The sequence below is a fragment of the Artemia sp. Qi Xiang Cuo genome, chromosome 18, assembly GCF_049724085.1.
Source record: "Artemia sp. Qi Xiang Cuo chromosome 18, ASM4972408v1, whole genome shotgun sequence".
NCBI lineage: Eukaryota > Metazoa > Arthropoda > Branchiopoda > Anostraca > Artemiidae > Artemia > Artemia sp. Qi Xiang Cuo.
The window spans coordinates 4,360,840-4,649,197 of NC_142811.1; the positions used below are offsets into that span (position 1 = coordinate 4,360,840).

General features: G+C 35.8%; 4 protein-coding genes and 1 pseudogene across 6 annotated transcripts in view; 2 read left to right on the forward strand and 3 right to left on the reverse strand.

Moving 5' to 3' along the window:
• The first annotated feature begins 16,328 nt into the window (after nucleotides 1-16,328).
• On the forward strand, nucleotides 16,329-178,285 carry LOC148941137 (uncharacterized). Its single transcript, XM_089104015.1, has 14 exons — nucleotides 16,329-16,468; nucleotides 18,574-19,202; nucleotides 20,240-20,428; nucleotides 23,891-24,036; nucleotides 92,674-92,763; nucleotides 99,283-99,510; nucleotides 107,115-107,411; nucleotides 120,349-120,434; nucleotides 126,808-126,899; nucleotides 128,870-129,013; nucleotides 133,479-133,663; nucleotides 153,935-154,213; nucleotides 171,054-171,168; nucleotides 174,089-178,285. Exons 1-14 carry the CDS (start codon nucleotides 16,356-16,358, stop codon nucleotides 174,136-174,138), a joined length of 2,643 nt encoding a protein of 880 aa, XP_088960141.1. The 5' UTR covers nucleotides 16,329-16,355; the 3' UTR covers nucleotides 174,139-178,285.
• Nucleotides 99,921-105,857, reverse strand: LOC148941138 (uncharacterized; annotated as a pseudogene).
• On the reverse strand, nucleotides 139,690-140,841 carry LOC148941139 (uncharacterized). Its single transcript, XM_089104546.1, has one exon. The coding sequence runs from the start codon at nucleotides 140,839-140,841 to the stop codon at nucleotides 139,690-139,692; it is 1,152 nt and encodes a 383-aa protein (XP_088960672.1).
• Nucleotides 178,286-206,838: 28,553 nt separating the features above from the next.
• Nucleotides 206,839-249,052, reverse strand: LOC148941140 (uncharacterized). Its single transcript, XM_089104316.1, has 2 exons — nucleotides 249,011-249,052; nucleotides 206,839-208,885 (listed from the first exon to the last, which is right to left on the reverse strand). Exon 2 carries the CDS (start codon nucleotides 208,874-208,876, stop codon nucleotides 208,358-208,360), a length of 519 nt encoding a protein of 172 aa, XP_088960442.1. The 5' UTR covers nucleotides 208,877-208,885; nucleotides 249,011-249,052; the 3' UTR covers nucleotides 206,839-208,357.
• A 14,486-nt stretch (nucleotides 249,053-263,538) lies between these two features.
• jbug (filamin-type immunoglobulin domains fbug) overlaps nucleotides 263,539-288,358 on the forward strand; it is a 367,002-nt gene continuing 342,182 nt past the window's right edge. For 2 of the 3 annotated variants that reach the window (XM_089104337.1, XM_089104338.1), the window contains exons 1-2: nucleotides 263,539-263,667; nucleotides 272,265-272,385. In XM_089104337.1, coding sequence (XP_088960463.1) covers nucleotides 272,287-272,385 — 99 coding nt within the window. In that variant the 5' untranslated portion in view covers nucleotides 263,539-263,667; nucleotides 272,265-272,286. Of the gene's footprint in view, nucleotides 263,668-272,264; nucleotides 272,386-277,387; nucleotides 277,508-288,358 lie in introns of those variants that run through there. The other variant, XM_089104339.1, reaches the window with a different exon arrangement.

The following is a 288,358-nucleotide window of genomic DNA, read 5'->3' on the forward strand; positions in this document are numbered from 1 at the left end:
GCAGAGAAGACACAAAAACAGAGACGACACACCCACAGAGATGAAACACACATAGAGACGACACACTCACAGACACGAAACACAAACAGAGTCATAGTAAGAGAGATAACCAAAATGTTGGGTTGGTCTAGGTTCACTTCGCGGGGGGCCCCCCTCTAAGCGAACCCTATATCACCCCAACTTTTTGGATCTCTCTCTCACTATGACTCTGGGTGGGTGTCGTGTCTGTGCGTGTCTCGTCTCTATGTGTGTCTGTCGTCTCTGTTTGTGTGTGTGTCGTCTCTGTTTTTGTGTATTCTCTGTATGTTTGTCGTCTCTGTGCGTGTGTCGTCTCTGTGCGTGTGTTGTCTCTGTGTTTGTTGTCTTTGTGTGTGTGTGTGTGTCGTCTCTGTTTTTGTGTCTTCTCTGTATGTTTGTCGTCTCTATGTTTGTATCGCCTCTTTGTATGTGTTGTCTGTGTGTGTGTGTGTATCGTCTCTGTGCGTGTGTCGTCTCTATGTGTGTTTCGTCTCTTTATGTGTGTCATCTCTGTGTGTGTGATGTGTGTGTGTGTGTGTCGTCTCTGTGCGTGTGTCTTCTCTCTGTGTGTTGTCGTCTCTGTGTGTGTGTCGTCTCTGTGCGTGTTTCGTTGCTTTGTGTGTGTCATCTCTGTGTGTTTGTGTTGTCTCTGTGTTTGTGTCGTCTCTGTGCGTGTGTCTTCTCTCTGTGTGTTGTCGTCTCTGTGTGTGTGTGTCGTCTCTGTGCGTGTGTCGTCGCTATGTGTGTGTCGTCTGTGTGTGTGTATGTTTCTTCTCTGTTTTTGTTTTGCCTCTTTGCTTGTTGTCTTTTTGTTTCGATCGTCTCGCTACCCTTATAGTGTCTGCGTCTGTAGGATCTGTGTGTGTGTGTCTTTTCGGTGCGTGTGTTTTCTATCTTAACGTGTTTTATATGTGTTTTTATTCTTTGTGTGTGTGTGTCTTCTATGTTTTTGTGTCTTATCTGTACGTTTGTCGTCTCTATGTGTGTGTCGCCTCTGTGTTTGTGTAGTCTCTGTGTGTGTTTCTGTCTCTGTGTGTGTGTCGTCTCTATGTCTGTGTTGTCTCTATGTGTGTGTCGTCTCTGTGTGTGCGTGTCGTTTCTGTGTGTTTGTCCTCTCTGTGTTTGAGTCGTCTCTTTGTGTCTGTCGTCTCTGTTTGTTTCTCCTCTCTGTGTATGAGTCAGCTCTGTGTATGTGTGTGTCGTCTCTGTGCGTGTGTCGTCTCTTTGTGTGTTTCATATCTGTGTGTGTTTCGTCTCTTTGTGTGTGTTGTCTCTGTGTGTTTGTCATCTCTGTGTGTGTGTGTCGTCTCTCTATGTGTGTCGTCTCTGTGTGTGTGTCGTCTCGGTGCGTTTGTCGTCTCTATGTGTAAGTCGTCACTTTGAGTGTGTCGTCTCTGTGTGTGTGTTGTCTCTGTGTGTGTTTCGTCTCTGTGTGGGTGTCGTCTCTTTGTGTGTGTGTTGTCTCTATGCGTATGTCGTCTCTATGTGTGTTTCGTATCTGTGTGTGTACACGCTTCTGTCACCGCCCCATCTCCCCAAAAACACTTTTCAGCCATTTCTTGTTAAAAATTTACTTTCAGCTAATTACGTCGTGTTTTCGAAAAGCAATTCATGCCAGAGTACAGCATTATAACTAGTCTAAGACACTCGTTTTGTCATTGCCTCCTCTCCCAAAAAATACTATTCAGATCTTTCTTGTTAAAATTGGTATTTCAAGTCATTCATTTAGGTTTTTTACAAGCAATTCGTGCCATAGTGCAGAACTATCACTAGTCTAAGACATACACTTTGTCATCGCCCCGTCCCCCCAAAAAACAATTTCAGACATTTCTCGTTCAAAATTTTATTTCAAGTCATTCATTTGGGTTTTTCAAAAGGAATTCGTGCCACAGTACAGAACTATAACTACTCTAAGACACCTGGCTGTCCTCGCCCCATCTCCCCAAAAACACTTTTCAGACATTTCTTGTTAAAACTTTATTTTCAAGTCATTCATTTGGGTTTTTCACAAGCAATTCGTGCCACAATACTGAACTATAACTAGTCTAAGACACCCTTCTGTCATCACCCCAAATCCCCAAAAACACTTTTCAGACATTTCTTGTTAAAACTTTATTTTCAACTAATTCATCCGGGTTTTCGAAAGCAATTCATGACAGAGTACAGCACTATAACTAGTCTAACACATCCACTCTGTCATCGCCCCATCTCCCAAGAAATACTTTTCAGACATTTCTTGTTAAAAATTTTATTTCAAGTCATTCAATGTGGTTTTTCACAAGCAATTCGTACCACAGTACAGCACTATCACTAGTCTGAGACATCCAATCTGTCATCGCCCCATCCCCCCAAAAACAATTTTCAGACATTTCTCGTTAAAAATTTATTTCAAGTCATTCATTTGGGTTTTTCAAAAGGAATTCGTGCCAAGGTACAGCACTATAACTACTCCAAGACACGCTGCTGTCCTCGCCCCATCTCTCCAAAAACACTTTTCAGACATTACTTGTTAAAACTTTATTTTCTAGTCATTCATTTGGGTTTTTCACAAGCAATTCGTGCCACAGTACAGAACTATAACTACTCTAAGACACGCTTCTGTCACCGCCCCATCTCCCCAGAAACACTTTTCAGACATTTCTTGTCAAAACTTTATTTTCAAGTAATTCATACGGGTTTTCGTAAGCAATTCATGCCAGAGAACAGCATTATAACTAGTCTAAGACATCCACTCTGTCATCAAATATCACAAAAAGGTATTTTTCAAAAACTAAGAGGCAATTAATCTCTATCTCTCAATTGTCACCGCTGCCGTCCTAAGCTCCTACTGTAGCTAGCTTCGAATATTGAAATTTTTAAAAGTAAAATATCACAAAAAGGTATTTTTCAAAAACTAGGGGGGGGGCAATTAATCTCTATCTCTCAATTGTCACCGCTGCCGTCCTAAGCTCCTGCTGAAGATAGCTTCGAATACTGAACTTTTTAAAAGTAAAATATAATTAATCTCTATCTCTCAATTGTCACCGCTGCCGTCCTAAGCTCCTGCTGAAGATAGTTTCGAATATTGAACTTTTTAAAAGTAAAATATCCCAAAAAGGTATTTTTCAAAAACTAGGGGCAATTTATCTCTATCTCTCAATTGTCACCGCTGCCGTCCTAAGCTCCTACTGTAGTTAGCTTTGAATATTGAACTTTTTAAAAGTAAAATATCACAAAAAGGTATTTTTCAAAAACTAGGGGCAATTTATCTCTATCTCTCAATTGTCACAGCTGCCGTCCTAAGCTCCTGCTGAAGATAGCTTCGAATATTGAACTTTTTAAAAGTAAAATATCACAAAAAGGTATTTTTCAAAAACTAGGGGGCAATTAATCTCTATCTCTCAATTTTCACCGCTGCCGTCCTAAGCTCCTGCTGAAGCTAGCTTCAAATATTGAACTTTTTAAAAGTAAAATATCACAAAAAAAGTATTTTTCAAAAAATAGGGGGCAATTAATCTCTATCTCTCAATTGTCACCACTACTATCCTAAGCTCCTGCTGAAGCTAGCTTCGAATATTGAACTTTTTAAAAGTAAAATACCACAAAAAGGTGTTTTTTCAAAAACTAGGGTGCAATTAATCTCTATCTCTCAATTGTCACCGCTTTTGTCCTAAGCTCCTGCTGAAGATAGCTTCGAATATTGAACTTTGTATTTTTTTAAAGTATAAATGCCACAAAAAGGTATTGTTCAAAAATAGGGGGGAATTGCTCATTATCTCTCAATTGTCACCGCTCCTATCCTAAGCTTCTGCTGAAGCTAGGTCAACTCATAAGACAATTTTATCATCGTTAACCGTTTCCAAAGATTGATATTGTTCCAAATTTATAATAAATAAGGTATGAATTAACATGCTCTTCAGGGTTACCTTAACTGCTAATCACTTTAACCCTTTTTTTATTTTTTTTCTCCATCTTCAATTCGCAAATGTTATCTAGCTCTTTTTCCCTATTATTCAAATAAGATCGTTCGTATAGTCCATTTCGCGAATCCCTTACCCCTTTTTTGCAAATGTCAATCAAACAATTCTGATTGTAACATCCAATTCTTTTTAATAACAAACTACTCTCGAGTTAAGGCAATTAACCACGTGTAGAGGTCCCATAGAATAACATTGGAAGGCCATGTGAGAAGATACATGTGTATGGTTGTTATCAAGCCAGCTTTTAATATGCCCACGTGTAACTCAAATGTCACAGGCATGGGTTTTTCTTGGAGGGTTCATATCTATTACACTTTTGAGCTTCTTGTAGGCGTGAATGTATGGTTGAATGTATGGTTCATATTCCCTATTAGGTTGCCAGCTTTTAAAAAAAAAATGTCTACGTGTAACTGTAGTGTCTCAGGTGTAAGTTTCCATGTAAGTTTCGCACCTTTATATAACACACTACTGGAGTGTCCTCCTCAAAAACATACTTTCTATCTGGAAATCAACTACGCTGAGCAAAATGGCTATCTCAAAATTTTGATTGGATGTGTTTGGGGGAATAATAGGCGTGAGGGGGGGGGGCTAGGTTCCCTCCAATCACTTTTGACTATTAAAAAGGGCACTAGCCCTTTGAATTTACAATCGAATGAGCCTTTTTTGAAGTTTCTACGACAACACCTTCTATTAAAACCTTATATGCCCTCAGGGCATAACTTAAAACCCTTACCCTGAGGGTTGTGGGGGAGTGTTCTCCTCAAAAACATATTTTCTATTTTGAAATCAACTACGCTGAATAAAACGGCTACCTCAAATTTTGATTGGATGTGTTTGGGGTAATAATAAGGCGTGGGGGGGGTTTGTTGCCTTCCAATCACTTTCGACTATTAAAAATGACACTAGCCCTTTGAATGTCCAATGGAACGAGCCTGTTTTGAAGTTTCTACGACAACACCTTCTATAAAAACCTTGTATGTCCCCAGGGCATGACTTAAAACCCTTGCCCTGAGTGTTTTGGGGGATTGTCCTCATCAAAAATATATTTTCTATCTGGAAATCAACTACGCTGAACAAAATGGCTATCTCAAAATTTTGATTGGATGTGTTTGGGGGAATGATGGGGTGGACTAGTTGCCCTCCAATTACTTTCGACTATTAAAAGGGGTTCTAGAACTCTCGATTTCCAATCAAATAAGCCCCCATTTGAAGTTTCTACGACGACCCCTTCCATAAGAAGTATATCTGGGAAAACAAATAATAAATAATAAAACATTGGAGCCGTATGACCTTTACTATACGCAACGCTATAGCGTTGCCTCTGATATTTGAACTATTTTAAACAAAATTACTATTTCAAACTTTTTATCGGCTCTATGACCAGGAAAAAAACAGGGGAAAAACAGAAATGACACAAATACTAAAAAAAGAGCAGAAAAGTATTTTCAATATAATGCATTTCAACCTTTCAAAGACTCAACACACACACACAAAAAAAAAAAAAGAAGAAAAAAAAAAAATATTTAAAAAAGCCAAACAAAAAGCAATTTTAAGAGACCCCCCCCCCGCCCAAAAAAGAAGATGTAAGATCATCCAATAAATTAAAACAAATTCCAAATATATATTTGAAACCAAGCAACAAAAAATATTAGACAAACTCAATATTCCTCACAACAAACGTTCACAACACACCCAACATGACCTGAAAGTTTCAACTTAATGCCATTAGCTGTTCCTTAGTTACAGTGGATACGCCCTTTTGACATCTCAGATGCAAATAGTATCTTCGGATTTAGTTCAACACCCTCCTCAACATGATTAATACGTTTTTTTAATTTTTAGATTAATATGCAGCACGATCCCCCCCCCCACGCCCATCATTTCCTCAAACACATCCAATGAAAACTTTGAGATATCCATTTTGCTCAGCATAGTTGAAAGGTCCAGTATCTATGTATTGGGGATGTTTACCCCCCCCCAATACCCCTCAAAGCAGAGGGCTATAAGTTATACCACTTGCCCATTATTAACATGTGAAGGTTTTATAGAAGGGATGGTCTTATGAAATTCGGAGGGGGCTCATATACGACATTTTATGCGACATTCAAGTGCTAGTACCTTTTTTAGGAGTCAAAACGGATCAGAGTGCCACTAGCCCCTCCCCCCACATCCTCTTTTCGCCCAATACATCTAATAAAAAATTTAAGATAGTCATTTTGTTCAAAATAATCCAAAGATCATATAACAAGACCATCAGGGTTGACACAGCCCCCAAGAGTCTGGGGCAAGGATTGTGAGTTATACACCGAGGGCATGTAAGGTTTTTATGGAAGATGTGGTAGCATAGACGTGAGGCTTGCTTGACTGAAAACTGAAAGTTCTAGTTTTCTTTTAAGAGTCAGAAGTGATACGAAGACAACTATAAGAGCGCCACTCTAAGTGAACCTAGATCAACCCAACGTTTTGGATATCTCTCTCACTATGACTCTGTTTGTGTGTCGTGTCTGTGCGTGTCTCGTCTGTATGTGTGTGTCATCTCTGTGGGTGTGTCTTCTCTGTTTTTGTGTCTTCTCTGTTTGTTTTTCGTCTCTGTGTGTGTGTCGTCTCTTTGTGTGTTTCGTATATGTGTGTGTGTGTATCATCTCTTTGTGTGTGTTTTCTCTGTGTATTTGTTGTCTCTGTGTGTGTGTGTGCCGTCTCTCTGTATGTGTCTCGTCTCTGTGTGTTTGTCATCTCTCTGCGTGTGTAGTCTCTATGTGTAAGTCCTCACTTTTAGTTTTTCGTCTCTGTGTGTGTGTCGTCTGTGTGTGTGTGTGTCGTCTCTGTGTGGGTGTTGTCTCTGTGTGTGTTTGTGTGTTGTCTCTATGTGTGTTTCGTATCTGTGTGTGTGTGTCTCGTCTCTTTGTGTGTGTGTCGTCTCTCTGTGTGTTTATCATTTCTGTGTGTATGTGTCTCGTCTCTCTGGGTGTGTGTGTGTTGTCTCTGTGTGTGTGTATCGTCTCTGTGCGTGTGTCCTCTGTATGGGTGTTTCCTCTGTGTGTGTGTGTGTTTCATCTCTGTGTGTGTCTTCTCTCTGTGTGTGTGTGTCTCGTCTCTGTGTGTGTGTCGTCTCTGTGCGTGTGTCTTCGCTATGTGGGTGTGTCGTCTCTGTGTGTGTGTTTTGTCTCTGTGTGTGTGTGTCGTCTTTGTGCATGTGGGTGTTGTCTCTGTGTGTGTGTGTGTCGTATGTGTGTGTGATTTATTTCTGTGCGTTTGTCTTCGCTATTTGTACGTCTTCTCCTCTGTGCGTTTGTCGTTTCTTTGTGTGTTTAATATGTGTGTGTGTGTGTCATCTCTGTGTGTGTGTCGTCTCTGTGTGTGTGTCGTCTCAGTGCATGTGTCTTCTTTCTCTGTGTTGTTGTCTCTGTGTTTGTGTCGTCTCTGTGCGTGTGTCGTCACTATGTGTGTGTCGTCTTTGTGTGTGTGTTGTCTCTGTGCTTGTTGTCTTTGTGTGTGTGTGTCCTCTCTGTGCGTGTATCGTCTCTATGTGTGTTTCGTATCTGTGTGTGTGTGTGTCGTCTCTTTGTGTGTGTGTTGTCTCTATGTGTGTTTGTCGTTTCTATGTGTGTGTGTGTGTCTCGTCTCTCTCTGTGTGTGTCATCTGTGTGTGTGTTGTCTCTGTGTGCGTGTATCGTCTCTATGTGTGTTTCGTATCTGTGTGTCATCTCTTTGTGTGTGTGTCGTCTCTATGTGTGTTTGTCGTTTCTGTGTGTGTGTGTGTCCCACTCATTTTCTCTACTAATATCCTCTCAAATAAACTGTTCTCTCTGAATTCAATTCTATTACTAATATGAATTGTAATGAAAATCGGTCCTTTTATTTATAACCCATCACCAGTCGAGTTATCGTATATTGAGCAACCTTCGCTGTCTCTGATTGGCTCCTAAAAAATGTCTACATCAAACGGCACATTCATTGTGCAATTCATATCAATAACAAAAACCACTCACCTTGCCAGCTTTTTAAAATGTCCACTTGTAAGTGTAGTGTCTCAGGCGTGGGTTTTCTTGACCCAGTTCTTGTGTAATTCCATGTATTTTTTCATGTATTTTTGAAAGTACTAGATAGGTTGCCAGCTTTTAAAAAAAAATGTCTACGTGTAACTGTAGTGTCTCAGGTATAAGTTCCATGTAAGTTTCGCGGTGCCTATTGCCTTACTACTAATATATTTGTAACATGCCACTCTTTATCATGTCTACACTAACGTACAAACTAAGATACTAAGTGGAAAATGGATAATTACAAGTTGTTGAACTATAGATAATTACATTATAAACAATAATAATGAAATAAATTTGACAGAATATTTGCTTCAACAAATACGATACTGAATTTGTTGACAATAGTTCTATAGGGTAAGACAGCAAGGCATTTTGTAAGTAAAGTATATTTATCAGAACCCCTATAGCTAAATTAGTTCCGAGTTTTTACAGAACAGTTTTATATACGAGCCTAATATTCCCTTTTTGAGGCTTTAGACACCCTTCTTCAAAAGATCCACTGAGCTTACCGTAATAGTTGGCGCACAACTCAATGCTATACTGCATGGTAATATTATTACATAAACAGAATAGCTGTTCATTTTGTATTGACGGCTTCCACGTGCGACAAATGTGGCAGCACACGGCAATATGTCCTCGACGACTGAGAGGCTTTGCGAAGACTTTTTCGAAAATTCCCAAAAAATCTCACAATTTTTGCTTGAGAGTATTTTAATCCTACCCAGGTCAAATTTATGGTCTTTAGGTCTGTAAATCTTAAGGCATTACCCAATTTCACCAAGGCCCCTATCCCCTTGGTCCGTTTGTAACTGTAAGTTAAGCGTATAGCGTTCGATTTTTCGTTGTTAGGCTCCCCCCCACACTTACTTGAAAAATTGAGCAGCAACAGAGAAAGTAAGATAATTAAAAATAATTAAGAAAAGAGGGAAATTTGGAATATTCTGCCAATAGTAAAACAGGCAGAATATGTGGTATATAATGTCTTATAGTATTTATTCTTTTTTAATTTGTTTCGTTCTTTGGGGGGTTGAATTTCATTGCAGGATAAGATAAAGTTTAATATTGGGGTTGTGGGGATGATGTCAACCCCGAAGACAAACTTATTTTAATATTCCGAAGTTTTTGAACAAAACAGATATCTGAAAATTTGATTCGATAGCATAGGGGTTATCAAAGTGGCGGGTAGCAGAGTAGGAACCGAGAGTGAGGCTGATTGCCCTCTGGTAACTCCCTGACTTTAAAAAAGGACACAAGAGCCTTTAGTTTTCACTTGACTGATCCCTTCCCAAGTTTCTAAAATCGCCTTTTCTATTTAATGTGGTCGAGAAACAGTTTTTAGCACTTTTCTAACCCTTTTTGGGCCGTGTTTTGAGGGGGAGCAATATTTTTTAGGGGAAGTATTCCTTCTGAAATAGAGTTTCGTATAAGTTTCAGGTCAATCAGAAAAGTTCGATGCTTTTTTAGTCTCCTTTGTTGTAAAAGGAACCAGATCTTTAAATGCTTTTTGTGTATTAGTCCCCTCGGCCCAAGCACTTCCGGCTGTAAGCATCAAATTGATCTGGAAAGTCTGTGTTGCTTATTTATGGGCCCCTAAAGCCTCCTCCTTCCCACAGAAAATATTACTAAGCTTTTCGAACAAGAAAATAATCCCTGTAAGTTTCAAACCACTAGACTCCAAAGATGAAACAAACCCCATCCCAATTTTCCACTATAAAATATATCTGTAATTTTGCCAGTTCGTATAATGGCCCTTATCCCAGGGGCTCTGGGGGTTTTGTCATCCTTGGATGCAAATGTATTGGTATTTTCAACTATTCTGAACAAAATGGGTACCCCGAAATGTTGCCCCGATGCCCTAAGGAGTTACGAAAGGGTCAGATGTAAAAAAACGGTTCTACGACACAGACTGATTGCTCTCCAATCACTTTTGTCTTTTAAAAATGACACTAGAACCCCAATTTCCGATCGAACCAGCATCCTTCGAAGTTTCTATAAACACGAGGGGATTTGAGGAGGGAGCAGCTCATTCCTATACGGAATAAATTTCGCTCGCTTTAGGGTTTATTTGGTTTAATGTCCTCCTTTACTTTTGTAATAAAGGCATAGACGAGAAACATTTCCAGAAATCAAGAGGGATTAGAGTAGTATTGGGTCAATCTATTTGTCAGGGGCCATCCCTCCTTCTCCTAAAATTTTTATATCTCTCCTCCTTTCCTAGAACCCTTATTCAGGCTTGGTCTGAATGAACAGAGATGAGAGAACAATGCTCACCCCACTCCATACCGTTCCTATAATTATTTGAAGGCTCATGGAGATTTAAAAGAATTGGGTTTGGTAAAAGTACCTTTGGTTGCTCAAACTTAAATTTTGGAAGATTCTACCAAGGGGAGTTGTCGGGGCCATTTTTCTGGGGGAGGGGGTAAAAAGCTGAAGTCTGGTTTTTTTACTGAGCCAACGTAAGCGTTTCAATGGGACTCGTACCACCAAATCAGGGACTTACGCAGGGGGGGGCCTCCGGGCCCCCTTGAAATCTCACGATTTTTTTCATTTTCTTAACAGAATAATGGGTTTGAAGGATTTGGGGCCCCCCCCTGAAACAAATTCCTGCGTACGTGCCTGCACCAAATTTTGTGTCTTTTTTTATAATCCACAATGCTGTCTTGTAGCGCCTTTTCAAATTTGTCCTTCCGCCACCCAAAAGATTATCTGAGCACATGCCTGTCACTCAGTGGATTTGTCTATTTGAAAGTATAATAATTTCCTAATTGAACTGTTTGGATACAATCTAGGGCAGGAAGAACAGCAGGTTAAGCACTGGATTTCAGGTCATTATTAAAATAAAATTTGCGATAATGATATGTAGATTGAATATCGATTAATATCAACATTCAGATGGCTAGGTTAAATTTTTCAGTTGGTTAATGTCTATCGGACTATCAACATTTTAAAGAGCTTTAATTGCACATAGATTTGTGTTGTCTTTCAAAATAATTGATTTTTTTTTATAATTTAGTACTTTCGACAAGTTTCCAAGAGTTATTGTATGTAACAAACCTTATGGGATGGTATATGTTCTTGGGATAGAGGATCCTACTATAGATTTAGTTGGTCGAAAGTTTGTTTCCATCGTTCCGATTGTGGAAACAATTTTTTTTTTTTAGATGTATACAGGACCGTCGGGGAGGGTTGGGCAAGTTTCTGGCACCCGAGTTCAAAGGGACCCAGTTGAATTTTTATTAATGTAGAACTTTGTGTTGTTTGTTTGATTTTGCGTTTAATTTATAGTCAATTCCTTTTCTTGTTGAGCTTTGTGTATAACCCATGGCTATATGCAAACATTTGAGGGGGGGGGGGGGGTCTGGGAAGAATTTAATTAGAAACCAATTCATAGAATAGGCTATAATAAAAATAACTTCTGAGTGTGATGAAGTAAGAACTTTGTTATTATTATGTTTAATTCAAAAGAGGTAATAAAATAGAGTGGGTTAATTTGCGGTTAGGTCGTATCCAGGATTTTTTAAGTTTTTTTTTTTTATTTTTACTCTGGATACGGCCTTGATTAGTGGTATAGGACAGAAATCATGTGAGAAGAAAGAAATCTACCATTTGATTCTTCATTCAAAGTTCTTTCCAAATCTAATAATCACTACCTTGAAATTCCCCCCCCCCTATAATGGGGCTAGACATAACCCTAGGCCATGCACAACAAATTATTAATATTTGTTGTCAGATTAACTTTATTTTGAACTTTGAAGCAATTTTTGTTGAGAAGTAAGCGCAAAAAAATAATGAAAATTAACTAAATCAACAAAGTTTTACATATGACCTGGGATAGATATGCTCTTTTGCGGAGGGGGCTAGAGTACAATTAAAATGGTGGTAATACCTTATTATCTACCCCTAAATATTATCTTTCCAAGTATAATAGTAGCTTGTGTTGCAATTGCATCATAGCCCCTCCTCCACGCCTTAGTGGTTTGAAATAGACCTAGGTTAAATACAAGAGTTTGCTGATTTTGTTGTTTTGATTTCAAATTCGCATTAGGAACCAACTGTTGATGAGTTTAAAGTAGCCTGCAAATGGCAATATAAGCATAAATCAGCAAACTTTTTTAGGTACTTTTCGATTAGCTGGTACCCACGCGATATATTGTATGGTGAAGATGCTAAAGGAAACCAGTCAAACGGGTATCTGTCAGTAGAGAATTGGATCGAACACCTTGGTTTGTCATTGCGTTTACAATATTTAAACTATTGGTTTTTGGGGTTTAGGGAGAAATAGGGTACCTAGGTTAGGTTATGTATTTAATATATGCTTTGCTTTACCCCCACACCCCTAATGTGCAGATATATAGCCCAAATTTGTTTCTAAACTAATATATTTTTATTATTTTGTTTTATTTCATTAGCATTAACCAAACTTGACTTCTCGCGTGGATACCAGCTAATTGAAAAGTATCCTTTTTATATACTGTAGGCAAGGCCGTATCCGAGATTTCGTTCGGGAGGGGGGGTGTCAAAAATTTTTTATATATATTTCTGTTACGAGTGGGAAAAAATTTTGGGGGGGCTCAAAGCCAGTACCCCATACCCCTGGATGCGGTCTTGATTATTGGGCTATATCCAGTCTCATTAAGAGGAACTGAGGAAGTTCTTCATTAAGAGCCGTATCCGAGATTTCGTTCGGGAGGGGGGGGGTGTAAAAATTCCAAAAATTGTTTATATATATTTCTGTTACGAGTGGGAAATTTTTTTTTTTTTGGGGGGGGGGTCAAAGCCAGTACCCCATACACCTGGATGTGGTCTTGATTATTGGGCTATATCCAGTCTCATTAAGAGGAACTGAGGAACATTTTTGTCTTAGCAACTGTTATTTTTGGAAAGATAGTGAATCAAATGGTATTAATCGTTTGATATTGAAGCGCTTAGCTTCACCTTTCATCAAAACCATCAAATACTATAATAACTAGATTTAGGCTAATAACTCATAGCAAAACTAAGGCAAATTTTAGTTAAGTTTATATATATTCTAGGCTCAATAGTGCTTCTCAAATGTACAACGATAATGTGCAGGATAACTGAGCCAAAGGCCGTATCCAGTGGAGGGGTTAGTGGGTTCCTTTAATTTTTTACTCTTCTATCACTAATTTTTTTCCGAAACCTCTTTCTAGGGTATACCTTAGGCTCTGGATTCAATCCTAAAAGTTTTATTCTTCCAACTCAGCCAATTTAAATTGGTTGAACCAATTTAATTAAATTAATTCTTTGAACCAACCAATTTAAGAAAGCCTCTAATTTAGAATTTTGCTCAAAAATCTGCTAATTTTGTTGTTTCCTTTTAGAATTAGGTCCCTCCCCTGTATAAATGCCTATGTGCAGTCATGGATGACAACTTCTTGAAAATTGTATGTTGGGACAACAAAAAGGAGGAAGAAATTGGCTGAAACTGGCTAATATTCTCTATTATACAAAAACTGGCTAATATTCTGGCTAATTATAAAAAACTGGCTATACTAAAAACTGGCTATTATAAAAAAAAACTGGCTATTATAAAAAATAACTGGCTATTATAAAAAACTGGCTAATATTCTCTATTATACAAAAACTGGCTAATATTCTGGCTAATTATAAAAAACTGGCTATACTAAAAACTGGCAATTATAAAAAATAACTGGCTATTATCAAAAACTGGCTAATATTCTCTATTATAAAAAAACTGGCTAATATTCTGGCTAATTATAAAAAGCTGGCTATTATAAAAAATAACTGGCTATTATAAAAAACTGGCTAATATTCTCTATTATACAAAAACTGGCTAATATTCTGGCTAATTATAAAAAACTGGCTATACTAAAAACTGGCAATTATAAAAAATAACTGGCTATTATAAAAAACTGGCTAATATTCTCTATTATAAAAAAACTGGCTAATATTCTGGCTAATTATAAAAAACTGGCTATACTAAAAACTGGCTATTATAAAAAATAACTGGCTATTATCAAAAACTGGCTAATATTCTCTATTATACAAAAACTGGCTAATATTCTGGCTAATTATAAAAAACTGGCTATTATAAAAAACTGGCTAATATTCTCTATTATACAAAAACTGGCTAATATTCTGGCTAATTATAAAAAACTGGCTATACTAAAAACTGGCTATTATAAAAAATAACTGGCTATTATAAAAAACTGGCTAATATTCTCTATTATACAAAAACTGGCTAATATTCTGGCTAATTATAAAAAACTGGCTATTATAAAAAACTGGCTAATATTCTCTATTATACAAAAACTGGCTAATATTCTGGCTAATTATAAAAAACTGGCTATTATAAAAAACTGGCTAATATTCTCTATTATACAAAAACTGGCTAATATTCTGGCTAATTATAAAAAACTGGCTATACTAAAAACTGGCAATTATAAAAAATAACTGGCTATTATAAAAAACTGGCTAATATTCTCTATTATACAAGCTTGTCATAATAGTATTATCATATTTACGGGTGGAATGTTATTTTTGTTTTTTTAGACTAATTGCTGTAGCCACAACACCTGGCCAGGTTTATTTGTTTTGATCTTTTGCCAAACTAATAATTTATTATAATAAGACTTTTAAGCTCATTTTACTTTATATTTATGTATTTGAGCTTATTTTAAATTTATTTTTATTGTCAAATCTGATTGTTATTATATTCTATTGATTAATTTTATTTCACTTATTTTTAAAAATTATGGTCGTTTATTGTAGTAAAAGTTTTTTTTTTCCGTGACCCTTATCACAGACAAAGAGATTACAAACCTTGGGCAAACCCCCCGCCCCAAAGAGAAATAAACGCATGAACCCTGGGCTGTGTGCAGCTTTGCAGTTTTTAATAACATCAATATTTTTGCGATTTCCTATAATATCGTATGATTTGCCTTTTCTCTTAGTACCCTCCCCTTCATCTTCAGAAATAAATGCCTGAACGCTCGACTGTGTGCAGCTTTGAGATTGTGTGATAGCCTAAAATCTTTTATGATCACCTATAATATCATATGATTTGCTTTTTCATAAGCCCCCCCCCCCCAAGTCCCTGAAATGCATAATTTCTTCACTGTTTGGCTTTGAGATTGTGTGATAAATCAAAATGTCTATGATTTCCTGTAATATCATACAATTTGCCTTTTTTATTATCACCCTACCCCCTCAGAAATAAATGCCTGAGCCCTGTGATATGTGAAGCTTTGCGATTATGTGATGACATTTAAATTTTTATGATTTCCCATAATATCATGCAATTTGCCCTCTTTATTATCATCCTCCTCCGATGCCCCAAAAATAAATGCCTGAATCCCCGACTGTTTGAGCTTTGCGATAATGTAATAACATCAAATTTTTTTATGATTTCCTATAATATCATACAATTTCCCTTTTTTATTAGCTGCTCCACAAAATAGATTTATGTATATATAAATGTTTGAACCAAATCTGTTATGCATATTTTTAATAATTTCTTACTGTAAAATATAGATTTTTGTTTTAAAAAGGAAATTTTTGAGTAGATTTTTCGCAGATTGAATTCCTTGTGCAAACTAATTTTTCTCAATGTCAGTATTGAGACTTTAAGAGTACTACACAAAAAGAGCAGTTTAAATGATGGGAGGGAGGGGGGGTGTAAATGATGTTAAATCTGAGCCGAGCACATAATTTTTGGGGGCATTTTAAAAAGGACACAAATAAAACTTTTTAAAAATCATCTAGGTGACTCTAATGTTACTAATAATAAGAAAAATAGCATTATGCCTCTAGTTTAAAACATTGAATATTTTCTATACATTTCATTTATCAAGAAGAAACTATTCGAGCATGAATGGTTTTAGACGTGGTTTTGTCACATCCAACATTGCTATGCCACAATTTTTAAATTGCATCAGTGTTGGTTATGGTTACCCTCCCCATGCAACTAATCACAGGGCACTCGTAGGTGCCCCTCCACCACTAAGTTTTGACAATTTGGTGCTTCATTACTGAGAAGCATGTGCCTTTAAATGCAATGTACTATACCATTAAAATGGCATGTACAAGTTTATATAATTGAAAGCATTGGAGCAAGGAAACCCCCCTCCCAAGCAAGTTTTTTAGAACAAAGAAAAATATATGGGCGCAGAGTCTCATTGCAAACTGAGACAACATATTGCTGTCTATATATCAGTTCCATCTACATGTTTTCCTTTCTTCAATGCAAATGGAACTTATGTATAAGTCAATCATTTTTAGAATGAAATGGAAGAATTGCTTAATTAATGGGATTTAATTTCAGAGTCCTCAACAGTTGTTGTCAGGTGATGAAGAAATGAATTCACCAAGAGCTGTTTCACAATCATCTGAAAGGTCTGGTTCCAGGCAATCAGTTCGATCGGGTACAAAATCACCTGCACAAAGGAGCTCGTCACGGCACTCAGATAGGTAGACCTTCTGTTTCTTATGGTTAAAGCACCAAGGACATTAAGGACATTTTTTGCTCCCTCTTCTCTAAACTCTTTTCGTTGTTTAAAAACCATGAAGTTTTTATGGCAGTACTTTTTAACCATTTTGGAAATACTAAATACACTTTCAGCTGTCATTACTTAACAAATCTCCTCATAGATAAAAAACACTCAGTGTAACCCTATTCTAGTTGCCTTTCAAAAGGTCTCGTTAACCATAATGTACTTTTTGATAAAGTTTTGTATGAATTTCACATCAATCATATTCTTGTAAGAAGTATTGCTTCCATACTGTCAATATGTGTCAAATATCAAAACAGCTACTCTTACCTCACATTCGTTATTTTCTTGTAAGAAATGTTGCTTCTTTACTGTCAGTGTGTCTAATATAAAACATCTACCATTTTTTGTGGTTTTCTACGGAGACCTTTACTTGATCCTGAAGCACTCCTCATTATGGTTAATAGTATCAATATCAGGCTTACCTTACAAATGGATAAAGATTAATGATGCGTCTGTCCTGGAATTTCGCAAGAAAAATGTAGAAAGCAGGCCCGTATTAAGGATTTTTATTCTGGGAGGAGTATTTTTTTTGCGGAGGATGGGGTGTTCAAAAAATACTTATCAAAAATTTGTCTATATACATTTTTGTTACATTTTTACGGTTCGGACAAACACTTCTGGGGATTTAAACCCCCCAATAGAATATTAGAAGCTACAGTGATGACAGTGGTCAAATATGGCTCTGAAGCATGGGCTCTACGAAAAGCGGATGAAGATTTGCTAGATGTTTTCCAGAGAAAGATTTAAAGGAAATGGGAACTTTGTGGAAGGGTGTAAAAAGTGAGGCTTTCACAAGATCGGGATGGAGGAGAAGCGTGCGTAGCTGTGTTGGCCTCAGGCGGCTTGATGCTGCGATGAGTTGTTAGTAGTAACTGTCTGCTTTGTGCCTCATTTCAAATTTTTTAAAATTGTTTTAAAAAGGGTCATTTAAAAGGCTGAATTGTTCGAACAGGTTAGCAGGAATAAGTTATCCAAGGGACGTGGCATATAAAATTGAGACAAGGAGAAAAAAAAGGAATGGTAGGTCAGTTGGAGTCTTTGAATGAATTTTTGTTTTAATTTAAAACGACTAATCACAAGCTCTAATGACTGAATTTGTGTTTTTATCAATTAACACAATCAATAGATACATAAAATACTGTCAGATTGTACAGTATTTACTGTCAGTAAATGCTGTCAGACTGGGGGGGTCTCCCCCCTCCAACTGGCACAACTACTTTCTGTTAAATGGTTTACTGGGAGAAGAGCGGGATGTGCTCATGCGCCTCAGGTCCACTTCAGTTATTCAGTCAATCTGATTAAACTGAACTGTCTTAACTTGTTTAATAGGTCGGTTTAGCTTTTAATGCTAGGGGCTAAAGAATGATGATAATATTTTTTTGCCAAAAACGTAGTGCACATTTTTAACTTTGCGTTTCATGACTAATATTGAACATACTTAAGATTTCAAGCTCTGCAACGAAAGAACCTTTGTTTTACCTTTGAAAATTTGGTTTTTAAATAGAAGCAATATACTTTTGTGGCAGTTTTTGCAAATTATGTCTGACACCTAAGACTGCAAGGTTACAAGATTTCTCAATACTAGGGCTCTGCAGAAGGCCCTGAAGGGTGCATACGAAAAGATTAAAAGTTGTTTAAGATTAGTGCGCTAATTTCAATAAAAGAGATGGTTTTTGCTAAAAATTAACAATTTTTAAGGAGAGAAATACTGAGAGGGTTTGTTGCTTTACGTAGCTAGTGTAACAAAATGGAAGTCCAATTCCTTAAAATATTTCGTTGCTGGGTTGAAAGGAGAGCGTTTTTTTCAAAAGTACAGGAGTTAATAAGGAGAAAGTTGCCCTAAAAACTTATCAGTTTATACAACTATCTTGAACAAAGGCGAAACCACGGTCAAACAATAAAGTTTTGATTATAGGATTCAGCGTCTAGAATCATTTTCGGAGGGGCATGGAATAGCAATATAGAAAAATAAAACAAATGCTGTTATTTAAATCACAAATTAAAGTTAATTTGTTTTTCTAGAAGTGGCAGCAGGTCATCCCGGTCAAGTCGTTCAAGAAGTGGCCCCCAAAGATTAAAGTCTGGTAGTCGTTCACCTTCTCCTGCTGGAAATAGAAGTGCATCCCGTGGCTCTAGCCGTTCTGGATCACGATCTGGGTCAAGATCAGTATCCCCGCGAGGCTCTAGGAATGCCTCTCCTAGTTGCTCTGCAAAAAGTAAGAGTGGCTCCCCAGCAGATCGAAGTAGATCTAGAAGTCGAAGCGACTCTCCAAGAAGCAAAAGTGGGTCTCCTAGAAGCAACAGTGGCTCACCAGTGAATCGTGGCCGATCTAGAAGTCGAAATGGTTCGCCTAGAAGCAGAAGCGGGTCGCCAGTGAGTCGTAGCAAATCTAGAAGTCAAAGTGGTTCGCCTAGAAGCAGAAGCGGGTCACCAGTGGGTCGCAGCAAATCTAGAAGTCAAAGTGGCTCACCAAGAAGCAGAAGCGGGTCGCCAGTCAATCGCGGTAAATCTAGAAGTCGAAGTAGATCCCCAAGAGACAGAAGTGGCTGTCCCAAACAAAGACACAGAAGTGCTTCAGCCAGTTCTAGTCGATCACGTTCAAGATCAAGATCCCGATCTCGTTCACGCTCAAGGTCGCCTTCTCGTTCAGGTATCTATTATTTTGTTGATCTTTTATTCTTGGGTATGTCAGTTAGATTATTTTTTATTTGTTGTCTTTTGTTCTTTGATTTTTTTATTCTTGGCTTTATCTGTTAGGTTATTTTCCAAAATATTGTATTTAATACAGATTGAGTTAAAACTACAGTTAATAGGCTGTTTGCTATCTTGGGAAGCTGTTGAGTTAGATGAATGAATTTGTTTGGTAAGTTTGTCTTAGAGTCTGCTCCTCTTAGACTGTGTTCCTTGGAAAGGTGGTTTCCAGTTTTTTCCAAACTGGTCATACGGGGACGGAATGGAGCTGAAAGGTTAAAAACAGTTTTATTTATCTAGCACAATAAAAGTCGGTGCCCTGGAGGGGGGTATAGGGGTAGAAATGGGCATTTAAATGCACCTCAATGGGCCCTTATTTGGGCTGTAGATCCATTCCTGAAAGTTTCACTCACCAGGTTCAGCATCTTTCCAGGATGAAAAAAAGGCCACTTTTACCTCTTTTGTATATCAGGAGGCGGGTTTTCCATTTCCCCCCCCCCCCCCCCTCCTCTCTCGTATCCAAGTATCAGTATTTGTAGCATTAAGGTTTATGTATGTATGTTCGACCATTTCTTTAGCATACATATATGTAAAAATCCTACAAAAATTATGGTATGTTTACCTCTCCCCTGGGAAAAACTCCTGTTAGTGCCCGTGCATTTAGAGGTAGCTGGGTGCTCTAATCCCAGCACTCTGTTGCAATTTATGCCCTAAAATAAACCCTGTTTTTACTCTTTTTACTCTTTAGTACTCTTTTTATTTTTGATAAAAGAATTTCTTAAATATTTGCCCCTTTTCAATGCATATCTTATAATTATATGATTTTTATGCCTTTTTTGTTCTGAAATCCGTATGTATCAAAGTGGGAAGTACTTGAATGTAACGGTAGCCCTTCTCCCCGTTAATAAAAATCAAGTGTTGAGCCCAACAACCGTTGCAGTAGAAACCTGTTCGTGGTTGATTTTGGTTTTAAGGAACGGTTTTCTGTGATTCTAGGATCAGATGCATCAAGACGCAGTCGTAGTGGCTCAAGATCTAAAAGTTGGTCAAGAAGTCGATCCAGATCGCGTTCAGGTAGTCCGAATGGATCTGATGTTGGTGCGAAAAGAAGAACACTAAGCAGTGATTCAGAAGGGGGTCTCTCTGCTGGAGAGGGTCCTTCAAAGAGGAAGCAGAAGAAAAAAAGTAAGCAGAATTGACTACAGAACTGACTTTACTCTTGTTTTGCTATAAGATTGACACATTTTAATTAGGGTGACGTCATAGAGTATAAGAGGCTTATAAGTGGGGACTTGCGCCAGTGTCGAAAAGCTTAACACCATCTAGCGTTTGGCGATTATGTTCCTTGTTTAGCCTATTATAAACTGCTCTATTTTTGTCTTTTCAAGTACTTTAAAATGTTGGCCTACTAGCTAAGAGTCACCTAGCCTACTTAGCATGCCAAGATTTCTTCAAGCTAATCTAGGCCTAATTTTTGCAGACTGGATTTTGACTTGAATAATTCATGAAAAGAAAAATATACTAACTGTTTATCACCTACTGAGAAATTTCAGCTTTAATCCTTGAAAATTGCAGATTAATTAGTATCTATAACTTTCTGCTTTTATAGTGAATTTTTTTTTTCTTTTTATATTTAAAAACTTTTAAGGCCTACTTTTGTAAGTTTATCATAGTCTTTACGCTGATATATCAGACTGAATGATATATCAGACTGAACGATATATCAGACTGAATGCTTAATAGGTAAAATAAATCTTAATGAAGCGCAAGCCCGAATCCAGAGGGGGGGGGGGGGGGGTTTGGGGGTTTGACCCCCCCTGAAATTTTTGTCTGACTGGTAAAAACGTAACAAAAATGGACATAAACAAATTTTGTATGCGATATTTTTAGTTTTTTGTGTGTAAACCCCCCTCCCCCCCAAAAAAACAAAGAATTTTTTCTAGTAAAACCCCCTCCAAAAAAAAACCTGGGTATGGCCTTGATGAACCGCATGCTATATTGGGGACCTCCACTCCCTTCTCTTCAACAAGGAAAGATTTCTACTACTACTTCACGTTCACGAGAAAAAAACTGCAATTATGCCGGGGTTAGTTAATCGAGTGGAGCATAAAGTATGTAATAAGGGTTAGGGGTCTTCATAACTCATACCACATATGCTCCGATTGTTTAATACTATTTCCCTTGATTTGTTTAATTCACTAAAATTATCACGTTTGAAAAATTTTTGTCTCCAATTGCACAATTAGAAATACAATCTGGGTGGAAAGATACGTGCTTTGGTTTTATCAAAAAAAAAATTTTAATCTGGGTACTGAGAACAATATCTAGTTTGTGGTCTAAAAAAAATACACATGCTCTAATTTTTTTTTTCTATTGCATTTGGTTTGTTTCACCCAAGGTTTATATTCCCTGTGTAATTTTTTTTGTCTTATTTTTATGCTCTTCTTCCGGGGGTACCAATTAAGGGGGCGGGGGTCGCCTCCTAGACTTTGAAAAGTACCTTCTTATTTCTATTTCATAGCTATATTGTATTTTATCATGGCTAACTGGTCGTCCCCCTACAATCCTTGCCCCCTACATTTTTGTAACTCGGCACCACTGACTCCTTCAGTTTTAATATATCAACGAAAGGCGACAATTTTGCTATCACTTCATAGCTGTAATGATGTGCATAATTTCCTAGATGGAAAATTCGGTGGAAAAAAGGGAAATTTCAAGCAAATTTGGATCCTTCGCCAATAAAAACTTATGTAACTTCAAACAAATAAAAGTTCAAATAGGGATAAATCCTTTTCTTAGACAGTGAAAGACAGATACAAAAGTTGTGGATATTTCAACTACATACATCAGTGATCATGATCAGCAGATAAACAAAGTATTACAATTAAAACAAACTACATTTATACTGGATAAAATAATTACTTCCGGGTCACGGATAGTTTCTTGTTCATTGGCTGACAGGGTTTATTAACAGGGTTCATTCAAAGTCTTAAATATTGCCTAAATTTAAGTTGAATTTTTAATGAAGGTGGCACATTCTTCTTCTTCTTCCAATTGCAAACGAAATGTTGCTGAATTTACAGTTATAAATATATACACTTGCTTGGTCTACTACCTTATAATTTCGTAATTCTGATTCTCAAAATCCTCTAATTATTTTTATTTCTTTACTATTTCGTATTGTTCAGTTAACATTTCTCGCAAAACTAGAAAAATTTAGCGTCCGTACTAACTGTATAAAATTCAAAATGTTTAATTGACTTCTAATATATTGAGCATTTTTATATCATGGATGTATTAATAAACAAATTATTATGTGTATGTAAGTTAATTTATTTTACATATAAAAACGTTTAAAAGTTTGGTTTTGAAAGGACGAAAGGTTTGCTCCTAACCTTCCATTATAAACTTCAAAACCGCCAGAATTATCAAGGCTGCCACTGTGCATTCTGCTATTTCATGACTACCGCACTAACCACTCATCGCAGCACAATGTTTTCTGGTGTTATGACAGTAGTATCACCGTCGGTCCAGTTTCTAGACTAATTCAACTGTCGCTACTCTTAGAAGGAGAAAGGCTTACAAAAGGGAGTTATTGAGCCACAATCTCAAGAGTTGTCAGGCACGATTTTACCCACGCCTGTTATACATAGTAACGTTATACTGTTTGTTGGGTATTTGCTGCTACTAAGTATATCTGAAAAAAGTGGAAAAAGAAAAAGGAATAGTCTTTTGAAAAGTACGGTGCAACACCTGCACAAGTTTGGTACCTCTGAGTGCATCTGAAAGAATGTGAAAAAAGAAATAGAAATTATGAATGAAAGTTCAAATACGGATAAGTCCTTTTATTAGAGAGTGAAAACGGATGCAAAAAGCTCTGTATTCACATACAACAGTGACCGTCATCAGCAGATAAACTAATGTAATAAAATTAAAACAAACGGTATTTATACAGAACAAAATAATTATTTCTATTTTATAATAGTCTCCATTTCATTGGCTAGAACTGTCTAAGAGGATTCATTACCCAAAAATTGCAACAGACTTTGTTGAAAAGTTGGGCATATATCTCTAGTAAATGTATTCTTTTATCTATTAGTGCATACAAATTTAGCATCAACCTTTTGGGTTTTTGACTCCAATTATATCTAAAATGCTGTTCTCATTTTGTGATCTATTGTGCTCTTTTTGTTACTTCTTTTTGTGCTCTTTGTACAAAGTACGTTGCTCATTGTTTCTTTTTCTGTACTGTTATATGCAAATTTAGCATCAAGATTTTGGCACATTATATCCAGAATCATAGACTCAGGCTCGTGCAAAGGGAGAGGGGATGTGACAATTATCTGATTGAATTACAGAGTGAGTGTTGGGATTCAGGTGAGAAGGTGTGTTTCGCCATAGCAAAGGATTGGGGACTTCTTCCCCTTCATGTAGAAATCAACAATATAATAATACCAAGCATTTTTTTTTTCTATTTCTTAATCGAAACCAAAGAATTATGGTAATGTTTTTAGTTGTTTAATAATATTGTAATTGGAAGTGTTAACCTTAGTAAAAGAGCAAAGAAATTAAAAAAAAAGTCGGAAGTCAAAATTTGGAAGTATAAAACACAAAATCATTAAATTTTTTCTATATTTTCGTTTATAGGGAAGCGAGTACGACTAGATTCTGAAGACGAGAGATCGGGCTCAGAACTCGGATCCAATTCAGAAGACGAGATGAAAGACAAGAAACGCAAGGCTGTTAAAGAGGTGTTTGGGGGATCTGAATCAGAGGATACAGACCAAGGAAAAGTTAGTCATTTTTCAAAGACCCCCTTTTATTAGGCTACATTAATTTCATATAAGCCCTTCGGAAGCCAAACTGACCAAATCTACTTCTATTTTTTAGGTTTTAACGTTACATCATTTAATCAGCTAATCAGTTGATCGTTCACTTTTTAGCCTTAAACATGGAAATAAGCAATTAGAATTAATGCCGAAATTGAACAAAAAATGTATTAAGTCAAAGTCAAAAAGTTAAATGAAAGTGTTTTTTTTCTATTTTGTATATTTTAGATTTAAATCTAAATTAGATTAATTTTATATTTATATTTAAATAATTAATACAAGAAATATAACAAAATATAACAAAATATAAGAAAAATAAGAGTAGGCCCAGACACAATATATCAATAATCAATACTTAGTAGCACGAAAAGACTGGTTAAACTATGGCGAAAACACAAACACACCGAGTTCTGCTGGCGGAGGATTTCAAACCACGGATGGCTTTTAATAGTATTATTAAACTTAGATATCTGATTAAGGATGGCTGAAGTTGGATCTGTTATTTTATATTTCCTATTAAAAAAAGAAGTTCGAGACCAAAGTGGGAGACGAAGCAGAAATTTTGCTTAAATAAGACTTAACTTAACAAATGAATCTGCATTGTGAGCTTAATATACATATACTGAGATTTAGTAATCAAAATGTTCTTTATTATTTGATTTATTAAAGTTATAAAAGTAAAAACATTTATATTTTTTCAGTAAAGTGCAAATTATGTTCTGGCCTTGGGAAGGCATAGAGGTTTTGAGACCTACTCATGTTAATTTCCGCTCGTTTTGAGTTTGACTCGGTTATTTATTGTAATTTCTGTTCGTTTTGGGTTTCATTTATTTATCGATGCTGGTTTGTGGTAGTTTCACACCTGGTAGATTATTTGATTTTATTTTTGCTCATTTTTGGTTTAATGGAGTTCCTTACTTTTCTTTGAAAAACTTATTTGTGGAAAAGTTTTTTTTAATTAAGTAAAAAGTAAATTTATTTTCAGAAAGTAGATACGTTACTCTATTTTTTGGTATATTTACCAAATTTTTTTAAACACTGATCATCCCTCTTATCTAATATTAAAGTAAACTCTTCATGAAAACATTCCACCGGCTCCAATAGCCAAGGGTCCACTGCCGTTTTTGTGTCGTCGTCATCATTGTAACGGTCGCCACTGAAGTGACAACCGGTTAAAATGGAGACGAAACATGGGTTTAGTATAAGACACCCAAATTGGGGTAACAGAACATGGAATGGGAACACACACAATCCCCCGAAAATTTGAAAGTCGGACAAACCCTTTCCCAGCACAAAATCATGGTGTCAGTGTTTTGGAAAAGGCATGGGTTTTTTTTTGTCTACTTCATACAACAAGGAACCACTATCAATGCAGAGCGATACTGCTTAACCCTCAGAAAACTCCACAGAGTTATTAAAAGAAAAAAAAAGACTTGGTATGCCGACAAAGGGAATTGTTTTTCTTCATGACAATGCAATACCTCACAATGCTTGTTAGACCCGCAATTTGTTGGGGTTTTAACTGGGAAGTTATAGACCACCAACCATACAGTCCTGATCTTGTGCCCAGTGATTACCATCCGTTTCTACATCTCACGCACTACCTCGGTGGCAACCTTTACAATGATGATGACGAGGTAAAAACGGAAGTGAATTCTTGGCTATTGGAACAGGTGGCAATTTCTTACGCAGAGACTATTTAAAAAGTAGTTGAGATGTATGATTAGTTTCTGAACCAACTTGGCCACTATGTTATTAAATAGAGTAAAGTATGCTCTTTCTGAAAATAAATTTTCTTTTTTTTAGATAGTCTTTCGCTGTGTACTTATGTTCGAATGGACCTTACTTAAAACAACACCTCGTATAACTTTCAGGATTTCACCCCCCTCACAGCCCTCAGGGTAAGGGCCTTAAGTTGTGAAATTTGTCCATTGTTTACATATAATACATGCTATTGAGAAAGATAGGCATGTTTGAGATTTACTTTCCAAAAAGACTAATAGTATTCAGGTGAGGCTATCAAAGAATGCTGAGGGGACTGTTAAATTAAATAAAACACGTTATGTGCACATGGGTTGTGAGCATAATAATTTGGAACTTTCTAGATATGATCAGGAGACAACAATTACTACTACAACTACTACCACCACTAATACTTTTACTACTACTGCTAATACTACTACTGTTATTATTATTAAGACTAAAACTGCAGCTTCTTTAGCAAGTACTACCAAGGCTGAGGATATTAAAATGAAAATCCGAAAGTTCCCTCCCCACAGAAAATTTTCCCCGTGGACACTCACCCCCAGCAGAAACTCCCCCTCCCCCGAAAAATGTTTGTATCCTTTGTAATAAAAAATACTACACGCAAACAATGGGTAAACTTCATAGCTTACAGATCTTAACAAGGAGCTAAGGGGGTCATATTATCCCCAAAGGCATAGCTATTGAACCTTTGAACTATACTGAACAAAATAGCTATGTATTCACAAAATATATTTTCACTAGTATATAGCAATCAACAGATCCTGTAAATTTGAATTTTCACGCATGAAAAACACTGTCGGATTCATAGGAAATAGTTTCCGCTAATTTTTTTTCAGTTCCACAGTTTATCATTCTTTTATCATTGGCAACCCTGTTTTGTAGATGGATTCAAACTAAAAATACTTATAGCAGCTAAAGAAAACTCGTAGGAAACCTGCATTTTCAGGTATGAATCGACCTAAGATCGATCAAGAGGGCTAAATATGTTTTCATTTTGGTGTCCTTGGTACTTTAAGATTTTGATCTGACGACTTGCAGACAAAAAGAGGTATAGGAAGGGCTAGAAGCCCTCCAAGATTTTTGGCTGCTTAAAAGGCACTAAAGATTTTAATTTTCAGTTGAATGAGCTCTTTCTCAATATTCTAGTACCAGTGGTTCGAGACGACCATCCCTGTGAACAAAACAACAAAGAACAAGACAAATAAATATGCATCCGTGGTCTTTTTTCTTTTAAAAGAAAAAAAATCACATTTTGCAAATGGAAACTTGAAACTTCTACAGTAGGTTTCCCTGATACGCTGAACAGTAGGGTTCTCTGATACGCTGAACAGTAGGTTTTCTCTGATACGTTGAACAGTAGGGTTCTCTGATACGCTGAACAGTAGGTTTCACTGATACGTTGAACAGTAGGGTTCTCTGATACGCTGAACTTGAAGGTGTAATTTTCATCAAGATACTTTGACTTTTCGGCGTTTTTCCCCCCTTTTTTAGATAATTAGGCAATTTTTCTCAGGCGTGTGGCTTTTGATGGGTAACATTAAACTTAACGTATCTTACTAATGATATCCAAATTATGTTGTTTTTTTTAGTTTTGGTTAATATTAAGCCGAGTTGCTTCATATTTACGGATAACAACCTCTTTGATTCTGCAGATTAAGATAAACTACGAAGAGGTATCTCCCTAAGACATTAGCCCCATTTTTTAGCAAGTCAATGCGTTAAGATATTACATCTTTCGACTTAAATGAGTTTAAGGATAACCTGAGCTCTCTGATCCCCCTTCTTATATTTTTTTTTCACCAGATTATGTTCCAGTCAGTGGTCTAAGAACTTGAAGGAATTGTAACCAAAGTTCTTTCTTCCATGTCTTATTTGGGTAAAATTATTTGATTTTGGGCTAAGATCAGTGAGCTTTAAGATTTTGGTACTTTAATAAAGCAAACAACATTAATCTCAGCAGAAAGAAGTAAGATTTTAAATGTAAAGGGCCCGGCATTCATAGCCTTTTTGGGTACCGATTTCAGCAGCTCAGTGGGCAAACAATATCAGTACAAAAACAATACCATTGCGCAGATTCTCAAAACTCTTGGGTTTGCGCAACATCTTGGGCGATACGAGTCAACTGTAGGCTATCAATAGTTTCGTGATTTATCTCAACTAACTATTTATTTCTTTTTCTAGTATTATTAAGTTCTTTTATTATTAAAATTTTATATATTTTTTAATTGTATTTCATTAAAAAATTTTAATTAAATTTAAAATTATTTCATTATTAAATTATGAAGTTCTTTTATTATTAAATATTCAATTAATATTAATATTTAGTTCTTCAAAACTAAAAATCACGGGCGATACGAGTCAACTGTAGGCTATCAATAGTTGCATGATTTATCTCAACTAACTATTTATTTCTTTTTCTATTATTATTAAGTTCTTTTATTATTAAAATTTTATATATTTTTTTATTTTCATTAAAATTTTTTAATTAAATTTAAAATTATTTTATTATTAAATTAAGAAGTTCTTTTATTATTAAATATTCAATTATTATTATTATTTAGTTCTTTTTATTTACCAGCTGAAGAAAAGGAAACGACTGAGGATTTTTTTTATTGGATGATCACAATGAAATTTGGCGCCGTTTTGTAATTTGGCACCGAAAACTAGAAAATTTTTCATGTTCAAATCAGCACCGTTTTCATTGCCGATTGGCTTCAAAAAAAGCTACTTGTGTGCAGCCCTTAAGTTTTTAGTTCTTGGGGTCTTTAATTGCCTTAAAATGACTCATAGAACTGGTAGACAATTTCAATAACCCTTACTTTATGCCTATATACCTTAGTTCTGCCCTAAGATGGATGATAGAGTATATTCTGAAAATTTGATAGCAGCTTCACCTCTCACAAAGACTTTATATATAGTCTTCACTCTATTAGCCATGCTTTACTCTACAATAGCCGTGCTTTACTATAATAGGCTTTCCTCTAATTAGCTATGGCTCATTATAATCACTTCCAGCAATTTTGGTTTTCATCAAATTTTTGTTTATCCTTCAAAACATCCGCGGGAACCTAGGGTAAAGGATGTATATGCTATTTATAGACGTTATAGCAAATTTTTAGATGTTTATTTTTGAATTAAAATCAACCTGGTGGAAGTTCCAACTTGGTGGACAGATAGCACTTTGGTGAACAAAACAACGGGACAATTTTGGATGTCTGATTTTATTATTTTATGGTCCATGGTTTTAGAAGTTCTTGTACGATAGCGCGATCTAGGATTGCTTATTATGCCAAAAATTTGAAATTCCCTTTGATAGCTTAGGACCTGAATTCTTCAATTACTTTAAAGTAATTCACGGAGCACGTTTTGACCTCTTTGGAAGGTTTTGATCAGGTGACTTAACGTTTCAGGGGTGAGTGCAGAGCCTAAAATGTATCCTGGAAAGCACACCTACCCCTTGCCCCCCTCCCAGAGGCTGCTAACCTTTGATGGCCTTAGAAAAAATTGCTCATGCCATGGCATACTAATTAAGATGATTCCTGATAAACTCATGAATTACCTATTTTTTGGCTATTAATAATTTTAATAAGAGTAGACTATGCTAAATTTGTCCTTTTCTTGAATAATTTGCCATCTGAAAGATGTAGCCTACATAGGCCCACTAATTGATGCATCCTATAATTCTTTTTTTATTCCTTTGAATACGCTAATCATTGCCCTCAGAAATTCTATTCTAAATCAAAAAGTGGCAGGGGTAAATTTGATGGTGACATCATAATTTAGTTAGCCTAGGATGCAAAGGAATAAATGGTAAGATTCCAGTTCAGCTACTTTTTGCTATCTTGGAAAGGGGTTAGGTTAGGAAAATGAAACTTTCAGTAACAAATCCAGGGCTAAAAACATACTCTGGGAATGTATTGCCATGCTTCTAGGCTATCTGAACCCTTTTCTGATTTCTAAGTCTTAGGAATTTGCCTACTTGACAGGTCTAGGCTATAGGCTACCTATTGAAATTTTGATGAAACAACTTTTTACCTTAATTTTTATTGTAAAATTCTACTTTAGCTACTTTTGACTAGGCCTATCTTGGAAAGAGGTTGGGTTAGGAAAATAAAACTTCCATGGATGGGTCTACAGGGTAAAGTATGTCCTGGGAAGGTATTTTGAAGTACCTAACTTCCACTCATTCTCTTCCCGGGGGATTTAGGCCTTTTGTGAACTTTAAAATCCTGTGTGTTATAGAAATGAAACCTTACAGAAAAGATCTTCTGTTTAAATGAAGTAAAACAAAATTGTTTTCAGCTCTACGATTTTGCTAAATCCCAATTTATAAGTTTTTAAAAATATGCAAATACATTTCCTAGATTTTGAAAAAAACAACATTCATATTCAGCCAGAGAAAAAGAAACTGATAACTGAAAATTAGGGTAAATGTTGTTTTGTTAAAATTTCACAAATGTAGGCAAATTTCAGGACCAGTAGAGGCAGGTGCTTCAAAATACCTTCTTGGGACATACTTTAGCCTAACCCCTTTCCAAGATAGCTAAAGTAGAATTTTACCATTTTTAGTTATCACTTTCTTTTTCTTTGATTTTAGTTCTGAAATGCAATTCCTGTTATTTGAGTAAAATTTTAAGCCAGATCAATGTTGTTTTTTTTTGAAGTTTAGGAAATGTATATGCAGATCTATGAAACCTCATAAATTAGGACTGAGTAAAGTTGTGAAGGTGAAAATACTTTTCTTGACCTCATTTAATCAGAAGATTTTTTTTGTAAGGTTTCACTTTTATAACACAAAGATTTTCAAAGGTCATTGCCCTTTAGAGATAATAGTGGAGGTAGGTTCTTCAAAATATCTCCTCAGGACATACTTCTGTCTGTAGACCCATCCCAGAAAGTTTCATTTTCCTAACCTAACCCCTTTCCAAGATAGCAAAAAGTAGCTAAACCAGAATTTTACTGAATGAATTACCTGATGCTTTTATCCCTCTTTCATTATTAAATTATTGCTTCTATAGGAAATTACATTTGAAGCCCTTGATTTGGCCCCAAAAGGTAAAATAGTCAATAATAGCCTAACCAAAAGTTACACTTCTAAAGTTACTCTAAAACATGTTAAAATGTTATTTTAAAAATAAAGTTTGCACCCCTTCAAAATCATCAACGCAAAACTGATGTCATTTTGAAGGGTTTCTTGGTCTTTTTAAAGATTTCTGCAAATTTGTTTTCTTAGGCTAATAAAATTTAACTATTAAGACTAAGGAAAATAACAGTAAATGCTTAGAGAAGGACTTGTAGAGAAGAAACATGTTAAGAAAACTATTCATACTTCATAATATGTAGAATAATTATAGCTTACACATTTTGCACACATCCCTGCTGTACTTTACCTCCAACCTCCCTAATGTACAAATATATAGTCAATTGTATATTTTTCATCTATTCTCCCAGTGTATCTCTCTTGTTTCAATCCATATGCCTATAAATTGAATCAATTGTAATAAACCCAGAACTGGAAAAACAAGTGATAGGTGGAAGAATGCATTGGAAATATATAATTTGGGCTATATATTTACACAATAGAGGAGTAGGGGGTAAAGTATAGCAGGGCTGCATGCAAAATATTTTAGCTACAATTAGCAGTTTTAGCTACAGAAGCATGAATTGTTTACTTAACATGTTTCCTTCTCTATTGGTTTTTCTCTAGGCTTATACTGAAAATAATAATTACCATTCCTGAATCAGCTACAAATGGCAAATTTTTTTTTTGTTAGCCGTTTTTTTAAACACATTTTTAAATTTTTGATTGCTATGGGCTGTTTTGAGCCCCTTTAGTCCTTAAAGAGCTCAAAATGCAATTTCCCCCAGAAATAATTGTTGAATAATGAGAGAGTATAAAAAAGGGCATCAAGTGATCAAACAGAATTCCTTTCATCCTAGCTAACTAAATTATGTTACAGCTACAATTTTACTGTGATAATGTATTTCTTATTTAAATGCCTATTCTTTTTTTCACTAGAATTAAGATAAAACATACCATAATTCAAAATCAAGTGCTAAGTTTGTATTTCAGAGTCACCTGTTTCAAAGGTATTGGAATAATATGATCAATTCCAACAAACTTAACAATTTAGGTTATTCAACTTGTAATTTCCCTTTTTTATCTCATGGTTGGGTTTTTCAGCACAAGTAAGGCAAATCATGTTGTTTTGTTCTACAAAATTAATAAATGTGAATCAAATGACCCTTAGCTTTCTAGTAGCAAAACTTGACTAAACAAATTAAAAAAAAGAACATAATGAATAAAACTAGTTCAGGCTTTATACAAATATTTGCTTTCTAGTAACAAAATTTAATAAAACTAATTTGAAAAAAAGAACAGAATGAATAAAACTAGTTCAATACTCTTTCTAAATATAATTATCACAATAACAGCCCACCCCTTCCACCTAGTAAGTCCAAATATAGTTCTTGCCTATGTACAAATATTTTCTGATTTTGTGGTTTTGCATTAATATTTTTGTCTAGTAGAATAGTAGAATAAACAGAAGAAAGGTTCATTCAGGATTGTATCATTATTAGATTAATTCAGTCATTAATTTTTGGGGCTCATTCATTATTGCATTGTTTTTGGATTCATTCAAAAACATATACATCATACAATATTGTACATGCTGTCTGTTAGGACCTTTCTGATGCATAAGTAACCATAATAAATTTATCTTTTTATGATCTCATATCTTACTTGTTTATGTTGATGTCTATATAGGGTTATTGGCCCAAACCTCCATTTTCACTTCAAGTCTGCATCCTTAGTGACTCAGGCCACAACCCACACTTAAGGTAAACATAGCCTATATTTTAGGCTAACTGTTGGTACATAATTAATATTTGACAAGACTAGGCCAAATGTAAACATAGAGTAAAGGCAAGTGCTAACATTAGGCATAATGGAACATGTGGCACAGTCATTATATAATATCTCAATGCTTGGTTTGTAATGTTGAATAAATCCTGTTTGAAAAAAAATCAAAACAATAATCTTTTATATATAGTCTAGGGTAGTAGTTTGTAACCATTTTTAGTTCATAGAATCAATAATCTTTTTTACAATTGTGAAAAATCTGATGAAGGGCTTCAGTTAGGGTTTAAAATATTATTGATAAACACATATATATTGTTCACTTTGTAACCCAAGCTTTCAGTTGAAAAAATCTAATGAAACCAACAGTTTATCGTAAACTTGTTTAATCCACCCTAATTGGATCAAGACCTATAAGAAAAATTTATGAAGATCTGTATTCAACTGCTTACAGCTATTTGCATCACAAATCTCCAAATGTTAAACATAAACACACGTATTTTCAATTTAATACCAAATTGATAGCAATCAATAGTGTTTGAGTAACAGAAAATAAAACTTCATACAACAAACACAGGGTTACTACACCTGAAAGTGCAAATCCATTTCTTAAACTCTAGCTATTTCCTCTCATTTTCACATGGCAAACTGCAAGTACAAATTATCTCATTAGGAGACTAGTTTGTTAGCACAATGGGATGTAATGGATGTCAGAGCAAAGCAGAAATAATGCTCATAGATCATACACCAAGATTTCTTGGAAATAAACCAATGACAAAACTTTCATGATATCAGGTTCCAAATGTGAATATGAATTGTGTGGAGTTTTTCTAATTTCTAAACAAATACTGATGCATTTGCAAAGAGGAGTTTGTATTATAGTGTCTGTTTTTGTTTTTTGTGAGTGTGTCTCCTTTTGTTATGAAACAAGGGTATATTCAGGATGTTTGTTCAGGGTGGGGGGGGGGGCTGCAAAAAACTAAAGAAAACACATAAAATATTTCAAGGAGTTTTCAAACCTGGTAAGACCCCCCCCCCCTTGGATATGGACACCCATAAGGGGAGGGGGGCAGCCCTCATGGCCAAATGATGCCATTTTATATTTTTGAATTTTTGTTTTGAGATTTGTATTATACAGTATTGGAAGTGCCAATTAGACCTGGTAAGCCCCCCCCCCCTCCCCCTAAAATTCAGCTTATGGGCACCCATGCCCTTGGATATCTGGGCAAAATAGGGAGTGGAGATGGGATAAAGTTGTCATAGTAGCACCTATTATGTTTGGACATAGTGTTGAGTAGGAAATCAAATGGTGCTACTTGTTTCTTATTATAGTGTTTAGCTAGAAAAGGAATCTTTTACCAAGAAATCTAATTGGGATTGTGCAGCAATTCTCTTAAATATTTGTCTCTTTCAATGTTAATATGTCTCATTTGGTTGAATATCATTTACTCCAATTAACAGTTACCCTGCACAGAGTCAGTAAGCTTTTTTATATACCCCTGACTATATCCAGGCATAATGGGAAGGAGTGATGGAGTAAAGTTGTCATGCTAGTATCTATTATGTGTGGAAATAGTGTTGAATAAGGAATCAAATGGTGCTACTTGTTTGTTATTATAGTGTTTAGCCAGAAAAGGAATCTTTTACCAAGAAATTTAATTGGGATTTTGCAAAGATTCTCTTAAATATTTTGTCCCTTGCAATGTTATTGTGTCTTATTTGGTTGAATATTATTCACTCCAATTTGCAGTTTTCAAGCTGGAATTCTTATTAAATAAAAATGTTTATTTTTATTGATTATTATTTAAATAATTAAATAAATTTTTTATTAACAGTTTCTTTCTGCCATGAAACAATCTGAACTTTTATCCTCATGCATAAAAAGTACAAAAAATGGAAACACATTTCAGATTTTACTCCCCAATTAAAATTGATTAAAAGTTCAAAATTGATTAAGGCAGAGTATGGCTCAGAATATGGTCGGAATGTGATCAGCCCACAATTTGGTAGGCTATATTGTGTAATGTTAACAATTGCAATTATTGGGTGAACAAGAAACATTCAGATGTGGTACACTAAGGCTCAGATTTCTCTTGCAGTGAACATGATTGGCACAAGGTAATTATTGTTCTAAATTTGACAAAATTTTTAGTAATGTTTCATTTGCTTCAATATGAGTATGTGGGTTTCTCATGTAAACTCTATTTTTATGTGGCTGTATGGTTAAGCTGATAATTATTTTTAAAGATTATAAAATAAGATCAAAGATATTGTTTGTTAAATTGCACTTGCCATCAAGATAAAGTAAAAAAAAATTCCTTTTGACACCTTGCTGGTTGAGTGGCTTCACCAAATTTGGGAGGACCCCAATTCAGCTTCCATCTAATCTTTATCAACATCTGCCTTTAAGGAATTTGGGGTCTAATGATTTAATCATAATTTAGAGATGTGGCACTGGAAAAAACAGTATAGATTGCAAAACAGTTAGAGTGTGTTTTACTCTCTTCTGACACAAGGGAGATTCAGCTTTTGGGAGTGGTCTCTTGTGTTGCTTGCCAAAGAAGGAGTGAAGGTGAGATCTAAATAATTGGACTTGAGCAGTTTTCTAGTCAAAATCACAACACCCTTTTCCTCCTTTATGTGAGAGTTGGTAGCTGCAAGAATTTAAGGTGGTCTTCAAATGTTGTTGGTTCAACGTTGGGGATAGACTTATTATCCCTTCATTAAATATTCTTTAGAACTTTGATGTCAATGTTTATTTGGGTGAAGCAAGACTCGTGCCAAACTTTAAGTGGGAAAAAGATAAAAGCATTGTTTCCTCAGACAGCTTTCTTTTTACCAAAAAATGTTGATAAGCCCATGGGCCTGGCTACTATAGGGTCTTTCTCAGCACCAAGCTATATCTATTTCTGTTGATTATGTGTGCACAGTCATATTATTTTGAATCTAAGTCTTTTGATTTATATGGGATTAATAACAAAACACTTAAGTGTTGATTGTTGTTCCATTTACAGTTGTTTTGTCAAGTATCACTTTGTTTTTTGATAGTCTTGGATAGCTTTGTGGGTGCTATTTTGTGTTTTTAGATATATTTTTGTGGATTTTTTTACTTGTGTTTTTTGTCTGAAGTTTTAGCTATTTAATGGTATTGTATAGCCAAAAAAAAAGGTATTGTATAGTTTTGTATTTTATAGCCAAAATTTCAGTTCCTTTCATGTTTTTTTTTCTCGTTCTTTTTCCTTCTTATTTCTGCCTATCAGTATGTGTTTTTTTTTTGTTTTTTTTTTTTTTAGTCATAAAAGTAGTCACCCTCTTCAGTGAGTGCAAATATTTATGATGACCCTTTGAATGAATTTGAACAAAACCGGTTTATTCTTGGTAGCCAAGTTTGTGAGACACTTCCGGGCAGTGATGCCAAACGTGGTACAATTGTACCATTTTGGTACATTTCACTTCTACTCGTACAGTTTAGTACAATCCCATAAAATATGCTACATTTTACAAAATTATGGTACAATTCAGTATTTTTGTACCTATGTTTGTATTCTTTCATCTACAAATATTTTATTTCACCCTGTTCTGTTCAGCATAGTCAAGATAAGAGACAGACAAGCAGTCACCTATTTTCCTTTTTTTTTGTAAACAGACACTTCACTTCCGGCGTCCAAAGGTCGACAAAAACATCGTTCTGTGTATCAAGTCTTACTGATTGAAAATTAAAGACTAAAAATGAAGCTGTAATGACACTTTTATTCATGATGGTTTATATATATATATATATATATATATATATATATATATATATATATATATATATATATGTTATATACATATATATATATATATATATATATATATATATATATATATATATATATATATATATATATATATATATATATATATATATATATATATATATATATATATATATATATATATATATATATATATATATATATATATATATATATATATATATATATATATATATATATATATATATATATATATATATATATATTTAATATAAGCCTAAAATCGGGGCTATTGAGAAGAGAATGTGTTAAGAAACAGCTATCACTTCATAATATGCAAAAAAAATTGTAGTTACCAAACTTTGGAAGCAGTGAAAGTTAACTTTTTTCGGAATTCCATAAAATGTCTCTCGAGATCATCATAAAAGGGGAAAGAGGGATTTGTATGCAAACTATTAAATTGAAAATCAGGTCTCAGCAACTACTTTTGGGCAATATTCTGTAAGCATACAAGGTTAAAATATGATTTTAGCCCCTGATTTGCATGAAAATTGTCATTTGGGATCAATCTCAGGGAGATGCTATAAATGGTCGTAATGGCCGAAGAACAACGACTTTTCTTGGCCTGTAGTAAAATGTTTCTGCAGTAATACATGTTACTCCGAACAATTTCTTCAAGTACGGCCAAGAGTAATGTGCTGTATTAGAAGAGAAAGAAAAACAAAGGAATGGAGAAACAAAGTGAATGAAAATGTCTTATGCAAAATTTTCATAGATAGTACTTAACGTCACCAACGATCGTGTAACACGAGGAAAAAAATTTGGGATATGGTACAATTTTTCTGTCTTTGGTACATTTTTCATGCAATTTGTGGTACATTTTGTTTTGAGGTGTTGGTAACACTGCTTGCGGGGGATGATGAATGCATCGATAATTTTTCGTTGACTTGTCACCCAAGTAATTATGTGAATCCGAATAATCTTTGTAAGTATTCAAATCCTGCGAGTGCAGAAAGAGGGATCGTTTTCTGGAATTGTCAAGGTCTAAGAACGGCATATTCTTCTTTATGTGAGATTTTAAGTTCGCTAGATAAGAAACCGTGTATTGTAGGCCTTTGTGAGACATTTGTTTCTAGCAAGTCACTGCCATGGGATTTTTCTTTCCCAGGATATGTTTCCGAGCGAAGAGATCGGACAACCATGGAGCGGGGCGGTCTAGGCATTTTGATTAATGATGGTACCCAATATTGGGTTAGGGATGACCTTTCCCTGTGGCTTGAAGGTAGGATGGAAACACTTTTCAATGAAATAAAAATGAAGGGGAAAGGAACTTGATTTTGGGATTGATTTACAAAAATCTGTCATGTGATATTAGTTTTTTTCTTGAAGAATTTGAACTATTGTTAGATAAAATTAATAATGAAAATAAAAACAAATTTATGATGGGAGATTTTAATATAGATTTACTAAAAAGAGCAAATAGCTCAGATTTTGTTAATATGATGGTGTCACATGATAGTTTTCCTCTTGTGACTGTTCCAATTTGAATTTCGCATCTCTCGGCATCTTTAATTGATGATTTTTTCGTTAATTGTGGATTGCTTGAAAGATCCCAAGCAGATATGGTTATGTCCGACGGCTCGGATCACCTTCTTTTATTAAGTAAAATAAAGCTGAATCAGTCAAAGGAAAATAAACGAAATGAAAGGGCTTCGTTTTACCGTGAAATGAATAATAAAAACCTTAAGAGTTTTGCAAATATGATGGATGAAACAAATTTCTCGCGTGTAATAAAGGAAAAGTTTCCAAATACTGCATATGATCTATTCAGTGAGATAGTGACGAATGTAATGAATGAAACATGTCCCTTTTGAAGAATAAACCCTAATAGAAATTTTCCTAAGAAACCATGGATAACAAAAGCTATTCTAGTTTCAATAAAGCAGAAAAACAAATGTTATGTGAATTATTTAAAGGATCATTCAGATGATAATTTTATAAAATTCAAAAAATTTCGGAATGTTTTAAATTCAGTAAAACGGAATGCTCAGAAACTTTCTTTCCAAAATGAATTACATGAAAATTAAGGGGATATGAAATATACATGGAAAACAATAAATAAACTTTTGGGTAAATTTCATAGTAAGGAGGAGGTGAGAGCCAGGAGACGAAAGGGGGTCGTCTTACTGGTTCTCAACACATATCTGAATTTCTTTCTGCGTATTTTGCAAATAAAGGAAAAAGACTTTGCGATCAAGCGCGGGCTTAACTACGCAAATCTCCGAGTTTTGGATCTGTCTTTGAAAGACAGCCTGCAAGTGAGAATTCCTTTGAGTTTGCAAGATATTCGGAACGGGAAGTGGCACGATTCCTGGCTACGATGAAGTCAAGCTCTAGGAGGATGGATGATTTTTCGCTGAAACTTATAAAAGCCGCAAAAACGAGTGTCTTACCTGTCTTGACGGACCTCATCAACCTCTCTCTAGATCTTGGAGTCTTCCTGGAAGCATTAAAGATTGCAAGAGTGGCTCTTCTTCATAAAGGAGGGAAAAAAGATGACCCATCGAATCGAAGACCTATATCTATTGTCCCATTTTTTTTCTAAGTTATATGAGAGAGTGGTACATGCCCAGTTAAGTTATTATATTGAAAAGAATAAAATTCTAATGGAGACTCAATTTGGGTTCAGAAAATGACTATTTACGGATATAACAGTTCTGAAATTGGTTAATTGGATTAGTGAAGCATTTGAAGCTGGTCTCATACCCGCAGCTATGTTTTTAGATATGAAAAAAACCTTCGATACTGTGGACCAGTCAGAGCTTATTCAAGCTCTTGACTCGATTGGGGTGAAGGGTTCAAGCCTGGAGTGGTTTTCATCGTATCTACGCAATCGGTATTAGGTAGCTCAGAATGGATCTTTTTAATCTTCAAAAAAGAAAATGAGTACGGGGTCCCACAAGGGTAAATCCTGGGACCCCAACTTTTCATCATTTTCATTAACCAAGTGAAACATTACCTGTCAGAGACTGGTGTCATCCTGTTTGCAGATGACACTTTGCTCTTTCTGGCCGCGCCTTCACTTGATGTTTTGTATAATAAAATTCATAATGCAGTTTCTGAATTTCTAATTTTTTCTCAGCAAAATCTGTTAACCCTAAACTTTTCTAAAACTTTTTTCACGATATTTTCTAGACTTTCGTCTAGTGCTGGAAATGACCATATCACGGTTCAAGAAAATGTGATAAAGAGAGTAGCAACAACGAAGTATTTGGGATTTTAATTGATGAAAACCTGTCGTGGAAAAACCATTCATGTGTAATAGCTGAAAAATTAAGCAGAGGCCTTGCGGTGATGCGAAGAATTAAAAATCTAGTCCCAAAAAATATCCTAAAAATGATTTATTTTTCTATATTTTATCCATATATTAGCTACGGATGCTCTATATGGGCAAGTAATTTTGTAGCATGTTTCAAAAGAGTAATAAACTTCAGAATAGAGCTGTAAAATTATTATCTGAATTTGATGATTCTGACGAGGTTCCTGCTCATGAGCATTTTAAAAAGAATAATTTAATGGATATATCCCAAATTAGAGATTACCAAGTCGCAATTTTCTCATATAAATATTTGAATCAGCTGCTCACCCCTGCTTTTGAAAATCTTTTTACTTTTAATAGAGACCGTCATGATCATAATACAAGAAAAGCTGATAACTTAACTCGTGAGTTTAGGAGCACCACTCGGGCATCTTTTGTGATTCACCATTATGGTCCCCATGTTTGCAATATATTACCCGAACGTGTGAAAAATGCGCCTAGTCTTCCGGCTTTCGAGTCACGGGCAAAGAAGTTTTCTTTTATCTCGTGAGTGAATTTGATGTCAAGCCCACTCCAGGTTGTCATTCTATTTAAGGTATTTCCTCGTTTTTTTTTCTATCTACTTCTTCTCTTTTCCTCTTTCTCTCTTTTTTCGTTTATTCCTTCATCAGATGAGTTTCTTGTGTGTTGAGTAGCTCGGTATGAATGTTGTTTTAATTAGCTGAGAGTGATAACCTCGCTTGCCCTTTCAAGCTTATTGCCTTTCTTGGCAGGTGAAAGGCGAATAGTGTTTTTCTTTTTTAATAAATGTATATCTCATAAAAAAAAGTGGCTTGCTGCTCTGCTTTGTAATATGGGGTGCAGGGGTTGTTCCCAGCTGCTGCAAGGCTGGGCGACGGGCTATATACCCTTTCCTTTGAAAAGTGGGTTAGAAAACCTGACATCCTATGTGCTGTCAAGTGCTCTGAAGAATTTTTATCTTTTATTCTTAACCGCTTCTTGGGTACTTTTGTCAATCATATTCTTAAGCATGTTAAGGATCCATTTCCATATCATTCAATAATCAATTCTTAATTTGTTATATTATTGATAATTGATATATTATTGATAATAGAACAGTATGAAACATAAGGCTGAACTAGGCTTTAGAATAGGATTCTAAGAATTGACATTGGAAAAATATGTTTCAGTTTTTTAAGGATCCCAAGGCTTCTGGAAATTTTCATTTTGATGAGGTCAATATGATGCTTGAAGCAAAGAAGCTCATCAAGCAAGATGTCTGGGAATCTAATGCATAGATCCTTAGGTCTATTAAGGGAAACCCTCAATAGGGAACTCCATATATATATATATATATATATATATATATATATATATATATATATATATATATATATATATATATATATATATATATATATATATATATATATATATATATATATATATATATGTATATATATATATATATATATATATATATATATATATATATATATATATATATATATATATATATATATATATATATATATATATATATATATATATATATATATATAATCTCCTGATTGTCTCTCATCAGTTTTTATTGTCTCTTATTTTTACATATTTTGAATCACTTCCTCATATTTTCTTTTTCTGTCTCAATTCTCAATAATAACCAATTCCCAGAATAGGGCCTGAATATCTTTTGCTGCCTTTTTAAATTCTAATGCGAAGTTTGAGAAAAGACTGTTTGGACTTCCTGGGGGTTTTAGATAACAGAATACTTACAAGGTTCTTTCTTCTCTTTTAGTCTTAGCTTCAAGAAGAAGCACCTGTATTTATCCGCTTTGGATATGTCCAATGCTTCTGGATCAGTTGTTTATACTTCAGTTCTTAATTGTAGCACCTCAGTTTTTTGCTGTTGTGGCTCATAAAATGTTAATATAATAAAATAATAAAATAAAATAAAATTTTGACATAAATTGTGTCCAGTTGGGGACACTGATCCGTGTATCAGCGTTCTGTGGGAGTTTAACTATTGATTTAGAAACGCTTATTTGAAGTCTCACCTAGAGTTCTAAGTTTGGATTAAAATTTTCTCTGTTATTCTGATTTTTGGACAGGATTGTCATTAACGCCTTCTATAAAAACCTTATATGCCCCCAGGGTATAACTTAAAACCCTTGCCCTGAGGGTTGGTGGGAAGTTTTCTCCTCAAAAATAAGTTTTCATTCTGAATATTCACTAAGAAGAACAAAATGATTGTACAAAACGTTCTATTAGATGTATTTGGGGGAATAATGGGCGTAGGGGGGGGGGGCTTTTTGCCCTCCAATAACTGTCGAATAGTGAAACGTGCACTAGAACCCTTAATTTCCAATTGAATGAGAGCTTTTCGAAGTTTCTATGACAACCTCTTCAATACGAAGTGCCCTGTTCTAAAGGAAAAAATTGAAAAATAACACATTGTGCCAACATCGTTCTTACATGCCCCCAGGGCATAACTTAAAACCCTTGCCCTGTGGATTGTAGGGGAGTGTCCTCCTCTTTACTTAGTCCAGGTTTCTTGTCTCGTTCTCGAGTGTCCCCGTTCTTTACTTAGGCAGCGCGAACCTTATATGCCCCCAGGGCATAACTAACAACTCTTGCACTGAGGGCTCTGAGGGGGTTATCATCCTAAAAAACCTAATTTCCAGAACGTTCATTTACGTTGAACAAAATGGCTGTCTCAAAATTTTGATTGGATGTGTTTTGGAATATGGTAGGCGTGGGAGGGGCGTTAGTCACTATCCGATCACTCAACTAATAAAAAATACACTGGCCGTTTGAATTTCCAATTGAATGAGCTCTTTTGAACTTTCTACAACAGCGCTTTCAATAAAATCTTCATATGCCCCAGGGCATAACTCACAACCCTTGCACCGAGAGCTCTGGGGGGGGGGGGTTATCATCCTAAAGGACCTAATTTCCAGAACTTTCAACTACGTTGAACAAAATGGATATCTCGAAATTTTAATTCGATGTGTTTGGGAAAGTGGTGGGCATGAAAGGGGCGTTAGTCGCTATCCAATCACTCCCAACTATTAAAAAAGGCACTAGCCCTTTCAATTTCCAATTGAATGAGCCCCTTTGAAGTTTCTACGACAACGCTTTCAATAAAAACTTTATATGCCCCCCAGGGCATAACTTACGACCCTTGCCATGAGAGCTGTGGGGGTAGGGGTTGTCATCCTTAAATACCTAATTTCCAAATCTTTCAACTACGTTGAATAAAATGGATATCTAAAAATTTTGATTGGATGTGTTTGGGGAAAAGGTGGGCGTGAGAGGGGGGTTAGTCGTCCTCAAATCACTTTCGACTATTAAAATAGGCACTAGCCCTTTGAATTTCAAATTGAATGAGCCCTTTTTCAAGTTTTTACGACAAAGATTTCAATAAAAACCTTATATGCCCCAAGGACATAACTTATAATCCTTGCCCTGAGGGTTGTGGGGGAGTGTCCTCCTCAAAAATATGTTTTCTATCTGGAAATCAACTCCGCTGAACAAAATGGCTATCTCAAAATTTTTATTGGATGTGTTCGAGGGAATGATGGGTGTTGGGGGGGGGGGGGGGTAATTCCCCTCTTATCACTTTCGACCATTAAAAAGGGAACAAGTCCTTTGAATTTCCGATCAAATGAGCTTTTTTGAAGTTTCTACGACAACGCCTTCGTTAAAAACCTTATATGCCCCAGGGCATAACTTAAAACCCTTGCCCTAAGGGCTGTGGGGGAGTGTCCTCCTCGAAAACATATTTTCTATCTGGTAATCAACTACGCTGAACAAAATGGCTCTCTCAAAGTTTTGATCGGATGTTTTTGGGGAAGTGATGGGCGTGGGGGTGGGGGCTAGTTGCCCTCCAAACACTTATAACTATTAAAAAGGGCACTATCTCTTGAAATTTCCAATCAAATGAGCATTTCTTGAAGTTTCTACGACAACGTCTTCTATAAAAACCTTATATGCCCCCAGATCATAACTTAAAACCATCGCCCTGAGGGTTGTGGGGGAGTGTCCTCCTCAAAAATATATTTTCTAATTGGAAATCAAATATGCTTATAAAACGACAAGAATCAAACTTTTGATGGGATGTGTTTGGGGGAATAATGGGCGGGGGGGGGCATGTGGCCCTTCAATCACTTTCGATTATGGTAAAGAGTACTAGCCACTCCAATTTCCAATCGAATGAGCTTTTTTTGAAGTTTCTACGACAACTCCTTCGATACGAAGTTCCAGGGTATGGAGAAATAACAAAAAAAAAAAACACGTTGCCTATGATATTAATTTGAAAAACTGTTTCAAGATTCAAAAAAGATTCATTTAATAAAAATAGCTGTCGTAATTACGGCTGACACCGCAACTAAATTACGCTACCTTTTACAACAATATATATATATATATATATATATATATATATATATATATATATATATATATATATATATATATATATATATATATATATATATATATATATATATATATATATATATATATATATACATATATATATATATATATATATATATATATATATATATATATAACACTAGTAAAAAAAGGAACAAATGAATTGCTGAAACGATTTGTCCTGCAGCGTACTGGTTCTAGCTTATTCATGTGGCGTGTGTTTCTGTTGACTGTGGCGGCTGTGGGTGGTAGGGATTGGTGTTTAACACTCGAAAGAACGGAGTGCCCAAATTTGCACATCAGCTGATACCTTCGTTCATTAAGTGTTGGTATTTGTAGAGCTGCGGGTGCTGAATCATTAGTAACATATTTGATTCCTAGAATGATTCTCAAGGCTCGTTTTTGCACTGTCTCAAGTTCATCATTAAGGAGGTCGATGTTATGCACTTCAGGCCAAACTGAGTACGAGTATTCAAGCAGAGAGCGTACTTGACATGTGAAAGCGATCAGCAATTGCTTAATAGAAAACCCCAATTGATGCAGTGAGGTTAAGGGTCGCAGCGCGTAGTTGCCCTTTCTCACAAAATTTGTGACGTGTCGCCCAAACGAACAATCGTCACTGAATGTCTCACCAAGGACAACTGCAGTCGACGTGGTAGGGTACCAGGGGTCGGGGCAAGCAACATCTCTTTATAGAGGATTGAAGCGCATCACTTTTTAATTAACCTGGAGCCCGTTTTTACTGAACTGATCATTGAATTTATCTTTTAGGCCACTATCGAACTGAGGGATTACTTGAGATTTCTCAATGAGGTATTTCAGCAAGGCTGACAAATCGTCCACAAATTTGAATCTTTCGTCAGTGTTGTCAAACAAAATGTAGTTAATGACGGCCAATAATAAGAGAGCAAGTTTGGTGCCTTGAGGGGCGCCACATATGTTTCGTTTTTTTTTTGGTCTTAGACCAGGGCACTTCGTATCGAAGGAGTTGTCGTAGAAACTTCAAAACGGGCTCATTCGATTGGAAATTGGAGTGGCTAGTGCCCTTTTAATAGTTGAAAGGGATTGGAGGGTAACTAGCCTCCCCCCCGTCCTACGCCCATCATTCCCCCAAACACATCCAATTAAAATTTTGAGATAGCCATTTTGTTCAGCGTAGTTGATTTCCACATAGAAAATATGTTTTTGAGGAGGTCACTCCCCCACAACCCTCAAGGCTAGGGTTTGAAGTTATGCCCTGGAGGCATATAACACCGATGTCGGAACAATGTATTATTTATTGTTTTGTTCCTTTAGAGTAGGGCACTTCGTATCGAAGAAGTTGTCGTAGAAACTTCGAAAAGGGCTCATTCAACTGGAAATTGGAATGGCTTGTGCCCTTTTTAATAGTCGAAAGTGATTGGAAGGCAACTAACACCCCTTCCACCCCGCCATTTCCCAAAACACATGCAATAAAAATTTTGAAATAGTCATTTTGTTCAGCGCAGATGATTTCCAGATAGAAAATATGTTTTTGAGCAGGTTACTCCCCCAGAACTCTAAGGGCAAGGGTTTTAAGTTATACCCTGGGGGCATATAAGACCGATGTTGGCAAAATGTATTATTTTTTTTTTCTTTTAGACCAGGGCACTTCGTATCGAAGAAGTTGTCGTAGAAACTTCGAAAAGGGCTCATTCAATTGGAAATTGGAGTGGCTTGTACCCTTTTTAATAGTTGAAAGTGATTGGAAGGCAACTAACACCCCTTCCATGCCCACCATTTCCCCAAACACATCCAATTCAAATTATTAGATAGCAATTTTGTTCAGTGTACTTGATTTCCAGATAGAAATTATGATTTTGAGGAGGACACTCCCCCATAGCCCTCAGGGCAAGGGTTGTAAGTTATGCCCTGAAGGCATATAATGTTTTTTTAGGAAGCGCTCTCGTAGAAACTTCAAATAAGGATCGTTTGACTGAAAAACGAAGGGTCTAGTGCCCTTTTTAAAGGCCTAAAGTTATTATAGGGCAACTAATCTTCCTCTCACGCCCACCTTTTCCCCAAACACGTCCAATCAAAATTTTAAGATAGCCATTTTGTCCAACGTAGTTGTAAGCTCTGTAAATTAGGTCTTTCTGGATGACAACCCCCCACAGCCCTCAGGGCAAGGGTTGTAAGTTATACCCTGGGGGCATATAAGGTTTTTATAGAACGTGTTTTTGTAGAAACTTCAAAAATGGCTCTTTCCATTGGAATTTGGCATGACTAGTGCCTTTTTTATCAGTCGAAAATGATTGAAAGGCAACTAACATCTCTTCCATATCCATGATACTTTCACTCAAACCCTATACATATTTGGAAGTACTTTTTTTGGTTCGCGCAGTTTAAAGCTCATTGAGTTATACCTTTGCTTGGGACACTCCACCTACAGTCTTCAAGGCTAGGGTTATAAGTTATTCCCTGGGGGCATATAAGTTTTTATTGAAATCTTTGTCGTAGAAACTTGAAAAGGGGCTCAATCGATTGGAAATTCAAAGGGCTAGTGCCCCTTTTTAATAGTCTCAAAAGTGATTTGAAGGCAACTAACCCCCGTCTCACGCCCACCTTTTCCCCAAACACATCCAATCAAAATTTTTAGATATCCATTTTATTCAACGTAGTTGAAAGGTTTTTAAATTAGGTCTTTAAGAATGACAACCCCTCCACCCCCACAGCCCTCGGGACAAGGGCCGTAAGTTATGCCCTGGGGGCATATAAGGTCTTTATAGAAAGCGGTGTCGTAGAAACTTCGATAGGGGCTCATTCAATTGGAAATAGAAACGGCTAGTGCCCTTATTAATAGTCTAAAGTGATTGAAGGGCAACTAACCCCCCTCTCACCCCCACCATTTCCTCAAACACATCCTATCAAAATTTAGAGATATCCATTTTGTTCAACGTAGTCGAAAGTTCTGGAGATTAGGTCTTTTAGGATGATACCCCCATCAGAGCCCTCAGTGCAATGGTTGTAAGTTATGCCCTGGGGGCATATAAGGTTTATATAGAAAGTGGTTGTGGAAATTTTAAAAGGGCTCATTTGATTGGAAATTAAAAATGCCCCTTTTAATAGTCGAAAGTGAGTGGAGAGTAATTAACCCCCCTCTTACGCCCACCATTTCCCCAAACACATTCAATCAAAGTTTAGAGATAGCCATTTTGTTCAACGTAGTTAAAAGTTATGCCCTGGGGGCATATAAGGTTCTTATAGATAGACTGGTCGTAAAAACTTCAAAAGGGGCTCATTCAATTGGAAATTGAAAGGGCTAGAACCCTTTTTAATAGTTGAAAGTGATTGGAGGGTAACCAACCCCCCTCTCACGTCCACCATTCCCTGAAACACATCCAATCAAAATTTTCAGATAGCCATTTTGTTCAACGTTGTAGAAAGTTCTGGAAATTAGGTCTTAGAGGATGACAACCACCCTCACAGCCCTTAGGGTAACGGTTGTAATTTTTGTCCTGGGCGCATATAAGGTGCTTATAGAAAGTGTTGTCGTAGAAACTCAAAAAGGGCTCATTCAATTGGAAATTGAAAGGCCTAGTGCCCTTTTTAATAGCTGAAAGTGATTGGAAGGCTTGGCATTTTTATAGGAAAGATTGATGTGGGTATAATCAATTATTTTTGTTGTTGTTGTTGTTGTTTAGACCAGGGCACTTCGTATCGAAGGAGTTTTCGTAGGAACTTCGAAAAGGGCTCATTCGATTGAAAATAGAGAGGGCTGATGCCCTTTTTAATAGTCGAAAGTGATTGGAGGGAAACCAATCCCCCTACCACGCCCACCCTCCCATTTGCCTTTATGTTTAAAACTAAATGTTGCCATAAGATCAAATCAAAATGCACTGTGTTAATGCTAATTCCCAATAAGGCACCTCAGCATTATCCCAAGAACGACTGAGGGTAGGCTAATATGTTCAAACTTTCGGGGCTACTTCTGCTCTTAAAATTTAACCAAATCAAAATAGCCTAAGTGTATCCAAGCTATCAAAGAAAGTAAACAGATTTTTTTTGCGAATGGTATCAAGTTTTCCATTTCAGGTCAACTAGAGGAGGTATGAAACTAAATTAAACACTACTATTTGTGTCCAGATTTTCAAAAGGGTGCATGTTGTTAAAAATTGCTGAAAACTTTTCTCCAGCGTACAAATAGCAGGCCAAACTATAAATTCTTAAAGAAACGAAAAGATTTAAAGTACCATTTTCTTTTTCTGTGAAAACACTATGTCAATATAAAACGAACAGAAATTAATTAAAAAAAACTTTTTTCACAAAATAATTTTTTCAAAGAAAAGTAAAGAACTCCATTAAACAAAAAATAAACAAAAATAAAATCAAATAATCTACCAAGTGTGAAACTATCACAAATCAGCATCGATAAATAAATGAAACCCAAAACGAACAGAAATTACATAAATAACCGAGTCAAACTCAAAACGAGCAGAAATTAACATAAATTGGGATGTATGCCTTCCCAAGGCCAGAACTTAATTTTCACTTTACTGGAAAAAATATAAATGAATGTGCATTGTCAGTTTAATATACATATATTGATATTTAGTAATCAAAATGGTAATATCATTTGATTTATATAAGTTATAAAAGTTAAAACATTTATATTTTTTAAGTAAAGTGCTAATTATGTTCTGGCCTTGGGAAGGCGTAGGGGTTTTGATCCCAACTTATGTTAATTTCTGCTCGTTTTGAGTTTGACTTGGTTATTTATTTTAATTTCTATTCGTTTTGGGTTTCATTTATTTATCGATGCTGATTTGTGGTAGTTTTACGCTTGGTAGATTATTTGATTTTATTTTTGCTCATTTTTGGTTTAATGGAGTTGTTTTATTTTATTTGAAAAACTTATTTTGTGATAAAAGTTTTTTAATTAATTAAGTGGTAAAGTCGCACTAAATAGTTAGTCGTGCTTACTGCCTTTCAGGCACCCTTACTGGTAAGGGTCGAGGAAAGGGCTTATTTGCGACAAAAGTTCACGGTAAATAAATGACTCGGTCACTTTGGCTAGATTGGGGGTTATTGATATGGGCCGGAGCTCGTCACAAGTTTTGGGGTACATTGTTTTAGGAATAACACGGACGTAGGCTTTCTTCCAGGTCTGAGGGAACTTTTGCTCTCTGAAGCATTGGTTGATAGTAGACGTCACAGGTTTAGCTAGAAAAGGTGCATACTCAATGAGCAGCTTGACGGGCAGCTCACCTGGATATGAAGCACAGTACCTTTGTAGCTTTTCAAGCTCTTTGTAGACCGCGTGTTCCGGTATTTCTACGATTTGTTCGTCAGGAAAGCCAGACGAGAGGTTTTCAATGTCTTCGTCAGTGAATGAAGGGTAAGTCGAACAAATTTCAGCGAAAAAAAATTTACTTCAGTTGAGGACACTAGAGAACCATTGTCTTTCTGTATATTCAAGTCACTACAATAAAGTTTTCCAGACAGTCGTTTAACTTTGGAGTGCCACTTACGAGGGTTAGTAGTCAGCAGTGGAGTCACTTTATAGCGAACGTAAGCTTTCTGAGCGGCTCTGTTTACTTTCACAATGTGATTGTGCAACTTTTTTGCCGCTGTTACTTCAACGTTCAAGTCGAGTTGGCATCGGGTCATGATTAGCGCTTTGATTTCTTGGTTTACCCAAGGCTTATCACTGTCACTGACTGCGATAGTTTTTGACGGGAAGTGTTGGTGATATTTCTGCTGAAGAACAGAGTTCAGAGTCTCAGCTTTGAGGTTGGTGTCTGCTAATATGTAGTTCTTACTGAAGTCAAAGGTTCCAATCCAGCGTCTAAAGGAACAGATACTTTCTTTAGTCAAAGGCCTGGTCGTTTGTTTTGTTTTCTTCAATTTTGGGAAGTTGGCTTTGGACTCCCAGAAAATAACAAAGTGGTCTGAGTTCTGTAATGGGCCTAAAGAGCGCGGTGGTAGGTTTTGGTTGGATAGGTCCGTGAAAATTAGGTCGAGTACGCTCCCACTTTGGTGGGTCGGAACTGCCACTACTTGTTTCAGGTCTAGCATATTCGACATCCACTGCATATTTGTTTGATTAAAGTCTCCGGCAATAAGAAATGCGGGAGCTGCATGCTGTCGACGGATGTTGTCTATAAGTGTTTGTAGATATTGAACTAAATCTTTCCTGTTTGTTTTAATCTCGGGATAGTACACTACCACGATGATGAGGCACGAGAACTTTCTTGACAGGAATGGGGGTTTGTTTTCGGCCCAAATCACTTCGTAACAGGAGTCAGTAGGTTTGCTTAACAGTCTGCACGGAATGTCTTTTCGAAAATACAAACCGACACCTCCACCACGGCGCTCTAGACCGCGATCACGGCTTGCATTGAAAAAGCTCATATAGCCTTTAATACGACCTGTCTCATCAGTAACGTCCCAACATTCGGTCACTGCTGCTATGGGGCAGCAATTTTGTTTCACTAGGACCTCAAGCTCGTCCATTTTGTTGTTCAGTGACCGGGTGTTGCAGACGCCCGCAACGCCCGTTTGGCATTTTCACCTTCACTGAAAACCACTCTCGTTCAAGCATTTCTTCCTTAAGGTTTTGATAATTTTTCGTTTATGAAAGTAAGAAAGGTGAAAACAACTCAACCGTATTTCAACCGTAAAACAGGTTTTATTTCTGCTCGCCTTTGGTTTTAATGGGGTTCTTTGCCTTTCTTTGAAAAACTGTTTTTTTTTGTTTTTTTTGGAAAAGGCTTTTTATAAATTAATGTATGTCTTTTTAATTGACATAATTTGATTTTATTGGTTAATAACAGGTATATTTGTTAATTTTTTTTTCAGTTATTCTGCTTAACAATTAAGGTTTTGACTAGTTTAAGTTTTGGGGAGAATTGGAAAATTCAGTCAAAATTTTTGAATAACAATAATTTTGTGCAACGAATTTTAATAATAATTTATTAGAGAAAGTTCGGTGGATGGGGAAGGGGAATATTATTCAAATGGATTAAAAATTTCCATAATTTTTGACCTTGTAGAGGGCTCAAGCCATCCTGAATCCCCCTATACAACCTTGAATGTGAACAAATATTAGGCTAATCCAACGTTTTTGTTTTATAAAAAAGTTATTCTATTATTTTTTGTAGTAACTTCTTGTTTGTTAAGCTGTAAGTCATTCCTGAGACAGTGTAAATAATTTGGATCTGCCACGTCTGCATTTAAATAAACACACTTCGATGTCGTTTATTAAATAAGTAAATAAATGTCTTCTATTAAAAAGATTAATTGCAAGTTTTAATTTCTTAGACCTGACTGCCTGTCCGTTTTCAATTGAAACCAAAATATATTAAAAACAGGTCATTTTTTTAATAATTGAGTGAAAAAATACACAACTATTCAGACATTTATCATTATTCTTATATTAAATTTTTTTTTCACCGTCATATTAAAAAGTTCTACCTAATTTTGTTATATTTTAACTTCAGACTCCAAGACATTCTGGAAATATTGAATATATGGTATTTCAATGACCTGGCTCCACGGACGATCTTTTGATTTACCCCAAGCCGTTCCCAACTTTAGCAGACATGCTATTTGCATGACTTGGTAAACATAATGTTGTTGGATTTACCTATAATGCTCCCTCGGTAGTCAGAATTTCAAATCTGTTTAAACCCTTACCCTCCAATACTCTATAAGTTTCAAATATATTCCTTATGCCATTCTCAGGATTTTTCAAATGATGCCAAAAATATGTGCACATATTGTCTTTTGATTCACTTGGATATGTTTGCGGAGAAAACTCAATGGAAAGCCTGGAAATGTTGGCCGAGCGAAAGATCTGCCAGAGCTTGCTGGATATAGGCTACAACTAATCAGGAATAAAATATTTTGTCCCATCTCCCGGCCCTTGTCATCCCTTCTCTGCGCTAACAAAGTTTGTATTTTTTTTTTTGTATATTGAACAATCTCTGAAAGTTTAAGCTAATTAAACACACACGATAAAACTTTGGCTGTCTCAAAATTTTATTTAAATGTCTCAGAGGACTGCAAAGGGGGTAGATAGCAAAGTAGAGCATGGGAAGGGGCCTGATTGCCCTACAGTAATTTTCGAGCCAAAATGGAGTCATAACCTTCAATTACTTCTTTAGTGATTCATTTTTGTTTCAGAATGCTGTAGATATAGTATTTTGATAATCTTGATGTGCATAGTTTCTTTTGATTTATTGTTCCCCTTTTCTCTGAATCGAATTTCTATGTCATCTTGCAATCCACTCCTCAATATCCTCTGAAATTTTCAACTCAATATACTTACTTTTGACTGAGATAAGGCAGATAAACAATCTGGCAGCACACAGTATCTTTTAATTTATCTGGTTACTTCAATTTGTATAAATTATAAGTGTCACAATAGACTATTACTCAAAAGCTTTATTGCTGTCTGGATTAAAGAAGAAAATTATTTGGCTTATTCCTTCTGCCCCAGCACCAAATTTGAATTCTCCTTGTCCATTCCTCTCTTCCTTTGTCTGACATTGCCTGATACTTTTGATGCCATTTCCAAGATACTTCTGATATATTTTGATTCACTTCTTTAGCCAACTTTCTTTATATTCCCCTCTCGCCCCCCCCCCCTAAAGTCAAACTTTGAAGTCGAGTTTCCCCTCTTTGAATCAGATAGATGTTTATGGACTTGGAAACAACAGCCAACAAAACAGGGCTTCCCCAAAAGTTGTGTCTGGTGCCAATTCTCCTTAAAATCTTATCAGTGACCAATAACAAACTTGTCAGTTTGTTTATATACTAATTTTTATCAGTGATTAACTTTTACAACCAATCGGAATCACGCATCGTGATTCCGATTGGCTGAAAAAGATGATCACTGATAAGAATCGGTATATACCACTTCTCCTTAAAAACTTATCAGTTTGTTTATATACTGATTCTTCTCAGTGATTATCTTTTTCAACCAATCGGAATCACGATGTGTGATTCCGATTGGTCGAAAAAGTTAATCACTGATTAAAATTAGTATATAAACAAAATGACAAGTTTGTTACTGGTCATTGATAAGATATTAAGGAGAATTGGCACCAGACACAACTTTTGGGGAAGCCCTGTTTTGTTGGCTGTTGTTTCCAAGTCCATAAACATATATCTGATTCAAAGCACTGTTTGTACAAGACTAGTTTTTTTTTTGCTCAAACTTTGTTTATGTACTAATTCTTATCAGTGATTATCTTTTTCAACCAATCGGAATCACGATGCGTGATTCCGATTGAATGAATAAGTTAATCACTGAAAAGAATTAGTATATAAACAAACTGATATGTTTGTCACTTGTCTGATAGGTTTGTAAGGAAAAGTGGCACCTGACACAACTTTTGAGGAATCCCCAATTTGTTCGCTGTTGCTTCTAAATCTATATTAGATTCTAAATCTAATGCTCAAACTTTGTTTATATACTGATTCTTATTAATGATTATCTTTTGTAACCAATCGGAATCACAATATGTGATTCCGATTGATTGGAGAATTTAATCACTAACAGAAATCAGTATATAAAAAAACTGATAAGTTTGTTACTGGTCACTGATAAGTTTCTTAGGAGAAATAGTACCAGACACAACTTTTGGAGAATCTCTGTTCTGTTGGCTGTTGCTTCCAAATCCATAAACATCCAAGTGACTTCAAGCACTGTTTGTAAAAGACTAGTTTATTAAGTGCCCAAACTTTGTTTGTGTACTGATTACATAATTATTGCCCGTTCTGTTGGCTGTTGTTTCCAAATCTATAAACATATATGTGATTCCCAGCACTGTTTGTAAAAGACTAGTTTACTATGTGACCAAACTTTGTTTATCTACTGATTCTTATCAATGATCCAGTCCATAAACATCTTCCAAGTCCATAAACATCTTTTTGATTCAAAGCGCTGTTTGTAAAAGAGTAGTTTATTAAGTGGCCAAACTTTGTTTATGTACTGATTCTTATCGGTGATTATCTTTTTCACCAATCGGAATCACGATGCGTGATTCTGATTGATTGAAAAAGTTAATCACTGAAAAGAATTAGTATATAAACAAACTGATAAATTTGTTACTGGTCACTCATGAGTTTCTAATTAGAAGTGGCACCTGAAACAAATTTTGGGGAATCCCTGTTTTGTTGGCTGTTGTTTCTAAATCCATAAACTTTCATGTGATTTCAAGTACAGTACTGTTACTTAAAGACTAGATTATTAAGTGTCTAAACCCTGTTTATGTACTGATTCTTTTCAGCAATTATCTTTTTCAACTGGTTTCCGATTGGTTGAAAAAGTTTATCACTGATAAGAATCAGTAAATAGACAAACTGATAAATTTTTTACTAGTCACTGATAAGTTTTTAATGAGAAGTGGTACCAGACACAACTTTAGGGAATCCCCGTTCTGTTGGCTGTTGTTTCTAAATCTATAAACATACATGTGATTATCAGCACTGTTTGGATAAGACTAGTTTACCATGTGCCCAAACGTTGTTTATGTACTGATTCTTATCAATGATTATCTTTTCAACCAATCGGAATCACGATGCGGGATTCCGATTGGTTGGAAAAGTTAATCACAAACAAGAATCAGTATGTAAACAAACTTCGTTGGCTACTGGTCACTGGTAAGTTTTTAAAAAGAATTGGTACCAGAGACAACTTTTGGGGAATCCCCGTTTTGTTGCCATTTATTAATTTTTGTATGCCCCAACTTTATTAATTTTTTGATTCTTAGCAATTTTTTTATTCTTTCTACCAATCAGAATTACGATGCGTGATTCCGATTGGTTGAAAAAGTTAACCACTGATAAGAATCAGTGTATAAACAAACTGATAAGTTTGCTACTGGTCGCTGACAAGTTTTTGAGGAGAAGTGGTACCAAACACAACTTTTTGAGAATCCCTGTTTTGTTGTCTGTTGCCTCTAAATCCATAAACATTCATGTGATTTCAAGCATTGTTTGTAAAAGACTAGTTTATTTAGTACCCAAACTTTGCTTATGAACTGATTCTTGTCAGTGATTATTGTTTTCAACCAATATGAATCATGAATGATTCTGATTGGTTGAAAAATTTAATCACGGATAAGAATCAACATATAAACAAACTGATAAGTTGTTTCTGGTCACTAATAAGTTTTTAAGGAGAAGTGGTACCAGTCACAACTTTTGGGGAACCCTCGTTTTTCTTGGCTGTCGTTTCCAAATCCATAAACACCTATATGATTCAAAGCACTGTTTGTAAAAGACTAGTTTATTAAGTGCCCAAACTTTGTTTATGTACTGATTCTTATCAGTGATTATCTTTTTCAACCAATCGGAATCACGCGTGTGATTCCGATTGGTTGAAAAAGTTAATCACTCATAAGAATCATTATATAAACAAACTGACAAGTTTGTTACTGGTCGCTGGTAAGTTTTTAAGGAGAAGTGGTACCAGATACAACTTTTGGGGAATCCCCGTTTTGTTGGCTGTTGTATCCAAATTCATAAACATCTATGTGATTCAAAGTACCGTTTGTAAAAGACTAGTTTATAAAGTGCCCAAACTTTGTTTAAGATGAGATGAGATGACTTTTATTTTCAACTAATAATTACATCATACTTAACTGGCACTTACCACATTTTTTAAATAACATTATCAACAAACGTAGAAATGGTAAGAACGTATGACGTTTTATCAAGCCACTATTGTGGCTTGAGCAACATTACACGATCTTTAATTATAAACCAAACTCAGTCACTCTTACTACTCTTGTCTTTCCATTTAATACTATTTATCTCTCCCGAATAAAAAAAAAAAATAACAAACAACAATCAAAAATATTTAATTCCCACCCAACAAAAACTTTTTTAATCTCATTTTAAACTGAAACTGGTTTTCTGACTCTCTAATGCTCTCTGGGAAACCATTCTACAAATTAACTGCATAAATTCTAATTGCAAAACTAGATCGACTCGTACTCCTTACTTCTGAGACTAAACTTCCACGACCTCTAGTCCTATGATGATGATAATCAGAATTAAACTTAAAAAAATCTCTAAAATATTCTGGAGATAATCTATTAAGCACTTGGTAATTAAACACTCGCGCCTGATGGTCCCTGATCTGATGAACATTTAAAATTCTAAAACTGATAAAACATTCACGTGTGTGCTCATACTGAACAAACTCACCTAGTACTCGAAGCGCCTTATTTTGAAGAATCTGCAGTCTTTTAATATTTGAAGAAAAATTAGATGCATAAATACAGCAACCATAAATAATAAAAGGATGAAAAACAGTATGATATTACAGTATGATCATTTCTTAAAACAGTTAAAGGTAACACGTGTTTCAAACGCCGCATCACTCCAAGACCTCGTGCAAGTTTAGAAGAAATCATATTTATGTATTTCTTCCAACTAAAATTATTATCAACATAAAATCCTAAATATTTATTTCCAAAAACCTGTGAAACCGACAAATTTTCAAATATTATAGAAGCACCATTTACAATTTTTCCTACCCTACTAAAAATCATATAATTTGTCTTAGAAGTATTAACAGCAAGGTAACTCAAGGAGGTAAACACCAAAATGTTTTCCAGCGTTCGGTTTGCTTTATCCACTAGTTCTTCCAGTAACCGTGCAGAAATCGTCAAAGCAGTATCATCTGCAAAGGCTGTAACACTTGCTTCAGGCATGTAGAACCTCAGAGTATCGATGTATACGAGAAAGAGTAACGGACCCAGGACTGAACCCTGTGGAACTCCACATTTTACAGAATAGATTCCGCTAGCGATGTTACCTAGCCTTGATTTACTTGATCTTCCATGAGAACACAGTTTAAACAAATTGAGGCGAAGATCTTTTACCCCACGGTTGCACATAAGATGCATTAACAATTTGAAATCCACAGTGTTAAACAACATTTTAAAGTAAATAAGGACCGCTTAAAGAATAAAAACTGTTTCTCGAGCTCAAACGATTACATCCAGAATATGGTGAACGGCATGGATAGTAGAATCTTTACTGTAGAATCCGAATTGGCTGTCACACAATATTCTTAGTTTATCCAAATATTCCTGAAATCTCCTGTACATTATCTTTTTATAGATTTAAGAAAAAATAGGCAATAACGAAATCGGTCGCCAATTCGATAGTTCTTGTTTGTTGCCTTCTTTATACAATGGTATTACCTTCGCCGGTTTAAGACCACTAGGGAATTCACCGGTCTGGACTGATAGATTTATCAAATCAAGTATACAAGGTAATATATAAACTAGGATAGCATTTACAGCTCTAAGATTAAGTTCGTCTATTCTAGCCAAGTTGGTCATCAGTCTTTCACTGTCTTCTCGATCTCCATTACCGTGCACTTATGGAATGAAAAAATTCATCCTTTGACTCGATTATCAATAAAGGGCTTCTCCAGATGTCTTCTTGACTTTTTAGCTACTTCTTCCTTAATACTTGCGCCTATGTTCGTGAAGTATTTTCTGAATTCATCTGCCATTTCCTGTTTATCAGTGATTTCACTTCCATCCACCAACAGACTCTTTACTCCATCATTATCATTAGTTTTCCCTTTTAAAACCTCATTTATTAGTCGCCAGGTTTCTTTTGCATCACCACTTTTACCATCAAAAGCAGAAGCATAATATGCTTTTTTCTCACTGCGGCGCTTATGGTTAACTTTGTTTCTCAATCGCTTAAATTCTTCAAATAAACTCACATTTTCCGGGCTCTGTAAATGTTTTTCAAAAAGCTGGTTTCGCATTTCCATCATTTCAAGCAATTCTGTGGTCACCCATGGCTCATTTCTTGGCTCATTTTTCTTTTTCCTCATTTTCCTCAGAGGACAAGACGCCTCATATACCGGTAAGAGAATATTCATAAACCTGTCTAACGCTGTAGTTGCATTTTGCTCTTCGCTAACTTCATCCCATGCTATAGTACTAACTTGCTCTTTCAGCTTTCTCAAGTTATTATTTCTCATATCTCTGTAAACTCTTTTAATTAGGTTTTTAGCCGAAGTTTTAATACTATTTATCATAGAAACATTCGGGAGGTGGTCAGAAGCAGGTTGAAGGAGAACATCACAGAATGCTTGCCTCAATAGATTTGAAGAAACAAATATGTTATCAATTAATGTTTCCGACTGAATAGTGATACGGGAAGGAATCAGATTCACTGGGTACAAATCATGAGATGATGCAAGATTTAAAAATTCTAAATTATAATCACTTAAATTCAATAAATCGAAATTAAAATCGCCCAAAATCACACAATCTGATTGACCAGACTGGGCCCAACTTAAAAACAGATTAAAATTCTGAAAAAATTCCTCCAGATGAGTACCAGGGGTCTATTAACGAGACAAACAATTAGATTTTTACCATTATCTATTTCAATCTCAATAGAAAAAGTTTCTATCTTTCCTACATTCCATAAATAAAGGTCTTCCCTTTCCTTAAAATAGAATCCATCTCTCACCGAAAATGCAAGTCCCCCGGGCCCCATTGATGCTACGACTTTGAAATCAGTTTGTAACCTGGAAAAGAGTAGGAAGAGAGAAGACTATTCATACTCAAGAATGATTCACAAATTCCTAAAACATGAATCACACTATCAATATTACTTAAAAACTGAACAATTTCTTCAAAAGCCGACGTTATGTGGCAATTCCATTGAACAACACACAAACTATTCATCTCTTTTTTAATTGGACCAAACTCTTCAAAACGAACGTAGCGGCTAGGAGGGAGTGGCTTTGGGCATTCATCAACTGAGAGCGAATTTTTTTCAAGCAACTGTAACCGAGGTATTGGGAGTAGAAAAACCATAATAAGAAAGTAAAATAAAAGGCCACGATCTTGTTTTTTTTCATTAGGGATAAAACCCATACATAAACTGGAAAAAAGGAAATAGGAATAATTGAATAATAATAATAATAAGAATAAATAAACACATAGAAAGACTCAAAATTAAAATACAAAAAAAAACAAAAAAACAGGACACTCAATCACGATCGAATATGTCATTTAGAGACGAAAGTTGCATTCTCTGGACGGACATAGATCCGACCTTGGTTTGACCACACGAAATTATTGCCGTATTTTTCCCTTGCAGCATTCAACAATTCTCTTTTTTTCTTTGTTAGGTTCTCAGCCACAAAAATCTTCGTGTTCACCAGGTTTTTTTGCAAGCAAAAAATTTCACAGCTGTGTCGCCGTCTTTAAACTTCACTAAAACTGGAGCAATTTTATCAGAGCGGCTATCATCAGAGTTCAGCCGAAACCTATGCACAGATATAACTTCGCTATAAGCAAGACCTGAGAACGCCATCTTATTTTGTATAATATTCATTTTCGCATCTTTTACTTCAACACCGGGGGGGGTTGCTTGACACCATTGAACAGTAGTGTATCCAGTCTCAACTCTTGGGCAGCATCATCAAGCTTGGCTTCAACTCTAGCAACTCAATTTCCAAGTAATTCTAGTTGATTTTGACATATTTTCAGGTCTGTTTCAATCCTCTCAAATCTCGGAGTAAATTCCAATATTATCGCATCGTGAACTACGCCAATTATCTTTTCAATTTCAGCACCGAATGGTGTGGTCTAGGGGTGAATTTTAAGTGCTTCGTTAATTTTCTGCGCAATAGCCTGTTTCATATTTTCTTTTGTTACTGCTACATATTTAAGAGTTCGCTCAATAAGCCCCGAAGTATCTGAACTTGTAGCCGAATTTTTATAAACAAGCGGGCTGAGAGCGAGTTCCTCAAAAGCGCCTTTAACTCCCTTTCCAACTTTTTCATAGCTTCGGTTTTGTTTGATTCGAAATTTTTTTAATTTTGTTCCAAAACCATTTCAACTTCATGCGATCAGTAGCAAAACACTTGGTACTTAAATCGACCAGATTTATCTGCGACAGAACGGAGAATTCTGACTGGCCATAAAGGATATCTCGCAAAACTTGCCAGGGCAAGGTCATCATCCTGAGACAAGGGCATCACGGCTTCGAAGAAAGGGCAGGAAAAAGAAAAAGAAAAAAGACAGGAAATAGACTTATCTTATACGTGGGCAGGCCCACGGCTGCAGTGGCTATCAACTCTATGGAAAGCTGGCCCAGTGATCCATGGAGCCTGCTAAGCTTCACCACCGTTTTCTGACATCCCAGTTCACGAAAAGTAAATATCCAATCAGTAATTATCCAATCTCAAATTCACCAAAAGCTTCAAGAAAAATATCCACTTCTCGCCAAAAGTCTATCACCAACGAATTAATTGATAAACATAGGACAGGTTTATGTACTGATTCTTATCACTGATTATCTTTTTCAACCAATCGGAATCACGCATCGTGATTTCGATTGGTTGAAAAAGTTAATCACTGATAAGAATCAGTATATAAAAAAAACTGATAAGTTTGCCACTGGTCCCTGATAAGTTTCTAAGGAGAAGTGGTACCAGACAAAACTTTTGGGGAACCCCATTTTGTTGGCTGTTGTTTCCAAATCCATAAACATCTATATGATTCAAAGCACTGTTTGTAAAAGACTATTTATTAAGTGTCCAAAGTTTGTTTATGTACTAATTCTTATCAGTGATAATCTTTTTCAACCGATCGGAATCAAGCGTGTGATTCCGATTGGATGAAAAAGTTAATCACTGATAAGAATCTGTATATAAACAAACTGATAAGTTTTTAACTGGTCACTGATAAGTTTTTAAGGAGAAGTGGTACCAGAAACAACTTTTGGGGAATCCCCGTTTTGTTGGCTGTTGTATCCAAATCCATAAATATCTATGGGATGCAAAGCACTGTTTGTAAAAGACTAGTTTATTAAGTGCCCAAACTTTGTTTATGTACTGATTCTTATCAGTGATTATCTTTTTCAACCAATTGGAATCACGCATCGTGATTCCGATTGGTTGAAAAAGTTAATCACTGATAAGAATCTTTATATAAACAAACTGGTAAGTTTTTAACTGGTCACTGATAAGTTTTTAAGGAGAAGTGGTACCAGAAACAACTTTTGGGGAATCCCCGTTTTGTTGGCTGTTGTATCCAAATCCATAAATATCTATGGGATGCAAAGCACTGTTTGTAAAAGACTAGTTTATTAAGTGCCCAAACTTTGTTTATGTACTGATTCTTATCAGTGATTATCTTTTTCAACCAATTGGGATCACGCATCGTGATTCCGAATTGGTTGAAAAAGTTAATTACTTATAATCCATTCCATTTCTCAGAATCTATTTTCTCAAAGAATCAGTATAAATAGAAATTGATAAGTTTTTAAGGAGATATGATACTAGACATAACTTTTGAGGAATCCCCGTTTTGTTGGCTGTTGTATCCAAATCCATAAATATCTATGGGATGCAAAGCACTGTTTGTAAAAGACTAGTTTATTAAGTGCCCAAACTTTGTTTATGTACTGATTCTTATCAGTGATTATCTTTTTCAACCAATTGGGATCACGCATCGTGATTCCGAATTGGTTGAAAAAGTTAATCACTTATAATCCATTCCATTTCTCAGAATCCATTTTCTCAAAGAATCAGTATAAATAGAAATTGATAAGTTTTTAAGGAGATATGATACTAGACATAACTTTTGAGGAATCCCCGTTTTTTTGGCAGTTTTGTTTCAAAATCCATAAACAGGCATGTGATTCCAAGCATTGTTTGTAAAAGACTAGTTTATTAAGTGCCCAAACTTTGTTTATGTACTGATTCTTATCAGTGATTAACTTTTTCAACCAATCGGAATCACGCCTGGTGATTCCGATTGGTTGAAAAAGTTAATCACTGATAAGAATTTGTATATAAACAAACTGATAAGTTTTTAACTGGTCACTGATAAGTTTTTAAGGAGAAGTGGTACCAGAAACAACTTTTGGGGAATCCCCGTTTTGTTGGCTGTTGTATCCAAATCCATAAATATCTATGGGATGCAAAGCACTGTTTGTAAAAGACTAGTTTATTAAGTGCCCAAACTTTGTTTATGTACTGATTCTTATCAGTGATTATCTTTTTCAACCAATTGGAATCACGCATCGTGATTCCGATTGGTTGAAAAAGTTAATCACTGATAAGAATCTGTATATAAACAAACTGGTAAGTTTTTAACTGGTCACTGATAAGTTTTTAAGGAGAAGTGGTACCAGAAACAACTTTTGGGGAATCCCCGTTTTGTTGGCTGTTGTATACAAATCCATAAATATCTATGGGATGCAAAGCACTGTTTGTAAAAGACTAGTTTATTAAGTGCCCAAACTTTGTTTATGTACTGATTCTTATCAGTGATTATCTTTTTCAACCAATTGGGATCACGCATCGTGATTCCGAATTGGTTGAAAAAGTTAATCACTTATAATCCATTCCATTTCTCAGAATCCATTTTCTCAAAGAATCAGTATAAATAGAAATTGATAAGTTTTTAAGGAGATATGATACTAGACATAACTTTTGAGGAATCCCCGTTTTGTTGGCAGTTTTGTTTCAAAATCCATAAACAGGCATGTGATTCCAAGCATTGTTTGTAAAAGACTAGTTTATTAAGTGCCCAAACTTTGTTTATGTACTGATTCTTATCAGTGATTAACTTTTTTAACCAATCGGAATCACGCATGGTGATTCCGATTGGTTGAAAAAGTTAATCACTGATAAGAATCAGTACATAAACAAAGTTTTGACACTTAATAAACTAGTCTTTTACAAACAGTGCTTTGAATCAAACAGATGTTTATGAATTTGGATACAACATCCAATAAAACGGGGATTCCCCAAAAGTTGTATCTGGTACCACTTCTTGTTAAAAACTTATCAGTGACCAGTAACAAATTTGTCAGTTTGTTTATATACTGATTCTTATCAGTGATTAACTTTTTCAACTCATTGGAATCACATGCGTGATTCCGATTGGTTGAAAAAGACAAACTGACAAGTTTGTTACTGGTCACTGATAAGTTTTTAAGGAGAAGTGGTACCAGACACAACTTTTGGGGAGTCCCCGTTTTGTTGGCTGTTGTATCCAAATTCATCAACATCTATGTGATTCAAAGCACTGTTTGTAAAAGACTAGTTTATTAAGGTCTCAAACTTTGTTTATGTACTGGTTCTTATCAGTGATTATCTTTTTCAACTAATCGGAATCACGCATCGTGATTCCTATTGGTTGAAAGAGTTAATCACTGATAAGAATCACTACATAAACAAAGTTTGGGCACTTAATAAACTATTCTTTTGCAAACAGTGCTTTGAATCACATAGATGTTTATGAATTTGGATACAACAGCCAACAAAACGGGGATTCCCCAAAAGTTGTGTCTGGTACCACTTCTCCTTAAAAACTTATCAGTGACCAGTAACAAACTTGTCAGGTTGTATATATACTGATTCTTATCAGTGATTAACTTTTTCAACCAATCGGAATCACACGTGTGATTCCGATCGGTTGAAAAAGATAATCACTGATAAGAATCAGTACATAAAAAATGTTTGGGCACTTAATAAACTAGTCTTTTAGAAACAGTGCTTTGAATCACATAGATGTTTATGAATTTGGATACAACAGCCAACAAAACTGGGATTCCCCAAAAGTTGTGTCTGGTACCACTTCTCCTTAAAAACTTATTAGTGACCAGTAACAAACTTGTCAGTTTGTTTATATACTGATTCTTATCAGTGATTAACTTTTCAACAGATCGGAACCTCACGCGTGATTCCGATCGGTTGAAAAAGATAATCACTGATAAGAATCAGTACATAAAAAATGTTTGGGCACTTAATAAACTAGTCTTTTAGAAACAGTGCTTTGAATCACATAGATGTTTATGAATTTGGGTACAACAGCCAACAAAACTGGGATTCCCCAAAAGTTGTGTCTGGTACCACTTCTCCTTAAAAACTTATTAGTGACCAGTAACAAACTTGTCAGTTTGTTTATATACTGATTCTTATCAGTGATTAACTTTTTCAACAGATCGGAACCTCACGCGTGATTCCGATGGGTTGAAAAAGACAATCACTGATAAGAATCAGTACATAAAAAATGTTTGGGCACTTAATAAACTAGTCTTTTACAAACAGTGCTATGCGTGATTCCGAATAGTTGAAAAAGAAAATCACTGATAAGAATCGGTACATAAACAAAGTTTGGGCATTTAATAAGCACTGTTTGTCTTTTACAAACAGTGCTTTGAATCACATAGATGCTTATGAATTTGGATACAACAGCCAAAAAAACGGGGTTTACCCAAAAGTTGTGTCTGGTACACAACTAGATCAAGATCAACTAGATCTTGTAGAGTGAACTCTAAAAGGTTAGATTCTTGTTGTGTTTTTTTTTTCTTTTGTTTTTTGTTAGCACTGAGGACGACTTGGCGGAGGTCCTAGTCGAAATATTTGGTGGTTTTTTTTCTTCATATTTTACCACTGGCTGACAAAATCCTCGTTTTCTCACCCTTTTTTGGTTTTATTTATCGTTTATTATATCCTTTCCTCTCTTAGCTTCATACGTCATGTATAGCCAGTGTGGTCTTAGAAAGTGTTTAACAAAACGGGGATTCCCTAAAAGTTGTGTCTGGTACCACTTCTCCTTAAAAACCTATCAGTGACCAGTAACAAACTTGTCAGTTTGTTTTTCACCCAATCGGAATCACGCGTGTGATTTCGATTGGTTGAAAAAGTTAATCACTGATAAGAATCAGCATATAAACAAACTGACAAGTTTGTTACTGGTCACTGATAGGTTTTTAACGAGAAGTGGTACCAGACACAACTTTTGGGGAATCCCCGTTGTGTTGGCTGTTGTATCCAAATTCATAGACATCTATGTGATTCAAAGCACTGTTCGTGAAAGAATTGTTTATTAAGTGCCCAAACTTTGTTTATGTACTGATTCTTATCAGTGATTAAATTTTTCAACCAATCGGAATCACGCGTGTGATTCCGATTGGTTGAAAAAGTTAATCCCTGATAAGAATCAGTACATAAACAAAGTTTGGGCACTTTATAAACTAGTCTTTTACAAACAGTGCTTTGAATCAAACAGATGTTTATGAATTTGGATACAACATCCAACAAAACGGGGATTCCCCAAAAGTTGTATCTGGTACCACTTCTCCTTAAAAACTTATCAGTGACCAGTAACAAACTTGTCAAGTTGTTTATATACTGATTCTTATCATTGATTAACTTTTTCAACCCATAGGAATCAAACGCATGATTCCGATTGGTTGAAAAAGACAAACTGACAAGTTTGTTACTGGTCACTGATTAACTTTTTCAACCAATCGGAATCACGATGCGTGATTCCGATTAGCTGAAAAAGATAACCACTGATAAGAACCAGTACATAAACAAAGTTTGGGCACTTAATAAACTAGTCTTTTAGAAATAGTGCTTTGAATCACATAGATGTTTATGAATTTGGATACAACAGCCAACAAAACGGGGATTCCCCAAATGTTGTGTCTGGTACCACTTCTCATTAAAAACTTATCAGTGACCAGTAACAAACTTGTCAGTTTCTTTATGTACTGATTCTTATCAGTGATTAACTTTTTCAACCAATCGGAATCATACGCGTGATTCCGATTGGTTGAAAAAGATAATCACTGATAAGAATCAGTACATAAACAAAGTTTGGGCACTTAATAAACTAGTCTTTTAGAAACACTGCTTTGAATCACATAGATGTTTATGAATTTGGATACAACAGCCAACTAAACGGGTATTCCCCAAAAGTCATGTCATGTACCACTTCTCCTTAAAAACTTATCAGTGACCAGTAACAAATTTGTCAGTTAGTTTATATACTGATTCTTATCAGTGATAAAAAAAAATCTTATTAGTGAAGACAATCACTGATAAGAATTAGTTGATAAAAAACGTTTGGGCACTTAATAAACTAGTCTTTTAAAAACAGTGCTATGCGTGATTCCGAATAGTTGAAAAAGATAATCACTGATAAGAATCGGTACATAAACAAAGTTTGGGCATTTAATAAACTAGTCTTTTACAAACAGTGCTTTGAATCACATAGATGTTTATGAATTTGGATACAACAGCCAACAAAACGGGGATTACGGTACCCAAAAGTTGTGTCTGGTACACAACTAGATCAAGATCAACTAGATCTTGTAGAGTGAACTCTAAAAGATTAGATTCTTGTTGTTTTTTTTTCTTTTGTTTTTTTTTAGCACTGAGGATGACTTGGCGGAGGTCCTAGTCAAAATATTTGCCGGTTTTTTGTCTTCATAGTTTACCACTGGCTGACAAAATCCTCGTTTTCTCACCCTTTTTGGTTTTATTGATCTAATATTATTTCCTTTCCTCTCTTAGCTTCATACGTCATGTATAGCCAGTGTGGTCTTAGGAAGTATTTAACAAAACGGGGATTCCCCAAAAGTTGTGTCTGGTACCACTTCTCCTTAAAAACCTATCAGTGACCAGTAACAAACTTGTCAGTTTGTTTATCAGCCAATCGGCAAGTTTATATACTGATTCTTATCAGTGATTAACTTTTTCAACCACTCGGAATCACGATGCGTGATTCCGACTAGTTGAAAAAGATAATCACTGATAAGAATCAGTACATAATCAAAGTTTGGGCACTTAATAATCTAGTCTTTTACAAACAGTTCTTTGAATCACATAGTTGTTTATGAATTTGGATACAACAGCCAACAAACCGGGGATTCCCCAAAAGTTGTGTCTGGTAACCAATTCTCTTTAAAAACTTATCAGTGACCAGTAACAAACTTGTCAGTTTGTTTATATACTGATTCTTATCAGTGATTAACTTTTTCAACCAATTGGAATCACGCATCGCGATTCCGATTGGTCGAAAAAGATAATCACTGATAAGAATCAGTACATAAACAAAGTTTGGACACTTAATAAACTAGTCTTTTATAAACAGTGCTTTGAATCATATAGATGTTTATGGATTTGGAAACAACAGCCAACGAAATGGGGGTTCCCCAAAAGTTGTGTCTGGTACCACTTCTCCTTAAATACTTATCAGTGACCAGAAACAAACTTATCAGTTTGTTTATATGTAGATTCTTATCAGTGATTAACTTTTTCAACCAATCAAAATCATGCATCATGATTCAAATTGGTTGAAAAAAAAATAATTAAACAGTCTGTGGTAACAAACTGTAAGTAAGGAGCAACCCAGCTCAATAGTAACCTAAACTCTAAAAAGCGGAATTTTGATGCCAATAGATACATCAAAAGAATCAAATTTTAATACTGATTTCAAATATATAAGTTTTATGAAGTTTAGTCCAACCCATCAAAAGTTACGCGCCTGAGAAAATTTGCCCGATTTTCAAAAAAAAGGGGGAAACACCACCTAAAAGCTATAGAACCTTAATGAAAATCACACCATCAGATTCAGAGTATCAGAGAACCATTCTTTACAGGTTTCAAGCTCCTATCTGCAAAAATGTGGAATTTTGTATTTTTTCCAGAAGAAAGATCACGGATGCGTGTTTATTTGTATTTTTTTTTCCAGGGGTTATCGTTTCGACCCAGTGGTCCTAGAATATCGTGGGAGGGCCGAAAATATAATAAATATGTCTTAGGATGACTTAATCCTACAAAACCCCGGGGGGAGGGCTGAAAGTTATGAACTTTACCCAATGTTTACATATAGTATTGGTTATTGCTAAGTATACAGATGTTTTCAGTGGGATATTTTCTTGTAGTTGGGGGGGGGGTCGGGGCTATGTTGGAGGATCTTTTCATGGGGGAGGGACATTGCTAAGAAGGGGGCGCCGGATTCCCCAGCATGATTAAAAAAAAAACAATCAGAAATTAAATAAAAAAAACAAATTTTTCAACTGAAAGTAATGATCAATATCAAAAACTTAAAACGAAAAGAAATTATTACGTATATAATTGGGTTCGCCACCTAGTCAATACCTCGCTCTTTAAGCCAAAGATATTTTAGTACTTTCATAAGAGCTATTTATTCCAATTAACGACCTTTGTGATTAAGAGGTCATTTTTAAAGAATTAGAACAAAATTCGAACTTTAGCGTAAACAGCGAGGTATTGACTAGGGGGCGAACCCCCTAATATACGTATTAAAAATATATGAATATAAAAGTTTGTTAAGTAAGTTATTTCGTATGTTCCGTATATTTATTACTAATAAAAACATTCGTAAATAAAATTAAACAACTTCCGAGAAAGCCATTTAACCAAATAAAGTAAAATTAATATGCAATTTTTTTTTAATTATTCATGTACGGTGAGCCAAAATCAAAACCTACATTAATTCTAAAACGTTCAAAAATTAAATAAATAAAAAAGTTTTTTTTAACTGAAAGTAAGAAGCGACATTAAAACTTAAAACGATTAGAAATTATTTCGTATATGAAAAGGCTGTCCCCTCCTCAACGCCTCGCTCTTTACACTAAAGTTAGACTCTTTCTCAAACTCTATTTTTTAAACAATAAAAAACTTTAGCGTAAGGAGCTAGGCGTTGTGGAGGGAACAGCCCCTTTCATACACTTTAAGTTAAAAAAAACTTGTTTTTTTTATTTAATCACTGACAAGGATCAGTTCATAAGCAAAGTTTGGGAACTAAATAAACTAGTTTTTTACAAACACTGCTTGAAATCACATGGATGTTTATGGATTTAAAAGCAACAGCCAACGAAACAGGGATTTCCCAAAAGTTGTGTTTGGTACCACTTCTCCTTAAAAACTTATCAGGGACCAGTAACAAACTTATCAGTTTGTTTACATACTGAATCCGGTTAGTGATTAACATTCCAACCATGCGCGCCATGCATTAGCATGGCGCGCCATGCTAAGTTAACCTAACTTAACCTATTTTTTTGCTTGTCTCTCTAACTATACCTGTGTGTCTGATCGGGTGTGCTGCCATATATAACTAGAGGTTAAAAAAAACAACAGTCAACATAATGTACTAGTTAATAAAAAAATGTTTACTGTAGGCAGTCGAGTGCACAAGTTGGCTGCGCGTATCCTGGGCGTGGTAAGATGAGCGCATTTGGAGTGATTTTTTTTCGTATTATTCATTTTAAAATTACTCTCACACTGCTAATTACAAGAATAGATAATGACACATATTAGTTACATGCAGACTGCAAAAGCATAGAAAAAAAGAATACCTGAAAAAAAGAATTAATTGATCATGGAAGATTTTAGTTACATGCAACTTGCAAAAGAATAGATTCTGAAACATTTGAATAGTTTCTTGATTCTGTGAAATGTTATAAAATCATTTTGATGCTAAAAAAAAATACCTGTATTAATTGTTAATGTAAGATTTTAGTTATATGATAACTGCAACAGCATAAATTCTGAAACATTTGAATGGTTTCCTGATTCCGTGAAATGTTGTAAAATCCTTTTGATGCTAAAAATATCTGTATTAATTGATAATGGAAAATTTTAGTTACATGCAAAGTGCAAAAAAATAGATTCTGATACATTTGAATATTTTTTATTTATTTTGTGAAATGTTGGAAAAACTTTTTGATGCTAAAAGAAATACCTCTATTGATTGATAATGGAAGATTTTGGATTCACGCAAACTGCAAAAGCATAGATTCTTAATCATTTGAATAGTTTCTTGATTCTGTGAAATGTTGTAAAATCCTTTTGATGCTAAAGAAAATTTGTTTCAATTGATAATGGAAAATTTTAGTTACATGCAAAGTGCAAAAAAAATAGATTCTGAAACATTTGAATATTTTCTTGATTCTGTGAAATGTTGTAAAATCATTTTGATGCTAAAAAAAATACCTGTATTAATTGTTAATGTAAGATTTTAGTTATATGATAACTGCAAAAGCATAAATTCTGAAACATTTGAATGGTTTCCTGATTCCGTGAAATGTTGTAAAATCCTTTTGATGCTAAAAATATCTGTATTAATTGATAATGGAAAATTTTAGTTACATGCAAAGTGCAAAAAAATAGATTCTGATACATTTGAATATTTTCTTGATTTTGTGAAATGTTGGAAAAACATTTTGATGCTAAAAGAAATACCTTTATTAATCGATAATGGAGGATTTTAGTTTCATGCAAACTGCAAAAGCATAGATTCTGAAACATTTGAATAGTTTCTTGATTCTGTGAAATGTTGTAAAATCCTTTCGATGCTAAAAACTACCTGTATCAATTGATAGTTGAAGATTTTAGTTACATGTAAACTGCAAAACCATAGATTCTGAAAAATTTTATTTGTTTCTTGATTCTGTGAAATGTTGTAAAATCCTTTTGATGCTAATAATACCTTTATTAATTGATAAAGGAAGATTTTAGTTACATGCAAAGTGCAAAAGCATACATTCTGAAACATTCGAATAGTTTCTTGATTCTTTGAATTTTTGTAAAATCCTTTTGATGCTAAAAACACATGTAATAATTGATTATGGAAGATTTTAGTTACATGCAAACTACAAAAGAATAGGTCCTGAAACATTTGAATAGTTTCTTGATTCTTTCAAATGTTGTAAAATCCTTTTGACGCTAAAGAATATTTGTTTTAATTGATAATGGAAGATTTTAGTTACATGCACACTGCAAAAGCATAGATTCTGAAACATTTAAATAGCTTCTAGATTCTGTGAACCTGTATTAATCGGTAATGGAAGATTTTAGTTACATACAAACTGCACAAGCCAAATTCTGAAACATTTGAATAGTTTCTTGATTCTGTCAAATGTTGTAAAATCCTTTTGATGCTAAAAAAAATACCTGTATTAATTGATATCGGAAGATTTTAGTTACATACAAGGTGCAAAAGCATAGATTCTGAAATATTTGAATATTTTTTGATTTTGGGAAATATTGTAAAATCCATTTGATACTAAAAAGTACCTATATTAATTGATAATTGAAGATTCTAGTTACTTGCAAACTGTAAAAGCATAAATTCTGAAGTATTTGAATTTTGTCTTGATTTTGTGAAATGTTGTAAAATCCTTTTGATGCTAAAAAATACTCTTATTAATTGATAATTGCAGATTTTAGTTACATGCAGTCTGCAAAAGCATAGACTCTGAAACATTTGAATAGTTTCATGATTCTGTGAATTGTTGTAAAATCATTTTGATGCCAAAAAAAAGTTGAATAATTTCCAAATCCAAAAAAAATCCAAGTAAAAAAAAAGAAAAGTGCTACTACAAACATTATTTTTCTAATAATAAAAGTCACGACTAACATCTATCTTATTCTCATTATATATTTTTAATATATTAAATGTGACTTTTTTTTGTTTTAAGTATAATTCATGTCATTCTTAGACATATAAAAAAAAGTTGAAAAAATGTCTTTGTTAAAAAAAATATGCAAATTACTTATTTCCATCTTATTCCGAGAATCAATACATTTTTAAAAATAATAATAACAAAAATTTGAATAATTTTCCTGGTCCAAAAAATTCCAAGTCAGAAAAAAAGTGCTACTACAAACACTATTTTTCTTATAGTAAAAGTCACGACTAACATATCTCATTTTGTATTTTGAAAATATCAAATGGGAATTTGTTTGGTTTTAAGTATATCTCATGTCATTCTAAGACATGTAAAAAAAAGCTAAATCATTCTCATTTTGTATTTTGAAAATATCAAATGTGAATTTTTTGGTTTTAAGCATATTTCATGTTATTCTAAGACATGTAAAAAAAAGTTGAAAAAATTTCTTGGTTGAAAAAAAAATATAAAAAATAAAAGTTAAAAAAAGCAAAAAAAATTAAACTTGAAAAAAGTATAAAAATGGCAGGGGGAGGAGTGGCCAACAAGTGGGGGGGCGGGGGCCCCTTGGAGGTTGAAGTCCTTGTTAGCTAGGGTCGTTGGTGGCTGCGGTCCTTGATGGTTCAAATCCATAATCACCCTACTACTTGATTTCTAAGGATTTCTATGGATTGTTCTGTATTTCTATTTTGAAATTCTTTTCTCGACGCCTACAACTTTATTAGTTTCAACTTTTTAGCATACTCCATTGCTAAAGAATATTTCATATTGCCTACACTCCTCATTATTTACTTGTGTATTATAGCGACCACAGCCAAGAAGTAAAAGCTAGGTCAAGTCGCAATGTTCGGAATTTCTATATCAAAATTCTTTTGTTGGTGCTTACGACTTTATTAGTTTTAACTTTTTAGCATACTCTATTGCTAAAGAATATTTTATGTCGCCCATACTCCCCTATTGGTACTTGTCTATTATACAGACCACACCCGAGAAGTGAAAGCTATGTCAAGTCACAAGATTGCCTTGTCACCACTAACCGTTTTCACAGACTGATACACATGACGTTATTCTAATCATATTGTAACATTTATGTCACGTTGCGTAAGACTTACCAACCCCTCAGACTTACCTTAAGTGATAAGCAATTTTAACCCTTTTTACCACTTTCATCCAATCCAATTAAAAACATAAATATTATCATCCTCTGTTTCATCCTATTATTCAAATCATTAATTAATACCATTCAGACCAGAATTATGCAAATGAGATACCTTTTTGATACCCGTAATAATGTATGCGATACCGGACGAGATCTGAGATACGTTTAAGCTACAGGTTAATAACCTGTTTGACAACTATTGGCTCATAAACCTGTCTGGTTGACCCAGAAACCTGTCTATAACATACGGTGTTTGACAGACTTTTACCAAGGACATTAAATCTCTCTTAAAATATGTAGATGCTCCACTACTGACACAGAATTCGCACCGGGTTCTGAATAATGGATAATTCTTCTGGGCTTGGTCTGTTTTGGTGGGTGTTTTAGGGCTGAATAGCCTCTTCCTGGCTAAATTATCTACTAAGGGTTGTCTCCCCGTAGTAATATATCATTTGTAGACACGAATATATAATGAGTCGAAGGTAATACGCTTAAGATTGTCTGTGCAGTTAGACCCCGATGCCGCGCCGAAAAGGAGGCGAGGTCCCGCCGCGAAAAAAACGGGGGTGTGCCACCACGCTTCCATCCGTGCGCGGACACCGCCACGGCTTCTATCGGCGGCGGCGCCACTAATACGCCGCCTTTTTTTTGTTTTCTTGTGTCTATTTTTTGCTTATGGATATCGACCTCTGGGCTTCAACCGTCAGCCCGGCTAATCTGTCTCTTAAAGAAAAATACTGTCATCTTGGGCTCGCCATGTATATCGGTTCGTAGGAAGAAGTAGAAGAAATTTTTCTCTGAAACAAAAATTCTACCTTCCACTTTAAAACTCTCTTCATTTCCTTTCTGATTTTTCAGATGAAAAGAGGTAGGTAAAAGAGCATTAGGCAATTCAGGATGTTATTAAAGATAGTGCAATCGCGCTGCCTAAGTAAAGAACAATGTTGGCACAATGTATTTTTTTTTTTCATAACAGGGCAATTCGTATTGAGGAGTTGTCGCAGAAACTTCGAAAATGGTTCATTCGAATGGAAATTGGAATAGCTAGTGCCCTTTTTAATAGTCGAAAGTGATCGGAAGGCAGATAACACCCCTACTATGCCCACCATTTCCCCAAACACATCCAATAAAAATTTTAAGATAGCCATTTTGTTCAGAGTAATTGATTTACAGCGAGAAAATATGTTTTTGAGGAGGTTACTCCACCATAACCCTTAGGGCAGGGGTTTTATGTTATGACCTGGGGGTATATAAGAACGATGTTGGCATAATGTATTATTTATTATTACTTTCCTTTAGACCAGGGCACTTCGTATCGAAGAAGTTGTCGTAGAAACTTCGAAAAGGGCTCATTCAATTGGAAATTGGGGTGGCTTGTGTCCTTTTTAATAGTCGAAAGTGATTGGAAGGCAACTAACACCCCTTTCACGCCCACCACTTCCCTAAACACATCCAATCAAAATTTCGAGATAGCTATTTTGTTTAACGTAGTTGAATGTTCTGAAAATTGGGTCTTAGAGGATGACAACCACCATGACAGCCCTTAGGGTAAGGGTTGTAATTTATGCCTTGGGGGCATATAAGGTGTTTATAAAAAACATTGTTGTAGAAACTCAAAAAGGGCTCATTCGATTGGAAATCGAAAGGCATAGTGCCCTTTTTAATAATCGAAAGTTATCGGAAGGCTTGACATTTTCAAACAGTTTGTGGTACCGAACTGTAAGTAAGGAGCGACCCGGCTCAATGGTAACCAAAACTCTAAAAAACGGAATTTTGATACCAATAGATACATCAGAAGAATAAGATTTTAATTCTGATTTCAAATATGTAAGTTTCATCAAGTTTAATCCTACCCATCAAAAGTTAAGAGCCTGATAAAATTTGGCTGACTTTCGAAAAAAGGGGGAAAGACCCCCTAAAAGTTACAGAACCTTGATGAAAATCATAGCATCATATTCAGTGTATCAGAGAACCCTAATGTTGAGGTTTCGAGCTCTTATCTACTAAAATGTGGAATTTTCCATTTTTTGCCAGAAGAAAGATCACGGATGTGTGTTTATTTGTTATTTTTTTTGCCAGGGGTAATTGTATTGAGTCAGTGGTCCTAGAATATCGTAAGAGGGCTCACCCGAACGGAAATTAAAAGTTCTAGTGCTTTTTTTAAGTGACCAAACAAATTGAGGGCAATTAGGCCCCCTCCCACGCTCGTTTCTTCTCAAAGTTACCCAATCAAAATTTTGAGATAGCAATTTTGTTCAGCATGGTCGAAAATCGAATAAATATGTCTTTTAGGATGACTTAATCCCCCACAGTTCCCAGAGGAAGGGCTGCAAGTTATGAACTTTGCCCATTGCTTACATATTGTATTGGTTATTGGGAAGTATACAGACAATTACAGGAAGGATTTTTTTCTGGTGGGGGGGATGGAGGAGGGGGTTACTAGGATAATATTTCCGTGGAGGATGTTTCCTTGGGGGAAGGGACATTTATATGAAGGGGGCGCCGATTTCCCAGCATTATTTAAAAACGATCAGAAATTAATAAAAAAACATTTTTTTCAGCTGAAAGTAAGAAGCAACATTAGAACTTAAAACGAGCAGAAATCATTATGTATATGAGGGGGTTCTCCTTCAAGTCAATACCTCGCTCTTAACGCTACAGTTTTTTTAGTGCTTTCAAAAGAGCTATTTATTCTATTTAAACGGCCTTTGTGATTCAGGGGTTTGTGAATTAATTTTTTTTTTTTACTTTTAACGTAAAGAGCGTGGTATTGACTAAGAGGAGAACCCCCTCATATACGTAATAACATATACGTAATAAAAAAAAACAATAATAAAAAAACAAGCGATACGGCTCAATAGTAATCGGAACTTTTAAAAACGGAATTTTGATGTCAGTAGATGTATCAAAAGAATGGGTTTAAAATGATGATTCCAATTATATAAATTTTATTAAGTTTAGTATTACTCATCAAAGGCTACGAGCCTGAGAAAATATACCTGATTTTTTAAAGAGGGGGGAAACATCCCCTACACGTGAAAAAAATTGAATGAAAATCCCACTGTCAGATTCAGCGTATCAAAAAACCCTATTACATAGGTTTCAAGCTCATATCTGCAAAAATCTGCAACTTTGTATTTTTTGCCAGAAGAAAAATATTCGAATATAGAAGTTCGTTACGTAATTTAATTTGCAAATTACGTCAGAATCAAATTTAGAGACAGCCATTTAGCAAAAGAAAACTAAAATTTTTATGCAAATTTTGTTTACTTATTCAATGACGGTGAGCCAAAATCAAAGCTGCATTAACTAAAAAACGATCAGAAATTAAATTAAAAAAAACAAGTTTTTTAAGCTGAAAGTAAGGAGCGACATTAAAACTTAAAACGAACAGAAATTATTCCGTATATGAAAGGGGCTGTCCCGTCCTCAACGCCTCGCTCTTTACGCTAAAGTTTGACTCTGTCTCACAACTTTATTTTTTAAAACAATAAAAAACTTTAGCGTAAAGAGCGTTTTTGAAATCCAAAACGAACAGAAATTACAATAAATAACCGAGTCAAGCTCCAAACGAATATAAATTATCATAAGTTGGGCTCAAAACCCCTATGCCTTCCCAAGGCCAGAACATAATTTGCACTTTACTGAAAAAAATAAAAATGAATGTGCATTGTCAGTTTAATATACATATATTGATATTTAGTAATCAAAATATTGATTATACTTGATTTATTAAAGTTATAAAAGTAAAAACGTTTATATTTTTTCAGTAAAGTGCAAATTATGTTCTGGGATGGCATTGGGATTTCGAGACCAACTTATGTTAATTTCTGCTCGTTTTGAGTTTGACTCGGTTATTTATTGTCATTTCTGTTCGTTTTGGGTTTCATTTATTTATCGATGCTAATTTGTGGTAGTTTCCCGCTTTGTAGATTAATTGATTTTTAATAAAAAAAAATTATTATTAATAATAAAACTTCGAATTTTTATTAATAATAAAAATTCGGCGCGCCCGGCGGTGCGCCGCCGCCGATACTAAATCACACATTTGCCGCCGTCATGTCGGCGTGGCACGGCTTAGGGGACTATGTGCAGGATTTCGATTCTGGTTTATAGAAGAACATAAATAACTTTTACTTTTTGAACTTTTACTTTTACTTATAGAAGAGCATAAATAACTTTTTACAAAATAACTTTTTGTCCGCAAAAATTCAAACATTAACAACTTGTTAATTTTCAACGATAAACACAGGCTATCCCTTCTGCCAAATTTATCTGTTAAGCCGCGTTGGCGCGGCTTAGGGGGCTATGTGCAGGATTTCGATTCTGGTTTATAGAAGAGCATGGCCAAATGTGGAAAACCAGGTTGTAATCAAGATGGGCTCATGATTGCTGAAAACTTCCATTCCACTGGAGGTCCCAGAGACTTCTTGCTGTCCGGTTCTAAGCCGGATTAAGTGTTTCCTGTAAACTTGAGGAGATGTGTTGGTCCCCGTCTTGTACTAAAAGAATAGGAAAATTAGAACTTGGAATGTTACAAAGTAAAAAATAACAAACGTTATCGGCATTTTGACTGACGAATTCCGACGATTTGAATTGGACTGATTAGGAGTTTCAGAAACTCATATCCCAGGGGTAGGAAGCGCAAAATTAGGTAATATAGAATTTATTTACTCAGGCAGGAAGAATAGGGTGCATAGAGAGGGAGTAGGGCTCATGATGAATAAGGAAGCTGCTAAGTCTTGTTTAGGCTGGGGAGGTATTAATAATAGAATACTAATTGCTCATTTTATCACTAAAAAGTTTAGGGTATCAGTCATGGTTGTATATATGCCCCAGTAGAACCGACCGACAGAACTACTCCTTTTCAACGATAAACACAGGCTATCCCTTCTTAAGGTGCTTACTGCCACATTTTTAGGTTTCTTTTCTACTTAATTCTATTCCCTTCTTCTTAGGCTATCCCTTCAAACAAAGGCTACCCCTTCTTAAGCCGCTTGCTGCAAAATTTTAGGTTCCCTTCTTCTTAGGCTATCCCTTCAAACAAAGGCTACCCCTTCTTAAACTGCAAGCTGCCACATTGGTTCCCTTCTTCTTCATTCTATTCCCTTCTTCTTAGGCTACCCCTTGAAACAAAGGCCATCCCTTCTTAAGTAGCTTGCTGCCACATTAGTAGGTTCGCCATTTGCTGGTTTCTTACCTACGTTTTCACGTTATTTTCATTTATTATTTGATATCCAGTTATTTTAACCAAAAACGACCTAACTGCATATGACGGTCTTTTACATTAATTATCAAATTTCTGATGTGCTCCTGGATTTTTAAAGATTTAACGTGGTTGTGGCAATTTTTATGTTGGTAGAACCCATCAAAATTTAGAAAAACGCCTGCAACATAACTAAAGCTTTAAATTCTAATAGTACAAATATTTCCATTGATTCTGCTTTAAGCAGTCACATATATGATAACCCTAGTCATAAAATGCTTTTTGAAGAAACTTGCCTTATTAGCAATGATTTAGGCATAAAACAGGTTGTTCGTGAGTTAATTGAAATTAAAATCAAAATAAATAGTAATATGTCTTTGAATAGAGATTTAGGGGAATATTCGCTTAATGCCCTATACACAAATCTAATTAAAATGACTTAGCAAATTATATTAAAAAACCAGTAAATGACTCCATTCAACCTATTACGAATAGACCATCTGGGTTGGCTGCCAAGAAGGCGAGATTAGCTTTAAAAGCTTGTCTGTAAGTATTTTAATTCCATCTGAATGAATTGTTCTCTGTCCACTTCGTTTGGAGTACCAGTCCTGGTTGAACTTCCTTGAAGTAATGATATTAGGGCTGTTTTAAAACATTTTTTAAAAAAAACTTTTCAGTTTTAATGATTGAATTTTAATGTAAGTTTTTTTTTTATATTGTTTTTATTCTCTTCGTCTGTTTTGCTGAGGACGGCCCTTGGATATAGGGTCGAAATATTCATTTAAAGTTGCGTTCCACTGTCTTGTATAAAAATTTCCCTGTTGTTCTACTTATCTGTTCAGAAAAGTTCCTTCATGGAAAGATCCTCCAACAAAACCCCCGACCCCCCCCCCCCCACTACCAGAAAAAATCCCCCCTGAATATGTTTGTATACTTCCCAATAACCAATAGGCTACTATATGTTAACATTGGGTAAAGTTCATAACTTTCAGCCCTCCCCCCGGGGACTTCGGGGGATTAAGTCATCCTAAAAGACATAGTTATCATATTTCCGATCATGCTGAACAAAATGGATATCTCAAAATTTTGATCGGATGACTTTGAGAAAAAAATTAGCGTGGGAGGGGGCCCAGTTGCCCTCCATTTTTTTGGGTCACTTAAAAAAGGGCACTAGAACTTTTAATTTCCGTTCCAATGAGCCCTCCCACGATATTCTAGGACCATTGGGTCGATACGATCACCCCTGGAAAAAAAAAACAAATAAACACGCATCCGTGATCTTTCCTCTGGCAAAAAATGCAAAATTCCGCTGGTTTCTCACGTAGGTGAGAAACCAGCAAATGGCGAACCTACTAATGTGGCAGCAAGCTACTTAAGAAGGGATGGCCTTTGTTTCAAGGGGTAGCCTAAGAAGAAGGGAATAGAATGAAGAAGAAGGGAACCAATGTGGCAGCTTGCAGTTTAAGAAGGGTAGCCTTTGTTTGAAGGGATAGCCTAAGAAGAAGGGAATAGAATTAAGAAGAAGGGAACCTAAAATTTGGCAGCAATCAGTTTAAGAAGGGGTAGCCTTTGTTTGAAGGGATAGCCTAAGAAGAAGGGAATAGAATTAAGAAGAAAGGAACCTAAAAATGTGGCAGTAAGCACCTTAAGAAGGGATAGCCTGTGTTTATCGTTGAAAATTAACAAGTTGTTAATGTTTGAATTTTTGCGGACAAAAAGTTATTTCAAGGGTGATTATGTAGTTTTGCTTTTTTATTTTCTAGGTTGAACGTGGTAACGCTTACAAAAATGTGGTACTGCCTTAAAAACTTCGTAATTTTGAAATAACCAAAAGAAAAGTCGTAAAATATCATAGTTTTTGGGTATGAATGATCCTTAAATGAGTCCTTAAGCGAAATACCAAATATTCCAACGGTATTTCAAATTTTGTTTAACAATATCTCAAGAATAAGGGCTCATTTAGGTGTAATTACCCCACACGATAAAATAGCTTTCCCCAAATGCGCCGGACGCTGTGGTCCCAGCAAATCCCGGTCTTTTGGCTTGAGTTGAATCTTTTGCCACAAAGTTTTGACGTTTGAACGTAGCGTCTCCCAATCTTAACTGGCTTATCTGCGATAAGAGGGGATCATTCACCCCTACTCTATAAAAAGAAAATTGCGTGCTTTGTCTGATATATTCTGGTAATAGGATACGTGTGAAAGAAGTCCTCCAAACATTTTTAAAACTTTTTACAACAACCATAAATACTTACTTATCTCATCCCTAAAGGGATATTGCTTCACTCCCCCTGCACTCCCTCTGATGGATAAATATTTACTCCAATTTATGAATTGCCGTTATATTTTACAATAACACTGCTCTCTTCTTCACGGCTTGATCTGCTTTAGCCATTGCAAAATGTTAGCTTTTGCCGTTTTCTAACGTAAAATATAATGGCAGTATATAAAGTGGTTGCCAATTTATCTACCAGGAGGGGGGGGGGGTGAAAAGTAAAGTAACATACAAGCAGGAATGAGACAAGCAAGTATTTATTATTGTTTGAAAGCATTATAAAATTTTTTTTAGGGCTTTCTTCATATAGTTCCCTGACCTAAGGTGTTACCTATAACTCTCCAAATGAAAGTAGCTTAGTTGTATAATCCCCTCTTAATATCCACTCGGTAAACCTTCAAAAAGAGTTTCAAAATTCTGGCCTAAAACGTACTTTTGAGGATTTAGTCATCCCTCCTCTCCACCCACAGAAGGAATCATCGATTTCTTCTCTAGTAGTTGATGTACAACTAGACCTTGGGCTTGGGAATTCTATGGAATATGGAAGATCTGATTCCTAAAGTATATTCAGTGTCAGGACCTTATCCGGGAAGGGGATACTGCCACTCTTTCGAAATATTTTTGAAACTAATAAAATTGGTCTTCAAATGCAAGTAGATAAAAACCATTTTCTATAATAGACTAAAAAATATTTTTTTGACTCGTAAACTGCCAGAAATAAATATGAAAGTACGGATTCAATGTTCAGTTCAATTCAATTTCAGTTCAATTCATCTTATTTAACATCAAAATACATTTAACAAATATGCCAATACCCGCCCCAAGAAAGATACCAAAAAGCACTTGCGACTGGGCGGGTACATACACTAAAAAACAACACACACAAATTACATACAAACACTACAAAACAACAACAACAAAAAATCAATCAATCTCTCATCAATTCATTTAATAATAATAATAAAAATAAACAATAATAATAAAAAAAATAAAAAAAAAAAAAAAAAAAAAAAAAACTATGAACCTTGACCTAACAAATATTTTTTCAATTTATTTTTAAATAGCCCCAGGTGCTCAGCCGCCCGAATGCTCTCTGGAATAGAGTTCCACACATTAGGTCCTGAAAATCTAGTATGGAATCCGGCCCTGGTTTCACTTCTACTCGGAACAATGAAATCACTAGCATGACGAGTTTCATAATGGTGCAAAGACCTATTGTCATTTAAATAATCACGAAAAACCTCTGGACTAACATCATTCCAGCATTGATAAACAAAAATTTCTATTTGGTAGTCTCGTAGCTTTCCTACATTCAACACTTGCATCTTGTTGAAGCAAGCTGAAGAGTTACTTACACCTTCAACATACCCACAAATAAGACGCATCGCTCTATTTTGAAGAGTCTGAACACGTTTAAAATTCACATAAAAATGACTTGCCCATAACATACAGCCATACGAAGCATATGGGTGGATCAAAGCATGGTATAAAAGCAATAATGTTGTGGCAATGGCAAAAAATAGTACGAATCCACAAAGTAAGAAAACTTATGTACATTTTCTAAGGTTATGTCTGGGCGTATTATGGGGGTTGAGAAGCACAATTACAATGGTCGTGTCTAATACATTTGGAAAGAGCAATAAAAGAGGAATCAAGTGGTGCATTTATCCTTTTTTTCTATTTGATTTCTGTCGTATAACTAGAATTAGCCAGGGAATACCATAAACCCCAATATAAATACCCCAATACCCATAAACCCCAATATAGGTCAATCTTTTAAATGAACCTACCTGTAAAGACATAAATAACAACTCTTGACCGATTCAATCTTTTCAGTATATGATTTCTTCTGGAGGGGTTTCTTTTAAGGGGTTCAACCCCTCCTCCAAATGTTTGTCTGACTCTTAATAATGTATATAAAAAACTGTTGATGTGTGTTTTTTTTTAATACGCCCCCCCCCCCCGAAAAAAATCCTGGATATTTCATCTTCTGCTTACATGTGCTTAGGCTTGCTTACTCAGACACAAATAAAACACAAATGGCTAACCTAACGTGTAAGTCAGTATATCTGAAAAAAGCTGTGCTTTCATTTTGTGCCTCAACTAGTTTGTTGTGGCAAAATCTTTTTGCTACTTAAAAAGGGCAACAGAGCTGTTAATTTTTGTTTGAATGAGTCGTCTCTCTAAGACCATTAGTTATGTAGGATTCAAAAAAAAAAAAATACAAATGAAAGCGAACCCAATATAATTCTTCACGGTGAAAGGGAAAATTTCATATTTTTGTCAGTAGGGCTTTGAAATCTATGTAATATGATCCATGATATGCTAAAGTTGATATATGAAATTCTCGCTGTGTTTTTTTTTTGGTGGGGGGGGGTAAGGGTGTCCCTTATTGATAAACAAGACAAATGTTCTCAGACTCTTAACTTTTGGTGGGTGATCCTAAACTCAATGAATTTTATACACTTGGTCATCATAAAAACCCCATTTGTTGATGTAGGCTGTATATTGCAGTTAAAACTGTTATTTAACAGTTTTGTACCGCTTTAGGAACCTTCATTTCCGTCCCTTTTGAGAGTTTTGCCCCTATTAGTACTTCCCTACTTTCAGTTTGTGACCATGACTCTGTTGCCATGACCTAAAACTGAATCCAAAGAATAGTTTTATTAGATGACTTGCAAGGGAGAAATGTAACAGAGTGCCAGAGATGGGGCTGGAGTTAGGAGAGAGTTAGTATAGGGACCAAAAAGGACCAAATTAGTTGCTTTAAACTAGATCTTGGTTCAATCCCGCTATCTAGGGCTATAATGAAAGAAAGGGTTGAGATGGCTAGGGCACGTTCTGCGAATGAAGGATGATAGATTACTGAAGATTGTCCTTTTCGTCCAATCGCCTAGGACTAAATGGAAAGCAGGTCGTCCGCGGTTGGGGTGGGAGGATGTCATAAAGAAAGATTTAAGGGAGATGGGAACTTCCTGGTAGGGTGTAAAGAGGGAGGTTTCGAATAGACTGGGATGGAGGAGGAGCGTGCGTAACTGTGTTGGCCTCAGGCGGATTGGTGCTGCGATGACTTGTTAGTAATAGTAGTTATGGTAAATGAGAATCCATATGTGCGTTGGCCCTAGATGATTGGCCGACAAGGAGGATCTTTGGCAATCTGTCGTCCTTCACTGCAGAACGTGTCTTAGCCATCTCAACCTGCCTCAATTCCCTTGACGCTGTTGACAGTTTGTATTAGTAGCAATAGATATCAATGAGTCAGTTAAAAACTACAGAGTTCAGTTAATACATTGAAACCTTTGATTACTGATTATTGTATTTGAGCAGAAATCTGCCTTCTCTGTCATCGGTCTGCTGTGGGTCTATTAAGAAAAAAACATGTCGGTAAATACATTTCCGGAAAAGATGATGGCTGGAAAACTATTAAAGTTTTTAGTAATTAAAATTGGTAGTTATTGTGGGGCTCGCCCGTCCTCCCTTTTCTATTTGCCTTTCCCATGGCATTATCCGTCTATTATAGACAATAGCCTTTTACTACCGTACTTCTAATTATCAAGGTTACATCTAACCTTTTCAGAGCAGAGATGCTTATTAGAGATTACTTATTAGGTGGATTTGGAATCTTGTCTGAAAAGCGATAGTTCAATTCCTGGTGGTCCACCAGTTTGGGACCAGTCTGGTTTGGGACGAGGGTCAGTGGCGTGACTCTGCTCAGCGGTACCAGAGTCGACCCAGCTCTAAATGGGTACCTGGAGAAATTTGGGGAAGGTAAAAAGGAAGGGTTTGTGAAAGCAAAGGATGGTTGGCCCCCATCCCCCATTGCACTTCTCGGCTGAAGTCTCTTGAGACGGAGATCAGCACCGCCGGTTCGGACTTTAAGAAGTATAGTGCCGTATCATTTACCTTATTTATTAGCATTGAAATATGGCTAGAAATATGTTAGTCTATGCTGTTAAATAAACTGAAAATTGATTTATATAATATTTATTGGTAAAGACAAACACTAATATGCAGACGAAATTAGATAACCATCATCACGAGAACTATCCATAAACCAATTACGTTTAGTATCGACACCAGTACCAAATGTTTTATATCCTTCTTGCACTTCAATCCCTAAGGTATCGGAATTCAAAGTAAATATATTGTGCTGTACGAATTTGGATTTCCCATTTAAAACATCAATATAAGACTGTAAAGTCATGTCATTATTGGCAGGATCTGAAATACCTTTTGCCTTTTTGTATATCACTTTCCCATGTTCATCGCCAAGAATATATTGTTTTGGTGCTAGAGCATAACAGTGTTTAATCATGGAGCATGGAGCCTCATCTTTTAACTTACCAAGCTCTGTATCGCTTAAGCCCAACTCTGATGTGCTAAAATGTTTTGGCATAAGTAATATAAAGGAATCTGTGTCCATGTAAAGCAGTTCAATTTTTGGATCTAAGCTATACAGTCGATCCAAATGGCGATACATGACAACCTTGGAAATATCGAGTATTGCAGCTCCTAACCAAGGTTGTTTTGTTTCTGGAGGATCTAAACCAAATGATATTTGTAGATACTTTTCCTTAATTGTTCCATGAAAGACTTTTACTTCATCCAAGTAACCTTTCTTTAAATACCTAGAAAGATTTTGATTGAAACTTTCATGCTCAGTGTCAAAAATTGCTTTTGTAGTGTACTTAGCTGTATCCTCTAACTGCTTACCATAAAGCGAGTTGTTCATTAGTTTAAAATTGTCGGCAGATGGATCTTCTGAAGCTTTACGTTTCAATCGCTCACTGTGGTTGTGTAAAATATAATCACGATAGATAGGTTTACAGATGAATTCCTGTTTCCAAGTTATCTCAACTTCAGCACCGCATTCAACTATATAATCATACATGGGCTGCCACACTAGATAATCAGTTATTGGTTGCAAATGAGCCACCAATTTGGCAACTTTGGGATATTTCAAGTCACCGTTGAGATTTTCCCATCGTTTTTGCATTTCAGGTGATAAATCAAAGGCTCGTTTTTCACAAGTTGGTGGAAGAGCATCCAGTCTACGATTGCTTCTGAATGATTGTGGCCATGACACATTGATTTTGTAAAATGACTGCTTAGTGTATTCAGAATTTTTCAAATTGTCTACGTAATTTTGTAGCTCAAGTCGGTCTTTCGCTTCTGTTTTTTCTCTTTTAGATGTACCAGCTTCTAGCAATTGTTGTGTAAAATTTCTATATGTAACTTTTTGAATTTCTTCAAATTGATCAGATGGTATGACCGGAAAATCACCCAGCATTGCATACCCATACAAATTATTGACATCAAGATATTTAATTTCTTCTGACCCTTGACAAACAGTAAACTGTCTATTAACTTGTACAATCCCACCTCGAATACTATGCTGATATTTCCAATAATTTGATGATGTCATTTTTGTACCCCACTCACTTCTACCAATCCACAATTTATTTGTTAAAGATGGTGCAGTTGGGGATAACATCATATTCACCCCAAAATCTGTAATAAATTCATCGTATTGAGATACTGCACAAGCGATGGTTATGGCCACATCAGACATGCAATAATCCAGCTCAAAAGCGGAAACGCTTTGGTCGTACAATGATGATGGAACGCGTTCATCTTTTAATAAGAAATATTCATCAGTATTATTAAAATTCATGCTGAAACGCCATTTCATATCCCATTTTTCTTTTATTTTGGAGCCAAATATCTGGTCCGCTATTTCTTTTCTTTTACATACTTTGTATAAATCACTTAATGTAATACCAGTACACTGCATTGCAAGTAAGTCCTGAAACATCAATTGTCTAAACTTTAGAGTTGTAAACCTGTTCATTTTTCGAATACCTTTAACTTGATCAGCATTATATTTTTCTGAAGATAATAACTGTTGTAATATTAGCGAGTGATCGAATCGTATACCATTGAAAGTATATATATGCAAATGGGTGGGTCCACGCTTTGAAATATTGCAACTTTGATGAGCATAACCAATAATATTACCTGTTGCGTGGTCATGATGAATCACTATTTTTTGTTCGTTTTTGTCATTCATGGCAAATTCTTGTTCACAGAAATGGCATTTTGGTAGCAATTTTGCTACAATATCCTCCTGTCTTGTGAAATGTAAAATGTTTTTCTTCTTTCTATTGTACGCAAATTCCTTATTCATTTCACATAAAAAATCATGAACACTTTCACTGTTATTAATTAGAATGGATTTTTTCCAGATCACTTCTTTATCTACCATATCGTATATTACACCTGCAACTATAATTGGTTGTTGTATGGTTAAATTTTCAGCTTTCTTGATTTGAATTGTCTCAAAATCAATACCTCCAATAAACCTCGAATGCAAATCTTTAATGGAGCTCTTCAATGGTTTGACCGTTGACAGTTTAGGATCAACTATGTTTTCCTTCATGGTGCTGCAATTGAAACAAGTCAATTTTTTCGTATTTCTAGCAAGAGGTTCACCACAATCAGAACATGTCCGAATCCTACCACGAAACTTTTCATGGACAATCTTCAACTTTAATGGCTGAAAACATAATTCAATATGAAGCGGGTTCCCTTCTTTTATGACATAATTATATACAGTTCCATCCCTTGAAATGAACTTTTCCGTATTTTTTATCTTGTAGTCAGAGTCTAATGTGTGAACAATGTAATTCCCATTTTTTTTCATAAATTTATGAAAATCTTCTAGAGTGTAACCATCAACGATCCATTTCTTCATTACTTTCTTTGTAAAATGCACAGCTTTGTTTAAGGGATTCAAGCTCTTTATATGATCTTTGGTACAATTGTATATGTTTGAACAAGGTTTATGTTTGCAAAGTTGCTGATGCATATTTGTTACTGTCAATGCAAATGATGTGCATTGATTCTTCCAACTGCTGGGAACAGGTATACACCCAGGCATAGATTTACTTGTCCGCCGTGACATCAATGTATTTTGGTCTGCTATAACCACTTTCAGCTTAACAAGTCCAAGATATATGAAAGATGAAGATCCTGCAATTGCTGCAATGGAACATTCATCGCTAAAGATATACTTATTTAAAGCGTCATATATTGTAGTAGGGAGCTCCTCTCTGGTTCTGTTGTCCATGGTTTTGGTTATTCCATCTATAAGTATCCTAGTTGTTGACTGAATGTAATACTGTCTGTTGTTGCTGAAATTAGCCAGATTTGGATAATTTTCTTTAAATTCATCTAGCAGCTTCTTAATATCTCGGTGCTCCAATTCTTTGACATTGAATTCAATATTCAGAAATAAATTGTTTCCGAATCTATAGATATCCATATGGTTACAAACACTATTCTTAAAAACTAACTGAATAAGTCGAAAAATTTTGTTTGAATATTGATTCTTATCGCGAATATAATTTCATCCAATCAGGATCATGCTGTCATCTTTAACCAACTATTATTAAAGAAACTTATCGCTAATTATGGTTACTGATAACAGAAAAAAGTCACACGTAATAAAACATTGGGGGATTCCATGCTCTCATTCATGTAGTGTCGATCTGAAATCTAGTCTACTGGCCTGGCATACAACGTGATTTGTGATATTACCTGAAATTAATCAAAAAAACTTTTTGCACAAAATAAGTTTTTCAAAAAAAAGTCGAGAACTCCATTAAACAAAAAATGAACAAAAATAGAATCAAATAATCAACCAAGCATACAACTACCACAAATCAGTATCAATAAGTAAATGAAACCCAAAACAAACAGCAATTAAAATATTATTTGTACTTTACTGAAAAAAAATCAAACTAATTTACTGAAAAAAATTTGTATTTTCAGTTTTATATAAATATGCTAATATTTATGCCTTTAAATATTAATAAATGCTTTATTTCTTTAAGGTTTAAAAGAAAAAACATGTAAAAGAAATTTTCTTCATCAAAGTGCAAATTATATTCTGGTTTTTGAAAAGCATAGGGAATAGAACCCTACTCAGATTAATTTCTGCTCGTTTTGAGTTTGACATATTTTAATTTCTGTTTGTTTTGGGTTTTATTTATTAATTGATACTGATTGGGGGTTTTTTTATGCTTGATAGACTATATGATTCTATTTTTGTTCATTTTTGGTTGAATGGAGTTCTTTACTTTTTTTTTTGAAAACTTTTTTTGTGCAAAAAGTTTTTTGATTAATTTTTGTTCGTTTTATTAGTGATAATTGACATAGTTTTTTTCAGGGAGAAAGACTGAACCTCTTCTGAAGTTAAAAAACAATCCCTTCCATAAAAGATTGAAAGGACAATAGCCCTTTCAATTTCCAATCGAAAGAGCCCTTTTTGAAGTTTTTACGACAACACCTTCTACAAAAACCTTATATACCCCAGGGTATAACTTACAACCCTTTCCCTGAGGGATGTGGGGGGGGGGGATTGTCATCCTTAAAGATCTAATTTCCAAAACTTTCAATTACGTTGAACAAAATGGATATCTAATAATTTTGATTGGATGTGTTTGGGGAAAAGATGGGCGTGGTTGTCATCCTGAAAGACCTAATTTCCAGAAGTTTCAACTACGCTGGACAAGATGGCTGTCTCAATATTTTGATTGGGTGTTTTTGGTGAAAAGGACCGTGAGAGGGGGGATAGTTGCCCTCCAATCACTTTCGACTATTAAAAAGGGCACTAGCCCTTTGAATTCCCAATCGAATGAGCCCTTTTTGAAGTTTTTACGACAAAGCTGTCTATGAAAACCTTATAGGCCCCCATGACATAGCTTACAACCTTGCCCTGAGGGCTGGGGGGTAGGTTCCTCCACAAAAAAATAATTTCTATCTGGAAACCGACTACGCTGAACAAAATGGCTATCTTAAAATTTTAATTAGATGTGTTTGGGGAAATGGTTGGCGTGGAAGGGGTGTTAGTTGACTTCCAATCACTTTCGACTATTAAAAAAGGCACTAGCCATTCCAATTTCCAATCGACTGATCTTTTTTCGAAGTTTCTAAGACAACTCCTTCGATGCGAAGTGCCCTGGCCAAAACCACAAACAAAAATAGATTGTCTAAATAATACATTGTGCCAACATCGTTCTTTACTTAGGCAGTGCTATTGCGCTGCTTATGATACGATTCTAGTTATTGTGTCAAGCATCGAGAAAGCTAATTTTGGTAAAGCTCTTCAATATCTTAAAACACCCATGTACGTGTGAATTTGTGTATTCATTCAACTACACAAAGAAAATATGGTTATCACCGGGCCAGTACCTCCCTCCCTGAAATCCCAAGACTTTCTTGATAATTTCATATTGTTCCTCAAATGATTCATTTTTTTCAAATTTAACTCCATCCCTCCACCTGGAAGGATACATTATATAGAACTACTAGACAAAATGTAAGGCATACGTTATAGGATCAAGACAATTTCATTTGAAAAAAACATGTCCTTTTTATTTAATCGTGATATTATAGTCCAAACTGAAAACTTAGAATTCTCCATCCTACTCCACGTCCAACTAGGCTTATGACACATAATACCTCTTTTTGCTATTGAGGGCACAGGGATAATTGGAAATGGTCCTAAAGGATTACTTTCTTAAATATTCGTGGCCCTAAAAACATTAGCTCAGGGGTTAGTTCCTTTTTTTGGCTGCGGCTCAATATCAATGAAAATGTAAGTGATAAAGGCAAAGGGTCGCGCCTTTCCGCCACCCCGTTTACATCGGAGCGCCACGTCTGCCGCAGTTCCACTACGTAATGCACGTTCTCCGCAACGCTTGACACGATCTCTGCAAGCCTTGGAATAGTCTAATGACGTCTTCGGCCGTCTTGACGTCATTAAACGCCGGCTTTGATGGCTTTAATGACGTCTTCGGTCGTCTTCGATTATGCTTGGCAGGTGCCACCTGGTGCCCATGATTTATGAAAGTTGGCACCCCCTTGATTAAAGGGATATTTGTCTGTTATATGTTTCGTTTGAAAGAAAATCTTTTAGTGAATAATAAGCTCCACTAAATGTTTTAGTGAATATATTTTTTACTTTTAAACTTTAAATAGAAATTCAAAATTCTAATTGTTATAAAAACAAACTGAGGTGAATGAACTTTATTTATAATCTTTATTATTAATATTTCCTCTGATGTTTAACTAGTGATGTCAATCTAATCAAGGGCGGTTTAAAGTCAAGTCGTTTTAAAAGAAAATGCGAAACTCTGAATTTTTGTCTCTCAACCTGTTCCTCTTCTTACTTTAAAATACTTAAATTATTTATTTTTTTATCTAATTCCTGACAATTTTTTAACTAAGGCCGAGAAATCTCCCTTCCCCCTTCATGAAAAATCCCCCCATGAAAAATTTTCTCCATTGTAAATCTCCCTCCCTCGGGAAAATTACGCAGAGAATTCCATCCTTGCTGAACCCCCCCCCCCTTCCGGGAAAATTTTGTGCGAATAATTTCGCCTAAAACATTCTCCTTCCTTTCATATGAAAAAAAGACTGGATTTTTTTCATCTAATGTGCCGACCCATATTGGCAAGTGTTTATTCCTCTGAGGAGCCCTGATGTGATGGAGGAGCCCTAAATGATCTCCAGGGGCTACATTTAGGTCCTATGGATCATTGATCAGTCCCTGGAGTTGTGTTTTATTTGTGTGTTTATATTCAATAAAGTCAAAGATGTGAGTTGATCACTTGGGAAGACTTTATTAGATTTGAGGTGGTTTTGCTTGTAGTCTTACAACGACGTACATTTATTAATGATAACTTGGCACGAGTTTGGACTTTTCTATTTGGCTGATTGTTGCGTTATATTGTTTTGTCTTAGGTGATTGGATAGAGGGGTAAGGTCGAGACCTTTTTCAAGTGCTTGTTTTTCTCAATTGCTAAAGTAGGAAAACAGTTTTTTTTATAACCAAATAATTACCTTTAATGCATTATATGTAAACAGAGGTCAAATTTCATAGCTTACAGCCCTTTGCCCAGGGGCTCTGGGGGTCATGTCATCCTCAGAGTCATAGTTTTTGGACCTTTCAACTATGCTGAACAAAGTGGCTGTCAAAATTTTTAATGGCTGTCTTTGGGGATGTTGTGGAAATGTGGGAGGTAGGCTAGTTGCTCTCCAATCTTTTTGATCATTTAAAAGGGCACTAGAACTTTTAATTTCCATTTGAATGAACCCTCTGCCAATTTCCTAGGACAATTGTTTCGATACGATCATCTTTAGGAGGAACCCCAAATAAACATGCATTCGTTATCTTTATTTTGGCAAAAAAAATACAAAACCCCACATTTTTGCAGATAGTAGCTTGAGACTTCTACAGTTGGGTTCTCTCATATCGTAAATATGATGGTGCTAATTTCAGATTGTTTTACTTGTAGGGGGTGTTTCCCCTCTTTTTCTAAAATCCAGACATATTTTCTCAGGATTGTAGTTTTTGATGGATAATATTAACATGAAATTATATATTGGAATTAACATAAAATGCCAATTCTTATGATGTATCTATTTTTATATCATATTTCCATTTTAATAGTTTCGGCTACTTTTTGGTCAAGTCGCTCCTAAACAGTTCGTTACCACGAACTGCTAGAAACCCAACAACTGAAACGTTCATTTAACACATTATCAATGGCTATGGAGGGTCTTTATCCTGTTATTCTTTGTTCATATGTGACCAGGCTCATCAACGGCATACAGTATTATTTTGTTAAAATATTTGAGTTTCATTGCGAATCCCACAGATGTACAGCAGAAAAAAATAGAAGCTATTGGCCGAGTTTCTACGCCTTCGGGGACCACAGTATCCAGGGCGTTTCCAGTCCTTCGAGAACCGCTCAATATCCACGCTAAGTTTAAAAGTGTCGACAGAAACAACAGTAATTGTATCTTTAGAGATTTTGTTCCCATCATTGATAATTATTGAGGAAAAAATTAGAATGCAGACACTGGTTCAGGTAGGCTGCTTTACAAGTTTCAGCCAATGGCCTTTGGTTCTGAAACTCAGGATCAACAACAGTACACATTGCAGGGAGAGTCTTAAATTTAATCAGTTGATAGGTTAGGATGACATCATCTCTTCTTTTTCTGAAAATAATTGTTGAGATTTTCAGTTTAATGCGCGCTCTCATTCAATCGCCTGACATTCTGTTCATCAAGGGTTTTATATTAAGTCTATCTATATTAGAACACATCTATATGCTTGTGAAGAGGGGTAAATTCCCTCTAAAGAAAGTCCAAAAGATCTCCCTCCTGTTATTGAAAACAGTGGTCCAAAAATAGGAGTTTTCTCCTATTTAGCCTGCTCCCCTCCGAGTAGTCTGATACCCCTAAGCCTAGGACTCTCTGATTTAAAGATATTTTAACATTGGTTGTTGTGGAATATTGATTAAATTATTTTAATTCTAAGCAGAGGGGGCTTCTGCTTTGACCTTCTTAGAAAAAACATACAAAAGCAAAAAAAAAAAAAAAAAAAAAAAAAAAAAAAAAAATCTCGCTTGTTCCTTATAAGTGTTTTGAGTTTCCATGGGATTCAAGCTACTGAGGCTGAACCTGATTCTTAAATTATATATTTTATTTCTATTTTAGACTAAAGAGAGTATGTCAAGTGAGCCGGAATGTGTCTGTCTATCCTCATCAGACGAAGAAGTACCCACCAAGCAACCTAGATTATTTGATGTAAGAGTCTTGGAATTTTTTCTTACCATTCGGTTAAATATTTTATTTAGAATAACTTATGGTATGTGTAGGTGCTAGTTATTCCTGAATATTTTTTTATGAATATTTTAACCTTTTGTTAGAAAATTTTGATTTTAAGTAGAATGAAGGAAGTGAAGCTGTTTTCTCTAAACGCAAAAAAGGATAGTCTGTTGTCTGAAGGTATCGAATTGTAAATCTTGACCAATACTAGGCCTTTTTCCACATCTGAACACTTAGGGGGCCCAATTTAGTCCTATAATTTGATATAAATAAATCTATTCCTATTAAATTAAAAAATTAATAGTTTTTACTTAATAGACAAATTTGTTAAATTTGAAAACGAAATAAATAACAAACGTAAAGATAAATTTAAAATTTATTCCTGTTATATATTTCTCAAAATTTCTGTAATTTCTTCCTATAGTTCTTATAATTTATGTTCATTTAATTCTGTAACCATTTATTTTTGTCACGAATATAATTGGTGACTGAGTATCAAATATTAATAAAAAAGCACTTTTGCATAGAACAAACTCAACTACTTGGTAAGTTCAAAGCACAGTAGACAGAATATACCCAGTAAGCTTATCGCAGATCATTTCTGGTCTTCGTGAACAAAAAGCTCCTCCCACTTATTTCTGTTTCAATGCACTTTGCACTCCTTCCCACTTGTACTCCTTCCCACTTGTTTCAATGCACTTTGATGGAAACAGACGGAAACAGACTAACCTGCATTCCCGCTAATCTGACTTCGCCTATGTTTATATCTGCAAAAACGTTCTCCGGAGCACTCGCACCCCGGTCCGGGTTTTTATAATGGGTGAGATAGAGAATGATCATACTGCTAATTATATAAACTGTGGTTCAAAGTGGTTTAATTGGTGATTGAGTATCAAAAATTAATAAAAAAAAAGCACTTTTGCATAGAACAAACTCAGCTACTTGGTAAAATCCAAGTCTTTTATTTGGTGACTGAGTATCAAAATTAATAAAAAAAAAAGTACTTTTGTGTAGAATAAACTCAGCTACTTGGTAAATTTCAAGTCTTTTAGTTGGTGACTAAGTATCAAAAATTAATATAAAAAAAGCACTTGCCTAGAACAAATTCAGCTACTTGGTAAATTTCAAGTGTGACTGAGTATCCATAATTAATAAAAAAAAAGTACAAAACAAAAAAAGTACACCAAATTCAGCTACTTGGTAAATTTCAAGTCTTTTAATTGGTGACTGAGCATCAAAAACTAATAAAAAGTGACTTTTGCATAGAACAAACTCAGCTACTTGGTAAATTTCAAGTGTGACTGAGTATCAAAAATTAATAAAAAAAAGCACTTGCATGGAACAAATTCAACTACTTAGTAACTTCCAAGTCTTTTAATTGATGACTGAATATAAAAAATTAATAAAAAAGTACTTTTGCATAGAACAAATTCTGGTACTTGGTAAACTCCAAGTCTTTTAATTGGTGACTAAGTATCAAAAATTAATAAAAAGCACTCTTCGGTCAATCAATTTTATTCAATCAATAAACTCAACAAAATACACTTCAATATAAACTCCCCCTTAAGGCTCTATGGCCAGGAAAAAAACAGGGGAGAAGCAAAAATATTATTGTTCTATAAAATTGTATAGAACAAACTCAGCTATTTATTCTTGTCCAAGTGCAACTTAAAAATATATGAGGAAAGTACATTAGAAAATTCAAGAATTGGAGTTACCGGTCCTACACTGCACATTTTTGAGCTTTTGAACCGCCACCATGTCATTGAACCTATGGCCTTGTTCAATATCTATTCAGGCTTAGATGCCATTTGTGTCAAACTGTACTATTACTGTTAGAAACTGTAAACTGTGTTGTACTTCTGAAAATACGACAAAGTCACCCTTTTTTCTAGCAAAAATTCGTTAAAGGTGCGAGTTTTAAAACAAAATTAGCTTTGAAAATGTGATGAACAGAGGAATTCTCTGGGCAACGACTAAAAATTGACTGGGCAACGATAACCCCCGTGGCTTAAACTAAAAGTCTTTGAACATCGATTTACAGGTGATGGTGTAACTATGATTTGTCTGGTCGATTAAAGAAATAAGGGTTACCCCACCCCACCAGCTTTGAATGAATGAATGGTTTATATTGAAACGACTACTAACTAGCTCGAATGGTCGAATTTGTGTTCTCATCAATGAATATAAAGTTTAAAAATAATACGAACAATAGCTAAAAAACATGCTAGGATACTATACACTCTTTCAGTCTAATATTCAGGCGAAATGAATTTAACTACAAAATCTTATCGCCTGTAACGCTAAGGGAATTAAGAGGAAAAAAGAAGCATACAATAAAAATAAAGAGAGACAACATGTTATTTACCGCTACCTGCTTGTATTGAACTACTACTACTAACAACCCACTACAGCAGCAAACCCCCTGAGACCAACACAGCTGTGCACGCTCTTCCTCCATCTCTCTTTGTTTAAAGCCTCTCTCTTTACACCCTCCCTAGAAGTTTCAGCTTCACTTAGATCCTTCCTCACGAACTCTTCCAATCCTATGAGGGGACTTCCTGCTTTTCGTTGGCTCTAGATGGTTGGCTGAAAAGGATTATATTTGGAAATCTGTCATCCTTCATCCGCAGAACGTGTCCTATCCATCTCATCCTTTCTCTCATTAGACTTATCTTCCTATCCTTCTGTCACTCGAAGAATTAGATTATAAAAGATTTCCCATAGTTATTATTGGTATTGGAAATTTTGTGCATTATGATCAGGCAGTCACGTTGATATAAGTGTGGATGGGAATTTGAGGTATGTGGAATTACTAGAAAGCCCCAAATCAGAAATAGCCTTAAGTGCACATCTTCTGTACCATAGCCATTCCTTGTAAAATTTTGCTGGAAGAAGTAGTTGTTTAAAAAAGTAGACCGCCCTCCGTGTAAAATTTCCCCTGATAAATTCCCCCCTGAAACTTTCTTCTCTGAATCTTTTTTCTCCCGCAGAAAATCCCCCCAACCTTGAAAAAAATTCGGTATACTTTCCAATAACAAATAATGTCTGTGAGCAATGGATTAATTGCGTAACATACAACTCTTTCTCCGGGTACTATGGAGGGTCATGTCATCCCTAAAGGCATAGCTATTGGACATTTCAACTATACTAATCAAATGGCTGTTTTAAAATTTTGATCAGAGAGCGTGGGGAGGGGCTAGTCGCCCTCATCCTATTGGTCACTTAAAAAGGGCATTAGAACTTAGGACCATTGGTTCGGTACGATCACCCTTAGGAAGACCAAGAAAACAAATGTTAGTATTTGTGGTCTTTCTTTTGGTAGAAAATACAAAATTCTACATTTTTGTAGATTAGAGCTAGAAACCTCTACAGTAGGGTTCTCTAATAGGCTGAATTCCTTTTCTTAAAATTACTTTTTTACAGGCTACTTCCTGAGCAATGGGTAAATTGCGTAACTTACAACTCTTTCTCCGTGTACTTTGGAGAGTCATGTCATCCCTAAAGGTATAGCTATCGGACATTTCAACTATACTAATCAAATGGCTGTTTAAAAATCTTGATCAGAGAGCGTGGGGAGGGGCTAGTCGCCCTCATATCCTATTGGTCACTTAAAAAGGGCACTAGAACTTAGGACTATTGGTTCGGTACGAGCACCCTTAGGAAGCCCCCCCCCCCCAAAAAAAAATTGCATTTGTGGTCTTACTTTTGGTAGAAAATACAAAATTCAAACATTGAATATAGTTTGCATTTTTATTCGAGAGAATATTCCAGTTTCATTGTTTGCCGTTAATCGTTATTTTGTTGCTGTTCGAATCCCAGGGATTATCGTTTTCTCGTGCTATTTACAAACAAATTATCATACTATTGATTCGGATTTTGATTTAAATTTTGCATGTTTAGAATTATCGCCATTTGTGGCGAAAGTTCCATCAGATTTCCAGTGGCTTATTTGAGGGGATTTTAACTTCAACATTGCTATTTCTGATGTCCTCTCCTCCGCTCTGTTATCTTTGTTTTCGGTTTTTACTATAGTTTCAAAAGATGCGGATTTTACTTATGTCCATAATTCTGGTTCTTGCTCTAATCTAGACCATGTGCTGGTTTCAAATGCAGCGTTATTACCACAGCCTGTTGATGTTGGATTGGATATGCCTATTAGTGACCATTTTTACCTTTCTTTTTATTTAAATATTCAAATTCCATCTTTTAAAATTATCCATTGTTCTAGTCAAATTGTAAATAAAATGATCTGGGATCGGGAAAAAATGTGGAAATATCATGAAGAATTAGATGCTCTTTTAGCTAAAATAATTGTAAATTATTCTAAGGATGTTGATCAAATTGATATTGATCTATTTAATCTTTAAATTGTTCATAGTTTAAAAGTCGGGGCTAATAAAGCATTTAGGACTGATTCTTTCCGTCGTGGATCTCGTGTTTTAGGTTGGAATCTTAACCCGATTTTAAAGCAAAGCCGAAAGAATGCATCTCAAGCTTGTTACCTTTGGAATTGTGCGGGAAAACCGCGATCTGGACCATTTTATGATGGTATGAAATTAACTAAACGCGTTTTTCGGGCCAAGTTGCGTTTGCATAATGAAATTATAAAAGATGAAATTGGTTCAAGGATTACTAGTGATAGGAATGCGCTTTGGAGTTTGGTTAATTCTAGACTTCGTAATAATAATTGTTCACCAGATTCTAATAGTTCTCTGAAATTAGATGATTGGATAACTCATTATAATCAAGTTTTTCATCCGGTGATGCGGCAGTTGAATCACGGCTTGACTCTCTATTATCGGAAGAAATTACAAAGCCCCACCCAAATAGTAAAATATCTGTTTCTGTTGATGATGTAACGGTAGCAATTAAAGCTCTAAAAAGTGAGCATTCTTTTGATCATGATGGTATACATTCAAACCATATAAAATGGGCATCCCCCAAAGCAATCCTTCTCCTCGCTACTCTTTTTACTACTATTCTTTCTTCTGGAGTTCTTCCAACTAGCTTTTCTCGTGCTACCACTTCACCCCTTTCAAAAAAAGGAGGGAATACGAATCGATGTTCTGATTACAGGCCGATTACTGTTTCGTGCCAAGATTAGCAAAGTTTTTGAGTTAGTTTTATTAAAGTATTTGGAGTCTTGTAACCAAGGCCTGAATCAAATTGGGTTCCGCAAGGGTCTAAGCATGGATGTTGCTCATACCCTCCTTTCAAGAATAATATCCTTTTGTAAGCAATAGGATAGAGTTTATACACTTGCGTTAGATTTTGCGGCGGCGTATGATTCAATTATCCATTCTTGGGCTATGACTGTACTTCTGAAGAATAATATCCCACTACCAGTAGTTTTGATTTTAATAAAGTGGTATGGCTCCTCTCGTATTCGTATTAAGTGGAATAATCTGTTTAGTGATTATAATGTTAAGTTATGCAGGGGGCTGAGGTAATGAGGAATTATTTCTCCTTTGATTTTCAATATTACTGTTTTGGGACTATTTGATCATATTCGGTTAACTTTTATTTATGGTAAAGTTTATGTTCTGTTGTGGATTAATTGTTCAGATTTGCTCCTTTTGAGTCGATCGCTTCAGTCATTTCAACAAAATTTAGATTTTTTAGCAAAGGTTTTTAGTGAGCGTGGACTTCGTTTTTGCCCTGAAAAGTGTCAGTTTTTAATTCTTGGTCCTAAGGCTAATGATCTCGTTAATTCAGAAATTTCTGTTCGTATTTATGATAGTATTTTAAAACCTTTGGAATCTTTTTTATATCTTGGTGTGCCTTATGGACCAACTTTAGCTCTATGCCGCGCTTCTATTTCTAAAGCAGTTAAAAGTAGAATAGCGTCTAGTTTCGGGGCAGTAATTTGTCTTCGCGATCTTCTTTCTCGGAAATCACTGGCTCGGGTATATAATACAGTCGCTTTGCCACAAATTTTAGTTTTTTCAACGCATCTCCCCTTTTTTAGAATTAGTAATATTTCGCATGTAAAAAACACAATTTTTAATTTTGCTAAGTTACTTTGCCGCTTTTCTAAATCTGAATCAAATACTTTTTTAATGAATGCATATAAAATAAAAAACCCTGTTGATGTTTTGGAGAAAAAGCAAAAGAATTTTTTATCCAATTTAAATGTTTTTTCTCGTAATTTATATAGAGCTGCGCACGAAGCTTAATTTATTTTATTTGATTTAATTTTTGAATGAAGTGTTAATTTGTGAAGTGTTAATTTATTATCTATTGAATGAAGTGTTAATTTGTGTGGTAATTTTGATTGAAGGCCTTTGCATATTTCTTGTTATATAGTTTAAAATAATTTTATGGCCTGTTGATTAGCGGTTATTATTTTATTTATTTTATTTTACTCTTCGTATTCGGAGGAAATAAAAAGTTTGAATTGAATTGAATTGAATTTTTGTAGATAAGAGCTAGAAACCTCTACAGTAGGGTTTTCTGATATGCTGAATTCCTTTTCTTAAAATTACTTTTTTACAGGCTACTTCCGTTCAGTGGACTGGAAAATTACGGTCAGTTCAGAAAAAGTCCACACAGTCGTCTATAACCACATATCTGGGGAAAAATAACATTGAGTGCGATGTCTCTGTAGGGACTTCTAAAAGACGCCTTACTGTTAACAGAAAAAATACGGACACTGCCGTTTCTTCTTCTAGCTCTTCCAGCCGAGATGATAGCGATTCACCTTGTCAGTCTTCGATTTCGAAGGTTGGTGTGTGTTTTTTTTTTTTTTCTATGAAAAAAAATCGTTATTTACTAATGAAATAACGTTGTTATTTCACTAATGTCGTTAGCGACGAGCTAACAACTCGTTGTGACACTAAGGCTAACGTAACTGGAAACGATCCTATTGGGGCCGAGGTCTATTCGTTTACCCTTATCTATTCGGAGCTTCCCAATTTGATACCTTTTGAGAAATACCCCTTTTCTTCAGACCCGTTTCCTGCTTCATTCAAGACCATCCTTTTTTAATTTCAGCCTCAGCTTGATTAACAAAAGTGCAATTGTTGGAAGCCTGTCAATTGAGTAAAAAAATAACGCCGTCTAGGTTTTTTTTTTAAGACAAGACAAGAAAAGACAAGATCTTTAATTGACAAAAACATATGACAAATAAATTTCTAAACTGGTGAACGGAGAGCAGGGCTCGATGTGTCGGCCATAAACCATAAGAGAGAAGGATTTATTTGTAAAACACATAATAAACAAAAATCGCTGCTACCTCCTCTAAAAAGCAAACCTTGTCCAAGGAGGAGGTAGAGAAAACGAAATCCTTAAAAACAAAAAGAACACTTGGCCACCGACACCACTAATGCCATCACACTAAACAATATATTGCTTAATGTGATACATGACAAGTATATTGACAAGTATATATTGTTGAAATTGAGCCCTGGTTCGTTGTCCTAAATTATAGGACAGATACACGTTTCCTCATTTTTCATGTCATTATTGAATTCTAGAAACCCTAAGTGACGTACTGAGTGGTTTACCTTGTTATGTTCCATATATTTCAATATATATATATATATATATATATATATATATATATATATATATATATATATATATATATATATATATATATATATATATATATATATATATATATATATATATATATATATATATATATATATATATATATATATATATATATATATATATATATATAATATATATATATATATATATATATATATATATATATATATATATATATATATATATATATATATATATATATATATATATATATATATATATATATATATATATATATATATATATATATATATATATATATATATATATATATATATATATATAGACCCCGGCGCCCTGTCGGCGGATCGACCGAGCGCCGCTGATGAGAGGCCCGGTCAACTGCCGCCGATGAGAGGCCCGGTCGACCGCCGCTGAAGTGTCGCAACGCCGCAGGCGCGCCGCCGCTGGCCAAAGCGGCGGCGTTCGGTCGACTTTAAATTAATTTGAGGAATTCTTTATTGCGTCAACCGCAAAGTCGGAGCCTTTACTTCTCGTGTGGTTTAGTATTTCGATTTTCCTGATCAGAAATCAAGCAGGGCTTGTACTATCCCCGAATTTTCGGGTATTTCGCCGAAAATCTATGCGTCACCCCGAAAAAAAATTTGGTTCCCCGAAAATAACGCAATCACGGTGCCACCCTAGCGATTTATCACCAGTGACTCTCCCTGCCAAATATTACTTTGCATGCCATAATTCCTCACTACTCTCTTGTTCGTTAATTTTCTTCTCTTTTGTTACTTTGCATAAAAACCCTATTACATCCCTACATACCCTATTACAACCCTATTATCAGAAAACCCTATTACATAGGTTTCAAGCTCATATCTGCAAAAATCTGCAACTTTGTATTTTTTGCTAGAAGAAAAATATACGAATATAGAAGTTAGTTAATTTGTAAATTACGTCATAATCAAATTTAGAGACATTTATTTAGCAAAAGAAAAGTAAAATTTTTATGCAAATTTTGTTTACTTATTCAATGACGGTGAGCCAAAATAAAAACTCCGTTAACTAAAAAACGATCAGAAATTAAATAAAAAAAACAAGTTTTTTAAACTGAAAGTAAGGAGCGACATTAAAACTTAAAACGAACAGAAATAATTCCGTATATGAAAGTGGCTGTTCCCTCCTCAACGCTTCGCTCTTTACGCTAAAGTTTTTTATTGTTTTAAAAAATAAAGTTATGAGACAAAGTCAAACTTATACAAAGTCAAAGTCAAACTTATAAAGTCATACTTATTCCTTATACCTCTGTATAAAAAAAAAGAAAAAAAAAAAAAAAAAAAAAAAAATGAATAGAAAGAAATACCTCTAGGTATATAGAAATCAACACTAACCCTTGTATCATGAGAATGAACAGTAGACCTAATGCCCAATAAATTACTAAACAGCAAGGCTGAATATCCTGCTGCAGTCCAAAAATAAATCACAATACAAACAATCTACGAATGCCTGCAGCTGGCAAGATGTTATAAGTCGGGTGAATTTCCTGAACAGACCGATAAAAAGAAATACCTTCTAAGATCCTTACTGCATGGTTTGGTAGAACTTTTATTGTTTCAAGGATAGATGGAAAAGCAGAGAGCCGAATACTTGAACAATAAAGTATATACGGGTGTATAAGAGAAATATAAAAGATGACAGGGGAGAGATTTGCGAAATTAGGTATTCTTTTCAGTCAAATAATAAGAATAATCTATTTAAGTAGTGTAATTGGTAAAATTAGTGCAGTAATAAGTATCTGATCTCTGCTTCTGGCAGAAAAATGATTACAGAGCTTGAAAAAACGCCAAGTATCACCACACGCTAGATGGCGCCAGATTTTCTTCTGTCGATACTAGTGCCAGTTTCCACTTTTGTAAGCTACCAAGGCTTTTTGAGCCCATCTTTCTGCGGTAAACCTTGTCTGAACGTTCTTAAGCGTGTATCTTCTTATTAGCCTATGCCGAGTGAATAATATCTCCCTATAAACCTGGTCAATTCAATATAATTGAATTGACATTCAACTTGAACTTTGGCTTTATTGAATATAAACACACAAATAAAACACAACTTAATGGTAGTTACAAGTTTAACAAAATAATAAGTACCCCTCTTAAGTCAAACTCCTTCCCACCCCTTTCGAGAACATCCTGCTTCTCTTTCAGACCCGACCTGATTAACAAAAGCACAATTTTTGAAGTCTGTTAACCCTTAGTGGTAAACCTTGTATTAACTGTATTAACTGTTTATCAAAAACAAAGAGAGAGAAAAATCTCAAGATGAAGGAAACAAACGGACTACGGCCAGTAGAATGAAAAGGCGAAATAAAACGACGTGGATATTTCGCCTGAATAAAAAAAAAGCGTCTTAACGCTAAGAAACAAAGATAAAATAAAAAAAAAAAACCATTGCACCATTGAATTGAATATTTTTAGTTGATGTCACCGTTGAATTGAATAATAATAATGTGATTGAGCACCATTGAATTGAATAATTTTAGCTGATGTCACCGTTGAATTGAATAATAATAGTGTGATTCAGCACCATCAAATTGAATAATTTTAGTTGATGTCACCGTTGAATTGAATAATAATAATGTGATTGAGCACCATTGAATTGAAAATTGTAGTTGATGTCACCGTTGAATTGAATAATAATAATGTGATTGAGCACTGTTGAATTGAAAATTGTAGTTGATGTCACCGTTGAATTGAATAATAATAATGTGATTGAGCACCATTGAATTGAAAATTGCAGTTGATGTCACCGTTGAGTTGAATAATATAATGTGATTGAGCGCCATTGAATTGAATAATTTCAGTTGATGTCACCGTTGAATTGAATATTAATAATGTGATTGAGCACCATTGAATTGAATAATTTTAGTTGATGTCACCGTTGAATTGAATAATAATAATGTGATTGAGCACCATTGAATTGAATAATTTTAGTTGATGTCACCGTTGAATTGAATAATAATAACGTGATTGAGCACCATTGAATAATTATTAGCTTCTCTGGTGCTCAATCAAGCCATCTGGTGAAAAATTTCGCTAGATTTTAGGTATTTTATTGTTGTTTTAGTAATTGTCTTCAATAATCTTTTGATTTACGTGCTGATTTAGTGATTTTTTTCGGTTAGGCTATGTAAAAAGTCACTAGAAATATTAATAAATCACTAGGGATGACAACCCAGGCTGTATAAGCTTTCACACAACCAATTAAAACAAGCAGGTATCATTTTCACCCTTCTTGATACTTAATATAACTAATACAATACTAATACTAATTACTATAAACATTACTATAACTAATAACGCATAAATTTAAATTTATATCTGATTTTTAGGGAAAGATGAAGAAAAAAGGCTCCACTTTCAATCAGGCATTGTATATATTGTCTGTTTTAGTTTATTAATATAATATTTTCTTTTACATTAAATATTTATATCTTTTGTCACCCTTTTAGCCCCCTTATTGCAAGTTCAGCACAAATGTAGGAATATTAGGGGTCCTGCCCTATTTGAACGACATCACGGAAACAGTTAAATGTTGGTGTAAAAATGCGATTTTCAGAGTTCAGAAGCTCAGAGTATTTAACAATAAAAATCATAAAGAAATAACTACTTCAACACAATCTCCCCCATAAGGATCCATGGCCAGGAAAGAAAAAGGGAGGAAAAAAATACCAACACAAAAAAAATATAAACAAAATCAAAAAAATTCAGTCGCCTACCTTAATAATCCCCAAAATGACAAGCTAGGCAGGGGGTAGCGCATGATTTCACCAATTCAGATAAATTCACAACTCAATCTAGAGACATCAACTCCAAGGGAAACCGGAAAAAAAACTTAATTACTAGCTAGAAATTCTCTAACTAGTAAGCTCCCTGAGTCTGCAGACTCAGGGAGCGTGTTCCAAATCCTGTTGCAAGCTGTCAGAGGGTTGAAGTCAGTCCTGACTGAGGAAGTATGAAGAATCTGTAAATTGCTAGAAGTGCGGAGATGATAAGTCGATTGATCAGAAACAAAAGATATATTATTAGATAGAGCAGCAGGAAGATGGCCGTGCAATTGTCAAAAAATGAAAGAAGAGCAAGAAAAAAAATAGAGAGATTTCATCAAGCAAGGATTTAAGTGAAGATCGGTTAGTTTCCTTAATAAGAGTCCTTGCTTTATCATAAAGTTTTGAAAGTGGCTTCAGAGACGAGGAAAAAGTTGACATCCAAATAACAGAACAATATGAAACATAAGACTGAACTAGGCTGTAGAACAAGATTCTAAGAATCGACCCTGGAAATATGTGTTTGAGGTTCCTGAGGATTTCAAGACTCCTGGAGACTTTCATTTTAATCAGGTCAATATGATACTTGAAGGAAAGATTTTTGCCAAGCAAGATGCTTAGAAATCTAATGTAACGATTCTTAGTTCTACTTAGAGAACCTCTTGATACGTGTATTTCATTTAGGTCAGGGCAAGCCTTTGAGACTCTGGAGAAAATGAGAAAACATGACTTTCCGACATTTAAGGCAAGATAATTTACATGAAACCACTGGATAACTCTTTCAAAAAGGGCTTTCGTCTTTGAACGAAGATCAGACTCAGTTCTACCAGCTGTGCCAAAAGTACTGTCATCAGCATAAGCAATAGGTGCATCCGGTAGGGACGAACTCCTGTCACAATTAGTGACCAGCAAATGGTAGGTTTTAAATTTTGAACCGTATTAATAAGCTCATTGACGTAGATTAAGAAGAGTATCGGCCCAATGACAGATCCTTGTGGAACGCCGAACTCTATTCCAGAAGGATTAGAAAAGTGCGGATCAACCGAGATGACTTGACCAGATAAATATGATAGAAACCAAGCATAAGCATTCCTTCTCATACCAATATGGGACAGTTTCCAAAGAAGAATCTTCTGTGTTAATGAGTCGAGTGCTTTTCGTACATCGAGAAAAAGAGCAGCGGATATCAGACCAGAGTCACGAACTAAATGTAAATAATTCAAGAGAGTTGCACATGCATGCTCAGTTGAGTGCTTCGCCCTAAAACCAAACTGAAAATCATGAAAAAAATGTTTAGAATTAAGAAAATCAAGAAGTCGAGATAGCAAAGCTTTTTCAAAAATTTTACTAAACACTGATAAAAGAGATATGGGACAGTAATTTGCAGGATCATTCCTTGGTCCACCTTTAAAAAGAATAATAAAGTGAGCACAACTTAAAGCACTTGGGAAGACACCATTTTCAAAAGAAAGATTGATAAGTCTCGTGAGGGCAGAAACGATGACAGGAAGAATGAACTTGACGACCTTAGTACGAATACGGTCTGGGCCAGAAGATGAAGAATACCTCAAACCATTGACAATTCTGGCTATTTCAGCTTCAGAGGCAGGTTCCAATACCATTGATTTAGGACAAGGCAGTCCAAGGTAAGACCTAAAATCATTTAGAGAAGAAGGACTTACAGAAGTGGCTGTAGTTTTGCATCTTGACCTTTTAGTTCACCCTCTACATTTTCGAATTCCATCACAACACAGTCATTTTGCCTTCCATCACAAATTTTATTATAATATATTTCGAATAAATTATAATATATATTAAATTGTTATATATGTATAGCTAACCATAGCTTTTTTCACATTGTACAACTAATTTCCTAATGTAAAAGAGGAAATTGGAAAATGTATTGACACTATCGGTCCTTTACGAAGGAAGAATGTGTAATTTTTTATTTCCTCTTAAAGAAGGAAAAAAAGAAAAAAATCGGTAATTTTTCTGCCTAGCATTTAATATGAATCAATTAAGAATCCAAGACTCACTTCACAAACTATCAAAACGGGATGTCTTTCTCTGTTTTTTTTTTAGTACGAATCAGTTAAGAATCCATGACTCATTTCATAGCTATCAAACGGGAATGTCTTTCTCTAATAACTTGGAAACAACTGATTTGAGAACAAACAGCTTTGTTTTGAAAAATCACGAAATTTTAGTGATTTTATGGTTGATTTAGTGATTGTCTTCAATGATCTAGTAATTTATGTGCTGATTAATGATTTGTTCGTTTAGGCTATGTAAAAAATCACTAGAAATAGAGATAAATCACTAGAGGTGGCAACCATGGCTATATACGCTTCCACTTAACCATTTTAAACAAGCAGATATCATCTTTGCCGTTCTCGATACTTTATGTAACTAATACAATACTAATTACTATAAACATTACTATTACTAATAGCTTATTAGCTTATATTATTAATAGCTTATAGTTTATTATATGCAATATCTTCTTTTACATTATATATTTATTATCACCCTGTCAGCCGCCTTATTGCATGTTTAGTTCAAATTTACAAGTTTAGTACAAGGAAGATTAGGAGTCATATCCTCATCCCTATTTATTTGAAGGACATCACGGAAACAATAAATATTAGTGTAAAAATGCGCGATTTTAGTATAATATATTTCGATAAAATTATATATTCTGAATTGTTATATATGTATAGCTAATTATAGCTTTTTTCACATTGTACAACTAATTTATCAGTTTTTTTTTACTCTTTTTTACACAATAAAACTAGCCATTCAAAACTGATCAATAGAATGGTAGTTTTTATTATGTTCCTAGTATTTTATTATTTTTAGGATAAATTAGTTTTGATTTCTTTCTCTTCCTTTTTTATTCTCTTTATAACTTTCTTTGTTTTTCAGTCAGTCGCTCATCTAGCTAAGTTTTTCTAAAATTGTGTGCTTTTTATGATCTTAGATTAGAAGCGTTTTTTTTCAGTTTATATCTTCGTGTGAAGCATTCTTAACTCCTTCCACCGAAAAAATTCGTAAAAAATTGCACAAGTTATATGGATTAAGTCATAACGTAAAAGAGGAAATTGGAAAATTCATTGACAATGTCGGTCCTATACGAAGGGAGAATGTGTTTACGAAAATAAAGATGGTTCTTGACGAAGTTCGAAAATGTGAAGCGTCTGCAGAGAATGGAGAAGAAAATCCTAAAGAAGCTGAATTATTATCACCCCTTGATGAAGCCTTAGAAAGTAAACTTAAAAAAATGGATAAAGCAATAACGGTAAGTTATTATGACGTAAGCTGGTAAGTTATGATGGTAAGAAAGCACAATGACGGAAAGACAAGTTATTTTGACGAGATAATGGTAACCAAGGGATAGGTTTCAGAACTCAAGTATTATTCATGCTAATTAATTTTTTGTTATTATATTTTCCAAGATAATGAGTAATAAAATAAACTAAAATTTGCCCAAAGCCGTGCCATTAAAGCAGTTTTTCGGCTATCCCGTCTATATTCAACCCGTGATTTTTACTTAGATTTTGGTATAGCTCCACTGGATAAAATCCTAAAAAAAATTCAACTTATCGCTTGCTTACTCTGCTTTTCACAATAATCTTCCTGCTCAACTACTAACCTATTATAACCTCCTGAGACCTGACCATAGAAATACTTTCCTGATTATGTTCATTTCTTTGTAGTTGACTTAAAAAAAATCATTTTGACCATTGATCAACTAAAAAAAAAAGTTGACCCCCCCTCCTTCCATCTGGAGGATGTCCACAGGTGTGGACATTGGGTCTCTATCGAGCTAAGTGTATAGTAAAAATCTGTTTCGTCTATTAAAAAAGATATTTCAAAACGTTGAAAACAAAACATTACCCTTCATGAAATTTCTTGAAGCAGTTGTTGTCTTGTGTCAAGCAGAGAATGATTTTACACTGCGAGCACATCCATCTTGACCTTTTGCAGCATCCAGGCCTTCTGCATCGGGCTGCATTCGCCAAGTCACAAAATTCTGGTAGATGCAGTGCAGCTCTGGCATATGGTGGAGGGATTGGCCTCTTTTTCACACTCAAAACACGGTGTTGAGTTTCACCCAATGGCTCTTCGTTGCTATTTTCTTAACCCCGTGACTCCGAGCTTCCAGAATTGAGCAAAAACTCGGCCACGTTGAAACGAAAATCAATGAGCTGTTTGAGGTCACCAGAAACTTCTGGGCCATGGCCTTTCAGCTCATGAAATGCATTGGCTAGTGCAGCATCCACAAAATGATGAAACAGACGCACAGTCCATTTTTTAGTACGCGTCTCAAATCGGTAATAGCTGACCATGCGGTCCACAAGGTCGACCCCACCCATGTAGGTGTTGTAGTCGGAGACTACTTGTGGACATTTGACCTGCACGTAAGACCCATGGCGCTTGTCATACCGTTTGACCTCTGTCTCCTCTTCTATACCTTTGCAGTTTGAAGACAGGAGAACCACTTTGTTATCATACCACTGGGTCACGGCTACTTTTCTATCTGAGTGCACAGACATGACAGAGGTTCCTCTGCCCTTTCTTTTCATTTCTGTTTCGGTAAAAAGCGTTGGGCCGTTGGCACCCAAACGGTTCTTCATGATAGTTCCGGTAGCATTTATTTTTCTTTCAGCCAGCATGTCGAGGAGCTTAACAGACGAGAAGAATCGGTCAAAATAGAGGTATGTACCTTCTGGTAGGGTCTCAGACAAGCGCAGTACGATCCCAGCTGACAAGCCATGTGCTACCAGATGTTCTCCCAGGGTGGTGGCTCCCTGGTAGATTTGGAAGTCAAGTATCAGCCCTGAGGAGCTGGCAAGGACAAAATTCTTTAATCCAACTGGATTGGGCTTGTTAGGGACATATTGCTTGAGAGTCGACATACCCTGGAAGGGTATCATCTGTTCGTCAATTGAACAGTTCCTGTCACGTGGCAACTGGAGACAGATATTCCTGAAGTTGTCAAGGATCGGCTGCACCTTCCAAAACCTATTTTTGGGTTTTTTTTCGTCTGAGATTTCTGAATCAACAACGAACTTCAGGTTCGACCGGATTATGAATAATCTGTCTCGAGTCATCTTTTGCGATATGGCTTTTACCCTAAACTTCCCAGATCAGTACATGCGGATCCAAGGAAACTTGAGGGTCCCCATCATGCTGACAATGCCAGCAAACATTTTCAGCTCGTCAGGAGTTACATTCAAGCTTTTGTGTTGGATCAACTGATAGTTGTAGTTCATGGGAACATCTGTACGTTTAAAGAAGCTCTCCGGGTAATATTGCAAAAAGAATTGTTCTGTACTCCAGTCGTCGTGGTCCTGGAAATGAGCGAGGCTCACGTCCGGGCCACGATGATTATCGAACCACCGAGACTTCCTTCAGGACAAGGTTGCTGCTACTTTGTTAGCCTTCAAGCGGTTGGCACGGGTTGCTAAGGGTACGTCATCATCAGATTCTTCATTTTCAACATCTGGAAGAACAGCATAGCTGCTTGATGACGGAATGGCTGCAACAGCTGGTTCACCATCACAGTCTGAAGACGACAAGGAGTGGTTTTTATCCATTCCTCATCATCATCTAAATCAGAGAGGTCCAGGTCACTCTCATAGAGCATTCCAAGGGCGTCATCAAGGGAAACTAAAATAAAGGAACAGGTTCAGTAAGCTTGAAACTAATAGCTAGATAGATAGATAGATAGATAGAGATTGGCAAAAGAACTATCACAAACCTTAGTGGACCAAATTTGCATTTCCTAGTAAAAAAAAAAAATACAATAACAACACATAGTTACCACTGTAACGAAAACACGACAGGTAACAGTCAGAAAACACAAAATACAAAAGTCATAAATATAGGTCATAACTATAAAATATTTTTAAGGTCATAAAATAAAAAGATAAAAAGGGTAACAAATAAAATAACCAAATATTCAACAATGAAAAAATAATATATACATATATACATATGAAAAAAATATAAATAGTTTAATTTTTAGCAGACTTACGGGTTGTGATTTTGGTTGATTTTATTTGCAAAAAAGGGAATAAAATTTTTTTATAAAGTAAGGAAGAAAAGGGTATGGGAGACATAATGGGGGTGCGTGGGGAAACTGTAGAGGGGGGGTGATTTCTTAGGGGTGAGTGGTGGCTAGGTTGTTACCAATTTAATTAATCAAACAGTCATTGGCTTTTGCTATCCCTATTGAAACCAAGATTTGAACTACTAAAAATCAACCCTAGCTTTTTACTCGGTTGGAACCGCCTGTCCATAGACGTGGACATGGAGGTTTTCCAAGTTCAAACAGATGGCACTTATCAGACTACCTGCTTATAAAACTATCTAAGCACTTTCTAGAATCAAGAGAGTATACCTGATTTTTCTCAGAACTCGTTCTCACCACTTTCTTTTTTTTTTATTTTTTATTAACTTTTCTTTTTTTAATCTCCTTATTTTAGCCTTTTCTAGTTTGTAAAAACACCACTAAAAGTCGTAGAAACTTTCTGAAAAAAATCGTAGATGGCTTTCCAAGTCCAAAAAGCACGTTGAAATAACGAAATCTTTGCTAGATGGCGAGGCCTTTTAACAAAAAAATTTTTATGGGGGTGTCCACAGACGTGGACACCAGGTCCCAGGAGGATAATATTAATAATTCGGAAGCCCACTGTCTCCGTTCATCCAATAGAGCCTTTGTAATCCCTAAATGTGTTTCTAGTGCTGCCCAGCAATCTCCAATTTACAAATCTATTATGCAATGGAACAAAATACCCTCTAGTGTTGAGCTAGCCACAAGTTTCCGCACGCTGTACAATAATGTAACAAAACTTGACAATGATAATTTCTTAAACAACATTGGCCTGCCATAATATAAGAAAAGGAAACAATCAAAAAAGGTGTTTTAAGGCCAAAAGAGAATACTGAATAAACAAACAAAGCGAATATTTCAAGAGGACAACCGCCTCTCTTCTTCAGCGCGAAACGAAATAATGTAATCAAGAAAAGTGCCGAAGAAAAAAACAACGAAAAACAAACGTGGAAAGTCAATGTGAATAGAACAAAATTTAAAGAACAAAATTTAAAGAAAGAAAAACGAGCAAAAATGGGGTTTTTATAGGCCAAATTAAAATACTGAAAAAACAAAGCGAATATTTCGAGAGTACAAACGCCTCTCTTCTTCAGCGCGAAACGAAACGATGTATCCAAGGAAAGTGCCGAAGAGAAAAAAAAACAACAAAAAACAAACGCGGAAAGTCAATGTGAAAAGAACCCAAAAACCAAAGAAAAAACCAAAAACTTAAAAGATGAATAAAATTCAATAAAAGCCAAAAATTAAAAGAATTAAAACCAAATACCTAACAACCATAAAAGCGAGTCATTCGCCAATATCCGCGATTTGAACAAAATCAAAAAAAATATGAACTGCCATCGACGGATACTAGCGAACAACTGAGAAATAAAAGAGAAGAAAATAATTCATGCACTCAAAAACAAAACGAACCAGCAATTAAATAAGTTATAGAATTATGTTATCTAATTTCGGATTTTAATTATTGCATTTCTTGCAGACACCCTTTGAGACCAAAGGGGTTGTTCACGTGTTTGATTAGATGACTGGGAAAGTGGTTCAAGGTTTATTTTAGGGATTACTAAAGTATCGGCTTCTCTTTTGAGAAAACCGAAATATGACTCGTTTTTTCTTAAATCACCGGAATCTCTGTTTAAAGCTAGACCTAGATGTTGGTATTAAATACCAACATTTAGGAACTAATACCAATGTGGAACTCATGGCCGTATCCAGGGGGGGGGTTACCCGGTTTGAACCCCCCCCCCCCCGAAATTTTTTGACCGACTCTAAAATAAGTCGAAAATTATTAAAACCTATGTAAAAATCATTAAAATTAGTCGAAAACTTAGTAAAAAATTATTAACTCCCCCCCCCAAAAAAAAAGTAAAAAATTAGTAAAACCCCCCCTGAACAAAAATCCTGGATACGGCCCTGGTGGAACTAAATACCAATGTGGAACTAAATACCAATATTTAGGGCTTCGGTTTTCTCAAAAGAGAAGCCGATACTTTATTAATCCCTGAAATAAACCTTAAACCACTTTCCCAATCATATAATCAAAACAATATTTCATTTCGCGCTGAAGAAGAGAGGCGGTTGTCCTCTCGAAATATTCGCTTTGTTTGTTTATTCAGTATTCTCTTTTGGCCTTAAAACACCTTTTTTGATCGTTTCCTTTTCTTATAACTTAAAAATATAATTTAATCTTTCAACTCTTAACCAATTTGCTTTAATTACCCGTATTTTGTTCTTCTTTCTTTTTTTAAGTATCACTTTAAATTTTTATTTTCTTTTTGTCCTTAATAAGTTCTCTTTTAGGATATTTATTGTTATTGATGTTATGTTTTATATTCGAATGGACTGAATTATTATCATCGGTACATGAAGTCTTAGAAAGGAGATATAAAAAAATGGATACTATCATGACGGTAAATATTAACGCTTAAAACTTAATTAATATTAATATTAAACTGAATTTTAAAACTGAAATGACTTAACTAAAATTACTTGAAACTTAATTCTAAAACTGAAATGACACGTTATGTTGACGAAATAATAGTAATCAAGGGCTAGGTTCCAAAACTCAATTATTATTAATAACAGTTACTTGTTATTATTTTTGTTTGAAGTTAATGGATAACGAAAAACTGTGTACGATTTTTATCACTTGTAAGTGCAGAATGGGCTACAATGTTAGCCCCTTTCATGGTTCCAGCATCATCTATAACATAGTAAAGAATGAACTCTAGCCCATAGTAACCGAAAATTTAGAGACACATTTAAAAAGAAAAAAAAATTATCAAACGACGGAGAATCGCCATTTGAAGCTGATTCAGGAATGGTAACTCTTAATTTCGTTAGTCTTAATGGGAAAGAATTATTTCGAGAAATATTTATCGAAATTTCGAAAAATAGGCAGAAACCCCCCCCCCCCCCCGAAAATGGTGTCGGATCGAAATGAAAACTGCATCATTTGAATGGTGTATGGGGAGTGCACCATAGTCGAACACTCCATACAGGAGAATTGACAAACAAGAAAATCACTTTTTCCCAAGGCAATCAATGATACGTCTCCGTTTTTTTTTACCAGGGGTGCTTGATTCAAACCGTTTAGCACCAGATTTTAGCAAACCAGCTTTAGTAGTATCAGTGCTACTAAAGCTGAAATGTTATTTCTAAGGTTTTTGAAATTGGGGATGGGTCATAAAACCTCCAGCGGGTGGTTTTTGACCCTGTTGACTCCAATGATATGCTTTACATTTAGGTCGGGCACCATTTTTGTAGAGTGTCGAGCTCTTTTAAAATTGATATATTTTTTTCATAATGAACTTTAACTATTTAGATGAAAAGAAATAATAGTCAACATTCCTCAATCAACTTTAAAGGTTTTCTCACCAGATAGTTTTCTAAAAGACATTTTTAAACTTTCGGTTACTATGGGCCGTAGTTCGCACTTTTTTCTGAGTTGCAGCTATAGCTGCAACCATAATTATAAGCATTATAGGGCCAAATTTGTTGTTATTAGGCATTTTAGGTTGAAGGTGATGAAAAATAATTAATAATCATAATTGAGTTCTGGAACAAATCCAAGGAAAAAAAACGCTTCAAGTGCAGATTGTTTTAATTAAAAAATCACAGTTTTAGTACCCATATTAAAGAAAAATTTCTTCTTGTCGTTTTGTTCTGGGTTTTATTATTTTCCTCCAATATATCAGTGAATCAGGGGACAGGCTAGTTCACCCTCTACGTCATTTTGCCTCAAACATAACACCCTATTAACTCGGTAACGGCGTCGGTTACTTAGATTGTGTCATCAGTCTAAGGACACAGATAGTGCTGTCAGTCTGAAAGAACGAAGAGATAAACGTTTGTTCATGTGGGTACCCTGGATATTATGAAATGACATTATTCTTGGATTAAAAAAAAAGCAAAAAAACGAAAAAGCAAAAAAACTAAAAAACTAAAGTAGGGTTGTCAGAATTTTGTATATCAGAAGTTTTCTGTGTACCAAAGAAAAAAAATTTTTGGCTTTTTAGTTCATTTTGAAATAAAAACGCGTCTTTAAAGAATTTTTTTAATTTATGACTTACTCTCATTAAATCTTGCAATTAATTTTACTCTTCTTACTCTTCTTAATTTTACTTCTTCAATGATTTTTTCGCCTAGTCTATAACTATCCAAGGATCTTCCAGTGTCGGGTGCAACCTGGTAAAAAATTTTATTTGAGAGTTTTTATTGGGGCTAAAGGGGCTTTAGCTCCCCTCCCCCTATCAAGAACAAAATTACATTTTGTTTTCTCATTGCGGCACTGGTCTGTAATAGACCCTTGTAGTCAACCCCATCCAATAAGCAATGATTGAGATATTGATTCTCGCTTGTAATGATTCATGAAGAGACCACACTTTTCTCTTCTTACGACCAATACGTAGACCACAATTTTTCTCTTCTTACGACAGTTTTCTCCTCTTGGAATTCATGTTTTGGGTGATCATTCTTTGATTTAATGGATAATCAAAGGTTTCATATTTGAACCTTTGTTTAAGCAGACACTTTTGTAGTAGTGTTTAATTAACAAAGGTTTAATTAAAGGTTTAATTAACAAAGGATAATCAAAGGTTTAATATTGAACCTTTGTTTAAGCAGACACTTTTGTAGTAGTGTTTAATTAACAATTACCTGCTTATTAAAGATTTAAGTTACATTACATTTTATTTAATCATATGAAATAGTTTATAGAATAATTAGTTAAATCGAATAACTTAAATCAAACTAAAATTTAGAAAATAGTTGCCTGCTTATCTACTGATTGAAGGTAGTCAATCAGTCTACCAGTCTACTCTACGCTGTCATTCTAAAAAATAAAGTCATCAAGTTTACTGATAAACATCATGTTCATAGAATCCATATCTTAGCTGATTATGTGTAACTCGTTTAAGCTGGCTTTACCAAACTGGCTGAACCGGTTTGGAGAATTAACCGGTTTAGCTGGTTTGGAGAATTGGTTTGGATGTCAAAGGTGCACATGTCAGAGTCTCCCTGTGAATATAAAGCAAAATAATAGTAAGACGAGAAATAACCTGAGACTAAACATAAAATGAACATAACACAAGGGATAAAAAGAATAAAGTCTTTTTAAGAATTCTGGTTTTAGCTTATTCTTTAGTTTTTGTAAGATTTTTTAAAGCAATTTATAAATTATAAATATTAGAACAATATTCGCTTCATTAATTTTTACTGTACTTAGAATAAGAAATTTTAAGAACAGACTAACCAATGAACTAATTAAGTGAGCAAAATAAAATTTTCGAGGATTAAGCTTAAATTATTCCCATCTATAAGAAAAATGATAAGAGTGAGCGTGGTAATTATCGAGATATTATCCTGGTCTCTGTAAATAGCAAATTACTTAGCAATATAATACTTTTTAGACTGACAGATGCTGTTGGCAATTTTTAAGAGAAGAACAGTGCGTTTTTAAAAAAGGTTGAGGATGTGTCGACCAAATTTTCCCTCTTAGGTTAATAATTGAGAAGTGCCTGAGTTGTCAAACACCTTTGGTCCTCACTTTTATAGATTCTGAGTAAGCGTTTGATCCAGCCGTTAGAAGAGCTTTAGGGAAGGTCCTATTCTTGCATGGTATACCAGACAAATACATAAAGTTATACATTAGTGCTATGTATGAGAATAACATTGCTGCAGTTAAGGTAGGAAATAAGGTCAGTCGAGGTTTCTTATTGAATTTGAAGTTAAAAAGGGTTGCTTTCTATCCCCATTTGTATGGATTATTATGATAGACTTTGTCTTGAGGAACACGGCAAAGGCTATGGGAGAGCTTGGAGTCAATTGAGGAAGTAAAATTCTTTTAGACTAGGATTTGGCTGAGGATTTGAGCGTCCTTGTGGAAAATGTTAGCTAAATGAATGAATTTTCGGAGGTTTTGGAGTTCGGGGGGCAAGAATAAGTTTGAAAATTAATGTGAAGAAGACTAAGTCACTAAGGCTGGGAATAAGCGAAGGTGAAGAGGTGATGTTGGGCGACATGAATATCAATCACGTGAGCAGCTTTACTTACCTAGGCAGTATAATTAGTGAAGATTTTATAAGTAGAATAGCCAATGCCCAGTGTCTTTTTAACCCTGGAGTTGCAAAAATTTTGGAAGAATAAGAAGATAAGCCTGCGAACGAAGATCAGAATATTTGAAGCTACAATAATGACAGTGGTCAAGTATGGTTCTGGAACATGGGCGCTTCGAAAGACGGAGGAGGATTTTCTTATATTGTCTCCAGAGGAATTGTCAACAGACTCTTTTGGGCACACGTTCGACTGACCATATTTAAAACTGTAAGCTGTACAAAAATGGGATTCTATCCTGCTTTGTAGGGCTATATTCAGAGAATGGTTGAGATAGCTAAGATACGTTCTGCGGATGAAGGATGACAAAATGACGATTTCGCCCAACGTTGAATGAATTAACCTGAGCTAGTTTTAAGTGTTTTTATTAAATTTTTGGACGTTTTTAAAAAAGAGAATTCTCAAAAAATTGACTTCAAGCCTTCTGTGCTTGTGGTAGTAATTTTTTCAAAACAAATATCTTATCTTCTACTCCATAAGAGGGCAAACTGAGTCATCCAAATGTATTTGGGAGCGAATTTGTAAGGAAGCACTAGAAGATTTGAGAAACAACATCTTTAAGTGCGGAATATACGATGAAGAGTACTTGATAAGTATTGTTGTTGTTCATTGGAAATGAAAATTAATTTTTTTAAATGTAATAAAAAATAGGAAGTCCAGTGACGCAGGCTATTATTACCTTACCTTAGATCCGCCTATGCCTCCAGAGGCACCCAGGGCATCAAGAAGGAGCCGCCAATCTCCCCGCAGGTTTGCTGCTGCAAGTATGTCCTCCCACACCTCCCACAAATGCGTGCAGTTACGGAGATCTGTCTGGTACATTCAACGCAGGGTGTTTCTGGGTCTGCCACTGTGGCGTGAACCCAATGGCTGCCAATGGAGCGCTACATTTGGTAGTCGGAGATTATCCATACATAGTACGTGGCAACGTATCTCCATCGGTGGACTCTTATGATATATGTCACAAGAGGCTGGCCAGTCTTGTCGCGGATGGATTGGTTTGTTATTCTCTGCTGCCAACAGATGTTGAGAATTCTTCTAAGACATGTGTTTTCGATAGCAAGTATTCTTCTCTCTTGTTAATTGCTTAAGTGCCAGATTTCGACTGCATAAAGCAGCACTGGCATAACCTTGCTATTAAAGAGTCGTAGCTTTATCCGTATGGAGAAGCTTTAAGACCGCCAAAATTTCCGTAATCTATTGAAGGCCCCATTGGCTTGGCCGATTCTTCTGAGCACTTCTTTTGCGGTCGATCCGGTGCTTTCTATTATGCTTCCCAAGTATTTCAAATGGACGACTTGCTCTATGTGTTGGTCTCCGCAAATGATGCTCAGGGGTGGATCTGTGGCAGCCATGCATTTTGTTTTCTCATTATTTATTTACAGGCCGACCGAGCCACCTCTCTCCCTCACTATGTCAAGGAGTTCTTGGAGTCTTTTCTTGCATGATTCCAGGACGGCGATGTCGTCAGCGAAGTCTATATCACTCAGGCGTATTTCTAGATTCAGCTGAATTCTGTCTGTGCTTGTACTTCGCAGTATGTAATCAGTAACGATTACGAAAAGTAGCGGTGACAAGATGCCACCTTGCTAAACTCCTGACAGAATGCGGAAGAAACGAGTTCGGTCATCTGGTGTCTTTACACAGCATCTTCATAGAGTTATCTTCATAGAGCGCAGCGATTAGCGAAACTATCGTTTCAGGGATTCTGTAATGTATTAGAATCTTTCACAGATCTTGACAATCTATTGAGTGAAACGCCTTCTCAAAATCGTCGAATATCATATAGGTTCTGGAGTGCCGCTCTTTGCTTTCTTCCATTAGCAGCCGTAGAGTAAATATAAGGTCCACACATGAACGTTTCGGTCTGAATCCATGTTGTTTGTCGCGAAGGTGTCAGTTGAGCTGCGAGCTGATTCTTTGCAGTAAAATGTGCGTCAATTATTTGCTAGATATGGAAAGCATGCAGATTCCTCGCCAGTTCCCTGGGAGGGACGCGTCACCTTTCTTAAAGATCCTCACAAGGGTGCAGCGGTTCCAATCCGAAGGTATTTTGGCGGTCGTCCAGATTACTGCGAACAGCGCTGTCCAGAACTTGAGGCAGGTCACAACGGTCGCTTTGATCATTTCCACGGATATCCTGTCTTCGCCAGGTGACTTCTCGTTTCTGAGCTTCTTTGCTGCTGCTATAATTTCAGTGAATGATGGCGGATCCGTGCTGATATCTAGGGAAAACAGTGTTGTTGCTGGGATCTCTGGCGGATCGTCTGGTGGAGGTCTATTCAACAGCTTCTCGAAGTGGCTGGCCCAAACTTCGTTTACGTCAGACTGCTGTGTTGTTGGGATGACCGAGGGGTCTTTTACTGGTCCATGTTGAATAGAGCATTTCTTTCCAATAATATCATTAGTGATTTTATAGACGGCTCTTGAGTCACCTCTCTTCGCTGCCTCTTTTGCCTGCACTACTTTCCGCTCCAGCAGGTTTGTCTGGTCTTTTCTGGCACTCTTCTTTACCTCTTTATCCGCGGCTCTGTATTCATGGTTTCTGAGGATTTGTCGGTCGGGGGTTTGTCTTTGGATAAGGGATGATTTTACTCTTTTCCTTGTCTCTATGAGTTCTCATTTTTGGTCAGATAGCCACTGTTCTTTTGGGCACTTGCGGTACCCAATGGTGGCTTTCGCAGCATCGTGAAAGCACAAATTTATGCTGTCCCAGTATTGATTGCTATCAGCATAATCTAGTAAAGACAAGGCTTCAAATCTATTCCGCATCATTAGTTTAAAGGCTTGGTTGAATTCTCTCACCCTCAGTTCCTCCGAGTCAAAGACTGGGTTTAAGGGAGCCTTTTTTGCGTTTCTATTTCTTTTCAATTTGAGGTGGATTTTTGCTGCCATCAGATTATGATCTGAGCCAACGTCAGCTGTTCTATATCCCCTTATATCAAGTAGGCTTGATATTCACTTCCTGCTCCAAGACAATGGTAAATCTGATTTTGAGTGTGGCCATCGGGAGATATCCAAGAATATTTGTGTACATCCCGATGAGAAAATAGGATACCTCCGATTGCTAGGTCATTAAGGAGCGCGAAGTCGATAAGTAGTTTTCCGTTTTCGTTTCGCTGGCCGAGGCCATGCTCGGCGAGAACCTCTGGGGAAAATGATCGGTCTTTCCCTACTTTCGCGTTAAAATCTCCTAGAAAACATGCTATGTTCTGCCGTGGTATGTCGTTTGCAACGGAGTTGAGAGCTCTGTAAAATTCGTCTTTTGATTCGTTGATGGCTTCATTGGTGGGTGCGTAGCATACTTTTACTGACAGTTTCGCATGCCCGCTGATGAAGCGGGCTATCAGGATTATAGGTTTCACCGGTGTCCACTGTAGTAGAGCTTGGGAAGTCTGTTTTTTCATCATTAGGGCTACTCCGTATTCATGCTTTTGCTGCGATCCACTGTGTATAATGGTCACATCTCCATCTAGTTTATTTGATCCAGATCCTAGCCATCGAACTTCCGACAGAGCCAGAAGGTCCAGGTGGAAATCTTCCATTGCTCTCAGCACTTGTTCAGTCTTGGAGTCTTGAGACATTGTGTGGACATAAATCTTGTCCATGGGCATGCAGAGGTCGTCATCAAAAGGGGGTTCGAAAATCCGAGGCTCAAACTTGATGTTTCGGTTGCAGTTAGAATTTTCCCCGAGGGCAGGCCCTTGATGTCCCGGATGTGGGTCGCAAGCCCACAGCCCAACCCTCCCTCTTTATCCTGGCTTGGGACAGGCTGCATACGCAGGCGAGGTTTTTTTTAAAGTTTTTTTTTTTAATTCCTCCCTCCTATATCTTTCAAAATACTTTTGTGTGTGTTTTCGTTTAAAAATATCCTTCCTTTCAAAACTCATTTTAATCTTCACATATCATTTGACCCACACTTATCCATGGCTGTGCAGATTGGGCAAAAGTAAGCACCGTCTTGCCCTTACCTCCTTCTTAATATTTTATTTAATTTTTATTCCAGGGGATACATTCAAAAATAAAAGAACTTCGTGAGCGTGAAGTGGACTTGGATGACGAAGATAATTCAAGCTTTTTACTTGAAGAAAGGTATTTTTAAATTATTTTTTTGTGAGGAAGAGGTTTGAAAAACTCAGTGCCTGAGCCAGACTATAGTTTCACTTGTTGACCAAAACAGATTACGCACGACTACTGATTCACTAATTTGCACTAATTTGGTGAGTTAATCATTCACTAATTAATAATTAATAATTCACTAATTTGGTGAGTTGGGCCGTGTTCAACTTTCAGATGTAATCTCTAGGACTATTTTAGGCTTTTATTTATTTATTGGAATAAATGGAAGGTTAAAACGGCTTTTTGTTTTTTGTATGCTGATTATGACGAAATATATAAAAACTATTGTTGGTAAAAAACACTTCATGATAAATTAGCGTTGCCAAAGGCTTTCCGAACAAACTACTACTACTAACAACTCACCACAGCACCAAGCCGCCTGAGGCCAACACAGCTATGCATGCTCCTCCTCCATCCCAGGTAGTTCCCATTTCCCTTAAATTTTTCCATACGATATCCTCCCACCCCAACCGTAAACGACATGCTTTCCGGTTAGCCCTTGACGGTTGGTTGAAAAGGACAATGTTTGGCAATCTGACATCCTTTATCCACAAAATGTGCCTTAGCAATCTGAACCACTCTCTCAATATAGCCACAGAAAGCGGGATTGAGCCACACTTTTCGTACAGCCTAGTGTTTGAAATACGGTAAGTCAGTTGGGTACCCAAATCGTGTCATTTACTGTAAAACATCTAGCGAATCTTCCACTGTTTTTCGGAACTCCCAGACAATGCTCTTGCTATTTCAATCTTTTTTGTCTCGTCTCTAGTATGACGTTATATCAAGGAATGACACGGACCATTGGTAAATCTTTGCTTTGCTATAAGCAGACGTGATTAACCTGTGGCTATGATTCTGTTATATACCTTTCTGGTCTTAAACCCCCTTTTAAGAATGAATAGTTTTAAGAAAACCCAGTCATTTAATTTCAGATATTTATAGTTTTTACTTTATCGTCCCCCTCCCTTGCATAGTAACAGTAGAGCTTTTTTTCTTTTTTCAATTTGCCTACTCCAGAACGGTCATATATTTTTGTATAATATTGGTTGAAAATAAAATATTTTTATTACTATTATTGTAGTGTAACTCGGGAAGAAATTTAACAACACACTTAAACTATAAAACACCCAAGCCCAGAAAAGAACTGAAGAAAATGATTAAGTGTTAAGTGTTGTTTGATTTTAATATCACGAATCTACAATCTGATTTAATTAAACAAAGTCAGGATTTTACAACAGTTTTTTTTTATTCCGTTGTCTACGTAAAACCCTTGGCTACAGTAATTCAGAAGGCGATATGTTGAGGAGGCAATATATAGCTTTTTTTCTTTGTAACTTTGGTATACTATCAAACTCACCAAGTTATGTCTATTCGTACAACCCGTATACTCCTATCCTATTTAGCTTTCAAGCTATTTAGAAACACCGTTTTACAAAATATGCTGTGTCGTCTTTTCTTCCTCACAAAAATGGCTATTTTTTCCTAAATTATTTTTGCTGCGTTTTTGGATACTTCAAAAAGCCTTGCACAAAAGATCTGTAGGGGCAATAAAACAAATCGAAGTAGTTTTTCCTTTTTGCTTTCTTGTGAAATTACATACCTAATTTGGTTTACCACAGTAACCTTATGCATTGAATACCCTACTGAATTTGTCAAATAAATTTTTTAGCCCGCGATCCTGATTCGCATTGGACTTCATACTTCCTATCAGTGATGCTGATCTCCCTATCGAAAGTGCAATGGAGGGCTGGGGGCCATGTATCCTGTGCTTTCTTACACCCTTTGTGTTCACCTTCCCCAGAATTGTCCAGGTGGCTATTTAGAGCTGGGTCCACTCTGGCTGACCTTACAGAGTCATCCCACTGACCCCTGAAAATGAAAATGTAGAAAAATGAATATTTTGGGAGCATTGAAGGGCTATTTGGGAAGATGTGTCATGGGAAAGGATATCAAATAGGAGATCCAAATGTACCAGTACTATTTGAAGCTATGGGTTCTAATACTTGGGGTGTATCTCTGGATTCTGGCCTTTGGAACTGATTGTCATAGGTATACACGGGTTTAAGCTAAAAGAAGGGGATATCAGTGGATTTCGACTAGGAGTTCGAATTGGTGAAAAATACGTTTTTACCCTGAAGCTTTTTGAATTTTCCTAGAAAACAGCCCGCGGACTAATTTATGGACCCTCTCCCTCCCCTTTGTGGAGATTCGGTGGCAGTTGGGTCTAATATAAAGGGGTTAAGAGTCATTTCAACAGTCAAGTAAAGAGAGCCATTGATTTCTCGAATTTCTTTAGAAAAATTTAGGCCCCACCCTTGGGATCTTACTAGCAACTAATACAAGGATGTAAGTCTTATTCAATAGTCAAGCGAACAAAGTATGGAGCTATATTGGACGATCCAATATGGGATTGGAAATTGAATAAGCTAATGCACCCTTTCTGTAGAAGTTCGAATAAATAAGAATTCAGTTGGAATTTAGATCCAGTTGTAACAGATAAGCAGGAAAAATCTTTTGTGAATAGACTACTTAGCAATGCTCATGATTAAATCTGGTGGTTTAGCCGCTGGTAAAAAGGATCTCCCGTTCAAAGGCTGAGTCAAGAATTATGAAAAGCTTATAACAGTGGAAATTGGAGCTAATGTCGTAAAGAAAAATCCACGCTGTCTAATATTTGGGATTTTCTTCCCTTTTTTAGCCTAAATTAAACTGCTGCTTGTTTTTTTTTCTGGTACTTTGGAATATAGCATAGGTTAGCGTAATTACAGGAAAATTCTGTCACCAGCAGGCCTAATAGCTTAAAGTTATCTAGGCTGCTTGACCAATCATTATTTTCCCTGTCTATCTTAGGCCTGATGCGTGAAGACTTGATTTTCACTTGTGTTTTTTGAAAACAAAAGGAATGCTGATTAATTATCACCTACAGAATGGTACCATTTACCACTAACGGCTTTAATCCTATAAGACTGTAGATTAATTATGTCAATTATATAAATCGTTGGATTTTCTGCTTTTTTAATCTAATCACCTGGCGCTATAGTTGGTGGCACTGGTAGAATCTAATTCCTACGATTTAAAATAAATTGAATTTATACTAAAAAATTTTATACTATTAAATCGCCGAACATTTCAGCTCCTGCAAGGTTACCATACTCTTTGGCCTGGGCCATAACAAATTGAAAAATAAATCACTCTCTACTGCCTAAGCAAAGAACGATGTGGCCACAATGTGTTTTTTTTCTTCGACAGGCACTTCGTATCGAAGGAGTTTTCGTAGAAACTCCGAAAAGGACTCATTCGATTGGAAATTGGGGTGGCTAGTGCCCTTTTTAATATTCGAAAGTGATTGGAGGGCAACTATCACCCCCCCTCCCGCGCCCTTCATTCCCCCAAGCGCATCCAATCAAAATTTTGAGATAGCCATTTTGTTCAGCGTAGTTGCTTTCCAGATAGAAAATATATTTTTGAGGAGGATACTCCCCCACAACCCTCGGGGCAAGGGTTTTAAGTTATGCCCTGAGAGCATAAAGGAACAATGTTGGCACAATGTACCATACATTATTTTTTTACTTTAGAGCAGGGCACTTCACATGGAAGGGGTCGTCGTAGAGACTTCAAAAGGGGCTCATTCGATTGGAAATCGAGAGTTCTAGGGCCCTTTGTAATAGTCGAAAGTGATTGGAGGCCAACTAGACCCTCCCCCCCCCCACAACCCTCAGGGCAAGGGTTTTAAGTTATGCCCTGGGGGCATATAAGGCTTTTATAGAAGGCGTTGTCGTAGAAACTTCAAAACAAGATTTTATTTAACTGTAATATTATTTTCGTTTTCAATGCTGTAAGAACTGGAAAAGAAAATATTTGCTATATAATTCGTTTTCAGTGAAGCGCCAATGACCCAGTAAGTTTTTACAGTTAAGGAATGGGGCAGTATCCAAACTCTTGTTTGTAGTGAAACTATATTCGTCTTTAACAACTTTAGAAAGAGCCAATAAATTAAACTGAATATTTGATGTATAATAATATTAATTGCTGAAAGCTCATCAGTTCAAAATTTTGTTGTAATTTTAATGTTTATTATCAACATTAAGTACAAAATAAATATTTGTAATACATGTCGTTTTCAGTAAAGTGCCAGTGACACAGTAGGTTTTAGACTTTTACAGTGAGAGAAGGAGGCCATGCCCAAACTCTTGTTTGTAGTGATTTTTGTTCGTTTCAAGCTTGATTTGCATATTCAGTTTAAGTTTCACTCGTTTTAAGATTCATTTATTCATTTATATTATTACTTGTTGTATGTTTTCGCTATGATTGTTTATTTAATTTCTGTTCATTTTGGGTTTCATTTATTCTTTAATAGTAATTTCTGCTTGTTTTTAGATTGAAGTTTAAAAGGTATTTGTATCTTCTGGTATTAAGTCTAAATATCCCTCTGAATCTATTTGAAAAGCTTCATTTTTAGAAAGTTTTTTTAATAATCTTAAGTAACTTCAGATATTGGAATCTAGCAAAATAGAACAGTCGATTTATTAGAAATTTTACCTATGCCTTAGGTTAAAGCTAATAAAATCAAATGCACGTCAAGGAGCTTTTAATGCTATTACATTTGAAAAATTGATTGAATCCTTTCCTTTGCTATTAAAGCTGAAGCATGTGGATTTCATTTTGGTGAATCACGAATTTAATTTCATTTTCGCCTTTATCTCTAAGGTCAAAACTGGTTTTCGGCTGAATATGCAACATTTCTTTGTTTTTGTCATTATCAGAAGTATATGAGGTTTTAGCCTGTTTTTTTTATTAAAATAATAAAGTAAATTATAAATTTATATATATATATATATTTATATAACATGTATATATATATATATATATATATATATATATATATATATATATATATATATATATTATATATATATATATATATATATATATATATATATATATATATATATATATATATATATATATATATATATATATATATATATATATATATATATAATTTATTATAAAATATTAAAGGATTCAGTCTATATTGCCTTTAATTTCTATTCCGGTAACTCGCTAACGGCGAAGAAAAAAAGAAAAAGAAAAGAAGAAACAACAAAAAAGAGGATGCATCAGTGCATCCCATGCAAAAAAATGATTTCCTTCTTAGTCAAGGTGGGGATGGGGTTGTAAGTTTCCTGTATGGATTTTCCGGCAATGGCGATTCCAATTATATACTCTTCGGTTTGAACCGACATTTTTGGCGAGTTTCAAGTTATCTTTCAAAATTCCCGTAAATTTGTTTAAAAAAAAAAATTCTACTATTAAGACTTATTAAAATAATAGTTACCATCCCTGAATCAGCTACAAATAGCAATAAAAACGTGTAGGTTGTGTAGGTTTGGTTACTATGGGTCGTTTTTTTTCTATTATGTAAAAGGAAAAATGAAAAATACTACAACAAGAAATTATGGAAGGGGGGCCGCCCAGACCACATTATATTGAATACGTAATCTAAACTAACCTAACCAACATACCAACTAAATATTTAAATCAAAATGTAGCTACGATGTAGTTTCCCACCGAGCCGAAGCTAACATTGTATGGTATAAAGACCATGAAAACCGGTTATTGTCTCATGTTCGTGATACACGATCTTGGGTGTGGTGGCTATAATATAAAATTACCATAATCTTTAACAGGTAACTTCAGAACCTATAGTAAGTCACAGAGGATAGAAAACAGATACGGCGGTCCTCTTTCTCCATCCGTCCGTTCATAAGAGCTCCATCCGTTCTATCCGTCCGTTCTCTATCCGTTCATAAGAGCTCTTCAGCTCTTAACATTACTTATTCCAGGTAATTGGTTCGCAAAAGCGAATTTTTATTTTTATTTTTAGTATTTTTCTATTAGGCAGTTTTTTTCTAAACGAGTTATTTAACTTTTGGTTACTATGGGCCGTGGTTCGCTCTTAACTAGGTTGTAGCTATTACTACAACCATGATTTATATCATTCGTTTGTAGATATAGATAAAAAAAAAATTAATTTCTATTATATCCCTAAAATTTTTGAACAGCCCACCACAATCATCTATTATTTTTGTTTGATCAAGGATTACACTATTAAACCTTATTATTTTAAACAGCAGAAAAACAGAAAGACTACTTGCAAGAAGTATTGTGAAAAAATTTTTTCATTCTCTCTACTGGCTTAAGATTTCACACAGCAGAACCAATCAGGTAGAATTTAAATTTCCCCTCATTATACTGGCTTGAATTTCATAGGAATAAATCAGGTCATTTATATTTATTACTTTTATGTATTAATTTTTTTTTTCTCATGATCATTATGTTCAAGGTTGACTCAGAAATTACTCAAAATCCATGCCATGTACTGTAAGCTGCTAGGAGCACCAGCTAAATTCAAGGCTTCAAAAATTAGATTTGAAGGTGAGTAATACAGCCTTCTTTGATTATACATTCTTAGGATAAAGTATGAGAGAACGGCTTACCATAAAGGAAAAGAAGGCAGCGTATGAGTTAGGTTTCGTAGCAAAACTGTCCTTTCTTTGGCCCAATGTGTGCAGATATCGGGGTAAACATGTTGTATTTTGTAGGGGATTTCGAAGAAAGGGTTGAATTAAGCAGTGAGTTTATAGGTGAAAGTTTGTAATAAAATTGACTTTCGACGTAACACTTTAATTAGGTATTGTTTGATGAGATTTGATGTTTGATGATGAGATTATGTTTGATGAGATTTGATTGGATTTGATGAGAATAACGAGGAAGAAGAATTTTGGGGAAATAAGGCCCTCGTAAATAAGATTTGAAGGTTAATAATACAATTCTCTTTCATTATATATTTATTGGTTAAAATATGAGGGGGCGTGTTGTCACTTATTGAAGAAGGGAAGTATATGGATAAAGGAAATCTATTTCTTTGTTTTCACATCTTGTTTGGCATCCTAGTATTTCTAATGAATTGTCAGAGAGACTAGAGGCAGTCCAAGAAAAAGGTGCATAAGAATTATCTTCACTGAGGGTAAAGCCCTTTATAAATCCCTTCTTCAGAGAATCAATCTGGTCACCCTCAAGGAAAGGAGAATGAAAACTTCCTTGCGATTTGCCAACAGTACGCTCCATAGCCCCTGAACAAGTTCGCATTTCCCTAGTCAATTCTCCACCTTCCGACATCACCATCCTCGTTTTTTTTTTCAACAAAAAAAAACATCCTACCACTATCAAAATTGTCCACTGGAAGATATAGAAGAACTTTAAACCTGTGCGTAGTTGATATGTTAAATAAATGAATTTTCTTCCTTATTACTTCATCTCCCCCCTCATCTCCATTCTCATCTTACCTTCCGGTTGTTTAACATTTATTTCACAAATTTTGAGCTTTCTTTTAATTCTCTCTCTCTCTCTCTCTCTCTCTCTCTCTCTCTCTCTCTCTCTCTCTCTCTCTCTCTCTCTCTCTCTCTCTCTCTCTCTCTCTCTCTCTCTCTCTCTCTCTCTCTCTCTCTCTCTCTCTCTCTCTCTCTCTCTCTCTCTCTCTCTCTCTCTCTCTCTCTCTCTCTCTCTCTCTCTCTCTCTCTCTCTCTCTCTCTCTCTCTCTCTCTCTCTCTCTCTCTCTCTCTCTCTCTCTCTCTCTCTCTCTCTCTCTCTCTCTCTCTCTCTCTCTCTCTCTCTCTCTCTCTCTCTCTCTCTCTCTCTCTCTCTCTCTCTCTCTCTCTCTCTCTCTCTCTCTCTCTCTCTCTCTCTCTCTCTCTCTCTCTCTCTCTCTCTCTCTCTCTCTCTCTCTCTCTCTCTCTCTCTCTCTCTCTCTCTCTCTCTCTCTCTCTCTCTCTCTCTCTCTCTCTCTCTCTCTCTCTCTCTCTCTCTCTCTCTCTCTCTCTGTTTCTGCCTCCCAACCAAATTTGGTCCTTCCCGACCAAATTTGGGCTCCTTTAGGTTGTTTAACATTTATTTCACAAATTTTGAGCTTTCTTTTAATTCTCTCTCTCTCTCTCTCTCTCTCTCTCTGTCTCTCTCTCTCTCTCTCTCTCTCTCTCTCTCTCTCTCTCTCTCTCTCTCTCTCTCTCTCTCTCTCTCTCTCTCTCTCTCTCTCTCTCTCTCTCTCTCTCTCTCTCTCTCTCTCTCTCTCTCTCTCTCTCTCTCTCTCTCTCTCTCTGTCTCTCTCTCTCTCTCTCTCTCTCTCTCTCTCTCTCTCTCTCTCTCTCTCTCTCTCTCTCTCTCTCTCTCTCTCTCTCTCTCTCTCTCTCTCTCTCTCTCTCTCTCTCTCTCTCTCTGTCTCTCTCTCTCTCTCTCTCTCTGTTTCTGCCTCCCAACCAAATTTGGTCCTTCCCGACCAAATTTGGGCTCCTTTAGTTTCTCAGTTTCTTGTAGTCTTTGTTGTTCATGAATTTGTTTACTCTTTATAGGGTCCAAGTATCCAGCTTTAAATCAGACCATCCAAAAATTTTTAATCAAACAGAAAGAAGCTCCCGATTTCGCAGATATCTTGAAAATAGTCAAAAAGCAAAACAGCCAGCTGAAATTAAATGACAGTCTCCTGCAACAATTAGGTAAGAAAAGAGATACGTTTTATGCGGCCGTTTATTTATTTATTTATTTATTTATATATATAAATAAATGAACATCGAAAATGACACTGCGGAGTAGTGACAAATTGAAAATAACAAAATTAACACAACAATATCATAACCAACAGTTTAAAAGGCGTTAGGATTCGACTCAGTTCCTTTACTTGCACATTTTTTGGTTTTTAGAAATTACATTTTTTATAAAACAAATTACTTGTATCATAATATTGTAAGTATGTAATAAAATTATAGAAATCAGATTTTATTGAAAAACAAATTTTTATTATATAAACATATATGCTATGAAACTATATTATTATATATGAAACTATATTATATTATGCATGAAGTTAAAGATCACCATCTAGTAGTGTCTAGTGTTTATTTAAAGCTGAAATTTCGTAAGTGTAACAACCTCCTGGGAAGTTCTGATGCTAGTAGGCTCCAGTATGAGAATTTGAGAGAAACTTTTCAAGAAAAGTTGAATACTAAACTGAAGAGTTTAAAATGCGACAATGTAGAAGATGGATGGAACGATTTGCATTTGCTTCAGTAATAGCTAACAAAAGGATTATTTCGCAACTGAATAATTAAAGTAATTTACAGTTTTTTTATTTTTCCTCAGTTACTCTGGTGTCCTCACTGAAGTAACTCTATATTAGCATCTTTTCCCTACGTGGATTAGTTTGCGCCGATTGGACTTTTGTGTGTTGTTTTTTGTTTTTTTTGGTGGTGGTTTTATTGGTTTTTAGTTTTATCTTGTTTGTTTGTTTTTTGTGTTTTTCGTGCTGAAGACGCCTTGTTTGTATACAGGCGAAATATCCGCGTTGTTTTGTTTCTGTTGTTTTTCTTTTCTCTCCACTGGCCACAGTCTCGTTTGTTTGTTTTTTTTTTTTTAGATATTTTTATCTTTGTTGGTTTTTTGGCATGATAGTAAAATATTGTACTGGCATGTTAATACATTGAGAGTGAATAGTCAAATATGGACCTGTCCCAGTTAAAAATAGAAAAGGGGCCACGATTAGTGATAAGGAAGGAGGCAAAGAGAGATGGGCAGAACATTTTGGGAGTGTGCTAAACCGAGATAGAGTTGCAGGAAAATATATAGAGGAAAATGTAATAGTTTGTGATACCTTGGATGTGAAGAAAATTTTGTTTTGTGAGGAAGATTTAGTGACAGTACTAAAAGGGTTAAAAGATAATAAGGCCTCAGGTGCTGATAGTGCTGATATTGATGCTGATTTGTGGTAGTTCTATTTTTAGGACAAATTCTTAAAAAGTATCCTATTTCGTCTTCCAGAAGAATTTTTTCTACTTCAAATTGAGATATTGTGGTTGCAGCAATTTTTTTTCCACTTACAAAACATAATGTTTTATTGTAATAATTTGTGATTTTTTGTTCTACGGATAGAACTTGAACTAATTGAAATGACAATCGTCTCTGAAAATCCTGACCCATATGTAAATGTGTTTGAAAATGCATTGACGACAGGTGCTGTCATTCAACTCACTAATTTGAAACAAAAATGATATTTTTGTATTTATTACAGTAAAGTGTGCGTAATTAACGAAACGATTTATAGAACGAACATCATAGGTCAAATAGTTCTGAAAGTAAGCACTGCATCACTAGCTTATTTTTTCACTGAGACAAACATAATAAGACCGAGGTCCTATTCCATGCTGTGATATTCAGGAGTTCATCCAATTGGTGAAAACCACTTTTTGATCCTCATTCTATGCTGCTCTTTTCTTTTCTTTTTTATTTTTGTATTATTTAGTTTTTGTTTATTTATTATTATTGTAACGAGTTATAGTGTTTTGTGATTTCAATTTTTATGTTTAGCTTTTAATTTTCGTGGCTGCTTTGGCTTGGCTATTTATTTTAAGTTTTGTTCGTTTCACGTTTCATCTCCTCATTCATAGTAGTATATGGTACTTTCGTATATGGTGTATATGTAGTTTTGAAAGGTAAGAAAAGAGTAGGAAGAGTGATTGGGGTTTGTTTATGATGAAAGATTGTGTGAAACTGCTCAAACCACAATAGTGGCTTAATAAAACGTCATACGTTCTTACCATTTCTACGTTTGGTTGATAATGTTATTTAAAAAATGTGGTAAGTGCCAGTTAAGTATGATGTAATATTAGTTGAAAATAAAACCCATCTCATCTCATCTCATCTATGGTGTAGTTTGCCCTATAGTTTGCACCATATAGTAGTATATGGTGGCTTGATGTTATTGTCTAATGATTGCTTTAGGTACCCTTTTGATTGACGGTACTTTAAACAGTAAGCTGTGCGAAAAATGTGGATCTATTCCACTTTCTATGACTATAATGAGAGAAAGGTTGAAATGGCTAGGATACGTTTAGCGAATGAAGGATGATAGATTGCCAAGAACCGTCCTTTTCGGCTGCCATCTTTGGCGGCCAAAAAAAATATTATAAAAAAGATATTACCAAAAAATGTTCTCTTTCGTGTGTTTTTCCCCTCCCCCCCCCCCCAAGGTTGGACCTTCTTGTGCTTTTTTTTCAGAATTATGGCTGCAGATCAAAAACAATAAAAAGGTATCTTTTGCTTTAAATGTACGGATTTTGGCACGTTTATTAGGCACGCTTGTCCTAAACAAATATTCTTAGTAAAAAAATTTAACAATTGCAAGAAGCTAACAGCATGCCTTCTCAAAACCAGAACAGCTTTTGTGTTATGGAAGGGGTTTTGTAGCGAGTTGACCTGTTGGATTGAGAGCAGGTTTGGCTCTAACAACCATTCAAAAAAGTCAATTCTCACTAGAAACTGAAACTTCATTAATAGAAATTTGAATATGATATGTATATAAAAAGAATCTGTTTTCCATATTGATTCCTGATACATTAATAATAAATTTACTTGTTAAAAGTTTTTTCTTTAGAAAAGAAAAAAGAAAACGATGCAGTAGTTCTCATATACTAATTATCAAAAAGACGTATCTGCATTTAACAATGGTAAACGGAAGACGCTTCCAACTAGTTAGTCACCAGTTAGTCACTAATCCACGTGTCACTGACCGGGCATAGTTTTAATGCCCCTGTATTTTTAGCAGCTTGGGTAAAATCATATGCAAACCGATGTGTATGTATGCAAGTATTTCCCTTGTCGAAAATATTCCTATTAAATTTGTCTCAAATTTGCATGAGCAGTTCAAGCATTGTGACACCAGGAACACTGTTCATTGGAACACCGGGGCTGTTGTGCTATGATTTTCTGTGCTTTAGGCTACCTTATCTTGAATGTAGCTCTGTTTTTTACACGCGTGTTCTGCTATTTTAACGATGGAAATAGATTGCAACTTTGATGAAGACTGAGATGTGATTAAGTTCCCTGTGAAAGCGGGGAAAATGAAATAGGGAATTCAGAAGCTCCGTGAACCTAGTTTACGGATATCGTGTTCGGAAAAGAAGCTCCTTCTTCAAGTGGCTGGCGAGGTTTAGGGAGGGCATGACTCAACGAAGACATCTCTTAAAATGTGATTGCGAGAGACGAAACTTAGATTTACGAGTACAATCCTGAGAATATGATGAGCCACGGACGGTAAAATTAACGTCAGTAAAATGCCACGGACGGTAATGATGAGCCACGGACGGTAAAATGAGAATGGAAAATAACTGATGAGCCACGGAAGAAAAAGGCTAGGATTTTAAAATCAAGGCGATGCTGACGGTTTTTTTTTACTCAAGTAGAATTTTGCTCCAAAAATGGGGTCCCCAGGGCCAGACGGTCAATTCTGCAGACAGCCACGATTTGTGGTACGATCAGTCGTGTTTGCTTCACAATGACAATGCACCCTCCCATAAAGCCATTATCGTCAAGCAGTTTTAGCCGAAAAGGCCACAACGGTCCTTGACCCCTTTCCCTTCCTCTGATTACCGGAAGTGCCCCATGTGACTGTTTAAGCCCAAAAATCAAAGAAAAATTGAAGAAAACACAACATCAGATGATGTTTGAAGCCTGCGCTCGTATTACTTCCGATATCTTATGTTCCTTCTTTATTTGCCTTCACGTATCTGGAACCAAAAACCTATTCATCAGTATAGCGGATCTAATGTGACCAATAAGCTTGAGCTGCTTCACGTTAAGATGCTAAAGTCAGCCCCTGGCAAGCACGGGCAGCACCACGGGCTCATCCGTCTTTTCGTAAACTTGTAGACTTTTCGTATTTGTGTTGTTTATCTTTTTTCCTTTGTTTTTTTTTCTCTTGTGTTTATTTGCGGGTTAAAAATAAATAGTTATTGAAGATAAGTGTCAATAAGGCTGAACAGATGTCTGAAAGGTCCCTGCTGTGTTCGACTCCATCAAAGGCAGATTTGTAAACTGAGTTTCCGCTGCCGTTACAGTGGCTCATTCGGCCCCAGACACGGCGTAGCAGTTTAACTTTTCTTAATAATTAAAAAAAGGCCTGTTTTCTAGCCCAAGATTGTTTTAAAAAGTCTGTAGAGATAATGAAACTTGCCAGAGTTGGGCAGCATAGGGATTCATTACATGGCTATGTAGATGATACGCCCACAAGCATTCCGGATCAGCTAGCTAAAGATGAAGAGCTACAAAGAAAATTGCAAGAAAACAAGAAGCTCGGAGAAGCAAACTTAGAAAAGGTAACTCTTTTTCTAGCTGTTGTTTAATTTTGTTTTTATGTGTTCATAAAGCAAAATATTTTGGTAATAAAAAAGGTATTTTGGGTTTTAATACTAATTTTAACATCATCAAGTAGGAAAAATGTCTTTTTTTTTTTTTTTTTTTTTTGAATTGAACAAAATGACGAAATTGTTAAAAGTATTCATGTTTTTGATATTAATTTGCATGTTGTTAAGGCATTTTAGTATATTTTGACCATATTTTAGAACTTGGCCAAATTGGTTTCTTTAAAAATAAAAAATAATTCAATAGCCAGTGTATTATTGTCACTTGAGTTATTTTTTGTCGAAAATTGTAGATTAGATCTATAACTTGGATCAGATTTTTTTTTGAAGCAAAGGATCGGGAGGATTTCAGGCATCAGCTAGTGTTCCAGGTGAAGTCTGAAAATTAGTTATTTAATTTTGCCAGATAAGCGTTATATCTGTTTTGGGATAGTAGACTGTAAGATTTTGCTGTCTTATTTTTGTCTTCCAGAGGAAAGATGCGGCCTAAGTCCCGTTTATAATAATATTTATTTTATTTATAATATTTATTACATTTTTTTTTCTCAGAGTCACTCCATATGGACGGGGTGGTCGTATAAGCTTCGGAGGGGGCAGATTTGATTGAAAATTGAAAAAAGCTGTGCCCTTTTTAGGAGTCAAAAGTGATTGGAGGTCAACCAGCCCCCCCCCCTTATACCCCTTTCCCCAAATGTATCCGATCAAAAGTTTCAAATGTTTCGCAACTTAGTGTCTGGTTTGTTCTAAACTGCTGCATTTGCAACATCCGTGCTAAATTCACGTATTTAAATTAACAAAGCGCTTTCCCTAGAAATATGTTGCCTATTTATGTATCGCTTTGTTCTATAGCATCCACCACTCGCGTGGAAAATTTCACCCTATCCTCAAAAGCTCGTAAATCGCCAAACAAGAATTTCTTTCTGTAATTGAAACACTCAGTTTTCTGCGTCTATTCACCCGATTCCTTGGATAATAGATCCTTTACAGTATAAATATATATATGAACAGTAGCGAAAAGTCTTATACTCTCCATTAACAATTTTTTAGACATTATTCTATAGCTCTCTTCATGACTCCGCCTCTTTGCGCACGCTCAATGACAAATGTTTAGCGCATTATGACGAGAATGATCTGGTCGAATGCCAATTAACAACTGAACTGATACTATTGCTCTGGCGCACTGGAAACTTCCCATTCAGCGCGCTATAATGTGTGTCATTTTTGGAGAAACATGTCGCTACTGTTCGTATATGTATTTATACTGTGCTATAAATCCTCCTATCTATGACGTTTTTGGTGAATAAATTGTTCTAAAATGTTTTTCCTAAATTCTGGCTAGGCCCTCGATATTTTTAATTTATTAAGATATTCTTTTTTATGTTTCGTCTACCTTGTTACAGCGTAGTGTTTGGGGCCGAAGCTCCTAATCAAGGATGTCTCGGTGCTATCCGGGGTGTAGCAAGGAACCTCTTTTATTCGTCCTGTGGTGCTGCAGTGGGTTTGATCTCAGCTTGGTAATACGAGACCAAGAGTTTGAAACCGGATGTAATAAAACGCTGCAGGGCTGACGCAAGGACCTTAGTAGTCAAGAAGTGTCATTAATCCGATACGACATAATACAAATTCCGGGGGTATTTTCTCAATTTATGTAGGCTATTTTTATAGGGCCGCTCTCTAGGGCTATAATTAAAGAAAGGTTGAGATGGCTAGGGCACCTTGTGCGGATGAAGGATGACAGATTGCCGAAGAGTACTCTTTTCGGCTAATCGTCTAGGGCTAGAAGAAAATCAGGTCGTCCTTGTCTGGGGTTGGAGGACTTCGTAAAGAAGATGTAAAGGAAATGGGAACTTCGTGGGAGGGTGTAAAAAGGGAGGCTTTGAATAGATTGGGATGGAGGAGAATAGATTGGGATGGAGGAGGACCGTGCGTAGCTGTGTTGGCCTGAGGCGGCTTGGTGCTGCGATGAATTGTCAGTAGTAGTAGTAGTATTTTTAAAGGTTAAACTAGCCTTTATTTTCAGAAATTGGGTTCGAATTACCGCCATCAGTGTTAAGAGGTAAACGAGGGGGCGACAGTAACCGAGGCTTACACTCCACTCCCTATCTAAAACAAACTATACAGATTACTGCTTATGGGGTTATATCCTTATAACCTAAAGAAAACATCTCGGAGAGGAAGGAAATCTCTTGGTTGGAAGCTCCCTTTGACGCTTCTACTTAATCGCCACTTCAGGCGGCCACGCTTGGTACTAAGCTGGGCTGATGTACACCACAGATCTACTACTGAACGGATAACTTTTATCTATCCTTCAAAAACTGGCTAAGTCGTTGAGCCATATCCTGGATATCTTCCGTTGAGAGATGGCCTTAATACCAATACAGAAGGAGCGCTCTCCTTCAGCATAAATCGTATCAAAACCTGAAACCCAAGACAGAAAAAATATATAGACACAACAAGCTTTAAAAAAAATTCTGTGCTGTTCTCTAGGTATAAAAGTGAACTCACTTTACAAACTCACTTGAAAAAGAAAGGACACAAAAAAATGAAGTTGTAGTCTTGCGTTGGAATGTGGCAAGATTGGACATTCTGTCCAATCCGGGACCCGTCGCAACACGTGGTAAATAACGGCCTTCGCTAAATGAATTGGCAATTGCCAATTCACTAAAAAGATACGAAAAAAGGGTTTGGGGATGAGTCGTAATCTACTTGACTTTTACTTTTAGCTTTTTCTTTCGAAACGTAAAGATTATCGCGAAAAAAATGGAAAAAAAGAAATAAGCTTAGACGGACTGCTAAAGGACCAAATGACATAATTAGGGCCAAAGAGCCAACAATGAGTTTAGAGAGAAAATAATGAATTATGATAAAAGCGCATTTGTGCGACAGTTAGACCCAGAAGCCCAACGAGAGTATTTTTGGACGTTCCTGGGCCCTGAGATCTCCCTCTTCCCTCTGCGAATGTCCTTAATCTTTACCATATGTGAGGAAAGTTTAATTCAGCTAAATCTAAGCTTCTTCAAAACAAGACGACATTATTTTGACGACCGGCCTTGTGATGGAAGACTTAGAATAAAACCGTCATTGCGAAATTCCACCTCCCCACAAAAAGAGTCAACCCGCAAAGATTATTTACCGAATACAGTAAAAAATTGATATTAAGTTTCTTAAAACTGAACTTTCTGCAAAAATTATTTTGAATGCCATTTTAAACTGTAATTTTTGTTTTCTTTATTTTTTGTTGTTTTATAATTGAAGTTTGTGTACATTTGTTTTGGGGGAAGGGATGTTTTGAGTAGTATTTGATATATATATATATATATATATATATATATATATATATATATATATATATATATATATATATATATATACATATATATAATAGCGGTTATAAGCGGTATCTAAAATAAGAGAAAATGGTATAATCTTTGAGGGTCTGTAAAGGGCTTCAAATTGCAATTCCAATTAAGCGAATATTATGTTTGGAAAGAGCATAAAAAAAGGCATTGGGTGGTATGTTCACTTTATTTGTAGGTCAGTAATGTAAACTTCCCCAAATTTACCAAAAATAATACCCCCCCGAACAAAAATCGACTGTATCTTAAGGGGAACGGGGGGGGGGGGATTTGTAAATTCTTGTTTTCGTATTGTGTGGAGTTAGACAATTCTAAAAATAAGCTTTATGTCCAAGAAGTAACGATAAAAGGGATACAGTGAAGAATGTGTTTTATGGATTTTTTATCACTATGGATCTCAGGAATCTTCTATTTTTATCACCAAGTGATTGCTCAGTTCTCATATGTAAATATGCAGCTTAATAGAAGAATAGAACAGAATATAGAAGCCCATCTGGTACTCTTAGCAGAAATAACCTATGAGCTATTGGATCAAGCTCAAACTCCAGCAAATCGGAACTCCTCAAAATCCCTACCAAATTTAGTTAAATTCAAGAATCCTTTTGCTTACGAGCACTTGGTAAACAGATATATGCCACGTAGCCCGGCATGGCTACTTGGCAGACTTGTATGTGTTGATTTTCATTTTCGCTTGTCTTCTAACTGCAGACAATGTGAGCATCTTCTTGATGTCATGACGGCATCATAGGTTTGATAAAACCGTTCTGGGAAAAATATGAATGCTTCCTTAAAATTGCGAACTATTTAGATCGTTTTTGTGGCCAGAAATGTCAATATGCCAGTTTTTTTTCTTAAAACTCCCCTCGCCCAGTCCCTTAGCCAGTAGGGCACAGCTTCTGCACTCCATATTACGTTGGACAGAGTCGTCCACGTTGTCAGGCATGTCCGGACAGAAGCTTTAATCATTTATGCTCCTATACCATCTATTCTGGAAGCTCTTCCGTTTTTCAAGCGTTTTGCAGTAGTTTTTATCTCAAATGTCCTGGGAGGGTCAGTATTCATGTTTTGGTTCAAGAATGGGGTGTCAGGTTTTGTTCTCGGTCAACACTGCTTGGTCTGTTAAGTGTTTTTACAAAGTGGGAAACCCACCTATTGTCCACCTTTGCAGGATCTGATAATACATTGCCCTGCTCATCTTTGACCGGGGGCTGTAGATGACGTGGATCTCCTATGATTTCAGTTCTGATCCTGTGCAAGGTTCTAGTGTCCTTTTCTTGCTGCTTCCTCGGCTAAAATTGCTTTATTTTCAAGAAAGCGCCGCCTATCTTGTCTTAAACTTTTCTTCACATGTTTATCAATGTATATAGAGGTCTCCGTTTGTGATGAGGGCTTCAGGAATGGGGGCTGTTATCTGCAGACGTTTTGCTTTTTACGTTCATCAATCAGCTTCCATGTCTCGTTCGGGACCCAGTTTTTTTGGCTTGTGTTAAAATCCGAGATTTATTTTTGCGGCCTCTTGGTATGTCCCTTTCTTCTTCGGGAGACTGAGCCGTAGTGTCTTCGTTCTCGAGGGCTTGGAAACGGTTCTTTAGTGACAAACTGAACTCCCAGTGGATGGAGCTAATTTAGTTTTTCCACATTAAACGGTTTGGCAACTACCATCTCCGTTTGACTGCTCTTGACTGATCTGTATCTTGCCCACCATCAGAGTATGTTCAGAAACCCGTATCTGCTCCAGGTTGGGCTTGGACATCAAAAAGACTTGTGTTCCACCTCCTACGAAATAGGAAATGGTCTTTTTGTTTCCGAGTTCTTTTATCCGGGGAGATCCATGACTGTTTGTGGATGTCTTTGTACTGGGAACAGTTGTCCACCAACTACTAAAACGTGCAATAGTGCGTAATCAGCGAGCAGTGTACCATTCCCGTTTATCTGTTGTATCCGTCATGTCCCAAAACTTCAGGGCAATAGCTGGGCTCAGAGCCCAAGTTTACATCCATATCCCCTACGACACAAAGGGTATCATATGAAGGAATTTTCCTTGTCATTTCCTTGAGCTGCTCATAAAAACTTGTTACTTTCCTCTGCATCATCAGTAAGGGCGTAGCATACTATGAATAACACTTTCGTATTTGGTGTTCCAAATTCTGCCATTAACATACGTTTACTTATCGTTGTCCCTTTTCTTGTGTAATTGTCCTAGTGATTAGAAGTTTCAGGACATAGTATTAGTCCCATACCACTCTGTTGTCAATCACTGTCACCACCATAAATGAACACTTAATCGTCATCTAGCTGCTCTTGGCCCGAATAAAGCCATCGTGTTTCACTGAGGGCCAAGATGCCCAGTTTGTAATTTTTCATCTCCTTGAGAGTGTTCTCAGTCTCGTTGGTTCATAGTCCTCACATTCCAGAACCCAACCCGAGTCAATTGTTTGGCAATGAGAAATCGCGTCTAGGGGCGCGGACACGATCTTTGAAGTGAGGTTTATCCGAGGCTTTTGCCGATATTTCCATTGCAATTAAGTCCCCACCCCTCCTCCCCGCACGGTTTTACCCGTGCAAGTCCCAATGCCAGATTACAAGCCTGCCGCTCAACCTTTATATTTAGGGGCTTAGGATCCTCTATTGCTGCAAATGCAACCATAGGCAAAGGTGTTCAACAAGAGTAGAATTATGAGAAAAACTTCGCTGACACAAGTCGCACTTGTAAGGCTTTTCACCAGTGTGGGTTCTCCGATGCACGGCAAGAGCACTACTCTGTTTAAATCCTCGCTTACATACGTCACATATATATGGCCTTTCACCGGTGTGGGTTCTCATGTGTTCAACAAGAGTAGAATTATGAGAAAAACTTCGCTGACAGAAGTCGCACTTGTAGGGCTTTTCACCAGTGTGGGTTCTCTGATGCACGGCAAGAGCTCTATTCTGTTTAAATCCTCGCTTACATACGTCACATATATATGGCCTTTCAGCGGTGTGGGTTCTCATGTGTTCAACAAGAGTAGAATTATGAGAAAAACTTCGCTGACAGAAGTCGCACTTGTAGGGCTTTTCACCAGTGTGGGTTCTCTGATGCACGGCAAGAGCACTATTCTGTTTAAATCCTCGCTTACATACGTCACATATATATGGCCTTTCACCGGTGTGGGTTCTCAGGTGTTCAACAAGAGTACTCTTTAGACTGAAACCCCGCTTACATTTGTGACACTTGTAAGGCTTTTCCCTGGTGTGTATTTTCACATGTTGAGTAAGGTGATTATTTGTAGAAAAGCTCCTGTTGCATGTACAGCACTTGTATGGCTTTTCACCGGTGTGGGTTATCATGTGGATGCCAAGATTACTCTTCTGACTAAAACTACGATCGCATACATCACATTTGAATGGCTTTTCACCAGTGTGGATGGTCAGATTGTGTTTACTCAGATTACTATTTTTTGAAAATCTCTTCTCGCGCACATCGCACTTGTATGACTTTCCATTAGTTTGAACTAAAAGGTGCTTCACAAGATTGTTGCTTATAGATCGTTTCTCTTCATTTTGATAAGATGTTTTATTCATCTGACTTGCTGCGTTCTTTTCATTTTCGTCTGGTAGTTTCTTCAGCTGGTGAGTCAACTTATTTGGGGCTGGAATATCATCAAAAATGTCTACTGATGAAATAATTTTATTGGGTAGCTCAGTTTCTGCTGAGTCTGTTTGAAAACGATTGGACTGATTGGTTTCATCTGCAAAAATGATAGCATGATCAGAGACTTGTTTCTTATCTAAATTCATCTTTTTGGATGCAAATTTTAACCTACTCTACTTTTGTTGAGCTTCAAGTTATAGTTGAGAGGCATTGGCAAGATTGAATTACCATTAAAAAAAATGTTTGCTCCAGCTAAGACGCTGTACTAAATTAATTTAGATTTCATGGGAAAAAGAAAAAATTCTTTACTTTAAGGATTTTGATTATATACATGGGCACATTAAGCAATCTTAAATTTATTTGTTTTAATGAAATTCGTCATTTATTACGTCATTTATTTATTTGTTTTGATGAAATCCGTTAATACGAAAGTCAATTTTAGTTAATTATCGTTGTTGTTGTAATTACCGTTGTTGTAGTTAAGTTGTATGTTGTATGTATGAAGTATGTTGTTGTAGTTAATGCAGTCTAGTAAAAATGACCAAAATTAAAAAAAGTTTTAAAGCAAACGAAAAGTGAAAAATATTTCACATTTTACATCATTTTGGAGATTCTGAAAATTAATTTGTGCTTGTGGGAAGAAATTTTGAGAGTTAAAAAAAGGCTGATACTACTAAAGATGTTTTACAGTAAAATAAAAGTATGCCATGGATTAATTAATTGTCTAATTTTAATATTCCATGTCATATATACAAAAAAAGTAATGAATGGATTAAAATAAAAAGAATAGAGAGAGTACACTACAATTATGCAATAAAAAAATTTACTGAACAGATGGACCCAAGGGTGATGGGGAAAAATCCGTTAAAACCTGAATCTGATACTTCCCCATGCAGCACGACCCGCTTTGCTGTTGCATCGGGTCTGCTCAAACGAAGACGCTGTACTAAATTAATTTAGATTTCATGAGAAAAAGAAAAAATTCTTTACTTTAAGGATTTTGATTATATACATGGGCAACTTAAACACTTTTAAATTTATTTGTTTTAATGAAATTCGTCATTTATTACGTCATTTATTTATTTTTGATGAAATTCGTCATTTATTACGTCATTTATTTATTTGTTTTGATGAAATCCATTATTTATTACGAAAGTCAATTTTAGTTAATTATCGTTGTAGCAGTTAATGCAGTCTAGTAAAAATGACCAAAATTAAAAAAAGTTTTAAAGCAAACGAAAAGTGAAAAATATTTCACATTTTACATCATTTTGGAGATTCTGAAAATTAATTTGTGCTTGTGAGAAGAAATTTTGAGAATTAAAAAAAAAAAGGCTGATACTACTAAAGATGTTTTACAGTAAAATAAAAGTATGCCATGGATTAATTAATTGACTAATTTTAATATTCCATGTCATATACAAAAAAAGTAATGAATGGATAAAAATAAAAAGAATAGAGAGAGTACACTACAATTATGCAATAAAGAAATTAACTGAACAGATGGACCCAAGGGTGATTGGGAAAAATCCGTTAAAACCTGAATCTGATAGCTCCCCATGCAGCACGACCCGCTTTGCTGTTACATCGGGTGCTTCAAGCTTGTCAGTTACTTTTATTATTGCTATGTCAAGAGGCATAGTAAAAAAAAAATCAAAATTCTACATTGACTTAACATCTTTCCTCTTTAAATGGGGATAAAGACCAGAAATGTAGAGGAAAGAATGTTCCCAAAAGTAAAATAAAGCCTACCCAGTGCTCGTCTGTTATACTTCCGTCGATCAACTGGAGATTCTCACTTAAGGGGAGATATTGGATCAAATTATTTTAAGTATATCTTTTCACTGCAATAAATGCAATCAAGGGCTTGTTCATTTATTTATTTATTTTTTACAAACGGGTTACAATAAACAAATAAACAAACTTCTCATTTAAAAAAAAAACACTATACAATGCATTACTGCATGACCGACAAAAACCCGAAAAAGAAACACCTAAAAAAAAAAAAATCTTTTGATTAATCTTTGAGGTTTCGAATTTAACCGACTCTATTTTTTTTAGCATCAAGCTAAAGTTGACAGACCCTGGCAAGGGTCTGTCGACAATTTTTTTTTAATTAACATTAAAAAAAAATCAAGAGCTAAATTAACAATCACAATATCTAAAATCAAAAGACTGGATTGGCTTAACATCCCCCTTTTTTACCCCCTTTTTGAAGGAGGATTTAGACAGAATAGGGGGATGAAAGAATTGTCACAAAACAAATAGGATAAAGCCTACCCAGTGCACGTCTATTGTACTTAGATTAACTGGTGATTCCCCCTTAACTGGAGATATTGGATCAAACTATTTAATATGTCAATTTCATGCAATAAATACAATCATTGTGGTATTCAAACTGTTTGTTGTGACATTCTTTTTGTGAAAAACGGTCCCTGCCTCTCTGTTGAAAAATCTGAGTAAGTTCAAAAGTAAGTAAAAATAAGCAAAAAAAACCATCTGCTTGACATTTTGTCCTGCTGATGTCTGATGTCTAGCAGATGTCTGATGTCTTTTAACAGATGTCTGGATGAACCTAACATTGAGTTTTCGTCCTATTTTCTCCCCTTCTTCGGTGCATACCTGCCTCTTATCTAAAAAATCTCTTTTGTTTCCGACAAGCATAATAATGACGTCATTTCTCCTTTTGGTTCTTATGTCATCAATCAAATAAAATTTTAAGTTCCAAAGTAACGCACTCCTGAGTTTCAACTTTTGACACCCCCGTATGCACATAACGTGTTTTGATTTAGTTCAACATTCCCCTGAAGATTCTTTGAAAGGTTCATTTGAACGCCCTTCGTCTTTTGAACGCTACAGGCCATACAGGCACACCTTACTCAATAACAAATATTATCATAAGCAAAGCTATAACGATTCCTATAGTAAAGGCCAAATGGCTTCAACGTTGTTGTTTTTTTTTTTTTCAGAGGCACTTCATATGGAAGGGGTGATCGTATAAACTTTATCGGAGCTAATTGAATTAAAAACCGGGAGTTGTAGCGCCCTTTTTAAGAGTCAAAAGTAACCGGAGGGCAACTAACCCCCTCCCTCACCCTCTTTTCCCCAAGCACATCCAATCGAAGTTTTGAGATATTTATCTTGTTCAAAATAGTCTGATAACAATAACTCTTAGGTCGACACAACCCCCCAGACCCCGGGGCAAGTGTTGTAGGTTAATCCCCTGGAGGGGGGGGGGGGGGGGGAAAAAGGGCAGTCGTATAAACTTTGAAGGAGGTTCAGATGCTTGGAAATTGAAAGTTTTAGTTCCATTTATAAGAGTCAGAAGTGATCGGAGGGTAACTATCCCCCCTCCATGCCTTCTTATCCCCAAATGAATCCGATCGAATTTTAGAGATAGGCATTTTGCTCGGAATTGTCCGAAGGTCATGTAACAATGCCTCCGGGGTTGATATAACCCTGCTGAGCCCGGGGGCATGGGTTGCAAGTTATAACCTGGGGCCATAGAAGGCTTTTATGGAAAGGATGTTCGCTTAAACTTTGGAAGAGACTCATTTGATCGGAAATTGAAAGTTCTAGTTCCTTTTTTAAGATTCAAAAATGATCGGTGGCCCACTTGTGCCCCCCCCCCACGCCCTCTGTTGCCAAATAAATCTAATCGGAATTTTGAGATAGCCATTTTGTTCAAAATAGTCCAAAGATCATATCGTCAGTTGGGTATCAAAAGGTCGTTTTTCCAAAAATATAAATTTTCAGAATGTTACACTTCATTTAAGGCCAACGAATTGTACTGAGGTGGATAATATTTTTCATAGTATGAAGAAATTAATCTAAATTAAATTAAATCTAAAGGTAATAAAATACATTCTACCAGAATTAGCTCTAAGATAAGTTTTGTTCTTCATTATATACACATACAATATTACATGTTATTATTCCCCTGAAGGCTCATTGGCCTGTACAAAGGGGGAAGACATATGAATTGCTTACTCAGAGATGAAAAACAAACGAAAATTTAAAATGATCACTTACTCATATACGAAGGAGGAGAAAAGAAAATATACATAAAATGAAAACTATAGAAAAAATAAATAAATAAACTAAATAAATTAATTATATTAAATAGACTAAAAAAAAATAAAAAAAATAAAAAAAAATAACATCTACGGAGCAAAAGAATTTTTAAATTTTTTTTTAAACAAACCGAATGAGTGGCGCCCTCATGGATGGTGCTGTAAGGAGGGGGATGGAGGTAGAAATCTATATAACCCTCATTTAATTCCGGGAATATTCTGGGCCTAGGTTGTTGTTATGAAAGCAAAAAATAACACTAACCCCAAAACCTCTCCCTAACCTCCTCTTTGCGGTCGTAGTAACTTTGGAGGATATTTATGCAATCGAAGATTAAGAGTTCTTGTCCTTTTCTTTAAGTCAAAAGTGATTGAAGACCAACCAGCCCCTGTCATAGAACTGTTTTTGATATCTAGTCCTTCTATTACCCCTTAGGACACTTGATCGACATTTGAAGTACCTATTTTGTAGTTTATCTGTGGCTATTCAATTTTGCATCTAAGGGAATCTTCCATGTGGGGAACTATCCGAGAGGGGGGGGCCGGTTCCCGCTAGGAAGATCTTTGGGTGTACCGCCACACCCCTGCCACGCCTGAAGTTTCCTCTATTTTGGAGGGAGGGAGTTTTTCAGTTTGTGCATTGATATTTTTCTATTAAAATTGTATCCCCCTTAAACGTCACCTCCTTCATTAAAAAGCTTCATGCCATCATATTTGATCAAGCATACATATAGAGGGCCTTGGTACATTCCCTAAATAAAAAAAAAACACAATTTGCGTGTTTATATGTCTGAATTTCGCTTCTTGAATACCTCCTTGCGTCTTGACTACTTCCTTGTGGCGCATCCTTGCGTCGGCTCTGCAGTCTTCCAGCTTAGTTAGAGCTGTGATTCCCGTTTTAACAAGCTGAGATCAAACCCAGAGTGTCACCACAAGACAAGATATAAATTACTTTAGTAATTTTTAGTTTTTTTTTTCATTTTTGTTTAAACCCCCTCCCACCCCCACAATTATTGCATTTTTAGCCCTTTAAAATAAATTATCGCATGACTTCTTGACAAACCTCACACTTAAAATGCATTTTTAATAGCAGCCGTAGTTTGATAAAGCTTGATGTAACAAAATCTCCTTACGCAGCAAATAATATCTAAGAAATGATCATTTTGAATCAGTTAAACCATATAAAATATTTGGCTGGGTAATCCATTTATCCCCAAAAGCTGCTTTTATATAAGAAGCAAATAACGTCAGGGGTTAGTTGGTTTACTACTTGAAGCGGTCTGAATTAGTTGTCAGATAAGTTAATCCTGCTAACCCTGGACAGCTCAGGAAACTAAGGATAAAAATTCAATCCAAATGAAAATGGAAAAAAATTTCGAATCTGTTTCAGAGAAAAAATACTGGGAATATGGAAATCATCTCTTCTCTTGGTGTTTTCGTTTATTGCAATTAGTTTATTAATAAGTGGTTGGGTACTTGTCTGAAATCTGGGTACACACGCGAGAAGTGATGTTTCGTTAATGACTTGACTTGACTTGACTTTATTTAACAGAAACATATACATAAATTTTGTACAAAGGAGAAGAGAATAATCTCGTAATGTCTCCTTTATCAAACAATAGGGAAAAAAAAAATACACTTCCCGCTAACAAAACATCAGAAAGAAAAGAAAATTTGATAAGAACATAACACGATTTAAATTAAACTTAAAGAAGAAATGAAAAAAAAAAAAAAAAAAAAAAAAACAAAAATTAAAAATCGACAAACGGAGATAGGGATGGGATTTAATTAAAAATTTATAAATAAATAAATAATACAATCAATCCCCGCTACTGTAGGCTGAAAGTACCATCTTTTTCAATTTCTTTTTATATATGTATAGTGATGGTGATTCACTTACTAATTCAAATAACTTATATTTATTCGCAATATGACGAAGTTGATATCTTAAACTTAGTCTGGATCTCTCAATTTTAACAAACGGGAAAAGAAACTTAATCCTAGCTCTTGATAAAAGGCTATGTTTATTTTCAACCAAAAGTTTCATACTATTGAAAAAATGATCTTTATGTTGGATTTTTAAAAACCATATGCCCAAATTAAGGTGCAAAATTTTTTGTAAATCCAGAATATCAAGAAATAGAAAAGAATTTTTGATTTCAGGTAATTCCCCTGTCTTCCTAGGGTGTGCTAAAAAATAGTCCAGAATTCTTATTGAATTATTTTGTACAATTTGGAGTCCTCGTAAAAGTGAAGGGAAAGTCAGCATCCAAACAGTCGGACAATACTGGAAATAACAATCAATTAATGAAAAATATAAAGTTCTAATGATTTGGTATGAAAACACAAACTTTAATCTATGCAAACAACCGAGATTCCTGGACACTGTTGCTTTAAGTTTACTAACATGCGCCTTAAACGACAGAGTTGAATCAATATAAATACCTAAATATCTAAATAAATCCACTCTTTTTATGGAGGAAGCTCCAATATTAATACTTTGAAATGACACACGCTTCACTGACCTTGAACTTCTCCCAAAAATCATAAATTCCGACTTCTCTAAATTAGGTATTAATCGGTTATCATGAAACCAAGAATTTACATTCAAAGCAACACTCTCCAAGGACAATCGTAGGTCCTCCTCGTTGCCCGCCCTCAAACTAATTGCTGTATCATCCGCAAACAATATTGGTAACTCATCACCTGAGGGCATGCAATTTGGAAGATCATTTACATGCTAAAGAAACAAAACAAAATGGGATGAAAATATAATAGTTTGGAAACAGATTCCGGCTATATATTTGCACATTAGGGGGGGGGGGGTGTTAAACCATAGCATATATTAAATACATAACCTAAACTAACCTAACCTAGCTACCTTTTAGTCCCCCTAAAGCCCGAAAAAACAAATTTTAAATCTTTGTCACCGAGTGAGCAACACCTCACAAACCTGTGTATCAATAGCGGCTTTGAGATTTCGATGCGGTCTTTCTTTCGTGTGTGCCCAGATTCTAGACAAGTACCAGTAATAGTTTATTTTGTGAAATGTGATGCACTTAAAGAGTTAAGTGAGTAAGCCATGTTTATAGTGGAATATACATTGTTCGTAGTGCTAGCTACCGCTGGCACCACTTATTGGGGTGTATGTACGGGTGTCGCCACTTATTGAAGCAAAAATGGCGCAAAAAGGTTGCTATGCCACTTACTCGAAGGGGAGAACCCCTTTTAGGCCCAAATGTTAGTGAGATTCCCGCTCTTACCCCAACGATTCTGCAAATATCGGGTTTGATGCTACCCTATTTACAGTATACCCTGTCCCAGGGTATGATAACGCGATCGAGTGGTCAAATGGCCACTTTCTAAAGTCAAATTTACCCGCCTTGGGTTACGGCTAGAAAATCTCTACTCTCTCCTTGGAGGTAACAACCCTCCCTGCAAATATAATAATGACGGTACCTTGTAGCTCTATTCCTACCCAGCCTGGGTTACGGAAAATAGTACACAGTTTGTAGAAAATACCTTACTTGTATTCTTCCCAAAGGCTCACAAATACCACAAAATATATATATCCCCGACTGGGGTCAGAACGCAGACTAAAACATAATAATAATTTGTACAGCACTGTTTGTATGGGTGGACCGTCACTTGGCCTAGCCAATCAGCTACCTCCTCATTCAAACCCAATTTTAACTCTTAGATTTATCTTTCAATGACTCCCAAACCAGGAAGTAAAAATAAACTTGCTTCACAGCTTACCTATTACAAAACCGCTATCGCTTAGTAACGGGAATTTAACCTGTCTTTTGAAATTATACTATAAGCAAATGTAATTAAAGAAACGAAAATAGGTCATTTATCTGAAAGGAAAAGAAACAGGGGTGGAACCCCAACACCTCCCCCCATAAGATAAATGACCGCCCACGCGCTACCGTGGTCCACCCTTACAAACATAAACACTTAACTTCAACTTTACAAAATCCATTTGCCTTCTCTCTTCCACCGCTTGGCTCTGGAATCTGGATCGGTCGTCCTCGACACGTCCCTACTGTAGGACCACCATGGTCTACTTCATATAGTATCCGCCTTAAATATTGTAAGTTGAAGTTTTCAAGATTCATAGATAGTGATTGTGCGTAGCACAATCAAAACAAAAAAAAATTTCTCGCTCTCACGAATTTACATTTGAGTGGAGCAGAGAATCAGTTTCTGGCACATGCGATGATGCCAGCCATCGTGAAAAATTGGCTGCACTAGCCTCTTAATTTCGATCTGTGGAAACAAGCCCACATCTCAATCAAAAAGTAATTTGCCCCTTGGCATAATTTCAAATAGTCTAAGGCCGAAAATACACAGGCCTGTGAAAACGATAAGGGTTCAGGAAAATGTAAAAATCTGAGCGAACCATGAATCGCTTTTTTCTGGTTTCCCTCCCCTGGGATAATTAACTGAAGAATATACGTTGATGCTAATTGAAAATGAAATTTGGATACATCTCCCACTGAATACAATTTGCCGGAAATAATTGTCGATTCCCATGAAGAATAACAGCTATAAATAGGGTTACTGGACAAGGGTTTGGGTGAAGTATGAAGTGACTGAGAGAGAGTATCCCCCAAGGACTCCAGATCAGAAAGGCAAAATCTCGGTAAAGGGATCACAACTTGTCCACCAGTTGTGCATTGAGGAAAATGGCTATCTTTTGCGACTTCCCGCAGGGGATCTTCCCCAAGGGATTCCTCCCCCTCATAAAGGAACAAACCCTCTTTTGAATTGATCAAACCGATATCAGAGTCCTTTCCAAATTTTTCCAATCCGACTCGACATTCCATATCTCCCAACTTTCCCCCAACCCGTTGTAGGTCATTCATCTCTATTTTGTAACCATCTTATTTTATTCCCCAGGGTTCTTTGACCTCTTTTTCCCCCATATTGTCTATGTTATTAAGGCACAGACCATCCGACATTTTTTATTTTTCAACACTTTAGGCTGAATCTTCAAATTTTGTTTCTTTTTTGCATTCCTCTTTTCGTCTCTACTTTTCTCATTTCTGTCATTCGCGCAAAATAATAAATCATCGTTAAATCTGACTTGGACTCCAGTGTCCACTATCTTTGACTGTATTACTTCATTGTAGCTCCGTTTAATATCTCTTTTCTCTCTTCTAATCTTCATTATTTTTACCACAGAAACAAATATTTCGTTATCAAATGGGAATTGAACTCCGACATTTGGTTTTTCATATTCTACCAAAATTTCTCGAACTTTTCGAGGAAAAGTGCGTACAATAAATTTCGTCTCCTTTTTCTCTGGTTCAATCAGCGTTTCATTCTGGCAAAAATTTTTCGGCGTCTCACATTTGTTAAAATATTCTCAAGTTTTCCATTTTCTGGGAATTTGTATTTCCGATTTCCGATATCTCCAAAGTCTCCTCCTACTAAAACATCCACTGCTAGAGTAGGTACTAAACTTACTTTTTTTGTTTTTCTCTGGACTGTACCGTCCTTCCTTGTAATTTCTATTCTTACCCAAGAAGACGGGCATTGGTGCTTATCTCCATAATAACATAATGTTGTAATATTATTTTTATGGTCTATTTCCGTCTTTTTAATTAGGTCCATTCGCACAAAAGTTTGCTCACTCCCTGAGTCAATTACCATTTCGGTCAATTTTCCGTTTAATTTTCCTTCTATTTTATGTGATTTCAAAAACTCGTCAATATTTCCTTGATTATGTGCTATAGCCCAATTCGATCTTTAGTAGGTTACTTTCTTTTCTTTATTTTGGCAATTTTTAGAAAAAGGCTCCAAGAAATAAATTTTTGCCAGATTATCATTATTCTAATTATCAAGGATTTCTTTTTTCCGGTAGGGCGGCACTGCCTCCCAATTTGTTTTATGGGCCAGTTTACCTCCCTCCGTAGTTAACGGAGTTTTATGTTTTCTCGTAGATGTGTTTACTGTTTGCTAATTCTTGTTTTCTCGCCTTTGATTCTTAGACAAATTATTATGGGTATCTGACAGCCTAGAAGTTAGTTGTGATAGAATCTCACTTTCTGGAATTAGATCTATCATGGTTCTTTTAAACTCTTGGTGATGTCTTTCTGGTTTCTCTCTAGCTATTTTATCATTCTCCTTTTTTCGTTCTCTGGCTACTCTATCAGCCTCTTCCTTTCGTTCTCTATCTTCCCTCTCTTTCTCTCTTTCTTGTCTATCTTTCTCTCTTTCTTGTCTATCTTTCTCTCTTTCTCGTCTATCTTTTTCAATTTTGTCCATACGGGCCTGATGAAGTATTTCATTGGCTTGACTATCTTTTTCAATTTGATCTATTCTTTCTTGTCTATCTTTCTCTCTTTGTTCCCTTTCTTTTCTATCTCTTTCGTCATCTTGTTCTCTGGCTATTCTCACTTCCTTCATGAAATTTAATATTTGTTGTCTCATATCTTTCTCCCTTTCTTTTCTATTTCTCTTTCTTTTTATTCTATGGGCTTCACTCTCCCTTATCGGTCTTGGATTAATCTCATCTCTGTCCGACATAATTTCAAAATTCCGTTAACTTCAAATTACCTCTTCAGTCTAAATGAAAATTCTTTTATCCATTCAACTTCCGGTCTCTCGCGGAAAATTGTCTTGACACGCAGCAATTTTAGCCTTATATTTTTGAATACTAATTAGTTGCGTGATATATTGATTCGTGAATTTTCCAATTATGATCTCACAAGGCATAGCCCATAACAGATCTTCATAATTGTATTAATTGATTCCGTATTTTTTTTCTTTTCTCTTTATATGTAACCACAATAGGCTACTTTTGTAGGCAAAATTAACCTGTCTCTTCGAAAGCGAAAAATTCTTTTATTATCAACTCTGTTAATAATTCCTGTTCTTGCTGCCACCAATGTTCGTAGTGCTAGTTACCACTGGCACCACTTATTGGGGTGTAAGTACGGTGGTCGCCACTTATTGATGCAAAAATGGCGCAAAAAGGTTACTTTGCCACTTACTCGAAGGGGAGAACCCCTTGTCGGCCCAAATGTTAGTGAGATTCCCGCTCTTACCCCAACGGTTCTGCAAATATCGGGTTTGGTACTACCCTATTTACAGTATACCCTGTCCCAGGGTATGATAACGTGATCGAGTGGTCAAATGGCCACTTTCTAAAGCCAAATGTACCCGCCTTGGGTTACGGCTAGAAAATCTCTACTCTCTCCTTGGAGGTAACAACCCTCCCTGTCAATATAATAATGTCGGTACCTTGTAGCTCTATTCCTACCCAGCCTGGGTTATTGAAAATAGTGCATAGTTTGTAGAAAACACCTTACTTGTATTCTTCCAAAAAGGTCACAAATACCACAAAAATATATATATCCCCGACTGGGGTCAGAACGCAGACTAAAACATAATAATAATTGGTACAGCACTGTTTGTATGGGCGGACCGTCAATTGGCCCAGCCAATCAGCTACCTCCTCATTCAAACCCAATTTTACCTATTAGATTTATCTTTCAATGACTCCTAAACCAGGAAGTAAAAATAAACTTGCTTCACAGCTTACCTATTGCAAAACCACTATCGCTTAGTAACGTGAATTTAACCTGTCTTTTAAAATTATACTATAAGCAAATGTAATTAAAGAAACGAAAATAGGTCATTTATCTGACAGGAAAAGAAACAGGGGTGGAACCCCAACATACATGATTAACGTTTTTATTCGCCTAGTTCTTTGTAGCGGTTCAAATAACAAGCTGTTGGATAAGTATTTGTTGTTATATTCTACAGACTATATTCGTGGAAATTAATGTTAAGCCGATATTTGGGATAAGCCAGTTTCTAACGCACTATTGGATTTCAGAACCAGGAGACCGAACTTCCTTTGGTGAAAAGAATAATAAAATTTGTTTTTGTTATATCTTCGCAAAGCAACCTTGATTTTATTTCATTTTATGTGCAAACCTTTTTGCATGTTTATTCTGACAGTATTATATAGTATTGGAAAATCCAATTAAATTGTTATATTCTTTTTGAAATTGGAATTGCAAATCAATGTTATTGTCGGTAGTTTAGAGTAATTTGTCGGTATAAATATGCAAAGGGATTTCCTAAATAAAATAAAAAGAAATTGCTTGAAGCTGTGTTGACTTAGACTTAGATCCTCCTACGACTGGGGGCGCATAGGGCAGTGACGGTTGACCTCCAACTTGATCGATCTTGTGCCGAAGACCAAAGTTCGTTCAGAGTGGTTCGGAGGCTCGTCGTCTCTTTCTCCAGGGATCGACCAAGTGTGCTGCGTTGTCTTCCACTTCTTCTAAAGCCGGGTGGGGTTTTTCTTTTCAAACTGTATTTCTTTTCACTTAGTGAAGCTCAGTTCCCTAGTACTCGTACTACCATTTCAATTTTGATTGAAGTTCCTTGTCAGCACAAGACGTTTTCACAAAGAAACTAGTCTCTTGTTTTCGTTATGGCATTTCATTACAATTATCATGTGTACAAACAGTCCAGGCGATCTCATTTAAAGTTTCCACTACACCACCTCACTGTCATCTGTTCCAAGCATTTGTGATCAGTGGTCTCTAGTTCTAGTCAGGTGACTATTAATGAAAAATATTAAGGGTATTTGGAGGAATAAACGGATTTCCCCAAAGTTGTGACCTATCTTCACCGTTGTTTATATACTGGAAAATGGTTCAATGTCAATTTCCAAAACAACTTTTGGTGCCATTTTTTAGAAAAACTTACATGTGTACGTGTATGCACATTTACCATAATTGATCGCTTAATAAGATAGATAACCGAAGCAGATTTCCTAGATCTGTAACAAAATTTTACACAAACACATAGTTCCAGTTTTTCAGTCATTTCGCACTTTTAGCAACTCACGAGGAAACGTATACCCGTACTCTACAGGTTGCCAAGCTGTATTTAGCAAATATATCTTGGTGCTTGCTTCAACTCCTGTGAAGCACACAGCAAGCCATCTCCTCCCTACAAATGGAGAATAATATCTAATCTTCAGTAGTAATGGTTTCTAATTATTCTTTGATGTGGTTTCTAACCAGAAAGCAAACTTTCTTATCACACCTGGTATGTATTTATGTATTAGTGGTTTCTAATTAGAAAGTAAGCTTTCTAATCACACCTCGTACATATTTCTATATTAACAATTCCTTAGATATTAAATGCGTATGCTACCAAACAAGAGGAGCTGAAACTAGAACCCGAGGAGTATGATAGCGGGGAAGAAAGTCCAAATGATGATGAAGATGAAGAAGAGACTAATGTTATTGATGATAAGGAGACTGAAGGTGGAGAAAGTGAGATTCTCATATTAGAAGAAGAAAACGAATTGAGAACTAGAGAAGTTAAGAATAAATGTTTTGAAGAAGAAGATAAAATTTGGAAGAATAAAGACAAATTAGAATTGGTGGACGCTTTAGAATTAGAAGCTACGGTATGTGTATTTTTGGTTTGCACCTGACCTTCTTTTATTTCCTCTTTTTTCAAGATTACTGTTTTTTCTGATTGCATGCAAAAGATTAGAAGGATTTGCGGAAACTTAGACGCGCAGGGACTTTTCGTCACTGATCAGTTTGAAAGTTTGATACCCACATTCTCTCCAGAAAATGGAAGCTCTAATATTTTTTTAAGGGTTGAAAATAACTGGAGAGCAATCTACTCCTCACCCGTGCCCGTCCTTGCTACCTGGTCCCATGTAACCCCCACGATATTGGCTAAAGATTTCAAGTGTCCAGTTTTGCCCAAAATTGTGGAGAAGTCCCAATAAATGTGACTCTTGGGGTAACACGACCCCCACTCACCTTCCCCAGGGCCCAGAAGGAATGAGCCGAAAAAAATGTGTTCCTGATGAGTTTGAAACTTAGACCCGCCCCCCGCCCCTACAGAAATTCAAAGTTCTAATGCCCTTTTTAAAGTTAGAAAATGATTAGAAGGCAACCTACCCTCCTCCCATGCCCATCCTTACTACTTGGTCCCCTGTAGCCCCCCCATGATGCTCGATCAAAATTTTAAGATATTCTTTTTTGTCCGAAACTATTGAAAATTCTCAATAAATATGGCTCCTGGGATAACATGACCCTCTCCTCCAGGGCCCAGAAGAAATGGGCCAGAAATTGTTTTATCTCTGATCAGTTTAAAACTTACAACCCTCCTCACCTCCAGAAATCGAAAGTTTTAGGACCCTTTATAAGGTCGAAAATGATTGGACTGCAACCTTTCCTCCACCTGTGCCCATTCTTGCTAGCATACTCCCCGCCTGTGACATCCATGATATTCAAAATTCTAAGATGTCTGTTTAATCCAACATGATTTAAAGGCCCAATAAATATTGCTCTGGGGATAATATGACCTTTGGGTCAATAGTAATTTAATATATAAATAAATAAAAAACAATTCGGGCCAAAAGTCTATCGAAAATGAGGCCCGAATAAGGGCCAATGAGCATATTTTTTTTTTTTTTTCAAACAGATTGAAGCTTAAAACTGTGAATCTCTAGGTTAAAGAAATCCTAATGTCCAAATGTAACTCTAGTTTGATGGTAAGGGGCTTCACGGAAACGGGATCCGGAAACAGCCAATTCTCTTCTGACGGGCTTAAAACATGTATATCGGCTTTAAGTCCTTGGCAATAGTTATCCCAGTGGACAGAAAAATTTGAAAAAATGGGTTCCCTAAAAATGGGACGAGGAACACTCAAAAAAATTTTTATTTTGGCCCCAGACTCCTTGTGGAGCCCGAGTATGGAGCCCGAAAATGGTTCAAAAACTTTTTTTGATTGACTTTAAACTTTCAAGGGCCCTTGCCTTAGCTAGGGGAACCGAACAGTTATCTTTTGGAGGGAGGATGGCGTTAGGGGGGCTTGGAAATTGGCCAAAGAACTTGTTTCCTCCGAGCAGTTTAACACTTACAACTGTAAGTCCCTAGACCAAGGGAACCTAATATGTATGCATGCTTATGCGATTAAGAAGACATTTCCATATTGGCTTAACATTAAAGTGCAAAGAAAACCTGAAAAAAACAAGAAAAATGAAGACCGAAAATCTTAAAAAAAATGGTTAATCGATTCGTTACATTGGAAAATACTACTACTACTACTAACAACTAACTGCAGCACCAAGTCGCCTGAGGCCAACACAGCTATGCACGCTCCTCCTCCACCCCAATCTATTCAAAGCCTCCCTTTTTACACCTGCCCACGAAGTTTCCATTTCCTTTACATCTTCCTTTATGACGTCCTCCCACCCCAGACCAGGACGACCTGCTTTCCGTTTAGCCCTAGACGGTTGGCCGAAAAGAACAATCTTCGGCAATCTGTCATCCTTCATCCGAACAACGTGCCCTAGCCACCTCAACCGTTCTTTCATTATAGCCCTAGAGAGTGGTATTGAACCATATTTTTCGTATAGGCCATTGTTTGAAATTAAATAAAAAAAAACAAGTTTTTTTTTACTGAAAGTAAGGAACGACGTTAAAACTTAAAACGAACAGAATTTATTCCGTATATGAAAGGGGCTGCCCCCTCCTCAACGCCTCGCTCTTTATGCTAAAGTTTTTTATTGTTTAAAAAAATAAAGTTGTGAGAAAGCGAAACTTTAGCGTAAAGAGTGAGGCGTTGAGGAGGGGGCAGCCCCTTTCATATACGGAATAATTTCTCTTCGTTTTAAGTTTTAACGGCGTTCCTCACTTTCAGTTAAAAAAAACTTGTTTCTTTTAGTTAATTTTTGAACATTTTTTAATTAATGCAGGTTTTGATTTTTGCTCACCGTACATGAATAATTAAAACGAAATGTACATATTAATTTTACTTTTATTCGGCTAAATGGTTTTCTTGAAAGTTGTTCAATTTTATTTACGAACGTTTTTATTAGTAATAAATATACGTAACTTACGAATTATCTTACGTAACGAACTTCTATATTCGTATATTTTTAATACGTATATAAGGGGGCTAACCCCCTAGTCAATACCTCTCTCTTTAAGCTAAAGTTTGAATTTTGTTCCAATTCTTTAAAAATGACCTCTTAATCACTAAGGCCGTTTATTTAGAATAAATAGCTCTTATGAAAGTACTAAAAAATCTTTGGCTTAAAGAGCGAGGTATTGACTAGGGGGTGAATTCAATCATATACGTAATATTTTCTGTTCGTTTTAAGTTTCGATGTTGCTGCTTACTTTCAATTGAAAAACTTGTTTTTTAATTTAATTTCTGGTCTTTTTTTAAATAATGCTGGGACATCCGGCGCCCCTTCATAGCAATGTCCCTTCCCTCATGGAAAGATTATCCCACATAACCCCCCCCTCCCCCACTACCAGAAAAATCCCCCTGAAAACTTCTGTATACTTCCCAATAGCAAATACTATATGTTACCATTGGGTAAAGTTCATAACTTTCATCCCTCCCACCGGAGACTTCGGGGGACCAAGTCATCCTAAAAGACATTGTTATCATATTTTCGACCATGCTAAACAAAATGGCTATCTCAAAATTTTGATCGGGTGACATTAGGAAAAATATGAGCGTGGGAGGGGGCCTAGTTGCCCCTAGTTTTTTGTTCACTTAAAAAGGGCACCAGAGCTTTTAGTTTCCGTTCCAATGAGCCCTCCCTCGATATTCTAGGACCACTGGGTCGATACGATCACCCCTGGGGGAAAAAAAAACAGAAAACAAATAAACCCGCATCCGTGATCTTTCTTCTGGTAAAAAATCCAAAATTCCACATTTTTGTAGATAGGAGCTTGAAACTTCAACAGTAGGGTTTTCTGATACGCTGAATATGATGGTGTGATTTTCATTAAAGTTCTATGACTTTTAGGGGCTGTTTCTCCCCTTTTTTCAAAAATAAGGCAAATTTTCTCAGGCGCGTAACTTTTGATGGGTAGGATTAAACTTGATGAAACATGTATATTTGAAATCAGCATTAAAATCTGATTCTTTGTATGTATCTATGAGTATCAAAAATCCGTTTTTTAGAGTTTCGGTTACCATTGAGCCGGGTCGTTCCTTACTTACAGTTCGTTACCACGAACTGTTTGATACGGTCTGTCAACCGGGTACCCAGAACAATCTTTGAGCAGTTTCTCTGGAAAAGATCTAGAAAATCTACATCCTTTTTTCGGAGCGTCCATGCTTCAGAGCATTATTTGACCGCTGTCATCACTGAAGCTTCTAATATTTTAATATTGGTTTGCAGACTTATCTTCCTATTATTCCAAACTTTTTAACTGTGAGAAAACACCCTGAGCCTTGGCTATTCTACTTTTAACATCTTCACTGCTCCCACCATCTTTACTAATAATATAACCCAGGAAAATTAAGCTGCCGATTTTATCGATCCTTTCGTTATCTAATGTTACCTTTTCATTTCCATTGTTCCTAGAATTAGTAACGTAGTCTTTCTGATAATCTTCTCGAAGCTTATTCTAGCACCCTGAACTTGCAAAACCTCTAAAACTTCATTCATTTTGCTCACACTTTCATCTAGGATGCTTGAATCATCAGCATAATCTAAGTCCAGGGAGTTTTTCCTCCTACCAGGAGACCTTGTCTTAGTTGATTTCCAAAAAGCTTTTGACCTGGTTGACCACACCACCCTAATTCGTTCACTATTGGTTAACTTTGAACTTGATCCTCTGTCAGTAAATATTGTTATATCGTTTCTTTCGAATAGATCTCAAGTTGTTAAATACAAAAATATTTTCTCTAACCCCCTCCCTATATATTGTGGAATTCCTCAAGGAACCTTATTGGGGCCACTTTAATTTCTTGATATAATTAACGATGTTAGTAGAGAGTTCCCCCAAAAGTGGAAATAGGTGGATTACTTGTCGATCCTTGAGGTATGTCATAGTAATATTAAAAGTGATCCTCTTGGAATTATAATACACACTTCAGATGAAGTTATGAACCTAAACTTGAAAGTAAATTCCACCAAATCAAATATAATGACGATAAATTTTTTGAAATCCTCTCCCGCTTTCCTTGACCCTATCCCACCCAAAATGCTTGTGAAACATGTTAAACTCCTTGCTGTCACAATTTCAAATAATCTTAAGCGGGACATGCATGTTTCTAATATTGTTAAACAAGCAAACGTTTCATTATCCCTCCGCGTTTATTTATCATTTATCTGACCGCTATTCAAATATGCATGTCTGGTTTGGCATCTGAATCTTTCAAGTGAACTTAGCGACAAAATCTAGTTGGTCCAAAAGTGTTCGCTCAGGATAATTTAGAAAGAGGGCGAAATACCGTACTCCTTCCTCCTTAAATCTGCACGTATTACCACGTTAAAAGAAAGGAGAGTACAAATTTGTTTGCGTTTTGCTAAATCCGCAATATATAATCCTCGTACTGAGGACATCTTTCTGTTTTACATGTCCCTATTAGACCCCGTCTCCCCCGCTTAGCTTCCTTTGCAATTCCAACATATTCACCTATCCATACCGTTACTGAGAGCTTCCGGAAGTTTTATCCGCTTTATTTTGGAACACCTAAATAATCACTCAACTATGCTCTGTACCAAAATTGACTCCTCAGTAACTTATTTTAGTCGTTGTGTTTGTTGAAAATAATCAAGTGTCATTTTTTTTTCTCTTCATCTCTGTACCTTTAATTTTCCCTTTTGTTGACAATACTTTTTTCTAAACTTCTATTCTAAAATATAATATGAAATCCCTTTAATTGTATTCCTTTCTCCGGCTTTAATTATATCTTTTGTAAGTTTATTTGGGTTGATTTTAAGGTTGTTTTTTTTATTTAGTTTACCTTGAGTATAATTTTAGAAATGTTTTTCTTCTTGACTGTTATTTCCTTTTATCCCCTTCCCCTTCTCCCTCTATTCTTCTGTTTCCATTCTAGCCATTTGTTAAATTCTTGAACATTTTTATGCTTGATTGGTGTTTCTTTTCTTGCTGTGTTATTTGTTTCTACGTTTTGCTTTGTCTATTTCTTTTTGACATATGAAGCGAATTCGGCTCTATTAGAGCTTATGATAGCCTTTGGAAAATAGATATTATCTTATCTTATGCCTCATTCGATTCTTCCATTCCCTTTCCCGTGCTCCTTGAGACAAGGTCCATCAAAATAATCCATATAAAGGGGGATAGAACAGAACCCTGCTTAAATCCTGATTTATTACAAAACTAGCTGCTAACCTCATTTCCTACCTTAACCGCAGCAGTGTTATTCTCGTACATATCACTAATCACTTTAATATATTTGTCTGGTATACCATACAAGGATAAAACCTTTACTATAGCTCTTCTATCAACAGAATCGAACGCTTGCTCATAATCTATAAAAATGAGCACCAAAGGTGTTTGAAAACTCAGGCACTTTGAAATTATTAACCTAAGAGGAAAAATTTGGTCGACAAATCCTCTACCTTTTCTAAAACTGCACTGTTCTTCTTTGAAAACTTTGCCTATAACATCTCTCAGTCTAAAAAGTATCATATTACTAAGTAATTTACTACCTACAGAGACCAGACTAACGCCTCGATAATTACCACACTCACTTTTATCACCTTTCATATAAAGTGGCTTAATTAAGGTTTTCCTAAAAATCGTTAGGTACTTTTCAAAAATCATATTCATAATCTTCATTAACTTATTTCTAACCTCAGAGCCACCATATTTAAGAAATTCGTTTACCACCCTATCAGCACCTGGAACCTTACTATTTTTTAATCATTTTAGTACTGTCGCTAATTCCTCCTCAGAAAACTTTTATTCCAAGCTTTTTAACTGTGAGAAAACACCCTGAGCCTTGGCTATTCTACTTTTAACATCTTCACTGCTCCCACCATCTTTACTAATAATACTACCAAGGTAAGTGAAGCTGCCCACCTGATCAATCTATGAGCCATCTCTGAATTTTTTACGAGCATCCCTTCAATAAGAACCATATTGAACGCTGTAGCGTTGCCTATATGTAAGGCCATACGGCTCCAATGTTTTATTATTTATTTATTGTTATTTTTTTTCCAGCGGCACTTCATATGGAAGGGGTCGTCGTAGAAACCTTAAAGGGGGCTTATTCGATTGGAAATCGAGAGTTCTAGTGCCCGTTTTAAGAGTCGAAAGTAATTGGAGGGCAACTAGCCCCCCCCCCCCGCCAATTATTCCCCCAAACACATCCAATAAAAATTTGTAGATAGCCATTTTGTTCAGTGTAGTTGATTTCCAGATAGAAAATATGTTTTTGAGGACACTCCCCCACAACCCTTAGGGCAAGGGTTTTAAGTTATGCCCTGGGGGCATATAAGGTTTTTATAGAAAGTGTTTTCGTAGAAACTTCAAAAAAGGCTCATTCGATTGGAAATTCAAAAGGATCTTTTTAATAGTCGAAAGTGATTGGAGAGCAATTAGTCCACCCCCCCCCCCGCCATTCGGTACCCCACACCCCGCCACTCAAAATTTTGAGTTAGTCATTTTGTTCACCGTAGTTTATTTTAAGATAGAAAATATGTTTTTGAGGAGGACACACCCCCAGAACCCTCAGGGCAAGGGTTTTAAGTTATGCCCTGGGGGCATATAAGGTTTTTATAGAAGGCAGTGTCGTAGAAACTTCAAAAAAGGCTCATTTGTTTTCAAATTCAAATGGCTAATGCCATATTTAATAGTCGAAAGTGATTTGATGGCAACTAACCCCCCTCTCACGCCCCCCTTTTCCCCAAACACATCCAATCAAAATTTTTAGACCGCCATTTTATTAAACGTAGTTTTAAGTTCTGGAAATTCGGTCTTTGAGGATGCAACTCCCCCCCCCCCAGCCCTCAGGGCAAGGGTTGTAAGTTATGCCCTGGGGGCATATAAGGTTTTTTTATAGACAACATTGTCGTATAAACTTCAGAGAGGGCTCATTTGATTTAAAATTGAAAGTTCTAGTTCACTTTTTAAGCGTCAAAAGATATTGGAGGGTAACCAGCTTCCCCCCCCCCCCTAAACCCTATTTTCCCAAATGCATCCAATAAAAATTTTAATATAGCTATTTTATTAAAAATAGTTCAAAGATCATGTAACAAAAAATCCGGTGTTGACACAACCCACCAGGGCCCGGGGGCAGGCGTTTTTAGCTATGCCCTGGGGGCATACATTGTTCTTATGGAAGAGATGCTCGTATTAACTTCAAAGAGGGATCATTTGATTGGAAATTGAAAGTTCTAGTTCACTTTTAAGAGTCAAAAGAGATTGGAGGGCACCAAGCCTCCCCCCCTCCCTTTACGCCCTTTTACCCTCAAACCCATCCGATAAGAACTTTGAGATAGCTTTTTTTTAAATAGTTAAAAGACCATATAACGAAAACTCAAGGGTCAACACAGCCCCCCCCCCCCAGGGCCCGTGGGCAGGTGTTGTAAGTTATGCGCTTGGGGAATATATGGTTCTTATTGAAGGGATGCTCGTAAAAAATTCAGAGATGGCTCATTTGATTGGAAATTGAAAGTTTTAGTTAAGTTTTTTCGAGTCAAAAGATCATGGAGGGCAACTATCCCCCACGCCCCTATTCCCCAAATACATCAAATAAAATTTTGAGATAGGCATTAAGTTAAAAATTTATTAAAAGTCAGATAACAAAATCTCGGGTGTCATCACAACCCCCCAGGGCCTGGGGGCAGGCGTTGTAAGTTATGCCCTGGAGCATATATGGTTCGTACGAAAGGGATGCTCGTATAAACTTCAGAGAGGGCTCATATGATTGGATATTGAAAGTTCGAGCTCACTTTTTAATAGTCAAAAGAGATCCAAGGGCAGCTATCCCCTAACCCATCTGATGAAAACTTTACAATAGACATCTTGTTAAAAACAGCTCAAAGGTCGGAAAAGAAAAAATCCACATAAGAGAAAATCCGGTGTCAATAGAACCCCCCAGGAAACAGGGAAAGGCGTTCTAAGTTCTGCCCTAAGGACATGTATGGTTCTTATGAAAGGGATTCTCGTATAAAATTCATAGAGGGCTTGTTTGAATATGAATATCTAGCTTAAAATGAAAAAAAATATCTTCCTATTGAACTATAAATGAAACTTAAGACGAACAGAAATTAAATAAACAATCAATGTAAACAAACAGACAATAAATATTAATGTAAATTAATGAATAAATCTTAAAACGAGTGAAACTTAAATTGAATACGCAAATCAAGCTTGAAACGAACAAAAATCACCACAAACAAGAGTTTGGGTATGACCTCCTTCTCTCACTGAAAAAGTCGAAGACATACTGTGTCATTGGTGCTTTACTGCAATCTATATGTGCCTTGAACAGTCTTGGAAAGTATAAACAACATCAAATTGAATATTTGATGAATAATGATGTTAACTGTTAAAAGATCCATTAGTTCAAGAATTTATTTCATTGTAATTTTATTTTTATTTTCAATGCTGTAAGAAGTGGCAAAGAATTTGCCATTTGTAATATAATTCATTTTCAATTAAGTGCCAGTGACGCAGTAGGCTTTTGGTTTTTATTTACAGTTAAGGAGGGGGGCAGTATCCAAACTCTTGTTTGTAGTGAAATTTAATTCGTCTTGTACAACTTTAGAAAGAACTAATAAATTAAAATGAATATTTGATTTATAATGATATTAATTGCTGAAAGATCATCAGTTCAAAATTTAACTATAATTTTAATGTTTATATCTAGTATTAATTACAAAAGAAAATATTTGTAATAAAATTGGTTTTCAGTAAAGCGCCAATGACACAGTATGTTTTAGACTTTTAAAGTGAGAGAAGGAGGTCATACCCAAACTCTTGTTTGTGGTGATTTTTGTTCGTTTCAAGCTTGATTGGCGCATTCGATTTAAGTTTCACTCGTTTTAAGATTTATTGATTAATTTACAGTAATATCTATTGTATGTTTGTTTGCAATGATTGTTTATTTAATTTCTGTTTGTTTTAAGTTTCATTTATACTTCAATAGAAAGATATTTTTTTCATTTTAAGATTGATATTCATATTCAATCTAAGCATTACTAGCTTTAAGATCTATTTATTCATTTATATTATTACTTGTTGTATGTTTTTGCTATGATTGCTTATTTAATTTCTGTTCGTTTTGGGTTTCATTTATTTTTTAATAGTAATTGTTGGTCTATTTTATTTTGAATTTTAAAAGTTATTTTTATATGTTGAGAAAAAGTTGAAAATTACCTTTAATTCTATTTTAAAAAAACATTTTTCGGAAAGTTTTTTTTTTTTTAATTAATCAGAAAACAAATCTTCCTTCACATCCAAGGTATCACAAACTTTTTCATTTTCCTCTATATCTTTTCCTGTAACTCTATCTCGGTTAAGCAAATTCTCAAAATATTCGGCCCATCTCTCTTTAGTTTTTTCCTTATCGCTAATTGCAGCCCCATTCCTATCTTTAACTAGGCCAAGTCCGGATTGACTACTCCCTCTCAATTTGTTAACATGCCAGTACAATATTTTACTACTATGCCGTCTAGCTGCATCTTCGAGATCCTTGGCAATTTTATCCAGGGCCTCCACTTCAAACCTCCTTAGTTCATATTGTACGGCTTTCTCGACTTTCTTTACATTCCTTTTATTTTCATATGATCTATCACTCAGATAATTCTTGTACAAGTACCTTCTCATTTCTATTAAACATAAAGCTATTTCACTAATATTCTTAGCTGCAGTCCTAGCTTTCTTCCCTAAGACACCTTCAGCAACTTCACAAATTATTTTTCTAAAATTATTCCAACCATCTGCCACATTATCAAATTTTAAACTCTCAACTTTAGTATTCAAGTGTTCCTGGAAAGTTTCTCTCAGAGTCTCATCCTGGAGTCTACCAACATCATAACTTCCCGGGAGGTAGTTACCCTTCCGAAATTTGAGCTTTAAATTAACCCTTGACACTACTAGATGGTGATCTTTACTTTTAACATCAATAACGGCACTCCTATATACCCTAGTATCTTGTATTGGTCTTGGCAGTCTTTGGTTTACTATAACATAATCAATAAGGTTTGCTGTCTTACCATCACGTGAATACCATGTTAACTTATGAGCCATTTTATGACCAAACACCGTATTGGTTATAACTAGATTATTATGCTTACAGATTTGCAAAAGTCTTTAGCCATTACAGTTTTCTTTCCGTACACCAAATTTACCTAGGCTAGTATACCCTATATTCCTATTCCTACCGGCCTGTGCGTTAAAATCTCCCAATAAAAACACCTTATTTTTGCCTCGGGCCCTGTTTATTTGCTCCTGTAACTGTAAATAAAATTCATCTGAGTCACTAGTATCTCCATCATTTGGTTTTACAGGGGCATATACTACTATAACAGATACCCTGAACTTTTTTGTCATAAAATGAGCAATTAGTATTCTATTATTAATACCTTCCCAGCCTAAACAAGACTCAGCAGCTTCCTTATTCATCATGAGCCCTACTCCCTGTCTATGTACCCCATCCTTCCTGCCTAAGTGAGTTAACTCTATATCACCTAATTTCAGGCTTCCTACTCCTGTGATATGAGTTTCTGAAACCTCTAAGAAGTCCAATTCGAAGCATCTGAATTTGTCAGTCAAAATGTCGATACGATAGCTATTTTGTAAGGTCGTAACAGTCGAAGCTGCACTTTCCATGTTCTTTAAATCATTGGAATTATTTTGGCCACAGGAAAAGCAATGATCCCGGATATCAGTGCCGGACGGGGATCACATATCTTCTCAAGTCTACATCGAAGTGCTTAAGCCGGCTTAGAACTGGACAGCAAGAAGTCCCAGGAACCTCCAGTATGAATGGAGGCTTTGTGCAATCCTGGGCCCATCTTGGTCACAACATGGTTTTCAGCACTTGGCGATACTCTTCGATCAACAAGAGTTGAAATCCTGCACAGACAATCTCAAGCCTATTACCTTTGACTCATTATATATTTATGCCTACAAATATTATGCTACTACGGGGAGGCAGCCCATAATAGATAAATTAGCTAGGAAGAGTTACGCCTATTAGGAAAAAAAGCGTATTGTTTTTCTGCATATCTTCTATAATTTACCAGAGATTAAAGTATATCGCGTGTTTAGTCAAATGCAACTTTTTCTTGAAATTAGTTGTAAAGAATACGGCACTGGACTTAACAGTCCTTACTAATGGCGCTGATCATGGCCCTTCAGCCAGGAAGTGCAATGGGGGGGGGGAGGGGCTGGAGGCCAGCTATCCTACGCTTTCGCACACTCTTCCTGTCAGGGGTTTCATATTAGTGGTGCTTAAATCAAAGATGAAAATTCTTCATCGCATCGAAAACATAATTAGTTAAAGCAGCAGGAATTTGAAATTTTTTTTTTGGGGGGGGGGGGGTTACAATAGACTAAGCTCGTGCGGGAATGATATTAAAAAATTATTTGGTAAGTTGAAAAAGGAGTACCTAGGACTGTAAGAAAATTTAGACTTGAGGAGAAGGAGCTTGGCCTCATGTTCGCTCCTCCTGGGTACCTCCTTGCAACCATCAAGTATAAACACCTTGTTGCGCTGAAGTATATTCATAATAAGGATGAACTCATAAAATTGGATTACTCCCTGGCTATGCCCCGCGCGATTTATAATAATAAATTTTGTACTATAACCCAAAAAAGGCCATACAGCACAGTATTCTTAAATACACTCCACAAGAAAAATAACATAAATATCTAACTTCTCCCCCCCCCCCTCTTCCCAGCAAAAAAACAATCAAGTTTCACTCATTGATGTCAACGCTTCATTTACATATTCACATAACTGCCTGATTGTCCTTTTTACAGTCGTCTGATGGATCCCTAGGAACTCAAAGTACTACCATCCTCAAAATACATTCCCCTTAAAAGAGAAAGTTGCTGGTACTCGGCGAGAATATGGGCCACATCGTCAATACCTAGGTTACATATGGGGCAAGAGTAATCCGCATCTGCATCTGGAGTCATCCTTTTTCTTTAAAATACTCTTTCTATTTTTTAGTGGCAGGCAATTCGCTTGAATCCGAAACTAAGCCCTCAACGTCTCCCCCGGTAATCCTAGCTTAAAATAATATTGAAATCCAAATATCTCTTTTGCTTGGGAATAAAACTTCAATGTCTCAGATGTTTTAACTGACTGGGTCCACATTTGGTCTTCCTGGTCTTTTATTCTTTCTATAGGCTTAGCCAAAAACGGCTCATCCTTACCAGGGTCCTAGCCCCTCATTCCAAATATAAGATAATCCTACTCCATCTAAAACAATTTTTATTTGATAGGGCCACAATCTTTTACGTTTCGACTGTAGCATCTCCAGATAAGCTGTTTTTGCTAACCTATCTTCTGGCAGACTTAGAACTTTTAGCCAGTACCGGATCATCTGTGCTAATCTACTCATTCTCAGCGAAAATATTCCTAGGTCACCTTTTATTGCCTGATTATGGGTCGTTAGGTGAAGACCAATTAATCTTTTAAAGTTTTGCAGCTGAATTGATTCCAATTGTGCTGCCGGGTCATGCCCCCAGAGTTCAGCTCCGTAATCGATAGTAGGTAAAAATTTAGAAATAAAAACATATTTATGCATTTTTAGATCTTTTATACTTGAAAGCCTTGAATTACGTAAAATGGCAGCTGAAACTGCTTTCCCTCTCTTAATCATCTCTTTTACATGATCTTTCCATCCTCCTTTTGCTGAAAGTGTTACTCCCAAATATTTAAAATTTTCGCTCTCTTTTACTTTTTCACCTTTATAATAAAATTCTACTTTTTGATCATCTGTATTCGCGGTCTTTATTATGTTGAACACTAGTTTCTTTCTATCTAGATATTCTTCTAATATACTCAATAATATCTGGAGCTCCTCTGGTGACTTGCCTATCACCGCATCATCAGCAAAAAGCAACAGAGATAATGCCAGGTTCCCTAATGACACCGTAGGGGCCCATACCTTTTTAAAGGGTCAACAATATCATTTATATACAACGTGAACAACCTGGGCGAAATACTGCTACCCTGTTTTACTCCTTTTCTAATTTCAAATGGTGACGATAATCCCTTCCCTAAAACTTTCACTATAACGAATGTCTTTCTATACATATCAGCTGATATCCTAACGAAAATTCTTGGTAGGCCTACCTTTAACAGTTCTAAGTACAGTAGAGTCCTATCAATACTGTCGAAGGCCTTTTCTAGATATAAAAATGCAACGTAGAACTTATTCTTCCCCTTTGCATATTTCTCTACAAGTAACTCTAGGACTAAAACCTTATCATTAGCATTATATCCATCTCGAAATCCTGCCTGCTCCTCCTTCAAAATCCTATATTTTTCTAACCAATGAGCTAATCTAGAATCTAGTATTCTTTATAATATTTTGCTAAGACTAGGTACTAAAGATATCGGTCGATAACTGCTGTGATCCGCCGGGTCTCGTTTTTTGAATAGCGGCAAAACCAAGGATATTTTCCGCGGTGAGGGCTATTCTCCAGAAGCCAGAGCTCGGTTGAAGATAGCCAAGAAGATGGGCATAAATAGAAGTCGGAATTGTTTCAAGATCTTTGTTGGGACACCATCGGTACCAGGTGCTGATCCACCTTCCATGGCGCTTATGCATTCTTCGATTTCTTCTTTCGATGCGGGTTTTATCAGATCGTAATCGTGTTTTTTCAGTTGGAGGCTGATCTCCTTCTCTGTATTCGATAGTTCGTCGCTGAACCAGCAGTCAAATGATAGTCTTCCTTGACCGCGTCGTTGTAGTATGTCGGCTATGTTTTCGGATCAGGTACTTTTGGCTGTGCTAGGTACTCCAGAAAGACCACATATCACTCTTTACATAAAACTGGATCAGCTCCTCCTTACCTGTTTGAATAACTAGTCTCTTCTTCTGTTTTAAAAGGCGTTTATACTCCCGGCGAACATTTTTAAAACTTGTTACTAGCCTAACCCTATTTTCCTCTTTTTCCTCTTCCCTCTAAATCTCCAATTCTTTAATCGATTCTAATTTTTTATTTTACATTCCTCATCAAAGAATTCTAAATCCTTACAACCTCCTTTTATTTCCTAGAACTGGGCCTGCTATTTCATTTAAAATCTCCGTGAACTCTTCGGTCAATCTATCTTTGTTATTCACCTTCTCTAATTCACTTAGACTTATAGCTACATCGTCCTCTGAAAACGCTTCATTAATTTAACTTTTTTTCTCTGTAGACATTCCCTAGGTATCTGACGTCTAACATTTTCAATATATATCTGATTTTCCCTTAAAATATCCCTCCTATGGGGCGCACTCATTGATCTAATTTCTAAAAATACCGGTAAATGGTCCGATCCTACTAGCTTAAGCACATCCACATTAAGGTCCACATTCACTTAAACTTGCGTTAGCCCCAGATACGCATGTAAACTCGCCCCGAGTTTTATCCTTTCCAAATCTTCCATTTCCAATCATCAAACCCGATTCTGCGCATAGTGTCAGCAACCGTCTTCCCCATTGATTTATTTTTTGTTTTTCATCCCTGCTAACTCTGGGAATCCTGTAGACAGCTGGGACTGTGGATGGAATACCTGGAATTAACACATCTTTTAATTCAACTTCATCACTAGTATAAGCCTTAAAATCATCCATTAATATCAATCTATCATTTTCAAATTGAGCTTTTTTTTCATCTATTTCTTTTTCCAGCAAATTCCATGTAACTTCATTTCGGTACCAACTATTTTGAGGCGGAATATAAATCGATCCTATTACAATACACAGTCCATCTAAAATATTCTAATCTAATAACATTTTCTGATTTACCTTTCAGCTTTGTATAACTTTTGAAAGACTCAAACACTTATCAACACTACAAGGCCTCCGAAATAACGATTGTTCAAAGCTAGCTCTCGCGATAAACTTTCCGCACTGAAACCTCCTACTTTTGGAGTTTCACTAGGGCAATGCCAGGTTTCTATTAATGCTTCAAAGTCAAAATTTGACAACTCACTTTCCACAGAACTTAACTTATTTTTTATACCCTGTACATTCCAAGATACAAACTCCAGGGTTTGTGTATGGCCCGATTCTATAATCGGTAATAATCGTTGCTCCTAGACCTATTAATACCCCTCTACTGCCAAGGTTGGTTCTCTGTAGCTGCCTGAACGGGTGTGTGTATTGTCTTTAGCTTGGTGGTCAATTGCCACCAGTAACCCGGCTTGTCGATGGCTCTTTGTTTCTTTGCCGCACATTTCTAGCGGCGCAACTATAAGTGTTGTTGACGGGGCTAATCTCGCTGCTCTTACGACCTTTCCCTGTTCCTACTGTTTTTGTCAAGTTGTTGTTTCTTTCTAAGTATGACGTAGGTAATTTTGGAGACCACACTGCCTTTCCATGACGATAAATAAATACAAGTTCAAATAGGGATAAAATCCTTTTAATAGACAGTGATTTTCTCAAACAGTGATAAAATTTCACAAAAAATGCTAGATATTTCGTTCACATATGCAGTGACCGTCATCAGTAGTAACAATAAACTAAAACAATTAAAAACAATAGTTTATATTCGAAATAAAATAAAATACATATTGTTTAATAATCTAATTCTTTTCAAAGCATAAGCGGAAGCTAGTCTGTTTGACCTTCTTGGAACCTGTTCATTAGCGTTGAATGAACTAACACTTGGGCAGAGGTTAACTACGTTGGGTGAATTGAACTTTATCAGATTTTAATAAATTATCGTAGATAGGGTCCAAACCAAATTCACTTGTGTCACGATTTAAAGCTATATTCTTGAATAATTTTTGTTTATTTCAAGAGTTTCACGAAAATTTTGCTTTAAACCCCGGTCCCTAGAAATCAAACAGACATTATCGAACAAAATAAAATGGTCTGTAAAATTAAAAATATGTTCCGAAAGGGCTGAAGTAAAATCTTCATGCTAGAATCTTGCTTTAAAGCCGATGAAATAGAATCTTTATGCTGTAATAATCTCATTTCCAAATTCTGGTTATTACGTCCCACATATGAGCTTCCGCAAGTACATGGGATCTGATTGACCCCACTTTGTTGCCCTAATGAAGTTAGATCCTTCCCAGAATTTAGAAAACTACCCAAAGTATTATTATTCTTTAAAGCTACCTTACCATATGTACCCGGGCTAAGTGAAAAATTTAAAATAATTGTACAGAGTAATGGTCTAAGGTAGGTCTTTCTAATTTCCTAAACTGAAAAATAGCATTTTGCTCCTCGTCCAAACCATCATTCCTGAAAAAATCCTTAAGCTCCCTCCCTTCCCCTTCCGTCTTGTAAGTAATTTTGACATAAAGTTTTCTGTACCATTTTATAGGTAGAAAGTCCCCCAACTGAAGTCCTTACTGACTCTGAAGAATGTGAGGATATTTTGAACATTTCTGATGAAGAAGATGACGTCATTCTTATCCACCAAGCCAAACACGAATCGAGTATGTAAATCTTGTACTGGCTACCTACATTGTATTATTTGTACTGCGTTTTATTTTATTTTTTATTTTATATATTATCTACCTTAAGTCTTAATAAAAAAAAATCCCATAATAAAAAAAAACATAATGTAATGAGTGCTATATGGTCGTTCAAGAGGGTATTCAGACATTATTTAATTAATGATAAAGCTTTTTTTAGCTTTCGCCAGTCTATTGGGATAAGATTATGTTTTACTGATAAACGATCATCTCGAGTAAAAGAAAAAAAAAAGAAACAAATTCGTGTAAAGTATAGCGAGTCTGCATGTCTTATATGTTAGGTACAATTATTCTGCATATTATGTATTAAGAACTGTTTTCTAACTTCATGTTGTCAAAATACTTTACCCCCCCCCCCCCGTTAATGTGCAAATATATAGCCTAAATTATATATTTTCCATCTATTCTGTCACTTCTCTTTGTCTTGTCTCGCGCTAAGCTGAAAGAAACTAACGAAAAAACAGTCTTATAATGAGTCAATGAATGAACAACTTGAACGGTCGGGGGTTTATCAAACAAGTACCGAATAAAAAAGAAACAAAAAACAACACATTAATAAATGAAAAAAAAATCCGAATATTTCAACTCCACATCCGGGAGCCTTTACCAACGAAGAAAAAAAGACAAAACAAATGAATAAAATTCATCTTAATAGGGAATTTTTTACTAATTAATTTTTTTTTTTTTTTTTATTCTTTGTCACTGCTTTGTTTAAATTAATCATGTTTTTCTTATTTCTCGTAAATGGAAAAGCAGTGTGGTCGCAAAAATTATTTAAAGAAAAAAGGCGTGAAAAAAAATTATTAGAAAAAAAGGCGTAGGTAATAAAAAACTGACGAAGACGACATTGCCATTCCATCATACAAAATATAAAAAGATAACGAGGAATTTTCCGAAGACAGTGAATAAAATATCATTTTATATTCACATATAAATAATGTCATAGTACATAATAATATCAACAATATCATTTCTAATATCAGTAAATAATATCATAATATCAATTATGATATTATAATAATATAAATTACCAAAATATTTTGATTGTGTATTAACAGCCGCCTATATTTGAATAATATTCGTATTATAATATTATAACAATTATATATATAATATCATAATATTACTATAGTACTTGCAGGAAGAATATAGGAAAAGAAGAATTAGCTGTTTATTATCCTTACTTTTTCATATAAAACGAGAAAAAATAAAATAAAATTGTCAGTAGCATCTAGTGACCCTTAATAGGTTTATAATAACTATTGTTTTCATACTTACGCCCAAGCCCTGGAGAGAACTGGTGCGTGAGCAAGATAATAGTTCTGCGTAGTTATAGACCATTCTTGAGCCCTATTTACCCAAAAAATATTATACTTGAAATTAGAAGAAATTATAACCTTTGTAGCTGTTCATATGTTTAATTCTTTTTTTTCATATTTTTGGCTATAAATGCGTTCAAAACTATGGTTTAGAGGGCCTAAGAACTCTATATCTGAGTTCAAGGCAAAATCTGAGTCAAAGCTTTGTATTATGAGCGTCTTTCTTACTAAATCTTTCGACTGAATAAGGATGATAACAGCCATAATAGTTACAAATATCCATAGTTCATTTTAGAAAACTTGCTAATTTTTAGCATTTTATTTGTTAAAAAAATTCCAAAATTTTTTGCCATATTTAGGACATTTCTTCTTTAACAATTGAGTACAGGGGAACTGTGCTCCCTTTTCAACCTTTGGTGCAGGTATAATTTGGCTTATGTATAACTGGACTGGGTGAAGCTTTGGTTACAGCTCTAGGCTGCCTCATGCATAATTAGACTGAATGCAGCTGTTCTGGCTCTTTCATAACTAGACGGGTGAAGCTATGGGTGCAGCTGTTGGCTGACTTGGGTAAAACTAGAACGGATACAGCTATAGTCTGGTCTGTGGATAACAAGACTGGGTGTAGCTATGGTTGCAGCTCTAGCCTGTTTTGTCCATAACTAGACTGGATGCACTTATTCAGGTTCTTTCATAGTTAGACGGGATGAAGCTTATTGGTGCAGCTATAGTCTGGCTCGTTCATATATAGATTGAGTAAAACTGTGGATCCTGCTCATGCATAACTAAACGGGGTGAAAAAATGGGTGCAGCTCTAGATTGTCTAGGCAAAAAGTCTCTCTCTCTCTCTCTCTCTCTCTCTCTCTCTCTCTCTCTCTCTCTCTCTCTCTCTCTCTCTCTCTCTCTCTCTCTCTCTCTCTCTCTCTCTCTCTCATCTCTCTCTCTCTCTCTCTCTCTCTCTCTCTCTCTCTCTCTCTCTCTCTCTCTCTCTCTCTCTCTCTCTCTCTCTCTCTCTCTCTCTCTCTCTCTCTCTCTCTCTCTCTCTCTCTCTCTCTCTCTCTCTCTCTCTCTCTCTCTCTCTCTCTCTCTCTCTCTCTCTCTCTCTCTCTCTCTCTCTCTCTCTCTCTCTCTCTCTCTCTCTCTCTCTCTCTCTCTCTCTCTCTCTCTCTCTCTATCTCTCTCTCTCTCTCTCTCTCTCTCTCTCTCTCTCTCTCTCTCTATCTCTCTCTCTCTCTCTCACATTCTCTCTCTCTTTCTATATCTCTCTCTCTCTCTAACTCTATATATATCTCTATCTAAAAAACACTCTATCTATATAGTTTTGCTCCCTCTTTCAGTTTAAATTGATATATAGCTTTGGGCGTTATTTATATTGTGCTTTTGAGAATAATTATTTATACTTTTCATTTTTTTTTGGGGGTGGGGGATAAGATTTTAGATTTTGTGGGGATAAAAAATGATTATCCTCTTGTCGCTTGTCATTAATTTGTGATTTAAAACTTGTCGTTTGTTAAAACAAAACGTAAATTTCTTAATGAGTACTTATGTTTACTTTCTTAAAGGTGACTTCATGCTCTATGTCAATGATGATGATGCTGATAGTGACTCATAAATCCATTAGTTCAATCGAAAGTGCATCTCTAAGGTTAAACTAGAATATCCATGCTGCCTTATTTGGAGTCAGATAGGACTATATTTTATCTTTTTTTTTCTGTATCCTTCTATCATTTAGGTGGAAACTAAAGTTATTTTTATTTAAAACTTGTTTGGATTAATTTATTGAAAATTTATGGTGTACAAATAGGCTTACTTAAAAAAAATTTTGTATGTATGATTTTAATGGATTGTCTGTTCTTTGAGTCGTTCAGAAGTTGAATAATTTGAGGCAATTTTTTCTTATTGTTTGATATCTTACAGTTTTAGTGTTAGGTTGAAGTGTATCCTTTAACAATATAAGGTTTAATATCCTCAAATTTCAATTCAATACCCCAGCCTTGAGGCAAAACTAAGTAGGCTTATTAAAATAAAACTTTGAAAATTCTCATTTATGAAAAGAAAAGCCCCTCCCCCCATCCAAAACAAGTCTTTAGCCGAATTCTATATTTATCTTGATGCATAAAATATTCTCATGGAAATTTTTGTTCTGCAGATGCAAGTTTGACCCAAAAAAGGATATGTTTTCAGAAAAGGGTGCCATTTCACGGAATCGTGGAGAGTTGGCGGCTGATTTTTCTTCTGTTTCTCAAATGAAGATGCAAAAAGAGGTGTCTTCAAAACTTAGTGGGGGGGGGGGGTAGTTTTGGTTATATGGGTGTAAATTTAAGGAAAAATAATCGAAAAAATATGAGACGGCATTGGGGGGGGGGGGGGGCAGATTTTACTCCACTGTTTGAAAAAAATAACCCGTTACTTGTATTAAGTAGTCAAACTAACTTAAACATTTTTCTTTAGTTATTTTTAATCTTATTCTTGTAGTGTTTGGTTAAGGTGTATCCATTGTAACATAATAATTAATACCCTGGAAAGTCTCCACTCTACCCCCCAGGCGTGAGACTGGTGGACTTACCAGAACTATAACTTTTGAATTATTCATTTAAAAATAGAAAATCCCCCTCAGTCCACCTTCAAATAATGTCTCTATCAGTTTGGAGTTTCACTATGCAAATGCAACTTTTACCCAAAAAAGGATGTATTCTCAAATGGGGTGTGAAACACGAAAATGCAGGGGATTTTCCTTAAATTTTATGTGTGAACATACAGAAAAAAAGGATATGATCTCAATATTTGTGCCTTTTACATACGAAGACAACTGTCAGGTGTAAGGCTTGAATCGACGACGCTGTAATTAAGACTCTTATCGATCACTGCTGTTTCGACTAAGTTAGTAGGGCCTTGTTAGTTGATTTTACACTTTTCTTGCATTTTTGTATGAAAAAGTTTTCTCTTGAGTTGACAGAGATAACCTATTTTTAGTTTAGTATATCCTACAGGTGTTTCATTTTGTGTATGTGTGATCCTTCTCAGTGGCGGACCTAAGAGGGGGAGGGGTAAGGGGACTTAGAAGTTTGGGGGTAGAGCCAAACCATTTTTGGCCGTTTTTCACAAAATAGTGTAAACTATATTTATTTATTTTTTTAACCAGGTCCTCCGATTAAAATAGGGTCGATTTTTAGGGTCGTGGATTTATACTGAAACTATATTTTCTTTGGTCAATGTTAGATTGTCAGGTATAGATTAGATGGGTAGATATTCATAAACAATTATAAACAATATAAGTATGTAAATCATATATCCCTCTATGGCTTGGAATATGGCTTCATATAAGTCTCTATGGCTGGGAATGCAGGGGAAAAAATTACCAAGAATGCCTGAAGAAAGAGAGGCTAGAGAGAAGCATGCAAAACTGAAAATTCCTTTACTTATCTCGCATATTATCATAATTATCAAATTCTATCATGCTGACTACAGGAAAAGAAAACTAGAAAAAAAATTAAAATAAAAATAGAAAAAAAAATAATTAAACCTCTTAGTTAAGATGCCTCTAAGTAGTGTGTGCTCAGGCCCAGATTTACCAATAGGCCTACTAGGCCCGGGCCTAGGGGTGCACAATGGCAGGGGGTGCAATAAATTAGTTATTTATTTTCTCAACAAAAACTGGACTGATGGGACTTATCATCAAAGTGCTTTGTGCACTTCGCCGCTGCACCGCCTATTAACAGAAAAGTCATTTTTAGACAACTCGAGAATTCCGTGGCTACCTATAAACTGTCAGATGTCTCCTAAGAATGGGAGCTGAGAGCTCAGTAACACCTCCACCTTGCATTACTTTTGGCTCATCAGTTGCGTTCTGTTCAGTTCTTCCACTATCCCCAAATTTTTAATGATTTTATCAAAATTTCCCCAAAACGGAGCTTCAAAAACGCTTGGGCCTAAAACGTCAAAGCTTTAAATTCAGCTCTGTGTGTGCTAATAATCTATTTAGAGCAAAGATAAGTAAGTTATGGTTAATTGCTTTTAAAATAAGTTATTTTCAATGCCGTCCCTCCAAAATCCTTTGTCGGTGCCCTTGTTCAGAAAATATTAGGGTTTCTGAAAAAATAAATCATAAGGGTTGTAATAATGAGTTTCATTTTGGCAACAATTTCGGAGCAGAAACTATTTTCTATTCAATGCATTACAATCAATTTTTTTCGTATATTACAATGAAAAAAAGCTATAAGTGAATTTCAAAAAAAATTTCAGTAAATTTCGAAAATTTTTCTTGGATTTTCTTGGAGAACGATCTGAACTGTCTTAAAAATAGGAAAACTATTTCTTTTCAATGTATTCCCATCAATTTTTTCCGTATATTACAATAAAAAAAAGTTATAAGTGAATTTAAAAAAAATAAAAACATTCAGTAAATTTCAAAAAAAAAAATCCAATCAGTTTTTTCCGTATATTATAAAAATAAAACAGTTATAAGTAAATTTCGAAAAAAAAAATTCAAAAATTTCAGTAAATTTCAGAAAATTACAAATAGAGCATTAAACAATTTCAGGAAATTTCAAAAGAACATTAAAAATTTCAATGAATTTCCAAAAAAATAGTATATGAATAAAGTTAACTCTCAGCTATTGAATAATAGCGGAATTGTCGTTATAAGTTGAAAAACAAAAAACCTTTAGAGTGCCAAAAAATAAAATAGCCTACCAACAAATTTGGAAAGGAAGCGTAAGCCCTAAGATGCCTTAAAATATTGTATGCGAATAATCTATATCAAAGATTGGGTCTATTGACCGATTGCCTCTTTAGTTTTAGCACTTCTATCAACTTAATTAGGTGATTTTAATGCCATGGCATAACCATAGTATCACGTAAAAACAACGTAGTGGTGGCGGGGCGCGAACGCCTCTCCCAGCATCTTTTGATATTTTGTGGAAGTCTTCGTAACCGACGGGAACACTTACCTATCAGCCCGTGGATCATCTCAGAAGGTTAAAAATAAATCTGTATGTGTAGAGAGGGGATAATTGCCAACTCTGAAGGACGATAAAAAGAGGTGACTTAAATTAAAAGTTTGATGAAGAACTAACAAATTTAGGTTCAACAATTATTTTTATTATAATTATTTCTAATTATGTCTATTCTCTGTTGTCAGACTTCTCGCTATTTCCATGAAGACATCTAAAAGAATGTCTTCTTAATCAACAGAACAGAGTTACAAAGAAATCTTTTGTCGTTTTTGCTTTAGTTTAAATTTGACTAATTAATTTTTAATTAAGATTTAAAATTCGTCTGATAAATATAAGTGTCGAATCTTTTATTATCTGTCTATGTGTGGGCTTGTTTCACTAAGCGAATTTTAGTAAGGGACAGGAACATACGCAGGAGAGTTCAGGTTTCTCATCTTTCCGAAATACCAAGTTTTTGTGTATTGGATTCCTAGACGATTCTTAATCAAATTATCAAGTAAAATTTATGACTTTATCCCCCCCCCCCCAATGAAAATCCTGTGTATGTACCTGGAACGGGAATCAGTTTTTTTTAAAGAGTTTCGTATTTGCTGATTAAAAGATTTGTATCGATTTGGGGTGTGGATCCTGAATTTCTGAATTTATTATTTAGTTATGCAGCGCAATTCCCTGGACAAATATGTTCATTTTCTGTTTTGTGATTGAATAAATGTTATGTTTTAAGTGAAAAATTTTCTTTTGGTATGTTGGAATAATTTTAGTACTGTTTCTATTTATTTTGTAAAAATAAAATTGAATTACTGAAGGTAAGTTTGTTATATTTTTGTGTAATCGGTAGGTGTTATGGAAAAAATCGGTAGGTGTTATGGAATGCTCTAACACCATAAGCAAATGAAATGTTGGTTTCAGCTACCTATTCTGCACAGCTTAAGAAAGACACCACTTCCCGCAGGTACGATAGTACTTGCGACAGAAAACTTCCCCTCTTCTGCTCGCTGTCCACACAGCTTGAACGCTACTAATATGCTGAGTAATGTTCTTAATATGTAGGTCTAGAACTATAATTCTTTTCCAAATAATGCGAGACCTAGATTGCTTCGCTGAGTCTATTAGTAGCGTTCAAGCTGCGTGGGCAGCGAGCAGAAGAGGGAAAGTTTTCTGTCGCAAGTACCGTCGTACCTGCCTGGAGTGGCAAAAACTTGCATGCACATAATATGTTTTGATTTAGTTCAAAATCCCTCTAAACATTCCCTGACAGTTTTACCTTAATACCCTTAGCCTCATCAGTAGTTGTAGCAGCATTATGGGCATAGTGTCTTTTGGTTAGTTCAACATCCCCTACAATATACCCTGAAAGTTTTACCTTAATATTATCAGCCTCAGTAGCAGCAGTAATCGTTGCAGCAATAGTATCAGTATTAGCATGTGTATAATGACTTTTGGCTTTTTCAACATCCTGCTCAACATATCCTGAAAGCTTCAGCTTCATGCTCAAAGCTGTTCCTGAGATATTGTTGATGATTTTTTTTTTTGACAACCTATATGCACATAGAGCGTTTGATTTAGTTCAGCATCCTCCTAAACATTCCTTGTAAACTTCAATTTAATTCCCTAAGCCTCAGTAGTAGTAATAACCGTATTAGTATTAGTACTGTTAGTAGCAGTATGCAGATAGTGTCTTTTGTTTTTTCAGCCTCCTCCTCAACATAACCTGAAAGTTTCAACTTAATACCCTAAGCAGTGCCTGGGATATTTTTATACGTCCTTTTGACAACCTGCATACACAAAGTGAGTTTTGGTTTGGTTTAACATCCCCTCAACATTTTTAAAATTTTCACCTTAACACTCTTAGCTTTGATAGTAGCAGTAGGGACAGTAGGGGCTATGGTAGTAGTATTAGCAGTACTAGCAGTAGTAATAGTAGTAGCAGTACTAGCAGTAGTCATAGTAGTAGCAGTTGCAGTAGTTGTAGTAGATGTAGTAGTAGTAGTAGTAGCGTACAAATATTGCCTTTTGGTTCGTTCAACACCCCCCATAACATGACCTGTATGTTTCTACTTAATAATCTAACCTGTTCCTAAGATGTTGCGGATACGCCTTTTTGACAACCTACATGAACCTAGTGTGTTTGATTTAGTTCAACATTACCTGAAAGCTTCACCTGGATGACATTGGCCTTTTTGGGACTCAAAGGGTCTAACATGCCCCCTTTTCCTGATAACAAATACTATATGTAAATAATGGGCAAATTGCATAATTTAGAACCCTTGCCCTAAGGGATATGTACTGAAAAAGAGCTATCACAAAATTTTGATCGAATGTCTGGGGGGAAAAGTCGAGGAGAGGGGGAGGGGCTTGTTACCCTCCATTGCTTTCGAATCTCAAAAAGGACGCTGGAACTTGTAATTTCCAGTCGAATGAGCCCCCTTCAAAAGTTTCTATGGCAACTCCTTCCATATGAAGTACCTTGGGGAAAAAAATAGAGCCCGCTTTACTCTTTACTTAGGCAGCACTATTACGCTGCCTATGATTTCTTTACCCTCCAAATTTGATTACAGCAATTTATAGATTCAATTGACGATATATATTGTCAATTATACTTCCAATGTTAATTACAGATATTTCTCAAAATTAATTAAAAAAAACTTTCCGAAAAATAAGTTTTTCAAAGAAAAGTAAAGGCAATTTTAAACTTAAGATCAAGATATATTAACGCCTGTTAAAATTTAAACTCAAAACGACCAGAAATTACTATTTAAAAATAAATGAAACCCAAAAACTAAAAGAAGTTAAATAAACAATCATAGCAAAAAAAAACATACAACAAGTAATAATAAATGAATAAATAGATTTTAAAGCGAGTAATGCTTAGATTGAATACTATTGAATAGATTGAAATACTTAGATTGAAAACTATATGAGTCTTGAACAGTCTTGGAAAGTATAAACAAAATCAAATTGAATATTAGATATATAATGATATTAATTGTTGAAAGATCCATCACTTCAAGATTTTTTTTTCACTGTAATTTTTATTTTCATTTTCAATGCTGTAAAAACTGGAAAAGAGTAAATTTGTAATATAAGAGTAATTCGTTTTCAGTGAAGCACCAATGACGCAGAAGGCTTTAGGTTTTTGCAGTTAAAGAAGGGGGCAGTATCCAAATTTTTTTTGTAGTGAAACTATATTTGTCTTGACCAATCTTGGAAAGAAATAATAAATTAAACGGAATATTTGATGTATAATGATATTAATTGCTGAAAGCTCATCAATTCAATATTTTACTGTAATCTTAATATTTAATTCAATATTAAGTACAAAAGAAAACATTTGTAATATAATTCGTTTTCAGTAAAGCGCCAATGACGCAGTAGGTTTTAGGCTTCTGCAGTGAGGCGATACCCAAACTCTTGTTTGTAGTTATTTTTATTCGATACAAACTTGATTTGCATAGTCAATTTAAGTTTCACTCGTTTTAAGATTTATTTATTCATTTACATTAATATATATTGTATGTTTGTTCGCATTGATTGTTTTTTTAATTTCTGTTCGTTTTAAGTTTCATTTATGCTTTAATAGCAAAGTATTTTTTTTGGTTTTAAGCTTGATTTTCATATTCAATCGAGGCATTACTCTCTTTAAGATCTATTTATTCATTTATATCATTACTTGTTGTATGTTTTTTGCTATGATTGTTTATTTAATTTATGTTCGTTTTTGGTTTCATTTATTCTTTAATAGTAATTTCTGATCGTTTTGAGTTTGAATTTTAACAGTATTCATATCTCCTGAGCTTAAGTTTAAAATGGCATTTACTTTTCTTTGAAAAACTTATTTTTCGGAAAGTTTTTTTAATTAATTTTTGTTCGTTTTTGATTGCAAAAAGTTTCTAGTTTTTATTGTATGGGGGGGGGCTGGCTTACTGTCCGATTATTCTTGACTTTAAAAAACAGATCTAGAACTTTCAATTTAAATCGAATGAGGCTTTTTTGAAAGTCTATACGATTACCTCTTTGATAAAGACCTTATATATGAACAATAGACAGCTTGCATAACTTGTGGACAGCGATTGACAACAATGAATGGATTGAAAAAGTAGCTCCAATAAGGGTGTTTTGACCATTTCACTTGCTGACACAAAGGGATCACGGCTGTTTGGAATTGACCTTAATAGGATTTTGTGTGCCAAAGCAATTTTGCATCTATCACAGAGTATGTATTTTGACATTATAATTTGATAATTATAATAGATCCACTATGTGTTTTTCCAATACAAAGATATGCCATACTACAGTCTTTGGGGTGGGGGCGGCATAGCTGGCATAAAGAAGAAAACTTTAGCGCATACAGTAGGAGAGGGGGAGGGTGAGGCCGGAGAATCATCCAATACGGGGCGAGACTTCACTTATCTCTTCCGCTCCCGATTTAGGAGATCAGACAGACTCATTGGGCTGTAGAATGTTGGGCCGTTTGGGTTGTGGAAGACGTTGAAATATTCAAAAATATTTTATACTTTTAGTTATTGCAGGATTGATTTCATAAATTGTGGAATGGTGAGCCCCTTGGGCCATCATTTGGGTGAGCCTCAACTCATAATATGCAATTTTGATTAATTGTTCCGTGTCATGTGCATATATTATTCTATATATGTTATTTTGAGTTACAGTTTTATCGCATTGCGTTCATTTTTAAGGATTGAGATAAAAACTGAAACCTTAGCGGAGACAGTGGTGGGGGGAAGTCTCCCCCCTCACATGCTTAATTTAGCAGACACAGAGAAAGTAAAACAAATGAAATTAATCTGTCTTTTGAAAGTGTCTTTTTTCAAGAGACACGAACAAAATTGTCAAAAGGAACCTGAAGTGCTATCTCTGACATTTCCGTTGATTCTTTATTCCCGTTACTTTCAGATGTAAAATTTAGAATATTATCGAATGGGTTTAGTCATCCCCTCTCTGAGTAATTCACATTTTGAAAAACACACCCCTGGGAAATCCCTCCCCCCTCAAAGAAGATTTTCTTTTCCTGCTGATAATTCCTCCGCGTTAAATTCCACCCAGCAGAAATTTCCCAGCCGTGGAATATGCTCCCCAAACATATTCCCCTCAGATAATTTTGGATATTCATAAAAATGGAAGCTGAAATTTCTACTCAACTTTTTAGGTCAGAAGCGATGCTATAGCGTTACCTAAGCAAAGAGCCATAAGGGTTCAGTGAATTAATACTTATTTGTTTTTCCAGGGGCACTTTATGTGGAAGAGGTGGTCGCATAAACTTTGGAACGGTGTTCATTGAATTACAAATTAAAATTTATAGTGCCCTTACACCAGGTGCGGATCTAGGATTTTTTCGGGGGGGGGGGCGCAAAATAGGTTGATCCGATAAACTTGCGTGAGGAGCAATTTTAATTAACGCAAACGTGCTGTAATTAAGTAAACTACCTTATTTTAGCCAACGTTAGGGGGGAGGGCGCCCCCCTCGCCCCTCCCCTGGATCCGCCACTGCCTAACAATCCCTGTTTCTTTCCTTGTTACGGAGAAGAGCAGATGCTTAATAGGTGTGTGTTAATACCAAAACATTCTAACTCTCATTGGGCCTTCAGGTTTAAATAGAATTAGTTCAAAGGAAGGGGTGGGGAAAAAGGGCGTGGGGGGTTATTTGCCCTTCGATCAATTTTGACTCTTAAGAGCTGGACTAGAACTTCCAATTTCTAATCAAATGAGCTCTCTCCGAAGTTTATACGAGAATCCCTTCCTGCCCCTGGGCTCTGGGGGGTTTTGTCGACGCCAGAGTTTTGTTACTTAACCTTTCAACTATTTTTAACAACATTTTTATCTGATGCATTTAGGGCGTGGAGGAGGGAGGGCTAGTTGCCCTCCAATCTCTTTTGACCCTTAAACAGTGAACAAGAACTTTCAATTTCCAGTCAAATGAGCCCTCTCTAAAGTTTATACCAGTATCCCTTCCATAAAAAATAATATGAAGGATTTGAAGAACCCTTAAATTACGACCCTTGCCTTGAGGGCTGTGGGGAGTTGTTATCCTTAATGGCCTAATTTCCATAACTTAAAACTACGTTTAATAAAATGGATATCTCCAACTTTTAATTGGATGAGTTTGGGGAAAAGGTGGGCGAGAGAGCAGAGTTCGATGCCATCAAATCATTTTCGACTATTAAAATGGGCAAAAACCCTTTGAATTTGCAATTAAATGAGCCTTTTTTAAAGTTTCTACGACCCCGCCTTCTATAAAAACCATATATGCCCCCAGGGTATAACTTAAAACCCTTGCCTTAGGGATTGTGGGAGAGTGTCCTCCTCAAAAACATATATTCTATCTGAAAATCAACTACGTTGAACAAAATGGCTATCTCAAAATTTTGATTGGATGTGTTTGGGGGAATGATAGATGTGGGGGGGCTAGTTGCCTTCCAATCACTTTCGACTATTAAAAAGGGCACTGGCCCTTTGAATTTCCAATCGAATGAGCCTTTTTTGAAGTTTCTACGACAACGCTTTCTACAAAACCTTGTATGCCCCCAGGGCACAACTTAAAACCCTTGCCCTAAGGGTTATGGGGGAGTGTCCTCCTCAAAAACATATTTTCTATGTGAAAATCAACTACGCTGAACAAAATGGCAATCTAAAAATTTTGATTGGATGTGGTGGGGGGACTGATGGGCGTGGGGGGGGGGCTAGGTGCCCTCAAATCACTTTCGATTATTAAAGATGGCACTAGCCCTTTGAATTTCCAATCGAATGTGCATTTTTTGAAGTTTCTAAGACAACGCCTTCTGCAAAAAACCTTATATGCCCCCAGGGCATAATTAAAACCCTTGCCCTGAGGGTTGTGGGGGATTGTCCTCCTCAAAAACATTTTCTACCTAGAAATCAACTACGCTGAACAAAATGGCTATCTCAAAATTTTGATTGAATGTGTTTGGGAGAATAATGGGCGTGGGTGGGGGCTAGTTGCCCTCCAATTACTTTCGACTATTAAAAAGGGCACTAATCCTTTGAATTTTCCATTGAATGAGCCTTTTTTGAAGTGTCTAAGGCAAGACATTCTATAAAAACCTTTATGCCCCCAGGGCACAACTTAAAACACTTGCCCTAAGGGTTGTCGGGGAGTGCCCTCCTCAAAAATATATTTTCTATCTGGAAATCAACTACGCTGAACAAAAAAGATATCTCAAAATTTTGATTGGATGTGTTGGGGGGAATGATGGGCGGGGGGGGGGGGGCGTGGTGCCCTCCAATCATTTTCCACTATTTAAAAAGACACTAAAACTCTCGATTTCAAATCGGATAAGCCCTCTTTGAATTTTATTTAACGATCCCTTCAAGATAAAGTGCCTCTGGGAAAAAAATAATAATAATAAAACATTGGAGCCTTATGGCCTTTACTATAGGCAACGCTACAGCGTTATTTTGTATATGAAAGGGGCTATACTTTCCTCAAAGCCTCGCTCTTTACGCTAAATTTTTTTTATTTTTTTAAAAAATAAATTTGTGACAAAGAGTCAACATTTAGCGTAAAGAGCGAGGCGTTGAGGAGGGGACAGCCCCTTTCATATACAGAATAATTTCTGTTCGTTTTAAGTTTTAATGTCGCTCCTTACTTTCAGTTAAAAGAACTTGTGTTTTTTTTAGTTAATTTCTGAACGTATTTGATTAATGCAGCTTTGATTTGGCTCACCGTACATGAATAATTAAAACGAAATTCGTATATTAATTTTCCTTTTTTTGGCTAATTGGCTTTCTCGAAATTTTGTTCTGGCGTAACTTACGAATTAACTTACGTAACGAATCTCTATATTCGTATGTTTTTATCACGTATATTATGGAGTTCACTCCCTAGTCAATACCTCGCTCTTTACGCTAAAGTTCAAATTTTGTTCGAATCACAAACCCCTGAATCACAAAGGTCAGTTAATTGGAATAGATAGCTCTTTTGAAAGTACTAAAAAACTTTAGCGTAAAGAGCGAGGTACTGACTAGGGGACGAACCCTCTCATATACGTAATAATTTCTGTTCGTTTTAAGTTTTAATGTTGCTCCTTATTTCCAGTTGAAAAAAACTTGTCTTTTTGTATTTAATTTCTGATCGTTTTTTTAAATAATGCTGCGAAATCTGGCGACCCCTTCATGAAAATGTTCCTTCCTCCAAGGAAATATCCTCCATGGAAAGATGCTCCCCCGTAATCCCTACTCCGACCCCCCCCTAAAAAAATATCCCCCTAAAAACGCCTGTATACATCCCAATAACCCATACCATATAAAAACAATGGGCACAGTTTATAACTTGCAGCCCTTCCCCCGGGAATTTTGGGGGAATAAATCATCCTCAAAGACATATTAATTAGATTTTCGACTATGCTGAAAAAAATTGCTGTGTCAAAATTTCGAATGGGGGATTTCGGGAAAAATTAGCATGGGAGGGGTCCAATTTGCCCTCCAAGTTTTTTGGTCACTTAGAAAGGGCGCCAGAACTTCTAATTTTCGTTCGAAAGAGCCCTTTCACGATATTATATGACCACTGGATCGATACGATCAACCCTGGGAAAAAGAAATAAAACAACAAATAAACACGCGTCTGTGATATTTCTTCTGGCAAAAAAAAATACAGAATTCGACATTTTGCAGATAGGGGCTTGAAACCTCTACAGTAGGGTTCTCTGATACTCTGAATCTGCTAGTTGGAATCTCATTAAAGTCCTGTGACTTTTAAGTGGTGTTTCCCCCTTTTTTCAAAAGTAAGGCAAATTTGCTTAGACGCGTTACCTTTAATGGGTAAGACAAAACTAAATGAAACTTATATATTTGAAATCAGCATAAAATATCTGATTCTTCTGATGTATCTATTGGTATCAAAATTCTGAGTTTTAGAGTTTCGGTTACTATTGAGCCGGGTCGCTCCTTACTTACAGTTCGTTACCACGAACTGTTTGATTGATTAATTTTCTTCCTCAAGTTGCCTTCACTTTCAGTGTCCCAATAAGTCTGTCCCAATAAGTCAATAAGTCTGTATTTGTAGTTAACTTATAAATGACAGTGGAAGGAAAGACCGGGTATTTACACAGAGGAAAAACGTGAAGGAAAGGATATCTCTTCTATCACGCAATGGTGTAATGAAGTGGCTATTATTCTCTTAATTCATCAAATATATAGCAAACAAATGACAAAATGCAAGCGAGTTTCATTTGTGTCCATTTAATCACGATATAACCAAATAAATCCTAAGTTGTTGAAGAGGATATCTAGGGAAAATGATGGATTTGAAATTTCGCCTTTTCAGACTTATAATTGAGTTGTGAAGTATAAGCTCTTTTCAGACTTAAATATGGTGGCTCTGAGGTTAGAAATAAGTTACTGAAGATAATGAATATGATTTTTTGAAAAAGGGAAAGTACCCAGCGATTTTAGGAAAACTATATTTGTCAATTTAAAGTAATTTTTCACTGCAAAACTATATATGCTATATTTAATTCTTTATTAAGTCACAAGTTAACACTTCAGGGGTCTATAGTCTATTTTTTAATAAACAAAAAAAACAAAAAACACTTCAGGGATTGGAAAGAAAAGTAACTTCAAAATGTTCAGTGACCGCTCCACTTTAAAACACTAAAATAATTTAAATTAAATAATAACTTGAATAAAATAACCAAATGAATTATTAGCGGGTGAAGTGAAGATCTAAACAGAATGATTGATTCAATTTTTTGGTTTTTGAACGGAGACAGAGCTCTCCGCTTATCGTGTTCTTCGCTTAGACAAATAATTCCCTAGTAGGTGAAACTGGAATCCGTAGAAAAGAAGATCGTAGTAAGTCTCTTATCCGAAAAGACTTACGTCCGATCAGTCTTATTAGACGTAAGAGACAAAATGAATCCGTCCACCGTCCCGTAATTAGAAGTGGCAGCGACAGAGATTGGCGCTTGGGCGTTATCTTGATAGTGATGCTGCGCTGTTGAATTTGTCCCTTGACAGTGCTGAAGAGGTCATCTTGGAGAGGCACCGTTTTTGCCTTATGTACCAGCCGCTGTGGGAAGATATAAGCACTAAGTAATTAATAAATCCGTAATTGGCGAGTGGAAGTTTGAGGAAGGAGTTTTGAGTAATGCTCATGCAGTGGTAGGTCAAAATAGTGTAATCCTTTTCCCGGGTGTTATGAGTTTCGAAGCATTAGGATTTCCTGCCTGTGTGCTACTAATCAGTTCAATATCTAGGGCTATTTCCGTAGTGGTGAGTCTATAGTAAAAGTTCACAACCAAAAATGAGCGAAATTATCTTTCAGCTCGATAATTTATTCCGACAAAAACGTGATTTAAGCTCCTTGTGACGCTCCTTTTTAAATGTTCCATAGTCCAGTTAATTTTATGAGCTAACTTGGCATTTAATTTGACACTTCTTCGGCGAAATGAGTAAGCTGTATAAGATAATTTCGTTCTCAGAAACAATACTGACATGTCAATTAGGATAAGACTGAATTTTCTGCTGAAACAGAGGATCCGCCAGAATCACCACATAGACCATTTAGAAGAGCGAAAAGATTTTGCTAACTGGCAGAAAATCTCCAAGGTTTTCATTTCTTACGGAACAGAACAATTTCGCAGTTAAGTCTTGAGCTGGGAAACTGTTTCCTAGTGGCTGTATTAGTCTACCAGTAATTAGTTTTACACTTGTGGCTCAGTTATGGCTCACTATAATGGCTCAGTTATGGCTCAATATAGTGGCTCAGTTATGGTACACTTGTGGCTCAGTTATGTGGCTCAGAACTTGCATTGATTTGTTCCGATTGCACATTTCTTGATATTATTCTACCGTTAAAAGATATCTTACGTTTCAAATAATGTTTCAATTCATAGAGGTTGTATTTTGGAGGGATCCAGGGATGAGAACATCATGCTTATTCTTGGTAAAAAAAAAATGGACATACAACATTTCTGGCAATTCTAAGGTTTTAAAAAGACTTTATTTTTACTACCGTTATCGCTTTTTTTGTCGCCTTTTGGTTGTTATTTTGATGTCTCCGGGGTCCAGGAAACATCACAATAATAAAAAATAAGCTTTTAGGCTAATACTTTCTTAAGAGTCCTTCTGGCCAACCTAATATAGAATGAATACGTTTTTGGCTCCTTTGATCATGTTTAATGATTTGTAAAAAAAAAAAAAAAAAAAAAAAAAAAAAAAGGAAAGAGAGAAATTTCATTTTCTTAATGGGACATTGAGTGTTAAAAAATAGAATTTTAACTTGTACCTCCATAATTTTCGTAACTGCTGTCTAAAAGGTAATTTTAGAAAACTGATAGCTTTTTTGTTTTCTAAGTAGCCTGAGACGACTATGCCACGACTATGTTTCGCACCGGTTGTGAACTAGCAAGTCTCTCTCAATGAACTGCAGAGGTATTGAGGTTCAACCTTTAAAAACTGATTTCCAAGAGCCGGCACTCCTCTTCCAGCGTGCGAACAGTGAAAAGATGCTAGGTGTTATTTTCTAACTGATTTATTAACAGCCATGTGAATGAGCAAAGATTACGCTGCCGTGTAGTCGCTTGTTACAATGAAAAAGGTTCGGTTTCAAGGGGAAGTTAATGAAACTGGTCTACATGACTTACGTTCTGCCTGTACTGGGATACGCGTATCCTGTTTGGGGCCCTGTCCAGTTAAGCTCCGGTCTAAGCCAAGATACTGAGGCCATACAAATACGTGCTTGTAAATTTATGATTGGAGAAAGCTATACTTCCTGCGAAAAAGACCCTTTAATTACTAGGAGTTGAGTCACTCCACAACCAACGCTAAAATCTTATAATCAAGTTTCGACAATTCATTCTAAGAGTAGTAATCAACCTTATACTTTGCTTGCAGGTATAGCAATTGCCATGCTATTTGCTTGCAGGTATAGGACCATGCTATTTGCTTGCAGGTATATGACCATGCTATTTGCTTGCAGGTATATGGCCATGCTATTTGATTGCAGGTATAGTACCATGTTATTTGCTTGCAGGTATAGCAATTGCCATGCTATTTGCTTGCAGGTATAGGACCATGCTATTTGCGTACTGCCATAGCAATTTCTGTGTTATTCTGGACCTTGCATAACGTGTTATGAAGGACAACTTGTTCTGACGCAATTTACCAGATTTGCAATTTACAGACCAGAATTCTAGTTCATATATTTTTGATAACTTGATAGGTGATTTGAATAAAAGGAATTCAAATATTTTGTCTATGAAATAGAAGCTAACTCAATTTGCGAAAAGGTATTCCATTTACACAACTCTGATCTGATTGAATTGTCGCCGACAATGAGATTTAATCGCTGCTAAGCCTATTGTTATTGCAAAAGGGTTACCCAATTTACTTCTTAGTGTTAAATGACAGATTTCCAAATACGATCATTTTGAAAAGCAGACAAAAAAATTGGACACTATAATCAGAATTATTTGATTAACATTTAAAAAGGGAAATGAGATATGTGATCTGTATAATACACAATTGATGTTTGATAAGTATTGTCAATTTAAAATAGGATCTAACGTTCCCTTTGTTCCCTCATTTCTGAAGGGCAGGAGATAACTTAATTTACTTAGACAGTGAACGATATTAATTAATGTTTTGAATAATAGGAATGTGAATGATTCTAATTAGTGATTGGATTATATCAGTGGAGAAAAAAAGGATTAAACTGATTAACAGTTAAGGTAACCCCAAAGGAGCTGTTAACTGAGGTAATTTGTTATAAATTTGAAAAATACCTAACGACGAATCGGAAATGTTTGATTAACATTTGCAAAAAAAAAAGGGGGTAATGGGATTTGCGAATAGGAGGAGATGGGGTGGTTATGCACTGTATAATACACAAGTGATGTTTTGGAGAGTATTGTCAATTTAAAAAGGATCTAACGTTCCCCGGGGGTTTAGTTAAATTGGGTTGAGTTGCACGAAGGTTCAGTAGTACGAGAGTTCAGTAGCACGGGGGTTCAGTTGTACAGGGTTTCGGTTATACAGGGGTTCAGTTACATGGAGGGTTCAGTTGAACGAGGAGGGATTTGCGAATTGGAGGAGATTGGGTGATAGTGTACTCTATAATACACAAGTGACGTTTTGGAGAGTGTTGTCAATTTAAAATAGTTTAGAAATAAAAAAAACTCTTTGGGGTGTTTGTGTCTCTTTGGGCTGTTTGTGCCTCTTTGGGCTATGTGTGTCTCTTTGGGCGGTTTGATTCATTTTGGTCTGTGTGTCTTTCTTTTGGCTGTCTGTGTCTCTTAGGGACCGTGTGTGTGTCTTTGGGCTATGTGTGTCTCTTTGGGGTGTTTGAATCTTTTGGTCTGTATGTGTCTGTATGGGCGTTTTTTTTTTCTATTCTGGCTGTGTGTGTGTCTCTTTTGGCTTTGTGTTTATCTTTGGGCTGTGTGTGTCTCTTTAGCCTGTGTGTGTGTCTCTTTGAGCTGTGTTAGTCTCTTTAGGCTGTGTGTCTCTTTGGGCAGTTTGAATCTTTTGGTCTGTGTTTGTCTTTTTCGTCTATTTGTGTCGTTTTTGGCTTTGTGTGTATCTGTTTGATGCGTGCATCTCTTTGGGCCGCGTGCGTCTCTTTAAGCTGTATGTGTCTCTTGGGATATTTGAGTCATCTTGGTCTGTGTGTGTTTCTTTTGGCTGTTTGTGTCTCTTAGAGGCCATGTGTGTCTCTTTGGGCAATGTGTGTCTCTTTGGGGTGTTTGAATCTTTTTGGTATGTATGTGTCTGTATGGGCGTTTTTTTGTCTATTTGGGCGGTGTGTGTGTCTCTTTTGTCTTTGTGTGTCTATTAGGACTGTGTGTATTTATCTTTATACTGTGTGTGTCTCTTTTGGCTGTTTGTGTCTCTTTTGGCTGTGTGTCTCTTTGGGCACATTGAATCTTTATGGTCTGTGTGTGCCTCTTTTGGCTGTTTGTGTCGTTTTGGGCTTTGTGTCTCTCTGTTTGATGTGTGCGTCTCTTTGGGCCGTGTACGTCTCTTTGAGCTGTATGTGTCTTTTTGGGTTTTGGGTGTCTCTTTGTGATGTGTGTGTCTCTTTAGGCTGTGTGTGTCTCGTTGGACTGTGTGTCTTTTTGGGGTGTCTGAGTCTTTTTGGTCTGTATGTGTCTCTTTGTGCTGTTTTAGTCTTTTAGGTCTGTGTTTGTCTCTTTGGGTTGTGTTTCTCTTTGGGATGTCTATGTCTCTTTGATCTGTTTGTGTCTCTTGAGGCTATGTGTGTCTCTTTGGGCTGTTGTGTTTCATTGGGCTGTTTGAGTCTTTTTGATATGTTTGTGTGTCTATTTGGGCTGTTTGAGTCTTTTTGGTCTGTGTTTGTCTATTTGGGCTGTTTGTGTCTCTTTGGGCTGTGTGTGTTTCTTTTGGCTATGTGTGTCTCTTTGGGCGTTTGAATCTTTTTGGTCTGTATGTGTCTGTATGGGCGTGGTTTTTCTCTTTTGGCTTTTTGTGTCTCTTTGGGCTGTGTGTGTCTCTTTGGACTGTGTGTATGTCTCTTTGGGCTGTGTGTGTCTCTTTAGGCTTTGTGTCTCTTTGGACAATTTGAATCTTTATGGTCTGAGTGTGCCTCTTTTGGCTGTTTGTGTCGTTTTGGGCTTTGTGTCTCTCTTTTGGATGTGTGCGTCTCTTTGGGCTGTGTACGTCTCTTTGAGCTGCATGTGTCTCTTTGGGGTGTGGGTGTCTCTTTTTGACGTGTTTGTCTCTTTAGGCTGTGTGTGTCTCGTTGGACTGTGTGTCTTTTTGAGGTGTCTGAGTCTTTTTGGTCTGTATGTGTCTCTTTGAGCTGTTTGAGTCTTTTAGGTCTGTGTTTGTCTCTTTGGGTTGTGTGTCTCTTTGGGCTGTCTGTGTCTCTTTGAGCTGTTTGTGTCTCTTGAGGCTATGTGTGTCTCTTTGGGCTGTTTGAGTCTTTTTTTGGTCTGTTTGTGTGTCTCTTTGGGCTGTTTGTGTCTTTTTGGGCTGTGTGTGTTTCTTTGGGCTTTGTGCGTCTCTTTGGGCTGTGTGTCTCGTTGGACTGTTTGAGTCTTTTTGATCTGTTTATGTCTCTTTGGGCTGTTTGAGTCTTTTTTGGGCTGTGTGTTTCTCTTTGGGCTGTTTGTGTCTCTTTGGGCTGTGTGTGTTTCTTTGTGCTATGTGTGTCTATTTGGGATGTTTGAGTCATTTTGCTCTGTGTGAGTTTCTTTCGGCTGTTTGTGTCTCTTAGGAGCCATGTGTGTCTCTTTGAGCTTTTTTGGGGTGTCTGAGTCTTTTTGGTCTGTATGCGTCTCTTTGGGCTGTTTGAGTATTTTAGGTCTGTGTTTGTCTCTTTGGGTTGTGTTTCTCTTTGGGCTGTCTGTGTCTCTTTGAGCTGTTTGTGTCTCTTGAGGCTGTGTGCATACATAGTGAGAGAGACATGCAAAATCGACATAGCTTTATTTCATTTTTTTTAAGGTTAATTTAGAGGAGGTTACGTGCGCGCACGGAACCCAAAGAGAAAAAAAACGCCCATACAGACACATACAGACCAAAAAGATTCAAACAACCCAAAGAGACACACAAAGCTCAAAGAGACACACATGGCTCCTAAGAGACACAAACAGCCGAAAGAAACACACAAAGAGCAAAATGACTCAAACACCCCAAAAGACACACATAGCCCAAAGGAACACAAACAGCCCAAAGAGACACAAACAGATCAAAAAGATTCAAACTGCCCAAAGAGACACACAGCCTAAAGAGACACACACAGCCCAAAGAGACACGCACAGGCTAAAGAGAAACAAACAGCCCGAAGAGACAAACAAAGCCCAAAGAGACACATACAGACCAAAAAGATTCAAACACCCCAAAGAGGCACATATAGCCCAAAGAGACACACATGACCCCTAAAAGACACAAACAGTCAAAAGAAACAAACACAGACCAAAATGAATCAAACAGCCCAAAGAGACACACATAGCCCCAAAGAAACACAAACAGCCCAAAGAGACACTAACAGCCCAAAGAGACAAACACAGCCCAAAAAAGACTCAAACAGCACAAAGAGACACAAACAGATCAAAAGGACTCAAACAGACCAACGATACACACAGCCCAAAGAGACGCACAAAGCCCAGAGACACACACACCGCCCAAAGAGACAAAAACACCCCAAAGAGACAATAACCGACCAAAAAGAGTCAAACATACCAAAGAGAAACACAAACACACCAAACCGACTCAAACAGCCCAAAGAGACACACACCCCAATGAGACACACACAGCCTCAAAACACAAACACAGCTCAAAGAGACACAGACAGCACAAAGAGACCCACACCCCAAAGAGACACACACAGACCTAAAAGACTCAAACAGCCCAAAGAGACACATACCGACCAAAAAGACTCAGACACCCCAAAAAAGCTCAAAGAGACACACATGGCTCCTAAGAGACACAAACAGCCGAAAGAAACACACAAAGAGCAAAATGACTCAAACACCCCAAAGAGACACACATAGCCCAAAGAAACACAAACATCCCAAAGAGACACAAACAGATCGAAAAGATTCAAACTAGACAAAGAAATACACATCCCAAAGAGACACACATACAGCCCAAAGAGACACAAATAGCCTAAAGAGACATAAACAGCCCTAACAGGCACCCACAGCCCAAAGAGACACAAACAGGACAATCAGATTCAAACACTACAACAGAGACAGACATAGCCCAAAGAGACACACATGACTCATAAGAGACCAAAACAGTCAAAAGAAACAAACACAGACCAAAATGACTCAAACAGCCCAAAGAGACACACATAGCCCAAAGAAACACAAACAGCCCCACATGACTCCTAAGAGACACAAACAGTCAAAAGAAACAAACACAGACCAAAATGACTCAAACAGGCCAAAGAGACACACATAGCTCAAAGAAACACAAACAGCCCAAAGAGACACAAACAGCCCAAAGAGACAAACACAGCCCAAAAAAGACTCAAACAGCCCAAAGAGACATAAACGGATCAAAAAGACTCAAACAGTCCAACGAGACACACCGCCCAGAGAGACGCACAAAGCCCAAAGAAACACACACAGCCCAAAGAGACACAAACAGCCCAAAGAGACAAACACAGACCAAAAAGACTCAAACAGCCCAAAGAGACACACAAACGGACCAAAAAGACTCAAACAGCCCAAAGAGACACACAGCCCGAAGAGACACACACAGCCTCAAGAGACACAAACAGCTCAAAGAGACACAGACAGCCCAAAGAGAAACACAACCCAAAGAGACAAACACAGACCTAAAAGACTCAAACAGCCCAAAGAGACACAAAGACCAAAAAGACTCAGACAACTCAAACAGACACACAGTCCAACAAGACACACACAGCCTAAAGAGACACACACGTCAAAAAGAGACACCCACAACCCAAAGAGACACATGCAGCTCAAAGAGATGTACACGGCCCAAAGAGACACACACATCCAACAGAGAGACACAAAGCCCAAAACGACACAAACAGCCAAAAGAGGCACACACAGACCATAAAGATTCAAACTGCACAAAGAGACACACAGCCTAAAGAGACACACAAAGCCCAAAGAGACACACACAGGCTAAAGATACATACAAACAGTCGAAGAGACACACAAACCCCAAATATACACACACACAGCCAAAAGAGACAAAAAACGCCCATACAGACACATACATACCAAAAAGATTCAAACACCCCAAAGAGACAAACATTGCCCAAAGAGACACACATGGCATCTAAGAGACACAAACAGCAAAAAGAAACACACACAGACCAAACTGACTAAAACAGCCCAAGAGACACATACAGCTCAAAGAGATGCACACGGCCAAAAGAGACGCACACATCCAACAGAGACACACAAAGCCCAAAACGACACAAAAAGCCAAAAGAGACACACACAGACCAAAAAGATTCAAAATGCCCAAAGAGACAAACAGCCTAAAGACACACACACAGCCCAAAGAGACACACACACAGGCTAAAGAGACACACACAGCCCGAAGAGACACACAAAGCCCAAAGAGACACATACACAGTCCAAAGAGACAAAAAACGCCCATACAGACATAAGTGTCTCTTTGGGCTGTGTGTCTCTTTGGGCTGTTTTTGTCTTTTTGTTCTTTTTGTGTGTCTCTGTGTGCTGTTTGTGTCTGTGTGGTCTTTGTTTGTCTATTTGTGGTGTGTGTGTATATTGGGTCCATTTGTGTTTCTTTTGACTTTATGCGTCTCTTTGGGGAGTTTGAATCTTTTGTTCTGTATGTGTCTGTATGGGCGTTTTTTTTCTCTTTGGACTGTGTATATGTCTCTTTGAGCTTTGTGTGTCTCTTCGGGCTGTGTTTGTGTCTTTAGCCTGTGTGTGTGTCTCTTTGGGCTGTGTATGTCTCTTTAGGCTGTGTGTCTCTTTGTGCAGTTTGAATCTTTTTGGTCTGTGTGTGTTTCTTTTGGCTTTTTGTGTCGTTTTGGGCTTTGTGTATCTCTGTTGGATTTGTGCGTCTATTTGGGCCGTGTGCATCTCTTTGAGCTGTATGTGTCTCTTGGGCTGTTTGAGTCATTTTGGTCTGTGTGTGTTTCTTTTGGCTGTTTGTGTCTCTTAGAGGCCATGTGTGTCTCTTTGGGCAATGTGTGTCTCTTTGGGGTGTTTGAATCTTTTTGGTATGTATGTGTCTGTATGGGCGTTTTTTGTGTGGTTTGGGTGTGTGTGTGTTTGTTTGGGGGTTGTGTGTCTCTTTGTCTGTGTGTATGTGTCTTTATCCGGTGTGTGTATCTTTGGGCTGTGTGTGTCTCTTTAGGCTGTGTGTCTCTTTGGGCAGTTTGAATCTTTATGGTCTGTGTGTGCCTCTTTTGCCTGTTCGTGTCGTTTTGGGCTTTGTGTCTCTCTGTTGGATGTGTGCGTCTCTTTGGGCCGTGTACATCTCTTTGAGCTGTATGTGTCTCTTTGGGTTGTGGGTGTCTCTTTGTGATGTGTGTGTCTCTTTAGGCTGTGTGTGTCTCGTTGGACTATGTGTCTTTTTGAGGTGTCTGAGTCTTTTTGGTCTGTATGTGTCTCTTTGGGCTGTTTGAGTCTTTTAGGTCTGTGTTTGTCTCTTTGGGTTGTGTTTTCTCTTTGGGCTGTCTGTGTCTCTTTGAGCTGTTTGTGTCTCTTGAGGCTGTGTGTGTCTCTTCGGGTTGTGTGTCTCTTTGGGCTGTTTGAGTCTTTTTGGTCCGTTTGTGTGTCTCTTTGGGCTGTTTGAGTCTTTTTGGTCTGTGTTTGTCTCTTTGGGCTGTTTGTGTCTCTTTGGGCTGTGTGTGTTTCTTTGGGCTTTGTGCGTCTCTTTGGGCTGTGTGTCTCGTTGGACTGTTTGAGTGTTTTTTATCTGTTTGTGTCTATTTGTGCTGTTTGAGTCTTTTTTGGGCTGTGTGTGTATATTTGGGCTGTTTGTGTCTCTTTGGGCTGTTTGTGTTTCTTTGAGCTATGTGTGTCTCTTTGGCCTGTTTGAGTCATTTTGGTCTGTGTTTGTTTCTTTTGACTGTTTGTGTCTCTTAGGAGTCATGTGGGGCTGTTTGTGTTTCTTTGGGCTATTTGTGTCTCTTTGGGATGTTTGAGTAATTTTGGTCGGTGTGTGTTTCTTTTGACTGTTTGGGTCTCTTAGGAGTCATGTGTGTCTCTTTGGGCTATGTCTGTCTCTTTGGGAGTGTTTGAATCTTTTTGGTCTATATGTGTCTCTTTGGGCTGTGTCTGTCTCTTCTGGCTGTTTGTGTCTCTTTTGCATATTTGTGTCTATTTGTGCTGTGTGTGTGTCTCTTTGTGCTGTGTATCTCTTTGGCTAGTTTGAATCTTTTTGATCTGTTTGTGTCTCTTTGGGCTGTTTGTGTTTCTTTGGGCTATGTGTGTCTCTTTGGGGTGTTTGAGTGATTTTGCTTTTTGTGTGTTTCTTTCGGCTGTTAGTGTCTCTTAGGAGCCATGTGTGTCTCTTTGAGCTTTTTTGGGGTGTCTGAGTCTTTTTGGTCTGTATGTGTCTCTTTGGGCTGTTTGAGTCTTTTAGGTCTGTGTTTGTCTCATTGGGTTGTGTGTCTCTTGGGGCTGTCTGTGTGTCTTTGAGCTGTTTGTGACTCTTGTGGCTTTGTGTGTCTCTTTGAGCTTTGTGTCTATTTTGGCTGTTTGAGTCCATTTGGTCTGTTTATGTGTCTCTTCGTGCTTTTTGAGTATTTTTGGTCTGTGTGTGTGTATTTGGGCTGTTTGTGTCTCTTTGGGCTGTTTGTGTTTATTTGGGCTTTGTGAGTCTCTTGTGGCTGTGTGTCTCGTTTGTCTGTTTGAGTCTTTTTGATCTGTTTGTGTCTCTTTGGGCTGTTTGAGTCTTTTTGGTCTGTGTTTGTCTCTTTGGGCTGTTAGTGTCTCTTTGGGCTGTTTGTGTTTCTTTGGGGCTATTTGTGTCTCTTTGGGCTGTTTGATTAATTTTGGTCTGTGTTTGTTTCTTTTGACTGTTTTTGTCTATTATGAGTCATGTGTGTGTCTTTAGGATCTGTTCGTCTATTTGTGGTGTTTTTATCTTTTTGGTCTTTATCTTTCTCTTTGGGATTTGTGTGTCTCTTCAGGCTATGTGTGTCTCTTGTGCCTTTGTGTGCCTCTTTGGGCTGTGTGTGTCTCTTTAGGCTGTGTGTCTCTATGTCCCGTTTGAATAGATTTGTTATGTTTGTGTTTCTTTGGGGTATGTATGTTTCTTTGGGCTCTGTGTGTCTCTTTGGGGTGTTTGAGTCATTTTGCTCTTTGTGTGTTTCTTTCGGCTGTTTGTGTCTCTTAGGAGCCATGTGTGTCTCTTTGAGCTTTGTGTGTCTCTTTGGGTTGTTTGAATCTTTTTGGTCTGTATGTGTCTGTATGGGCGTTTTTTGTCTCTTTGGGTTACGTGCGCGCACGTAACCTCCTCTAAATTAACCTTAAAAAAATTAAATAAAGCTATGTCGATTTTGCATGTCTCTCTCACTATGTATGCACACAGCCTCAAGAGACACAAACAGCTCAAAGAGACACAGACAGCCCAAAGAGAAACACAACCCAAAGAGACAAACACAGACCTAAAAGACTCAAACAGCCCAAAGAAACGCATACAGACAAAAAAGAGTCAAGACACCCCAAAAAAGCTCAAAGAGACACACATGGCTCCTAAGAGACACAAACAGCCTAAAGAAACACACAAAGAGCAAAATGACTCAAACAGCCCAAAGAGACACACATAGCCCAAAGAAACACAAACAGCCCAAAGAGACACAAACAGCCCAAAGAGACAAACACAGACCAAAAAAGACTCAAACAGCCCAAAGAGACAGAAACAGATCAAAAAGACTCAAACAGACCAAAGAGACACACAGCCCCAAGAGACTCACACAGCCCCAAGAAACACACACAGCCCAAAGAGACACAAACAGCCCAAAGAGACACACTAACAGACCAAAAACACTCAAACAGCCCAAAGAGACACATAGCCCAAAGAGACACACACAGCCTGAAGAGACACACACAGCCCAAAGAGACACAGACAGCCCAAAGAGAAACACAACCCAAAGAGACAAACACAGACCTAAAAGACTCAAACAGCCCAAAGAGACACAAAGACCAAAAAGACTCAGACACCTCGAAAAGACACACAGTCCAACAAGACACACACAGCCTAAAGAGACACACACATCACAAAGAGACACCCACAACCCAAAGAGACACATACAGCTCAAAGAGATGTACACGGCCCAAAGAGACGCACACATCCAACAGAGAGACACAAAGCCCAAAACGACACAAACAGCCAAAAGAGGCACACACAGACCATAAAGATTCAAACTGCCCAAAGAGACACACAGCCTAAAGAGACACACACACCCAAAAGAGACACACACAGGATAAAGAGAAATACACACTGTCGAAGATACACACAAAGCCAAAAGAGACACACACACAGCCAAAAGATAAAAAAAACGCCCATACATACACATACATACCAAAAAGATTCAAACACCCCAAAGAGACACACATTGCCCAAAGAGACACACATGGCCTCTAAGAGACACAAACAGCCAAAAGAAACACACACAGACCAAAATGACTCAAACAGTCCAAGAGACACATACAGCTCAAAGAGATGCACACGCCCCAAAGAGACGCACACATCCAACAGAGACACAAAAAGCCTAAAACGACACAAAAAGCCAAAAGAGACACACACAGACCAAAAAGATTCAAACTGCCCAAAGAGACATACAGCCCAAAGAGACACACACAGCCCAAAGAGAGACACACACAGGCTAAAGAGACACACACAGCCCGAAGAGACACACAAAGCCCAAAGAGACAAAAAACACCCATACAGACACATACAGACCAAAAGATTCAAACGCCCCAAAGAGACACACATAGCCCAAAGAAACACAAAGGGCCCAAAGAGACAAACACAGCCCAAAAAGACTCAAACAGCCCAAAGAGACACACAAACAGATCAAAAAGACTCAAACAGCACAATGAAACACAACAGCCCAAAGAGACACACATAGCTTAAAGAGACACAAACAGATCAAAGAGACATAGACAGCACAAAGAGAAACACAACCCAAAGAGACACACACAGACCTTAAAGACTCAAACAGTCCAAAGAGATAAATACAGACCAAAAAGACTCAGACACCCCAAAAAGACACACAGTCCAACGAGACACACACAGCCTAAAGAGACACACACATCACAAAGAGACACCCACAACACAAAGAGACACATACAGCTCAAAGAGACGTACACAGCCCAAAGAGACGCACACATCCAACAGAGAGACACAAAGCCCAAAACGACACAAACAGCCAAAAGAGGCACACACAGACCATAAAGATTCAAACTGCTCAAAGAGATACACAGCCCAAAGATACACACACAGGCCAAAGAGACATACACACAGTCCTAAGAGACAAAAAAACTTAAAACAGACACACACACCACCAAAAGAGACAAAAAAACGCCCATACAGACACATACATACCAAAAATATTCAAACACCACAAAGAGAAAAACATAGCCCAAAGAGACACAAATGACCTCTAAGATACACACACAGCCCAAATAACCACACAAATTAAAAAATTTATAAAAATGACAAAGAGACAAATACAGATAAAAGATAGGCACACGGCCAAAAGAGACACACACATCCAACAGATACAAACAAAGCCAAACAAGACACATACAACCAAAAGAGACACACACAGACTAAAAAGATTCAAACTGCCAAAAGAGACACACAGCCTAAAGAGAAAAACGCAGCTCAAAGAGACACACACACAGGATAAAGAGAAACACACTGCCCTAAAAGAAAAAAACCGCCAAAAGAGACACGCAAACCGCCAACAGAGACAAAAAACACGCCCATACAGACACATACAGAACAAAAGATTCAAACGCCCCAAAGAGACACACAAAGCCCAAAGAAACACACACGGCCCCTAAGAGACACACACAGCCCAAAGAAACACACACAGAGCAAACTGAATCAAACCGCCCAACGAGACACACATAGCCCAAAGAGGCACAAACAGCCCAAAGAGACACAAACACCCCAAAGAGTTTTTTTTATTTCTAAACTATTTTAAATTGACAACACTCTCCAAAACGTCACTTGTGTATTATAGAGTACACTATCACCCAATCTCCTCCAATTCGCAAATCCCTCCTCGTTCAACTGAACCCTCCATGTAACTGAACCCCTGTATAACCGAAACCCTGTACAACTGAACCCCCGTGCTACTGAACTCTCGTACTACTGAACCTTCGTGCAACTCAACCCAATTTAACTAAACCCCCGGGGAACGTTAGATCCTATTTAAATTGACAATACTCTCCAAAACATCAATTGTGTATTATACAGTGCATAACCACCCCATCTCCTCCAATTCGCAAATCCCATTACCCCTTTTTTTTGCAAATGTTAATCAAATATTTCCGATTCGTTGTTAGGCATTTTTCAAATTTATAACAAATTACCTCAGTTAACAACTCCTTCGGGGTTACCTTAACTGTTAATCAGTTTAATCCTTTTTTTCTCCACTGATACAATCCAATCACTAATTAGAATCATTCACATTCCTATTATTCAAAACATTAATTAATATTGTTCATTGTCTACGTAAATTAAGTTATCTCCTGCCCCTTAGAAATGAGGGAACAAAGGGAACGTTAGATCCTATTTTAAATTTACAATACTTATCAAACATCACTTGTGTATTATACAGATCACATATCTCATTACCCTTTTTAAATGTTAATCAAATAATTCTGATTATAGTGTCCAATTTTTTTGTCTGCTTTTCAAAATGATCGTATTTGGAAATCTGTCATTTAACACTAAGAAGTAAATTGGGTAACCCTTTCGCAATAACAATAGGCTTAGCAGCGATTAAATCTCATTGTCGGCGACAATTCAATCAGATCAGAGTTGTGCAAATGGAATACCTTTTCGCAAATTGAGTTAGCTTCTATTTCATAGACAAAATATTTGAATTCCTTTTATTCAAATCACCTATCAAGTTATCAAAAATATATGAACTAGAAATCTGGTCTGTAAATTGCAAATCTGGTAAATTGCGTCAGAAAAACTTGTCCTTCATAACATGTTATGCAAGGTCCAGAATAACACAGAAATTGCTATGGCAGTACGCAAATAGCATGGTCCTATACCTGCAAGCAAATAGCATGGCAATTGCTATACCTGCAAGCAAATAACATGGTCCTATACCTGCAAGCAAATAGCATGGCCATATACCTGCAAGCAAATAGCATGGTCATATACCTGCAAGCAAATAGCATGGTCCTATACCTGCAAGCAAATAGCATGGCAATTGCTATACCTGCAAGCAAAGTATAAGGTTGATTACTACTTCTAAGAAGCTCAATACACAGTATCCTCCCACCGAACACACTCCCCAGAAGACCGAACAAGCTAGAACCAGTTTCCTGCCACAAAACGTGGTATCAGCAGTCTTTTGTTCCCTTTTCACAAGTATATTGACATCATGAAGTAATTATAGTTCGTGTTTGTGCAATTTTTCCGTACCTTGTAAACAGCTCAGTTTTAGTGCTATGTCGAGTGTGTCAATAAATATGTCTATGTCTAATTGTCTTTAAAAGATTGTCTTCTATACTTCTGGCTGTAAGAACTGTTTTCTCACATCTGCTGCAACTTAGCGTGCTGTATTTTTCTTATACATGTTTTAGCAAAACTTAATTGACTCCCCTTAGGTCCGGCTTCAAAATTGGATTGAAATGCTACCACTAGCGCCAAAAATTCATCGCAGTGCCAAGCGACCAGGGAAAAAATATACAGCTTCACCGTCTTCTTCGTCTACGTGTTTCCGCCTTCACCGTCTTCTTCCTGGGCTGCCCCATTCTGTTTAGTGTTTCTCTACTCCATCCTGTGAAATTCATATTTTCTTTAGCTTGTTTCTTTTGATTCCTTTCATTATGTTCGACGGCGTCGTGCTTTTTGTCTGGCCTAATTGGGGTTTCCAAAAAGCACAATTTGTGATGACCTATCCATAAAACATGGCCTAACCATCTTAATCTCACCTTTGATTAAGTTCTAAATATTAGAATCGAAAACATTAATTATACAGCTTAAATATCTCTATCTCAATTAGATAAATAATTTCTGAGACCACACTGGCTAATCATGATAAACAAAAAATCGCGAAGAAAGGAAACGAGGACAATTAACAGCCAGTGAAAAAATTGAAAAATTATGCAAATATTTCGGTCAAGACCTCCGCTTGACCGTCCTCAGTGCAGAATGAAACTGATAAAAATATAAAAACCAAACCTTAAAATAAAAACACGAAACTAAAATTGGACGACCCTTTCCTAGTAACGGTGAAAGGGTAACTGAATAAAAAACACAAGTCTAAATGGCATTTCAGAATTTCATTTTGCGTAAAGCACTTTTAAAGGCTGATCACTTTCCAGTTTGATTGTTATCGGAGACTCTATTCGATTGCACAATATAACTTTGTGGATGTATGTAAAAACGATCAGAATTAATAATTTTGTCATAAATGGGACTTAGAAAATTTTCTCCAGTGTCTCTATTGAGAGCTACCTTTTGGTGAATGTGCTTTTTTATTTCAACTGCCTCCCTGAAAACTTGCGTGAGACCTATAACGGGGGCAACGATAGAGGCCTCGTCAAACAAAATGAAATGGTGTGGATTCTCATACAGATGTTGCGCCAAGGCGGACTCAAAAACCTCAGGCCTTTGGCGTAACCTCATTGCCTTGTCAATTGAGGACTTGTGCTCAGATAACCTCTCCTCCTATTGCTGTTGGGTTCTACCAACATAAAAACAGCCACAAGAACAAGGAATTCTATAAACACCACTACCCAGAATGGGGCTGGTTTTATCTTTGCCGTTGTTAAAAAAGTTCTGTGTAATATTTGAATTCTTAAAGGCGACGCTAAGTTTATGTTTTTTAAGGATTCTTTTCAATTTGTCACTCAATTTTGGAATGTAGGGTAGAACAGTGAAAAGTTTCTTATCATCCACCAATGGGACGGTATCTGTTGGGGCTTGTGGACCTGATGCCCTCCCCTCTGCCTTTTTTCGTCTTCTGTCTATAATGGTCTCAAGTAATTTTATAGGGTAACCATTGCAAAATAAAATGTCCTTAATATAGTTCAATTCTGAGTCTATGTGAGGCTCTGAGCATATTCTTATTACTCGGTCAAACAAAGAAATAACAACTCCTCTTTTTATGCAGGGAGAGTGGTTGGAGGAAAAATGCAAATACCTATCGTTATGCGTAGGCTTTCTATAAATAGAAAATTCAAGGCCAGGAGACTTATTGAAAATTAAAACATCTAGGAAAGGAAGTTTGTGGTTATGTTCTAGTTCTAAAGTGAACTGAAGGTTAAACTGAAGGTTGTGGCTGTTTTTATGTTGGTAGAACCCAACAGCAATTGGAGGAGAGGTTATCTGAGCACAAGTCCTCAAGTGACAAGGCAATGAGGTTACGCCAAAGGCCTGAGGTTTTTGATTCCGCCTTGGCGCAACATCTGTACGAGAATCCACACCATTTCATTTTGTTTGACGAGGCCTCTATCGTTGCCCCCGTTATAGGTCTCACGCAAGTTTTCAGGGAGGCAGTTGAAAAAAAAAAGCACATTCACCAAAAGGTAGCTCTCAATAGAGACACTGGAGAAACTTTTGTAAGTCCCATTTATGACAAAATTACTAATTCCGATCGTTTTTACATACATCTACAAAATTATATTGTGCAATCGAATAGAGTCTCCGATAACAATCAAACTGGAAAGCGATCAGCCTTTAAAAGTGCTTTACGCAAAATGAAATTCTGAAATGCCATTTAGACTTGTGTTTTTTATTCAGTTACCCTTTCACCGTTACTAGGAAAGGGTCGTCCAATTTTAGTTTCGTGTTTTTATTTTAAGGTTTGGTTTTTATATTTTTATCAGTTTTATTCTGCACTGAGGACGGTCAAGCGGAGGTCTTGACCGAAATATTTGCATAATTTTTCAATTTTTTCACTGGCTGTTAATTGTGCTCGTTTCCTTTCTTCGCGATTTTTTGTTTATCTCAATTAGAGTTGACCAGCGGAGCTGAAACCTCTTTCTTTTATTTGTCGTATATCTTATTAAACAGCAATAGTTCTGTAAATATCTATAAATATTTTCTCAAATATAGCACTTCATTTTTTTCGAAAAATTGGCATACTGCAACTTTTTGGTGTGAGAAAATGATCTAGATTGGTTTTGGCTTTGGGAAAATTCGTTCCACTCTCTCACCCCCTTAATATTTTTCATAAATTGTCTGCTGAGTAAAATTAGAGACCCCCTGAAGGTTGAAAGCCGTCGGCATAAGTAGGAGAAATGTTTCAAAACGCAATCTTTTGTTCACAAATCTGTCCTTTCCGAGATTTTAGAAAAAGACATTCCCGTTTATAGCTGTTAAGTGAGTTTTCGATTATTAGTTACTACTACTACTAAGAACTCACCGCAGCGCCAAGCCGCCTGAGGCCAACACAGCTGCGCACGTTCATCCTCCATTCCACTTCACATTAAAAGCTACGTGTTCGCTTTCCGGTGTGAAAAAAAAAATCTAGATAGGATACGACTTAAGGAAAATTTGTTTATGGCCTTAATTAATTTTGGAAAAATATTTTGGAATTCTATCACAAATACCCAGACGTCGAAGACCCGAATGATTTTACTTTCTACAATAATATGAAACTAAAGTTGTGTTGAGAAATAGATTAAAGGAAAACTGTCTTTCTTTTCACCGAGCGAAGCGTGGTCCTCTATTACTATTTTTCAATAAAAGAAAGTTGATCTACTGCGTGATATCACTGGGTGGTATGGAGAAACCTTTCTTTATAAAGCGGAGACTGGAGATTAACGAGTTAATCAACAATTTATTATTGTCCCTTTAGGCTGGTAGTTTAAGGCTCACAAAAAAAGGCTATACAGGTCCCATTTCTATTTTGTCACGCTATGATTGATGCTCTGTTCTACTCTGAAATCATTTTCAAAAGCATTATTGTCACACCTAAAGCACGCAGAGATTTTCAATCTATATCAGAACCAGAGGGGGCCGTAGGTCCCTCCAATACCCCCCCCCCCTCTCCTGCTCTTCCTACTGATAACTTTTTTATTAAGGTATGTATGTTATATACTTTTATTTTCTATCCAAATTTATTTTCTCTTATAGTATAGAATTCACTCTACTGAACCGTCTGTACAAACAAAAAAGAATTTTTTTAATGATCCTTAAATTATTAATTAAAAAAATAATAAATTATTAATTAGATCCTTAAATTATTAATTAATTATATAATAATTTTTAATTAAAAAATTATTAATTTTTAATAAGAATTTTTTTTTTGCGATACCCTTTCATAAGTTAAAAGGCGTTCGAGCGAATAGTAGTATTTTTTTTATATATATTGCCGTCAGGAGCGTACGCTGGAACGTTTTTTAGATGGGAGGCAATAACAAAATTGTTGGGGGCCAACGATATAAAAAAACAAAACAAATTTAATGGATAATTTGAATAAGATTAAGATAATCAAGAAATTTAGGAATTTAGTGAATAGCGTAAGTCCCTAATAGCGATTTTTTAAATCGAATTCTAATCTAATTTCTTAATGTTAAGTAAAAATCATATAAACTATTACTTTATTAGTTTCATAATTTATAACAATAATATCACAATATTTGAGCACTAGACTACATCTAGTATCATCTACACAAATATTTTCAATAATCAAAAACCGTTAATTACCATTTGACTACCAGACCATTACTTTTCATAATGCAAACAAAAAGAGTAAAGAGTCGGTATTTTCTGGACATAAGGATTACTCTTCCCTTTTTCTCTCTCTCTTTTACACCTTCCTTCTTCTCTTTTTATACCGTACCGTCTTCTCTCTCTTTTTTATTACCTGGGTTGAATTGAGTCTTTCACCTTCGTTTTATTTCTGATCTGTAGATGTGAAATCAGAATAATCAAATTTTTGTCTGCATTTTCTTTTTATAAGTTGAAATGTTTATTTTGAAAAAGGATTTTTTTTTTTGTAATGGTTTGAAATTTTCTCTGCTAATGGCAATGGTCAAGTTCAGTATCGGTATTTTTTTTTTAAATAATTTTTTTACTTCGTTGCGTTAGAAAAGTTTCAAAAATCCCCCTCTCCGTTCCTTTTTTTCTTGTTTACGATGGTATGATTGTGTGGTCTTTGACTCCACAGTTGTACTGTGGAGGCAATTACTGCAATACCATAGCTAATGTATAAATTAAAAGATAGTTCTGGAATGTCAAAACGTATCGAATTTAAGTTCCGTTTTGCCCTCGTTGCTTCGAAAATGCCCAAATTAACTTGTTCAATTTTAACACTAAACCCTGTCAAAGGGCTCATACGCAGGGGCGGGAGGCAGGGGTGGTGTAGTTTTCTATATAGTTTCCAAGGGTGCCAATCAGCGAATTCTTGGGGGGATGGGGCTAATGTGACAAGAGTGCCAACAATTGACAAATTTATTTAAGAAAAAGAGGGGGAAAACAAGAGACGAGGGTGCCAGAAAAAATCTTGGGAGGGAAGAATTCTTCAGCAACCCTGGATCCGTCAAGGGAGAGAAAGCCGTCAAGGGAGATAACCCAGTTTAATTTCTCATGAGTTTAAATATGTCTCCACAGTTTCCTATAGTTTCGCTACGATTTATATATTTTTGTTGTTGCAACGAGTTTGAGGCAAGCATGAGCACAGAAGCTCGGACTAACTGTTTCGTCTTCCTTGAGGCACCGTATTTTTTACAATTTTGTTCAATATTTTTGGGTGATATTCATATAATTTGTCTGTTTTTGCTGTTGTGATGAATTTGCCGGTCCATCTTCAGACTTTTGAGATTTTTGAAATCTATTTCAGCTTGTATACGTCATACGTGTCACTATGAACGTATGCACCATTTTTGAATGGGGAAGGAGATGATTCTCAAAACATTAGGCACACGAATGAATCATTTGGAAACTATTGATAACTATGGAAGGATTAACAAAGTTATGGGACGAGCCTGAGCCCGGTGCATGTGCCTGGATGTAATATTGTTAAAATGTAATTTTAATTGTAAATAATTATTTAATTAACCTAATTTATACACACTTTATAATATTCACATAATAACGTTAATTTGTTAATTTCACGTTAATTTGTAAATTAACGTAATTTCATTAAAATATTTTATAGTCACAGTCATTTTTATAATTAAAAAAATTTCAAAATAAAGTTGATAATAAAAATTGTATTTAATTTTTAACGAACAAACAAACGAGCGAACTTATTAATTGTAGAGGAACTTAGCGGTTCTTAATTGATGTTGATATTATTTTTAAAGAATCTGTAACGATACTATTTGATAACTCCTTTTCATTGAATATTGAGGCTTTTGATAAGGCATTTTGTCTTAGCAGTGGCGATCGCTTGCCACTTTTTCCACTTTTAATATTGTAATTTGCCGTGAAACTTTCTGATGATACGGAAGAATCACATTGGATCCCTACAGTATTATGAGCCGCATTCTTGTAAGAATATGGTCTTATTTTTCTCAAAAGATCCTCTATATTTTCGCACTTAATTTGTAACTGCTTTGTCCAGCTCACGCCTAGTTTATTTTCACTTTTAATTTCTTTGCTCCGCTTTCTTTTTGGCTTTTTGTCTTGTGTGGCAACACAGCCAGTAAAAATATGGTATTCTTCTCGGGACGACTGACTGGATCGACTTTGACTGGGAGATCCGGGCGGAGACTCGGCTGCTGTAACAACTACTATAGGCAAATCTCCGTACTTGTAAATCGGAGACGGCCCAGGTTTCGTCATTAATGTATTCTGAAAATGAAAAATATAATGAGAGAACAGTAGTAGAAATAAAATAATAAAAATCTTGAGATGGTGGGGGGAAGGGGGCGTATAAGGCCAAGAAATTTTTTTTGAATAAGATTTATGAGAGGCGAAATGATAGAAGCGTAATCTAAGCCGATGTTTCACAAAATATTTTTTGGAAAAAAATTCAAAAAACTTTTGTATCTTTTTTCACTGTCTAGTAAATGGACTTATCCCCGTTTGAACGTTGATTTGTTCGCCATTGAAAGGCAGTGTGGTGTTGAAAAAAAAATACATAATTGAAGGGATTACGTCCAAAATACGTTGTATATACGGGGAAACCCGTTTATATTAAACCTGTTTTGTCTATTAAACTCTCTTGTAAATGGAAAAGCAGTAGACAAAGCAACTATATTAATCTAAATTCAAAAAACTTTTATTGGTAAATGAGAATATGAAAAAAATTGTTTTCATTTACATAAACAGTAATATTTCTTTTAGACACTAACACAGACCCCACTTACAACTCAAGACTTTGGATGAACCCAGTTTTTGAGCTCTCTCAGACAAATCTAGTGAATGAACCGGAAGTTATTATTCCGTTCTGTATAAATACATTAGTTTTAATTTTAGTACTTTAGTGTTTGAGGTGATGACGACCAGGCTTTTGTATCCGTTTTCACTGTCTAATAAATTGACTTATCCCCTTTTGAACGTTTATTTGTTCATCATAGAAAGGCAGTGTGGTCTTTGAAAAAATTAAGTTACAGTTGTGCTTAATGGTACACAGCGGCTATAGACAGTCGAAGGAAAAAAGTGATGGAGACCCGTAAAGCGGGTAATTCTTATCTAAATTGATTTAAGAGCGTGGTTTCTCATTGAATCTACACTATTTAGACTGTTGTTTGTGGGGTTTTAGAGGGAGGAGGTACCTAGATTAGGTTAGGTTGCGTATTTAATATATGATATGCTTTACCCCCACCCCCCTAATGTGCAAATATATAGCCCAAATTTGTTTCTAAATTATTATATATACATTCTATCTTATTTCTGGTACTGGTACATTAGATGGTCATTTCTAAAAAGTCAAGTTTGGTTAATGCTAATGAAATAAAATAAATTAATTAATGAAATGAAATAAAATAACCCCCGTCTGATCTGGCGGGTTTCGTCTGTCATTGCATGACTGGTTTCCTTGCATTATATATAAAGTGACCATCTAATGCACTATTAATGCACTGTACCTTATTTTTGTTGATTAGCATTAACCAAACTAGACTTCTTTCGTGTGTACCATTAAGCGCAACAGTACCAAAATACATAATTGAATTTATTATATCGTATATGTGCGAAGATGTGACCAAAAAATTTATATAACTATAAATTCAGAAAAAAATTCCTTTTGCAATTAAAATAAGGAGAAGATTTTACCCCCTTCATTAGAAATTCAACTTTTGTATCTGTTTTCACTGTCTGATAAATGGACTTATCCCCATCCCCTTTTTTGAAAACCGGACAAATTTTCTCAAACTCGTAACTTTTGATGGGTAACATTAATCTTGGTGAATTTTATATATTCTGAATAAGCATCAACATTTTTTTCTTTTAATGTATATACTATTATTAAGACTCTTAGAGTTTCTCTGTTTCCTAGAGTTTCGGTTACTATTGAGCCGCATCGCTTCTTACTTTTACAGTTCGTTGACACGAAAATCCTAGAAATCAGTTTTTTTTTTTTTTCTTCTTCTTTTCTTTTTTTATCGGGCTGTAACTTTGAAACGAATAGAAGATATGCACAGGGATTTCGTAGTCAATATGTTGATATATCAGTTTTTGTTATATCAGGAAACCAGGAAAAAAAACTCGTAAATAACGGTATAAGTCACGAAACAGTACCAAATTTTCACCCTATAAAAACCCACGAAGCTTCTATGATTATGACTGTTTATTCTTTGATCAGTATTAGAGGGCAAGTAATCTTCCACATGCGGTCACTTCTTGCTGGTTAGGATTATTCTTGGTAAATGGTTACAGACGGCAAGAACTAAGTTTAGCTTTTTATGATGTACATGTTTAAGTAATCCTTAACTGTGTTTAATATAGCTTCTGAACTTCTAATACAAACTTTTGAAGGAGTTTGTATGAATAGTATTGAAGCTGGAAAAAAGGCTATGCACTCCGAGGTAATTAAGAAATTGAAAATAGAAGTACACCTTGGATATAGAATTTTGCAATTTTGTAGGTATAACAGTCTAGTTATAACCAATACGGTGTTTGGTCATAAAATGGCTCATAAGTTAACATGGTATTCACGTGATGGTAAGACAGAAAACCTTATTGATTATGTTATAGTAAACCGAAGACTAGCAGGATCAATAGAAGATACTAGAGTATATAGGAGTGCCGTTATTGATGTTAAAAGTAAAGATCACCATCTAGTAGTGTCAAGGGTTAATTTAAAGCTGAAATATCGGAAGGGTAACTACCCCCCAGGAAGTTATGATGTTGGTAGATTCCAGCAGGATAATTTGAGATAAACTTTCCAGGAACAGTTGAATACTAAACTTTAGAGTTTAAAATTTGATAATGTGGAAGATGGTTGGAACAATTTTAGAAAAATAATTTGTGAAGTTGCTGAAGGTGTATTAGGAAAGAAAGCTAGAACTGCAGCTAAGAAAATTAGTGAAAAAGCTTTATTTTTAATAGAAAGGAGAAAGGACTTGTACAAGAATTATCTGAGGGATAGATCATATGAAAACAAAAAGAATGAAAAGAAAGTGGAGAAAGCATTAAAATATGAACTAAGGAGGTGTGAAGTGGAGGCCATGGATAAAATTGCCGAGGATCTGGAAGATGCAGCTAGACAGCATAATAGTAAAATATTGTACTAGCATGTTAACAAATTGAGAGGGAGTAGTTACTCCGGACTTGGCCCAGTTAAAGATAGGAATGGGGTCGCAATTAGTGATAAGGAAACAACTAAAGAGAGATGGGCCGAACAGTTTGAGAATTTGCTTAACCGAGATAGAGTTGCAGGAAAATATATAGAGGAAAATGAAAAAGTTTGTGATACCTTGGATGTTAAGGAAGATTTGTTTTGTGAGGAGGAATTAGCAACAGTACTAAAAGGATTAAAAAATAATAAGGGTCTAGGTGCTGATAGGATGATAAACGAGTTTCTTAAATATGATGGCTCTAAGGTTAGAAATAAGTTACTGAAGATTATGAATATAACTATAGAAAAAGGGAAAGTACCTAAAGATGTTAGGAAACTCTTAATTAAACGACTGTTTAAGAAAGGTGATAAGAGTGAGCATGGTAATTATCGAAGCAATATTCTGGTCTCTGTAGGTAGTAAATTACTTAGTAATATGATACCTTTTGGAGTGAGAGATGCCGTAGACAAAGTTTTAAGAGAAGAACAGTGTGGTTTTTGAAAAGGTAGAGGATGTGTCGACCAAATTTTTACTCTTAGGTTAATAATTGAGAAGTGCCTGAGTTTTCAAACACCTTTGGTCCTTAGTCTTACAGTTTATTAGCAAGCGTTCGATTCTGTTGATAGAAGAGCTTTAGGTAAAGGTTATATCCTTGTATGGCATACCAGACAAAAACATTAAAGTGATTAATGCTATGTAAGAGAATAACACTGTTGCGGTTAAGGTAGGAAATGAGGTTAGCAGCTGGTGTCGTATTAAATCAGGAGTTAAGCAGGATTGTGTTCTATCCCCCTTTATATGGATTATTTTGATGGACTTTGTTTTAAGGAGCACAGGAAAGGCAATGGGAGACCACGGAATCAAATGGGGAGGAAAAAGTCTCCAGGACTTGGATTATGCTGATGATTTAAGCATCCTAGATGAAAGTGTGAGCAAAATGAATGAAGTTTTAGAGGTTTTGCTAGCTCAGGGTGCTAGAATTGGTTTGAAAATTAATGTTAGGAAGACTAAGTCACTAAGGCTAGGAATAAATGTTGATGAAAAGGTGACGTTGGGTAATGAAAAGATTGATCAGGTGGGCAGCTTCACTTACCTTGGTAGTATTATTAGTAAAGATGGTGGAAGCAGTGAAGATGTTAAAAGTAGAATAGCCAAGGCTCAGGGTGTTTTTTCACAGTTAAAAAAAAAATTCTGAAGAATAGGAAGATAAGTCTGTAAACCAACATTAGAATATTAAAAGCTACAGTGATGACAGTGGTCAAATATGGCTTTGAAGCATGGACGCTCCGACAAGCGGATGAAGATTTGCTAGACATTTTCCAAAGAAATTGCTTAAGGATTGTTCTGGGTACCCGGCTGACTGACCGTATTTCAAACAATAAGCTATACGAAAAATGTGGTTCAATACCGCTCTCTAGGGCTATAATGAAAGAAAGGTTGAGGTGGCTAGGGCACGTTGTGCAGATGAAGAATGACAGATTGCCGAAGATTGTTCTTTTCGGCCAACCGTCTAGGGCTAAACGGAAAGCAGGTCGTCCCTGTCTTGGGTGGGAGGACGTCATAAAGAAAGATTTAAAGGAAACGGGAACTTCGTGGGCGGGTGTAAAAAGGGAGGCTTTGAAATAGATTGGGGTGGAGGAGTAGCGTGCGTAGCTGTGTTAGCCTCAGGTGGCTTGGTGCTGAGGTGAGCTGTTAGTAGTAGTAGTAGTAGTAGTAACGGCAAGACGAACTTGAATGCGAATAAATTGAAATCAAAATAACGACTAGGTTCGTTTTAAGGTAGAGAACCTGAAAATTAAAAAAGTAGTAGTTGTAATGGAATCCAAAAAAATTAAGTGAGGATTGGGAGGGAGTGGCAATTAGGAGTCTTTTAAAAAAGTTTTGGTCATCGAAAGGAGAATAAATTTGAACAACAATAATCGGCATGATTCGTTTTAGATAAAAGGCTCATAAAACAGATAAAAATGATTCGGTCATATGAGTGCCAGAAATAATTTGACCAAAGGGGTGTGGAGTAAGCGAAACAATTTCTAGGAATAAGAAAGGGGTATATTCGTTTTAGAATTTTGAGTAGCAAAAGCTATTATACTAATGGGGTTGGGGGTACAAAAAAACTGTAGGGGGGCTAAATTTCAAATATTAAGTGAGAAAATAGACGGGACTAATCAAAAGAATTTATTTTGTTTAATGTGAAGTTGTATAAATTTTTTCTCCAAAAAGTGTCACGTAACGCTTTTTGAATCAACGTAGCTGGCATTACCCATGGTAAGTATATTCTTGTTTTCACAGTTTGTTTTATTTTTCAAGATGCAGTTCGTTATTGTCTACTGCAAATTGCATATCTTATAATTTGCAAATATATGTTTTCGTCTTTTATTTTTTATTTATTTTAATTTGGCACTCAAGGCGATAAGAGAACATTCGCACGGAATATGAAAGTGTACAGAAAGCTTTTTGCTATATGGAAATCCCTCCCCCCCCCCCCCAAAAAAAAAGAAGAAAAACAGAAATCAAATTAGATACTAAAAAAGGTAACGCCAACGACCAATGAAAACTTATGGTTTAAGAGGTTGGGTTACGGAGCAGTCCATATCTATATCTGAACTATGGGGATAAGGAGGACACAGATCACTTTATTTGCAGTTTCAAGGAGGTAGATGATTTGAGGGAGAAAATTTTCGGGATTGGTATTAGAGGGAAAGGAAGAATGGTGGAAATTTGAAGAGTAATTGCAAACTGGATCCGTGTGGAAACACATCACAGAGGAGTTTTTTGGTGAATGAAGGATTGGCAAGATAAGTAAAGCAGATTTTGAAAATATAAGTGTTGGGCACCTGGTCCTAATTATCAAATAAATGTTCTGCTTATAACTTATTGTTACTTCCGCTTTAAACTCATTGTTTGACGCGTGGTCCTAATTATTAGCTAAATGTCCTTTTTTCATTTTTTAATTCCCTTTGAATTATTTTTTTCACATCCAATCAATTTTTGAGATAGCCATTTTGTTCAGTATAGTTGAAAAGTCCAGTAATTATGTCTTTGGGGAAGGTTAAATAACCATGGCTAACAGGCTTCATAACTCCCCCTGGCGCTCGAAGCAAGGGCTATAAGTTATGCTAGTTGCCCATTGTTAAGATATAAGATTTTTATGGAAAGGCTGGTCTTGTCAGCTTTGGAAGGGACTCATTCGATTGGAAATTGAAAGCACTAATGCCCTTTTTAAGATTAAAATGTGATCAGAGGGTAACCAGCCCCCTCCCCCTCATGCCCTTTTTTCCAATATGCATCCGATCAAAGTTTTGTAGTAGCCATTTTGTTCAAAATAGCCCATAAGTCAAATAAATATAACTCTGGGGTTGATAAATCCCCTCAGCCCCTGGGACAAGGGCTGTTGCTTCTGTAATTTGTCCATTCTTAACATATTGGAGGGTTTTTGTGAAGGGGTCGGTCGTACAAACTTTAGAGGGGGTTCATTCGATTGGAAATATTTAAAGTGCCCCTTTTAAGATTCAAAAGTGATTGGAGGGCAACCACTCCCCTTCCTCCCATGCCAATCAATTCTCCAAACACATCAAATCAAAAAGTTTTTATAGCCATTTTGTTCACCATTGTTGAGAAGTCCAGTAACTGTGTGTTATGGGCTATCAATACCTCCCCCCCCCCCCACAGCACTCAAGGCAAGGACTGTAAATTGTGCAATTTGCCCTTTGTTAACATATAGTATTTGTTATTGATAAAGATTGGAATGTTTGACCTTTAGCGTCCAAAAAGGCGAAGGACATTCATGTGAACCTTTCATAGAATATTGAGGGGAGTGTTGAACTAAATCAAAACACGTTACGTACATATGGGTTGCCAAAAGGCCATTCCGATCAGGAATGACTGAGGGTATTAATTTGAAATTTTCAGGAAATGGTAAGGGAGATAATCAACTGACCAAAAAGGCAATAATTACATGATACCACTGCAACTACTAAAACTACTATCACTACTACCCCTACAATTACTGCTTCTGTAGCGAGTACTACCAAGGCTGAGGGTATTGAAGTAAAAATGTGAGGAAATGTTGAGGGTAAAGATGAAATAAATCTAAAAGTATTATGCGCATACAGATTGTCAAAAAGGTGTATCAGCAATATCCTTGGAACGGCTTAGAGTATCGAGCAGAAACTTTAAGCGCATAATGAGATGTTCAACAGGCCAAAAGGCCAAAAGATTATCACTCCTACTACTACCACTACTACTATGATACTAGTACTATTAAAACTAAGGGTATGAAGGTGAAAATTTGAGAGAATATAAAGGGGAAATTTGCATTAGATCAAAAGACAATATGTGCATGCAGATTGTCGAAAGTGCGCATCTCCAGTATGGATTAGGGTATTAAGTTGGAACTTTCAAGGAATGCTTAAAGGGGAAGATCAACTGACGAAAAGGTAATATTTACACCTCCTTACTACTCCATTACTACTACTACTACCGCTACAACTACCGCTTTTTTAGCGAGTATTATCAATGATGAGGATATTGAAGTAAAAATTTGAGGAAGTGTTAAGGGAAAAGTTGAACTAAATCAGAAAACAGTATGTGCATACAGATTCTCAAAAGAGTGGATCAGCTATATCTTAAAAAATTGAAAGTGATTGAATATTGAAAGCTCTAGTGCCCGTTTTTAAGAGTCAAAAGTCATTGGAGGGCAACCAGTCCCCCTACCACGCCCATCCATTCCCCAAACACATAAACATTTTGAGATAGCCGTTTTGTTTAGAATAGATGAAAAGTTCAGTAAATATGTCTTTTGTGGTGTCACCCCCCCCCCCTCCCAACAACGCTTATAATCCCTTATAATTCCTTATAATCTTTCCCTTACCCTTAAATCATAATCTACTAGCCCTTATATTCTTGGTTATCATGTTTTTGTTGTTTTTTTTTCGATATTATGAGGAAAGGTAGATTAAGGTCGAAATAAGGATCGTTTTCACTAAAGTAAAGATAAAGATTGTTTTCACTAAAGTAAAGAACATACAATACTCGGAAAAGTACTTTTTTTTGTCTATGCACATTCAGCTGCACAATACATAGCCTATATACTATATCATATAGTATTTTCTTGTTTACTATACATTTTTGGTAAAGAGATATGGAGTAAATGATGGACTTCCACATTCCTCATGGCATTTTTGAATACTTTATAACAAAATCCTTGCGGTATGAAAATTACTTACCAATTTAAATTTCACTTCCAATTTAAACTAGCTTAAGTTTCAATTTATTTCATTCTAATTAACCATACGTTGATATTAGAAGGGCATTTGAAATTATTAGGTATTTTTAAATATCTAATAATCCGTTGGTTATTCTTAATCTTAATGACGATTTTGCAAAAAGCTGTAAACTGTATTTTTTTTTTTTGAAATTAGGATTAAATTTTTAATGTTTTGAAACCCAACAATATAGTGCTACTTGGACTGATGAGGAATTAATCAAGAATTTAATCTGTAGTCTTTTTGACGACTGTGATAATACAGTGACAAAAGAAACGTTTAAATACTTCTTTGGTTAAAAGCGTCCCAGAATATAAACCTTGAAAAAAATACCATTTTAATCGTTATTATTTGCTTACAAGGCAACTGAAAAAACGTATATATTCAGAAATTTGCTTTTTGATCAGATTCAGATTTAAATTTTGTAATTTGGGCCCTTAGAGTAAGGTCAATATTAATTGTTCATTCAATTAGGGCCTTCTAATAAAATCATAAATTACTAAACCATTATCTACAAGATATTTTTTTAGTTCTTCTTCTTTCTTTTTTATTTTTCAGAAATGAGTTAGACACGAGCAGAGATTAGATAAAAAAAGAAGTTTGTTTTAACAAAAGTAAACAGTAAAGCTATGTCTTGAGCACAGCAAAAAAAAAAAAAAATTACCAGTGGTTATAATGAACAATGAACTAAAACTTAAAAGATACAAATATTAGATTTAATCAAAAGGAAACTAATAATTAAGTTATTATATTACCGAAAATAATAATAATAATATTACCGAAACTAATAATAATAATTATATTACCGAAAATAGAACTCATTTTCAACTCAAACTTAAAATGAACAAAAATTACTAAATATACGATCTGGGAAGTCGTCCCCCTTTTACCCCAATTAAACTTACTAAAAACAAATATTGAATACAGATATTAAAGCTAAAAAAAAACATATATTAGACTTAACAAAAAACAACACCAGTAATGAACTTATAGTGTACCAAAAATAGAACTGATATTCAACTCAAACTTATAACGAACAGAAATTACTAGACATATGAACTGGGAAATCGTCCCCCTTTTACCCCAATTATAGTTACAAAAAAAACAGACATTAAAAGACATATTAAAGTTAAAAGAAACAGATATTAGACGTAACAAGAAACGAAACCAATAATGAACTTATAGTGTACCAAAAAGAAAACTAATATTCAACTCAGATCCAAAACGAACAGAAATTAACAGATATATGAACTGGCAAGTCGTCCCCTTACACCCCAATACAGCGCGAGAATCATTCGCGCTTTACTGAAAGCAATATGTATTCTAAGTAATTTCTCTGTTATCATTATAACATTCAGAAATAAATATACTAACGAAAGCTCTCAAAATTAATGCGATTATATTTTGTAATATCAGTGTAGTTCCATCAGGCTGATATACACCAAAGTTCCATTAACATTTTCTTCTTTCTAAACATATTACTTGAAAATGCATAAAAAAGCCGAAATGATCTGTCATTTCAAAATTTCACATGAAAAAAATAAAACGGATTTCTTCAAAAATTAAAAATGTCTATTTTCAAAACGTAATTTAGGCACCATTGCTCTATATGTTTAAACTAAATAGACATAAAAGGAAGAAGTTTGTTATAAAACTGTTTTTTTTTAACATGTATATTTTCTTTTGCACGATCTTGATTTTTATTGGAATTTTAATTTTAAATATTATAGTTTTATTTGATAATTAATTTAAAAATTTATTTGGTTTTTGTTTCTTATAACTTCAACAACAACACAAATGAAGTCCCAGGACTAATCAATGTTTACAAAATAAAATAGTGCTTTCTTTTGCTTTTTTTTCGTTTTGCAAATTCTATACTGTATTTACTGAAAACAATATGTCTTTTGAACAGTTTAATTTTTATAGAACGATATCTAGGAATTTTTAGAGGAGGGTTTATTATTTGTTGGGTTGGAGGGGGGTGGATGTTTACAAAAAAAAGCTTTACAAAACGCATCAAAATTTGTTTATTTGCATTTTGTAGCTCTTTTGGCAAGTAGAATTGAACCTTTTGGAAAGAAGGGGTATGAACACCGGTAACACCCTTCAATCTGGAAGCTTTGTTTTGCATGTTTTTTCGAGAGCGTTTCAAAAGAAAATTACAAAGCATATCGAAATTTGTTTATTTGCATTTTTGCAGCTTTTTAACGAGTAGACTTTAACCTTGGGGTGATTTAGAGAGGGGGGGGGGGCTGATTCCAATACCGGTAAACCCTTTCACTCTGTACACGGCCTTCACTTTTTATTTGACAAAACAACCATTTTTTATTATTTTACTTTCGCTTTGAAATCGCTTAAAATATACATTGCTTCCAGTAAAGCGCAAATGACACTTGCGCTATAATTGGGGTTCCAGGGAACGACTTCCGAGTTGAAATATCTAGTAATTTCTGTTCGTTTTGAGCTCGAGTTGAATTTCAGTTTTAGTTTTAGTGCATTAAAACTTCATTGTTGGTTCGTTGTTTATTAAGTCTAATATCTGTTTCTTTTAACTTTATTTTCTGTCTTTTAATATTTGTTTTTTGAACTATAATGGGGGTACAAGGGGGACGACTTCTCAGTTAATAAGTCAAGTAATTTCTGCTCATTTTGAGTTGGAGTTGAATATCAATTTTACTTTTGGTACATTATAAGTTTATTATTGGTTTCATTTTTTTATTGAGTATAATATCTTTTTCTTTTAACTATTAGTTCGTCCTCCATTATAATTTCTGTTAGTTTATTTTTTTGCTCTGCTCCACACATAGCTTCGGTCTTTACTTCTGTTAAAAAAAGACATTTTTTAATTTAATCTCTTGTAAATAGTTGAAGAAGGTTCACTTTTTGAGTTCATTTTATTTTTTTTTAATCAGAAAAATGAATATTAAGGTTCTTACAAGTGCCTACAATTTACAAGGGCCTATATTGTATCTCCTAGCCTATTTTTCAGGTTTTGCAAGTTTCAATACGATTTTTTGCTTCGTATGGCTACTTCTACATGTTATTATTGGATGTCTCCTATGAGGGAAGATACATAGGTATGTGGATTTAAAGATTAAGCCGGTTTGTGAATTACCAGTTCGGTTATACCTGAGGGGTAACCCCCCCCCAGACTAGCACCAAACACAGTGGTCTGAAGTGGCGAATGAGTAGAACGCCAAAAGGAGATTTCCAACGAGAGTTTTCTTCTTCCCTGCGACGATTCGGTAGCTTATAAGGACATAACCATACAAGCCATAATTTGAATGGATTGTTTTACTTTGAGAGTGCAGCGTATGCATCGGTTATATCTTTTGCCCCATTCTTTAACCCCAATTATAAGTATGCTTGCATGCATTGAGGAGGCGAAGCTACAGTTTTAATGTTTTTTGCAAGTCCTTTTTTCATGTCGATTTTTTGCTGTGCTATTTTGTAATCATGGCTTATGTGAGATTAAATAAAAAAAAACAAGTTTTTTTTAACTGAAAGTAAGGAGCGACATTAAAACTTAAAACGAACAGAAATTATTCCGTATATAAAGGGGGCTTTCCCCTCCTCAACGCCTCGCTTTTTACGCAAAAGTTTTTTATTGTTTTAAAAAATAGAGTTGTGAGAAAGAGTCAAACTTTAGCGTAAAGAGTGAGAAGTTGAGGAAGGGAAAGCCCCCCTCTCTCTTTCACCCTCTTTCATCGAAGCGAACATCTGAATGGTTAGTTAAATTGGACGAACTAGACGGGAGATCTCGTTCCTGAAGCAATAATTTTCTTCAAGTTATTCTATTGAGCTATAGAACAAAATAGCTATCTGAACTACGTTGAAAGCAATGAATAGATTACTTCAGTTGAAAGATTGCTTCAGTTGCACTAGAAAATCCCCAGCAGTAATTTACCCTCTTTCATCGAAGGAAACAACTGATTGGTTGGTTTGATCAGAATTTGCTTCAAGTGTTTCTATAGAATGGTTTAACGAAATAAATATTTGATGTACGTTGGCATGCAGTGAATGAATTACTTCAGTTGAAATATCGCTTCAGTTTCAATAGTAGTTTCCCGTCTCCACATATGGCACATATTTGTTTTGATTGGTGGCTCTTTTTGGTTGTCTTGGGCGTCTCTTGCGGCATAGTAGAAATAAAGGTTAATTATAAGGTGTACCCCATCATTTACTGAAGAAGGAGAATAGTGATGAGTAAATAGTGATAATAGTCATGAGCAAACAGATGGATGCTGTAGCGTATGTGAGTTTTTTCTCTTTTTTAATTACTTTTCCCGATTTCCCTTATAGTTTTTCCATATTTCCCTATTTCCCTTATAGCTTGCCAATTTTTATGCTTCTAGGAGGCTATGACTCCTCCCCTCCACCAGTGAGTCATTATATTATGTTATTTATGTTGGATTTCATCAAGAGAAGTTAACATGAATCAGAAAAGTAACTCTTTCGACGATAAAAGAAACTTATGCTTCGCCTTAAAACTAGTCATGGAACGTCTCTCAGAAGTTTTTTTGTAAAATGACGTTTGGGACACATACTGTCAAACGTGTAGGTATGTTTGATAGTCCTTTTCTCGTTATTTTCACCTAAATTACTTGATAAACTATCCACCTCTCTTGTTCTTTCGTGACACTGAGAATGTAAACTATCTCTATCATAGCCTGGAAACTTTGGCGTCTAAGATTAAAGCCATCAGGTGTTCTAAAACCGTTTCAAGAGATAGAAAGAAGATTTTTTTATGTAGGCTATAGGTTGCATATACATTGCGTACTTATACTATTTGTATACATTTATTTATAAATTATTTATATATTTTTTATATTATATATTATTATTTTATTTGCTATTATCTATATAAATATTTTATGTATTAAAATACATTGTTAATGATATATTATTATATGTTGTTATTTTTTATTTTGTATAGCTATATATATATATATATATATATATATATATATATATATATATATATATATATATATATATATATATATATATATATATATATATATATATATATATATATATATATATATATATATATACTATCTTTATAAACGAGCAATAATTGTATAATAGACAGGTCAGAACTTTGAAAAAATTCGTTAAGCGCCTTAATTTTGGAAAAACAAAATGACGCATCATACTTTTCACACTTATGTGGAAAAATCGAAGATTTTCATATATGGAGAAGTTAATATTAAATTGCTTAAAGAGCAAAAACAGGTGATTGAAAAAATGTTCGTGTTTATTTTATCAAAGAATTGAACAAACTCAAAACCCTTAAAAAAGGTAATCAAAAGCATAAAGCTACATATAAATCATTGATAGAAACTGAACTTGGTATAATAATCAAATATCTTTGAATAGACTCCAGGATAAAAAAGACATTATATTGCGCAAAGAGCAAAGAACTGGTAATTGCAAAAATATTTGTATATATTTTAACAAGGGACTACAAAAAATTAAAACTAAAAGTTTGAAGCTTAGGCTAGTAGAAATCGTTGTTAGAAAAATATCATTACCGAATTTCTTTCTTGTAAGTATAAAGGGCACTAGCCCTTTGAATTTCCAATCAAATGAGCCTTTATTGAAGTTTCTACGACAACTCCTTCTATAAAAACCTTATATGCCCCCAGGGCATAACTTAAAACCCTTGCCCCGAGGGTTGTTGGGGATTGTCCTCCTCAAAAATATATTTTCTATCCGGAAATCAACTACGCTGAACAAATTGGCTATCTCAAAATTTCGATTGGATGTGTTTGGGGGAATGATGGGCGTGGGGGGGGGGGTTAGTTGCCCTCCAATCACTTTCGACTATTAAAACGGGCACTAGCCGTTTGAAGTCCCAATCGAATGAGTCTTTTTTGAAGTTTCTACGACAACACCTTCTATAAAAACCTTATATGCCCCCAGGCCATAACTTAAAACCGTTGCCCCGAGGGTTGTGGGGGAGTGTCCTTCAACTACGCTGAACAAAATGGCTATCTGAAAATTTTGATTTGATGTGTTTGGGTGAATGATGGGCGTGGGGGTGCTAGTTGCCCTCCAATCACTTTCGACTATTAAAAAGAGCACTAGCCCTTTGAATTTCCAATCGAATGAGCCTTTTTTGAAGTTTTTGATCCGACGCCTTCTATAAAAATCTTATGTACCCCCAGGGCATACATTAAAACCCTTGCCCCGAGGGTTTTGGGGGAGTGTCCTTCTTAAAAAGATATTTTCTATGTGGAAAGCAACTACGCTGAACAAAATGGCTATCTCAAAATTTTGATTGGATGTGTTTGGGGGAAGGATGACCGTGGGGGGGGCTAGTTGCCCTCCAATCACTTTTGACTATTAAAAAGGGCACTATCCACTCCAATTTGCAATCGAATGAGCCCTTTTCGAACTTTCTATGACAACTCCTTCTATACGAACTGCCCGGGTATGGAGAAAAAAAACGTTGTTTAATTAGTCAGCGCTAGTGCGCTGCCTATGATAAGCTATGTCTTTTTAAGGGTGGCCGGCGTTTACCCCCGAAAAATACCCCCCCCCCCGCAGAAAATAACCCCTGGAAATTACCCCCTCCCGGAAAATATCCCCTCCCCCGGAGAAAATACCTCCCGGTAAATATCCCCCCCGGAAAATAACCCCTGCGGAAATTTAGGCTTTCCAAATTTGAGAATTTTATTTGAGTTTTTTTTTTTTTTCCGTAGGGGGAAGAAATTTTGGTACTTGTGTATTATGCGCCACTTACGTAAGTTTATGCTGTGTAAAACTTGAGAACAAACTGGCTTCTTTGTTAGTTTCTCTCATCTTAGCATGAGACAAGACAAAGACAACTGACAGAATAGTTGGGAAATATATAATTTGGGCTACATATTTGCACATAAGGGGGAGGGGGGTAAAGTCAGAAAATAAGTTTGAAATCAGAAAATAATTCCTTCTGGGTATGTATGGCCACTAAAAAGTTACAGAAGAATAGAAAGGTATCTGGAAATTTTGTTAACTAAAAAAAAAAAAAAAAAAAAAAAAAAAAAAAAAAAAAAAAAAAATCCCAGTATAAAGTAAATAGCCTATAATGCTTCATTAAGGTGTTTTTTCCAAGTGTTAAGTGTTTTTCTTTTTTTTCAATGACCGATTTTCCAAGTATTAAGCACTATTATTGGGTTAAACTAGTGTAAAGTATTTAACATCAATTCGAGAAGCTTTTCCGGGTATCTCATTTCGTAGTTAGTTGGGGATTTATGTGTCAACAATAGCGGTCCAGGGGGGAGCTCTTGGGACTAAAGCTAGTCGTGGGAAAGTGGTCGTTCCCAGGCCTGGAACTTCCGTTCCAGGAAAGTTACATTCTTCGCTCATTTCTAAAGGGAGTCCATCTCTCGCCTTCGTCGTAGGTAGTTGTTCTTGTGTCACCTTATTTTCTCTATGTGTATTCTCACGTCATTTAATAAAGACCATGTACCAACGTTTACTGTCTATCTTTGGAATTTATGTAAACCATCACATCTCCCAATATAAAAAGGCATTCAAATAAAGGACTTAAATTCAGAGTTTTACAGAGTGGTGGCAAGCGGTTAAAACTAGTGGAGCATATATCACTAGTGGAAAACCTCCAAGTGACATTTGAGTGACCGTTATAAGTATTTAGGACATCTTACGCTAAATACTGGCAACTTATTGAAGAGCTTTTTCGCCCGCTACCAAAATTGCTTGTGATATTGAACGGCAAATACTACAAAAGACTGATAAAAAGGCATCGAAATGTTACGAGGTATTGAACTTTTTTCTATTCAAAGCGCCTTCTTGAGAAACACTTTCTTTTAAATGAACATTTTGAAATAGGCTGTTACACAATGCCTAATATGGATTTCCTCGCGATAGCTTCTACCTGCTAAATCAAGTTTATACAACTGCGGGTCTCCGGTTGATTTCTACCTTCACTTAGCCAATCTACGTTTGGTGTTTTTTTTACATGATTTTACACAGTCCAAGTTGGATCTACATTTGGCAGTTTCGAACCAAAATTTAACATTGAATACGATAATCGAAAATTAATTCTCAATTGTGACTCCATTTGACGCTAGTGATTTAATTGAGACCAACTGCAATTAGATGTAAGACAGACGACCTTTCGTAAGTGATTTAGCACGACTAAACAACCCAGTAAATTTTATTAGACCCTTCTTGTTAAAGGTGAAGTTTATTGCCCAAAACCTGGCGTCCGTAATTAAAGAGCTGTGTTTAAAACAAATATTTAAATTTTTAGAATAATTGCTTTTCAAATTTTAATCTCAATATGTCAGTTTTTATTCCTATTCTCGATCCGGCGGAAACTGGATATAACAAAAAGGTTGCTTTTGATTTTGTAAAACAGTGGAGGGGAGATGGCATATTTCCACCTCTTTTATATGACTCAAATGATCCTGATTTCGATCCTCCAATAGAACAGCCTCAACAGTCCCAAGTAATAGGATCGCTAATTGACCCTTTTTTTAGTAATAACGCCACTCACAAAGTCAGAAAGTGGAAAAATAATTAAGTTTGTTACAAAATTTGTTACAAAGTTACAAAAATTGAGTTTGTTGCAAAGTTAAAAAAAAAAAAAATTTTCAGTTGTTGTTAAATTGTTCTGATTAAAAAGATTTGCGCCATTTTTGGCCCATGGTTTGGTTCGCTCCTTTTTTGGGAATCTGGATCCCACGATTATAAATTTGTCAAGTTTAAAATGTGGATTACTTGTAGTATATACCCCAGGCAAAATAGTAGGCAAAATGGTTGCAGGGTTTGTAGGCGTGGCTCAATTTAAGGAAAAGGGTATATCTATTCTATAGAAGGATGCAAAGATTAGGAAGGTCATTTAGGGTGTCCTTAGAAGCCAGGGATGATGGTGTAGTTCTTGGAAGATTTGCTCTAAATTTATTCAAGGAGTGGATCAGACCGTCCTACAAACGGTATTTGTTAGAGAATAGTGCAGAATTTTTTTTTGTTTAGGTGATGCGTATAAGGTTGCAATACAATATGAACAGATTGAACTGATAGTGGGGAAAGGAGACACGTCTTCTTTTTCCGATGAATTACTTTCTGCGCTGACGAGGGTGAAATTTGGACTCAATGATAATGAGAAGGCACTGCGAGATGGTACTGATTCCTCGCAGGGCGGTTTGGCTACCCAGGAAAAGGGAGCTGGTTTTGAAGTCCCGTGGGATGGTACTGATGCCTCACGTGATGGGTTATTTGTTTGCACTGCGAGATGGTACTGATTCCTCGCAGGGCGGTTTGGCTACCCAGTAAAATGGAGCTGGTTTTAAGCTCCCGTGGGATGGTACTGAGGCCGCACGGGATGGTTTTTTTTTTGATGAAATGCGTTAGGGTACTGAGGCATTGCTGGGTGGTTGTGCTAACCCGGGAAATTGATCTGGTTTTGATTTCGGGTGGTATGTGACTGTGTCAACTCGGGATGTTTTTTTTTGTTGCCCTTCGAGAGGGTTGCTATGCCTCCCCGGGTAATTTGGCTAACCTTGAAAAGGGAGCTGGTGTTGAGGTCCCGTGGGATGATACTGTTGCCTCACGGGATGGTTTTTTTTTGTTGCACTGCGAGATGATACTGATGCCTCGCAGGGTGGTTTGGCTAACCGGGGAGAGGGAGCTGGTTGTAATATATCGCGAGATGAGGTTGATGCCTCACGGGATGGTTTTAATGCGTAGAGCTAATAGTTATGTAGAGATATCAACAGTAGTACTGCCATTTGTCGAACCACAAGTTAGTAGAGCAAAACCAAATAGGTCAAAACCGAGGCGTTCCATAGCAATAAAACCCCGAGGATTTTATTGGGAATAATATCTTAACGTCATTGCTGCATGGTATGATTTTTAGAGTTTGCAATTTCATTTATTTGTCGCTGGTATTTTCAGGACTAATTAGCCTTTCCCGGTCATTCCTTTTGCCCTAATTCAAAGTTTATACATAATCCCAACTTTCCTTGTCCTCATCAAATTCAGGGGTATGGGGAACAAGTCTATTTTAAAGTATACGAAGAGAAATGAAGTGTTAAAATATCCAGTTTCCGACTACTGTTATTGGTGTGGTTCGTTTATACTATATAAATTTTTACTTATACAAGTATTGTGTAGTGTTTGTATTATGTAATTGTTTACTAGTTCATGCTGTAGAATGTTAGTAGGCGAGAAGTGAATAATTTGGGAAGGGAATGTTTTGAATTCAATTAAAGTTTGGGGGTTTAATGAGAAGGGGATAAGCCAAATTTGGGAAATTTAACTTAAAACAGGGGGGAGAATCTGTAAAGTATTTAACATCAATTCGAGAAGCTTTTCCGGGTATCTCATTTCGTAGTTAGTTGGGGATTTATGTGTCAACAATAGCGGTCCAGGGGGGAGCTCTTGGGACTAAAGCTAGTCGTGGGAAAGTGGTCGTTCCCAGGCCTGGAACTTCCGTTCCAGGAAAGTTACATTCTTCGCTCATTTCTAAAGGCAGTCCATCTCTCACCTTCGTCGTAGCTAGTTGTTCTTGTGCTACCTTATTTTCTCTATGTGTATTCTCACGTTATTTAATAAAGACCATGTACCAACGTTTATCGTCTATCTTTGGAATTTACGTAAACAATTACATCTGCCACTATAAAAGGGCATATAGAAAGAACCTAAATAGAGGTTTACACTAGTGTTTCATTTAAGTGTTTATGATGGTCGCTGATCAAAGTTTATGTTATTTGTGCCTTTTATTTATGTTATTTTACTATGTTCATGGCCGTATATTTGGCTTTAAAATACACTTCTCTTTCTATCTATCTAATATGCAGAATAATTGTACCAAACACATTTTGCATGTAAACCCGCTATACTTTACCCCCCCCCCCCCTAATATGCAAATCTATAGCCTAAATTTATTTCTAAAGTAACGATAAAACTAACGAAGAAACTGGTGTGTTCTCGAATTTTACACAGCGTAAACTTGAGTAAGTGGCACATTTTAATTGACATAAAAGTTCCATTTCCAAGATATTCCTGTGAGTGAAAAAAAGGACATAACGAATTTTAGAAAACATAACACCCGGGAACTAAAATAGATAGGAGAAAGCAGACTGAGCAAATTGATTGAGTTCGCTTAGTTTGGTTAAATGAGTTCCATACCGTATATATATATATATATATATATATATATATATATATATATATATATATATATATATATATATATATATATATATATATATATATATATATATATATATATATATATATATATATATATATATATATATATATATATATATATATATATATATATATATAATATATATATATATAGATTGCACATTTATTGTTTATTAAACTGCTAGAAAAGTAAACTCCCCGATGTCAAAACCTATCCTAATGAAGCCAAAGCATCTTTATTTAGTCAGTAAAAGGGTAGAAAAGAGGTTAACGCTCAATTTTATGAAGTTATGGCCTCACTTTCTGCAGAATTTGCTTTTACTTTACAAGTTACTTACAAAATTTTCAGCTTATTTTCTGTAGGTTAGTTGCGGTGTTCAAACAGGAGTTTGCGACACGGCATAATACGAATGTAATTAAATTGATTGTTTAATCTGTTTCCGCTATACTCTAGAAGAATCAAGGAGGGTGGGGGGGGGGGGAATTGATGATTTGAAACTTCCCTAATTTAACTATCCTCCAAATGCAAACACAATAGTATAGTTTTTAGCGAAATTATATAAGCATAAATGAACTGTAAAAAAGTGTAATATTAATGTAGTAAATATATAAATAAGTGTAAATAAATCTATTTAGCCAAAATATATAAATTTAACCCAAAGAGAAGGAGGAGGAAGTCGTTCTCGACCAAAAAAGCTTTGTTTCATCATCATCGGCCGTTTTAATTTTTAATTAGTTTTACCACTGTAGATGTTCATTTAATTTGTTTCTATTGCAGCTATAGTAAATTCCTTTGCAAAACTGGAAAAGTTCAGCACAATCTATCAACTGCATAATTATTTGTACCTCTGAACCGAAATCTAAACTGGCTCTTTTCAAAGAAGTGCCCGTGGGATGTTTCCATATGAAAAAAATTCAGGATAGATAATAGCTTTCCAGATGGCGTTCAGTGGCAATCCAACTTGTCTGCATTAAGAACAATCCTTCATTCGTGATTATTAAAGTCGATGATAGCCGAGCAATCAAAAATTAAATAAATTGATTTCAAGAGAAAATCTTTAAGGAATAAATTAACACACATTAAGAATTTACCCTTACACTCAGTTTTAGTTTATTTTGTACATAGGGTTTATGCGAAGGGTGGAAGTATCCTCAGGTGTTTTTTCTGAACTTTTTAGGATACATTTTCTTCTTTATGAGAGAACAAAGCCCTAAAAGCTCCTCCCAGTGGCCTACTCTCCTTGCGGGTATTTCAATGTGTTGGCGTATTAAATTGAAAAATATTACTTCTTGCATCACTAAACGTCGCTTCTTCCATTTTATTTTCTTATTTATTTTCTTTTTTCCATCCTGTTATTTTCTTTTCCATTTTTCATTCTGGTGCACCTGTTCATTCTGGTGGCAGCAAACCTTTTCAAAGCGGTAAAATGCCGTTCTAAAGAGTTCGGGTAATTGCCCAAGTTACACTTTAGTCACGCCAATGAATAAAGACAAGTTTACGATTTTCAACTTATCCATGTTCATTGTGACTTTTAACACTACCCTTGCGTTACAGAAGAAGCCAATAGGAATTGTGAACTTATTTTGAAAAGTCTATGTTAATCTGAGTTTGGGCAGAGAAAAAAAAAATTATGGAAATTTCTAGCCAAACAATTCCAATATTTTTTTTTTGTTTCAAAATTGTCCACTTTATTTGATTGTGAATTTTAACGTTACCCTTGCGCTACAGAAGAAGGCAATAGAAATTGCGAACTTATTTTGAAAAGTCTATGTTAATCTGAGTTTGGGCAGAGAAAAAAAAAATTATGGAAATTTCTAGCCAAACAATTCCAATATTTTTTTTTTGTTTCAAAATTGTCCACTTTATTTGATTGTGAATTTTAACGTTACCCTTGCGCTACAGAAGAAGGCAATAGGAATTGTGAACTTATTTTGAAAAGTCTATGTTAATCTGAGTTTGGGCAGAGAAAAAAAAAATTATGGAAATTTCTAGCCAAACAATTCCAATATTTTTTTTTGGTTTCAAAATTGTCCACTTTATTTGATCAACAAAACTCAACAACCAAAGTTTTCAATTTTGGATAATTTTCTTCTACAATAGTTCGACTTAAGTAAATCAAAAGGCGTTAAAGGATTTTTATTGTAAAAATTAAATACGGTATGGAACTCATTTAACCAAACTAAGCGAACCCAATCAATTTGCTCAGTCTGCTTTCTCCTGTCTATTTTAGTACCCGGGTGTTATGTTTTCTAAAATTCGTTATGTCCTTTTTTTCACTCACAGGAATATCTTGGAAATGGAACTTTTATGTCAATTTTTTTTTTACTATATTTTACAGTATTGAATGTTTCTATTTTTTCCCATTGGTTTTTCTTCTCAAAATGTTTTCAGGTATGTTTGCCATAGTGCGTATGCTTTTTTCAACGCACATGCATAGCTGAGATACGGAGTGAACTGACGGAACTGGAGTGAGTGATATGGAGTGAGCGAGCTTGAGTGAGCATAACTGAGGTATCACAAAAGCTGAAATACGGAGACAGAAACAGCCTCTGAAGAATGTATTGACTATCATATCGAAATTATTCTACCCTTAAAGATAGCCCTTCCTAGGGCTATCTAAATTACCTTCCTATAAACATTATATGAATTACCTTCCTAGGTCTTATGTTATTCCCTCTTGTTTTGAAGTTCTTAGGTGTTTCCATGCCACTAATACCAATAACACTATTTAACTTTTGGATGTCATATCATCCATCAACCATTTTTTTCTAAAAACATTACTTTTTTAAAAATTAAACGCTATCGAATAATGAATAGTAATAATCTAAATAGAAAAATTGCAATAGGTTAAATAAATTCGTAGGCTCATAGAAATTCGGCGAATAACTGAGTAGTTTCGACCTTTAAAATGGAATTGAAAAAAATGGAGTTAGGAAGAGAAGCTGCCATCATAGTCATAGGAGCATACGGGTCCTATCCCTACGAAAGGAGGATGGCCAGAGTATTTTTCCCAGACAGGGGAGGGTTACCAGCGTTAAAGAACTGTATATTCAGAACACTATATTTAAATTAGTTTTACGGATCTTTATCCTGAACACAGTTCAGGGATCTTATCCCTGAACACAGGGATAAGATCCCTGTGTTCAGGCGTATTCATAGTAATCACGTGTTATATGTTTTTTTTCATTACTTGAATTACTTGGCAGTGTTAATACCAGGGATACACTAGAAGGGAGCAAGGGTGCTCAAGCCCCTTCCATTCACTAGAAGGCTGGCGTTTCGTAAAAAATGGTCTAAATACTGAAAAAAACTTGTTATTTTGCTATTTTGAACATAATTTATGATTTTTGACAAATAAAAGGCTCTAAAACATCCTACCTTGGACATACAAATAATGAATGAATTATGTCAGCTTAAATATTGAGGGTTAGCCTATTTATGGATCAAATTTATTGCAGTATCCTTGAAATGACTCTAAAAAGTACCGTTTTCAGGATCAATATTAAACAAAAATAAATTTTTCCAACTTAAGATAACGACGAACAGATAACGACGACAGAACTAATTCCGTAAATGAGGGGGGCTGCCCTTCTTCAACCCTTGCTCTTTACAATAAAGTCTTGAAGTCGTCTAAAAATACTTCTCATCTAAATTCAATAACCCTTGTGTTTCGGGAATCGTTCTTAAAAAAATGGGGACAAAAAGTTGAACTTTAGAGTAAAGCATGAAGGATAAAGAAGAGGACTCTAATAGACGTGAGAAAAATTCAAATGAATTTACTAAAAAAAAATTTCGCTGTTAGTTTAATATACATATGTTGATATTTATTCCTTAAAATCTTAATTAATTTTCGATTTATTAAAGTTATAAAAATGAAAACATTTAAAATAATTTTTTCATTAAAGTTAAAATTATATTCTGGCTTTTAGAAAGCATGGGGTTTTAGAACCCTCCTCATATTAATTTCTGATCGCTTTGAGTTTGACTCTGTTATTTATTTTAATTACTGTTTCTTTTGGGTTTCATTTTTTGTTGATACTGATTTGTGGTAGTTGTATGCTTGGTAGATTATTTGATTCTATTTTTGTTCATTTTTGGTTTAATAGAGTTTTTTACTTTTTTTGAGAAACTTGTTTTGTGGAAAAAGTTTTTTAATTAATTTCTGTTCGTTTTATGTTGACATGGTCTTTTTCAGGGAAAAAGAGTGAGCCTTTTTTTTTGTCGCTTTTGACTATTAATAAGGGGACAAGCCCTCTCAATTCCCAATTGAATGAGACCTTTTTGAAGTTTCTACGGGAACACTTTATGTAAAAACCTTATATGCCCCCAGGGAATAACTTAACAACCTTTGCCCTGGGGGCTGTGAGGGGCTTGTCTTCCTCAAAGACATAATTTCTGGACCTTACAGCTACGTTGAACAAAATGGCTATCTCAAAATTTGGATTGAATATGTTCGGGGAAATGGTTGGCGTGAGAGGAGGTACTATCAATCACTCTAATCACTTTCGACTATTAAAAAAGGGTACTAGCCCTTCCAATTTCCAATCGAATGAACTCTTTTTGAAGTTTCTACGACAACACTTTCTATAACCTTATATGCCCCAATGGCATAACTTACAACCCTTGCCCTGAGGGTTTTGGGGGGATCGTCATCCTCAAAGACCTAATCTCCAGAACTTTAAACTACGTTGAACAAAATGGCTATATCAAAATTTTGATTGGATGTGTTTGGGGAAATATTGGCGTGAGAGGGGTGTTAGTTGTCTATCAATCACTTTCTACTATCAAAAAGGCACTATTCCTTTCAATTTCCAATCGAATGAGCACCTTTTGAAGTTTCTACAACAGCGCTTTCTATAAAAAAAACTTATATGCCCCAAGGGCATAGCTTACGACCCTTACCCTGAGGGCTGTGGAGGGGTTGCCATCCTCAAAAACCTAATTTCCAGAACTTTAAACTACGTTGAAAAACAAGGCTATCGCAAAATTTTGATTGGATGTGTTTGAGGAAATGGTGGGCGTGAGAGGGGGTTAGTTGCCCTTCAATCACTTTCAATTTCCCATCGAATGAATCCTTTTTGAAGTGTCTACGACAACCCATTCTATCAAAACCTTATATGCCGCCAGGGCATAACTTACTTACCCTGAGAGCTTTGGGGGGGGGGGGGGGGTTGTCATCCTCAATGACCTAATTTCCAGAACTTTCCACTGCTTTGAACAAAAAGCTTATCTCAAAATTTTGATTGGATGTGTTCTGGGAAACGGTGGGCGTGAGAGGGGGGGTTAGTTGCCCTCCAATCACTTTTGACTTTTAAAAAGGGCACTAGCCCTTTCAATTTCCAATCGAATGAGCATTTTTTGAAGTTTTTACGACAACAATTTCTATAAAAATCTTATATACCCCCAGAGCATAACTTACAACCCTTGCCCTGAGGGTTGTGGGGGGGTGTCATCTTCAAAGACCTAATTCCCAGAACCTTAAACTACGTTGAACATCATGGCTATCTCAAAATTTTTATTGGATGTATTTGGGAAAATGGTGGGCACGAGAGGGGGTCAGTTGCCCTCCAATCACCTTCGATATTAAAGTGAGCACTAGCCCTTTCAATTTCCAATCGAATGAGCCCTTTTTGAAGTTTCTACAACAATACTTTCTATAAAAACCGTATATACCTCCAGGGCATAACTTACAGCCCTTACCCTGAGGGCTGTGGGGGCTGTTGTCATCCTCAAAGACATAATTTCCAGAACTTTCAACTACGTTGAAAAAATGACTAACTCAAAATTTTGATTGGATTTGATAGCGGAAATTGTGTGCATGAGACGGGGGTCAGCTGTCCTACAATCACTTTCAACTATTAAAAAGAGCACTAGCCCTTTCAATTTCCAATTGAATGAGCCCTTTTTGAAGTTTCTACGACAACACTTTCTATAAGAACCTTATATGCCCCCAAGGCCTAACTTACAACCCTTGCCCTGAGGGATGTGGGGGGTGTCATCCTTAATGACCTAATTTCCAAGATTTTTAGACCACGTTAAACGAAATGTCTATCTCAAAATTTTGATTGGATGTGTTTTGGGAAATGGGGGGCGTAAGAGGGGGATTAGTTGCCCTCGAATCACTTTTGAGTATAAAAAAGGGCACTACCCCTTTGAATTTCCATTCGAATGTGCCCTTTTTGAAGTTTTTATGACAACGCTTTCTATTAAAACCTTATATCACCTTAAAGACCTTAAAGACATAATTTGGTACTCCTTTAGTATACCTACTCTTTTATATACTGCTAGTTCGGTTAATGTTAATGAAATGAAATAAAATAGGACGACTATATAATAGCTTAGAAACAAATGTGGGCTATATATTTGCACATTAGGGGGCAAAGCATAGCATATATTAAATACGTAACCTAACCTAACGTAGGTACCTTCCCCCCCCCCAAACCCCAAAAAACAACACTTTAAATATCGTATACGCAATTAAAACCACGCTATACATTGTATTTCTCTACACTCTTGTGTTGAATCATCCCGTAAAAACGGGTTTTTCATCGCGTCTCCAGTTTGAGATATATCAAAGAGTATGTATACTAAAGGAGTACCCATAATTTCCAGATCTTTCAACTACGTTGAACAAAACGGCTATCTCAAAATTCTGACTGCATGTGTTTGAGGATATGGTGGGCGTGGAAGGCATGTTAGTTGCCTTCTAATTACTTTCGGCTATTAAAAAGGGCACAAACCCTTCCAATTTCCAATCGAATGAGCCCTTTTCGAAGTTTCTACGACAACTCTTTCGATACGAAGTGCCCTGGTCTAAAAGAAAACAAATAATAGGTTGTGCCAACATCGTTCTTTACTTAGGCAGCGCTATTGCGCTGCCTATGATACCAGCATAAACTGGTTTTCCAAATATTCATTGCATGAAAAACAAACAACCGTGGATTGACAGTTTAATATACATATACTGATATTTATTCCTTAAAGTTTTAATATTTTTGATTTATTAAAGTAGAAAAAATTAAACCATTTAAAATGTATTTTTTTTTCAGTAAAGTGAAAGTTATTTTCTGGTATTGAGAAGGTATGCGGGTTATCGGCCCTACTCGTGTTAATTTTTGCTCGTTTTGAGTTTGGCTGGCTTATTTATTAGAACTTCTGTTCGTTCCAAGCACAGTTTATATAATTATCCAGTATGATCTTTCCCTATCTCACCCATTATAAAAACCCGGACCAAGGTGCGAGTGCTCTAGAGAACGTTTTTGCAGATAGAAACATAAGCGGAATCAGATCTTTTCACGGGTAGACAAGTCAGATTGTGATCTAATCGGAAACAAGTGGAAACCCGCTATTACGAATAATGCACTTTGTTGGAAACAATCGGAAACAGACTAACCCGCTAATGCAGAAAGAAGTGGGAGGAGCTTTTTGTTCGTACCGAGAATGAAGACCAGAAATGATCTGCAATAAACTTACTGGATAATTATATAAACTGTGGTTCCAAGGTTCCTTCTCGCTACGGAAAATCAACAACAAAACTCAAATAAAACTATCAAATTTGGAAAGCCTTATTTTCCACGGGGAGGGGGGGTATTTTCCACGGGGGTATTTTGTGTGGGGGTGATATTTTCTTGGGGGTTATTTCCCGGGGTGTATTTTGTAGGGGGTAAACACCGGAAGCGGGGGGGGGGGGTGTAAACTCCAGCCACCGGTTAAGAATAATAAATGTATCAAACATACAAAATTTAGAAATCTGACCTCGTTGTTCAACGTGCAATTGGCCATAAAGAAAAGATAGGTGAACAAAAAAATAAATAAACATGCAACAAATAAATATTCTCCTTGAAGCTTCAATTGAAGAAATTGAAGCTTCACATTTTTGAAGATAGGGTGTTGAAACCTCTGCATTGTGGTTTTCAGATATGCTTAATTTGATGGTGGAACTTTCATCAAGATCACTCAGGCTCGTAACTTTTTTTTTGGGGGGGGGGGAGGGAGCTCTAAATTATATTAAACTGTTACATTTAGAATCACAATAAAAGACTAATTCTTTGGATGTATATATTGTTATCAAAACTTTTCATTTAAGAGTTGTGTTTGCCATCACAACGAGTTGCTCTTTGCTTACAGTTCATTACCACAAACTGTTTGATTTTTTTTTTTTTTTTTTTGGATCATATATAAAGTATCTCCAAGCACTGGTCAACGGCGTTGTAGAACTGAAAGTAGTTAACATAGCTGTAAGTAATACTGGATCTTAAAATAGCCATCTCAGTACAAATGGACATCCAAAAGTCACGCAAGATCTTTAGTTTTGATAAGATAAAACCTCTTGATACTTTATTCAAACTGACCTTCCTTGATGGAAAGCTTTTTTTACGTATAGTAAAACTTAACTCAATTGTCCGCAACACAAATTAAGTCAAATTTAAGAATTTTCAATGATTTTTAGTCAAATGTATAAATAGATAGAGAGCTAAAGAGCTTTTCTATGTTTTTGTGTTTTACGCTTTTTCTTCTCACGTGCGTCAGGCCCAGGCAGGGGTTCGATTTGGGAGGACATTTGGACCTCTTAAATTTTGAAAAATGTTCTTTCTTGGTATTTTCATTGAAAAAATACAAAAATGGCGAAATTCCCCACCAAGAATTTGAATTCCCCCCCCCCTACCCCACTAAACATTTTCAGGGGCTGAAGTTGACACCACTGGTCTCAAACCAGTTGTTTTTGCCCTAGAGACCTCTGTTTTTGCATAACGGCCGAAATATTTGTATTTTTAATAATACGATTTCTTAGTAATGTTTACGTTTCCCAGTAAAATTCATAGTATTTTATTTAAGGTGGTTCAAAAGTGAGGTATAAATGTAAGAAAATGTAGGACAGAGAAAAAAGGAAATAATCCACAACCAGTGAAACACGTATAATATTATTTATTTTGTATCTGTTTTTAATTTATTTTGTGACTGTTTTTAATTTATTTTGTATCTGTTTTTAATTTATTTTGTATCTGTTTTGCCTTTTCATCTATTTCGTTGACTTTTGCAAGCTTTACCAGTTGTTTTTGCCCTAGAGACCTCTGTTTTTGCATAACGGCCGAAATATTTGTATTTTTCTCTCTTTTCTCACAGACTATGAATTATCTTGTTTGTTTATTTTTGTGTCCTCATATTTTCTAGCCTAACCTGTCTAGCTTTTTAACTTATTTATAACAAGAGAGAGACAGGAAAAAGTTAAAGAGCTATGTTCCCAATACCGCAACAGTGGAACATTTGTTCCTTAGGTTGCATGCACTCAATGGAAGATAATATAGACTATATTTGAAAACCTTATAAAGAACACCTGAATATGGTCTCAAATTTGAAAATATTTTCATTTGGTTTTTATTTAATCTATCATCTGAATCAGCTCTTTATGGTGATTAATTACAAAAAAAATCTTCTCAAACAAAGGTAAAGAGTGGCATTAAAACTTACAAGGAATAGAAATTGTTCCGTATTTAAAAGGGGGCTGCCTCCTCCTCGACCCCTCACTCTTTAGGTTAAAGTTTTATAGTGCTTCAAAATACTTCTTATTCCAATTGAACGACACTTTTGGTATGGGCAATCAAACAGTTCGTGGTAACGAACTGTAAGTAAGGAGCTACCCGGCTCAATGGTAACCGAAACTCTAGAAAACGGGTTTTTGATACCAATAGATACATCAAAAGAATTAGATTTCAATTCTGAATTCAAATAGCCTATATAAGTTTCATCAAGTTTAATCCTACCCATCAAAAGTTAGGCGCCTCAGAAAATTTGTCTGATTTTCGAAAAAAGGAGGATAGACTCCTTAAGTACTACAGAACCTTAATAAAAATTAAACCCTCAAATTCAGCGTATCATAAAACCCTACTGTAGAGGTTTCAAGCTCCTATCTACAAAAATATTGAATTTTGCATTTTTTGCCAGAAGAAAGATCACGGATGTGTGTTTATTTGTTTTTGTTTTTGTTTTTTTTTGTTTCCCAGGGGTGATCGTAACGACCCAGTGGTCCTAGAATATCGTAGGAGGGCTCATTGGAACGGAAATTAAAAGTTCTAGTGCCCTTTTTAAGTGACTAAAAAAATGGAGGGCAACTAGGCCTCCTCCCACGCTTATTTTTTTCCCAAAGTCACCCGATCAAAATTTTGAGATAGCCATTTTGTTCAGAACGGTCGAAAATATGATAAATATGTCTTTTAGGATGACTTAATCCCCCGAAGTCCCCAGGGGGAGGGCTAAAAGTTATGAACTTTACCCAATGTTAACATATAGTATAGGTTATTGGGAAGTATACAGAAGTTTTCAGGAGGGTTTTTTTCTGGTAGTGGGGGGGGGGGGGGCGGGGTTTATGTTGGAGGATCTGTGCATGAAGAAAGTTTTCATGGGGAAAGGGAAATTGCCATGAAGGGGGCGCTGGACTTGCCAGCATTATTTAATTTTCAGGAAGGATTTTTTTCTGGAGGGGGGGGGGCTAGAGGAGGGGGTTACTCTGGAGAATATTTCCGTGGAGGATGTTTCTTTGGGGCCGGATTTCCAAGCATTATTTAAAAAACGATCAGAAATTAAATAAAAAAAAACAAGTTTTTTCAACTGAAAGTAAGAAGCAACATTAGAACTTAAAACAAACAGAAATTATAAAGTATGTGAGGGGGTTCTCCCCCAAGTCAATACCTCGCTCTTTACGCTACAGTTTTTTTTAGTGCTTTCAAAAGAGCTATCTATTCTAATTAAACGGCCTTTGTGATTCAGGGGTTTGTGAATCAAATCTTTTTTTAACTTTTAACGTAAAGAGCGTGGTATTGACTAAGGGGGAACCCCCTCATATACGTAATAACATATACGTAATAAAAAAAAACAATAAAAAAAAGACATACGGCTCAATAGTGATCGAAAATTTTAAAAAAGGAAATTTTATGTCAAAAAATTTATCAAAAGAAAGGGTTTATAATTCTGATTCTAAATATATAAAATTTATTAAGTTTAGTACTACTCATCAAAGGCTACGAGCCTGAGAAAATTTACCCGATTTTTTAAAAAGGGGGGAAACATCCCCTACAAGTGAAAGAATTTTAATGAAAATCACACCGTCAGATTCAGCGTATCAGAAAACCCTATTCAATAGGTTTCAAGCTCATATCTGCAAAAATCTGCAACTTTGTATTTTTGGCTAGACGAAAAATGTAAGAATATAGAAGTTAGTTACGTAAGTTAATTTTTAAATTACGTCATAAACAAATTTAGATACATCCATTTAGCAATAGAAAAGTAAATTTTTTATGCAAATTTTGTTTACTTATTCAATGACGGTGAGCCAAAATAAAAGCTGCATTAACTAAAAAACGATCAGAAATTAAATAAAAAAAAAACAAGTTTTTTAAACTGAAAGTAAGGAGCGACATTAAAACTTAAAACGAACAGAAATTATTCCGTATATGAAAGGGGCTGTCCCCTCCTCAACGCCTCGCTCTTTACGCTAAAGTTTGACTCTGTCTCACAACTTTATTTTTTAAAACAATAAAAAACTTTAGCGTAAAGTGCGAGGCGTTGAGGAGGGGACGGTCCCTTTCATATACGGAATAATTTCTGTTCGTTTTAAGTTTTAATGTCGCTCCTTACTTTCAGTTTAAAAAACTTGTTTTTTATTTAATTTCATTTAAGAATTAGGATAAAAAGTCCAACTTTAGCATAAAAAGCGGGGATTAAGGAGAGAATAGCCCCTCTTATACATAGAACAATTTACACAGGTTTTAAGTTTTAATGTTGCTCTTTACTTTCATCTGTATTTGTAATTTTTTTATTTATTTAATTTTTGTTCGTTTTTTTTGTAGTGCATCAAAGGTTAACCTGATATATATATATATATATATATATATATATATATATATATATATATATATATATATATATATATATATATATATATATATATATATATATATATATATATATATGTATATATATATATATATATATATATATATATATATATATATATATATATATATATATATATATATATATATATATGAATTCATATACATACATAAATGAATGTATGACAGCCTGTTTTGTGGGATTTTGATTCCTGTTTCTAATATTCCGCATATTTTCAGGCGGTAATGGCTTTTAATGAGTCACTTCAAGATTATTACATTTTGCATTTTCAGAATCAGTATGAATAATTTATTTTATTGCTGCATATGTTGTAATCAAAAGTTTTTACAGATTTGGTTCCTATTGATAAGCGTTGCTCTTTAATTACAGTTTGTTGCTACTAGCTATTGACCCAAGGCTCTCTTGAATGTGAGGGAGTGCTACTACTCCCTCCCTCAACTCTCACTTTTTAATTTCAAGTGTAATATTCATAGAACGATGCTTCGAAAATAATATTCATCCCTGATAAAAATTCATCCCTCGAATATCTATTAGGAGGCAGGGGATTGGAATATCAGAAATTATTCCTAGAGTCATCATTTCCGCAATTTTAGAAGCGATTTTGTCGGACATACGAAGTTCCTGGTGTCACCTACCTCTCCTTCCTGTTATGTTTCCTGACGGTACACACTGCCCTCTCTATGAATTGCCCCCTCCGCCTTTTATTCCGGTAAGATTATGAGTGAAATCTTTTAGGTTATGAAAGAAAAGATTTTCTGCGATAGGAAGGGAGCTATCGCCCAGCATCACCCTTATTCAGGCTTAATCCAAATGAAGGGAAATTAGAGATTAATTTCTATGTCCCCCCAGACTTCTTTGTATATTTATCTGAAGGCTCATAAGGAGTTAGATTGTTTGGGCATTAATATGCCCTCCTCGAAGGATCTGGTGCACACGCCCCATCTTCGCAATGACCCACTGGCCATCCTTATTATAACTAATGCACAATCAAAAAGTTCGTGGTAACGAACTGCAAGTAAGAAGGGCAACTAGTCCCCCTCCCATGCTCATTTTTTCCTAAAGTCGCCCGATCGATATTTTGAAATAGCCATTTTGTTCAACATAGGCGAAAAATTTAATGTCTTTGAGGATGAATTGTCCCTCCACAGTACCCGGGGGAAGGGCTGCAAGCTATGAAATTCGCCCAATGTTTACATAGAAGTAATGGTTATTGGGAAGCATACATATGTTTTTCAGGGGGGAAATTTTCTGGTTGAGGGGAGGGGGTAATTTTTAGGATTTTTCAATAGAAAAATTGTGGGAGATGGGAATTTTGTGGGGGAAGGGAATTTTCCATGGAGGGAGAGCCGGATTTCCCAGTATAATTTAAAAAACGATCAGAAATCAAATAAGAAAACAAGTTTGTTCAACTAAAAGTAAGGAGCCACGTTAAAACTTAAAACTAACAGAAATTATTACGTATATAAGGGGTTCTCCCCTACTTCAATACCTCGCTCTTTACGCCAAAGTTTGAGTTTTTGTTATAAATGTTTAAGAATGACTACTGAATAACAAACGCCGTTTAATTAGAATAATAAGCTCTTTTAAAAGTTCAAAAAAAACTTTAGCGTTAAAAGCGAGGTATTAAGGAGGGGTAATCCCCTTCACATACGTAATGTTTTTGTTCGTTTTACGTTTTAACGTTGCTCTTTACTTTCAGTGGAATTTTTTTTTATTTTATCGTATATAGTGCCGTATTTGCTCATTATCATCGCTGCAGCGGTAGCTGTAACCTAGTAAAGAGCGAACCACAGCTCATAGTAACCAAAAGTTGAAAAATACGTTAAGAAAAAAGCTACCTAGTGAACAAATATTGCCATCTGACACTGACTCAGGATTGGTGACTATTATTTTGGTTTATTTAAAAGTAAAAGTTTATTGCAAAAAGAAATTTATGCTGATTTCGAAAAAAAGCACGTAACCCCTTGAAAATGGCGTCACATCAAAATGAAAAGTGCACCATTGGAATCAGCATGGTCAAAAACCTTACGCATGGAAATTACAGTCCCCGTCCTTGAACAACAGAAAAAAATCGCTTTTTTGCATCAGTAGCACTGATCTGTCGCCCTTTTTTTCTTTTTTTCTAGCAGGGCTAGGGGGTGGTCAGAGCATCGTAGAGAGATGTGTAATAGCTCATTCGATAGGTAATTAAATTTTAAGGTGCCCTTTTTAAATGATTAAAAAGATTGGAGGGCAACTAGCCCTCCTCCCTGCTGGCCCCCTCCCCCCAAAGTCATATAATCAAAACTTGGAGATAGCCATTTTGTTCAACACTGAAAGCCATTTTGAGATAGCCATTTTGTTCAGTTGAAAGATTCAATATCAATTGTTTTAGTGATGATATGACCCTTTATAGTCCCTGGGGAAAGGGATGTACGCTGTATTGGTATCGGACGTATCGATATCAAGCGTATCGGTATGGACGTATTGTTATTGGGCGTATTGGTATCACCTGGGGCGGTTTGAGTGCCTTGTCTAAAGTGGAAAATCTGGGGCTACTGGGCTACCAAAACATTTTAGAGTGACGTTTAATGGCTCATTTGAAAGCTATTGCTCATATCTACGTGATTTCTATCAATTCAACCATCCGTAAGTGTGACATAGGACTAAAAACAGGGGCGTAATTTCCTCAAAGCCCTGAGGGGGGGGAGGCAAAGGTGGACCAAACTTTCCTAGATCAAGTGAAAATGTCAGTGAGAATTAAAAAACAGCCTTATAGTACCAACAATGCAAAGAATTACCTAAAGAAAACTGGCCCATTTCTCGTAATTTTTGACAAGATTTTTGAAGCAAATAAATTTCAGATGGGAGGGGGGGGACCGGGGTTCGGAGGGGGCAGCTTGCCCTCTACCCCATAACAAATTACGCCCTGACAAAAAACAACACTTTTGGTGTCACTTCTTAAGTAGATAATGCAAATATTGCAAACATATAAATAAAATCTACAAACGAATTCATCGAATTCATCTTACATCGATGTTTTATGTAATTATATTAGCTTCTAGTTACTATGAGCCAGGGTTTTCTCTTTATTCAGTGTTCCGCTATATCCAAAGAAAACTGCATAGGTACAATTTATAATGAGCTATGTTAGTCCTTCATGTAACTCTTTTTCGATATTGTCTCAAACTGTATATTCTTTCATAGTATACTCTCGTTGGTAGCTCTGTCAGTAGAGCGTAGGCCTTGTAATCCCAAACGTCGAGTTCGAACCTCATCAGGGGTTACTTTTTCTGTTTAAATGATGGATACTGGTTTCTAGGAAAGTAATAAGGTTTTACTACAAACTTTTAGTCTCCTAGTAATATTCAGTTATTATAAGCTTCACTATTCGTTCTTTAGTTTAACTAGCTGCGGAAAAAACAAAAACCAAAATAGAATAATGTTGTTGTAGTTGTTCATTATTCGGTACAACCTCGAGAAATCAAGTTGCGCTTTTTACTGTGGCTACTATAGAATGGTAAAGAGTCTCCAAAATTGCAATTTTTGTAGAAACTGATACTAGTTGCCCTCCAATTTTTTGGGTCAATTAGAAAGGGCACTATAACTTTTAATTTCCGTCCGAATGAGCCCTCTCGCGACATTCTAATACCACTGGGTTGATATGATCACCCCTGGGTAAAAGAAAAAACTAATAAACATGTATCCTTGATCTTTCCTCTGGCAAAAAAAAATACAAAATTCCACATTTTTGCAGATAGGAGTTTGAAACTTCTATAGTAAGGTTGTCTGATACACTGAATCTGATGGTGTGATTTGCATTAAGATTCTATGACTTTGAGGGGGTGTTTTACCCTTTTTTTTGAAAATAAGTCTAATTTTCTAAGGCTCGTAACTTTTGATCGGTAGGACTGAACTTGATATCTAAAATTAGCATAAAAATCCGATTCTTTTGTTGTATCTATTGATATCAAAATTCCGTTTTATAGAGTTTCGGTTACTATTAAGCCGGGTCACCCCTTACTTACAGCTCTTTACCACGAACTGTTTGAAAAGCTTGGAAGTATAAAGCGATATTATCATTGTAATAATTATGACCCAAAACCCTTAACTGGAGGTTTGCAAGAACACCTCCCGTATGTTCCTCCTCTAAGTCACTTAATAGGGTACGCAATTAAGGTACAGAAACCAATTTATAAAATCAGATTATTAGAGGCGTGGTTCTGCTAGTACAGCATTGGACTTCAAATTAGAGTGTCTTGGATTCGATTACTAGTTGTTTCTTTCAACCACGGTTTGATCCCTTCTATATGATCATTTTCAGATAATTTCACTGTTTTTATAAATGTGATGCACTCATTTTTAAAGCATGTCCAGGGGAGGTATTTTGTCAAGCGTTTTGATTCAAAAGGGAATAGAGGTCATCCAGTTCATGGCTTGCAATGACATTTATAGTAGATCACTAAATCCGTACCCAAACGTATGGCGTAATTTTGTCAAAATCCTGTGTGTGTGGGGGGGGGTGTAAAATCTGGAGCCAATTTTCCCCAATCAGGTGAAAATGACAGATGAAACTTAAAAATAAGCTATACAGTAATAAAAAAGGTAAAGATGTACTAAAGAAAACTGACCTGTTCCAGTGGATGCTTGAATTATGCAGGTTTATCTTAGTTTTGACAACATTTTTGGAGAAACTAAATTCACCTGGAGGGGAACTGGGGTCTGGGGGAAAACTGTGGTTTGGAAGAGGCAGTTGCTCCCTCTGCCCCATAGGAAATTAAGCTCCTGACCCCAAGCCTCTACCTCTTAGTGGTTGGAGAAGCGTAGGTATGTGGCTGTGGAACCACTCAAAGTTGCATAGTAAAAGAAGGATTGCTTATTGTTATACTTACTTGTTCAAACTATTTACTTGACAATTCTACTGTAATATTCTCTCCATACACAAGATTGTGTATCCAAAGAGGAAGAAAAACAAATAAAAACAGTTCTGCAGGAGAATTCAGGTAATTCTTCCCAAATTTTTTGAAGTGAAAAAAAAACTTAGTTTATAATACCATTTATCGTACCTGCACAAGAAATGATCTTTTTTGAAATTTTGATTCATTTTTAAGTAATGAATGGCTGTTCTATTTAGGGACAGGTCAAATAACTCCCTAAGCCTAAAGGCTCATTCTGTTGAGCTAGCTAAGTTTCCCACAAACATGTTGATATGCAAACCAGTCAGCTTAGTTAACTTTTTGTGTCGAACCTACTCGCCTGGAGCTACTTTCTTAAGTGTTACTAAATTTAACTTTTTAAAACAAAGAAGTAAAGGTGTATTTTTTCTTAAAAAAAAAAAAAAAAAAAAACAACAGTATTTATCCCTAGATTGAAGGTGATTAGAAACTATATAAAAAAATAAGTTGTGAACTGAAACTCAGGAGCAACATTAAAACTTAAAACGAACAAGACTTATTCAGTAAAACAAAAAAGATCATGACAGTGTTGTTTCTAAATTAAATTTTAATCAAAAACGAGCAGAGATGAATTTAAAAAAAAAAACATAAGTTTTTCCGAGGGAAGTATTGAGCGAAGTTTAATCTTTAAAACGAACAAATATTATTACTTCACAGCCTATCTAATATATATCAGTAAAACTAGTGCAAATAAAATAACTGGTGATGTTTCCCTATGTTCGTAGGATTTCAGAAAACTAGTGCTTTACTGAAAACACAAAACAATATAAGAGTTTTGGCACGGTAAAAATAAACATTTAAGGGCACTTTTAACAGTATAAAAGTAAAGACTTTTTAGATTGTTACTTAATTTATTTATTTTTTTGTTTAATTTGGCATCACATCTGCACAATGAGCTCAGTTCAATGATTGACTGTCATTTTGGATTTGAAAAAGACATTTCATGATTATTTTGCAGACAAGTTCGAAGTGAAGGAATCTTATTAGTATTAAGCCTACATTACTTCTCCGTTTTATAGAGAGAAATAACTGGATCTCCCAAGGCCATATTATGGTTGATTTGCTCTTCATTTCGAGTAATGCTAGGTGAGACCAAGATGTTACCCGTTTAATCAATTATTTTTTATGCTGTTTAATGACTGTAAACTTATTATTTTTATGCCTCAGTTTTTAAGATAATTTTAATTGTATACTGAAAGTTACTGGTATCACAGCTCCTGTGAGACTTCGAAAAGCGTTATAGATTAGTTTGTTTTTGTGAGGCTATGTACTCACTTTTGACTCCTAAATCAATATTCTTGATTTTTTTACTTGGCTTTTGTGTTTTCAGTAAAGCGCTAGTTTTCTGTAATCCTACAAACATAAGGAAATATCACCAGTTGATTTATTTTGTACTAGTTTTATTGATATATGTTAGATAGGCTGTGAAGTAATATTTTTTGTTCGTTTTAAGTTTCAAGTTCGCTCTTTACTACCCTCGGAAAAACTGTGTTTTTTTTAAAATTATTCATAAGAAGCATCGAATGAATCAATAATTTAAAATAATTAAAATTGAAATAATTCGAAATAATATATATATATATATATATATAATATATATATATATATATATATATATATATATATATATATATATATATATATATATATATATATATATATATATATATATATATATATATATATATATATATATATATATATATATATATATATATATATTCATTGTATGCTTATACATTCTTGTATGCTTAATATATCTTGTTTGTTTGATTCTTATATGTTCGCCAGAAAATATTGCAGTTCACCTGAAAAATAAAACTTAATACCATTCCCAAAAAATTATATCTATGCTCTTTAATAGTCTGACTACACTTACACTCTTTTGATCTAGTTAAATTTTAAGAGAAGAAGTAGTTGTAGAAGTAGTCCCGAAAGTTTGAACTTAATTCCCTCAGTCGTTCTTGGGATTTTGCTGAGATGTCCAGCATACACACAGTGCGTTTTGATTTGATTTTAAAGCAACATTTAGTTTTCAAGCATAATGAGCAAATTGCATAACTGTAGAGAGTTGACCTAAACAATAAACCTAAAAATATAGTTACTATAGTTACCAGCTATGCTGAACAAAATGTCTGTCTTAAAATTTTGAGCGGAATTTTGAGCGGAAAGTTAAGGGCTAAAGAGGAGGGCAGATTTTTCCTCCAATCACTTTTGACTTTTTAAAAAGGGCACTAGAACTCAAACTTAAAACGAGCAGAAATTAACGCGAATAGGGCGGACAACTCTCTTGCCTTCTCAAGAAGAGAACATAATTTGCAATTTACGGAAAAAAACAAAACAAATGAAAGTGGATTGTTAGTTTAATATACATATGCTGATATTTATTCCTTAACGACTTAATAATTTTTGATTTATTAATGTTAAAAAAAGTAAAAACACCTAAAACGTATTTTGTTTTCAGTACAAGTGCAACTTGTGTTCGCTTTAAGTTTTAATGTTGCTCCTTACTTTCAGTTATAAAAACTTGTTTTTTATATAGCGTAAGGAGCGAAGATTTACAAAGGTGCAGCCTCCCTCATACACCGAGTAAATTCTTTTCGTTTTAAGTTTTAATGTTGCTCCTTACTTTCAGTTGAAAAAAACTTTTTCCTTTTAATTTCTGACCGCTTTACTTATTATGCCAGTATATCATTTTTCCTCCCTCCCTACGTGTAAAATTTCACCCGGACAACTCCCTCTCCGCGGAAAATTCTCCCCGCGTAAAATACCCCTACAGAAAATCCCCATCCTCCCAACAAATCTGTACATTTCCCGTTAGAGGATACTATATAATTATGAATAATGGGAAAATGAACAACTTACATCCCTTTCGCTAGGGACTGCAGGGGTCATATAATTCCCAAAGGCATAGTTATTTGACGTTTAAACTATACTGAATCTAAGTACTACTTCAAAATTTTGATCGGAGGCCTTTGGCCAAAAAAAGGCATGGGAGGGGGACTGGTTGTCCTCCATTGTTTTTGGTCACTTAAAAAGGGCACTAGAATTTTCATTTTAGTTCAAATGAGCAATCTCTGTACCTTCTAGGATTCTTGGGTCCAAATTATCATCCCTGGAGAAGAAAAAACAAAAACAAACAAATAAAACACAGTAAAACAAACATAACCCTCCCCTTACTATTTTCTTATAGAAAAGTTTAATTTTCGTATAATAATCCTTCGAAAATGATGCACCTTCTAAAGTATTTTCTGGGGTAGAGGAGGCCTGCAACGTCACCCTTTTTGTAGCACCCCACCCAGTGGCGCCCCACCCTTTTTGTGCAGATAAGGAAATAAATGTAATGTTTAATGTTACACTTAAAAGTTTTTCGTAGTAAGAGGGGATAAGTCACTCACAACATCTGTATTGTGGACTTAGTCCAAAAATACTCTCAAAATGAAGAGAAGTGGGTAAATTCTACTCCTCTCTAGACTTATATGAAGGACTTTCAACTGAAAATTCCAAAGTGTGGGGATAAAAATACACTTTTGAGGCGCAAGCGTCCCCCCATCCACAGAAAGATCCATTGACACTCCCGTAGCTGATGGGCAACAGTACACTTCAGTATATATAGTATGAGACAAATTTATACTGTTAATCTAGTCCACAAAATTTTATTTGTATAGCATAAGAAACTTCCTAGTTTGCGAAAACCTCCAATGCTGCAGTTTCACCGCATAGCCTACTGAATTACATAAACTTCCTAATGAACAAATCCCCCTTTCCTTCAACTACGTGATTTCTCTCTGGAAATCATTTGTAGTGTCAGTACATAATTTATACTTCGTTCTAAAATGTAGCAAAATGAGTAATAATTGAGAAAAAACAAACAATAGACATTTTATTTTACCAGGGAAAATAAATTTATTTCCTACCTTTGAAGTATCTCTCAATTTCGCATGCCTTTTCCTATTTAGGAACCAGTACCTTCCATAACTGCTAAACGACTAATAATTTTTCTAACGACAATGTCCCTTATTTATAATCTGCATTTTCTAACACATGCGCAGTAAAAAAAAATTAGAAATATGTGTGCGTTACAAATATCCATTTAAAACTTGGCATTTTTAGACTGAAAAATTTATTACTCCGACTATACATCTTTAAATTGACAACATTTCGGATGAGTTTTTAAACTGAAACAAGGTTTTTTAAACTGAAAGTAAGGAGCTACATTAAAGCTTATAAAAATAAAAATTATTCCCTTTATGAGGGAGACTGCCTCCTCCTCAACCCCTCGCTCGTGAGGCTAAAGTTACTTTATGGTTTAAGAAAGTTTCTTATTCCATTTCAACGGTCTTTGTGTCTGAGCAGTCGTTCTTAAGGGATTGGTGCAATAAGTCAAACTTTAGCGTAATATACAAGGGGCTGTGAGGGGGGCAGCCCCATCACGGAAGAATAATTTATGTTTGTTTTAAGTTTTGACGTTGCTCCTTCCTTTCAGCTGAATTTTTTTTTTAATTTCTGATCTTTCTCAAATCATGCCCACGCCTAACCAGGATATGATGTGGGGTGCCGACATCATGAATCCCTGATTTCTTGTTTTTAAGTTGTATATATCAATAATTATAAATTGATTGGTAGCGTCCCATTTATCCACTTTTTACATAAAAATAAAAATATTAAATTGGAATCGAAATTTTGGACGAAATTTGAATATTCAGTCAAAATTTTTGATGAACAGTAGGTTTGCTGAAAAAGTTCTTAAAAATAATTTTACAACAGAATTTTGAATGGACGGAAAGGGGTATTATTGTTCAAAAGGATAGAAATTCTTCAAGACTTTTGGTTTTTTACGGTGCTGAGGCCATTGCGATCTCTATAGTCGGGTTCTCTGATGTTTAAATGCGGGACATTGTAGACACATGTTTAAATACATTGAAACATTGTATATAAATATAAAAATTATTACCATTTAAAACTGCCGGAAATAAAACTCCTTATAGCACCTGCCAACCCCCCTCCCTCCTCGTCCTGAATAAGTTTCCTGACCACGCTAAGGATGTCCCCTCATTTTTTTACCTCTGTGTCAGTAGGCAGGTAAATTTAAATTTTATGCTACATAGAAAAATATTGTCTCAATGGGAGGGGTAATATTACCCCCCTCTGATACTAATAATAAAGGTGCAGACCAAAAATACTACCGTGAATCAAGAGGGATAGGATATTAATTCCTCATCCGCCCTTCCCTCCCCCAAAAATTTATTCTATATTTATCTGAAAGCTCAATGAGAGTTAGGATTTAGGCATTAAAATGCAATAATTGAGGCATATACCCCCTCCTAAAAAATGACCCCCCTCCTCCTGCATAATAGTTGATGCGCACTTAAATATCACCGTGTAAAATCTTAAGAAATATTAAATATAAAAAAACAAGTTTTTTTAACTGAAAGTAAGGAGCGACACTAAACCTTAAAAGGAACAGAAATTATTCCGTATATGAAAGGGGTTGTCCCCTCCTCAACGTCTCACTCTTTACGCTAAAGCTATTTATTGTTTTAAAAAATAAAGTTGTGAGACAGAGTAAAACTTTGGCGTAAAGAGCGAGGCGTTAATTACAGCTCGTTACCACGGTCTGTTTGATTAATCAAACCAGTTTAGTTGAATTAAGCTTTAAAATGAATGGTAACATTCATCTGAAGAAGGAAGGTTTTATTAAACAAAAAAAAAAAAAAAAAAAAAAAAAAAAAAAAAAACAAAAAAACACGGATCCGTGATCTTTCTTCTGGCAAAAAATACAAATTTCGCATTTTGTCGATAAGACCTTCAAACCAGTACAACAAGGTTTTCTGATATGCTGAACCTGATGGTGTGATTTTCATTTAGATCACTTGACTTTTGAGGATGTTTTCCCCCTTTTCCTAAAATATAGGTAATATTTTTCAGGCTCGTAGATTTTGATGGGTAAAATTATATTTAATGTTTTTGCATATTTGGAATCAGCATAAAAATATTTTTTTTATGTATCTAGTATTACCAAAATTCTGTTCTTTAAAGTTTCGATTATAGTTAGGCCAAGTTGCTCCTTAGCCTTAGCAAGAGTCAAAATTGTGAAGAAGTTCGAACTGTTGGATAAATCCAGTTCAGCTTTAAGTTGTTTTTTTAATTTTTCAAATTATCAAATAATAAAAAGAAAATTGACTATCAGAAATCATGAAAAAATTCTAAACAAAAATACGAAATTTCTAGGAATGTACAGCCCTCCATTCACCTCCTTACACCTTTGCTATGGTCACTATAAAATACGGTTATTTTAAAATGATAAGCAAAATTAAAAGGTTTTTTCTATTTCGAAGGTCCAGGACCTACATCTTAAACAGGAAATAAAGGGGAAATATAAGGGGAACTAAAGGGGAAATATAAGTTTCTTAGATTTGTCTGGGGCAGAAGGTGTTTCGACCAAGGTTCAATATTGATATTTTAGGCTTCAAATATCAGCGCAATATACCCATTTTTTTTACAGAATTTTTAGTTTCGGGACTCAGGGGTTGATACAACGACGCAGAGCCCAGGGGCAAGGGTTGTAAGTTATAACCTGGGGCCGTATAAAGTTTTTATGGAAGGGGTGGTCATATAAACTTTGGAGGAGGCTCATTTAATTGTAAATTCTAGTCCTCCTTTTAAGAGTAAAAAACGATCAAAGTGCAAATAATTCAGGACGGGTTGTTTGGATCTTCAAGGTGACCATATCAGGTTAATATAGCTCAGGTTCCCATAGCTCACCATAGAAGCTCAGGTTACCATAGCTCTGGTAAACAAAACGGGTTGCATGGATCTTCAAGGTGAGCTATCTCAGGTTACCATAGCTCACCATAGCTCAGGTTACCATAGCTCACAACAGAAACTCAGGTTACCATAGCTCAGGTAAACAAAACGGGTTGTTTGGATCTTCAAGGTGAGCTATGTCAGGTTACCATAACTTACCATAGCTCAGGTAACCATAGCTAACCATAGAAGCTCAGGTTACCATAGCTCAGGTAAACAAAACGGGTTGTTTGGATTTCATGGTGAGCTATTTGGAGGAAAATCGGAGTTTTTGACTTCAGAGATGTAAATGGAAAAGTACAAATATTCTAGAGACTATTGGGCTTATATTTTAGGCTGCAAATATCAGTGCAATATACCAACTTTTTTACACAATTTTTATTGTGGGATACGAAGAGTTAAAGCTTTTTGAGGCGGGGGGGATACGGAAGTTTAAGGGAAAACCAAGCTACCTAGTATCCTTCCACCTCGTATGACGGTATATCTAGGTGTCCAAGGAACAGTCAAGTCTGTAACTTAAAATTTTGGCAACATTGGGGCTGTTCTTAGCACACTAATGACTAATTACAATTACTCAAAGCCACAAATGGTGAAACCGCGAATAGCAAGTAATTATTATCATCATTTTTATGCTTTTTTATTTTAACTTCAAAATTGCAGCCAACAATTTTTGTCAAATTCACAAGACAGACACACAGTGGCAATATACCTTTTTAATTATTACAAGAGTATATCTTAAGAAAATATTTTGAGGTACTCACGAGGATCGATAGTTACGTCGGAGTTTCCAAAGCTGAATTATCGGTGAATCATCTCATCAAACAATTCGTGGTAAAGGACTGTAAGTAAGAAGCGACCCAACTCAATAGTAACTGAAACTCTAAAAAACTGAATTTTGATACCAACACATATATCAAAAGAATCAGTTTATTAAGCTTACTTCAAATATATAAGTTTCATTAAGTTTAGTGTTACCCATTAAAGGCTACGAGCCTAAGGAAATTTGCCTGATTTTCAAAAAAGGGGGGAAACCCACTAAAAGACACAGAATCTTAATGAAAATCACAACATCAGATTCAGCGTATCAGAAAACCCTACTGTAGAGGTTTCAAGCTACTACTGGCAAAAGTGTGGAATTTTGTATATTTTTCTAGAAGAAAGATCAAGGATGCGTGTTTGTTTTATTTGTTTTCCCCCTGGGGTGATTGTATCAACCCAGTGGTCCTAGAATATCGTGAGAGGGTTCATTCGAACGGAAATTAAAAGTTCTAGTGCCCTTTTTAAGTAATCAAAAATTGGAGGGCAACTAGGCCCCCTTCCCCGCTCTTTGTTCCCCAAAATCGTCCGATCAAAATTTTGAGACAACCGTTTTGTTCATCAAACAGTTCCTGGTAACGAACTGTAAGTAAGGAGCGACCCGGCTCAATAGTAACCGAAAATCCAGAAAACGGGATTTTGGTACCCGTAGATCAAACAGTTCGTGGTAACGAACTGTAAGTAAGGAGCGACCCGGCTCAATGGTAACCGAAACTCTAGAAAACGGGTTTTTGATGCCAATAGATAGATAAGAAAAATTAGATTTCAATGCTGATTTCAAATATATAACTTTCATCAAGTTTAGTGCGACCCATCAAAAGTAACGCGCCTGAGAAAATTTGGCTGATTTTCAAAAAAAGGAGGAAAGACCCCCTGAAAGTTATAGAACCTTAATGAAAATCACACCATCATATTCAGCGTATTAGAGAACCCTACTGTAGAGGTTTCAAGCTCCTATCTACAAAAATGTGGAATTTTACATTTTTTGCGGATGCGTGTTTATTTGTTTTTTTTTTGTTTTTTTTTTCCAGTGGTGATCGTATCGACCCAGTGGTCCTATAAAATCGTGAGAGGGCTCATGTGAAAGGAAATTAAAAGTTATATTTCCCTTTTCAAGTGACCAAAAAAATTGTAGGGCAACTAGGCCCCCTCCCACGCTTATTTTTTCCCCAAATTCACCCGATCAAAATTTTGAGATAGACATTTTGTTCAACATGGTCGAAAATATGATAACTATGTCTTTTAGGATGACTTAATCCTCCGAAGGACCCGGGGGGAGGGCTGAAAGTTATGAACTTTACCCAATGTTAACATATAGTATTGGTTATTTGGAAGTATTAAATAAAAAAAACAAGTTTTTTTAACTGAAAGTAAGGAACGACGTTAAAACTTAAAACGAACAGAAATTATTCCGTATATGAAGGGGGCTGTCCCCTCCTCAACGCCTCGCTCTTTACGCTAAAGTTTTGTTATTGTTTAAAAAAATAGAGTTATGAGAAAGTCAAACTTTAGCGTAAAGAGAGAGGCGTTGAGGAGGGGACAGCCCCTTCATATACGGAATAATTTCTGTTCGTTTTAAGTTTTAACGTCGTTCCTTACTTTCAGTTAAAAAAACTTGTTTTTTTTATTTAATTTTTGAACGTTTTTGAATTAATGCAGGTTTTGATTTTGGCTCACCGTACATGAATAATTAAAACAAAATTTGCATATTATATTTGGTTAAATGGCTTTCTCGAAACTTGTTTAATTTTATTTACGAACGTTTTTATTAGTAATAAATATACGTAACTTAGAATTAACTTACGTAACGAACTTCTATATTCATAAATTTTTAACACGTATATTAGGGGGTTCGCCCCCTAGTCAATACCTTTAGTCTTTAAACTGTAGTTCGAAATTTTTTTCCAGTTCTTTAAAAATGACCTCTTAATCACAATCAGTTGATCAGTTGAAAAACTTGTTTTTTTTATTTAATTCCTGATCTTTTTCTTTAATAATGCTGGGAAATCCGGCGCCCCCTTCATAGCAATGTCCCTTCCCCCATGAAAACTTCCTTCATGGAAAGATCCTTCCATATAGCCCCCGACCCTCTCCTTCCCCCACCTACCAGAAAAAATCTCCTCTGAAAAAGTCTGTATACTTCCAAATAACCAATACTATATGTTAACATTGAGTAAAGTTCATAACTTTCAGCCCTCTCCCGGGGGCCTTTTGGGGATCAAGTCATCCTAAAAGACATTTTTATCATATTTTTGACCATGCTGAACAAAATGGCTATCTCAAAATTTTGATCAGGTGACTTTGGGAAAAAAATGAGCGTGGGAGGGAGCCTAGTTGCCCTCCATTTTTTTTGGTCACTTAAAAAGAGCTCTAGAACTTTTAATTTCCGTTCCAATGAGCCCTCCTACGATATTGTAGGACCACTGGGTCGATACGATCACCCCTGGGGAAAAAAAAAAAAAAAAAAAACAAACAAACAAACAAATAAACACGCATCCGTGCTCTTTCTTCTGGCAAAAAATGGAAAATTCCACATTTTTGTAGATAGGAGCTTGAAACCTCTTCCGTAGGGTTCTTTGATATGCTGGATTTGATGGTGTGATTTTCATTAAGGTTCTATAACTGTTAGGGGGTCTTTCCCCCTTTTTTCGAAAATCAGCCAAATTTTCTCAGGCACGTAACTTTTGATGGGTAAGATTAAACTTGATGAAACTTATATATTTGTAATCAGAATTAAAATCTGATTCTTTTGATGAATCTATTGATATCAAAATCCCGTTTTCGAGAGTTTCGGTTACCATTGAGCCGGGTCGCTCCTTACTTACAGTTCGTTAACAAGAACTGTTTGATACAGACGTTTTCTGGAGGTTTTTTTTTCTGGGTGTGGTCGCAATGGGTGGCTCTGGGGTTATGTTGAAGGATCTGTTCATGAAGGAATTTTTCATGGGGGAAGGGAAATTGCCATGAAGGGGGCACCGGACTTGCCAGCATTATTTATTGGTTATTGGGAAGTATACAACCATTTTCAGGAAGGATTTTTTCTGGAGGGGGGGGGGCTAGAGGAGGGGGTTACTCTGGAGAATAGTTCCATGTAGGATGTTTCTTTGGGGTAAGGGATAGTTCTATGAAGGGGGCGCCGGATTTCCAAGAATAATTTAAAAAACGATCAGAAATTAAATAAAAAAAAACAAGTTTTTTCAACTGAAAAGTAAGAAGCAACATTAGAACTTAAAACGAACAGAAATTATAACGTATGTGAGATTCTCTCCCAAGTGAATACCTTGCTCTTTACACTACAGTTTTTTTTAATGCTTTCAAAAGAGCTATCTATTCTAATTAAACATTCTTTGTTATTCAGGGGTTTGTGAATCAAATTTCTTTTTTACTTTTAACGTAAAGAGCGTGGTATTGACTAAAGGGAGAACCCCCTCATATACGTAATAACATATACGTAATAAAAAAAACAATAAAAAAATAAACGATACGGCTCAATAGTAATCCAAACTTTTAAAAACGGAATTTTGATGTCAATAAATGTATCAAAAGAATGTGTTTATAATGCTGATTCTAAATATATAAATTTTATTAAGTTTAGTATTACTCATCAAAGGCTACGAGCTTGAGAAAATTTACTCGATTTTTTAAAGAGGGGAAACATCCCCTACAAGTGAAAGAATTTTAATGAAAATCACACCGTCAGATTCAGCGTATCAGAAAACCCTATTACATAGGTTTCAAGCTCATATCTGCAAAAATCTGCCACTTTGTATTTTTTGCCAGAAGAAAAATATACGAATATAGAAGTTAGTTACGTAAGTTAATTTGTAAAGACATCCATTTAGCAAAAGAAAAGTAAAATTTTTATGCAAATAAAAGCTGCATTAACTAAAAAACGATCAGAAATTAAATAAAAAAAAACAAGTTTTTTAAACTGAAAGTAAGGAGCAACAATAAAACTTAAAACGAACAGAAATTATTCTGTATATGAAAGGGGATGTCCCCTCCTCAATGCCTTACTCTTTACGCTAAAGTTAGACTCTTTCTCATAACTTTATTTTTTTAAACAATAAAAAACTTAAGTGTATACAGAGCGGCGCTGAGGAGGGGACAGTCCCTTTCATATACGGACTAATTTCTGTTCGTTTTAAGTTTTAATGTCGTTCCTTACTTTCAGTTTAAAAACTTGTTTTTTTTTATTTAATACATAACGAGTCAGATCTTAATGCTGAATTCAAATATATAACTTTCATCAAGTTTAGTCCTACCCATCAAAAGAAACGCGCCTGAGAAAATTTGGCTGATTTTCGAAAAAAGGAGGAAAGGCCCCTTAAAAGTTATAGAATCTTAATGAAAATCACACCATCATATTCAGCGTATCAGAGAACCCTACTGTAGAGGTTTCAAGCTCCCATCTACAAAAATGTGGAATTTTACATTTTTTGCGAGAAGAAAGATCACGGATGCGTGTTAATTTTTTTTTTCCCAGGGGTGATCGTATCGACCCAGTGGTCCTAGAATATCGTGGGAGGACTCATTGGAAAGGAAATTAAAAGTTCTAGTGCTCTTTCTAAGTGACCAAAAATAATGGAGGGCAGCTAGGCCCCCTCCCGCGCTCATTTTTTCCCGAAGTCACCTGATCAAAATTTTGAGATAGTCATTTTGTTCAGCATGGTTGAAAATATGATAAGCATGTACTTGAGGATGACATAATCCCCCGAAGTCCCCGGGGGGAGGGCTGAAAGTTATGAACTTTACCCATGTTAACATATAGTATTGGTTATAAGGAAGTATACAGACGTTTTCAGGGGGGATTTTTTCTGGTAGTAGGGGGGTGGGTGGGGGTGGGTGGGTCTGGGGTTATTTGGGAAGATCTTTCCATGAAGGAAGTTTTCATGGGGGAAGGGAAATTGCTATGAAGGGGGCGCCGGATTTCCCAGCATTATTTTAAAAAGAAATCAGAAATTAAATATAAAAATAAACAAGTTTTCCAACTGAAAATAAGGAGTAACATCAAAACTTAAAATGAATAGAAAATATGACGTGTATGATTGTGTTCACCTTCTAGTAAGGACCTCGGTCTAGGAGCCACATATTTTTTAGCATTCTCAGAAGAGATTTTTATTCTAACTACCCGACGGTGGGAGTAAGGGTCATTTTTATAAAATTGGAACAAAATGAGATTTAGCTTAAAGAGAAATGTCGTTACTTGGGGCGAGCCCCTAATATACGTATTAAAAATATTATAGAAGTTTGTTACGTAAGTTAATTCGTAAGTTACGTATATTTATTACTAATAAAAACGTTCGTAAATAAAATTAAACAACTTTTGAGAAAGTCATTTAACCAAATAAAAGTAACATTTACATGCAAATTTTGTTTTTATTATTCATGTACGGTTAGCCAAAATCAAAACCTGTATTAATTCAAAAACGTTCAAAAATTAAATAAAAAAAACAGGTTTTTTTAACTGAAAGTAAGGAACGACTTTAAAATTTAAAACGAACAGAAATTATTCCGTATATGAAAGGGGTAATTTTCTCCTGGGGGTGTTCCACGGGAGATTTTTCCACATGGATGGAAGTTCTTAGGGGGTGGACTTGTTAGGCGAAACTATACACATGGGGAATTTGCCAGAATTCTATAGAATATAAATAGACTTGCTTTCAGAATATAAAATATATTGTTTGCAGAATATAAATTTTTTGCAGAATATTTTGTAGAATATAGGCTAAATAGTTATTTTTATGTCTTGCTTTCTCTTTTCCGTCTCAATTTTACGCGTGGAGTTCTTAAGGTTAATTCTCCGGGGTAAATTTTCACCGGGATTGAATTGTCTAGAGAATATTTCTGACGGGAGGGGGATTTCTCCGTGGAGGTGGGGTCAAATTTCCCGGCATTATTTAAAAACGATCAGAAATTTTCAACTGAAAGTGAAGAGCAACATTAAAACTTAAAACGAGCAGAAAAAGCGAGCAAACCCTTCTCGCCCCCCCCCCCCTCTGGGTACGGCCTTGACAATGTAGAAAACTGATCTAATAATTATAGGAAATAATTTGTGAAGTAGCAGAAGATGCCTCAGTACAGAAATTAGAAACGCAGCTATGAATATTAGTGAATTCAATTCAATTGAATTGAATTGAATATTAGTGAAAACTATCATAGCTTGTTAGAAGAGATTTATACAAGTAAAAGGGGTTTGTGCAAGGAATTTCTGAGTGATAGGTATTGCTTGCATTAAATAAAACTGCATAAAATAAATAAAATAAAGGGAATCAGAGGTGAGGTTAAAATATGAATGTGAGGTTATAGTATGAAAAATATGAAATATAAAAGGCTAAAATATGAACGAATGGAAAGATGGGAGACGGAGTCCATGGATAAAATTGCCATGGAAATTGAAAGGAAGTAGTTATTCTGGACTTGGTTCAGTTAACAATAGGAGTGAGGCCTGAAGTAATGATAAGGAAACTGTTAAACCATTAAACAGAGATCGGGAAATAATTTTGAGAATGTGCCATGGAAATTGAAAGGAAGTAGTTATTCTGGACTTGGTTCAGTTAACAATAGGAGTGAGGCCTGAAGTAATGATAAGGAAACTGTTAAACCATTAAACAGAGATCGGGAAATAATTTTGAGAATGTGAATGAAAAACCGTCATTGTCAAACCCCTTTACAGTGGTGGATCAAGGGGAGGGGTGCCCCCCCCCCCGAGCGTAGTCTAAAGCAGTGTAATTTACCTAATTAACGCAAGTTTGCATAAATTAAACTTGTTGCTAACGCAATTTTATCGGATCAACCTATTTTGCGCCCCCCTCCCCCAATGAAATCCTGGATCCTCCCCTGCCCCTTTAGTCCTCAGTTTTATAGGTTGTGAAAATTGCCACCACTCCCTTCTCCCCAAAAACCAAAAATTTAAGTCATGAGAACTTAAAATCTACTTTTACTGTAAAGTATTTGACCAGCCTTTTAGAATCAAACTTGAAAACTTGCTAGAAAATTATTTAGTTGATAAAGTTTCTCAGGAAACTTCACATAGAGGGATAATATCATGCTTTCTATTCTATTTTCAGGATTTATAAGGGTACCTCAATTAGCAAGCTGATATCCAACCTGCAGACTGCAATGCTATCCTGACTTCAAATCCCAAGGACCACCAGTCCGGGGACTGAAAACCCTTGTTTTGGCCCGGCAGTCGTAGTCAGCACAGTAGCGCTGCCTATGTAAAGAGGGATTTGGCTTCCAGGTATTTTTTTTTCTTGACTACATTAGGTATGGAAGGGTTGGTCGTAAAAACTTTGGAGGGAGCTCATTCTACCAGAAATTGAAGGTTCTTGTGCCCTTATTAAGAAACAAATTGATTGGATGAGACCCAGCTCCCTCTTGTGTCCTTTTGGACAGGGGCGTCGTTGGGGAGGGGCTCAATAATTTGAAGAGGAAAATTATTATATAGCCCACGTCCTTTGACTATCCGGATATGGGCCCCTCCCCCTTCCCCCCTCCCCCATTAAAAATGCTGGAACTACGCTCCTGCTTTTGGATCGTATTTTTGGATCATTCATTACATTGAATGATCAGGTCAAACTTCAGAAGAACTGAAATGAGCACAAATGGGAGCAGGAATAACGCCTATAAACCTTCTAAAGGTCAAAACTTGATTTGTGCTTTATAATTGACAATTCATAGATTTGAAATCCGGGGATGAATACCATTATATATTAAAAAATTAGTATACTTTCGTTAAATTTATAGTAATTAGTTCATTTATGGTAATTATGATGATTTTCTTTCTTTCTCTTGTTGTTATGATATTTGGACAAATAAAATCACACTATTCAAAATGTATACGATTTTCAATAAAATGGAAATGGCATTTAAGCCGTTACGGATCGGAGGGGTAAGGTAACACTTCTCTTATTTGTAAGCCATTATTTTCCTTTAGATATCATTTTTTGTTGTTGTAGTATGACAAATAAAAAAAAAACTGCTCAAAATACAAATTTGTTTTCAGTAAAATATTTTTTAGTTTTTTTTTATACAAGAGGCTGTAACTGTGAATACGGGGTGAGCCGGGCCAATGAGAACCGAACTTATAAGAAATAAAATTTTGATAACAGTTATTTCCGCAGAATAATTGGATTTCCATACGGATTCCAAATAATTAAAATCCATTCAATGTACTGTTACCCATCAAAAACTAAGAGCCTGAGAAAATTTGTCTGATATTCGAAAGACGGGGGACATCCCCAAACATTCAGGCACTCTTAATGAAGATCTTAATTATTATTAATTACTTAATTACTTAATGAATCTTAATTACTAAATTAATTTCTTAAATTAAGTTCTAAATTAAACTAAATTAAATTTCTAAATTAGATTCTTAATTCCTCTTACTTATTAGATTCACCATATCATAGAACGCTGTTGTAAATAGTTCAAACTCCTTTGTACAAAAATGCGGAATTTTGCATTTTTTTTTTTCCCAGAACAAAGCTAACGGATATGTTTTTTTTTCCTATTGGTGATCGTGCCGAACCCATGATCCTAGAAGACGGTGAGAGAGCTCATTCAAACGGAAGTTCAGAGTTCTAGTGCACCTTTTAATTGGCTAAAAAGATTGGGCATAGGAAGTGGCGTTTTGTGCCAATATGTGGCACAATATGATGATTTTGTCCAAAAGAGGACCAAGTTCTCTTGGGAAAGGGGTTTTTATTGGGAAAGGGGTTCATTTTTTATTTGAGTTTCCAAAGAGGCTAAGGCTATTAAGGTGAAGCTTATAGGGTGTGTTGAGGGGATTGTTGATCAAAACTAAGACACACTATAACACTATGTGATGCAGGTTGTCAAAGCGGCATTTTTGCAATATCTCAGGAACGGCTTAAGGTATAAAGATGGAACTTTAAAGGCATGATGAGGAGGGTGTGGAACTGACCAAAAGGCGATACTATTACTACTACTACTACTACTACTATTTCTGCAATTACTGCAACTGCTACTACTACTTCTACCACGAACACTGCTACTATTAAGGCTATGAGTATCAGGGTGAAAATTCCACGGAATGTTGAGGGGGAAGTTGAATTAAATCAAAATACACAATGTGCATGTACATTGACAAAATGACATTTCAGCAATATCTCAGGGATGGCTTAAGTTGAAACTTACAGAGTACGTTTAGGGGATGTTTAACTAAACGAAAGGCACTATGTGCATATTATTGGTAAAACTACTGTAGCTAGTACTACTACTATTACTATTGACACTAAGGGTATTCAGGTGAAATTCTCGGAAAATGTTTAGGGGGCGTTGAATTAAGTCAAAACGCGCCGTGTTTAAGCAGGTTGTCAAAAGGGCGTATCAGCGATACCTACGGAACGGTTAGGAGCATTAAGTTGAAATTTATAAGGTATGTTGAGGGGGATGATGAACTAACCAAAGGCATTATTTGGATGCTGATGCTACTATTGCTAAATTTAGTGCTACTGTTGATACTGCTACTGCTGATACTACTGCAACTACTACTATTACCGCTACCACTATTCCTGCTACTACTATTACTTCTGCTACTACTGCTACTACTACTACTAAGGCTAAAGGTATTAAGATGAAAGCTTCAGGGAATGTTGAGCTAAATCAAAACACACCACTTGCATTTAGGTTTCCAAAAGGGCGTTTCAACATTATCCGAAGAATGGCTTAGGATATTAAAGTTCAAACTTTCAGGGCACGATGAAAGAGAAGTAGGGCTAACGTCCTCTATACCTTCTAAAGAGCCGATGTAAGTCTTCACTAGATCTGATGAATTTCATATATTCGGAATTACCGTAAAAAACGATCCTTTTGATGTATATATTCTTATCAAAGCTTTTTTTTACAATATTAGAAGGAGTTGAGTATTACTGTATTAGATATGTTTTATATTATAAATATATATTGTATTATATGTATTATATTTACATATATATTGTATTATATTATATATAATGAGTATTATATAATATTAGAAGGAGCTGAGGAGGTGAATATTAGAAGGAGTTGCTCCTTATAGTTTGTTATCATGAGCTGTTTGACTTTCTTACATCTTAGTATTTTTACTTAGTTGTAGAATATGCTTCACAGTATACTGTGTGTTCGAACGATCCTATTTTTCATTATTTCCCACCCACCCACCCCCCGCTCCACTTGAGATTCAATATTATTAATGTTCCATAAAAGTAAAATTTTGTGAAAAAGAGAATAAAAGTAATATTTTCCAAAATTTGAATAGCTTATACCGAAGAAATTTGCATGAGTAGGGAGAGGGATTGAGCTCAATGGCCACTTGCGAACTTGCCTGGGTATATTCACTAGCTGTATAAGCAAAAATAATCATTAAAGGCATTACTTTTTTCTGATACTGTTCTATGAATTTCGGTACTTAGGCTACGTGTTATAGCGACCACAATCAAGTTCTTGATTCAATATTTTAAATATAGAGGTATTTAATATGATACGTTCTGGGTGACTTGCTTTCCATAATTCTCTGTTGTATTATTTATAATTTTGTTACTAAAATATTATATTTTCATCATATATCGGCTTATTTCATTAGGATTAACCTAACTTCACTTTTTTGGTGTGGTCGCTATAACACGTAACTACCCAAATTTCAATAAACTGCGTTTGAGATGCTAGGTTGTTTTAGCATGTTTATCCCTAATATTCTTTTTAGGAGCTCAATGCTTTTTTCTATCCAAATAAGTCACACCCACGGTCAATGTCACACAACGCGGGTACTGATTACGTCATGGTTACAAGCTAGTGTTCCGTCGGTAACTTCCTCTAGGCAACATACATGTAGGCTTATTTAGTAGTGTGTGTGATTGCTCAGTTCGATATTTATTTTGAATTTTCCTCTAATAGGATGAATTTGAGATAGCGCTGCGTAGACTATCAATCTTTGAAAAAGTTCACAGTAAGTTGACCTAAGCTTTAGTTACAAAATGTGATATCTGGGTCTATAACAGACTATTGACTAGGCTAATATAAGGGAATATCGATAATACAGTCCCTCTAAATAGGGGTGAAGGGGGAGGTGGTATGATGGGTTACAGTTTTTAAGTATTTCCATATATATCTCTTTTCGGTAAATTTCTAGGTAGCACTATAATTTAGCTAGGATGAAAGTGAAAACAATACTTTATGCCTTTTTTATGCTCTTTCATAATACAATAATCGCTTCTGCATAAAAAAGGCATCAAATGACATTTTCACTTTCATCCTAGCTAAATTATAGTGCTACCTAGAAATTTACCAAATTTTGTTATTTACTTGACATAAATTTAATGACGCATGTTTATTTTTAACACATGTTATATATTCTTGACCCATCTTGAATTTATCCCCCCCTCCTTCAACAAAAGGCGGAACAGCAACTTCTTGCGGTAAATTTCTTGTTGTTCATATTATTGACTTACGAATAAAGTAAACATACCACTCGATGCTTTTTTTATGCTCTTTTTGAATATACTAATCATTTTTGTCGGAAATGAATTATACCCCCACCCCTATATGTACCAATTCAGGATATATATTTGCACATCAGGGGGGATGGGGGGAAAGTTTAAACTTACCTCTCATTTGTATCAGAAGTAAAATTTACCCCTTCCCCCTAATGTGCAAATATATACCCTGAATTGGTATATATAGGGGTGGGGGTAAAATTCATTCCCAACAAAAAAGATTATTATATTTGGAAAGAGCATAAAAAAGGCATTGGGTGGTATGTTTGCTTTATTCATAAGTCAATAATATGATCGACAAGAAATTTACCCTTCTTGCTGACTAAGAATGTCGGGTACTTGTTAAGAAAGCAGTAAGTGCGCAATAATTGTATTGAAGATCAGATAGGATAATAACCGGGTAGTCTCCAATGTATAGTGATTGAACAAAAGGTTTCTCACTCCGAGAACTATATTTAAACTTTAGTTGTTTGGAGTTTAGGGGGACTAAAAGGTAGCTAGGTTAGGTTAGGTTACGTATTTAATATATGCTATGCTTTACCCCCCCCCCCCCTAAAGTGCAAATATATAGCCCAAATTTGTTTCTGTACTATTATATTTTCATCCTATTTTGTTAGCATTAACGAAACTTCACTTCTCGCGCACTTACCGCTTTAAAGAAAGAAAAACGAGCAAAAATGGGGTTTGTAAAGGCCAAATAAAAATACTGTAAAAACACAACAAAGCGAATATTTCGGGGGGACAAAACGCTTCTCTTCTTCAGCGCAATACAAAAAAATATGATGAATAAGAGTGCCGCATTGCGAGTGCTTGCTATCTCAGAAAATTGCCGAGTTAGGTTAAACAGATACTAAGAAATAAAAAAAATGTATTAAATAAAAAAAAAAAAACGTGTCTTAAAATAAAATCCCAATTAATCCACAAAATCCAACTCAAATCATTCAATCTGCTTTGTAAAAAACCAAAAGTCAAAGAAAATTAGACTCAACCCCAGGGGCGTAGCTCCAGCATTTTTATTTAGTTGGCAAAAAAGGTCCACATTCAGAGAGTCAAGGGACATGGGCTATATAATATTTTTTTCTCCAATTTATTAGGGGGCAACTCCCCCCTTGCTACCACCAAGCGACGCCACTGCTCAAACCAAAACCAAGGAACAATTTTATCTGAATTTAAGATAAGTAAGTTATTGAGAGACCAGTCTTTTATGGACTCTTCCAAGCCCTAGATAAGTAGGTTTAGGATCTTGAAATAATTTTTCCCGATGTTATTAAGGCTTAAAACTAATTTCCGAAAGTTTTATTCTTGTAACCCTACTACTTAAAGTCGTAAACATCTTCCTGATCTTCCAGAATTTTATCAAAATTTGGTCTCAGGAAGTGTCAAGATCCTATCTCCATCCCACTGAGAATATAACTAAAACCCTGGGAATCATGTTGAAAAAATCTATGGCCCGTAAGACGGAGACTTTAAAGTATCAAGCACAACAAAATAAAATAAAAAATTGTCTCCCGCCCTTGACACTACTTAGGGCTATTCATACGTGAAAATTAGGATTTTCTATGATTTTTTTTGATGTTTCAAGATTATGAAGTCAATGCTGCCACAATAAGCAAAAAAAAATAAAAAAAAAAATAAACAAAACTAAATCAGTTAAATTTGACAACACTTTTCCCATAAAATTTGAATATAAACAATCCGTTGATTTCCAAAGACAAATACACTTTCAAAGGATGTTTCGTGCCTGATGTTATAAGTTTATTTTTCTCTGATTTTTTATCCGTTTTTTTTTTAATTTGCTACTACCAAAACTGTATAACTGCATGTGTTGTCCTCGTTGTTAAACATTGAATTCCCGATTTTTTCAATTTTATTTAAGATATATATATATAGTTGTGTAAGATTCATTTAACAAATTTCAATAATCAGATTTTATTTTCGCCTTTTTCCTGTTTTATCATTTTCGCTGTTATCACCATTTTCACCTAACCAATGCCAACAATAAGATTTTATTTTCACCGCTTTCTGTTTTCACCACTTTCCGTTTTCACCGTTTTCATCTAACACCTTCTAGTTGGAATCCATGAGTTTCCAAGAAAATCATAAGTTAAGACGCCTCGATAGGTTTTGGAAAAACAGCTTTAACTTGGTTTACGCTACGTTGAGCTTCTTCCCCCTTCACGTTCCGCAGACCAGTCATTGATGGGCTGTGTACTTTGCGTAGATACTTACTTGAGCTTGTAGCACGACCAGGTGTTTTCTTAGAGGTGTTTCTGAGCAGGTAATATAAGCGCGTAAATGTAAGCATATACTACATAGCACACGATATAATGCTACATCTTAATGAGCCGCAAATGATCACACATAAAATATTCTAGTTTGAATTTCTAAGGAATCCTTGAAGAAACTAATACTACTATAGTAGTATGCTACAAACAATTCATTGCAACACCAAGCCGCCTGAGGCCAACACATCTACGCACGCTTGTCCTCCATCCCAATATACTCAAATCCTCCCTCTTTTCACCATGTCAAGAAGCTCCCATTTCCCCTAAATCTTTATTTACGACATCCTCTCACTCCGTTTGGGGGCGACCTGCTTTTCGTTTGGCCCTAGACACTTGCCTGACAAGGATGATCTTGGGCAATCTGTCATCCTTCATCCATAGAACGTGTCCTAGCCATCTCAACCTTTCTCTTATAGACCTAGAAAGCGGGATTGACTAACATTTTTCGGAAAACTTCTCTGGAAATTTTCTTGCAAATCCTTCTCCATTTTTGGAGCATCCACGCTTCAGAACCATATCTGACCACTGTCATCACTGTAGCTTTCAATATTCTAATCTTGGTGCATAGACTTATCTTCTTATTCTTCCAAACTTTTCGAGCAAACACCTCAATATATTTTGGAAAACGACTTCAACTAAGTTTACGCTACGTTAAGCTCCTTCCCATGCTATATTCTGAACAATATTCAACGAGGGGTTATACTTGGCATAGGAACACCCTTAGGTTCAATCCTCAAATGGAGGAGGGCTTAAAAACAAAATAGTATGTTTAGAATTCTTTAATTGTAAGTAGGCACTTAATTCATAGATGTGCTTATCAAACACTTCGTGGTAACGAATTGTAAGTAAGAAGCAACCCGTCTTAATGGTAACAGAAACTCTAGAAAGCTGCATTTTGATATCAATAGATACATAAAAAGCATCAGATGTAGATGACGATTTTACATATCTACGTCTCGTTAAGTTTTAGTCTTTCTCGTCAAAATTTAGGCGCCTGAAAATATTTGGCTAATTTTTGAAAAAAGGGGGAAAGACCCCCTAAAAGTTGACCCCATGAAAATCACACCATCATATTCCGCGTATCAGAGAACCCTACTGTAGAGGTTTCTAGCTCCCATCTACAAAAATGTGGAATTTTGTAGTTTTTGCCAGAAGAAAGATCACGGGTGCGTGTTTATTTGTTTGTTTGTTTGTTTGTTTTTTTCCCCCCAGGGGTGATCGTATCGACCCAGTTGTCCTAGAATATCGTGGGAGGGCTCATTGGAATGGAAATTAAAAGTTCTAGTGCCCTTTTTAAGTGAACAAAAAAATGGAGGGCAATTAGGCCCCCTCCCAAGCTCATTTTTTTCCAAAGTAACCTGATCAAAATATTGAGACAGCCATTTTGTTCAGCATGTTCGAAAATATTATAAGTATGTCTTTTAGGATGACTTAATCCCCCGAAATTCCCGGGGGAGGGCTGAAAGTTATGAACTTTACCCAATGTTAACATATAGTATTGGTCATTTGGAAGTATACAGACGTTTTCAGGGGAGATTTTTCATGGTAGTGTGGGGGTGGGTGGGTCGGGGGTTATGTGGGAGGATCTTTCCATGAAGGAAGTTTTCATGGGGGAAGGGACATTGCTATGAAGGGGACACCGGACTTCCTAGCATTATTTAAAAAAAGATCAGAAATTTAATATAAAAAAAACAAGTATTTCAACTGCAACAGCAGCAACATTGAAACTTTAAACGAACAGAAAATATTATATATATGATTGGGTTCACCCCGTAGTCAATGCCTCTCTCTTTAAGCCAAAGACTTTTTAGTACTTTCATAAGAGCTATTTATTCTAATTAACGGCCTTTGTGATTAAGCTGTCATTTTTAAATAATTGGAACAAAATTCGAACTTTCGCTTAAAGAGCCCCAGGACTTTCGCTTAGGGGGCGAACCCCATAATAAACTTATTAAATATATATGAATATAGAAGTTCGTTACTAGGGGGCGAACCCCATAATAAACTTATTAAAAATATATGAATATAGAAGTTCATTACGTAAGTTAATTCGTATGTTACGTATATTTATTACTAATAAAAACGTTCGTAAATAAAATTAAACAAGTTTCGAGAAAGCCATTTAACTATATAAAAGTAAATTAATATGAAAATTTTGTTTTAATTATTCATGTACGGTGAGCCAAGATCAAAACTTGTATTTATTCAAAAACGTTCAAAAATTAGATAAAAAAAAACAAGTTTTTTAAACTGAAAGTAAGGAGCGACATTAAAACTTAAAATGAGCAGAAATTGTTCCGTATATGAAAGGGACTATTCCCTCCTCAAGGCCTCACTCCTTACGCTAAAGTTTGACTCTGCCTCACAACTTCAGTTTTTAAAACAATAAAAAACTTTGGCGTAAAGAGCGAGGCGTTGAGGAGGGGACAGTCCCTTTCATATACGGAATGATTTCTGTTCGTTTTAAGTTTTAATGTCGCTCCTTACTTTCAGTTTAAAAAACTTGTTTTTTTTATTTAATTTTAATAAAGTGTTGACATACGATCAGTGGTATTTTTCTGAGACTGTTGACAGGTGAATAGATAGATCGCACAGTTCAGCTTACCAAATGGATATTTTTGTTTGTTAAAAAAGTGGTAAGGGCGATCAAGGAAACGGTAAGACAATTTGTATAAGTAGGCTATATCTCATGGAATTAAAAATTAAGGAATTTATGATTACTACCAAGATTTCAGCGTTTAAGTTTTTTCTGGGATAAACTACGGCTACTACAGCTTGAAAAAGTGGCCTCAATGTCAAATTTTCCTATTTATCATCTTTGGTCACGTAAATATCAAAGGGGTTCCGATAATAACGTATGCTTGAAAACGTTTAAATGGACGGTTTTAGTATCTCCTTAAAATGGCGTGTCAAAATCAGGTTTCCAAAACCGTCAAATGTCTAACTAACTCTCGATGCACAATTAATTTAAAAATGAAAAACATGATACATATTTTAAGAAAGAAAAACCTTGTTTTAAAGAAAAGAAAAGAAGAAACGACATAGTAAGGTTTGTTTTGAGAAAATAAGAAACGTTAGATTCACAAAAATTCAAACAAATAATATTACTATATATTTTTTTAACATCATCATTTTAAGTTGTTTAAAAAAAAATGAGAAATATGGCTAAATATTACCTCGGAAGCCTCACTTGTGGCTATTCAATCTTGCACAACATCATTTTTTTCAGGTGGGAGGAAAAGGTGAAAAAGGGCTATGGGTTTTACACTTTCGTTACAAAGCGGTTGTTCGTAGATGGAAACTTTCTTAGGGAGTTTCACGCAATTACAAATTATTTTCTTCATCATTATCATCACTTTAAGCTACCTTAAAAAAAAATGAGAAGTATGGTTGTTATCTCGGGAACCTAACCTGTAGTAATTCTAAACTGAAGCTTTCTTAAGGGTCCAAGATAATGAGAAAAAAATTAAGGACAAATTATAGAGAAGAAATCAATTTATTTAAGAATAAAAAACAATATTTTCTTTTCGAAAAATTAAGTTTGGCCTCAGAAAAAGTAAATATGGTTTATTTTTAAGGTTTATCGTAAAAATTTTATGCGGTAGATGTCACTATTTTCCATCAACATCATCATTTTAAGTTGTTTAAAAAAGAATTATCATAAATATATTTAAATGTTACCTCCAAAACCTTGTCGGTGGCAACTCAAAAAGTAATGTTATACAACATAAATTATATGGAATTAGGAAAAAACTTTAAAATGTTTTATTTTTTTCTACTTTTACCATTAAGCGTTTATTTGTAAGAAATACTTTCTTAGAGATCTAAGATAATGACAACAACTGTTTTGATATTAAAACCTTCACTTTCCAGAACTTTTTAAGATAAGAATAGAGGAAATTAGGCATTTTGGACATAAACAAGATTTCTAAATGTCTCACAACCCAAGTAATATCTTGGAAAATGGATTGATCACATCAATAGAACTTGCTTTCTTTTTTGGGGGGAGGGGGGGGAGGATAAAAAAATTGAAAGTTTGCTTTCTTGTATGATACTTAAATTCTACAAAAAATAATGTATTTTTAAAAAATATTATGTATTATGTCTTTTGAATTGCCACTAGCGACCTTTCTAATCCTTAGTTTAAGCTACTCAATTTCTGAAACCTCGCCTATATAATCTGTCATTGCAGGAACGGACGCACAATTTTTTTCCGTAGGGGGGGGGTTAACAAAAAAATAAAAGAAAGTTCCCATTCGTGTACAATAATTTAATTCTACAAAAAAAAGTATTCCAAAAAAATATCATCTATGGTGTTTGGAATAACAACTGTCGACCTTCCTAGTCTTTATTTTACGGTGCCCATAAACTTATATAACCTGTTCTCGCTGAAACGTACACCACAGTTTTTGTATGGAGGGAGATGGGGAAAAGAAAACCTGTGAAAGTCCCTGGGTTCCTGTGCAACTTCTTTTCAGTTGGCACATTTAATCCTGGAATGTATGTGGAATTTATGGAGTGCGACTATTTTCTGCGAGAGGGAAGGGGGTTAAAATGAGGATTGAGAATTTTTGGGGTATTGTTTTTATTTTCTGTTGGAAAGAGTGTCAGGAGGTATAATGTGTGCAGGTATAATTCCACGAAATTATCTTTTCAAAAAGACTTAATGTACATCTCTCTGCAGACCTCTATAATCTTTATTGGAAACTATTCAATTGACCTTTTCATTATCACCACGTACCATCTAATCTTTATTTTCCGTTACTCAATTTGAAAAACATGTATAATGCTTTCTTTTACAGTCACAACTCCTAATCTTGGGATATGTGCTCTGTAGCGTTTATGAAGTTAGAGTTTTTTTCCCAGTGTGGGTGGGCTTAAATTAGAAAAGAGTATTTTAGACTACTATTTCAGTTCCTCCATGGGGGAGGAGGAAATCCACTCTATATGCAGGCATACTTTCGACACAAGTTCTATATAATCCATATTTGGAGCCTAAAATCAAAAATTTCTCAAAAAATATTCGGATATGAAGTATTTTTGGAGTAATTTGATTACCACTCCTGACCTCTCTGCTATTTGCAGCTAACAAGTTTCATAAACATCTATAATCTGTTCTTTCATAACTTTTTTTGAGTCACCACCTCTAATATTTAAACATTATTAACGCTTCGAACAATAATCCTCTAGAATTTCGAGGTCAGAGTTAATTTCCCCGAGGAAGAGAGGTCGGTAAATTTGGAAAAAAACATTTTTAGGGTACTTCCTTTTCAGTTTTCCCAGTAAAAACTCTCAGGAGAGGGAAACCCCTGCGTTAGTAAGTATCATTCCACAAAACAAATGTTTTCCCAACAAATCTTTTAAGGTCTTTTGAATTACTAACGCCAACCTCTCTAATCTTTATTTGAAGCTGCTCATCATCAAAAACCTGTATAATCTGTTCATTCTACTTTTTTTTAAGTCGCCTTATCTAATCTTATAATAAGTGCTTTGTAGAATTTATGGGTCGAGGTATATTCCCCAAAAAAGAGAAGTCGTTAAAACTGGAAAAGATTATTTTTAGTTTTTTTGCAATTTTTCTAGGAGAAAGTATCTGGAGGGGGAACTTTCCTTTGTGAGCAGGTATAATTCTGCAATGAATGTATAATAAAGGAAAATCATAAAAGGTACTTCCAATTACCAAGAGCGATCTCTCTAATGTTTATTTGAAGCTACTCAATTCCAGGAACCTGTATAATCTGTTCTTCTACTACAATTTTTTTCAGCCGCCATATCTAATTTCGGAGTATGTATTCAGTAGAAGATGAAGAATATCGTAAAATATCTCGAAGCGGTCTTCTCGCGAGATCACCTGAAGGTCATGCAGCCAAAGGAATGCCAATTAAGGTAAAAATCTTATCTTTTGCCAAAATGCTTCCACGCTAAAAGGAAACACTCGAAGATCACAATGTGACTTGTATTTTTTTTTTTTTTTCATTATCATTTTCATTTTCTCTATTTTTAGCTCATAATATGTTGATCTTACGTTTTACCTTTGCTACCAGAGAAATGTAAAAAAGAAGTTGATTGGAAGAAATGTGAAAAAAGCGCGTCAGACTGGGGCGTAATTACATCAAAATCTTGGGGGGGGCAAAGCTGGAGCAGAGTTGGAGCTGATTTTCCAAGTCAATTGAAAATGATCAAGTGCAAAATGAGCCATATAGTACCGCAAAGGTTGCCAATGAAAACTGATCTGTTTCTGTGGGTGCTTGAATTATGTAGGTCTATCTTAGTTTTGACATGTTTTTTTCGTTTACACTATAATTGAGAATAGTTACTAGAAAAACAAAAAAAAATCTGTTTTATTACCGCTTTTGCGGGTTTGGCTGGGAAACTTGCATCAAGAAGTGGTCCACTTTCCGCCACCTGGTGTAAATTTCAAAGTGCCAAGTGTCTTACAGTACCGCCACGTGTGGCACAGTCCCCACAACGCTGGGCATAATTCCTGCAACGTATGGCATAGTTCCGCCACCCTTAGCATATTTCTGCTACGCTTGACATACGCCACTTAGTGTACGTGATGTTTAAAGTCTGTGACCCCTCAACTTGCATTCCTTTTATGTTGTTAGAGCAAGTTACTGCGAAGTTTTTACCGAAAGATCAGGCAATATGTAGTTTTGTACTGATTTACTAAGAAATTACAGGCCTACCGTACCCCACTTTCTAGGGCTACCAATATTAAACGGCTAAGATTAATTGAAATTGTTTTAAATAAATTAAAATATCTTTTTAATTAAATAAAAAAGGAAAGACTAAAATGGTTAAAATACGTTTTACGGATCATAAGAAACGGTCTTACAAAAAAGGGTTTGAAATAATTGGGGACTTAAACGGGACCAGTGAAGGCAGCAGCCTTGCACAGATAGAGGTGGAGAAGGAGCGTTCGCGGTTCTTTTGACCTCAAGTGCCTTTGGGCTACAATGAGCTGTTAGACGACATAACGTAGCCTATATGTTTAATTTTGGGCTATTATTTTTACTATTGAGGTGTCTTAATGTAAATGTTTATATTTCAAGTATACTTGTTTGAAACTTATGTTTCAATTTAAAAAAAAAATCACTTGGGAATCATTATTGGCTCCATTTCAAAATTTCTCAAAATCTTTTTTATAAAGGTATATAAATGGAAAACGGCCCAGGCCAGTGGGTAACCCTATCAAAGATGTATATTGGCAACTTAGATTGATATCATTTCGATGTTTGTAATTTTTATTCTAAGAATTCTATAGCATTTACCGTAAAGTTCTATAAATTCTATAAAGATTCAACAAAGAATGAGGCGAGATTCTACATAGTTTTTTGATCAAATTTCTCTGTTTATCCAGGATCAGGCTAAATTTTAGAATATATAGAGTTAGTTAGGTATTTAATATAATGCGTTCTGGGCGGCCTTCTTTCCATTATTCTCTATTCTAGTTTCCATAATTTTTTTTAATAAAATATTATATTTTCATCATATTTTGGCATATTTCGTAAGGATTAACCTAACTTCACTTCTTAGGTGTGGTCGCTATAATAGACAAGTACCGGATTTTGTAATTAAAGAATGTAAATAAAGAATTTTGGAGGGGTTTTACTAAAGACAAATTTTTTTTGGGGGGGGACACAAAAAACCTCAAAAAAAGCATACAAAACTGGTTTATATCAATTTTTGTTACGTTTTTACGAGTCAGACAAACATTTCGGGGAGGGTTCAAACCCCCTAATCCCCCCTTTGGGTACGGCCTTGCCCTTGGTCACAACTGAAAAATAATTGTTTATCTCCGGGAAATTTGGGCAACTTGAGCAGGATATGGCAAATAGAACCTCAAGGGAAATCTGGCTCGCTGAGAAAGAAAATTGTACGATGATATTAAATATTTGACAAATGGCAGGAGGGTAGTGGTTTCACTTGTAAAAAACAGCCATTGAAACTGTGTCAAATCTGTCAATGGGATGTTTTAAAGTTACCCTATTAGTGCTGCAACTCACCCCTGAGGCCCTATTTTGGATCCTCTGGGGTGGTTCAAGTATGGTTTTAGGAACCCCCTCATTTGGGCATCCATATTTGGTAATACGCCAAACGCATGACATACGGAAGTATAATCAAATTCGATTTTAACATGTTCTTATTACGAATAATCATGTCCAGCTTTCTCGTGTTGAAGGATCGAACCCGTTCGAGATCGACCCCAAGATAGGTCTGATGAGTAATGAGTCCCTAATAGACAAAGTTTGTCAACTTTCTTGTACAATATCTTCTACAATTAACCAAATTGACCAAAAGAAAAACCAAGCGAGGATAATTTTCAGCCAGTGAACAACCAAAAAAAATTAATAAAACTGATGTAGCCTATCAACAAAAACTATTGGCAGTTATCCCCCCCCTCCCCAATAGTTTGGAAAAATTTAAATTTATTAAGTAATCATAAAAATGATAATTGGTAAGAAACTGGTTTATGGGTTGCCAGGTTTTTTTTTTTTTTTTTTTTTTTTTTTTTTTTTTTTTTTTTTTGTCAAAACATAGAAGTAGGTTAAGAGGTATCTTTGAAGTTAACCTGTTCTTAGGCAGCGCAATAGCGCTGCCTAAGTAAAGAACGATGTTGGCACAATGTATTATTATTATTTTTTTTGTTATTAGTCTTCACAGTATAAAGATATAGCAGTAAATTTACCGCAGATAATTTCTGGCTCTTCATTCTCGGTGCGAAAAAACAGCTCCTCCCACTTCTTCTTGCATTAGCGCGTACAAACAGCTCCTCTCATTTGATCTGCCATCAGCGGTCCAATTACCCTGGAACATGTATTTCGGCAGAAACTTTCTCAAAATGCCTTTGAAACCAACTTGAGACTTCGAAACTTTTAATTCTAAAAACATCTAATAATAACATTGCACTACTAATTACTGATTTTCATATATGTATTGGAATAAATTAACTTAAAATTAGTTTCTTCAAAATTTAGTGTTTCAACGCTGAAGCCAAGTTTGGCGTTCAAGAGAAATCTGACTTGTCTATCCGTGAAAAGATCTAATGTCGCTTATGTTTATACGTTCTCTGGAGCACTCGCATCTCGGTCCGGGTTTCTATAATGGGTGAGAAAGAGAAAGATCATACTGCCTATAATTTATATACTGTGTTAGTCTTAGACCAGGTCACTTCGTATCGAAGGAGTTGTCACAGAAATTTTGAAAAGGGCTCATTCGGGTGGAAATTGGAGTGGCTTGTGCCCTTTTTAATAGTCAAAAGTGATTGGAAGACAACTTACACCCCTCCCACGCCCACCAATTCTCCAAACACATTCAATCAAAATTTTGAGATAACCATTTTGTTCATCGTAGTTGATTTCCAGATAGAAATTATGTTTTTAAGGAGGACACGCCCCCACAGCCCTCAGGGCAAGGGTCGTAATTTATGCCCAGGGTTTTTATTGAAAGCCTTGTCGTATAAACTTCAAAAAGGGCTCATTCGATTGGAAATTGAAAGGACTAGTGCCCCTTTTAATAGTCGAAAGTGATTGGAAGGCTTGACATTCTTATAGTAAAGATCGATGTGGGTACAATTTATTATTATTTTTTTCCTTTTTTTTGCTTAAACGAGAGCACTTAGTATCAAACTAGTTGTTTTAGGAACTTCGAAAAGGGTTTATTCGACTCAAAATAGAAAAGGCTAAAGCCCGTTTGAATGTCTTAAAGTGATTGGGGGCAACTAGTCCCCCTCCATCGCCCACTCTCCCATTTGACCATTATGTTTAAAAACTAAATGTTGTCTTAAGATTAAATCAAGATGCAGTGTATTATTCCGCCAGTAAGTCATCACCGCCGAACAGGCGCGGAAGCAGGATTGCCAACTTAATTCTATGTTTTTTTTTATTGTGTTTATATTGTTTATCATGCATTGTGTACTGTTTTTGAAATTAAGCTCGTAGCATCTTTGCTGAATAGTAACTCTTCTTCGTTACCACTTGAAGAAAGTGTGCTATTGAACACTTTGGGTTGGCTTACGCCACCTTAAATTTTTTATCCTTGGGTGTGCGGAATCCATTGTAAAATATTTTCGCAAAAGAAGTTTTCAGACAGTTTATAAACATATTTAGCTTATATTTTTCACAAATTTTTTCCTCCAGACCCATGGACGTGGACCCTTTCTTTCCCCTCCTCCCAATTGAAATGCTGAAAATTCGTCCATAGTCTTCAATGCTCAAAATTATGACTTATATAAAAACCTTTGGAAGTAACCTTAATGGAAGCGAAGAAAAATAAGTAACAAAAAAGCTGTTGTTCATTTACAACATGAATTTGATGGGGAACACCCTGCCTGGTGCCATGGATTAATAGGATACAGTGTCTTCTCCGACTGAAATCATTTTTTTTCAGTTCTTGTTTAGTATCCAGTAAACACGTGATAAGTGAAGTTTCGTTAATGCTAATGAAATAAAACAAAGTATGATAAAAATATAATAGCTCAGAAATATATTTGGGTTATATATTTGCACATTAGGGGGTGGGGGTAAAGCAAAGCATATATTGAATGCGTAACCTAATCTAACCTAGGTACATTTTTTTGCCCCTTCAACCCCCAAAAACTAAAGCTTAAATATTTGTCACGGAGTGAGCATTACCTCACTAGGCAGCGAAAACTGTTTTTCAGAAGCGGGCTTTCCCGCGTGTTTACTGGATTCCAAACAAGTACCCTTTTTTCTAGCCCGCTCCTTGTTAAATTACATATATATTTTTATGGCTTCTGTAGTTAAAACTTGTAATTATTTGTACCTAAACAGGTTTAGACACTCTCTTAGAATTCTGAACAACAAGAAGGAACAAGAGCCAATGTTTACCAATTCACTAAGCAGTTTAGACTCCAACTTCCAATTGGGAATTGAGTTGCGAGTTGGATTTAATTTCAGAAATAAATAATTTGTGTGTGATGAAACATAATTTGGTTTAAATGGTCCCTTTAAGGAAAATAATTATTAAGACGATAGCAAAAACGGTAATATATGATTTTTTTTTTTAATTTATGTCCCAAGCGCTAAATTCACATTTCCAAGTAAAAAAAACAAAAAAAGAAAACGAAAAAATAGACTAAAAAGAAGGTAAAACAGGTGAAGAAGATAAAGCAGTTTGACATCAAAAACATAAAAAAAAAGTTTAAAACAAAATTATTGTAAAACTGGCTAAACAGTATATGCAAACCACAGTTCATATCCAGTAAGCTTATCGCAGATCATTTCTGGTCTTCGTTCTCGGTGCGAACAAAAAGCTCCTCCCACTTCTTCGTGCAGTTATTAATAGCGGGTTTCCACTTGTTTCCGATTGTTTCGCGTAAAGTGTATTTTTCGTAATAGCGGGTTTCCACTTGTTTCCGATTGTTTCGCGTCTGACTTGTCTACCCGTGAAAAGATCTGATGCCGCTTATGTTTCTACGTTCTCTGGAGCACTCGCACCCCGGTCCGGGTTTTTTTATAATGGGTGAGATAGGGAATGATCATACTGGATAATTATATGAACTGTGATGCAAACAAAAAAGACATATATCCTACACATCCATGTGTAAAATTATACTGGTTGTAATTGGCTATTAGCAAGTTATGTACAAGGGTTGACATTTAAGGCGATGGGTGGAAGATACTAAGGAGGGGAAGGTATACTTTGTTAGACAAATAGTTGCACACTCTGCGTCGTGTGAGTCCTTCTATAATTGAATTGTTTTGAATCCCTAGGGGTTACTCACATTAAAAAATCTTATTGACAAGGTGACGTTCCGCGGCATGAAAGTGCGATATATGCTGCAAAGGGCGCAAAACGTCGTGCAAAGTGAACCATGCTTGAAGCGAAGTGTGCCATATGTGCTGTAAAGAGGTGCTACGGTGGTGGGATAAGTGGTAGTTCAGTTGTAAACCATATTACGGTGATTGAACATCCCCTTTGAGGATCCCTGTACTTCTATCTAAGATTTTTTTCCTCATTTATAATGTTGCAGATCTTTATATGTTGTAAGGTCCTTTAACTATTAAACCTTAAATGAGCCATCAAAAGTCAATCTTCAGAATTCAGGGTATATATATATATATATATATATATATATATATATATATATATATATATATATATATATATATATATATATATATATATATATATATATATATATATATATATATATATATATATATAAATATATATATACTGAAACGACTTTAACGTAATACAATTTTTTCGCGGTTTCAGCTTCAACGTTGTTTCTTTGCAGTTGAGGTTTCCCAAATTTAGCCTGATATATTTGGAAATAGTATTAGTATATTTAAAAAAATAAATGAATGAAATTGGGGGTACGTCCTATTTTTAGGAAATAAAAAGGCGCTTCAGGGCCAAAAGTAAAGGAAAAAGGTAACCCATTTGAGATCCGTCGGGGTAAAGCCTCCTTAAAAGTTTTTAGAGGGTTTATATTTTTTTTTTCCTTTTTCAGAAATCCGTCCCCGGTGTGCACCTTTGGCAATGATTCTATAGCTATAACTCTATAACTGTGATGACTGTAAATCTATATATTTCTACTGAATATTGTGCCCTTGCTCTTATCTACAAAAGCTTTTTAGGTGACTTATTTGTTTTTTAGTGTCGAAAGTCAAGTTTTGACAAAACTTTGACAAGTTTTTTAAACTGAAAGTAAGGAAGACCATAAAAACTTATAACGAATAGGAACTATTCCGACTATGAAGGGGGCCACCCCTTCTCTATGAAGGGGGACAATCCATTGCTCTTCACGCATAATTTTCCATGCAGTATTTCTTACGTGGAAAATCCCTCCCATGGGAAAATTCCCCCCAGGAGAAAGAAAGACAAATAAAAAGAATTTCGTACAGGAATTCTGGCAAATTCACCCAGTGTGAAATCTCCCCTGGAAAGTTCACTCTCGAAAATTTCTGTCCCGATGGAAAATTGTCCCTGCGGAAATCCCCCATTAAATATCTGTACACTTCCCAAGAACAACTACTATAGTTAAATAATGAGAAAGTTCCATAATGCACAGCCCTTTCCCCAGGGATGGTGAGAGGGGGGGGGGTCATATTATTTAAAGGGGCATAATTATTGGACATTTAAACTGTGCTGAACTAATTGACTATATAAAAGTTTTGATCAGATGACTTTGGGGAATAAAGAGGTGTGGGAGGAGACCTAGTTGATCTCTAATGTTTTTGGTCACTTAAAAAGGGCACTACAGCTTTTTTAATTTCCGTTCGAATGAGCCCTCTCCTGTCTTCTAGGACCATTAGTTCGATACGATCACTCTGGTGAAAAAAGTAAATAAACACAAGTCTTTGACATTTTTTCTGCCAAAAAGTACAAAATACTATATTTTTGTAGATGAGAGCTTAAAACTTCTACAGTAGAGTTATCTTACATGCTGAATCTGATGGTGCGATTTACATTAAATTTCCTGACTGTTTGGGGATGTTCCCTCCTTTTTTTACAATCAGGCAAATTTTCACCGATTCGTAACTTTTGATTGGCAACAATAAACTTAATGATTTTTATATATTTGGAATCTGCATAAAAAACAGTTCTTTTGATGTATCTATTGTTTCGACATTCCGCTTTCTAAGGTTTCGGTTACGAGTCGCTCCTTACTTTCTGTTCGTTAGCACGGACTGTTTGAAACACTTCGTATCATCTCATCACCGAAGTAAAAACATTCCAAAAATGGGTCTGTAATTTTATCCATGTTCAAATTTTTCTTGAAACCAGAGATGCCAGAAATATTGAAATTTTAAAATATAAAAAGATTAATTTGAATAAATAATTTGAAATTATTTAACTGTAAAATTAACTAGTAAATTATTAATTCTAAATATTTTAACTGAATAAATATTGCTAGATGATGCCAAAAGCTGCTAAACTTTAAAGAAGTGGACTTCTTAACCTATCTTGTCATTTTTCATTATTTTATTTATTTTTTTTACATGGCCTGTGTTTCCGAATTTTTTTCCTTTTCCTAATCATTACTAAGGTAGTGGTGAGCTATTAATTTGTAAACCAATTAAGGAAGGGCGTTGTTTATGTAAAAAAGGGTTTATTCATAACTTGTGCAGAATTCACTCAACCTTATCACCGTTCTGCTGATATAATGAGTTATTTTGATTGTGGCTTTACGTCATGCAAATCTGTCATCTTTATTATTAACTCCCATCATAGTGTGACTACGTCGTATTTAGTATGCAACACCTCCCAGTTTTAGAGAACATACAGCGGCGCGGCGGCACATTTGTTCCCACAGGTATATGGAGTTTATAGCAAATGAACGGTTAAAATAGAAGATATTATCGCACAAAGATATGGTATAAATTCATCCTGGACGCTAGAGTTTAGAATTTAATACTGAGAATGTCTTTGATACCAAGATGTCTCATTAATATTTTACGATGACCATTATACTAAGGATTATAGGGCCTATATAAGGATTATATATAAGGAGAAGTAATGTAGGCCTACATAGTTCTGCTGCGACTTCCCATTGAATTTTTTTTTCCAATTTAGTTATTCCAAGACAAGGTGCAATTATGTAAAGTGAATTTCATTAGACCGTTTCAATTTTTAGTTTGATGATAGATACTAATTTCGCAGCACCCTCATGGATGCCAATATTTCGCTTCCAAGTTTCTGAATAATGATGTTCCAAAAAACTCATAAAAAACCTTTTTTTAAAGTGAATTTGTCAATTTGGTCATTTATTGGTGTCCTCGTAACATTACCCCCTCCAAGATTTCCCTTATTGGCGCCGTTGTCATATTGCCCCCCCCCAGATTTGCTCTAGATCCGCCATTCATTTGGATTATTTGAATATCTGTAAGGATTGAATTCAAACATTCGTAATGTATCGCTACGTTAAAATCACTCTTATCCATGAACTCAAAATTAAGTATCGGTATAGTACCAATACTTCTTCATAAAACAAGTATAATTATAAATCAAATGACGTAAATCACAAAACGCCAACATCAAATAAATTAAAAAACTCAGTACCCTCATATAGCCACAGCTTTTAGAGGCTATTAATTGATTTGTTATAACCAAAACAATCAAATACATTATAAGTATATATATATATATATATATATATATATATATATATATATATATATATATATATATATATATATATGTATATATATATATATATATATATATATATATATATATATATATATATATATATATATATATATATATATATATATATATATATATATATATATTATAATAAGTATAGTACGGTATATATTATATGGTTGACCAAGAATAGGAGAAAACTCAAGGGAAATAATAGATGATTGTTAATAACGGATAAATAAGATTAATAAAAAGATAATTATCAGAATCAAAGAAGACGATGGCTAGGGGATATAATTATGTAAAAATATGTATTACGTTTGGAGTCGCGGTTGACATTGTTTTATATTATATTTTTTGTTGCTGTTTATTTTGTTTTTATTTATATTTTACTGATAATTGTTATTTTATTATTTATTCTGTTCGTTTGTCTCCAGATGGAAGGCCAAAAAGCAAAATATTTGTCAATCCATCATCCATGAAATGTAGCCTAACCACAAAAACGTATCCAGAATTTTTTCCGGAAGGGAGGAGGGCGGTTACACAAAAACTTTATAAGACGCACCGGAAATTTTTGTATATTCAGTTTTGTTACGTTTTTACGAGTCGGGCAAACATGCCGGGGGGAGGGCATTCAAACTCCCAAAACCCCCTGGATACTGCCTTGTCTAGCCATCTTATCCTTTCTTTCATTATATCCCTAGAAAGTGGAATCAAGCCCATCTTTCGCACAGCTTTTTGTCAGATTGAAGGTAGGGCAAACGACTAATTTAAGCTATTCTTAAGCTAGGTGCCCACAGAAAGCGAATTCGCTGACGCTAGGCAAATTCGTTGTCGTCAGGCGAATAGTTTCAGCTTCGTATGTCCAAAATTTACAGTTCGCACCTTTCAACTCCGAGTCGAATTTTATTCGCACGATAGGTATTCGCAAGACGAAATACAATAATTTTCTAAAAATAAGGAAATAGACACCCAGAACTTTCTTGATCGTTTCAGCGTATCTCTTCGACGTCTCGGCAGTAACAATCCATAAATCTCTTGTTTCTCTCTTTTAGAAATCAAATTTGAAATTTCGCGTTCTGTGAGGCATGCCACGCTAATTCGCTGTCGTGATGTGAAGTCACGAATTCGTTTGCGAAAAACATTCGCTTTCTGTGGGCACCTAACTTTAGACATTTCCTCTTCGCAATATTAACATATGTTCCTCAGCTTTTCGGAGCACCCTCGTATTAAATCCATATTGTTTGACTGTTGTAATTACCTTGACTTCCAGTATTCTAATTTTTGTTCGCAGAATTATATTCCTTTTCTTCCAAACTTTTTTCAATTACGAAAAGACCCCCCCCCCCCCCCACGTTTTGGCTATTTTTTTTAATGTACCTTTATTCACAATTTTTAATAATGCTGCGGGGGGGGGTCTCACTTTAAGAAATCACGATGCGTTCCAAGCGTGGCGGAAACTGTACAAAGCCCGGAGGAAACTCTCCTAAGCGTGGCAGAACTGTGCGGCATACATGGCGTTCAGAGGCATATACCAGGTGACAGAAAGTGGGCACCCCTTGATACTACCTTGGCAAACTATAACGTCCATTTTAAATTATCGCACATTTTTTCTTCTTTAATAATAGGGAGTTTTCTTTTCCTCGCCAATTTTATTTCTCATTTCCATATTCGTCACCCGCGTTCTATTCTTGTTTTTTGGTAGCTCAAGGTTGTGTAGTAGATTTAAATTGGGTCTGGAATAGATGGCAATGATTTACATGCAGTTTTGGATATGAACTACCCAAAAAGCTTGAAGACTGTGAAGACAGTGACTACAAATTAGAAATTTTACTCAAGATTCATTAAAATCTCTATTGTCTAAATAACTCCAATTATACAGGGTAGACAAGATGAAAAGAGGCAGGGTTGCCAATTAGGGGCAGGCCTGACTGGATTTTAAAATATTCTTTTTTTATTTTTATACAAAAATGGAAAAAACAAAAATCCCCCCCTAAGATTTTAAAAAATGCCTTTTTTTACGTTTTTTTTAAAGAAGGTCGAAAAAAGTCTTTCCCCCCTACATATTCATTAGTTAGCGCCACTGAAAAGAGACATGGTATGTACACAGAAGTGTATAACAATTACAGAATAGTAAAATAATAATATAATATAAGTATATAGTATACTAAATATATAAGCTTTGTAACAGTTAATTAACAATTAATTAACATTACAATTTTTAAGCATTACCTATTCAGTACAAAGTATTATGCAGAGTATTATATACAAATTATTACGAATAACGATAAGGGTATTCAACAGTTTACAGGGGGCGTTGAAAGTGTTCACCATTAACTCGAACGTTGAAGCACAAATAGCACGTCTGAAACCACACGCCAATCTCCTATTTTTGTAATATGATGAGGTACATCAAAAGGTTAGCTTTGGTTCGCATTGGTACGATTTTGTTTAACGCAAAACGACAAACGGATAGCAGATATTTGAAAGTCGCAAAACTATTCACACAGCAGCCGTGGAAACGAAAAAAATATTATGAGATTTTTGAAAAGTATGTACATAGGAATAGGCTAAATGAACTTCTAGCAACCAAGAAAAACTTTCGAAGGGCTAATCTCTATTAGCTTAGGCCAGCTATGCCTAGTGAAAAATATAATTCTTGTCCTCTATGCCCATTTCCCTGGGAATATCCCCCTAGGTCTCGAATATTAAAATCTTGCATTATAATGGCACAGGCGCCATGTTGTTTGTCAAATAATAATGGAAAACTTCTGATAAACATGATTAGTTTCTCAGGTACTTGCAATTTATGGTTCTGCAAAGCTTTCAATTCAGAATAACGAATGCGAATTTCAACGGCTCGGTAGAAATATTTCAACGCAGCCGTTGAACCGTTCTGACGCATAAACTTGCAGGAAAAACGCAGGGAATTTGACGGGCCGTTTCTGTGTGAAATCGTATCAGTGAGAACTCAGGGTAAGCGTTCTTTGAGGTCTCTTGTTGTCTTATACTGGGGTTTCGGGAGTACATTTGAAATTAAAACATTCGCAATACGTTGTCGAAATCCTCTTAAAGGAATAAAAAATTTTCGGAAACATTTTGAAACATACTAATTTGCGTATCGACGTTCTCTGTGACCACCTTCAACACTTCCTGTGAAATATTGAATGTTCAGTATTCTGTTATCTAAATATTCTTCGTTGGTCAATTTTGAAAGTTACAAAATATTTTGTAACTTCCTTTTCTCTGAGCATTTAATTCTTTATATTCACCAGTGTTGTCAACCGGGGGAGACGAGGGGACATGCATCCCTCCTAGATTTGGGGACTCCTAGAATACCTTTTTGGGGACATTTTCATTGAAAAATGCCGTTTATGTATTATCATTAAAAAAACCTGTACAATGACAAATCCCTATCCTAGATCTTGAAAAATGCATTTTGAAACCCTCCCTAAATTGTCGTGAATTTGTTCTACTGGTACTAACACCGGGCCTTTCTTATCTTGGTTACTTTTTCTGTTGCTTTAAAAACCCTGCAGAAAAAGTTACATTGCATATAAAAATTATCAGAGGCAACGCTATAGCGTTACCTAGAGTAAAGGCCATACGGCTCCAATGTTTTATTGTTATTTTTTTTTCCAGAGGCAATTCATATGGAAGGGGTCGTCGTATAAACTTCAGAGGGGGCTTATTCGATTGGAAATTGAAAGTTCTAGTTCCCTTTTTAACAGTCAAAAATGATTATAGGGCAAATAGCCCAACCCACGTCCTTTTACCCCCAAATACATCCGATAAAATTTTGAGATAGCCATTTTGTTAAAAATAGCTCAAAGATCATATAACATAATCTACGAGGTCGACACAACCCTCCAGGTTCTGGAGGCAGGCGTTGTAAGTTATTCCCTGGGGGCATATATGGTTCTTATAAAAGGGATGCTCGTATAAACTTCAGAGAGGGCTAATTTAATTGGAAATTGAAAGTTCTAGTTCACTTTTTAAGAGTCAAAAGAGATTAGAGGGCAACTAGACCCCCCTCTGGCCCTTTTTCCCCAAACCCATCCGATAAAAATTTTGAGATAGCCATTTAGTTAAAAATAGTTCATACATCAGATTCATAAAAACTCCAGGATCGCACAACCCCCCAAGGCCCGGGAGCAGGCGTTGTTAGTTTTGTCCTGGGGGCATATGTGGCTCTTATAGAAGAGATGCCCGTAAAAACATTAGAGAGGGCTCATTTGACTGGAAATTGAAAATTCTAGTTCACTTCTAAAGAGTCGAAAGAGACCGAAGGGCAACTAGCCCTCCCTACGCCCTTTTCCCCCCAAACCCATCTGATAAAAAAAAATCAGATGACAAAAACTCCGGAGTCGACACAAATCCCCAGAGCCCGGGGCGAGTGTTTTAAGTTATGCTCCGAGGGTATATAGACTTTTTATGTAAGGGGAGGTCGTGTAAACTTCAGAGGTGGCTCATTTGATTGGATATTGAAAGTTCTAGTTACCTTTTTGTGATTCAAAAGGGATCAGAAGGTATCTAATCCCCCCTCCCCCGTACACACACCTTCTTTTCAGCAAATGCATCCGGCCAAAATTTTGAGATTGCCAGTTTGTTTAAAATAGTCCAACGATCAGATAACAAAAACTTCGGGGTCAACGTATCCCCCCCTAGTGCTCGGGGGAAGGTTTGTAACTCATGCCCTGGGGCATATGAAGTTTTTATGGAACAAGTGGTCGTATAAACCTCATAGGGGACTCAAATGTTTAGAAATTGAAAGTTCCAATTCCCGTTTTAAGATTCAAAGGTGACACAATTGTAACTATCCCCCCCCCCTTAGCCAACCCTCTTTTCCCCAAATGCGTCCGATTGAACTTTTTATATAGCCATTTTATTCAAAATAGACCAAAGGTCATATAACAAAGACTCAAGGGATACACAGCCCACCAAAACCTGGGGGCAAGTGTTGTAAATTATGCTCCAGGGGCATAAAAGTTTTTATGGAAGGGATGTTAGTATGAATTTCTTAGGGGGCTCATTCGACTGTAAATCGGAATTTCTAGTCCCCTTATTAAGAGTCAAAAGTGATCGGAGGGCACCTAGACCCCCCCCCCACAAGGCCCCTTTTTCCCCAAATGCATCGGATCAAAATTTTGAGATAATTATTTTGTTCAAAATTTGCACAGCTCCCCAGAGCCCGGAGGAAGTGTTGTTTGTTATGCCCTTGGGGCAGATAAGGTTTTTTGTAAGGGGTGGTCGTATAAACATCAGAGCTGGATCATTTGATTGAAATTGAAATTTCTATTTACCTTTTTAAGAAGCATCAAAGTGTTTGACGGGCATATACCCCCCCCCCCCCCTCCCCTCCACCCTCTTTTCCCCAAATGCATCCGATCAAAATTTTGAGATAGCCATTTTGTTTGAAATATTCCAGTGATCAGAGGACAAAACTTTGGGGTCCACATGACCCCCCCCCCTCCACAAGGCTCCTTTTCCCCAAATGCATCTGATCAAAATTTTGAGATAATTATTTTGCTCAAAATAGTTTAAATAAGAAACACCCAGGGGTTAGCACAGCTCCCCAGAGCCCGGAGGAAGTGTTGTCTGTTATGCCCTTGGGGCAGATAAGGTTTTTTGTAAGGGGTGGTCGTATAAACATCAGAGCTGGCTCACTTATTGAAATTGAAATTTCTATTTACCTTTTTAAGCAGCATCAAAGTGTTTGACGGGCATATACCCCCACCCCTCCCCTCCACCCTCTTTTCCCCAAAAGCATCCGATCAAAATTTTGAGATAGCCATTTTGTTTGAAATATTCCAGTGATCAGAGGACAAAATTTTGGGGTCCACATGACCCCCCCCCCCCCTCCCCGCAAAAAAACGGGGAAGGTTGTAACTTATGGCTGGGGGGGGGGCATTTAAAGTTTTACGGAAAAGGTGGTCGTATAAACTTCGGAGGGAACTCAAATGATTAGATATTGAAAGTTCTAGTTCCATTTTTAATAGTCAAAAGTGATCCGACGGCAGCTAGCCTTCTCCCACCAGCCCCAAGGCCATAAGGCTCCATTTTTTTCTCCAGAGGCACTTCATATGCAAGGGGTTGTGTTATAAACTTCGGTGGGGGCTCATTCAATTGGAAATAAGCATTTCTGGTCCCTTCGATGCCTTATTTTCCCCAAATCTATCCAATCAAAATTTTGAGATGGCCATTATGTCCAAAAGATGGCCATTAAGTCAGGAAGTGAAGTAATTAAAATAATTATTCCTTGGGGGTAGACAAAACACCCCACTGCCCCCCAGGGCAAGGGCTGCAAGTTATGCAAGTTGTCCATTGTTCATATGTAAGGTTTCTATTGAAGGGGTAATCGTATAGACTTCTTAAAAGTCTCATTCGATTTAAATTGAAAGTTCTAGCGCCATTTTTAAAAGTCAAGAGTAATCAGACGGTAGGCACACCCCCACGCCTTTTTTTATAAATGCTTTCTATCGAAATTTTGAGTTAACCGTTTTGTTCAAAATCGTCCAAATGTCAAATAGCTATGGCTCCGGGCTTGAACCCCCCCAGCCCTTGGGGAAAGGGCTGTAAGTTATACTAGCAGCCCATCGTTGATACATAACGCTTCTATGGAAGGCGGGGTCGTATAAACTTTGGAGGAAGTTCAAGTTTCACTCGTGTTAAGATTTATTTATTCATTTATATTAGTACCTATTGACGTACCTTAATAACGGAAATAACGATTCGG

What these genes read in the sequence shown, in the direction of transcription:
- LOC148941140 (XM_089104316.1), bottom strand. Translation starts at nt 208,876, where the DNA reads ATGACGAAACCTGGGCCGTCTCCGATTTACAAGTACGGAGATTTGCCT.
- LOC148941137 (XM_089104015.1), top strand. Translation starts at nt 16,356, where the DNA reads ATGAATTCACCAAGAGCTGTTTCACAATCATCTGAAAGGTCTGGTTCC. An exon ending in AAGGTCGCCTTCTCGTTCAG is followed by an intron (nt 19,203 to 20,239) that starts GTATCTATTATT and finishes CTGTGATTCTAG; the next exon opens with GATCAGATGCATCAAGACGC. An exon ending in AAATGGATAAAGCAATAACG is followed by an intron (nt 107,412 to 120,348) that starts GTAAGTTATTAT and finishes TTTTTATTCCAG; the next exon opens with GGGATACATTCAAAAATAAA.
- LOC148941139 (XM_089104546.1), bottom strand. Translation starts at nt 140,841, where the DNA reads ATGAATTTAGATAAGAAACAAGTCTCTGATCATGCTATCATTTTTGCA.